Source organism: Pristiophorus japonicus, chromosome 21, assembly GCF_044704955.1.
Source record: "Pristiophorus japonicus isolate sPriJap1 chromosome 21, sPriJap1.hap1, whole genome shotgun sequence".
NCBI classification, from domain to species: Eukaryota; Metazoa; Chordata; class Chondrichthyes; family Pristiophoridae; genus Pristiophorus; species Pristiophorus japonicus.
Genome location: NC_091997.1, coordinates 38,824,948 through 39,107,620, shown reverse-complemented (window position 1 = coordinate 39,107,620; position 282,673 = coordinate 38,824,948). Strand labels below are relative to the sequence as shown.

Here is a 282,673-nt window from a genome sequence, read left to right as displayed (position 1 = left end):
TGCGCCACGACCGAGGAGAGGCTGGGGAGCGGCCAGAATACCGATGTCTTTTTTCGATAAGCTTGGAGGCGGACAAAAGGGGTGCACCTCAGGTGAGGGCGCCAGAAAAACAGGTTTGAGAAACTCTAGCCCAATGTTCTGAAATAGGGAGGTCAACGACAGCTGCAGGAAAAATGCAGGGAACAGCGCCAGCCCTCATACATGGCCTTCTTCGATCTTACAAAGGCCTTTGACACTGTCAACCACGAGGGTCTATGGAGCGCCCTCCTCCATTTCGGATGCCCCCAAAAGTATGTCACCATACTCCGCCTGCTCCACGACGACATGCAAGCTGTCATCCTTACCAATGGATCCATCACAGACCCAATTCATATCCGGACCGGGGTCAAGCAGGGCTGCGTCATGGCCCCAACCCTCTTCTCGAACTTCCTCACTGCCATGCTCCACCTCACAGTTGATCAGCTCCCCGCTGGAGTGAAGCTAAACTACTGAACCGGTGGGAAGCTGTTCAACCTTCGCCATCTCCAGGCCAGGTCCAAAACCACTCCAACCTCTGTCGTCGAGCTACAGTATGCGGACGACGCCTGAATCTGTGCACACACAGAGGCTGAACTCCAGGATATAGTCGACGTATGAAAGCATGGGCCTTACGCTAACCATTAGTAAGACAAAAGTCCTACACCAGCCTGTCCTCGCCACACAGCACTGCCCCCCAAACATCAAGATCCACGGCGTGGCTCTGGACAACGTGGACCACTCCCTCTATCTCAGGAGCCTCCTATCAACAAGGGCAGGCATTGATGATGAGATCCAACACCACCTCCAGTGCGCCAGTGCAGACTTCGGCCGTCTGAGGAAAAAAGTGTTTGAAGATCAGTCCCTCAAAACTGTCACCAAGCTCATGGTCTACAGGGCCATAGTAATACCCGCCCTCCTGTATGGCTCAGAGACGTGGACCATGTACAGTAGACACCTCAAGTCGCTGGAGAAATACCACCAGTGATGTCTCTGCAAGATCTTGCAAATTCCCTGGGAGGACAGACGCACGAACATTAGCGTCCTCGTCCAGGCCAGCATTGAAGCACTGACCACACTTGATCAGCTCCGCAGGGCAGGCCACATAGTTCGTATGCCAGACACGAGACTCCCAAAGCAAGCGCTCTACTCGGAACTCGTCCACGACAAACGAGCCAAAGGCGGGCAGAGGAAACATTACAAGGACACCCTCAAAGACTCCCTGATAAAGTGCGACATCCCCACTGACACCTGGGAGTCCTTGGCCATAGACCGCACTAAATGGACGAAGTGCATTTGGGAGGGCGCTGAGCAACTCGAGAATCGTCGCCGAGAGCGTGCAGAAATCAAGCGCAGGCAGCGGAAGGAGCGTGCGGCAAATCGGGCTCTCTGCCCACCCTTTCCCTCAACGACTATCTGTCCCACATGTGACAGAAACTGTGGTTCTCGTATTGGACTGTACAGCCACCACAAACTCATGCTAAGAGTGGAAGCAAGTCTTCCTCGATTCTGAGGGACTGCCTATGATGATGATGACCAGCACCCGTTGGAGGCCCAAGGGTCACCTACACGCCTCATGCAAGCGAGTATAAAAGGTTGTGTGCGGTGCTGCTTTGGCACTATTAAAGAGACTAAGGTCACATCAGTTTAAACTTACAGTACTCAGTCTTGTGGAATAATTCTAAACATAACAAGTCGAATGATTCAGGAATAATGAACAGGAGCCGATAGTGGGTGGAGAGCCAAAAGAGGATGTGTTCCGAGAAACTTTATCTGCGATTGACACATGGGAGGTGCGAGGCCATGAGACATGGCAGGCAAGGTGGATTAAATTCTTGGTGTTATCACTGTTGTAATGTTGAAACATCTGTGAACTCTTTTGGAAGCAAATCATCCTCACTCGAGGGACCGCGTATGAAGACACAGCAGCCAATTAATACACAATGATTACATTTCAAGCAGGAACCCAACACACCTCCAACACACTTTGTCTGCTTTCTCTGTGTCTCCATGTCTCAGTGTCCCAGTGTCCCAGTGTCTCTGTGTCTCAGTGTTCCAGTGTCCCAGTGTCTCTGAGTCTCTGTGCCTCGGTGTTCCAGTGTCCCAGTGTCCCAGTGTCCTAGTGGCCCAATGTCCCAGTGTCTATGGCTCACTGTGTCTCAGTGTCCTAATGTCCCAGTGTCCCAGTGTCCTAGTGTCTCCGTGTCTCAGTGTCCTAGTGTCCTAGTGTCCTAGTGCCTCTGAGTCTCCGTGTCTCCGTGCCTCAGTGTCTCAGTGTCCTAGTGTCCTAGTGTCTCTGTGTTCCGTGTCTCCGTGTCTCAGTGTCCTAGTGCCTCTGTGTCTCTGTGCCTCAGTGTCCCAGTGTCCTAGTGTCTCTGTGCCTCCGTGTCTCCGTGTCTCAATGTCCCAGTGTCCTAGTGTCTCTGTGTCTCCGTGTCCCAGTGTCCCAGTGTCCTAATGCCTCCGTGTCTCCGTGTCTCAGTGCCCCAGTGTCCTAGTGTCCCAGTACCTCAGTGTCCTAGTGTCTCTGTGTTCCGTGTCTCCGTGTCTCAGTGTCCCAGTGTCTCGGTGTCTCAGTATTCCAGTGTCCTAGTGTCTCTGTGTCTCCGTGTCCCAGTGTCCCAGTGTCCTAATGCCTCCGTGTCTCCGTGTCTCAGTGCCCCAGTGTCCTAGTGTCCCAGTAGCTCAGTGTCCTAGTGTCTCTGTGTTCCGTGTCTCCGTGTCTCAGTGTCCCAGTGTCTCGGTGTCTCAGTATTCCAGTGTCCCAGTGTCTCCGTGTCTCTGTGTCTCTGTGTCTCTGTCTCTGTGTCCCAGTGTCCCAGTGTCCTAATGTCCCATTCTTCTATTGTCTATGGCTCTCTGTGTATCAGTGTCCCAACGTCCCAGTGTCCTAGTGTTTCTGTGTCTCAGTGTCCCAGTGTCCCAGTGTCCTAATGTCTCTGTGTCTCTCTGTCTCAGTGTCCGAATGTCCCAGTGTCCCAGTGCCCCAGTGTCCCAGTGCCTCTGAGTCTCCATGACCCAGTGTCCCAGTGTCCTAGTGTCCTAGTGCCTCTGTGTCTCCGTGTCTCAGTGTCCCAGTATCCCAGTGCCCATGTGTCTCTGTGTCACTGTATCCCCGTGGCCCAGTGTCCCAGTGTCCTTGTGTCTCTGTGTCTCAGTGTCTACGTGTCCCAGTGTCCCAGTGTCCCAGTGTCTCAGTGTCCTAGTGTCTCTCTGTTCCGTGTCTCCGTGTCTCAGTGTCCCAGTGTCTCTGTGTCTCAGTATTCCAGTGTCCCAGTGTCTCTGTGTCTCTGTGCCTCTGTGTCTCTGTGTCCCAGTGTCCCAGTGTCCAAGTGTCCTAGTGTCTCTGTGACTCAGTGTCCCAGTCTCCCAGTGTCTCCCTGTCGCCGTGTCTCAGTGTCCCACGGTCCTAGTGTCACTGTGTCTCCATGTCTCAGTGTCCCAGTGTCTCGGTGGCCTAGTGGCCTAGTATCTCTGTGTCCCTGTGTCTCTGTGTCACAGTGTACCATTGTCCCAGTGTCGCAGTGTCCTAGTGTTTCTGTGTCTCTGCGTCTCAGTGTCCCAATGTCCTAGTGTCTCCGTGTCTCAGTGTCCTAGTGTCCAGTGTCCCAGTGTCTCTGTGCCTCTGTGTCTCTGTGTCCCAGTGTCCCAGTGTCCAAGTGTCCTAGTGTCTCTGTGACTCAGTGTCCCAGTCTCCCAGTGTCTCCCTGTCGCCGTGTCTCAGTGTCCCACGGTCCTAGTGTCACTGTGTCTCCATGTCTCAGTGTCCCAGTGTCTCGGTGGCCTAGTGTCTCTGTGTCTCTGTGTCTCGGTGTCACAGTGTACCATTGTCCCAGTGTCGCAGTGTCCTAGTGTTTCTGTGTCTCTGCGTCTCAGTGTCCCAATGTCCTAGTGTCTCCGTGTCTCAGTGTCCTAGTGTCCTAGTGTCTCTGTGCCTCCGTGTCTGTGTCCCAGTGTCCTAGTGTCTCTGTGTCTCCTTGTCTCAGTGTCCCAGTGTCCCAGTATCCTAATGTCTCTGTGTCTCTGTGTCTCAGTGTCCCAATGTCCCAGTGTCCCAGTGACCTAGTGTCTCTGTGCCTCATTGTCCCAGTGACCTAGTTTATCTGTGTCTTCGTTGTCTCCGTGTCCCAGTGTCCCAGTATCCCAGTATCCTAGTGCCTCTGTGTCTCTGTGTCTCAGTGTCCCAGTATCCCAGTGTCCAAGTGTCCTAGTGTCTCTGTGACTCAGTGTCCCAGTCTCCCAGTGTCTCCCTGTCGCCGTGTCTCAGTGTCCCACGGTCCTAGTGTCACTGTGTCTCCGTATCTCAGTGTCCCAGTGTCTCGGTGTCCTAGTGGCCTAGTGTCTGTGTGTCTCTGTGTCTCTGTGTCACAGTGTACCATTGTCCCAGTGTCGCAGTGTCCTAGTGTTTCTGTGTCTCTGCGTCTCAGTGTCCCAATGTCCTAGTGTCTCCGTGTCTCCGTGTCTCAGTGTCCTAGTATCTCTGTGTCTCCGTGTCTCAGTGTCCCAGTGTCCTACTGTTCCAGTGTCCCAGTGTCCTAGTGCCTCTGTGTCTCCATGTCTCAGTGTCCCAGTGTACCAGTGTCCTGGTGTCTCTGTATCTCCGTGCCTCAGTGTCCCAGTGTCTCTGTGTCTCTGTGCCTCAGTGTCCCAGTGTCCCCGTGTCCTAATGTCTCTGTGTCTCTGTGTCTCAGTGTCTCAATGTCCCAGTGTCCCAGTGACCTAGTGTCTCCGTGCCTCATTGTCCCAGTGACCTAGTTTATCTATGTCTTCGTTGTCTCCATGTCCCAGTGTCCCAGTATCCCAGTATCCTAGTGCCTCTGTGTCTCTGTGTCTCAGTGTCCCAGTGTCCCAGTGTCCAAGTGTCCTAGTGTCTCTGCGACACAGTGTCCCAGTCTCTTAGTGTCTCCCTGTCGCCGTGTCTCAGTGTCCCAGGGTCCTAGTGTCACTGTGTCTCCGTGTTTCAGTGTCCCAGTGTCTCGGTGTCCTAGTGCCCTAGTGTCTCTGTGTCTCTGTGTCTCTGTGTCACAGTGTACCATTGTTCCAGTGTCGCAGTGTCCTAGTATTTCTGTGTCTCCGCGTCTCAGTGTCCCAATGTCCTAGTGTCTCTGTGTCTCCGCATCTCAGTGTCCCAATGTCCTAGTATCGCTGTGTCTCCATGTCTCAGTGTCCCAGTGTCCTACTGTTCCAGTGTCCCAGTGTCCTAGTGTCTCTGTGTCTCCATGTCTCAGTGTCCCACTGTCCCAGTGTTTCATTGTTCCAGTGTCTCAGTGTCCCAGTGTCTCAGTCTCCCAGTGTCCCAGTGTCTCAGTGTCTCAGTGTCTCAGTGTCTCAGTTTCTCAGTGTCCCAGTGTCTCCGTGCCTGAGTGTCTCTGTGACTCAGTGCATCAGTGTCTCAGTGTCCCGGTGTCTCAGTGCCCCAGTGTCCCGGTGTCTCAGTGTCCCAATACCTCAGTGTTCCAGTGCCACAGTGTCTCAGTGGCCCAGTGTTCCAGTGACCCAGTATCTCATTGTTCCAGTGTTCCAGTGCCCCAGTGTCTCGTTGTTCCAGTGTTTCAGTACCCCAGTGCCCCAGTGACCCAGTGTTCCATTGTTACAGGGTCTCATTGTTCCAGTGACGCAGTGTAGCAGTGTCTCTGTGTCTCAGTGTCTCAGTGTCCCAGGATCCTCGTGTCCTAGTGCCTCAGTGTCTCAGTGTTCCAGTGCCACAGTGCCTCAGTCTCTCAGCGTCCTAGTATCTCAGTGTCCCAGTGTTCCAGTGTCTCAGTGTCTCAGTGTCTCAGTGTCCCATTGTCCCAGTGTCCCAGTGTCTCAGTGTCTCAGTGTCTCAGTTTCTCAGTGTCCCAGTGTCTCAGTGCCTGAGTGTCTCTGTGACTCAGTGCATCAGTGTCTCAGCGTCCCGGTGTCTCAGTGTCCCATTGTCCCAGTGCCTCAGTGTCTCAGTCGCCCAGTGTCCTAGTGTCTCTGTGCCTCAGTGTTCCAGTGCCCCAGTGTCTCAGTGCCCCAGTGTTCCAGTGACCCAGTATCTCAGTGTCCCAGTGTCCCAATGTCTCAGTGTCCCAGTGTTCCATTGTCCCAGGGTCTCATTGTTCTAGTGACGCAGTGTAGCAGTGTCTCTGTGTCTCAGTGTCCCAGGATCCTAATGTCTCAGTGCCTCAGTGTCTCTGTGTCTCAGTGTCTCAGTGTCCCAGTGTCCCTGTGTCTCAGTCTACCAGTGTCTCTGTGCCTCAGTGTCCCAGTGTCTCAGTGTCTCAGTCTCCCAGTGTCCCAGTGTCTCAGTGTCCCAGTGTCTCAGTCTCCCAGTGTCTCAGTGCCTCAGTGTCCCAGTGTCTCAGTGTTTCAGTCTCCCAGTGTCTCAGTGTCCCAGTGTCTCAATGTCTCAGTCTCCCAGTGTCCTAGTGTCTCAGTGTCTCAGTGTTCCTGTGTCTCAGTGTCCCATTGTCCCAGTGTTTCAGTGTCTCAGTCTCCCAGTGTCCCAATGTCATAGTGTTCCAGTGTCCCAGTGACGCAGTGTCCCAGTGTTCCTGTGTTCAGTGTTCCAGTCTTCCTGTGTCTCAGTGTCTCTGTGGAACAATGTCCTAGTGTCCCAGTGTCCCAGTGTCTCAATCTCGCAGTGTCCCAGTGCCTCAGTGTCTCAGTGTCCCAGGGCCTCAGTGTCCCAGTGGCTCAGTGTCCCAATGTCTTAGTGTTCCAGTATCCCAGTGTCGCAGTGTCCCAGTGTCTCAGTGTATCTGTGCCTCAGTGTCCCAGTGTTTCAGTGTTCCAGTGGCCCAGTGTTTCAGTGTCCCGGTGTTCCAGTGTCCCAGTGGCTCAGGATTCTAGTGTCTCCGTGCCCGAGTGCATCAGTGTTCCAGTGTCACAGTGTTTCATTCTTCCAGTGTCTCAGTGTCCCAGTGTTCCAGTGTCCCAGTGCCCCAGTGTCTCGTTGTTCCAGTGCCTCAGTGTTTCAGTGCCCTAGTCCTAGTGTCCTACTGTCTCAGTGTCTCAGTGTCTCTGAGTCGCAGTGTCTCAGTGTCTCAGTGTCTCTGTTTCTCGGTGTCTCAGTGCCCCAGTGTCTCAGTATTCCAGTGTCTCAGTGTCCCAGTGTCCCAGTGTCTCAGTCCCCCAGTGTCTCAGTGCCTCAGTGTCCCGGTGTCTCAGTGTCTCAGTCTCCCAGTGTCCTAGTGTCCCAGTGTCCCAGTGTCCCAGTGTCTCAGTCTCCCAGTGTCTCAGTGCCTCAGTGTCTTAGTGTCTCAGTCTCTTAGTGTCTCTGTGTCTCAGTGTCCCAGTGTCCCAGTGTCTCAATGTCTCAGTCTCCCAATGTCCTAGTGTCTCAGTGTCTCAGTGTTCCCGTGTCTCAGTGGCTCAGTGTCCCAATGGCATAGTGTTCCAGTGTCCCAGTGACGCAGTGTCCTAGTGTTCCTGTGTCTCAGTGTTGCAGTCTTCCAGTGTCTCACTCTCCCAGTGCCTCAGTGTCCCAATGTCTTAGTGTTCCAGTGTCCCAGTGCCCCAGTGTCCGAATGTCTCTGTGCCTCTGTCTCTCAGTGCCTTGGTGTCCCAGTGACCCAGTGCCCCATTGTCCCAGTGTCCCAATATCCAAGTGTCTCAGTGTCCCAATGCCCCAGTGTCCCAGTGTATCAGTGTCCCAGGGGCACAGTGCCCCAGTGTTCCAATTCCCAGTGTCTCTGTGTCCCTGTGTCCCTGTATCCCAGTATCCAGTGTCGCAGTGTCTCAATGTCCCTGTGTCCCAGTGTTGCAGTGCCCCAGTGTCGTAGTGTTCCAGTGTCCCAGTGCTTCGTGTCCCAGTGTTCCAGTATCCCAATTTCTCAGTGTCTCTGTGTCTCAGTGTCTCAGTGTCCGAATGTGCTCGTCTCCTTGTGACTCAGTGTCTCAGTGTCCTAGAGTCCCAGTGTCTCAATGTCTCAGTGTCTCAGTGTCTCAGTGTCCCAATGTACAAGTGCCCCAGAGTCCCAGAGTTCCAGTATTCCAGTGTTCCAGTGTCTCAGTGTTTCTGTGTCTCAGTTGCCCAATGTCCTAGTCTTCCAGTGTCCCAGTGTCTCAGTGTCTCAGTGTTCCAGTGTCTCAGTGTCTCAGTGTCACTGTGCCTCTGTATCTCGGTGTCACAATGTCCTAGTGCCTAAGTGTATCAGTGTCTCAGTGCCTCTGTGTTCCAGTGTCCCACTGTCTCGGTCTCCCAGTGTCGCAATGTCTCAGTGCCCCAGTGTCTCAGTGTCCCGGTATCTCAGTGCCCAGTGTCCCAGTGGCTCAGTGTCTCTGTCTCAGTGTCCCAGTTTTCCAGTGTCCCAGTATCTCTGTGTCCCAGTGTCCCAGTGCCGCAGTGCCCCAGTGTCCCAGTGTCCCAGGGTCTCATTGTTCAAGTGCCTCAGTGTCCCAGTGTTTCATTGTTCCAGTGTCTCAGTGTCTCAGTGTTCCAGTATCTCAGTGTCTCAGTGTCCAAGGGTCTCATTATTCCAGTGACTCAGTGTCGCAGTGTCGCAGTGTCTCTGTGTTTCAGTGTCTCAGGGTCCCAGGATCCAAGTGTCCTAGTGTCTTAGTGCCTCAGTGTCTCAGTGTCCCAGTGTCTCAGTGTCCCAGTGCCCCAGTGTCTCAGTGCCTCAGTCTCCCAGTGTCTCTGTGTCTCAGTGTCTCAGGGTCCCAGGATCCTAGTGTCCTAGTGTCTCAGTGCCTCAGTGTCTCTGTGGCCTAGTGTCTCAGTGTCTCAGTGTTCCAGTGTCTCAGTGGCCTAATGTCGCAGTGTCCTAGTGTCTCAGTGCCTCAGTGTCCCCGTGTCTCAGTGTCTCAGTCTCCCAGTGTCTCAGTGTCCCAGTGTCTCAGTGTCCCAGTGTCTCAGTCTCCCAGTGTCCCAGTGTCTCAGTGCCCCAGTGCCCCAGTGTCTCAGTGTCCCAGTGTCTCGGTGTCCCGGTGTTCCAGTGCCCCAGTGTCTCAGTGTTCCAGTGCCTCAGTGCCCCAGTGCCCCAGTGCATCAATGTCCCAGCATTCCAGTGTCACAGTGTCCCCTTGTCCCAATGTCCCAGTGTCCTAGTGTCCCAGCGTACTAGTGTCTCAGTCTCTCAGTGTATCTGTGTCTCAGTGTCTCAGTCTCCCAGTGTCTCAGTGTCCCAGTGTCTCAGTGTTCCAGTGTCCCAGTGCTTCAGTGTCCCAATGTCCCAGTGTCTCTGTCTCCCAGTGTATCAGTGTCCCAGTGTCTCAGTCTCCCAGTGCCTCAGTGTCTCAGTGTCTCAGTGTTCCAGTGTCTCAGTGTCCTAGTGTCTCAGTGCATCAGTGCCTCAGTGTCCCCGTGTCCCAGTGTCTCAGTCTCCCAGTGTCTCAGTGTCTCAGTGTCCCAGTGTCTCAGTCTCCCAGTGGCCTAGTGTCTCAGTGTCTCAGTGTTCCAGTGTCTCAGTGTCTCAGTGCCACAGTGTCCCAGTGTCTCAGTGTCTCAGTCTCCCAGTGTCTCAGTGTCTCCGTGTCCCAGTGTCTCAGTGCCCCAGTGTCCCAGTGTCTCAGTCGCCCAGTATCCCAGTGTCTCAGTGCCCCAGTGCCCCAGTGTCTCAGTGTCTCAGTCTCCCAGCGTCTCAGCATCTCAGTGCCTCAGTGTCTCTGTGGCCTAGTGTCTCAGTGTCTCAGTGTTCCAGTGTCTCAGTGGCCTAATGTCCCAGTATCCTAGTGTCTCAGTGCCTCAGTGTCCCCGTGTCCCAGTGTCTCAGTGCCCCAGTGTCCCAGTGTCTCAGTCTCCCAGTATCCCAGTGTCTCAGTGCCCCAGTGCCCCAGTGTCTCAGTGTCTCAGTCTCCCAGCGTCTCAGCATCTCAGTGCCTCAGTGTCTCTGTGGCCTAGTGTCTCAGTGTCTCAGTGTTCCAGTGTCTCAGTGGCCTAATGTCCCAGTATCCTAGTGTCTCAGTGCCTCAGTGTCCCCGTGTCCCAGTGTCTCAGTGTCTCAGTGTCCCAGTGCCTCAGTCTCCCAGTGTCTCTGTGTCTCAGTGTCTCAGGGTCCCAGGATCCTAGTGTCCTAGTGTCTCATTGCCTCAGTGTCTCTGTGGCCTAGTATCTCAGTGTCTCAGTGTTCCAGTGTCTCAGTGGCCTAATGTCGCAGTGTCCTAGTGTCTCAGTGCCTCAGTGTCCCCGTGTCCCAGTGTCTCAGTCTCCCAGTGTCTCAGTGCCCCAGTGTCCCAGTGTCTCAGTGTCCCAGTGTCTCAGTCTCCCAGTGCCTCAGTGTCTCAGTGCCCCAGTGCCCCAGTGTCTCAGTCTCCCAGTGTCCCAGTGTCTCAGTGTTCCATTATTCCAGTGTCCCAGTGTCCCGGTGTTCCAGTGCCGCAGTGTCTCAGTGTTCCAGTGCCTCAGTGCCCGAGTGCCCCAGTGCATCAATGTCCCAGCATTCCAGTGCCACAGTGTCCCCTTGTCCCAATGCCCCAGTGTCCTAGTGTCCCAGCGTACTAGTGTCTCAGTCTCTCAGTGTATCTGTGTCTCAGTGTCTCAGTCTCCCAGTGTCTCAGTGTCCCAGTGTCTCAGTGTCCCAGTGCCTCAGTGTCCCAGTGTCTCAGTCTCCCAGTGCCCCAGTGCCTCAGTATTCCAGTGTCCCAGTGCATCAGTGTCCCAATGTCCAAGTGTCTCTGTCTCCCAGTGTCTCAGTGTCCCAGTGTCTCAGTGTCTCAGTCTCCCAGTATCTCAGTGTCCCAGTGCCTCAGAGTCTGTCTCCCAGTGTTTCAGTGTCTCAGTGTTCCATTGTCCCGGTGTCCTAGTGTCAGTGCCTCAGTGTCCCAGTGTCTCAGTGTCCCAGTGGCTCAGTGTCCCAGTGTCCCAGTGTCCCAGTTTCTCAGTGTCTCAGTCTCCCAGTCTCCTAGTGTCTCAGTGTTCCCGTGTCTCAGTGCCTCAGTGTCTCAGTGCCCCAGTGTCTCAGTCTCCCAGTGTCTCAGTCTCTCAGTCTCCCAGTGTCCCAGTGTCTCAGTGCCCCAATGTCCTCGTGTTCCAGTGCCCCAGTGACTCAGTGCCGCAGTGTTCCAGTGCCTCAGTGTTCCAGTCTTCCAGTGGCTCAGTGTCTCTGTGGAACAATATCCTGGTGTCCTAGTGGTTCAGTCTCTCAGTCTCCCAGTGCCCGAGTGCCCAGTGCATCCGTGTCCCAGTGTTCCAGTGTCCCAGTGTCTCCATGTTCCAGTGTCTCAGTGTCTCAGAGTCTCAGTGCCCAAGTGTCCCAGTGTACTAGTGCCTCCGTATCTCAGTGTCTCAGTGTCTCAGCGTCTCTGTGTTCCAGTGTCTCAGTGTCCCAGTGTCCCAGTGCATCAGTGACCCAGTGTTTCATTGTTCCAGTGTCTCAGTGTTCCAGTATCTCAGTGTCTCAGTGTCCCAGTGTCTCAGTGTCCCAGTGTCCCAGTGTCTCATTGTTCCAGTGACTCAGTGTCGCAGTGTCACAGTGTCTCAGTGTCTCAGGGTCCCAGGATCCTAGTGTCCTAGTGTCTTAGTGCCTCAGTGTCTCAGTCTCCCAGTGCCCCAGTGCCTCAGTATTCCAGTGCCCCAGTGCCTCAGTGTCCCAATGTCCCAGTGTCTCTGTCTCCCAGTGTCTCAGTGTCCCAGTGTCTCAGTGTCTCAGTCTCCCAGTGCCCCAGTGGCTCAGTGTCTCAGTCTCCCAGTATCTCAGTGTCCCAGTGTCTCAGTGTCTGTCTCTCAGTGTTTCAGTGTCTCAGTGTTCCAGTGTCCCGGTGTCCTAGTGTCAGTGCCTCAGTGTCTCAGTGTCCCAGTGCCTCAGTGTCTCAGTGCCCCAGTGTCTCAGTCTCCCAGTGTCTCAGTCTCTCAGTCTCCCAGTGTCCCAGTGCCTCAGTGCCCCAATGTCCTAGTGTTCCAGTGCCCCAATGACTCAGTGTCACAGTGTTCCAGTGTCTCAGTGTTCCAGTCTTCCAGTGTCTCAGTGTCTCTGTGGAGCAATATCCTAGTGTCCTAGTGTCTCAGTCTCTCAGTCTCCCAGTGCCCCAGTGCCCGAGTGCCCAGTGCATCCGTGCCCCCGTGTAGCAGTGTCCCAGTGTCACCATGTTCCAGTGTCTCAGTGTCTCAGAGTCTCAGTGTCCAAGTGTCCCAGTGTACAAGTGCCTCCGTCTCTCAGTGTCTCTGTGTCTCAGTGTCTCAGCGTCTCTGTGTTCCAGTGTCTCAGTGCCCCAGTGTCTCAGTGCCCCAGTATCCCAGTGCATCAGTGCCCCAGTGTTTCATTGTTCCAGTGTCTCAGTGTCTCAGTGTTCCAGTATCTCAGTGTCTCAGTGTCCCAGGGTCACATTGTTCCAGTAACTCAGTGTCGCAGTGTCGCAGTGTCTCTGTGTCTCAGTGTCTCAGTGCCTCAGTCTCCCAGTGTCTCTGTGTCTCAGTGTCTCAGGGTCCCAGGATCCTAGTGTCCTAGTGTCTCAGTGCTCAGTGTCTCTGTGGCCTAGTGTCTCAGTGTCTCAGTGTTCCAGTGTCTCAGTGGCCTAATGTCCCAGTGTCCTAGTGCCTCAGTGCCTCAGTGTCCCCGTGTCCCAGTGTCTCAGTCTCCCAGTGTCTCACTGCCCCAGTGTCCCAGAGTCCCAGTGTCTCAGTCTCCCAGTGTCCCAGTGTCTCAGTGTCCCAGTGCCCCAGCGTCTCAGTCTCCCAGTGTCCCAGTGCCTCAGTGTTCCATTATTCCAGTGTCCCAGTGTCTCGGTGTCCCGGTGTTCCAGTGCCCCAGTGTCTCAGTGTTCCAGTGCCTCAGTGCCCGAGTGCCCCAGTGCATCAATGTCCCAACATTCCAGTGTCACAGTGTCCCCTTGTCCCAATGTCCCAGTGTCCTAGTGTCCCAGCGTACTAGTGTCTCAGTCTCTCAGTGTATCTGTGTCTCAGTGTCTCAGTCTCCCAGTGTCTCAGTGTCCCAGTGTCTCAGTGTTCCAGTGTCCCAGTGCTTCAGTGTCCCAATGTCCCAGTGTCTCTGTCTCCCAGTGTCTCAGTGTCCCAGTGTCTCAGTCTCCCAGTGCCTCAGTGTCCCAGTGTCTCAGTCTCCCAGTGCCCCAGTGCCTCAGTATTCCAGTGTCCCAGTGCATCAGTGTCCCAATGTTCCAGTGTCTCTGTCTCCCAGTGTCTCAGTGTCCCAGTGTCTCAGTGTCTCAGTCTCCCAGTATCTCAGTGTCCCAGTGCCTCAGTGTCTGTCTCCCAGTGTTTCAGTGTCTCAGTGTTCCATTGTCCCGGTGTCCTAGTGTCAGTGCCTCAGTGTCCCAGTGTCTCAGTGTCCCAGTGGCTCAGTGTCCCAGTGTCCCAGTGTCCCAGTGTCTCAGTGTCTCAGTCTCCCAGTCTCCTAGTGTCTCAGTGTTCCCGTGTCTCAGTGCCTCAGTGTCTCAGTGCCCCAGTGTCTCAGTCTCCCAGTGTCTCAGTCTCTCAGTCTCCCAGTGTCCCAGTGTCTCAGTGCCCCAATGTCCTCGTGTTCCAGTGCCCCAGTGACTCAGTGCCGCAGTGTTCCAGTGCCTCAGTGTTCCAGTCTTCCAGTGGCTCAGTGTCTCTGTGGAACAATATCCTGGTGTCCTAGTGGCTCAGTCTCTCAGTCTCCCAGTGCCCGAGTGCCCAGTGCATCCGTGTCCCAGTGTTCCAGTGTCCCAGTGTCTCCATGTTCCAGTGTCTCAGTGTCTCAGAGTCTCAGTGCCCAAGTGTCCCAGTGTACTAGTGCCTCCGTATCTCAGTGTCTCAGTGTCTCAGCGTCTCTGTGTTCCAGTGTCTCAGTGTCCCAGTGTCCCAGTGCATCAGTGACCCAGTGTTTCATTGTTCCAGTGTCTCAGTGTTCCAGTATCTCAGTGTCTCAGTGTCCCAGTGTCTCAGTGTCCCAGTGTCCCAGGGTCTCATTGTTCCAGTGACTCAGTGTCGCAGTGTCACAGTGTCTCAGTGTCTCAGGGTCCCAGGATCCTAGTGTCCTAGTGTCTTAGTGCCTCAGTGTCTCAGTCTCCCAGTGCCCCAGTGCCTCAGTATTCCAGTGCCCCAGTGCCTCAGTGTCCCAATGTCCCAGTGTCTCTGTCTCCCAGTGTCTCAGTGTCCCAGTGTCTCAGTGTCTCAGTCTCCCAGTGCCCCAGTGTCTCAGTGTCTCAGTCTCCCAGTATCTCAGTGTCCCAGTGTCTCAGTGTCTGTCTCTCAGTGTTTCAGTGTCTCAGTGTTCCAGTGTCCCGGTGTCCTAGTGTCAGTGCCTCAGTGTCTCAGTGTCCCAGTGCCTCAGTGTCTCAGTGCCCCAGTATCTCAGTCTCCCAGTGTCTCAGTCTCTCAGTCTCCCAGTGTCCCAGTGTCTCAGTGCCCCAATGTCCTAGTGTTCCAGTGCCCCAGTGACTCAGTGTCACAGTGTTCCAGTGTCTCAGTGTTCCAGTCTTCCAGTGTCTCAGTGTCTCTGTGGAACAATATCCTAGTGTCCTAGTGTCTCAGTCTCTCAGTCTCCCAGTGCCCCAGTGCCCGAGTGCCCAGTGCATCCGTGCCCCCGTGTAGCAGTGTCCCAGTGTCACCATGTTCCAGTGTCTCAGTGTCTCAGAGTCTCAGTGTCCAAGTGTCCCAGTGTACGAGTGCCTCCGTCTCTCAGTGTCTCTGTGTCTCAGTGTCTCAGCGTCTCTGTGTTCCAGTGTCTCAGTGCCCCAGTGTCTCAGTGCCCCAGTATCCCAGTGCATCAGTGCCCCAGTGTTTCATTGTTCCAGTGTCTCAGTGTCTCAGTGTTCCAGTATCTCAGTGTCTCAGTGTCCCAGGGTCACATTGTTCCAGTGACTCAGTGTCGCAGTGTCGCAGTGTCTCTGTGTCTCAGTGTCTCAGGGTCCCAGGATCCGAGTGTCCTAGTGTCTCAGTGTCCCAGTGTCTCAGTGTCCCAGTGCCCCAGTGTCTCAGTGCCTCAGTCTCCCAATGTCTCTGTGTCTCAGTGTCTCAGGGTCCCAGGATCCTAGTGTCCTAGTGTCTCAGTGCTCAGTGTCTCTGTGGCCTAGTGTCTCAGTGTCTCAGTGTTCCAGTGTCTCAGTGGCCTAATGTCCCAGTGTCCTAGTGCCTCAGTGCCTCAGTGTCCCCGTGTCCCAGTGTCTCAGTCTCCCAGTGTCTCACTGCCCCAGTGTCCCAGAGTCCCAGTGTCTCAGTCTCCCAGTGTCCCAGTGTCTCAGTGTCCCAGTGCCCCAGTGTCTCAGTCTCCCAGTGTCCCAGTGCCTCAGTGTTCCATTATTCCAGTGTCCCAGTGTCTCGGTGTCCCGGTGTTCCAGTGCCCCAGTGTCTCAGTGTTCCAGTGCCTCAGTGCCCGAGTGCCCCAGTGCATCAATGTCCCAACATTCCAGTGTCACAGTGTCCCCTTGTCCCAATGTCCCAGTGTCCTAGTGTCCCAGCGTACTAGTGTCTCAGTCTCTCAGTGTATCTGTGTCTCAGTGTCTCAGTCTCCCAGTGTCTCAGTGTCCCAGTGTCTCAGTGTTCCAGTGTCCCAGTGCTTCAGTGTCCCAATGTCCCAGTGTCTCTGTCTCCCAGTGTATCAGTGTCCCAGTGTCTCAGTCTCCCAGTGCCTCAGTGTCTCAGTGTCTCAGTGTTCCAGTGTCTCAGTGTCCTAGTGTCTCAGTGCATCAGTGCCTCAGTGTCCCCGTGTCCCAGTGTCTCAGTCTCCCAGTGTCTCAGTGTCTCAGTGTCCCAGTGTCTCAGTCTCCCAGTGCCCCAGTGCCTCAGTATTCCAGTGTCCCAGTGCATCAGTGTCCCAATGTTCCAGTGTCTCTGTCTCCCAGTATCTCAGTGTCCCAGTGCCTCAGTGTCTGTCTCCCAGTGTTTCAGTGTCTCAGTGTTCCATTGTCCCGGTGTCCTAGTGTCAGTGCCTCAGTGTCCCAGTGTCTCAGTGTCCCAGTGGCTCAGTGTCCCAGTGTCCCAGTGTCCCAGTGTCTCAGTGTCTCAGTCTCCCAGTCTCCTAGTGTCTCAGTGTTCCCGTGTCTCAGTGCTTCAGTGTCTCAGTGCCCCAGTGTCTCAGTCTCCCAGTGTCTCAGTCTCTCAGTCTCCCAGTGTCCCAGTGTCTCAGTGCCCCAATGTCCTCGTGTTCCAGTTCCCCAGTGACTCAGTGCCGCAGTGTTCCAGTGCCTCAGTGTTCCAGTCTTCCAGTGGCTCAGTGTCTCTGTGGAACAATATCCTGGTGTCCTAGTGGCTCAGTCTCTCAGTCTCCCAGTGCCCGAGTGCCCAGTGCATCCGTGTCCCAGTGTTCCAGTGTCCCAGTGTCTCCATGTTCCAGTGTCTCAGTGTCTCAGAGTCTCAGTGCCCAAGTGTCCCAGTGTACTAGTGCCTCCGTCTCTCAGTGTCTCAGTGTCTCAGCGTCTCTGTGTTCCAGTGTCTCAGTGTCCCAGTGTCTCAGTACCCCAGTGTCCCAGTGCATCAGTGACCCAGTGTTTCATTGTTCCAGTGTCTCAGTGTTCCAGTATCTCAGTGTCTCAGTGTCCCAGTGTCTCAGTGTCCCAGTGTCCCAGGGTCTCATTGTTCCAGTGACTCAGTGTTGCAGTGTCACAGTGTCTCAGTGTCTCAGGGTCCCAGGATCCTAGTGTCCTAGTGTCTTAGTGCCGCAGTGTCTCAGTCTCCCAGTGCCTCAGTATTCCAGTGCCCCAGTGCCTCAGTGTCCCAATGTCCCAGTGTCTCTGTCTCCCAGTGTCTCAGTGTCCCAGTGTCTCAGAGTCTCAGTCTCCCAGTGCCCCAGTGGCTCAGTGTCTCAGTCTCCCAGTATCTCAGTGTCCCAGTGTCTCAGTGTCTGTCTCCCAGTGTTTCAGTGTCTCAATGTTCCAGTGTCCCGGTGTCCTAGTGTCAGTGCCTCAGTGTCTCAGTGTCTCAGTGTCCCAGTGCCTCAGTGTCTCAGTGCCCCAGTGTCTCAGTCTCCCAGTGTCTCAGTTTCTCAGTCTCTCAGTTTCCCAGTGTCCCAGTGCCTCAGTGCCCCAATGTCCTAGTGTTCCAGTGCCCCAGTGACTCAGTGTCACAGTGTTCCAGTGTCTCAGTGTTCCAGTCTTCCAGTGTCTCAGTGTCTCTGTGGAACAATATCCTAGTCCCCTAGTGTCTCAGTCTCTCAGTCTCCCAGTGCCCCAGTGCCCGAGTGCCCAGTGCATCCGTGTCCCAGTGTTCCAGTGTCCCAGTGTCACCATGTTCCAGTGTCTCAGTGTCTCAGAGTCTCAGTGTCCAAGTGTCCCAGTGTACGAGTGCCTCCGTCTCTCAGTGTCTCTGTGTCTCAGTGTCTCAGCGTCTCTGTGTTCCAGTGTCTCAGTGTCCCAGTGTATCAATGCCCCAGTTTCCCAGTGCATCAGTGCCCCAGTGTTTCATTGTTCCAGTGTCTCAGTGTCTCAGTGTTCCAGTATCTCAGTGTCTCAGTGTCCCAGGGTCTCATTGTTCCAGTGACTCAGTGTCGCAGTGTCGCAGTGTCTCTGTGTCTCAGTGTCTCAGTGTCTCAGGGTCCCAGGATCCGAGTGCCCTAGTGTCTTAGTGCCTCAGTGTCTCAGTGTCCCAGTGTCTCAGTGTCTCACTGTCCCACTGCCCCGGTGTCTCAGTGTCTCAGTCTCCCAGTATCTCAGTGTCTCAGTGTCTGTCTCCCAGTGTTTCAGTGTCTCACTGTTCCAGTGTCCCGGTGTCCTAGTGTCAGTGCCTCAGTGTCTCAGTGTCCCAGTGTCTCAGTGTCCCAGTGTCTCAGTGTCTCAGTCTCCCAGTGTCCTAGTGTCTCAGTGTTCCCGTGTCTCAGTGCCTCAGTGTCTCAGTGCCCCAGTGTCTCAGTCTCCCAGTGTCTCAGTCTCTCAGTCTCCCAGTGTCCCAGTGTCTCAGTGCCCCAATGTCCTAGTGTTCCAGTGCCCCAGTGACTCAGTGTCGCAGTGTTCCAGTGTCTCAGGTTCCTAGTGCCCTAGTGTCTTAGTGCCTCAGTGTCTCTGTGTCCTAGTGTCTCAGTGTCTCAGTGTCCCAGTGTCTTAGTCTCCCATTGGCCTAGTGTCTAAGTGTCTCAGTGTCTCAGTGCCTCAGTGTCCCCGTGTCCCAGTGTCTCAGTCTCCCAGTGTCTCAGTGTCCCAGTGTCGCAGTGTCCCAGTGTCTCACTGTCCCAGTGTTCCAGTGTCTCAGTGTCCCAATGTTCCAGTGTCTCTGTGTCTCAGTCTCCCAGTGCCCCAGTGCCTCAGTATTCCAGTGTCCCAGTGCCTCAGTGTCCCAATGTCCCAGTGTCTCTGTCTCCCAGTGTCTCAGTGTCCCCGTGTCTCAGTGTCTCAGTCTCCCAGTGCCCCAGTGTCTCACTCTCTCAGTATCTCAGTGTCCCAGTGTCTCAGTGTCTGTCTCCCAGTGTTTCAGTGTTTCAGTGTTCCAGTGTCTCAGTGTCCTAGTGTCTCAGTGCCTCGCTGTCCCCGTGCCCCAGTGGCTCAGTCTCCCAGTGCCTCAGTGTCTCAGTGTCCCAGTGTCTCAGTGTCCCAGTGTCTCAGTCTCCCAGTGTCCCAGTGTCTCAGTGCCCCAGTGCCCCAGTGTCTCAGTCTCCCAGAGTCTCAGTGTCTCAGTGTCCCAGTGTCCCATTGCCTCAGTGTCTTAGTCTCCCAGGGTCCCAGTGTTTCAGTGCCTCAGTGTTCCAGTGTCTCAGTGTCTCAGTGTCCCAATGTCCCGGTGTCCCCGTGTCCCAGTGTCTCAGTGTTGCAGTGTCTCTGTGCCTCAGTGTCTCAGTGTCCCAGTGTCTTAGTCTCCCAGTGGCCTAGTGTCTAAGTGTCTCAGTGTTCCAGTGTCTCAGTGGCCTAATGTCCCAGTGTCTCAGTGCCTCAGTGTCCCCGTGTCCCAGTGTCTCAGTCTCCCAGTGTCTCAGTGCCCCAGTGTCCCAGTGTCTCAGTCTCCCAGTGTCCCAGTGCCTCACTGTCCCAGTGTTTCTCAGTGTCTCTGTGCCTCAGTGTCTCAGTGTCCCAGTGTCTTAGTCTCCCAGTGGCCTAGTGTCTAAGTGTCTCAGTGTTCCAGTGTCTCAGTGGCCTAATGTCCCAGTGTCCCAATGTCTCAGTGCCTCAGTGTCCCCGTGTCCCAGTGTCTCAGTCGCCCAGTGTCCCAGTGCCTCACTGTCCCAGTGTCCCAATGTTCCAGTGTCTCTGTGTCTCAGTGTTCCAGTGACTCAGTGTCCCAATGTCCCAGTGTTCTAGTGTCGCAGTGTCTCAGTGCCCCAGTGTCCCAGTGTCTCGGTGTCTCAGTCTCCCAGTGGCTCAGTGTCCCAGTGCCTCAGTGTCTCAGTCTCCCAGTATCCCAGTGTTTCAGTGTCTCTGTGTTCCAGTGTCTCAGTGTCTCAGTGTCCCAATGTCCCGGTGTCCTAGTGTCAGTGCCCCAGTGTCTCAGTGTCCCAATGTCCTAGTGTTCCAGTATCCTTGTGCCGCAGTGCCCCAGTGTATCGGTGCCTCAGTGTCCCAGTGTTGCAGTGTCTCAGTGTTCCAGTCATCCAGTGTCTCAGTGTCTCTGTGGAACAATGTCTTAGTGTCCTAGTGCCCCAGTATCTCAGCCTCGCAGTGTCCCAGTGCCTCAGTGTCTCAGTGTCCCAGTGCCTCAGTGTCCCAATGTTCTAGTGTTCCAGTATCCTAGTGTCGCAGTATCCCAGTGTCTCAGTGTATCTCTGCCTCAGTGTCCCAGTTTCTCTGTGTTCCAGTGTCTCAGTGCCTCAGTGTCACTATGCCTCTGTGTCACAATGTCCTAGTGTCTAAGTGTCTCAGTGGCTCGGTGTTCCAGTGTCCCACTGTCTCAGTCTCCCAGTGCCCCAGTGTCTCAGTGTCCCAGTGTCTCGGTGTCCCAATGTCCCAGTGCCCCAGTGTCCTAGTGTCTCAGTGCCTCAGTGTCTCAGTGCCTCAGTCTCCCAGTGTCTCAGTGGCCCAATGTCCCAGTGTCTCAGTCTCCCAGTGCCCAAGTGTCTCAGTGTCCCAGGGTCTCATTGTTCCAGTGACTCAGTGTTGCAGTGCCCCAGTGTCTCAGTCTCCCAGTGTCGGTGCCTCACTGTCCCAGTGTTCCAGTGTCTCAGTGTCCCAATGTTCCGGTGTCTCTGTGTCTCAGTGTTCCAGTGACTCAGTGTCCCAATGTCCCAGTGTTCTAGTGTCACAGTGTCTCAGTGCACCAGTGTCCCAGTGTCTCCGTCTCCCAGTGGCTCAGTGTCCCAGTGCCTCAGTGTCTCAGTCTCCCAGTGTCCCAGTGTTTCAGTGTCTCTGTGTTCCAGTGTCTCAGTGTCTCAGTGTCCCAATGTCCCGGTGTCCTAGTGTCAGTGTTCCAGTGTCACTGTGCCTCTGTGCCTCGGTGTCACAATGTCCTAGTGTCAATGGGCCCAAGTTTCCACATGATTTGCGCCTCATTTTTAGGAGCAACTGGTGGAGAATGGACTATCTTAGAAATTGCAATTCTTCACATTTTTTTTCTGCAGTTCTAGTCAGGTAGAACAGTTCTACTTTGGAACAGAATTTTTTCTTCAAAAGGGGGCGTGTCCGGCTACTGACGCCTGATTTGAAAGTTTCCACAGTGAAAATGTACTCCAAACTAAAGTAGAATGGAGCAAGTGAAGATTTTTGTAGAACTGAAAAAACCTGTTCTACACATTAAGAAATCAGGCGCAGGTTACAATTCAGGCGTCCAGAACGAGGTGGGGGGGGGGGGGGGTGGGGTGGGGAAGGGAACTCATTAAATTCTACAATCAATCCTTATTTGTACTTATACAAATATTATACAAATAAATCCAACCTGAATAAACATTTATAAGCAAGGAATAGATTAAATAAACCATCTTCCTACCTGTGAGAAAGTGCTTCAGCCAGGAAGAATGGTGCAGCAAGCCTCACAAAACGAGGGAGCCGACCGAACGCGGGCCGGGGGGGGAGTCGGGAGGAGGGAGGGAAGGGAGCTGACGAACGTGGGAGGGGGGGAGCCGACCGAACGCGGGGGGAGGGGGAGGGAAGGGAGCCGACGAACGTGGGAGGGGGGGAGCCGACCGAACGCGGGGGGAGGGGGAGGGAAGGGAGCCGCCGAACGCGGGCAGGAGCCGACCGAACGCGGGGGGGCTGGGGGGGGGAGGGAAGGGAGCCGACGAACGCGGGGGGAGGGGGGAGGGAAGGGAGCCGATGAACGCGGGCGGGAGCCGACCGAACGCAGGGGGGGTGGGGGGGGAGGGAAGGGAGCCGACCGAACGCGGGCGGGAGGGAGGGAGCCAGGGAGGGAGCCAATCGAACGCAGGGGGGGTGGGGGGGGAGGGAAGGGAGCCGACCGAACGCGGGCGGGAGGGAGGGAGCCAGGGAGGGAGCCAATCGAACGCAGGGGGGAGGGAGCCTATCGAACGCGGTGGGGGGGGGAGGGAGCCGACCGAACGCGGGGGGGGGGGAAGGGAGGGAGCCGACCGAACGCGGGGGGGGGTGGAAGTGAATGGAGCCGTTCCAGACGGCTGGCAGGAAAGAGAGAAGGCTGCAGGAAGCCTCAGAAATTGACGAGTCATTTCCCGACGGCAAAAGGCAGAGGTCATCGGGAAACGGCTGCCTCAACTTTCTGAGGCTTCCTGCACTCTTCTCACTGCTACAAGAAGCCTCTGTGCTGCTGGCAATGTACTTTTATTAAAAAAAATTTTTAAAACTAAACAGCTTCAAAGAACTACAAAGAACTACAAAAATGGCCGAGTGCCAATGTTTTTTTCACACTGAGCATGCGCGAACGCTCCAACGCGCACGTGCAGCGTTGCCGGCAGGAAAAAAACTAATTTAAATAGTACCCTCCCCCTGCCACTTACAAAATCGGCATGAGTGTAGGCTCCACCCCCCTGCACGCCGCGCCAGGCAGACAAGGAGCTGCAGAACGCTCCAGAATCGCGATTTTTTTTTTTAGGCGCCGTTTTAGGCGCGAAAAACGGGCGCCCAGCTCGGAGGGGCACCAGTTTTTTTTTCTTGTGGAAACTTGGGCCCTAAGTGTCTCAGTGGCTCGGTGTCTCGGTGTTCCAGTGTCCCACTGTCTCAGTCTCTCAGTGCCCCAGTGTCTCAGTGTCCCAGTGTCTCGGTGTCCCAATGTCCCAGTGCCCTAGTGTCTCAGTGCCTCAGTGTCTCAGTGCCTCAGTCTCCCAGTGTCTCAGTGTCCCAATGTCAGAGTGTCTCAGTCTCCCAGTGCCCCAGTGTATTAGTGTCCCAGGGTCTCATTGTTCCAGTGACTCAGTGTTGCAGTGTCGCAGTGTCCCAGTGTCCCGGTGTCCCAATGTCCCAGTGTCCTAGTGTCTCAATGCCTCAGTGTTTCAGTCTCCCAGTGTCCAAGTGCCTCAGTGTCCAAGTGCCTCAGTGTCTCAAAGCCTCAGTGTCCCAGTGTCCTAGTGTCCCAGTATCCCAGTGTTCCAGCGTCCCATTGTCCCAGTGTCTCAGTCTCCCAGTGCCCCAGTGCCTCAGTTTTCCAGTATACCAGTGTCTCAGTCTCCCAATGCCCTAGTGTTCGAGTGTCCCAGTGCCCCAGTGCTCCAGTGTTCCGGTGTCTCAGTGTCCCAGTGTTCCAGTGTCCCAGTGCGTCAGTGTCTCAGTGCCTCAGTGACCCAGTATCTTAGTGTCCCAATGTCCTAGTGTTCCAGCATCCTAGTTGTCCAGTGTCTCAGTGTATCTGTGTCTCGGTGTCCCAGTGTCTCGATGTTCCAGTATTCCAGTGTCCCCGTGCCTCAGTGTCCCAGTTTTCCAGTGTCCCAGTGTCTCAGTGTCCCAGTGTCTCAGTGCCCCAGTGCATCAGTGCCCCAGTGTTTCATTGTCCCAGTGTCCCAGTGTCTCAGTGTCCCAGTGCCTCAGTGCCTGAGTGTCTCTGTGCCTCAGTGCATCAGTGTCCCAGTGTCCCAGTGTCTCAGTCTCCCAGTGTCTCAGTGTCCCCATGTCCCAGTGTCTCAGTCTCCCAGTATCCTAGTGGCTTAGTGCCTCAGTGCCTCAGTGTCCCAGTGCCGCAGTGTCTCAGTCTCCCAGTGGCTCAGTCTGTCAATGTCCCAGTGCCTCAGTGTCCCAATGTCATAGTGTTCCAGTGATGCAGTATTCCAGTGTCTCATTGTTCCAGTCTTCCAGTGTCTCAGTGTCTCTGTGGAACAATGTCCTAGTGTCCCAGTGCCTCAGTGTCCCAGTGCCTCGGTGTCCCAGTGTCTCAGTGCCTCAATGTCCTAGTGTTCCAGTATCCCAGTGCTGCAGTGTCCACGTGCCTCAGTGTATCTGTGTCTCAGTGTCCCAGTGGCTCAGTGTTCCAGTATTCCAGTGACCCCGTGCCTCTGTGTCCCGGTGTTCCAGTGCCCCAGTGCTCCAGTGTCTCCGTGCCCGAGTGCACCAGTGCATCAGTGTCCCAGCGTCTCAGTGACCCGTGTTCCAGTGTCTCAGTGGTCCAGTGGTCCAGTGTCCCAGTGTTCCAGTGTCCCAGTATATCAGTGCCTCAGTGACCCAGTATCTTAGTGTCCCCGTGTCCCAGTGTCTCAGTCTCCCAGTGTCTCAGTGCCTCAGTGTCCCAGTGCCTCAGTCTCCCAGTGTCATAGTGTCTCAGTGCCTCAGTGGCTCAGTGTCCCAGTGTCGCAGTGTCTCAGTGTCTCAATCTCCCGTGTCTCAGTGTCTCAGTCTGTCAATGCCCCAGTATCTCAGTTGCCCAATGTCATAGTGTTCCAGCGATGCAGTGTTCCAGTGCCTCATTGTCCCAGTGTCTCGTTGTTCCAGTGCCTCAGTGTCTCTGAGTCTCAGTGTCTCAGTGTTCCAGTATCCCAGTGTCTCAGTCTCTCAGTGTCTCGGTGTTCCAGTGTCCCAGTGACCCAGTGCCCCATTGTCCCAGTGTCCCAATATCCAAGTGCCTCAGTGTCACAGTGCCGCAGTGGTACAGTGCCCCAGTATTCCAATGCCCAGTGTCTCAGTGTCCCTGTATCCCAGTATCCAGTGTCTCAGTGTAACAGTGTCTCAATGTCCCTGTGTCCCAGTGTTGCAGTGCCCCAGTGCCCTAGTGTTCCAGTGTCTCAGTGTCCCAGTGTTCCAGTGCCACAATTTCTCAGTGTCTCTGTGTCTCAGTGTTTCATTGTCCCAATGTGCTAGTGTCCTAGTGACTCAGTGTCTAAGTGTCCCAGAGTCCCAGTGTCTCAATGTCTCAGTGTCTCTGTGTCTCAGTGTCCCAATGTCCAAGTGTCCCAGAGTCTCAGTGTTCCAGTGTCCCCGTGTCTCTGTGTCTCAGTGTCTCAGATTCCCAATGTCCTAGTGTTCCAGTGTCCCAGTGTCTCAGTGTTTCAGTGTTTCAGTGTCTCAATGTCTCAGTGTCTCAATGTCTCAGTGTCTCAGTGTCTCTGTGCCTCTGTGTCTCTGTGTCTCAGTGTCACAATGTCCTAGTGTCTAAGTGTCTCAGTGGCTCGGTGTCACGGTGTTCCAGTGTACCACTGTCTCAGTCTCCCAGTGCCCGAGTATCTCAGTGTCCCAGTGTCTCAGTGTATCTGTGCCTCAGTGTCCCAGTGTCTCAGTGTCCTAGTAGTTCAGTGACCCAGTGTCTCAGTGTCTCAGTACCCCAGTGTCCCAGTGCATCAGTGTCCCAATGTTTCACTGTTCCAGTGTCTCCGTGTCTCAGTGTCCCAGTGTCTCTGTGTCTCTGTGTATCAGTGTCCCAGTGTCCCAGTGTCCCAGTGTCCTACTGCCCCAATGCTCTACTGTCTCTGTGTCTCTGTATCAGAGTCCCAGTGTCCTAGTGGCCTAGTGTCTCTGGGTCTCCATGCCTCAGTGTCCCAGTGTCCTAGTGTCTCTGTGTCTCCGTGTCTCAGTGTCCGAGTGCCTCAGTGTCCCAGTGCCCGAATATCTCTGTGTCTCCGTGCCTTAGTGTCCCAGTGTCTGATTGACCCAATGTCCTAGTGCCTCTGTGCCTCTGTGTCTCCGTGCCCCAGTGTCCCAGTGTCTCAGTGTCCTAGTGTCTCTGTGTTCCGTGTCTCCGTGTCTCAGTGTCCCAGTGTCTCTGTATCTCAGTATTCCAGTGCCCCAGTGTCTCTGTGTCTCTGTGTCCCAGTGTCCAAGTGTCCTAATGTCCCATTGTCCTATTGTCTCAGTGTCCTAGTGTCTCTGTGTTCCGTGTCTCCGTGTCTCAGTGTCCCAGTGTCTCTGTATCTCAGTATTCCAGTGCCCCAGTGTCTCTGTGCCTCAGTGTCCCAGTGTCTCAGTGTCCTAGTAGTTCAGCGACCCAGTGTCTCAGTGTCCCAGTGTCTCAGTACCCCAGTGTCCCAGTGCATCAGTGTCACAGTGTTTCACTGTTCCAGTGTCTCAGTGCCTCAGTGTTCCAGTGTCTCAGTGTCCCAATGTCTCAGTGTCTCAGTGTCCCAGTGTCCCAGGGTCTCATTGTTGCAGTGTCTCTGTGTCTCAGTGCCTCAGTGGCTCAGTCTTCTAGTGTCCCAGTGCTTCAGTGTCTCAGTGTTCCAGTGCCGCAGTGTCTCAGTGTTCCAGTGCCTCAGTGTCTCAGTGTCCCAATGTCCCGGTCTCCACGTGTCAGTGCCTCAGTGTCTCAGTGCCCCAGTGTCCCAGTGTCTCAGTCTCCCAGTGTTCCAATGTCCCGGTCTCCTAGTGTCAGTGCATCAGTGTCTCGGTGCCCCAGTGTCCCAGTGTCTCAGTCTCCCAGTGTCTCAGTGTCCCAGTGTCTCAGTGTCTCAGTCTCCCAGTGTCCCAGTATCTCAGTGTCTCAGTCTCCCAGTGTCCCAGTGTCTCAGTGTCTCAGTCTCCCAGTGCCCCAGTGTCCCAGTGTCTCAGTGTCTCAGTCTCCCAGTATCCTAGTGTCTCAGTGTTCCCATGTCTCAGTGTCTCATTTTCTCAATGTCCCATTGTCCCAGTGTCTCAGTCTCCCAGTGTCCCAGTATCTCAGTGTCCCAAAGTCCTAGTGTTCCAGTCATCCAGTGTCTCAGTGGAACAATGTCCTAGTGTCCTAGTGCCCCAGTATCTCAGCCCCGCAGTGTACCAGTGCCCCAGTGTCTCAGTGTCCCTGTGCCTCAGTGTCCCAGTGCCCCAATCTCCTCGTGTTCCAGTATCCCAGTGTCACAGTGTCCCAGTGCCTCAGTGTATCTGTGCCTCAGTGTCCCAGTGCCTCGGTGTTCCAGTATTCCAGTGTCCCAGTGTCCTGGTGTTCCAGTGTCCCAGTGTCCTAGCGTCTCTCTGTCTCAGTATTCCAGTGTCCCAGTTTCTCTGTGTATCTGTGTCTCAGTGTCCCAGTGTCCCATCGTCCCAGCGTCCTAGTGCCTTTGTGTCTCCGTGCCCCAGTGTCCTAGAGTCCCACTGTTCTGGTGTCTCCGTGTCCCAGTGTCCCAGTGTCTCTGTGTCTCAGTATTCCAGTGTCCCAGTATCTCTGTGCCTCTGTGTCTCTGTGTCTCTGTGTATCAGTGTCCCAGTGCCCCAATGCCCTAGTGTCTCTGTATCAGAGTCCCAGTGTCCCAGTGGCCTAGTGTCTCTGGGTCTCCATGCCTCAGTATCCCAGTGTCCTAGTGTCTCTGTGTCTCCGTGCCTCAGTGTCCCAGTGCCTCAGTGTCCCAGTGCCCGAATGTCTCTGTGTCTCCGTGCCTTAGTGTCCCAGTGTCCAAGTGTCCCAATGTCCTAGTGCCTCTGTGCCTCCGTGTCGCAGTGTCCCAGTGTCCTAGTGCCTCCGTGTCTCCGTGCCCCAGTGTCCCAGTGTCTCAGTGTCCTAGTGTCTCTGTGTTCCGTGTCTCCGTGTCTCAGTGTCCCAGTGTCTCTGTATCTCAGTATTCCAGTGTCCCAGTGTCTCTGTGTCTCTGTGTCCCAGTGTCCAAGTGTCCTAATGTCACATTGTCCTATTGTTCTATTGTCTATGGCTCTCTCTGTCTCAGTGTCCCAACGTCCCAGTGTCCTAGTGTTTCTGTGTCTCAGTGTCCCAGTGCCCCAGTGTCCTAATGTCTCTGTGTCTCTCTCTGTCTCAGTGTCCGAATGTCCCATTGTCCCAGTGTCCCAGTGTCCCAGTGTCTCTGTGTCTCCATGTCTTAGTGCCCCAGTGTCCCAGTGTCCTAGTGTCTCTGTGTCTCAGTGTACCAGTGTACCAGTATCCCAGAGTCCCAGTGTCCTAATGTCTCTGTGACTCAGTGCCCCAGTGTCCGAGTGCCCCAGTGTCTACGTGTCCCAGTGTTTCAGTGCCCCAGTGTCCCAGTGTCCTAGTGCCTCTGTGCATCTGTGTCTCCGTGTCTCCGTGTCTCAGTGTCCCAGTGTCCCAGTGCCCTAGTGTCTCTGTGTCCTAGTTTCTCTGTGCCTCAGTGTTCCAGTGTCCTAGTGTCTCTGTGTCTCCATGTCTCCGTGTACCAGAGTCCCAGCGTCCCAGTGTCCTAGTGTCTCTGGGTCTCAGTGTCCCAGTGTCCCAGTGTCCTTGTGTCTCTATGTCACTGTGTCCCAGTGGCCCAATGCCCCAGTGTCCTTGTGTCTCTATGTCACTGTGTTTCAATGGCCCAATGCCCCAGTGCCCTAGTGTCTCTGTGTCTCCTTGTCTCAGTGTCCCAGTGTCCTAGTGTCTCAGTGTCCCTCTGTCCCTGTGTCTCTGTGTCTCAGTGTCCCAGTCCCTCAGTGTCCTAGTGTTTCTGTGTCTCCGTGTCTCTGTCCCAGTGTCCCAGTGTCCTAGTGTCTCCGTATCTCCATGTCTCAGTGTCCCAGTATCCCAGTGTCCTAGTGTCTCTGTGTCTCTGTGTCTAAGCATCCCAGTGTCCCAGTGTCTCTGTGCCTCAACATCCCTGTGTCCCAGTGTCCTAGTGTCTGTGGGTCTCAGTGTCCCCGTGTCCCAGTGACCTAGTGTCTCTGTGTCTCTGTGCCCCCATGTCTCAGTGTATCAGAGTCCCAGTGCCCCAGTGTCCTAGTGTCTCTGGATCGCCGTGCCTCAGTGTCACAGTGTCCCAGTGTCCTAGTGTCTCAGTGTCGCAGTGCCTCTGTGTCTCTGTGTCTCAGTGTCCCAGTGCCCCAGTGTTCCAGTGTATTAGTGTCTCTGTGTCTCAGTGTCTGAGTGTCCCAGTGCCCTAGTGCCTCTGTGTCTCCTTGTCTGTGACCCAGTGGCCTCGTGTCCCAGTGTCCCAGTGTCTCAGTGTCTCTGTGTCTCCATGTCTCAGTGTCCCAGTGTCCTAGTGTCTCTGTGTCTCTGTGTCTCTGTGTCTCCTTGTCTCATTGTCCCAGTGACCTAGTGTCCCAGTGTCTTAGTGTCTCTGTGTCTCAGTGTCCCAGTGTCCCAATGCCCCAGTGCCTCTGTGTCTCTGTGTCTCCTTGCCTCAGTGTACCAGTGCCCTAGTGTCTCTGTGTCTCTGTGTCTCCTTGTCTCAGTGTCCTAGTGTCCCAGTGTCCCAGTGTCTCAGTGTCTCTGTGTCTCAGTGTCCCAGTGTCCCAGTGCCCTAGTGCCTCTGTGCCTCTGTATCTCATTGTCCCAGTGGCGCAGTGTCCTAGTGTCTCTGTGTCCCCGTATCTCAGTGTCCTTGTGTCTCCGTGTCTCTGTGTCTTTATGTCTCAGTGTCCCAGTGTCCCAATGCCCTAGTGCCTCTGTGTCTCTGTGTCTCCATGTCTCAGTGTACCAGTGCCCTAGTGTCTCTGTGTCTCTGTGTCTCGGTGTCTCTGTGTCCCAGTTTCCCAGTGTCCTAGTGTCCCAGTGTCCTAGTGTCTATGGCTCTCTGTGTCTCAGTGTCCTAATGTCCCAGTGTTCTAGTGTATCTGTGTCTCCGTGTCTCAGTGTCCCAGTGTCCCAATGGCCTAGTGTCTCTGTGTCTAAGCATCCCAGTGTCCTAGTGTCTCTGTGTCTCCGTGCCTCGGTGTCCCAGTGTCCCAGTGTCCTAATGTGTCTGAGTCTCTCTGTCTCAGTGTCCGAATATCCCAGTGTCCCCATGTCCCAGTGTCCCAGTGCCCTAGTGTCTCTGGGTCTCCGTGACCCAGTGGCCCAGTGTCCTAGTGTTTCCGTGTCTCAGTATCCCAGTGTCCCAGTGTCCCAGTGTCCTAGTGCCTCTGTGTCTCTGTGCCTCAGTGTCCCAGTGTCCTAGTGTCTCTCTGCCTCCGTGTCTCAGTGTCCCAGTGTCCTAGTGTCTCTGTGTCTCTCTGTCTCAGTGTCTGAATGTCCCAGTGTCCCAGTGTCCCAGTGTCTCTGTGTCTCTGTGTCTCTGTGTCTCTGTGTCCCCATGCATCCGTGTACCAGAGTCCCAGTGTCCCAGTGCCCTAGTGTCTGTGGGTATCAGTGTCCCAGTGTCTCTGTGTCACTGTGTCCCAGTGGCCCAGTGTCCTAGTGTCTCTGTGTCTCCTTGTCCCAGTGTCTCTGTGTCTCTGTGTCACTGTGTCCCAGTGGCCTAGTGTCTCTGTGTCTCCTTGTCCCAGTGTCTCTGTGTCTCAGTGTCCCAGTGTCCTAGTGTCTCTGTGTCTCTGTGTCTCAGTGCCCCAGTGGCCTAGTGTCCCAGTGTCCCAGTGTCTCTGTGTCTCAGTGTCCCAGTGTCCTAGTGCCTCTGTGTCTTTGTGTCTCATTGTCCCAGTGTCGCAGTGTCCTAGTGTCTCTGTGTCTCCGTGTCTCAGTGTCTCGGTGTCCTTGTGTCTCCGTGTCTCCATGTCTCTGTGGCTCAGTATTCCAGTGTCCCAGTGTCTCTGTGTCTCTGTTTCCCAGTGTCCAAGTGTCCCAGTGTCCTATTGTCTATGGCTCTCTGTGTCTCAGTGTCCCAATGTCCCAGTGTCCGAGTGTTTCTGTGTCTCCGTGTCTCAGTGTCCCAGTGTCCCAGTGGCCTAGTGTCTCTGTGCCTCTGTGTCTAAGCATCCCAGTGTCCCAGTGTCCTAGTGTCTTTGTGTCTCCGTGCCTCAGTGTCCCAGTGTCCCAGTGTCCTAATGTCTCTGAGTCTCTCTGTCTTAGTGTCCAAATGTCCCAGTGTCCTAGTGTCTCTGTGCCTCCATGTCCCAGTGGCCCAGTGTCATAGTGTCTCTGTTTCTCCATGTCTCAGTGTCTCAGTGTCCCAGAGTCCCAGTGTCCCAGTGCCCTAGTGTCTCTGGGTCTCCGTCACCCAGTGCCCCAGTGCCTTGTGTCTCTGTGTCTCCGTGCCTCAGTGTCCCAGAGTCCCAGTGCCCCAGTGTCCCAGTGTCCTAGTGTCTCTGGGTCTCCGTGAATCTGTGTCCCGGTGTCCTAGTGCCTCTGTGTCTCCGTGTCTCAGTGTCCCAGTGTCCTTGTGTCTCTGTGTCACTGTATCCCAGTGGCCCAGTGGTCCAGTGTCTCTGTGTCTACGTGTCTCAGTGTCCCAGTGTCCTAGTGTTCCAGTGTCCTAGTGTCTCTGTGTCTCTGTGTCTCAGTGTCCCAGTGCCCCAGTGTCCCAGTGTCCTAGTGCCTTTGTGTCTCCATGTCCCAGTGTCCCAGAGTCCCAGTGTCTCAGTGTCCCAGTGTCCCAGTGCCTCTGTGTCTCAGTATTCCAGTGTACCAGTGTCACTGTGTCTCTGTGTATCAGTGTCCCAGTGTCCCAGTGCCCCAGTGTCCCAGTGTCCTCGTATCCCAGTGTCCTGTTGTCTGGCTCTCTGTGTCTCAGTGTCCCAATGCCCCAGTGCCCTAGTGCCTCCGTGTCTCAGTGTCCCAGTGCCCTAGTGTCTCTGTATCTCAGTGTCCCAGTGGGCCAGTATCCCAGTGCCCGAGTGTCTCTGTGTTCCCTGTCCCAGTGTCCGAGTGTCCCAGTGTCCTAGTGTCACTGTGTCTCTGTGTCTCAGTGTTACAATGTCCTAGTGTCTCAGTGTCCCAGTGTTCCAGTGTCCCAGTGTCCCAGTGTCTCTGTGTCTCTGTGTCTCAGTGTTCCATTGTCCCAGTGTGCCAGTGTCCTAGTGCCCCAGTGTCCTATTGTCTATGGCCCTCTGTGTCTCAGTGTCCCAATGTCCCAGTGTTTCTGTGCCTCTGTGCCTCAGTGTCCCAGTTTCCTAGTGTATCTGTGTCTCCGTGTCTCAGTGTCCCAGTGGCCTAGTGTCTCTGTGTCGCCGTGTCTAAGCATCCCAGTGTCCTAGTGTCTCTGTGTCTCCATGTCCCAGTGTCCCAGTGTCATACTGTCTCTGTGTCTCTGTGTCTCCATGTCTCAGTGTCTCAGAGTCCCAGTGTCCCAGTGCCCTAGTGTCTCTGGGTATCCGTGACCAAGTGCCCCAGTGTCCTAGTGTTTCCGTGTCTCAGTGTCCCAGTGTCCTAGTGCCTCTGTGTCTCTGTGCCTCAGTGTCCCAGTGTCCTAGTGTCTCTGTGCCTCCGTGTCTCAGTGTTCCAGTGTCCTAGTGTCTCTGTGTCTACGTGTCTCAGTGTCCCAGTGTCTTAGTGTCCTAGTGTCCTAGTGCCTGTGTGTCTACGTGTCTACGTGCCTCAGTGTCCCAGTGTCCTAGTGCCTCTGTGTCTCAGTGTCTCCGTGTCCCAGTGCCCCAGTGTCCCATCGTCCCAGTGTCCTAGTGCCTTTGTGTCTCCATGCCCCAGTGTCCCAGAGTCCCAGTATTCCAGTGTCCCAGTGTCACTGTGTCTCTGTGTATCAGTGTCCCAGTGTCCCATGTCCCAGTGTCCTCGTGTCCCAGTGTCCTATTGTCTATAACTCTCTTTGTCTCAGTGTCCCAATGCCCCAGTGTCCTAGTGTCTCCGTGTCTCCATGTGTCAGTGTCCCAGTGTCCCAGTGCCCTAGTGTCTCTGTATTTCAGTGTCCCAGTGGGCCAGTATCCCAGTGTCCAAGTGTCTCTGTATTCCCTGTCCCAGTGTCCCAGTGTCCGAGTGTCCCAGTGTCCCAGTGTCCTAGTGTCACTGTGTCTCTGTGTCTCAGTGTTACAATGTCCTAGTGTCTCAGTGTCCCAGTGTTCCAGTGCCCCAGTGTCCCTGTGTCCCAGTGTCTCTGTGTCTCTGTGTCTCAGTGTCCCATTGTCCCAGTGTGCCAGTGTCCTAGTGTCCCAGTGTCCTATTGTCTATGGCTCTGTGTCTCAGTGTCCCAATGTCCCAGTGTCCTAGTGTTTCTGTGTCTCTGTGCCTCAGTGTCCCAGTTTCCTAGTGTATCTGTGTCTCCGTGTCTCAGTGTCCCAGTGGCCTAGTGTCTCTGTGTCGCTGTGTCTAAGTGTCCCAGTGTCCTAGTGTCTCTGTGTCTCCGTGCCTCAGTTTCCGAATGTCCCAGTGTCCCAGTGTCTCTGTGTCTCCATGACCCAGTGTCATAGTGTCTCTGTGTCTCCATGTCTCAGTGTCTCAGTGTCCCAGAGTCCCAGTGTCCCAGTGTCCCAGTGCCCAATGTCTCTGGGTCTCTGTGACACAGTGCCCCAGTGTAGTGCCCTAGTGTCTCTGTGTCTCCGTGTCTCAGTGTCTCAGTGTCCCAGTGCCCGAATGTCTCTGTGTCTCCATGCCTCAATGTCCCAGTTTCCTAGTGTCCCAATGTCCTAGTGTCTCTGTGTCTCCGTGTCCCAGTGTCCCAGTGTCCTAGTGCCTCCGTGTCCCAGTGTCCCAGTGTCCCAGTGTCACTGTGTCTCTGTGTATCAGTGTCCCAGTGTCCCATGTCCCAGTGTCCTCGTGTCCCAGTGTCCTATTGTCTATAACTCTCTTTGTCTCAGTGTCCCAATGCCCCAGTGTCCTAGTGTCTCCGTGTCTCCATGTGTCAGTGTCCCAGTGTCCCAGTGCCCTAGTGTCTCTGTATTTCAGTGTCCCAGTGGGCCAGTATCCCAGTGTCCAAGTGTCTCTGTATTCCCTGTCCCAGTGTCCCAGTGTCCGAGTGTCCCAGTGTCCCAGTGTCCTAGTGTCACTGTGTCTCTGTGTCTCAGTGTTACAATGTCCTAGTGTCTCAGTGTCCCAGTGTTCCAGTGCCCCAGTGTCCCTGTGTCCCAGTGTCTCTGTGTCTCTGTGTCTCAGTGTCCCATTGTCCCAGTGTGCCAGTGTCCTAGTGTCCCAGTGTCCTATTGTCTATGGCTCTGTGTCTCAGTGTCCCAATGTCCCAGTGTCCTAGTGTTTCTGTGTCTCTGTGCCTCAGTGTCCCAGTTTCCTAGTGTATCTGTGTCTCCGTGTCTCAGTGTCCCAGTGGCCTAGTGTCTCTGTGTCGCTGTGTCTAAGTGTCCCAGTGTCCTAGTGTCTCTGTGTCTCCGTGCCTCAGTTTCCGAATGTCCCAGTGTCCCAGTGTCTCTGTGTCTCCATGACCCAGTGTCATAGTGTCTCTGTGTCTCCATGTCTCAGTGTCTCAGTGTCCCAGAGTCCCAGTGTCCCAGTGTCCCAGTGCCCAATGTCTCTGGGTCTCTGTGACACAGTGCCCCAGTGTAGTGCCCTAGTGTCTCTGTGTCTCCGTGTCTCAGTGTCTCAGTGTCCCAGTGCCCGAATGTCTCTGTGTCTCCATGCCTCAATGTCCCAGTTTCCTAGTGTCCCAATGTCCTAGTGTCTCTGTGTCTCCGTGTCCCAGTGTCCCAGTGTCCTAGTGCCTCCGTGTCCCAGTGTCCCAGTGTCCTAGTGTCTCTGTGTTCCGTGTCTCCGTGTCTCAGTGTCCCAGTGTCTCTGTGTCTCAGTAGTCCAGTGTCCCAGTGTCTCTGTGCCTCTGTGTCTCTGTGTCCCAGTGTCCCAGTGTCCATTTGTCCTATTGTCTATGGCTCTCTGTGTCCCAGTGTCCCAGTGCCCCAGTGTCCTAGTGTCTCTGGGTCTCCGTGACCCAGTGCCCCAGTGTCCTAGTGTCCTAGTACCTTTGTGTCTCCGTGTCTCAGTGTCCCAGTGTCCTTGTCTGTCTGTGTCACTGTATCCCAGTGGCTCAGTGTCCACGTGTCTCTGTGTCTACGTGTCTCAGTGTCCCAGTGCCCTAGTGCCCCAGTGTCCTAATGTCTCTGTGTCTCTCTCTGTCTTAGTGTCTCAGTGTCCCAGTGTCCCAGTGTCCCATCGTCCCAGTGTCCTAGTGCCTTTGGTCTCCATGCCACAGTGTCCCAGAGTCCCTGTGCCTCAGTGTTCTGGTGTCTCCGTGTCTCAGTGTCCCAGTGTCCTAGTGTCTCTGTGTCTCAGTATTCCAGTGTCCCAGTGTCTCTGTGTCTCTGTGAATCAGTGTCCCAGTGTCCCAGTGTCCTAGTGCCCCAGTGTTATATTGTCTATAGCTTTCTGTGTCTCAGTGTCCCAATGCCCCAGTGTCCTAGTGTCTCCGTGTCTCAGTGTCCCAGTGTCCCAGTGCCCTAGTGTCTCTGTATCTCAGTGTCCCAGTGTGCCAGTATCCCAGTGTCCGAGTGTCTCTGTGTTCCCTGTCCCAGTGTCCGAGTGTCCCAGTGTCCTAGTGTCACTGTGTCTCTGTGTCTCAGTGTTACAATGTCCTAGTGTCTCAGTGTCCCAGTGTTCCAGTGTCCCAATGTCCCTGTGTCTCTGTGTCTCAGTGTCCCATTGCCCCAGTGTGACAGTGTCCTAGTGTCCCAGTGTCCTTGTGTCCCAGTGTCTCTGGATCTCCGTGCCTCAGTGTCCCAGTGTCTCTTCGTCTCCGTGTCCCAGTGTCCCAGTGTCCCAGTGCCATTGTGGCTCTGTGTCACTGTGTCCCAGTGGCCCAGTGTCCCAGTGCCCGAATGTCTCTGTGCCTCCATTTCTCAGTGTCCCAGTGTTCTAGTGGCTGATGTCCTAGTGTCTCTGTGTCTCTGTATCAGAGTCCCAGTGTCCCTGTGGCCTAGTGTCTCTGGGTCTCCGTACCTCAGTGTCCCAGTGTCCTAGTGTCTCTGTGTCTCCGTGCCTCAGTGTCCCAGTGTCTCAGTGTCCCAATGTCCTAGTGTCTCTGTGTCTCCGTGTCCCAGTGTCCTAGTGCCTCCGTGACTCCGTGTCTCAATGCCCCAGTGTCCCAGTGTCTCAGTGTCCTAGTGTCTCTGTGTCTCCGTGTCTCCGTGGGTCAGTGTCCCAGTGTCCCAGTGCCCTAGTGTCTCTGTATCTCAGTGTCCCAGTGTCCGAGTGTCTCTGTGTTCCCTGTCCCAGTGTCCCAGTGTCCGAGAGTCCAGTGTCCTAGTATCACTGTGTCTCAGTGTTACAATGTCCTAGTGTCTCAGTGTCCCAGTGTCCCAGTGTCCCTGTGTCTCTGTGTCTCAGTGTCCCATTGCCCAATGTGCCAGTGTCCTAGTGCCCCAGTGTCCTATTGTCTATAGCTCTCTGTGTCTCAGTGTCCCAATGCCCCAGTGCCCTAGTGTCTCTGTATCTCAGTGTCCCAGTGGGCCAATATCCCAGTGTCTCTGTGTTCCCTGTCACAGTGTCCCAGTGTCCGAGTATCCCAGTGTCCTAGTGTCACTGTGTCTCTGTGTCTCAGTGTTACAATGTCCTAGTGTTTCAGTGTCCCAGTGTTCCAGTGTCCCAATGTCCCTGTGTCTCTGTGTCTCAGTGTCCGATTGCCCCAGAGTGCCAGTGTCCTAGTGTCCCAGTGTCCTTGTGTCCTAGTGTCTCTGGATCTCCGTGCCTCAGTGTCCCAGTGTCTCTTCGTCTCCGTGTCCCAGTGTCCTAGTGCCCTTGTGGCTCTGTGTCACTGTGTCCCAGTGGCCCAGTGTCCCAGTGCCCGAATGTCTCTGTGCCTCCGTGTCTCAGTGTCCCAGTGTCCTAGTGCCCCGATGTCCTAGTGTCTCTGGGTCTCCGTACCTCAGTGTCCCAGTGTCCTAGTGTCTCCGTGTCTCCGTGCCTCAGTGTCCCAGTGTCTCAGTGTCCAATGTCCTAGTGTCTCTGTGTCTCCGTGTCCCTGTGTCCTAGTGCATCCGTGTCTCAGTGTCCCAGTGTCCCAGTGTCTCAGTGCCCCAGTGTCTCTGTGTTCCGTGTCTCCGTGTCTCAGTGTCCCAGTGTCTCGGTGTCTCAGTATTCCAGTGTCCCACTGTCTCTGTCTCTGTGTCCCAGTGTCCCAGTGTTCTAATGTCCCATTCTTCTATTGTCTATGGCTCTCTGTGTATCAGTGTCCCAACGTCCCAGTGTCCTAGTGTTTCTGTGTCTCCGTGTCCCAGTGTCCCAGTGTCCTAATGTCTCTGTGTCTCTCTGTCTCAGTGTCTGAATGTCCCAGTGTCCCAGTGCCCCAGTGTCCTAGTGTCTCTGGGTCTCCATGACCCAGTGTCCCAGTGTCCTAGTACCTCTGTGTCTCCGTGTCTCAGTGTCTCAGTGTCCCAGCTTCATTGTGTCTCTGTGTCACTGTATCCCAGTGGCCCAGTGTCCTCGTGTCTCTGTGTCTACGTGACTCAGTGTCCCAGTGTCCTAGTGTCCCAGTGTCCCATCGTCCCAGTGTCCTAGTGCCTTTGGTCTCCGTGCCCCAGTGTCCCAGAGTCCCAGTGCCTCAGTGTTCTGGTGCCTTCGTGTCTCAGTGTCCCAGTGTCCAAGTGTCTCTGTGCCTCAGTATTCCAATGTCTCTGTGTCCCAGTGTCCTAGTGTCCCAGTGTCCTAGTGTCCCAGTGTTATATTGTCAATAGCTCTCTGTGTCTCAGTGTCCCAATGCCCCAGTGTCCTAGTGTCTCCGTGTCTCAGTGTCCCAGTGTCCCAGTGCCCTAGTGTCTCTGTATCTCAGTGCCCCAGTGGGCCAGTATCCAAGTGTCTGAGTGTCTCTGTGTTCCCTGTCCCAGTGTCCCAGTGGCCTAGTGTCTCTGGGTCTCCGTGCCTCAGTGTCGCAGTGTCCTAGTGTCTCTGTGTCTCTGTGTCTCCGTGCCTCAGTGTCCCAGTGTCTCAGTGTCCCAATGTCCTAGTGTCTCTGTGTCTCTGTGTCTCCGTGTCCCAGTGTCCTAGTGCCTCCGTGTCTCCATGTCTCAGTGTCCCAGTGTCCCAGTGCCTCAGTGTCCTAGTGTCTCTGTGTTTCGTGTCTCCGTGTCCCAGTGTCTCTGTGTCTCAGTATTCCAGTGTCCCAGTGTCTCGGTGTCTCTGTGGCCCAGTGTCCCAGTGTCCTAATGTCCCATTGTCCTATTGTCTATGGCTCTCTGTGTCTCAGTGTCCCAACGTCCCAGTGTCCTAGTGTATCTGTGTCTCCGTGTCTCAGTGTCCCAGTGGCCTAGTGTCTCTGTGCCACTGTGTCTAAGCATCCCAGTGTTCTAGTGTCTCTGTGTCTCCATGTCCCAGTGCCCCAGTGTCCCAGTGTCATAGTGTCTCTGTGTCTCCATGTCTCAGTGTCTCAGTGTCCCAGAGCCCCGGGGTCCCAGTGCCCTAGAGTCTCTGGGTCTCCGTGACCCAGTGCCCCAGTGTCCTAGTGCCTCTGTGTCTCTATGCCTCAGTGTCCTAGTGTCTCTGTGCCTCCGTGTCTCAGTGTTCCAGTGTCCTAGTGTCTCTGTGTCTCTCTGTCTCAGTGTCTGAAAGTCCCAGTGCCCCAGTGTCCTAGTGTCTCTGTGTCCCCATGCCTTCGTGTACCAGAGTCCCAGTGCCCTAGTGTCTGTGGGTCTCAGTGTCCCAGTGTCTCTGTGTCACTGTGTCACAGTGTCCCAGAGGCCCTGTGCCTCAGTGTTCTGGTGTCTCCGTGCCTCAGTGTCCTAGTGTCTCTGTGTCTCAGTATTCCAGTGTCCCAGTGTCTCTGTGGCTCTGTGAATCAGTGCCCCAGTGTTATATTGTTTATAGCTCTCTGTGTCTCAGTGTCCCGATGCCCTAGTGTCCTAGTGACTCCGTGTCTCAGTGTCCCAGTGGGCCAGTATCCCAGTGTCCGAGTGTCTCTGTATTCCCTGTCCCAGTGTTCTAGTGTCTCCGTGTCTCTGTGGCTCAAAATTCCAGTGTCCCAGTGTCTCTGTGTCCCAGTGTCCAAGTGTCCCAGTGTCCTATTGTCTATGGCTCTCTATGTCTCAGTGTCCCAATGTCCCAGTGTCCGAGTGTTTCTGTGTCTCCGTGCCTCAGTGTCCCAGTTTCCTAGTGTATCTGTGTCTCCATGTCTCAGTGTCCCAGTGGCCTAGTGTCTCTATGTCTCTGTGTCTAAGCATCCCAATGTCCCAGTGTCCCAGTGTCCTAGTGTCTCTGTGCCTCCATGTCCCAGTGTCCCAGTGTCATAGTGTCTCTGTGTCTCCATGCCTCAGTGTCCCAGAGTCCCAGTGTCCCAGTGTCCCAGTGCCCTAGTGTCTCTGGGTCTCCGTGACCCAGTGCCCCAGTGCCCTAGTGTATCTGTGTCTCCGTGTCTCCGTGTCTCAATGCCCCAGTGTCCCAGTGTCCTTGTGTCTCTGTGTCACTGTATCCCAGTGGCCCAGTGGCCCAGTGTCCTAGTGTCCCAGTGTCCTAGTGCCTCTGTGTCTACGTGTCTTAGTGCCCCAGTGTCCTAGTGTCCCAGTGTCCTAGTGTCTCTGTGTCTCAGTGTCTCAGTGTCCCAGTGCCCCAGTGTCCCATCGTCCCAGTGTCCTAGTGCCTTTGTGTCTCCGTGCCCCAGTGTCCCAGTGTCTCAGTATTCTAGTGTCCTATTGTCCATAGCTCTATGTGTCTCAGTATCCCAATGCCCCAGTGTCCTAGTGTCTCCGTGTCTCAGTGTCCCAGTGTCCCAGTGCCCTAGTGTCTCTGTATCTCAGTGTCCCAGTGGGCCAGTATCCCAGTGCCCGAGTGTCTCTGTAGTCCCTGTCCCAGTGTCCCAGTGTTCTAGTGCCACTGTGTCTCTGTGTCTCAGTGTTACAATGTCCTAGTGTCTCCGTGTCCCAGTGTTCCAGTGTCCCAGTGCCCTAGTGTCTCTGTAGCTCAGTGTCCCAGTGGTCCAGTATCCCAGTGTCCAAGTGTCTCTGTATTCCCTGTCCCAGTGTCCCAGTGTCCGAGTGTCCCAGTGTCCTAGTGTCACTGTGTCTCTGTGTCTCAGTGTTACAATGTCCTCGTGTCCCAGTGTCCCAGTGTTCTAGTGCCACTGTGTCTCTGTGTCTGTGTTACAATGTCCTAGTGTCTCCGTGTCCCAGTGTTCCAGTGTCCCAGTGCCCTAGTGTCTCTGTAGCTCAGTGTCCCAGTGGTCCAGTATCCCAGTGTCCAAGTGTCTCTGTATTCCCTGTCCCAGTGTCCCAGTGTCCGAGTGTCCCAGTGTCCTAGTGTCACTGTGTCTCTGTGCCTCAGTGTTACAATGTCCTAGTGTCTCAGTGTCACAGTGTTCCAGTGTCCCAGTGTCTCTGTGTTTCGTGTCTCCGTGTCCCAGTGTCTCTGTGTCTCAGTATTCCAGTGTCCCAGTGTCTCGGTGTCTCTGTGTCCCAGTGTCCCAGTGTCCTAATGTCCCATTGTCCTATTGTCTATGGATCTCTGTGTCTCAGTGTCCCAACGCCCCAGTGTCCTAGTGTACCTGTGTCTCCGTGGCTCAGTGTCCCAGTGGCCTAGTGTCTCTGTGCCGCTGTGTCTAAGCATCCCAGTGTTCTAGTAACTCTGTGTCTCCATGTCCCAGTGCCCCAGTGTCCCAGTGTCATAGCGTCTCTGCGTCTCCATGTCTCAGTGTCTCAGTGTCTCGGTGTCCCAGAGTCCCAGTGTCCCAGTGCCCTAGAGTCTCTGGGTCTCCGTGACCCAGTGCCCCAGTGTTCTAGTTTTTCCGTGTCTCAGTGTCCCAGTGCCCTAGTGTCTCTGTGCCTCCGTGTCTCAGTGTTCCAGTGTCCTAGTATCTCTGTGTCTCTCTGTCTCAGTGCCCTAGTGTCTGTGGGTCTCAGTGTCCCAGTGTCTCTGTGTCACTGTGTCACTGCGTCCCAGTGGCCCAGTGTCCCAGTGCTCTAGTGTCTCTGTGTCTCCTTGTCCCAATGTCTCTGTGTCTCAGTGCCTCAGTGTCCCAGTGTTCTAGTTTTTCCGTGTCTCAGTGTCCCAGTGCCCTAGTGTCTCTATGCCTCCGTGTCTCAGTGTTCCAGTGTCCTAGTATCTCTGTGTCTCTCTGTCTCAGTGCCCTAGTGTCTGTGGGTCTCAGTGTCCCAGTGTCTCTGTGTCACTGTGTCACTGCGTCCCAGTGGCCCAGTGTCCCAGTGCTCTAGTGTCTCTGTGTCTCCTTGTCCCAATGTCTCTGTGTCTCAGTGCCTCAGTGCCCCAGTGTCCCAGTGCCCCAGTGTTCCAGTGCACTAGTGTCTCTGTGTCTCAGTGTCCCAGTGTCCCAGTGTCCTAGTGCCTTTGTGTCTCTGTGTCTCCTTGTCTCAGTGTCCCAGTGGCCTAGTGTCCCAGTGTCTCTGTGTCTCAGTTTCCCAGTGTCCCAGTGTCCTAGTGCCTCTGTGTCTCTGTGTCTCATTGTCCCAGTGTCGCAGTGTCCTAGTGTCTCCGTGTCTCAGTGTCTCAGTGTCCTTGTGTCTCCGTGTCTCTGTGGCTCAGTATTCCAGTGTCCCAGTGTCTCTGTGTCCCAGTGTCCAAGTGTCCCAGTGTCCTAAATTCTATGGCTCTCTATGTCTCAGTGTCCCAATGTCCCAGTGTCCGAGTGTTTCTGTGTCTCCGTGCCTCAGTGTCCCAGTTTCCTAGTGTATCTGTGTCTCCATGTCTCAGTGTCCCAGTGGCCTAGTGTCTCTATGTCTCTGTGTCTAAGCATCCCAGTGTCCCAGTGTCCCAGTGTCCTAGTGTCTCTGTGCCTCCATGTCCCAGTGTCCCAGTGTCATAGTGTCTCTGTGTCTCCATGCCTCAGTGTCCCAGAGTCCCAGTGTCCCAGTGTCCCAGTGCCCTAGTGTCTCTGGGTCTCCGTGGCCCAGTGCCCCAGTGCCCTAGTGTCTCTGTGTCTCCGTGTCTCCGTGCCTCAGTGCCTCAGTGTCCCAGTGTCCTTGTGTCTCTGTGTCACTGTATCCCAGTGGCCCAGTGGCCCAGTGTCCTAGTGTCCCAGTGTCCTAGTGCCTCTGTGTCTACGTGTCTTAGTGTCCCAGTGTCCCAGTGTCCTAGTGTCTCTGTGTCTCAGTGTCTCAGTGTCCCAGTGCCCTAGTGTCCCATCGTCCCAGTGTCCTAGTGCCTTTGTGTCTCCGTGCCCCAGTGTCCCAGTGTCTCAGTATTCCAGTGTCCTATTGTCTATAGCTCTATGTGTCTCAGTGTCCCAATGCCCCAGTGTCCTAGTGTCTCCGTGTCTAAGTGTCCCAGTGTCCCAGTGCCCGAGTGTCTCTGTAGTCCCTGTCCCAGTGTCCCAGTGTTCTAGTGCCACTGTGTCTCTGTGTCTCAGTGTTACAATGTCCTAGTGTCTCCGTGTCCCAGTGTTCCAGTGTCCCAGTGCCCTAGTGTCTCTGTAGCTCAGTGTCCCAGTGGTCCAGTATCCCAGTGTCCAAGTGTCTCTGTATTCCCTGTCCCAGTGTCCCAGTGTCCCAATGTCCCAGTGTCCTAGTGTTTCTGTGTCTCTGTGCCTCAGTGTCCCAGTTTCCTAGTGTATCTGTGTCTCCGTGTCTCAGTGTCCCAGTGGCCTAGTGTCTCTGTGTCGCTGTGTCTAAGTGTCCCAGTGTCCTAGTGTCTCTGTGTCTCCGTGCCTCAGTTTCCGAATGTCCCAGTGCCCCAGTGTCTCTGTGTCTCCATGTCCCAGTGTCATAGTGTCTCTGTGTCTCCATGTCTCAGTGTCTCAGTGTCCCAGAGTCCCAGTGTCCCAGTGTCCCAGTGCCCAATGTCTCTGGGTCTCTGTGACACAGTGCCCCAGTGTAGTGCCCTAGTGTCTCTGTGTCTCCGTGTCTCAGTGTCCCAGTGCCCGAATGTCTCTGTGTCTCCATGCCTCAATGTCCCAGTTTCCTAGTGTCCCAATGTCCTAGTGTCTCTGTGTCTCCGTGTCCCAGTGTCCCAGTGTCCTAGTGCCTCCGTGTCCCAGTGTCCCAGTGTCCTAGTGTCTCTGTGTTCCGTGTCTCCGTGTCTCAGTGTCCCAGTGTCTCTGTGTCTCAGTAGTCCAGTGTCCCAGTGTCTCTGTGCCTCTGTGTCTCTGTGTCCCAGTGTCCATTTGTCCTATTGTCTATGGCTCTCTGTGTCCCAGTGTCCCAGTGCCCCAGTGTCCTAGTGTCTCTGGGTCTCCGTGCCCCAGTGCCCCAGTGTCCTAGTGTCCTAGTACCTTTGTGTCTCCGTGTCTCAGTGTCCCAGTGTCCTTGTCTGTCTGTGTCACTGTATCCCAGTGGCTCAGTGTCCAAGTGTCTCTGTGTCTACGTGTCTCAGTGTCCCAGTGCCCTAGTGCCCCAGTGTCCTAATGTCTCTGTGTCTCTCTCTGTCTTAGTGTCTCAGTGTCCCAGTGTCCCAGTGTCCCATCGTCCCAGTGTCCTAGTGCCTTTGGTCTCCATGCCACAGTGTCCCAGAGTCCCTGTGCCTCAGTGTTCTGGTGTCTCCGTGTCTCAGTGTCCCAGTGTCCTAGTGTCTCTGTGTCTCAGTATTCCAGTGTCCCAGTGTCTCTGTGTCTCTGTGAATCAGTGTCCCAGTGTCCCAGTGTGCTAGTGCCCCAGTGTTATATTGTCTATAGCTTTCTGTGTCTCAGTGTCCCAATGCCCCAGTGTCCTAGTGTCTCCGTGTCTCAGTGTCCCAGTGTCCCAGTGCCCTAGTGTCTCTGTATCTCAGTGTCCCAGTGTGCCAGTATCCCAGTGTCCGAGTGTCTCTGTGTTCCCTGTCCCAGTGTCCGAGTGTCCCAGTGTCCTAGTGTCACTGTGTCTCTGTGTCTCAGTGTTACAATGTCCTAGTGTCTCAGTGTCCCAGTGTTCCAGTGTCCCAATGTCCCTGTGTCTCTGTGTCTCAGTGTCCCATTGCCCCAGTGTGACAGTGTCCTAGTGTCCCAGTGTCCTTGTGTCCCAGTGTCTCTGGATCTCCGTGCCTCAGTGTCCCAGTGTCTCTTCGTCTCCGTGTCCCAGTGTCCCAGTGTCCCAGTGCCATTGTGGCTCTGTGTCACTGTGTCCCAGTGGCCCAGTGTCCCAGTGCCCGAATGTCTCTGTGCCTCCATGTCTCAGTGTCCCAGTGTTCTAGTGGCTGATGTCCTAGTGTCTCTGTGTCTCTGTATCAGAGTCCCAGTGTCCCTGTGGCCTAGTGTCTCTGGGTCTCCGTACCTCAGTGTCCCAGTGTCCTAGTGTCTCTGTGTCTCCGTGCCTCAGTGTCCCAGTGTCTCAGTGTCCCAATGTCCTAGTGTCTCTGTGTCTCCGTGTCCCAGTGTCCTAGTGCCTCCGTGACTCCGTGTCTCAATGCCCCAGTGTCCCAGTGTCTCAGTGTCCTAGTGTCTCTGTGTCTCCGTGGCTCCGTGGGTCAGTGTCCCAGTGTCCCAGTGCCCTAGTGTCTCCGTATCTCAGTGTCCCAGTGCCCGAGTGTCTCTGTGTTCCCTGTCCCAGTGTCCCAGTGTCCGAGAGTCCAGTGTCCTAGTATCACTGTGTCTCAGTGTTACAATGTCCTAGTGTCTCAGTGTCCCAGTGTCCCAGTGTCCCTGTGTCTCTGTGTCTCAGTGTCCCATTGCCCAATGTGCCAGTGTCCTAGTGCCCCAGTGTCCTATTGTCTATAGCTCTCTGTGTCTCAGTGTCCCAATGCCCCAGTGCCCTAGTGTCTCTGTATCTCAGTGTCCCAGTGGGCCAATATCCCAGTGTCTCTGTGTTCCCTGTCACAGTGTCCCAGTGTCCGAGTATCCCAGTGTCCTAGTGTCACTGTGTCTCTGTGTCTCAGTGTTACAATGTCCTAGTGTTTCAGTGTCCCAGTGTTCCAGTGTCCCAATGTCCCTGTGTCTCTGTGTCTCAGTGTCCGATTGCCCCAGAGTGCCAGTGTCCTAGTGTCCCAGTGTCCTTGTGTCCTAGTGTCTCTGGATCTCCGTGCCTCAGTGTCCCAGTGTCTCTTCGTCTCCGTGTCCCAGTGTCCTAGTGCCCTTGTGGCTCTGTGTCACTGAGTCCCAGTGGCCCAGTGTCCCAGTGCCCGAATGTCTCTGTGCCTCCGTGTCTCAGTGTCCCAGTGTCCTAGTGCCCCGATGTCCTAGTGTCTCTGGGTCTCCGTACCTCAGTGTCCCAGTGTCCTAGTGTCTCCGTGTCTCCGTGCCTCAGTGTCCCAGTGTCTCAGTGTCCAATGTCCTAGTGTCTCTGTGTCTCCGTGTCCCTGTGTCCTAGTGCATCCGTGTCTCAGTGTCCCAGTGTCCCAGTGTCTCAGTGCCCCAGTGTCTCTGTGTTCCGTGTCTCCGTGTCTCAGTGTCCCAGTGTCTCGGTGTCTCAGTATTCCAGTGTCCCACTGTCTCTGTCTCTGTGTCCCAGTGTCCCAGTGTTCTAATGTCCCATTCTTCTATTGTCTATGGCTCTCTGTGTATCAGTGTCCCAACGTCCCAGTGTCCTAGTGTTTCTGTGTCTCCGTGTCCCAGTGTCCCAGTGTCCTAATGTCTCTGTGTCTCTCTGTCTCAGTGTCTGAATGTCCCAGTGTCCCAGTGCCCCAGTGTCCTAGTGTCTCTGGGTCTCCATGACCCAGTGTCCCAGTGTCCTAGTACCTCTGTGTCTCCGTGTCTCAGTGTCTCAGTGTCCCAGCTTCATTGTGTCTCTGTGTCACTGTATCCCAGTGGCCCAGTGTCCTCGTGTCTCTGTGTCTACGTGACTCAGTGTCCCAGTGTCCTAGTGTCCCAGTGTCCCATCGTCCCAGTGTCCTAGTGCCTTTGGTCTCCGTGCCCCAGTGTCCCAGAGTCCCAGTGCCTCAGTGTTCTGGTGCCTTCGTGTCTCAGTGTCCCAGTGTCCAAGTGTCTCTGTGCCTCAGTATTCCAATGTCTCTGTGTCCCAGTGTCCTAGTGTCCCAGTGTCCTAGTGTCCCAGTGTTATATTGTCAATAGCTCTCTGTGTCTCAGTGTCCCAATGCCCCAGTGTCCTAGTGTCTCCGTGTCTCAGTGTCCCAGTGTCCCAGTGCCCTAGTGTCTCTGTATCTCAGTGCCCCAGTGGGCCAGTATCCAAGTGTCTGAGTGTCTCTGTGTTCCCTGTCCCAGTGTCCCAGTGGCCTAGTGTCTCTGGGTCTCCGTGCCTCAGTGTCGCAGTGTCCTAGTGTCTCTGTGTCTCTGTGTCTCCGTGCCTCAGTGTCCCAGTGTCTCAGTGTCCCAATGTCCTAGTGTCTCTGTGTCTCTGTGTCTCCGTGTCCCAGTGTCCTAGTGCCTCCGTGTCTCCATGTCTCAGTGTCCCAGTGTCCCAGTGCCTCAGTGTCCTAGTGTCTCTGTGTTTCGTGTCTCCGTGTCCCAGTGTCTCTGTGTCTCAGTATTCCAGTGTCCCAGTGTCTCGGTGTCTCTGTGGCCCAGTGTCCCAGTGTCCTAATGTCCCATTGTCCTATTGTCTATGGCTCTCTGTGTCTCAGTGTCCCAACGTCCCAGTGTCCTAGTGTATCTGTGTCTCCGTGTCTCAGTGTCCCAGTGGCCTAGTGTCTCTGTGCCACTGTGTCTAAGCATCCCAGTGTTCTAGTGTCTCTGTGTCTCCATGTCCCAGTGCCCCAGTGTCCCAGTGTCATAGTGTCTCTGTGTCTCCATGTCTCAGTGTCTCAGTGTCCCAGAGCCCCGGGGTCCCAGTGCCCTAGAGTCTCTGGGTCTCCGTGACCCAGTGCCCCAGTGTCCTAGTGCCTCTGTGTCTCTATGCCTCAGTGTCCTAGTGTCTCTGTGCCTCCGTGTCTCAGTGTTCCAGTGTCCTAGTGTCTCTGTGTCTCTCTGTCTCAGTGTCTGAAAGTCCCAGTGCCCCAGTGTCCTAGTGTCTCTGTGTCCCCATGCCTTCGTGTACCAGAGTCCCAGTGCCCTAGTGTCTGTGGGTCTCAGTGTCCCAGTGTCTCTGTGTCACTGTGTCACAGTGTCCCAGAGGCCCTGTGCCTCAGTGTTCTGGTGTCTCCGTGCCTCAGTGTCCTAGTGTCTCTGTGTCTCAGTATTCCAGTGTCCCAGTGTCTCTGTGGCTCTGTGAATCAGTGCCCCAGTGTTATATTGTTTATAGCTCTCTGTGTCTCAGTGTCCCGATGCCCTAGTGTCCTAGTGACTCCGTGTCTCAGTGTCCCAGTGCCCCAGTGCCCTAGTGTCTCTGTATCTCAGTGTCCCAGTGGGCCAGTATCCCAGTGTCCGAGTGTCTCTGTATTCCCTGTCCCAGTGTTCTAGTGTCTCCGTGTCTCTGTGGCTCAAAATTCCAGTGTCCCAGTGTCTCTGTGTCCCAGTGTCCAAGTGTCCCAGTGTCCTATTGTCTATGGCTCTCTATGTCTCAGTGTCCCAATGTCCCAGTGTCCGAGTGTTTCTGTGTCTCCGTGCCTCAGTGTCCCAGTTTCCTAGTGTATCTGTGTCTCCATGTCTCAGTGTCCCAGTGGCCTAGTGTCTCTATGTCTCTGTGTCTAAGCATCCCAATGTCCCAGTGTCCCAGTGTCCTAGTGTCTCTGTGCCTCCATGTCCCAGTGTCCCAGTGTCATAGTGTCTCTGTGTCTCCATGCCTCAGTGTCCCAGTGTCCCAGTGCCCTAGTGTCTCTGGGTCTCCGTGACCCAGTGCCCCAGTGCCCTAGTGTATCTGTGTCTCCGTGTCTCCGTGTCTCAATGCCCCAGTGTCCCAGTGTCCTTGTGTCTCTGTGTCACTGTATCCCAGTGGCCCAGTGGCCCAGTGTCCTAGTGTCCCAGTGTCCTAGTGCCTCTGTGTCTACGTGTCTTAGTGCCCCAGTGTCCTAGTGTCCCAGTGTCCTAGTGTCTCTGTGTCTCAGTGTCTCAGTGTCCCAGTGCCCCAGTGTCCCATCGTCCCAGTGTCCTAGTACCTTTGTGTCTCCGTGCCCCAGTGTCCCAGTGTCTCAGTATTCCAGTGTCCTATTGTCCATAGCTCTATGTGTCTCAGTATCCCAATGCCCCAGTGTCCTAGTGTCTCCGTGTCTCAGTGTCCCAGTGTCCCAGTGCCCTAGTGTCTCTGTATCTCAGTGTCCCAGTGGGCCAGTATCCCAGTGCCCGAGTGTCTCTGTAGTCCCTGTCCCAGTGTCCCAGTGTTCTAGTGCCACTGTGTCTCTGTGTCTCAGTGTTACACTGTCCTAGTGTCTCCGTGTCCCAGTGTTCCAGTGTCCCAGTGCCCTAGTGTCTCTGTAGCTCAGTGTCCCAGTGGTCCAGTATCCCAGTGTCCAAGTGTCTCTGTATTCCCTGTCCCAGTGTCCCAGTGTCCGAGTGTCCCAGTGTCCTAGTGTCACTGTGTCTCTGTGTCTCAGTGTTACAATGTCCTCGTGTCCCAGTGTCCCAGTGTTCTAGTGCCACTGTGTCTCTGTGTCTGTGTTACAATGTCCTAGTGTCTCCGTGTCCCAGTGTTCCAGTGTCCCAGTGCCCTAGTGTCTCTGTAGCTCAGTGTCCCAGTGGTCTAGTATCCCAGTGTCCAAGTGTCTCTGTATTCCCTGTCCCAGTGTCCCAGTGTCCGAGTGTCCCAGTGTCCTAGTGTCACTGTGTCTCTGTGCCTCAGTGTTACAATGTCCTAGTGTCTCAGTGTCACAGTGTTCCAGTGTCCCAGTGTCTCTGTTTTTCGTGTCTCCGTGTCCCAGTGTCTCTGTGTCTCAGTATTCCAGTGTCCCAGTGTCTCGGTGTCTCTGTGTCCCAGTGTCCCAGTGTCCTAATGTCCCATTGTCCTATTGTCTATGGATCTCTGTGTCTCAGTGTCCCAACGCCCCAGTGTCCTAGTGTACCTGTGTCTCCGTGGCTCAGTGTCCCAGTGGCCTAGTGTCTCTGTGCCGCTGTGTCTAAGCATCCCAGTGTTCTAGTAACTCTGTGTCTCCATGTCCCAGTGCCCCAGTGTCCCAGTGTCATAGCGTCTCTGCGTCTCCATGTCTCAGTGTCTCAGTGTCTCGGTGTCCCAGAGTCCCAGTGTCCCAGTGCCCTAGAGTCTCTGGGTCTCCGTGACCCAGTGCCCCAGTGTTCTAGTTTTTCCGTGTCTCAGTGTCCCAGTGCCCTAGTGTCTCTGTGCCTCCGTGTCTCAGTGTTCCAGTGTCCTAGTATCTCTGTGTCTCTCTGTCTCAGTGCCCTAGTGTCTGTGGGTCTCAGTGTCCCAGTGTCTCTGTGTCACTGTGTCACTGCGTCCCAGTGGCCCAGTGTCCCAGTGCTCTAGTGTCTCTGTGTCTCCTTGTCCCAATGTCTCTGTGTCTCAGTGCCTCAGTGTCCCAGTGTTCTAGTTTTTCCGTGTCTCAGTGTCCCAGTGCCCTAGTGTCTCTATGCCTCCGTGTCTCAGTGTTCCAGTGTCCTAGTATCTCTGTGTCTCTCTGTCTCAGTGCCCTAGTGTCTGTGGGTCTCAGTGTCCCAGTGTCTCTGTGTCACTGTGTCACTGCGTCCCAGTGGCCCAGTGTCCCAGTGCTCTAGTGTCTCTGTGTCTCCTTGTCCCAATGTCTCTGTGTCTCAGTGCCTCAGTGTCCCAGTGTCCCAGTGCCCCAGTGTTCCAGTGCACTAGTGTCTCTGTGTCTCAGTGTCCCAGTGTCCCAGTGTCCTAGTGCCTTTGTGTCTCTGTGTCTCCTTGTCTCAGTGTCCCAGTGGCCTAGTGTCCCAGTGTCTCTGTGTCTCAGTTTCCCAGTGTCCCAGTGTCCTAGTGCCTCTGTGTCTCTGTGTCTCATTGTCCCAGTGTCGCAGTGTCCTAGTGTCTCCGTGTCTCAGTGTCTCAGTGTCCTTGTGTCTCCGTGTCTCTGTGGCTCAGTATTCCAGTGTCCCAGTGTCTCTGTGTCCCAGTGTCCAAGTGTCCCAGTGTCCTAAATTCTATGGCTCTCTATGTCTCAGTGTCCCAATGTCCCAGTGTCCGAGTGTTTCTGTGTCTCCGTGCCTCAGTGTCCCAGTTTCCTAGTGTATCTGTGTCTCCATGTCTCAGTGTCCCAGTGGCCTAGTGTCTCTATGTCTCTGTGTCTAAGCATCCCAGTGTCCCAGTGTCCCAGTGTCCTAGTGTCTCTGTGCCTCCATGTCCCAGTGTCCCAGTGTCATAGTGTCTCTGTGTCTCCATGCCTCAGTGTCCCAGAGTCCCAGTGTCCCAGTGTCCCAGTGCCCTAGTGTCTCTGGGTCTCCGTGGCCCAGTGCCCCAGTGCCCTAGTGTCTCTGTGTCTCCGTGTCTCCGTGCCTCAGTGCCTCAGTGTCCCAGTGTCCTTGTGTCTCTGTGTCACTGTATCCCAGTGGCCCAGTGGCCCAGTGTCCTAGTGTCCCAGTGTCCTAGTGCCTCTGTGTCTACGTGTCTTAGTGTCCCAGTGTCCCAGTGTCCTAGTGTCTCTGTGTCTCAGTGTCTCAGTGTCCCAGTGCCCTAGTGTCCCATCGTCCCAGTGTCCTAGTGCCTTTGTGTCTCCGTGCCCCAGTGTCCCAGTGTCTCAGTATTCCAGTGTCCTATTGTCTATAGCTCTATGTGTCTCAGTGTCCCAATGCCCCAGTGTCCTAGTGTCTCCGTGTCTAAGTGTCCCAGTGTCCCAGTGCCCGAGTGTCTCTGTAGTCCCTGTCCCAGTGTCCCAGTGTTCTAGTGCCACTGTGTCTCTGTGTCTCAGTGTTACAATGTCCTAGTGTCTCCGTGTCCCAGTGTTCCAGTGTCCCAGTGCCCTAGTGTCTCTGTAGCTCAGTGTCCCAGTGGTCCAGTATCCCAGTGTCCAAGTGTCTCTGTATTCCCTGTCCCAGTGTCTCAGTGTCCCAATGTCCCAGTGTCCTAGTGTTTCTGTGTCTCTGTGCCTCAGTGTCCCAGTTTCCTAGTGTATCTGTGTCTCCGTGTCTCAGTGTCCCAGTGGCCTAGTGTCTCTGTGTCGCTGTGTCTAAGTGTCCCAGTGTCCTAGTGTCTCTGTGTCTCCGTGCCTCAGTTTCCGAATGTCCCAGTGCCCCAGTGTCTCTGTGTCTCCATGTCCCAGTGTCATAGTGTCTCTGTGTCTCCATGTCTCAGTGTCTCAGTGTCCCAGAGTCCCAGTGTCCCAGTGTCCCAGTGCCCAATGTCTCTGGGTCTCTGTGACACAGTGCCCCAGTGTAGTGCCCTAGTGTCTCTGTGTCTCCGTGTCTCAGTGTCTCAGTGTCCCAGTGCCCGAATGTCTCTGTGTCTCCATGCCTCAATGTCCCAGTTTCCTAGTGTCCCAATGTCCTAGTGTCTCTGTGTCTCCGTGTCCCAGTGTCCCAGTGTCCTAGTGCCTCCGTGTCCCAGTGTCCCAGTGTCCTAGTGTCTCTGTGTTCCGTGTCTCCGTGTCTCAGTGTCCCAGTGTCTCTGTGTCTCAGTAGTCCAGTGTCCCAGTGTCTCTGTGCCTCTGTGTCTCTGTGTCCCAGTGTCCCAGTGTCCATTTGTCCTATTGTCTATGGCTCTCTGTGTCCCAGTGCCCCAGTGCCCCAGTGTCCTAGTGTCTCTGGGTCTCCGTGACCCAGTGCCCCAGTGTCCTAGTGTCCTAGTACCTTTGTGTCTCCGTGTCTCAGTGTCCCAGTGTCCTTGTCTGTCTGTGTCACTGTATCCCAGTGGCTCAGTGTCCAAGTGTCTCTGTGTCTACGTGTCTCAGTGTCCCAGTGCCCTAGTGCCCCAGTGTCCTAATGTCTCTGTGTCTCTCTCTGTCTTAGTGTCTCAGTGTCCCAGTGTCCCAGTGTCCCATCGTCCCAGTGTCCTAGTGCCTTTGGTCTCCATGCCACAGTGTCCCAGAGTCCCTGTGCCTCAGTGTTCTGGTGTCTCCGTGTCTCAGTGTCCCAGTGTCCTAGTGTCTCTGTGTCTCAGTATTCCAGTGTCCCAGTGTCTCTGTGTCTCTGTGAATCAGTGTCCCAGTGTCCCAGTGTGCTAGTGCCCCAGTGTTATATTGTCTATAGCTTTCTGTGTCTCAGTGTCCCAATGCCCCAGTGTCCTAGTGTCTCCGTGTCTCAGTGTCCCAGTGTCCCAGTGCCCTAGTGTCTCTGTATCTCAGTGTCCCAGTGTGCCAGTATCCCAGTGTCCGAGTGTCTCTGTGTTCCCTGTCCCAGTGTCCGAGTGTCCCAGTGTCCTAGTGTCACTGTGTCTCTGTGTCTCAGTGTTACAATGTCCTAGTGTCTCAGTGTCCCAGTGTTCCAGTGTCCCAATGTCCCTGTGTCTCTGTGTCTCAGTGTCCCATTGCCCCAGTGTGACAGTGTCCTAGTGTCCCAGTGTCCTTGTGTCCCAGTGTCTCTGGATCTCCGTGCCTCAGTGTCCCAGTGTCTCTTCGTCTCCGTGTCCCAGTGTCCCAGTGTCCCAGTGCCATTGTGGCTCTGTGTCACTGTGTCCCAGTGGCCCAGTGTCCCAGTGCCCGAATGTCTCTGTGCCTCCATGTCTCAGTGTCCCAGTGTTCTAGTGGCTGATGTCCTAGTGTCTCTGTGTCTCTGTATCAGAGTCCCAGTGTCCCTGTGGCCTAGTGTCTCTGGGTCTCCGTACCTCAGTGTCCCAGTGTCCTAGTGTCTCTGTGTCTCCGTGCCTCAGTGTCCCAGTGTCTCAGTGTCCCAATGTCCTAGTGTCTCTGTGTCTCCGTGTCCCAGTGTCCTAGTGCCTCCGTGACTCCGTGTCTCAATGCCCCAGTGTCCCAGTGTCTCAGTGTCCTAGTGTCTCTGTGTCTCCGTGTCTCCGTGGGTCAGTGTCCCAGTGTCCCAGTGCCCTAGTGTCTCTGTATCTCAGTGTCCCAGTGTCCGAGTGTCTCTGTGTTCCCTGTCCCAGTGTCCCAGTGTCCGAGAGTCCAGTGTCCTAGTATCACTGTGTCTCAGTGTTACAATGTCCTAGTGTCTCAGTGTCCCAGTGTCCCAGTGTCCCTGTGTCTCTGTGTCTCAGTGTCCCATTGCCCAATGTGCCAGTGTCCTAGTGCCCCAGTGTCCTATTGTCTATAGCTCTCTGTGTCTCAGTGTCCCAATGCCCCAGTGCCCTAGTGTCTCTGTATCTCAGTGTCCCAGTGGTCCAGTATCCCAGTGTCCAAGTGTCTCTGTATTCCCTGTCCCAGTGTCCCAGTGTCCGAGTGTCCCAGTGTCCTAGTGTCACTGTGTCTCTGTGTCTCAGTGTTACAATGTCCTCGTGTCCCAGTGTCCCAGTGTTCTAGTGCCACTGTGTCTCTGTGTCTGTGTTACAATGTCCTAGTGTCTCCGTGTCCCAGTGTTCCAGTGTCCCAGTGCCCTAGTGTCTCTGTAGCTCAGTGTCCCAGTGGTCCAGTATCCCAGTGTCCAAGTGTCTCTGTATTCCCTGTCCCAGTGTCCCAGTGTCCGAGTGTCCCAGTGTCCTAGTGTCACTGTGTCTCTGTGCCTCAGTGTTACAATGTCCTAGTGTCTCAGTGTCACAGTGTTCCAGTGTCCCAGTGTCTCTGTGTTTCGTGTCTCCGTGTCCCAGTGTCTCTGTGTCTCAGTATTCCAGTGTCCCAGTGTCTCGGTGTCTCTGTGTCCCAGTGTCCCAGTGTCCTAATGTCCCATTGTCCTATTGTCTATGGATCTCTGTGTCTCAGTGTCCCAACGCCCCAGTGTCCTAGTGTACCTGTGTCTCCGTGGCTCAGTGTCCCAGTGGCCTAGTGTCTCTGTGCCGCTGTGTCTAAGCATCCCAGTGTTCTAGTAACTCTGTGTCTCCATGTCCCAGTGCCCCAGTGTCCCAGTGTCATAGCGTCTCTGCGTCTCCATGTCTCAGTGTCTCAGTGTCTCGGTGTCCCAGAGTCCCAGTGTCCCAGTGCCCTAGAGTCTCTGGGTCTCCGTGACCCAGTGCCCCAGTGTTCTAGTTTTTCCGTGTCTCAGTGTCCCAGTGCCCTAGTGTCTCTGTGCCTCCGTGTCTCAGTGTTCCAGTGTCCTAGTATCTCTGTGTCTCTCTGTCTCAGTGCCCTAGTGTCTGTGGGTCTCAGTGTCCCAGTGTCTCTGTGTCACTGTGTCACTGCGTCCCAGTGGCCCAGTGTCCCAGTGCTCTAGTGTCTCTGTGTCTCCTTGTCCCAATGTCTCTGTGTCTCAGTGCCTCAGTGTCCCAGTGTTCTAGTTTTTCCGTGTCTCAGTGTCCCAGTGCCCTAGTGTCTCTATGCCTCCGTGTCTCAGTGTTCCAGTGTCCTAGTATCTCTGTGTCTCTCTGTCTCAGTGCCCTAGTGTCTGTGGGTCTCAGTGTCCCAGTGTCTCTGTGTCACTGTGTCACTGCGTCCCAGTGGCCCAGTGTCCCAGTGCTCTAGTGTCTCTGTATCTCCTTGTCCCAATGTCTCTGTGTCTCAGTGCCTCAGTGTCCCAGTGTCCCAGTGCCCCAGTGTTCCAGTGCACTAGTGTCTCTGTGTCTCAGTGTCCCAGTGTCCCAGTGTCCTAGTGCCTTTGTGTCTCTGTGTCTCCTTGTCTCAGTGTCCCAGTGGCCTAGTGTCCCAGTGTCTCTGTGTCTCAGTTTCCCAGTGTCCCAGTGTCCTAGTGCCTCTGTGTCTCTGTGTCTCATTGTCCCAGTGTCGCAGTGTCCTAGTGTCTCCGTGTCTCAGTGTCTCAGTGTCCTTGTGTCTCCGTGTCTCTGTGGCTCAGTATTCCAGTGTCCCAGTGTCTCTGTGTCCCAGTGTCCAAGTGTCCCAGTGTCCTAAATTCTATGGCTCTCTATGTCTCAGTGTCCCAATGTCCCAGTGTCCGAGTGTTTCTGTGTCTCCGTGCCTCAGTGTCCCAGTTTCCTAGTGTATCTGTGTCTCCATGTCTCAGTGTCCCAGTGGCCTAGTGTCTCTATGTCTCTGTGTCTAAGCATCCCAGTGTCCCAGTGTCCCAGTGTCCTAGTGTCTCTGTGCCTCCATGTCCCAGTGTCCCAGTGTCATAGTGTCTCTGTGTCTCCATGCCTCAGTGTCCCAGAGTCCCAGTGTCCCAGTGTCCCAGTGCCCTAGTGTCTCTGGGTCTCCGTGGCCCAGTGCCCCAGTGACCTAGTGTCTCTGTGTCTCCGTGTCTCCGTGCCTCAGTGCCTCAGTGTCCCAGTGTCCTTGTGTCTCTGTGTCACTGTATCCCAGTGGCCCAGTGGCCCAGTGTCCTAGTGTCCCAGTGTCCTAGTGCCTCTATGTCTACGTGTCTTAGTGTCCCAGTGTCCCAGTGTCCTAGTGTCTCTGTGTCTCAGTGTCTCAGTGTCCCAGTGCCCTAGTGTCCCATCGTCCCAGTGTCCTAGTGCCTTTGTGTCTCCGTGCCCCAGTGTCCCAGTGTCTCAGTATTCCAGTGTCCTATTGTCTATAGCTCTATGTGTCTCAGTGTCCCAATGCCCCAGTGTCCTAGTGTCTCCGTGTCTAAGTGTCCCAGTGTCCCAGTGCCCGAGTGTCTCTGTAGTCCCTGTCCCAGTGTCCCAGTGTTCTAGTGCCACTGTGTCTCTGTGTCTCAGTGTTACAATGTCCTAGTGTCTCCGTGTCCCAGTGTTCCAGTGTCCCAGTGCCCTAGTGTCTCTGTAGCTCAGTGTCCCAGTGGTCCAGTATCCCAGTGTCCAAGTGTCTCTGTATTCCCTGTCCCAGTGTCTCAGTGTCCCAATGTCCCAGTGTCCTAGTGTTTCTGTGTCTCTGTGCCTCAGTGTCCCAGTTTCCTAGTGTATCTGTGTCTCCGTGTCTCAGTGTCCCAGTGGCCTAGTGTCTCTGTGTCGCTGTGTCTAAGTGTCCCAGTGTCCTAGTGTCTCTGTGTCTCCGTGCCTCAGTTTCCGAATGTCCCAGTGTCCCAGTGTCTCTGTGTCTCCATGTCCCAGTGTCATAGTGTCTCTGTGTCTCCATGTCTCAGTGTCTCAGTGTCCCAGAGTCCCAGTGTCCCAGTGTCCCAGTGCCCAATGTCTCTGGGTCTCTGTGACACAGTGCCCCAGTGTAGTGCCCTAGTGTCTCTGTGTCTCCGTGTCTCAGTGTCTCAGTGTCCCAGTGCCCGAATGTCTCTGTGTCTCCATGCCTCAATGTCCCAGTTTCCTAGTGTCCCAATGTCCTAGTGTCTCTGTGTCTCCGTGTCCCAGTGTCCCAGTGTCCTAGTGCCTCCGTGTCCCAGTGTCCCAGTGTCCTAGTGTCTCTGTGTTCCGTGTCTCCGTGTCTCAGTGTCCCAGTGTCTCTGTGTCTCAGTAGTCCAGTGTCCCAGTGTCTCTGTGCCTCTGTGTCTCTGTGTCCCAGTGTCCCAGTGTCCATTTGTCCTATTGTCTATGGCTCTCTGTGTCCCAGTGCCCCAGTGCCCCAGTGTCCTAGTGTCTCTGGGTCTCCGTGACCCAGTGCCCCAGTGTCCTAGTGTCCTAGTACCTTTGTGTCTCCGTGTCTCAGTGTCCCAGTGTCTTTGTCTGTCTGTGTCACTGTATCCCAGTGGCTCAGTGTCCAAGTGTCTCTGTGTCTACGTGTCTCAGTGTCCCAGTGCCCTAGTGCCCCAGTGTCCTAATGTCTCTGTGTCTCTCTCTGTCTTAGTGTCTCAGTGTCCCAGTGTCCCAGTGTCCCATCGTCCCAGTGTCCTAGTGCCTTTGGTCTCCATGCCACAGTGTCCCAGAGTCCCTGTGCCTCAGTGTTCTGGTGTCTCCGTGTCTCAGTGTCCCAGTGTCCTAGTGTCTCTGTGTCTCAGTATTCCAGTGTCCCAGTGTCTCTGTGTCTCTGTGAATCAGTGTCCCAGTGTCCCAGTGTGCTAGTGCCCCAGTGTTATATTGTCTATAGCTTTCTGTGTCTCAGTGTCCCAATGCCCCAGTGTCCTAGTGTCTCCGTGTCTCAGTGTCCCAGTGTCCCAGTGCCCTAGTGTCTCTGTATCTCAGTGTCCCAGTGTGCCAGTATCCCAGTGTCCGAGTGTCTCTGTGTTCCCTGTCCCAGTGTCCGAGTGTCCCAGTGTCCTAGTGTCACTGTGTCTCTGTGTCTCAGTGTTACAATGTCCTAGTGTCTCAGTGTCCCAGTGTTCCAGTGTCCCAATGTCCCTGTGTCTCTGTGTCTCAGTGTCCCATTGCCCCAGTGTGACAGTGTCCTAGTGTCCCAGTGTCCTTGTGTCCCAGTGTCTCTGGATCTCCGTGCCTCAGTGTCCCAGTGTCTCTTCGTCTCCGTGTCCCAGTGTCCCAGTGTCCCAGTGCCATTGTGGCTCTGTGTCACTGTGTCCCAGTGGCCCAGTGTCCCAGTGCCCGAATGTCTCTGTGCCTCCATGTCTCAGTGTCCCAGTGTTCTAGTGGCTGATGTCCTAGTGTCTCTGTGTCTCTGTATCAGAGTCCCAGTGTCCCTGTGGCCTAGTGTCTCTGGGTCTCCGTACCTCAGTGTCCCAGTGTCCTAGTGTCTCTGTGTCTCCGTGCCTCAGTGTCCCAGTGTCTCAGTGTCCCAATGTCCTAGTGTCTCTGTGTCTCCGTGTCCCAGTGTCCTAGTGCCTCCGTGACTCCGTGTCTCAATGCCCCAGTGTCCCAGTGTCTCAGTGTCCTAGTGTCTCTGTGTCTCCGTGTCTCCGTGGGTCAGTGTCCCAGTGTCCCAGTGCCCTAGTGTCTCTGTATCTCAGTGTCCCAGTGTCCGAGTGTCTCTGTGTTCCCTGTCCCAGTGTCCCAGTGTCCGAGAGTCCAGTGTCCTAGTATCACTGTGTCTCAGTGTTACAATGTCCTAGTGTCTCAGTGTCCCAGTGTCCCAGTGTCCCTGTGTCTCTGTGTCTCAGTGTCCAATTGCCCAATGTGCCAGTGTCCTAGTGCCCCAGTGTCCTATTGTCTATAGCTCTCTGTGTCTCAGTGTCCCAATGCCCCAGTGCCCTAGTGTCTCTGTATCTCAGTGTCCCAGTGGGCCAATATCCCAGTGTCTCTGTGTTCCCTGTCACAGTGTCCCAGTGTCCGAGTATCCCAGTGTCCTAGTGTCACTGTGTCTCTGTGTCTCAGTGTTACAATGTCCTAGTGTTTCAGTGTCCCAGTGTTCCAGTGTCCCAATGTCCCTGTGTCTCTGTGTCTCAGTGTCCGATTGCCCCAGAGTGCCAGTGTCCTAGTGTCCCAGTGTCCTTGTGTCCTAGTGTCTCTGGATCTCCGTGCCTCAGTGTCCCAGTGTCTCTTCGTCTCCGTGTCCCAGTGTCCTAGTGCCCTTGTGGCTCTGTGTCACTGTGTCCCAGTGGCCCAGTGTCCCAGTGCCCGAATGTCTCTGTGCCTCCGTGTCTCAGTGTCCCAGTGTCCTAGTGCCCCGATGTCCTAGTGTCTCTGGGTCTCCGTACCTCAGTGTCCCAGTGTCCTAGTGTCTCCGTGTCTCCGTGCCTCAGTGTCCCAGTGTCTCAGTGTCCAATGTCCTAGTGTCTCTGTGTCTCCGTGTCCCTGTGTCCTAGTGCATCCGTGTCTCAGTGTCCCAGTGTCCCAGTGTCTCAGTGCCCCAGTGTCTCTGTGTTCCGTGTCTCCGTGTCTCAGTGTCCCAGTGTCTCGGTGTCTCAGTATTCCAGTGTCCCACTGTCTCTGTCTCTGTGTCCCAGTGTCCCAGTGTTCTAATGTCCCATTCTTCTATTGTCTATGGCTCTCTGTGTATCAGTGTCCCAACGTCCCAGTGTCCTAGTGTTTCTGTGTCTCCGTGTCCCAGTGTCCCAGTGTCCTAATGTCTCTGTGTCTCTCTGTCTCAGTGTCTGAATGTCCCAGTGTCCCAGTGCCCCAGTGTCCTAGTGTCTCTGGGTCTCCATGACCCAGTGTCCCAGTGTCCTAGTACCTCTGTGTCTCCGTGTCTCAGTGTCTCAGTGTCCCAGCTTCATTGTGTCTCTGTGTCACTGTATCCCAGTGGCCCAGTGTCCTCGTGTCTCTGTGTCTACGTGACTCAGTGTCCCAGTGTCCTAGTGTCCCAGTGTCCCATCGTCCCAGTGTCCTAGTGCCTTTGGTCTCCGTGCCCCAGTGTCCCAGAGTCCCAGTGCCTCAGTGTTCTGGTGCCTTCGTGTCTCAGTGTCCCAGTGTCCAAGTGTCTCTGTGCCTCAGTATTCCAATGTCTCTGTGTCCCAGTGTCCTAGTGTCCCAGTGTCCTAGTGTCCCAGTGTTATATTGTCAATAGCTCTCTGTGTCTCAGTGTCCCAATGCCCCAGTGTCCTAGTGTCTCCGTGTCTCAGTGTCCCAGTGTCCCAGTGCCCTAGTGTCTCTGTATCTCAGTGCCCCAGTGGGCCAGTATCCAAGTGTCTGAGTGTCTCTGTGTTCCCTGTCCCAGTGTCCCAGTGGCCTAGTGTCTCTGGGTCTCCGTGCCTCAGTGTCGCAGTGTCCTAGTGTCTCTGTGTCTCTGTGTCTCCGTGCCTCAGTGTCCCAGTGTCTCAGTGTCCCAATGTCCTAGTGTCTCTGTGTCTCTGTGTCTCCGTGTCCCAGTGTCCTAGTGCCTCCGTGTCTCCATGTCTCAGTGTCCCAGTGTCCCAGTGCCTCAGTGTCCTAGTGTCTCTGTGTTTCGTGTCTCCGTGTCCCAGTGTCTCTGTGTCTCAGTATTCCAGTGTCCCAGTGTCTCGGTGTCTCTGTGGCCCAGTGTCCCAGTGTCCTAATGTCCCATTGTCCTATTGTCTATGGCTCTCTGTGTCTCAGTGTCCCAACGTCCCAGTGTCCTAGTGTATCTGTGTCTCCGTGTCTCAGTGTCCCAGTGGCCTAGTGTCTCTGTGCCACTGTGTCTAAGCATCCCAGTGTTCTAGTGTCTCTGTGTCTCCATGTCCCAGTGCCCCAGTGTCCCAGTGTCATAGTGTCTCTGTGTCTCCATGTCTCAGTGTCTCAGTGTCCCAGAGCCCCGGGGTCCCAGTGCCCTAGAGTCTCTGGGTCTCCGTGACCCAGTGCCCCAGTGTCCTAGTGCCTCTGTGTCTCTATGCCTCAGTGTCCTAGTGTCTCTGTGCCTCCGTGTCTCAGTGTTCCAGTGTCCTAGTGTCTCTGTGTCTCTCTGTCTCAGTGTCTGAAAGTCCCAGTGCCCCAGTGTCCTAGTGTCTCTGTGTCCCCATGCCTTCGTGTACCAGAGTCCCAGTGCCCTAGTGTCTGTGGGTCTCAGTGTCCCAGTGTCTCTGTGTCACTGTGTCACAGTGTCCCAGAGGCCCTGTGCCTCAGTGTTCTGGTGTCTCCGTGCCTCAGTGTCCTAGTGTCTCTGTGTCTCAGTATTCCAGTGTCCCAGTGTCTCTGTGGCTCTGTGAATCAGTGCCCCAGTGTTATATTGTTTATAGCTCTCTGTGTCTCAGTGTCCCGATGCCCTAGTGTCCTAGTGACTCCGTGTCTCAGTGTCCCAGTGCCCCAGTGCCCTAGTGTCTCTGTATCTCAGTGTCCCAGTGGGCCAGTATCCCAGTGTCCGAGTGTCTCTGTATTCCCTGTCCCAGTGTTCTAGTGTCTCCGTGTCTCTGTGGCTCAAAATTCCAGTGTCCCAGTGTCTCTGTGTCCCAGTGTCCAAGTGTCCCAGTGTCCTATTGTCTATGGCTCTCTATGTCTCAGTGTCCCAATGTCCCAGTGTCCGAGTGTTTCTGTGTCTCCGTGCCTCAGTGTCCCAGTTTCCTAGTGTATCTGTGTCTCCATGTCTCAGTGTCCCAGTGGCCTAGTGTCTCTATGTCTCTGTGTCTAAGCATCCCAATGTCCCAGTGTCCCAGTGTCCTAGTGTCTCTGTGCCTCCATGTCCCAGTGTCCCAGTGTCATAGTGTCTCTGTGTCTCCATGCCTCAGTGTCCCAGAGTCCCAGTGTCCCAGTGTCCCAGTGCCCTAGTGTCTCTGGGTCTCCGTGACCCAGTGCCCCAGTGCCCTAGTGTATCTGTGTCTCCGTGTCTCCGTGTCTCAATGCCCCAGTGTCCCAGTGTCCTTGTGTCTCTGTGTCACTGTATCCCAGTGGCCCAGTGCCCCAGTGTCCTAGTGTCCCAGTGTCCTAGTGTCTCTGTGTCTCAGTGTCTCAGTGTCCCAGTGCCCCAGTGTCCCATCGTCCCAGTGTCCTAGTGCCTTTGTGTCTCCGTGCCCCAGTGTCCCAGTGTCTCAGTATTCCAGTGTCCTATTGTCCATAGCTCTATGTGTCTCAGTATCCCAATGCCCCAGTGTCCTAGTGTCTCCGTGTCTCAGTGTCCCAGTGTCCCAGTGCCCTAGTGTCTCTGTATCTCAGTGTCCCAGTGGGCCAGTATCCCAGTGCCCGAGTGTCTCTGTAGTCCCTGTCCCAGTGTCCCAGTGTTCTAGTGCCACTGTGTCTCTGTGTCTCAGTGTTACAATGTCCTAGTGTCTCCGTGTCCCAGTGTTCCAGTGTCCCAGTGCCCTAGTGTCTCTGTATCTCAGTGTCCCAGTGGTCCAGTATCCCAGTGTCCAAGTGTCTCTGTATTCCCTGTCCCAGTGTCCGAGTGTCCCAGTGTCCTAGTGTCACTGTGTCTCTGTGTCTCAGTGTTACAATGTCCTCGTGTCCCAGTGTCCCAGTGTTCTAGTGCCACTGTGTCTCTGTGTCTGTGTTACAATGTCCTAGTGTCTCCGTGTCCCAGTGTTCCAGTGTCCCAGTGCCCTAGTGTCTCTGTAGCTCAGTGTCCCAGTGGTCCAGTATCCCAGTGTCCAAGTGTCTCTGTATTCCCTGTCCCAGTGTCCCAGTGTCCGAGTGTCCCAGTGTCCTAGTGTCACTGTGTCTCTGTGCCTCAGTGTTACAATGTCCTAGTGTCTCAGTGTCACAGTGTTCCAGTGTCCCAGTGTCTCTGTGTTTCGTGTCTCCGTGTCCCAGTGTCTCTGTGTCTCAGTATTCCAGTGTCCCAGTGTCTCGGTGTCTCTGTGTCCCAGTGTCCCAGTGTCCTAATGTCCCATTGTCCTATTGTCTATGGATCTCTGTGTCTCAGTGTCCCAACGCCCCAGTGTCCTAGTGTACCTGTGTCTCCGTGGCTCAGTGTCCCAGTGGCCTAGTGTCTCTGTGCCGCTGTGTCTAAGCATCCCAGTGTTCTAGTAACTCTGTGTCTCCATGTCCCAGTGCCCCAGTGTCCCAGTGTCATAGCGTCTCTGCGTCTCCATGTCTCAGTGTCTCAGTGTCTCGGTGTCCCAGAGTCCCAGTGTCCCAGTGCCCTAGAGTCTCTGGGTCTCCGTGACCCAGTGCCCCAGTGTTCTAGTTTTTCCGTGTCTCAGTGTCCCAGTGCCCTAGTGTCTCTGTGCCTCCGTGTCTCAGTGTTCCAGTGTCCTAGTATCTCTGTGTCTCTCTGTCTCAGTGCCCTAGTGTCTGTGGGTCTCAGTGTCCCAGTGTCTCTGTGTCACTGTGTCACTGCGTCCCAGTGGCCCAGTGTCCCAGTGCTCTAGTGTCTCTGTGTCTCCTTGTCCCAATGTCTCTGTGCCTCAGTGCCTCAGTGTCCCAGTGTTCTAGTTTTTCCGTGTCTCAGTGTCCCAGTGCCCTAGTGTCTCTATGCCTCCGTGTCTCAGTGTTCCAGTGTCCTAGTATCTCTGTGTCTCTCTGTCTCAGTGCCCTAGTGTCTGTGGGTCTCAGTGTCCCAGTGTCTCTGTGTCACTGTGTCACTGCGTCCCAGTGGCCCAGTGTCCCAGTGCTCTAGTGTCTCTGTGTCTCCTTGTCCCAATGTCTCTGTGTCTCAGTGCCTCAGTGTCCCAGTGTCCCAGTGCCCCAGTGTTCCAGTGCACTAGTGTCTCTGTGTCTCAGTGTCCCAGTGTCCCAGTGTCCTAGTGCCTTTGTGTCTCTGTGTCTCCTTGTCTCAGTGTCCCAGTGGCCTAGTGTCCCAGTGTCTCTGTGTCTCAGTTTCCCAGTGTCCCAGTGTCCTAGTGCCTCTGTGTCTCTGTGTCTCATTGTCCCAGTGTCGCAGTGTCCTAGTGTCTCCGTGTCTCAGTGTCTCAGTGTCCTTGTGTCTCCGTGTCTCTGTGGCTCAGTATTCCAGTGTCCCAGTGTCTCTGTGTCCCAGTGTCCAAGTGTCCCAGTGTCCTAAATTCTATGGCTCTCTATGTCTCAGTGTCCCAATGTCCCAGTGTCCGAGTGTTTCTGTGTCTCCGTGCCTCAGTGTCCCAGTTTCCTAGTGTATCTGTGTCTCCATGTCTCAGTGTCCCAGTGGCCTAGTGTCTCTATGTCTCTGTGTCTAAGCATCCCAATGTCCCAGTGTCCCAGTGTCCTAGTGTCTCTGTGCCTCCATGTCCCAGTGTCCCAGTGTCATAGTGTCTCTGTGTCTCCATGCCTCAGTGTCCCAGAGTCCCAGTGTCCCAGTGTCCTAGTGCCCTAGTGTCTCTGGGTCTCCGTGACCCAGTGCCCCAGTGCCCTAGTGTATCTGTGTCTCCGTGTCTCCGTGTCTCAATGCCCCAGTGTCCCAGTGTCCTTGTGTCTCTGTGTCACTGTATCCCAGTGGCCCAGTGGCCCAGTGTCCTAGTGTCCCAGTGTCCTAGTGCCTCTGTGTCTACGCGTCTTAGTGCCCCAGTGTCCTAGTGTCCCAGTGTCCTAGTGTCTCTGTGTCTCAGTGTCTCAGTGTCCCAGTGCCCCAGTGTCCCATCGTCCCAGTGTCCTAGTGCCTTTGTGTCTCCGTGCCCCAGTGTCCCAGTGTCTCAGTATTCCAGTGTCCTATTGTCCATAGCTCTATGTGTCTCAGTATCCCAATGCCCCAGTGTCCTAGTGTCTCCGTGTCTCAGTGTCCCAGTGTCCCAGTGCCCTAGTGTCTCTGTATCTCAGTGTCCCAGTGGGCCAGTATCCCAGTGCCCGAGTGTCTCTGTAGTCCCTGTCCCAGTGTCCCAGTGTTCTAGTGCCACTGTGTCTCTGTGTCTCAGTGTTACAATGTCCTAGTGTCTCCGTGTCCCAGTGTTCCAGTGTCCCAGTGCCCTAGTGTCTCTGTAGCTCAGTGTCCCAGTGGTCCAGTATCCCAGTGTCCAAGTGTCTCTGTATTCCCTGTCCCAGTGTCCCAGTGTCCGAGTGTCCCAGTGTCCTAGTGTCACTGTGTCTCTGTGTCTCAGTGTTACAATGTCCTCGTGTCCCAGTGTCCCAGTGTTCTAGTGCCACTGTGTCTCTGTGTCTGTGTTACAATGTCCTAGTGTCTCCGTGTCCCAGTGTTCCAGTGTCCCAGTGCCCTAGTGTCTCTGTAGCTCAGTGTCCCAGTGGTCCAGTATCCCAGTGTCCAAGTGTCTCTGTATTCCCTGTCCCAGTGTCCCAGTGTCCGAGTGTCCCAGTGTCCTAGTGTCACTGTGTCTCTGTGCCTCAGTGTTACAATGTCCTAGTGTCTCAGTGTCACAGTGTTCCAGTGTCCCAGTGTCTCTGTGTTTCGTGTCTCCGTGTCCCAGTGTCTCTGTGTCTCAGTATTCCAGTGTCCCAGTGTCTCGGTGTCTCTGTGTCCCAGTGTCCCAGTGTCCTAATGTCCCATTGTCCTATTGTCTATGGATCTCTGTGTCTCAGTGTCCCAACGCCCCAGTGTCCTAGTGTACCTGTGTCTCCGTGGCTCAGTGTCCCAGTGGCCTAGTGTCTCTGTGCCGCTGTGTCTAAGCATCCCAGTGTTCTAGTAACTCTGTGTCTCCATGTCCCAGTGCCCCAGTGTCCCAGTGTCATAGCGTCTCTGCGTCTCCATGTCTCAGTGTCTCAGTGTCTCGGTGTCCCAGAGTCCCAGTGTCCCAGTGCCCTAGAGTCTCTGGGTCTCCGTGACCCAGTGCCCCAGTGTTCTAGTTTTTCCGTGTCTCAGTGTCCCAGTGCCCTAGTGTCTCTGTGCCTCCGTGTCTCAGTGTTCCAGTGTCCTAGTATCTCTGTGTCTCTCTGTCTCAGTGCCCTAGTGTCTGTGGGTCTCAGTGTCCCAGTGTCTCTGTGTCACTGTGTCACTGCGTCCCAGTGGCCCAGTGTCCCAGTGCTCTAGTGTCTCTGTGTCTCCTTGTCCCAATGTCTCTGTGTCTCAGTGCCTCAGTGTCCCAGTGTTCTAGTTTTTCCGTGTCTCAGTGTCCCAGTGCCCTAGTGTCTCTATGCCTCCGTGTCTCAGTGTTCCAGTGTCCTAGTATCTCTGTGTCTCTCTGTCTCAGTGCCCTAGTGTCTGTGGGTCTCAGTGTCCCAGTGTCTCTGTGTCACTGTGTCACTGCGTCCCAGTGGCCCAGTGTCCCAGTGCTCTAGTGTCTCTGTGTCTCCTTGTCCCAATGTCTCTGTGTCTCAGTGCCTCAGTGTCCCAGTGTCCCAGTGCCCCAGTGTTCCAGTGCACTAGTGTCTCTGTGTCTCAGTGTCCCAGTGTCCCAGTGTCCTAGTGCCTTTGTGTCTCTGTGTCTCCTTGTCTCAGTGTCCCAGTGGCCTAGTGTCCCAGTGTCTCTGTGTCTCAGTTTCCCAGTGTCCCAGTGTCCTAGTGCCTCTGTGTCTCTGTGTCTCATTGTCCCAGTGTCGCAGTGTCCTAGTGTCTCCGTGTCTCAGTGTCTCAGTGTCCTTGTGTCTCCGTGTCTCTGTGGCTCAGTATTCCAGTGTCCCAGTGTCTCTGTGTCCCAGTGTCCAAGTGTCCCAGTGTCCTAAATTCTATGGCTCTCTATGTCTCAGTGTCCCAATGTCCCAGTGTCCGAGTGTTTCTGTGTCTCCGTGCCTCAGTGTCCCAGTTTCCTAGTGTATCTGTGTCTCCATGTCTCAGTGTCCCAGTGGCCTAGTGTCTCTATGTCTCTGTGTCTAAGCATCCCAGTGTCCCAGTGTCCCAGTGTCTTAGTGTCTCTGTGCCTCCATGTCCCAGTGTCCCAGTGTCATAGTGTCTCTGTGTCTCCATGCCTCAGTGTCCCAGAGTCCCAGTGTCCCAGTGTCCCAGTGCCCTAGTGTCTCTGGGTCTCCGTGGCCCAGTGCCCCAGTGCCCTAGTGTCTCTGTGTCTCCGTGTCTCCGTGCCTCAGTGCCTCAGTGTCCCAGTGTCCTTGTGTCTCTGTGTCACTGTATCCCAGTGGCCCAGTGGCCCAGTGTCCTAGTGTCCCAGTGTCCTAGTGCCTCTGTGTCTACGTGTCTTAGTGTCCCAGTGTCCCAGTGTCCTAGTGTCTCTGTGTCTCAGTGTCTCAGTGTCCCAGTGCCCTAGTGTCCCATCGTCCCAGTGTCCTAGTGCCTTTGTGTCTCCGTGCCCCAGTGTCCCAGTGTCTCAGTATTCCAGTGTCCTATTGTCTATAGCTCTATGTGTCTCAGTGTCCCAATGCCCCAGTGTCCTAGTGTCTCCGTGTCTAAGTGTCCCAGTGTCCCAGTGCCCGAGTGTCTCTGTAGTCCCTGTCCCAGTGTCCCAGTGTTCTAGTGCCACTGTGTCTCTGTGTCTCAGTGTTACAATGTCCTAGTGTCTCCGTGTCCCAGTGTTCCAGTGTCCCAGTGCCCTAGTGTCTCTGTAGCTCAGTGTCCCAGTGGTCCAGTATCCCAGTGTCCAAGTGTCTCTGTATTCCCTGTCCCAGTGTCCCAGTGTCCGACTGTCCCAGTGTCCTAGTGTTTCTGTGTCTCTGTGTCTCAGTGTTACAATGTCCTCGTGTCTCAGTGTCCCAGTGTTCCAGTGTCCCAGTGTCGCTGTGTCCCAGTGTCACTGTGTCTCTGTGCCTCAGTGTTACAATGTCCTAGTGTCTCAGTGTCCCAGTTTTCCAGTGTCCCAGTGTCTCTGTGTCTCCGTGCCTCAGTGTCCAAGTGTCCTAATGTCTCTGTGTCTCTCTGTCTCAGTTTCCGAATGTTCCAGTGTCCCAGTGTCTCTGTGTCTCCATGTCCCAGTGTCATATTGTCTCTGTGTCTCCATGTCATAGTGTCTCAGTGTCCCAGAGTCCCAGTGTCCCAGTGTCCCAGTGCCCTAGTGTCTCTGGGTCTCCGTGACACAGTGCCCCTGTGTCCTAGTGTCCTAGTGTCTCTGTGTCTCCGTGTCTCAGTGCCCCAGTGTCTCAGTGTCCCAGTGCCCGAATGTCTCTGTGTCTCCATGCCTCAATGTCCCAGTTTCCTAGTGTCCCAATGTCCTAGTGTCTCTGTGTCTCCGTGTCCCAGTGTCCTAGTGCCTCCGTGTCTCCGTGTCCCAGTGTCCCATGTCTCAGTGTCCTAGTGTCTCTGTGTCCCAGTGTCCCAGTGTCCATTTGTCCTATTGTCTATGGCTCTCTGTGTCCCAGTGCCCCAGTGTCCTAGTGTCTCTGGCTCTCCATGACCCAGTGTCCAAGTGTCTCAGTGTCCCACTGTCCTTGTCTGTCTGTGTCACTGTATCCCAGTGGCCCAGTGGCCCAGTGTCACTGTGTCTCTGTGTCTCAGTATTCCAGTGTCCCAGTGTCTCGGTGTCCCTGTGGCCCAGTGTCCCAGTGTCCTAATGTCCCATTGTCCTATTGTCTATGGCTCTCTGTGTCTCAGTGTCCCAACGTCCCAGTGTCCTAGTGTATCTGTGTCTCCGTGTCTCAGTGTCCCAGTGGCCTAGTGTTTCTGTGCCACTGTGTCTAAGCATCCCAGTGTTCTAGTGTCTCTGTGTCTCCATGTCCCAGTGCCCTAGTGTCCCAGTGTCATAGTGTCTCTGTGTCTCCATGTCTCAGTGTCTCAGTGTCTCAGAGCCCAGGGGTCCCAGTGCCCTAGAGTCTCTGGGTCTCCGTGACCCAGTGCCCCAGTGTCCTATTGCCTCTGTGTCTCTATGCCTCAGTGTCCTAGTGTCTCTGTGCCTCTGTGTCTCAGTGTTCCAGTGTCCTAGTGTCTCTGTGTCTCTCTGTCTCAGTGTCCCAGTGTCCCATCGTCCCAGTGTCCTAGAGCCTTTGGTCTCAGTGTCCCACAGTGTCCCAGAGGCCCTGTGCCTCAGTGTTCTGGTGTCTCCGTGTCTCAGTGTCCTAGTGTCTCTGTGTCTCAGTATTCCAGTGTCCCAGTGTCTCTGTGGCTCTGTGAATCAGTGCCCCAGTGTTATATTGTTTATAGCTCTCTGTGTCTCAGTGTCCCAATGCCCCAGTGTCCTAGTGACTCCGTGTCTCAGTGTCCCAGTGTCCAAGTGCCCTAGTGTCTCTGTATCTCAGTGTCCCAGTGGGCCAGTATCCCAGTGTCCGAGTGTCTCTGTGTTCCCTGTCCCAGTGTCCCAGTGTCTGAGTGTCCCAGTGTCCTAGTGTCTCTGCGTCTCTGTGTCTCAGTGTTCCAGTGTCCCAGTGTCCTAGTGCCTCTGTGTCTCTGTGTCCCCATGTCACAGTGTATCAGAGTCCCAGTGTCCTTGTGCCCTAGTGTCTCTGGATCTCCTTGCCACAGTGCCCCAGTGTCCTAGTGTCTCTTTGTCTCCGTGTCTCCGTGTCCCAGTGTCCCAGTGTCTCAGTGTCCTAGTGTCTCTGTGTTCCGTGTCTCCGTGTCTCAGTGTCCCAGTGTCTCTGTGTCTCAGTATTCCAGTGTCCCAGTGTCTCTGTGTCCCAGTGTCCCAGTGTCCATTTGTCCTATTGTCTATGGCTCTCTGTGTCCCAGTGCCCCAGTGTCCTAGTGTCTCTGGCTCTCCATGACCCAGTGTCCAAGTGTCCTAGTGTCCTAGTGCCTCTGTGGCTCCGTGTCTCAGTGTCCCAGTGTCCTTGACTGTCTGTGTCACTGTATCCCAGTGGCCCAGTGGCCCAGTGTCCAAGTGTCTCTGTGTCTCTCTGTCTCCGTGTCCCCGTGTCCCAGTGTCCCATCGTCCCAGTGTCCTAGAGCCTTTGGTCTCAGTATCCCACAGTGTTCCAGAGGCCCTGTGCCTCAGTGTTCTGGTGTCTCCGTGTCTCAGTGTCCTAGTGTCTCTGTGTCTCAGTATTCCAGTGTCCCAGTGTCTCTGTGGCTCTGTGAATCAGTGCCCCAGTGTTATATTGTTTATAGCTCTCTGTGTCTCAGTGTCCCGATGCCCCAGTGTCCTAGTGACTCCGTGTCTCAGTGTCCCAGTGTCCCAGTGCCCTAGTGTCTCTGTATCTCAGTGTCCCAGTGGGCCAGTATCCCAGTGTCCGAGTGTCTCTGTATTCCCTGTCCCAGTGTCCCAGTGTCTGAGTGTCCCAGTGTCCTAGTGTCTCTGCGTCTCTGTGTCTCAGTGTTCCAGTGTCCCAGTGTCCTAGTGCCTCTGTGTCTCTGTGTCCCCATGTCTCAGTGTATCAGAGTCCCAGTGTCCTTGTGTCCTAGTGTCTCTGGATCTCCGTGCCTCAGTGTCCCAGTGTCCTAGTGTCTCTTCGTCTCCGTGTCCCAGTGTCCCAGTGCCCTTGTGGCTCTGTGTCACTGTGTCCCAGTGGCCCAGTGTCCCAGTGCACGAATGTCTCTGTGCCTCCGTGTCTCAGTGTCCCAGTGTCCCAGTGTCCTAGTGCCCCGATGTCCTGGTGTCTCTGTGTCTCTGTATCAGAGTCCCAGTGGCCTAGTGTCTCTGGGTCTCCATGCCTCAGTGTCCCAGTGTCCCAGTGTCCTAGTGTCTCTGTGTCTCCGTGCCTCAGTGTCTCAGTGTCCCAATGTCCTAGTGTCTCTGTGTCTCTGTGCCCCAGTGTCCCAGTGTCCTAGTGCCTCCGTGTCTCCATGTCTCAGTGTCCCAGTGTCCCAGTGCCTCAGTGTCCTAGTGTCTCTGTGTTCCGTGTCTCCGTGTCTCAGTGCCACAGTGTCTCGGTGTCTCAGTATTCCAGTGTTTCTGTGTCTCTATGTCTCTGTCTCTGTGTCCCAGTGTCCCAGTGTCCTAATGTCCCATTCTTCTATTGTCTATGGCTCTCTGTGTATCAGTGTCCCAACATCCCAGAGTACTAGTGTTTCTGTGTCTCAGTGTCCAAGTGTCCCAGTGCCCTAGTGTCTCTGTATCTCAGTGTCCTAGTGGGCCAGTATCCCAGTGTCCGAGTGTCTCTGTGTTCCCTGTCCCAGTGTCCTAGTGCCTCCGTGTCTCAGTGTCCCAGTGTCCCAGTGTCTCAGTGCCCTAGTGTCTCTGTGTTCCGTGTCTCCGTGTCTCAGTGTCCCAGTGTCTCGGTGTCTCAGTATTCCAGTGTCCCACTGTCTCTGTCTCTGTGTCCCAGTGTCCCAGTGTCCTAATGTCCCATTCTTCTATTGTCTATGGCTCTCTGTGTATCAGTGTCGCAATGTCCCAGTGTCCTAGTGTTTCTGTGTCTCAGTGTCCCAGTGTCCTAATGTCTCTGTGTCTCTCTGTCTCAGTGTCTGAATGTCCCAGTGTCCCAGTGCCCCAGTGTCCTAGTGTCTCTGGGTCTCCATGACCCAGTGTCCCAGTGTCCTAGTACCTCTGTGTCTCCGTGTCTCAGTGTCTCAGTATCCCAGTTTCATTGTGTCTCTGTGTCACTGTATCCCAGTGGCCCAGTGTCCCACTGTCCTCGTGTCTCTGTGTCTACGTGACTCAGTGCCCCAGTGTCCTAGTGCCCCAGTGTCCTAGTGTCTCTGATTCTCTCTGTCTCAGTGTCCCAGTGTCCCATCGTCCCAGTGTCCTAGTGCCTTTGGTCTCCGTGCCCCAGTGTCCCAGAGTCCCAGTGCCTCAGTGTTCTGGTGCTTTCGTGTCTCAGTGTCCCAGTGTCCAAGTGTCTCTGTGTCTCAGTATTCCAATGTCTCTGTGTCCCAGTGTCCTAGTGTCCCAGTGTCCTAGTGTCCCAGTGTTATATTGTCAATAGCTCTCTGTGTCTCAGTGTCCCAATGCCCCAGTGTCCTAGTGTCTCCGTGTCTCAGTGTCCCAGTGTCCCAGTGCCCTAGTGTCTCTGTATCTCAGTGCCCCAGTGGGCCAGTATCCAAGTGTCTGAGTGTCTCTGTGTTCCCTGTCCCAGTGTCCCAGTGGCCTAGTGTCTCTGGGTCTCCGTGCCTCAGTGTCGCAGTGTCCTAGTGTCTCTGTGTCTCCGTGCCTCAGTGTCCCAGTGTCTCAGTGTCCCAATGTCCTAGTGTCTCTGTGTCTCTGTGTCTCCGTGTCCCAGTGTCCTAGTGCCTCCGTGTCTCCGTGTCTCAGTGTCCCAGTGTCCCAGTGTCCCAGTGCCTCAGTGTCCTAGTGTCTCTGTGTTTCGTGTCTCCGTGTCCCAGTGTCTCTGTGTCTCAGTATTCCAGTGTCCCAGTGTCTCGGTGTCTCTGTGTCCCAGTGTCCCAGTGTCCTAATGTCCCATTGTCCTATTGTCTATGGCTCTCTGTGTCTCAGTGTCCCAACGTCCCAGTGTCCTAGTGTATCTGTGTCTCTGTGTCTCAGTGTCCCAGTGGCCTAGTGTCTCTGTGCCGCTGTGTCTAAGCATCCCAGTGTTCTAGTGTCTCTGTGTCTCAATGTCCCAGTGCCCCAGTGTCCCAGTGTCATAGTGTCTCTGTGTCTCCATGTCTCAGTGTCTCAGTGTCCCAGAGTCCCAGTGTCCCAGTGCCCTAGAGTCTCTGGGTCTCCGTGACCCACTGCCCCAGTGTCCTAGTTTTTCCGTGTCTCAGTGTCCTAGTGCCTCTGTGTCTCTGTGCCTCAGTGTCCCAGTGTCCTAGTGTCTCTGTGCCTCCGTGTCTCAGTGTTCCAGTGTCCTAGTGTCTCTGTGTCTCTCTGTCTCAGTGTCTGAAAGTCCCAGTGCCCCAGTGTCCTAGTGTCTCTGTGTCCCCATGCCTCCGTGTACCAGAGTCCCAGTGCCCTAGTGTCTGTGGGTCTCAGTGTCCCAGTGTCTCTGTGTCACTGTGTCACTGTGTCCCAGTGGCCCAGTGTCCCAGTGCTCTAGTGTCTCTGTGTCTCCTTGTCCCAATGTCTCTGTGTCTCAGTGCCTCAGTGCCCCAGTGTCCCAGTGCCCCAGTGTTCCAGTGTACTAGTGTCTCTGTGTCTCAGTGTCCCAGTGTCCCAGTGTCCTAGTGCCTTTGTGTCTCTGTGTCTCCTTGTCTCAGTGTCCCAGTGGCCCAGTGGCCCAGTGTCCTAGTGTCCCAGTGTCCTAGTGCCTCTGTGTCTACGTGTCTTAGTGTCCCAGTGTCCTAGTGTCCCAGTGTCCTAGTGTCTCTGTGTCTCAGTGTCTCAGTGTCCCAGTGCCCTAGTGTCCCATCGTCCCAGTGTCCTAGTGCCTTTGTGTCTCCGTGCCCCAGTGTCCCAGTGTCTCAGTATTCCAGTGTCCTATTGTCTATAGCTCTATGTGTCTCAGTGTCCCAATGCCCCAGTGTCCTAGTATCTCCGTGTCTAAGTGTCCCAGTGTCCCAGTGTCCTAGTGCCTTTGTGTCTCTGTGTCTCCTTGTCTCAGTGTCCCAGTGGCCTAGTGTCCCAGTGTCTCTGTGTCTCAGTTTCCCAGTGTCCCAGTGTCCTAGTGCCTCTGTGTCTCTGTGTCTCATTGTCCCAGTGTCGCAGTGTCCTAGTGTCTCCGTGTCTCAGTGTCTCAGTGTCCTTGTGTCTCCGTGTCTCTGTGGCTCAGTATTCCAGTGTCCCAGTGTCTCTGTGTCCCAGTGTCCAAGTGTCCCAGTGTCCTATTGTCTATGGCTCTCTATGTCTCAGTGTCCCAATGTCCCAGTGTCCGAGTGTTTCTGTGTCTCCGTGCCTCAGTGTCCCAGTTTCCTAGTGTATCTGTGTCTCCATGTCTCAGTGTCCCAGTGGCCTAGTGTCTCTATGTCTCTGTGTCTAAGCATCCCAATGTCCCAGTGTCCCAGTGTCCTAGTGTCTCTGTGCCTCCATGTCCCAGTGTCCCAGTGTCATAGTGTCTCTGTGTCTCCATGCCTCAGTGTCCCAGAGTCCCAGTGTCCCAGTGTCCCAGTGCCCTAGTGTCTCTGGGTCTCCGTGACCCAGTGCCCCAGTGCCCTAGTGTATCTGTGTCTCCGTGTCTCCGTGTCTCAATGCCCCAGTGCCCCAGTGTCCTTGTGTCTCTGTGTCACTGTATCCCAGTGGCCCAGTGGCCCAGTGTCCTAGTGTCCCAGTGTCCTAGTGCCTCTGTGTCTACGCGTCTTAGTGCCCCAGTGTCCTAGTGTCCCAGTGTCCTAGTGTCTCTGTGTCTCAGTGTCTCAGTGTCCCAGTGCCCCAGTGTCCCATCGTCCCAGTGTCCTAGTGCCTTTGTGTCTCCGTGCCCCAGTGTCCCAGTGTCTCAGTATTCCAGTGTCCTATTGTCCATAGCTCTATGTGTCTCAGTATCCCAATGCCCCAGTGTCCTAGTGTCTCCGTGTCTCAGTGTCCCAGTGTCCCAGTGCCCTAGTGTCTCTGTATCTCAGTGTCCCAGTGGGCCAGTATCCCAGTGCCCGAGTGTCTCTGTAGTCCCTGTCCCAGTGTCCCAGTGTTCTAGTGCCACTGTGTCTCTGTGTCTCAGTGTTACAATGTCCTAGTGTCTCCGTGTCCCAGTGTTCCAGTGTCCCAGTGCCCCAGTGCCCTAGTGTCTCTGTAGCTCAGTGTCCCAGTGGTCCAGTATCCCAGTGTCCAAGTGTCTCTGTATTCCCTGTCCCAGTGTCCCAGTGTCCGAGTGTCCCAGTGTCCTAGTGTCACTGTGTCTCTGTGTCTCAGTGTTACAATGTCCTCGTGTCCCAGTGTCCCAGTGTTCTAGTGCCACTGTGTCTCTGTGTCTGTGTTACAATGTCCTAGTGTCTCCGTGTCCCAGTGTTCCAGTGTCCCAGTGCCCTAGTGTCTCTGTAGCTCAGTATCCCAGTGGTCCAGTATCCCAGTGTCCAAGTGTCTCTGTATTCCCTGTCCCAGTGTCCCAGTGTCCGAGTGTCCCAGTGTCCTAGTGTCACTGTGTCTCTGTGCCTCAGTGTTACAATGTCCTAGTGTCTCAGTGTCACAGTGTTCCAGTGTCCCAGTGTCTCTGTGTTTCGTGTCTCCGTGTCCCAGTGTCTCTGTGTCTCAGTATTCCAGTGTCCCAGTGTCTCGGTGTCTCTGTGTCCCAGTGTCCCAGTGTCCTAATGTCCCATTGTCCTATTGTCTATGAATCCCTGTGTCTCAGTGTCCCAACGCCCCAGTGTCCTAGTGTACCTGTGTCTCCGTGGCTCAGTGTCCCAGTGGCCTAGTGTCTCTGTGCCGCTGTGTCTAAGCATCCCAGTGTTCTAGTAACTCTGTGTCTCCATGTCCCAGTGCCCCAGTGTCCCAGTGTCATAGCGTCTCTGCGTCTCCATGTCTCAGTGTCTCAGTGTCTCGGTGTCCCAGAGTCCCAGTGTCCCAGTGCCCTAGAGTATCTGGGTCTCCGTGACCCAGTGCCCCAGTGTTCTAGTTTTTCCGTGTCTCAGTGTCCCAGTGCCCTAGTGTCTCTGTGCCTCCGTGTCTCAGTGTTCCAGTGTCCTAGTATCTCTGTGTCTCTCTGTCTCAGTGCCCTAGTGTCTGTGGGTCTCAGTGTCCCAGTGTCTCTGTGTCACTGTGTCACTGCGTCCCAGTGGCCCAGTGTCCCAGTGCTCTAGTGTCTCTGTGTCTCCTTGTCCCAATGTCTCTGTGTCTCAGTGCCTCAGTGTCCCAGTGTTCTAGTTTTTCCGTGTCTCAGTGTCCCAGTGCCCTAGTGTCTCTATGCCTCCGTGTCTCAGTGTTCCAGTGTCCTAGTATCTCTGTGTCTCTCTGTCTCAGTGCCCTAGTGTCTGTGGGTCTCAGTGTCCCAGTGTCTCTGTGTCACTGTGTCACTGCGTCCCAGTGGCCCAGTGTCCCAGTGCTCTAGTGTCTCTGTGTCTCCTTGTCCCAATGTCTCTGTGTCTCAGTGCCTCAGTGTCCCAGTGTCCCAGTGCCCCAGTGTTCCAGTGCACTAGTGTCTCTGTGTCTCAGTGTCCCAGTGTCCCAGTGTCCTAGTGCCTTTGTGTCTCTGTGTCTCCTTGTCTCAGTGTCCCAGTGGCCTAGTGTCCCAGTGTCTCTGTGTCTCAGTTTCCCAGTGTCCCAGTGTCCTAGTGCCTCTGTGTCTCTGTGTCTCATTGTCCCAGTGTCGCAGTGTCCTAGTGTCTCCGTGTCTCAGTGTCTCAGTGTCCTTGTGTCTCCGTGTCTCTGTGGCTCAGTATTCCAGTGTCCCAGTGTCTCTGTGTCCCAGTGTCCAAGTGTCCCAGTGTCCTAAATTCTATGGCTCTCTATGTCTCAGTGTCCCAATGTCCCAGTGTCCGAGTGTTTCTGTGTCTCCGTGCCTCAGTGTCCCAGTTTCCTAGTGTATCTGTGTCTCCATGTCTCAGTGTCCCAGTGGCCTAGTGTCTCTATGTCTCTGTGTCTAAGCATCCCAGTGTCCCAGTGTCCCAGTGTCCTAGTGTCTCTGTGCCTCCATGTCCCAGTGTCCCAGTGTCCCAGTGTCATAGTGTCTCTGTGTCTCCATGCCTCAGTGTCCCAGAGTCCCAGTGTCCCAGTGTCCCAGTGCCCTAGTGTCTCTGGGTCTCCGTGGCCCAGTGCCCCAGTGCCCTAGTGTCTCTGTGTCTCCGTGTCTCCGTGCCTCAGTGCCTCAGTGTCCCAGTGTCCTTGTGTCTCTGTGTCACTGTATCCCAGTGGCCCAGTGGCCCAGTGTCCTAGTGTCCCAGTGTCCTAGTGCCTCTGTGTCTACGTGTCTTAGTGTCCCAGTGTCCCAGTGTCCTAGTGTCTCTGTGTCTCAGTGTCTCAGTGTCCCAGTGCCCTAGTGTCCCATCGTCCCAGTGTCCTAGTGCCTTTGTGTCTCCGTGCCCCAGTGTCCCAGTGTCTCAGTATTCCAGTGTCCTATTGTCTATAGCTCTATGTGTCTCAGTGTCCCAATGCCCCAGTGTCCTAGTGTCTCCGTGTCCCAGTGTCCCAGTGCCCGAGTGTCTCTGTAGTCCCTGTCCCAGTGTCCCAGTGTTCTAGTGCCACTGTGTCTCTGTGTCTCAGTGTTACAATGTCCTAGTGTCTCCGTGTCCCAGTGTTCCAGTGTCCCAGTGCCCTAGTGTCTCTGTAGCTCAGTGTCCCAGTGGTCCAGTATCCCAGTGTCCAAGTGTCTCTGTCTCCGTGTCCCCGTGTCCCAGTGTCCCATCGTCCCAGTGTCCTAGAGCCTTTGGTCTCAGTATCTCACAGTGTTCCAGAGGCCCTGTGCCTCAGTGTTCTGGTGTCTCCGTGTCTCAGTGTCCTAGTGTCTCTGTGTCTCAGTATTCCAGTGTCCCAGTGTCTCTGTGGCTCTGTGAATCAGTGCCCCAGTGTTATATTGTTTATAGCTCTCTGTGTCTCAGTGTCCCGATGCCCCAGTGTCCTAGTGACTCCGTGTCTCAGTGTCCCAGTGTCCCAGTGCCCTAGTGTCTCTGTATCTCAGTGTCCCAGTGGGCCAGTATCCCAGTGTCCGAGTGTCTCTGTATTCCCTGTCCCAGTGTCCCAGTGTCTGAGTGTCCCAGTGTCCTAGTGTCTCTGCGTCTCTGTGTCTCAGTGTTCCAGTGTCCCAGTGTCCTAGTGCCTCTGTGTCTCTGTGTCCCCATGTCTCAGTGTATCAGAGTCCCAGTGTCCTTGTGTCCTAGTGTCTCTGGATCTCCGTGCCTCAGTGTCCCAGTGTCCTAGTGTCTCTTCGTCTCTGTGTCCCAGTGTCCCAGTGCCCTTGTGGCTCTGTGTCACTGTGTCCCAGTGGCCCAGTGTCCCAGTGCACGAATGTCTCTGTGCCTCCGTGTCTCAGTGTCCCAGTGTCCCAGTGTCCTAGTGCCCCGATGTCCTGGTGTCTCTGTGTCTCTGTATCAGAGTCCCAGTGGCCTAGTGTCTCTGGGTCTCCATGCCTCAGTGTCCCAGTGTCCCAGTGTCCTAGTGTCTCTGTGTCTCCGTGCCTCAGTGTCTCAGTGTCCCAATGTCCTAGTGTCTCTGTGTCTCTGTGCCCCAGTGTCCCAGTGTCCTAGTGCCTCCGTGTCTCCATGTCTCAGTGTCCCAGTGTCCCAGTGCCTCAGTGTCCTAGTGTCTCTGTGTTCCGTGTCTCCGTGTCTCAGTGCCACAGTGTCTCGGTGTCTCAGTATTCCAGTGTCTCTGTGTCTCTATGTCTCTGTCTCTGTGTCCCAGTGTCCCAGTGTCCTAATGTCCCATTCTTCTATTGTCTATGGCTCTCTGTGTATCAGTGTCCCAACATCCCAGAGTACTAGTGTTTCTGTGTCTCAGTGTCCAAGTGTCCCAGTGCCCTAGTGTCTCTGTATCTCAGTGTCCTAGTGGGCCAGTATCCCAGTGTCCGAGTGTCTCTGTGTTCCCTGTCCCAGTGTCCTAGTGCCTCCGTGTCTCAGTGTCCCAGTGTCCCAGTGTCTCAGTGCCCTAGTGTCTCTGTGTTCCGTGTCTCCGTGTCTCAGTGTCCCAGTGTCTCGGTGTCTCAGTATTCCAGTGTCCCACTGTCTCTGTCTCTGTGTCCCAGTGTCCCAGTGTCCTAATGTCCCATTCTTCTATTGTCTATGGCTCTCTGTGTATCAGTGTCGCAATGTCCCAGTGTCCTAGTGTTTCTGTGTCTCAGTGTCCCAGTGTCCTAATGTCTCTGTGTCTCTCTGTCTCAGTGTCTGAATGTCCCAGTGTCCCAGTGCCCCAGTGTCCTAGTGTCTCTGGGTCTCCATGACCCAGTGTCCCAGTGTCCTAGTACCTCTGTGTCTCCGTGTCTCAGTGTCTCAGTATCCCAGTTTCATTGTGTCTCTGTGTCACTGTATCCCAGTGGCCCAGTGTCCCACTGTCCTCGTGTCTCTGTGTCTACGTGACTCAGTGTCCCAGTGTCCTAGTGCCCCAGTGTCCTAGTGTCTCTGATTCTCTCTGTCTCAGTGTCCCAGTGTCCCATCGTCCCAGTGTCCTAGTGCCTTTGGTCTCCGTGCCCCAGTGTCCCAGAGTCCCAGTGCCTCAGTGTTCTGGTGCTTTCGTGTCTCAGTGTCCCAGTGTCCAAGTGTCTCTGTGTCTCAGTATTCCAATGTCTCTGTGTCCCAGTGTCCTAGTGTCCCAGTGTCCTAGTGTCCCAGTGTTATATTGTCAATAGCTCTCTGTGTCTCAGTGTCCCAATGCCCCAGTGTCCTAGTGTCTCCGTGTCTCAGTGTCCCAGTGTCCCAGTGTCCCAGTGCCCTAGTGTCTCTGTATCTCAGTGCCCCAGTGGGCCAGTATCCAAGTGTCTGAGTGTCTCTGTGTTCCCTGTCCCAGTGTCCCAGTGGCCTAGTGTCTCTGGGTCTCCGTGCCTCAGTGTCGCAGTGTCCTAGTGTCTCTGTGTCTCCGTGCCTCAGTGTCCCAGTGTCTCAGTGTCCCAATGTCCTAGTGTCTCTGTGTCTCTGTGTCTCCGTGTCCCAGTGTCCTAGTGCCTCCGTGTCTCCGTGTCTCAGTGTCCCAGTGTCCCAGTGTCCCAGTGCCTCAGTGTCCTAGTGTCTCTGTGTTTCGTGTCTCCGTGTCCCAGTGTCTCTGTGTCTCAGTATTCCAGTGTCCCAGTGTCTCGGTGTCTCTGTGTCCCAGTGTCCCAGTGTCCTAATGTCCCATTGTCCTATTGTCTATGGCTCTCTGTGTCTCAGTGTCCCAACGTCCCAGTGTCCTAGTGTATCTGTGTCTCTGTGTCTCAGTGTCCCAGTGGCCTAGTGTCTCTGTGCCGCTGTGTCTAAGCATCCCAGTGTTCTAGTGTCTCTGTGTCTCAATGTCCCAGTGCCCCAGTGTCCCAGTGTCATAGTGTCTCTGTGTCTCCATGTCTCAGTGTCTCAGTGTCCCAGAGTCCCAGTGTCCCAGTGCCCTAGAGTCTCTGGGTCTCCGTGACCCACTGCCCCAGTGTCCTAGTTTTTCCGTGTCTCAGTGTCCTAGTGCCTCTGTGTCTCTGTGCCTCAGTGTCCCAGTGTCCTAGTGTCTCTGTGCCTCCGTGTCTCAGTGTTCCAGTGTCCTAGTGTCTCTGTGTCTCTCTGTCTCAGTGTCTGAAAGTCCCAGTGCCCCAGTGTCCTAGTGTCTCTGTGTCCCCATGCCTCCGTGTACCAGAGTCCCAGTGCCCTAGTGTCTGTGGGTCTCAGTGTCCCAGTGTCTCTGTGTCACTGTGTCACTGTGTCCCAGTGGCCCAGTGTCCCAGTGCTCTAGTGTCTCTGTGTCTCCTTGTCCCAATGTCTCTGTGTCTCAGTGCCTCAGTGCCCCAGTGTCCCAGTGCCCCAGTGTTCCAGTGTACTAGTGTCTCTGTGTCTCAGTGTCCCAGTGTCCCAGTGTCCTAGTGCCTTTGTGTCTCTGTGTCTCCTTGTCTCAGTGTCCCAGTGGCCCAGTGGCCCAGTGTCCTAGTGTCCCAGTGTCCTAGTGCCTCTGTGTCTACGTGTCTTAGTGTCCCAGTGTCCTAGTGTCCCAGTGTCCTAGTGTCTCTGTGTCTCAGTGTCTCAGTGTCCCAGTGCCCTAGTGTCCCATCGTCCCAGTGTCCTAGTGCCTTTGTGTCTCCGTGCCCCAGTGTCCCAGTGTCTCAGTATTCCAGTGTCCTATTGTCTATAGCTCTATGTGTCTCAGTGTCCCAATGCCCCAGTGTCCTAGTATCTCCGTGTCTAAGTGTCCCAGTGTCCCAGTGCCCGAGTGTCTCTGTAGTCCCTGTCCCAGTGTCCCAGTGTTCTAGTGCCACTGTGTCTCTGTGTCTCAGTGTTACAATGTCCTAGTGTCTCCGTGTCCCAGTGTTCCAGTGTCCCAGTGCCCTAGTGTCTCTGTAGCTCAGTGTCCCAGTGGTCCAGTATCCCAGTGTCCAAGTGTCTCTGTATTCCCTGTCCCAGTGTCCCAGTGTCCGACTGTCCCAGTGTCCTAGTGTCACTGTGTCTCTGTGTCTCAGTGTTACAATGTCCTCGTGTCTCAGTGTCCCAGTGTTCCAGTGTCCCAGTGTCGCTGTGTCCCAGTGTCACTGTGTCTCTGTGCCTCAGTGTTACAATGTCCTAGTGTCTCAGTGTCCCAGTTTTCCAGTGTCCCAGTGTCTCTGTGTCTCCGTGCCTCAGTGTCCAAGTGTCCTAATGTCTCTGTGTCTCTCTGTCTCAGTTTCCGAATGTTCCAGTGTCCCAGTGTCTCTGTGTCTCCATGTCCCAGTGTCATAGTGTCTCTGTGTCTCCATGTCATAGTGTCTCAGTGTCCCAGAGTCCCAGTGTCCCAGTGTCCCAGTGCCCTAGTGTCTCTGGGTCTCCGTGACACAGTGCCCCTGTGTCCTAGTGTCCTAGTGTCTCTGTGTCTCCGTGTCTCAGTGCCCCAGTGTCTCAGTGTCCCAGTGCCCGAATGTCTCTGTGTCTCCATGCCTCAATGTCCCAGTTTCCTAGTGTCCCAATGTCCTAGTGTCTCTGTGTCTCCGTGTCCCAGTGTCCTAGTGCCTCCGTGTCTCCGTGTCCCAGTGTCCCATGTCTCAGTGTCCTAGTGTCTCTGTGTTCCGTGTCTCCGTGTCTCAGTGTCCCAGTGTCTCTGTGTCTCAGTATTCCAGTGTCCCAGTGTCTCTGTGTCCCAGTGTCCCAGTGTCCATTTGTCCTATTGTCTATGGCTCTCTGTGTCCCAGTGCCCCAGTGTCCTAGTGTCTCTGGCTCTCCATGACCCAGTGTCCAAGTGTCCTAGTGTCCTAGTGCCTCTGTGGCTCTGTGTCTCAGTGTCCCAGTGTCCTTGTCTGTCTGTGTCACTGTATCCCAGTGGCCCAGTGGCCCAGTGTCACTGTGTCTCTGTGTCTCAGTATTCCAGTGTCCCAGTGTCTCGGTGTCTCTGTGGCCCAGTGTCCCAGTGTCCTAATGTCCCATTGTCCTATTGTCTATGGCTCTCTGTGTCTCAGTGTCCCAACGTCCCAGTGTCCTAGTGTATCTGTGTCTCCGTGTCTCAGTGTCCCAGTGGCCTAGTGTCTCTGTGCCACTGTGTCTAAGCATCCCAGTGTTCTAGTGTCTCTGTGTCTCCATGTCCCAGTGCCCCAGTGTCCCAGTGTCATAGTGTCTCTGTGTCTCCATGTCTCAGTGTCTCAGTGTCCCAGAGCCCCGGGGTCCCAGTGCCCTAGAGTCTCTGGGTCTCCGTGACCCAGTGCCCCAGTGTCCTAGTGCCTCTGTGTCTCTATGCCTCAGTGTCCTAGTGTCTCTGTGCCTCCGTGTCTCAGTGTTCCAGTGTCCTAGTGTCTCTGATTCTCTCTGTCTCAGTGTCCCAGTGTCCCATCGTCCCAGTGTCCTAGTGCCTTTGGTCTCCGTGCCCCAGTGTCCCAGAGTCCCAGTGCCTCAGTGTTCTGGTGCCTTCGTGTCTCAGTGTCCCAGTGTCCAAGTGTCTCTGTGTCTCAGTATTCCAATGTCTCTGTGTCCCAGTGTCCTAGTGTCCCAGTGTCCTAGTGTCCCAGTGTTATATTGTCAATAGCTCTCTGTGTCTCAGTGTCCCAATGCCCCAGTGTCCTAGTGTCTCCGTGTCTCAGTGTCCCAGTGTCCCAGTGCCCTAGTGTCTCTGTATCTCAGTGCCCCAGTGGGCCAGTATCCAAGTGTCTGAGTGTCTCTGTGTTCCCTGTCCCAGTGTCCCAGTGGCCTAGTGTCTCTGGGTCTCCGTGCCTCAGTGTCGCAGTGTCCTAGTGTCTCTGTGTCTCCGTGCCTCAGTGTCCCAGTGTCTCAGTGTCCCAATGTCCTAGTGTCTCTGTGTCTCTGTGTCTCCGTGTCCCAGTGTCCTAGTGCCTCCGTGTCTCCGTGTCTCAGTGTCCCAGTGTCCCAGTGTCCCAGTGCCTCAGTGTCCTAGTGTCTCTGTGTTTCGTGTCTCCGTGTCCCAGTGTCTCTGTGTCTCAGTATTCCAGTGTCCCAGTGTCTCGGTGTCTCTGTGTCCCAATGTCCCAGTGTCCTAATGTCCCATTGTCCTATTGTCTATGGCTCTCTGTGTCTCAGTGTCCCAACGTCCCAGTGTCCTAGTGTATCTGTGTCTCTGTGTCTCAGTGTCCCAGTGGCCTAGTGTCTCTGTGCCGCTGTGTCTAAGCATCCCAGTGTTCTAGTGTCTCTGTGTCTCAATGTCCCAGTGCCCCAGTGTCCCAGTGTCATAGTGTCTCTGTGTCTCCATGTCTCAGTGTCTCAGTGTCCCAGAGTCCCAGTGTCCCAGTGCCCTAGAGTCTCTGGGTCTCCGTGACCCACTGCCCCAGTGTCCTAGTTTTTCCGTGTCTCAGTGTCCTAGTGCCTCTGTGTCTCTGTGCCTCAGTGTCCCAGTGTCCTAGTGTCTCTGTGCCTCCGTGTCTCAGTGTTCCAGTGTCCTAGTGTCTCTGTGTCTCTCTGTCTCAGTGTCTGAAAGTCCCAGTGCCCCAGTGTCCTAGTGTCTCTGTGTCCCCATGCCTCCGTGTACCAGAGTCCCAGTGCCCTAGTGTCTGTGGGTCTCAGTGTCCCAGTGTCTCTGTGTCACTGTGTCACTGTGTCCCAGTGGCCCAGTGTCCCAGTGCTCTAGTGTCTCTGTGTCTCCTTGTCCCAATGTCTCTGTGTCTCAGTGCCTCAGTGCCCCAGTGTCCCAGTGCCCCAGTGTTCCAGTGTACTAGTGTCTCTACGTCTCAGTGTCCCAGTGTCCCAGTGTCCTAGTGCCTTTGTGTCTCTGTGTCTCCTTGTCTCAGTGTCCCAGTGGCCTAGTGTCCCAGTGTCTCTGTGTCTCAGTTTCCCAGTGTCCCAGTGTCCTAGTGCCTCTGTGTCTCTGTGTCTCATTGTCCCAGTGTCGCAGTGTCCTAGTGTCTCCGTGTCTCAGTGTCTCAGTGTCCTTGTGTCTCCGTGTCTCTGTGGCTCAGTATTCCAGTGCCCCAGTGTCTCCGTGTCCTAGTGTCCAAGTGTCCCAGTGTCCTATTGTCTATGGCTCTCTATGTCTCAGTGTCCCAATGTCCCAGTGTCCGAGTGTTTCTGTGTCTCCGTGCCTCAGTGTCCCAGTTTCCTAGTGTATCTGTGTCTCCATGTCTCAGTGTCCCAGTGGCCTAGTATCTCTATGTCTCTGTGTCTAAGCATCCCAGTGTCCCAGTGTCCCAGTGTCCTAGTGTCTCTGTGCCTCCATGTCCCAGTGTCCCAGTGTCATAGTGTCTCTGTGTCTCCATGCCTCAGTGTCCCAGAGTCCCAGTGTCCCAGTGTCCCAGTGCCCTAGTGTCTCTGGGTCTCCGTGGCCCAGTGCCCCAGTGCCCTAGTGTCTCTGTGTCTCAGTGTCTCCGTGTCTCAGTGTCCCAGTGTCCTTGTGTCTCTGTCTCACTGTATCCCAGTGGCCCAGTGTCCTAGTGTCCCAGTGTCCTAGTGCCTCTGTGTCTACGTGTCTTAGTGTCCCAGTGTCCTAGTGTCCCAGTGTCCTAGTGCCTTTGTGTCTTCGTGCCCCAGTGTCCCAGTGTCTCAGTATTCCAGTGTCCTATTGTCTATAGCTCTATGTGTCTCAGTGTCCCAATGCCCCAGTGTCCTAGTGTCTCCGTGCCTCAGTTTCCCAGTGTCCCAGTGCCCTAGTGTCTCTGTATCTCAGTGTCCCAGTGGGCCAGTATCCCAGTGCCCGAGTGTCTCTGTAGTCCCTGTCCCAGTGTCCCAGTGTTCTAGTGCCACTGTGTCTCTGTGTCTCAGTGTTACAATGTCCTAGTGTCTCCGTGTCCCAGTGTTCCAGTGTCCCAGTGCCCTAGTGTCTCTGTAGCTCAGTGTCCCAGTGGTCCAGTATCCCAGTGTCCAAGTGTCTCTGTATTCCCTGTCCCAGTGTCCCAGTGTCCGAGTGTCACTGTGTCTCTGTGTCTCTGTGTCTCAGTGTTACAATGTCCTAGTGTCTCAGTGTCCCAGTGTTCCAGTGTCCCAGTGTCTCTGTGTCTCCGTGCCTCAGTGCCGCAGAGTCCTAATGCCTCTGTGTCTCTCTGTCTCAGTTTCCGAATGTCCCAGTGTCCCAGTGTCTCTGTGTCTCCATGTCCCAGTGTCATAGTGTCTCTGTGTCTCCATGTCATAGTGTCTCAGTGTCCCAGAGTCCTAGTGTCCCAGTGTCCCAGTGCCCTAGTGTCTCTGGGTCTCCGTGACACAGTGCCCCTGTGTCCTAGTGTCCTAGTGTCTCTGTGTCTCCGTGTCTCAGTGCCCCAGTGTCTCAGTGTCCCAGTGCCCGAACGTTTCTGTGTCTCCATGCCTCAATGTCCCAGTTTCCTAGTGTCCCAATGTCCTAGTGTCTCTGTGTCTCCGTGTCCCAGTGTCCTAGTGCCTCCGTGACTCCGTGTCCCAGTGTCCCAGTGTCCTAGTGTCTCTGTGTTCCGTGTCTCCGTGTCTCAGTGTCCCAGTGTCTCTGTGTCTCAGTATTCCAGTGTCCCAGTGTCTCTGTGTCCCAGTGTCCCAGTGTCCATTTGTCCTATTGTCTATGGCTCTCTGTGTCCCAGTGCCCCAGTGTCCTAGTGTCTCTGGCTCTCCATGACCCAGTGTCCAAGTGTCCTAGTGTCCTAGTGCCTCTGTGGCTCCGTGTCTCAGTGTCCCAGTGTCCTTGTCTGTCTGTGTCACTGTATCCCAGTGGCCCAGTGGCCCAGTGTCCAAGTGTCTCTGTGTCTCTCTGTCTCAGTGTCCCCGTGTCCCAGTGTCCCATCGTCCCAGTGTCCTAGAGCCTTTGGTCTCAGTGTCCCACAGTGTCCCAGAGGCCCTGTGCCTCAGTGTTCTGGTGTCTCCGTGTCTCAGTGTCCTAGTGTCTCTGTGTCTCAGTATTCCAGTGTCTCTGTGGCTCTGTGAATCAGTGCCCCAGTGTTATATTGTTTATAGCTCTCTGTGTCTCAGTGTCCCAATGCCCCAGTGTCCTAGTGACTCCGTGTCTCAGTGTCCCAGTGTCCCAGTGCCCTAGTGTCTCTGTATCTCAGTGTCCCAGTGGGCCAGTATCCCAGTGTCCAAGTGTCTCTGTGTTCCCTGTCCCAGTGTCCCAGTGTCTGAGTGTCCCAGTGTCCTAGTGTCTCTGCGTCTCTGTGTCTCAGTGTTCCAGTGTCCCAGTGTCCTAGTGCCTCTGTGTCTCTGTGTCCCCATGTCTCAGTGTATCAGAGTCCCAGTGTCCTAGTGTCTCTGGATATCCGTGCCTCAGTGTCCCAGTGTCTCTTCGTCTCCGTGTCTCCGTGTCCCAGTGTCCCAGTGTCTCAGTGTCCTAGTGTCTCTGTGTTCCGTGTCTCCGTGTGTCAGTGTCCCAGTGTCTCTGTGTCTCAGTATTCCAGTGTCCCAGTGTCTCTGTGTCCCAGTGTCCCAGTGTCCATTTGTCCTATTGTCTATGGCTCTCTGTGTCCCAGTGCCCCAGTGTCCTAGTGTCTCTGGCTCTCCATGACCCAGTGTCCAAGTGTCCTAGTGTCCTAGTGCCTCTGTGGCTCCGTGTCTCAGTGTCCCAGTGTCCTTGTCTGTCTGTGTCACTGTATCCCAGTGGCCCAGTGGTCCAGTGTCCAAGTGTCTCTGTGTCTCTCTGTCTCAGTGTCCCCGTGTCCCAGTGTCCCATCGTCCCAGTGTCCTAGTGCCTTTGGTCTCAGTATCCCACAGTGTCCCAGAGGCCCTGTGCCTCAGTGTTCTGGTGTCTCCGTGTCTCAGTGTCCTAGTGTCTCTGTGTCTCAGTATTCCAGTGTCCCAGTGTCTCTGTGGCTCTGTGAATCAGTGCCCCAGTGTTATATTGTTTATAGCTCTCTGTGTCTCAGTGTCCCAATGCCCCAGTGCCCTAGTGACTCCGTGTCTCAGTGTCCCAGTGTCCCAGTGCCCTAGTGTCTCTGTATCTCAGTGTCCAAGTGGGCCAGTATCCCAGTGTCCGAGTGTCTCTGTGTTCCCTGTCCCAGTGTCCCAGTGTCTGAGTGTCCCAGTGTCCTAGTGTCTCTGTGTCTCCGTGTCCCAGTGTCCCAGTGCCTCAGTGTCCTAGTGTCTCTGTGTTTCGTGTCTCCATGTCCCAGTGTCTCTGTGTCTCAGTATTCCAGTGTCCCAGTGTCTTGGTGTCTCTGTGTCCCAGTGTCCCAGTGTCCTAATGTCCCATTGTCCTATTGTCTATGGCTCTCTGTGTCTCAGTGTCCCAACGTCCCAGTGTCCTAGTGTCTCTTCATCTCCGTGTCCCAGTGTCCCAGTGCCCTTGTGGCTCTGTGTCACTGTGTCCCAGTGGTCCAGTGTCCCAGTGCCCGAATGTCTCTGTGCCTCCGTGTCTCAGTGTCCCAGTGTCCCAGTGTCCTAGTGCCCCGATGTCCTAGTGTCTCTGTGTCTCTGTATCAGAGTCCCAGTGGCCTAGTGTCTCTGGGTCTCCGTGCCTGTGTACCAGTGTCCCAGTGTCCTAGTGTCTCTGTGTCTCCGTGCCTCAGTGTCTCAGTGTCCCAATGTCCTAGTGTCTCTGTGTCTCTGTGCCCCAGTGTCCCAGTGTCCTAGTGCCTCCGTGTCTCCATGTCTCAGTGTCCCAGTGTCCCAGTGCCTCAGTGTCCTAGTGTCTCTGTGTTCCGTGTCTCCGTGTCTCAGTGCCCCAGTGTCCCAGTGTCCCAGTGTCTTAATGTCCCATTGTTCTATTGTCTATGGCTCTCTGTGTATCAGTGTCCCAACGTCCCAGAGTACTAGTGTTTCTGTGTCTCAGTGTCCAAGTGTCCCAGTGCCCTAGTGTCTCTGTATCTCAGTGTCCCAGTGGGCCAGTATCCCAGTGTCCGAGTGTCTCTGTGTTCCCTGTCCCAGTGTCCTAGTGCCTCCGTGTCTCAGTGTCCCAGTGTCCCAGTGTCTCAGTGCCCTAGTGTCTCTGTGTTCCGTGTCTCCGTGTCTCAGTGTCCCAGTGTCTCGGTGTCTCAGTATTCCAGTGTCCCACTGTCTCTGTCTCTGTGTCCCAGTGTCCCAGTGTCCTAATGTCTCTGTGTCTCTCTGTCTCAGTGTCTGAATGTCCCACTGTCCCAGTGCCCCAGTGTCCTAGTGTCTCTGGGTCTCCATGACCCAGTGTCCCAGTGTCCTAGTACCTCTGTGTCTCCGTGTCTCAGTGTCCCAGTTTCATTGTGTCGCTGTGTCACTGTATCCCAGTGGCCCAGTGTCCCACTGTCCTCGTGTCTCTGTGTCTACGTGACTCAGTGTCCCAGTGTCCTAGTGCCCCAGTGTCCTAGTGTCTCTGGGTCTCTCTGTTTCAGTGTCCCAGTGTCCCATCGTCCCAGTGTCCTAGTGCCTTTGGTCTCCGTGCCCCAGTGTCCCAGAGTCCCAGTGCCTCAGTGTTCTGGTGCCTTCGTGTCTCAGTGTCCCAGTGTCCAAGTGTCTCTGTGTCTCAGTATTCCAATGTCTCTGTGTCCCAGTGTCCTGGTGTCCCAGTGTCCTAGTGTCCCAGTGTTATATTGTCAATAGCTCTCTGTGTCTCAGTGTCCCAATGCCCCAGTGTCCTAGTGTCTCCGTGTCTCAGTGTCCCAGTGTCCCAGTGCCCTAGTGTCTCTGTATCTCAGTGCCCCAGTGGGCCAGTATCCAAGTGTCTGAGTGTCTCTGTGTTCCCTGTCCCAGTGTCCCAGTGGCCTAGTGTCTCTGGGTCTCCGTGCCTCAGTGTCACAGTGTCCTAGTGTCTCTGTGTCTCTGTGCCTCCGTGCCTCAGTGTCCCAGTGTCTCAGTGTCCCAATGTCCTAGTGTCTCTGTGTCTCTGTGTCTCCGTGTCCCAGTGTCCTAGTGCCTCCGTGTCTCCGTGTCTCAGTGTCCCAGTGTCCCAGTGCCTCAGTGTCCTAGTGTCTCTGTGTTTCGTGTCTCCGTGTCCCAGTGTCTCTGTGTCTCAGTATTCCAGTGTCCCAGTGTCTCGGTGTCTCTGTGGCCCAATGTCCCATTGTCCTATTGTCTATGGCTCTCTGTGTCTCAGTGTCCCAACGTCCCAGTGTCCTAGTGTATCTGTGTCTCCGTGTCTCAGTGTCCCAGTGGCCTAGTGTCTCTGTGCCGCTGTGTCTAAGCATCCCAGTGTTCTAGTGTCTCTGTGTCTCCATGTCCCAGTGCCCCAGTGTCATAGTGTCTCTGTGTCTCCATGTCCTAGTGTCTCCGTGTGTCAGTGTCCCAGTGTCCCAGTGCTCTAGAGTCTCTGGGTCTCCGTGACCCAGTGCCTCAGTGTCCTAGTGTCTCTGTGTTTCGTGTCTCCGTGTCCCAGTGCCCCAGTGTTCCAGTGTACTAGTGTCTCTGTGTCTCAGTGTCCCAGTGTCCCAGTGTCCTAGTGCCTCTGTGTCTACGTGTCTTAGTGTCCCAGTGTCCTAGTGTCCCAGTGTCCTAGTGTCTCTGTGTCTCAGTGTCTCAGTGTCCCAGTGCCCCAGTGTCCCATCGTCCCAGTGTCCTAGTGCATTTGTGTCTCCGTGCCCCAGTATTCCAGTGTCCTATTGTCTATAGCTCTCTATGTCTCAGTGTCCCAATGTCCCAGTGTCCGAGTGTTTCTGTGTCTCCGTGCCTCAGTGTCCCAGTTTCCTAGTGTATCTGTGTCTCCATGTCTCAGTGTCCCAGTGGCCTAGTGTCTCTATGTCTCTGTGTCTAAGCATCCCAGTGTCCCAGTGTCCCAGTGTCCTAGTGTCTCTGTGCCTCCATGTCCCAGTGTCCCAGTGTCATAGTGTCTCTGTGTCTCCATGCCTCAGTGTCCCAGAGTCCCAGTGTCCCAGTGTCCCAGTGCCCTAGTGTCTCTGGGGCTCCGTGACCCAGTGCCCCAGTGCCCTAGTGTCTCTGTGTCTCCGTGTCTCCGTGCCCCAGTGTCCCAGTGTCCTTGTGTCTCTGTGTCACTGTATCCCAGTGGCCCAGTGGCCCAGTGTCCTAGTGTCCCAGTGTCCTAGTGCCTCTGTGTCTACGTGTCTTAGTGTCCCAGTGTCCTAGTGTCCCAGTGTCCTAGTGTCTCTGTGTCTCAGTGTCTCAGTGTCTCAGTGTCCCAGTGCCCCAGTGTCCCATCGTCCCAGTGTCCTAGTGCATTTGTGTCTCCGTGCCCCAGTATTCCAGTGTCCTATTGTCTATAGCTCTATGTGTCTCAGTGTCCCAATGCCCCAGTGTCCTAGTGTCTCCGTGTCTCAGTGTCCTAGTGTCCCAGTGCCCTAGTGTCTCTGTATCTCAGTGTCCCAGTGGGCCAGTATCCCAGTGCCCGAGTGTCTCTGTAGTCCCTGTCCCAGTGTCCCAGTGTTCTAGTGCCACTGTGTCTCTGTGTCTCAGTGTTACAATGTCCTAGTGTCTCCGTGTCCCAGTGTTCCAGTGTCCCAGTGCCCTAGTGTCTCTGTAGCTCAGTGTCCCAGTGGTCCAGTATCCCAGTGTCCAAGTGTCTCTGTATTCCCTGTCCCAGTGTCCGAGTGTCCCAGTGTACTAGTGTCACTGTGTCTCTGTGTCTCAGTGTTACAATGTCCTCGTGTCTCAGTGTCCCAGTGTTCCAGTGTCCCAGTGTCGCTGTGTCCCAGTGTCACTGTGTCTCTGTGTCTCAGTGTTACAATGTCCTAGTGTCTCAGTGTCCCAGTGTTCCAGTGTCCCAGTGTCTCTGTGTCTCCGTGCCTCAGTGTCCCAGTGTCCTAATGTCTCTGTGTCTCTCTGTCTCAGTTTCCGAATGTTCCAGTGTCCCAGTGTCTCTGTGTCTCCATGCCCCAGTGTCATAGTGTCTCTGTGTCTCCATGTCATAGTGTCTCAGTGTCCCAGAGTCCCAGTGTCCCAGTGTCCCAGTGCCCTAGTGTCTCTGGGTCTCCGTGACACAGTGCCCCCGTGTCCTAGTGTCCTAGTGTCTCTGAGTCTCCGTGTCTCAGTGCCCCAGTGTCTCAGTGTCCCAGTGTCTCAGTGTCCTAGTGTCTCTGTGTTCCGTGTCTCCGTGTGTCAGTGCCCCAGTGTCTCTGTGTCTCCGTGTCCCAGTGTCCTAGTGCCTCCGTGTCTCCGTGTCCCAGTGTCTCAGTGTCCTAGTGTCTCTGTGTTCCGTGTCTCCGTGTGTCAGTGCCCCAGTGTCTCTGTGTCTCAGTATTCCAGTGTCCCAGTGTCTCTGTGTCCCAGTGTCCCAGTGTCCATTTGTCCTATTGTCTATGGCTCTCTGTGTCCCAGTGCCCCAGTGTCCTAGTGTCTCTGGCTCTCCATGACCCAGTGTCCAAGTGTCCTAGTGTCCTAGTGCCTCTGTGGCTCCGTGTCTCAGTGTCCCAGTGTCCTTGTCTGTCTGTGTCACTGTATCCCAGTGGCCCAGTGGCCCAGTGTCCAAGTGTCTCTGTGTCTCTCTGTCTCAGTGTCCCCGTGTCCCAGTGTCCCATCGTCCCAGTGTCCTAGAGCCTTTGGTCTCAGTGTCCCACAGTGTCCCAGAGGCCCTGTGCCTCAGTGTTCTCAGTGTCCTAGTGTCTCTGTGTCTCAGTATTCCAGTGTCCCAGTGTCTCTGTGGCTCTGTGAATCAGTGCCCCAGTGTTATATTGTTTATAGCTCTCTGTGTCTCAGTGTCCCAATGCCCCAGTGTCCTAGTGACTCCGTGTCTCAGTGTCCCAGTGACCCAGTGCCCTAGTGTCTCTGTATCTCAGTGTCCCAGTGGGCCAGTATCCCAGTGTCCGAGTGTCTCTGTGTTCCCTGTCCCAGTGTCCCAGTGTCTGAGTGTCCCAGTGTCCTAGTGTCTCTGCGTCTCTGTGTCTCAGTGTTCCAGTGTCCCAGTGTCCTAGTGCCTCTGTGTCTCTGTGTCCCCATGTCTCAGTGTATCAGAGTCCCAGTGTCCTTGTGTCCTAGTGTCTCTGGATCTCCGTGCCTCAGTGTCCCAGTGTCCTAGTGTCTCTTCGTCTCCGTGTCTCCGTGTTCCAGTGTCCCAGTGTCCCAGTGTCTCAGTGTCCTAGTGTCTCTGTGTTCCGTGTCTCCGTGTCTCAGTGTCCCAGTGTCACTGTGTCTCAGTATTCCAGTGTCCCAGTGTCTCTGTGTCCCAGTGTCCCAGTGTCCATTTGTCCTATTGTCTATGGCTCTCTGTGTCCCAGTGCCCCAGTGTCCTAGTGTCTCTGGCTCTCCATGACCCAGTGTCCAAGTGTCCTAGTGTCCTAGTGCCTCTGTGGCTCCGTGTCTCAGTGTCCCAGTGTCCTTGTCTGTCTGTGTCAATGTATCCCAGTGGCCCAGTGGCCCAGTGTCCAAGTGTCTCTGTGTCTCTCTGTCTCAGTGTCCCCGTGTCCCAGTGTCCCATCGTCCCAGTGTCCTAGAGCCTTTGGTCTCAGTATCCCACAGTGTCCCAGAGGCCCTGTGCCTCAGTGTTCTGGTGTCTCCATGTCTCAGTGTCCTAGTGTCTCTGTGTCTCAGTATTCCAGTGTCCCAGTGTCTCTGTGGCTCTGTGAATCAGTGCCCCAGTGTTATATTGTTTATAGCTCTCTGTGTCTCAGTGTCCCGATGCCCCAGTGTCCTAGTGACTCCGTGTCTCAGTGTCCCAGTGTCCCAGTGCCCTAGTGTCTCTGTATCTCAGTGTCCCAGTGGGCCAGTATCCCAGTGTCCGAGTGTCTCTGTATTCCCTGTCCCAGTGTCCCAGTGTCTGAGTGTCCCAGTGTCCTAGTGTCTCTGCGTCTCTGTGTCTCAGTGTTCCAGTGTCCCAGTGTCCTAGTGCCTCTGTGTCTCTGTGTCCCCATGTCTCAGTGTATCAGAGTCCCAGTGTCCTTGTGTCCTGGTGTCTCTGGATCTCCGTGCCTCAGTGTCCCAGTGTCCTAGTGTCTCTTCGTCTCCGTGTCCCAGTGTCCCAGTGCCCTTGTGGCTCTGTGTCACTGTGTCCCAGTGGCCCAGTGTCCCAGTGCCCGAATGTCTCTGTGCCTCCGTGTCTCAGTGTCCCAGTGTCCCAGTGTCCTAGTGCCCCGATGCCCTAGTGTCTCTGTGTCTCTGTATCAGAGTCCCAGTGGCCTAGTGTCTCTGGGTCTCCGTGCCTCAGTGTCCCAGTGTCCCAGTGTCCTAGTGTCTCTGTGTCTCCGTGCCTCAGTGTCTCAGTGTCCCAATGTCCTAGTGTCTCTGTGTCTCTGTGTCCCAGTGTCCCAGTGTCCTAGTGCCTCCGTGTCTCCATGTCTCAGTGTCCCAGTGTCCCAGTGCCTCAGTGTCCTAGTGTCTCTGTGTTCCGTGTCTCCGTGTCTCAGTGCCCCAGTGTCCCAGTGTCTCAGTCTCCCAGTGTCCTAGTGTCTCAGTGTCTCAGTGTCCCAGTGTCCCAATGATTCAGTGTCCCAGTGTGTCAGTGTTCCAGTCTTCCATTGTCTCAGTGTCTCTGTGGAACAATGTCCTAGTGCCCTAGTGTCCCAGTGTCTCAGTCTCGCAGTGCCTCAGTGTCTCAGTGTCCCAGTGCCTCATTTTCCCAGTGTCTCAGTGTTCCAATGTCCTAGTGCTCCAGTGTCCCAGTGTCCAAATGACTCAGTGTCTCTGTGTCTTAGTGCCCCAGTGTCCCACTGGCCTAGTATTCCAGTCTCCCAGTGTCCCAATGTCCTAGTGTTCCAGTCTCCCAGTCTCCCAGTATCCTAGTGTCTCAGTGTTCCCGTGTCTCAGTGCCTCAGTGTCACAGTGTCCCAGTGTCTCAATGTCTCAGTCTCCCAGTGTCTCAGTGTCCCAATGCTCTAGTGTTCCAGTGTCCCAGTGAATCAGTCTCCCAGTGTTCCAGTGTCTCAGTGTTCCAGTCATGCAGTGCCTCAGTGTCTCTGTGGAACAATGTCCTAGTGTCCTAGTGCCCCAGTATCTCAGCCTCGCAGTGTCCCAGTGCCTCAGTGTCTCAGTGTCCCAGTGTCCTAATGTCCTAGTGTTCCAGTATCCCAGTGTCACAGTGTCCCAGTGCCTCAGTGTCTCAGTGTCCCAGTGTCCCAGTGTCTCCGTTTTCCAGTATCCCCGTGTCCCAGTGTCTCAGTGTTCCAGTGTCTCAGTTTTCCAGTATCCCCGTGACCCAGTGTCTCAGTGTTCCAGTGTCTCAGTGCCCGAGTACCACAGTGCATCAATGTCCCAATGTGCCAGTGTTGCAGTGTCCTGTTGCCCCAGTGTCCTAGTGTCCCAGTGTACTAGTGCCTCAGTCTCTCAGTGTCCCCGTGCCCCAGTGTCTCAGTCTCCGTGTCTCAGTGTCCCAGTGTCTCAGTCTCCCAGTGTCCCAGTGTCTCAGTGTCTCGGTGTCCCAATGTCCCAGTGCCTCAGTCTCCCAGTGTCTCAGTGTCCCAGTACCCCAGTATCTGAGTCTCCCAGTGTCTCAATGTTCCAGTGTCCCAATGCCCCAGTGTCTCTGTCTCCCAGTGGCTCAGTGTCCCAATGCCTCAGTGTCCCAGTGTCTCAGTGCACGAGTACCCCAGTGCATCAATGTCCCAATGTTCCAGTGTTGCAGTGTCTCGTTGCCCCAGTGTCCTAGTGTCCCAGTGTACTAGTGCCTCAGTCTCTCAGTGTCCCAGTGTCTCAGTCTCCCAGTGTCTCAGTCTCGCAGTGTCCCAGTGCCTCAGTGTCTCAGTGTCCCAGTGCCTCGGTGTCCCAGTGTCTGTGTCCCAATGTCCGAGTGTTCCAGTATCCCAGTGCCTAGTGCCCCAGTGTCTCAGTGCCCCAGTGTCTCAGTGTTCCAGTGCTTCAGTCTCTCAGTCTCCCAGTGTCCCAGTGCCCGAGTGCCCGGTGCATCCGTGCCCCAGTGTCCCAGTGTCACGTTGTTCCAGTGTCTCAGTGTCTCAGTGTCCAACTGTCCTAGTGTCCCAGTGTACTAGTGCCTCCATCTCTCAGTGTCTCTGTGTCTGAGCGTCGCTGTGTTCCACTGTCTCAGTGTCTCAGTGTCGCATCTCCCAGTGTCCCAGTGTTCCACTGACCTAGTGTTCCAGTGTCCCAGTGTCCCAATGTCCGAGTGTTCCAGTCTCCCAGTGTCGCAGTGTCTCAGTGTCCCAGTGTCTCAGTCTCCCAGTGTCCTAGTCTCCCAGTGTCCTAGTATCCCAGTGTCTCAGTGTTCCAGTGTCTCAGTGTCCCATTGTCCCAATGTCTCAGTGCCTAAGTATCCCAGTGTCTCAGTGTCCCAGTGTCTCAGTGTCGGAATGTCCTAGTGTTCCAGTGTCCCAGTGACTCAGTGTCCCAGTGTTCCAGTGTCTCAGTGTTCCAGTCTTCCAGTCTCAGTGTCTCAGTGTCTCTGTGTAACAATGTCCTAGTGTCCTAGTGACCCAGTGTCTCATTCTCGCAGAGTCCCACTGTCTCAGTGTCCCAGTGCCTCAGTGTCTCAATGCCTCAGTGTCACAATGTCCTAGTGCTCCAGTGTCCCAGTGTCCAAGTGACTCAGTGTCTCAGTGCCCCAGTGTCCCACTGACCTAGTGTTCCAGTGTCATAGTGTCCCAATGTCCTAGTGTTCCAGTCTCCCAGTGTCCTAGTGCCTCAGTGTCTCAGTGTTCCGGTGCCTCAGTGTCCCATTGTCCCAGTGTCCCAATGTCCTAGTGTTCCAGTGTCCCAGTGACTCAGTGTCCCAGTGTTCCAGTTTCTCAGTGTTCCAGTCTTCCAGTCTCAGTGTCTCAGTGTCTCTGTGAAACAATGTCCGAGTGTCCTAGTGACCCAGTGTCTCATTCTCGCAGTGTCCCACTGCCTCAGTGTCTCAGTGTCCCAGTGCCTCAGTGTTCCAGTGTCTCAGTGTTCCAATCATCCAGTGCCTCAGTGTCTCTGTGGAACAATGTCCTAGTGTCCTAGTGCCCCAGTATCTCAGCCTCGCAGTGTCCCAGTGCCTCAGTGTCCCAGTGTCCCAATGTCCTAGTGTTCCAGTATCCCAGTGTTGCAGTGTCCCAGTGTATCTGTGCCTCAGTGTCCCAGTGTCTCAGTATTCCAGTGTCCCAGTGTCTCAGTATCCCGGTGTTCCAGTGTCCCAGTGCCTCAGTGTTTCAGTGCCCGAGTACCCCAGTGCATCAATATCCCAGTGTTCCACTGTTGCAGTGCCTCGTTGTCCCAGTGTCCTAGTGTCCCAGTGTACTAGTGTCTCAGTCCCTGTGTATCTGTGCCTCAGTGTCTCAGTCTCCCAGTGTCTCAGTGTCTCAGTATTCCAGTGTCCCAGTGCCTCAGTGTCCCAATGTCCCAGTGGCTCTATCTCCCAGTGTCTCAGTGTCCCAGTGTCTCAGTCTCCCAGTGCCTCAGTGCCCCAATCTCCCAGTGTCCCAGTGGCTCAGTGTTCCAGTGCCCAAGTGTCCCAATGTCCCAGTGTCTCAGTGTCCCAGTGTCCAGTGCCTCAGTGTCTCAGTGTCTGTCTCCCAGTGTTTCAGTGTCTCAGTGTTCCAGTGTGCCGGTGTCCTAGTGTCAGTACCTCAGTGTCTCAGTGTCCCAGTGTCTCAGTCTCCTAGTGTTCCAGTGTCTCAGTGTTCCCGTGCCTCAGTGCCCCAGTGCCTCAGTCCCCCAGTGTCTCAGTCCCTCAGTCTCCCAATGTCCCAGTGTCTCAGTGCCCCAATGTCCTCGTGTTCCAGTGCCCCAGTGACTCAATGTCGCAGTGATCCAGTGTCTCAGTGTTCCAGTCTTCCAGTGTCTCAGTGTCTCTGTGGAACAAGTCCTAGTGTCCTAGAGCCCCAGTGTCTCAGTCTCGCAGTGCCCCAGTGCCTCAGTGTCTCAGTGTCCCAGTGCCTCAGTGTCTGTGTCCCAATGTTCTAGTGTTCCAGTATCCCACTGCCGCAGTGCCCCAGTGTCTCAGTGCCCCAGTGTCTCAGTGTTCCAGTGTCTCAGTCGCTCAGTCTCCCAGTGTCTCAGCGCCCAGTGCACACGTGCCCCAGTGTTCCAGTGTCCCAGTGTCTCATTGTTCCAGTGCCTCAGTGTTTCAGTGTCCAGGTTTCCCAGTGTACTAGTGCCTCTGTCTCTCAGTGTCTCTGTGTCTGAGCGTCGCTGTGTTCCACTGTCTCAGTGTCTCAGTGTCGCATCTCCCAGTGTCCCAGTGTTCCACTGACCTAGTGTTCCAGTGTCCCAGTGTCCCAATGTCCGAGTGTTCCAGTCTCCCAGTGTCGCAGTGTCTCAGTGTCCCAGTGTCTCAGTCTCCCAGTGTCCTAGTCTCCCAGTGTCCTAGTATCCCAGTGTCTCAGTGTTCCAGTGTCTCAGTGTCCCATTGTCCCAATGTCTCAGTGCCTAAGTATCCCAGTGTCTCAGTGTCCCAGTGTCTCAGTGTCGGAATGTCCTAGTGTTCCAGTGTCCCAGTGACTCAGTGTCCCAGTGTTCCAGTGTCTCAGTGTTCCAGTCTTCCAGTCTCAGTGTCTCAGTGTCTCTGTGTAACAATGTCCTAGTGTCCTAGTGACCCAGTGTCTCATTCTCGCAGAGTCCCACTGTCTCAGTGTCCCAGTGCCTCAGTGTCTCAATGCCTCAGTGTCACAATGTCCTAGTGCTCCAATGTCCCAGTGTCCAAGTGACTCAGTGTCTCAGTGCCCCAGTGTCCCACTGACCTAGTATTCCAGTGTCATAGTGTCCCAATGTCCTAGTGTTCCAGTCTCCCAGTGTCCTAGTGCCTCAGTGTCTCAGTGTTCCGGTGCCTCAGTGTCCCATTGTCCCAGTGTCCCAATGTCCTAGTGTTCCAGTGTCCCAGTGACTCAGTGTCCCAGTGTTCCAGTTTCTCAGTGTTCCAGTCTTCCAGTCTCAGTGTCTCAGTGTCTCTGTGAAACAATGTCCGAGTGTCCTAGTGACCCAGTGTCTCATTCTCGCAGTGTCCCACTGCCTCAGTGTCTCAGTGTCCCAGTGCCTCAATGTTCCAGTGTCTCAGTGTTCCAATCATCCAGTGCCTCAGTGTCTCTGTGGAACAATGTCCTAGTGTCCTAGTGCCCCAGTATCTCAGCCTCGCAGTGTCCCAGTGCCTCAGTGTCCCAGTGTCCCAATGTCCTAGTGTTCCAGTATCCCAGTGTTGCAGTGTCCCAGTGTATCTGTGCCTCAGTGTCCCAGTGTCTCAGTATTCCAGTGTCCCAGTGTCTCAGTATCCCGGTGTTCCAGTGTCCCAGTGCCTCAGTGTTTCAGTGCCCGAGTACCCCAGTGCATCAATATCCCAGTGTTCCACTGTTGCAGTGCCTCATTGTCCCAGTGTCCTAGTGTCCCAGTGTACTAGTGTCTCAGTCCCTGTGTATCTGTGCCTCAGTGTCTCAGTCTCCCAGTGTCTCAGTGTCTCAGTATTCCAGTGTCCCAGTGCCTCCGTGTCCCAATGTCCCAGTGGCTCTATCTCCCAGTGTCTCAGTGTCCCAGTGTCTCAGTCTCCCAGTGCCTCAGTGCCCCAATCTCCCAGTGTCCCAGTGGCTCAGTGTTCCAGTGCCCAAGTGTCCCAATGTCCCAGTGTCTCAGTGTCCCAGTGTCCAGTGCCTCAGTGTCTCAGTGTCTGTCTCCCAGTGTTTCAGTGTCTCAGTGTTCCAGTGTACCGGTGTCCTAGTGTCAGTACCTCAGTGTCTCAGTGTCCCAGTGTCTCAGTCTCCTAGTGTTCCAGTGTCTCAGTGTTCCCGTGCCTCAGTGCCCCAGTGCCTCAGTCCCCCAGTGTCTCAGTCCCTCAGTCTCCCAATGTCCCAGTGTCTCAGTGCCCCAATGTCCTCGTGTTCCAGTGCCCCAGTGACTCAATGTCGCAGTGATCCAGTGTCTCAGTGTTCCAGTCTTCCAGTGTCTCAGTGTCTCTGTGGAACAAGTCCTAGTGTCCTAGAGCCCCAGTGTCTCAGTCTCGCAGTGCCCCAGTGCCTCAGTGTCTCAGCGTCCCAGTGCCTCAGTGTCTGTGTCCCAATGTTCTAGTGTTCCAGTATCCCACTGCCGCAGTGCCCCAGTGTCTCAGTGCCCCAGTGTCTCAGTGTTCCAGTGTCTCAGTCGCTCAGTCTCCCAGTGTCTCAGCGCCCAGTGCACGCGTGCCCCAGTGTTCCAGTGTCCCAGTGTATCATTGTTCCAGTGCCTCAGTGTTTCAGTGTCCAGGTTTCCCAGTGTACTAGTGCCTCTGTCTCTCAGTATCTCTGTGTCTCAGCGTCTCTGTGTTCCACTGTCTCAGTGCCTCAGTGCCGCAGTCTCCCAGTGTCCTAGAATCCTAGTGTCCTAGTGTCTCAAAGTTCCAGTGTCCCAGTGACTCTGCGTCCCAGTGTTCCAGTGTCTCAGTGCCCCAGTGTCCCAGTGTCTCACTCTCCCAGTGTCCTAGTGTCTCAGTGTCTCATCTCCCAGTGTCCCAGTGTCCCAATGATTCAGTGCCTCATTGTCCCAGTGTCTCAGTGTTCCAATGTCCTAGTGCTCCAGTGTCCCAGTGTCCAAGTGACTCAGTGTCTCTGTGTCTCAGTGCCCCAGTGTCCCACTGACCTAGTATTCCAGTGTCCCAGTGTGCCAATGTCCTAGTGTTCCAGTCTCCCAGTGTCTCAGTGTCCCAGTCTCCCAGTGTCCTAGTGTCTCAGTGTTCCCGTGTCTCAGTGACTCAGTGTCACAGTGTCCCATTGTCCCAGTGTCTCAGTCTCCCAGTGTCTCAGTGTCCCAATGCCCTAGTGTTCCAGTGTCCCAGTGATTCAGTGTCCCAGTGTTCCAGTGTCTCAGTGTTCCAGTCATGCAGTGCCTCAGTGTCTCTGTGGAACAATGTCCTAGTGTCCTAGTGCCCCAGTATCTCAGCCTCGCAGTGTTCCAGTGCCTCAGTGTCTCAGTGTCCCAGTGTCCCAGTGTCCCAATGTCCTAGTGTTCCAGTATCCCAGTGTCGCAGTGTCCCAGTGTCTCAGTGTATCTGTGCCTCAGTGTCCCAGTGTCTCAGTGTTCCAGTATCCCAGTGTCTCATTGTCCCAGTGTCTCAGTGTTCCAATGTCCTAGTGTTCCAGTGTTCCAGTGTCCAAGTGACTCAGTGTCTCTGTGTCTCAGTGCCCCAGTGTCCCACTGACCTAGTATTCCAGTGTCCCAGTGTCCCAATGTCCTAGTGTTCCAGTCTCCCAGTGTCTCAGTGTCCCAGTCTCCCAGTGTCCTAGTGTCTCAGTGTTCCCGTGTCTCGGTGCCTCAGTGTCACAGTGTCCCATTGTCCCAGTGTCTCAGTCTCCCAGTGTCTCAGTGTCCCAATGCCCTAGTGTTCAGGTGTCCCAGTGATTCAGTGTCCCAGTGTTCCAGTGTCTCAGTGTTCCAGTCATGCAGTGCCTCAGTGTCTCTGTGGAACAATGTCCTAGTGTCCTAGTACCCCAGTATCTCAGCCTCGCAGTGTTCCAGTGCCTCAGTGTCTCAGTGTCCCAGTGTCCTAATGTCCTAGTGTTCCAGTATCCCAGTGTCACAGTGTCCCAGTGCCTCAGTGTATCTGTGCCTCAGTGTCCCAGTGTCTCAGTGTTCCAGTGTCCCAGTGCCTCATTGTCCCAGTGTCCCAGTGTCCAAGTGACTCAGTCTCCCAGTGTCTCAGTGTCCCAATGTCCTAGTGTTCCAGCATCCCAGTGTTGCAGTGTCTCAGTGCCTCAGTGTATCTGTGCCTCAGTGTCCCAGTGTCTCAGTGTTCCAGTGTCCCAGTGCCTCATTGTCCCAGTGTCCCAGTGTCCAAGTGACTCAGTGTCTCTGTGTCTCAGTGCCCCAGTGTCCCACTGACCTAGTATTCCAGTCTCCCAATGTCCTAGTGTTCCAGTCTCTCAGTGTCTCAGTGTCCCAGTGTCCTAGTGTCTCAGTGTTCCCGTGTCTCAGTGCCTCAGTGTCACAGTGTCCCAGTGTCTCAGTCTCCCAGTGTCTCAGTGTCCCAATGATCTAGTGTTCCAGTGTCCCAGTGAATCAGTGTCCCAGTGTTCAGCGTCTCAGTGTTCCAGTCATGCAGTGCCTCAGTGTCTCTGTGGAACAATGTCCTAGTGTCCTAGTGCCCCAGTATCTCAGCCTCGCAGTGTCCCAGTGCCTCAGTGTCTCAGTGTCCCAGTGTCCTAATGTCCTAGTGTTCCAGTATCCCAGTGTCGCAGTGCCCCAGTGTCTCAGTGTATCTGTGCCTCAGTGTCCCAGTGTCTCAGTTTTCCAGTATCCCCGTGTCCCAGTGTCTCAGCATTCCAGTGTCTCAGTGCCCGAGTACCACAGTGCATCAATGTCCCAATGTTCCAGTGTTGCAGTGTCCTGTTGTCCCAGTGTCCTAGTGTCCCAGTGTACTAGTGCCTCAGTCTCTCAGTGTCCCCGTGCCCCAGTGTCTCAGTCTCCGTGTCTCAGTGTCCCAGTGTCTCAGTCTCCCAGTGTCCCAGTGTCTCAGTGCCTCGGTGTCCCAATGTTCCAGTGTCTCTGTCTCCCAGTGTCTCAGTGTCCCAGTACCCCAGTATCTCAGTCTCCCAGTGTCCCAGTGTCTCAATGTTCCAGTGTCCCAATGCCCCAGTGCCTCTGTCTCCCAGTGGCTCAGTGTCCCAGTGCCTCAGTGTCCCAGTGTCTCAGTGTTCCAGTATTCCAGTGTCCCAGTGTCTGTTTCTCAGTGTTCCAGTGTCTCAGTGCCCGAGTACCCCAGTGCATCAATGTCCCAATGTTCCAGTGTTGCAGTGTCTCGTTGCCCCAGTGTCCTAGTGTCCCAGTGTACTAGTGCCTCAGTCTCTCAGTGTCCCAGTGTCTCAGTCTCCCAGTGTCTCAGTCTCGCAGTGTCCCAGTGCCTCAGTGTCTCAGTGTCCCAGTGCCTCGGTGTCCCAGTGCCTGTGTCCCAATGTCCGAGTGTTCCAGTATCCCAGTGCCTAGTGCCCCAGTGTCTTAGTGCCCCAGTGTCTCAGTGTTCCAGTGCTTCAGTCTCTCAGTCTCCCAGTGTCCCAGTGCCCGAGTGCCCAGTGCATCCGTGTCCCAGTGTCGCAGTGTCACGTTGTTCCAGTGTCTCAGTGTCCAACTGTCCTAGTGTCCCAGTGTACTAGTGCCTCCGTCTCTCAGTGTCTCTGTGTCTGAGCGTCGCTGTGTTCCACTGTCTCAGTGTCGCATCGCCCAGTGTCCCAGTGTTCCACTGACCTAGTGTTCCAGTGTCCCAATATCCGAGTGTTCCAGTCTCCCAGTGTCGCAGTGTCTCAGTGTCCCAGTGTCTCAGTCTCCCAGTGTCCTAGTCTCCCAGTGTCCTAGTATCCCAGTGTCTCAGTGTTCCAGTGTCTCAGTGTCTCAGTGTCCCATTGTCCCAATGTCTCAGTGCATAAGTCTCCCAGTGTCTCAGTCTCTCAGTGTCCCAGTGTCTCAGTGTCGGAATGTCCTAGTGTTCCAGTGTCCCAGTGACTCAGTGTCCCAGTGTTCCAGTGTCTCAGTGTTCCAGTCTTCCAGTCTCAGTGTCTCAGTGTCTCTGTGTAACAATGTCCTAGTGTCCTAGTGACCCAGTGTCTCATTCTCGCAGAGTCCCACTGCCTCAGTGTCTCAATGCCTCAGTGTCCCAGTGTTCCAATGTCCTAGTGTTCCAGTATCCCAGTGTTGCAGTGTCCCAGTGTCTCAGTGTCCCAGTGTCTCAGTGTTCCAGTATTCCAGTGTCCCAGTGTCTGTTTCTCAGTGTTCCAGTGTCTCAGTGCCCGAGTACCCCAGTGCATCAATGTCCCAATGTTCCAGTGTTGCAGTGTCTCGTTGCCCCAGTGTCCTAGTGTCCCAGTGTACTAGTGCCTCAGTCTCTCAGTGTCCCAGTGTCTCAGTCTCCCAGTGTCTCAGTCTCGCAGTGTCCCAGTGCCTCAGTGTCTCAGTGTCCCAGTGCCTCGGTGTCCCAGTGCCTGTGTCCCAATGTCCGAGTGTTCCAGTATCCCAGTGCCTAGTGCCCCAGTGTCTTAGTGCCCCAGTGTCTCAGTGTTCCAGTGCTTCAGTCTCTCAGTCTCCCAGTGTCCCAGTGCCCGAGTGCCCAGTGCATCCGTGTCCCAGTGTCGCAGTGTCACGTTGTTCCAGTGTCTCAGTGTCCAACTGTCCTAGTGTCCCAGTGTACTAGTGCCTCCGTCTCTCAGTGTCTCTGTGTCTGAGCGTCGCTGTGTTCCACTGTCTCAGTGTCGCATCGCCCAGTGTCCCAGTGTTCCACTGACCTAGTGTTCCAGTGTCCCAATATCCGAGTGTTCCAGTCTCCCAGTGTCGCAGTGTCTCAGTGTCCCAGTGTCTCAGTCTCCCATTGTCCTAGTCTCCCAGTGTCCTAGTATCCCAGTGTCTCAGTGTTCCAGTGTCTCAGTGTCTCAGTGTCCCATTGTCCCAATGTCTCAGTGCATAAGTCTCCCAGTGTCTCAGTCTCTCAGTGTCCCAGTGTCTCAGTGTCGGAATGTCCTAGTGTTCCAGTGTCCCAGTGACTCAGTGTCCCAGTGTTCCAGTGTCTCAGTGTTCCAGTCTTCCAGTCTCAGTGTCTCAGTGTCTCTGTGTAACAATGTCCTAGTGTCCTAGTGACCCAGTGTCTCATTCTCGCAGAGTCCCACTGCCTCAGTGTCTCAATGCCTCAGTGTCCCAGTGTTCCAATGTCCTAGTGTTCCAGTATCCCAGTGTTGCAGTGTCCCAGTGTACTAGTGCCTCCGTCTCTCAGTGTCTCTGTGTCTCAGTGTCTCAGCGTCTCTGTGTTCCACTGTCTCAGTGTCTCAGTGTCGCATCTCCCAGTGTCCAAGAATTCTACTGTCCTAGTGCCTCAATGTCTCAGTGTCTCAGCGTCTCAGTGTTCCAGTGTTCCAGTGTCCCAGTGACTCTGTGTCGCAGTGTTCCAGTGTCTCAGTGTCACAGTGTCCCAGTGTCTCAGTCTCCCAGTGTCTCAGTGTCTCAGTCGCCCACTGTCCCAATGATTCAGTGTCCCAGTGTTCCAGTGTGTCAGTGTTCCAGTCTTCCATTGTCTCAGTGTCCCACTGCCTCAGTGTCTCAGTGTCCCAGTGCCTCAGTGCCCCAGTGTCTCAGTGTCCCAATGTCCTAGTGCTCCAGTGTCCCAGTGTCCAAGTGACTCAGTGTCTCTGTGTCCCAGTGCCTCAGTGCCCCAGTGTCTCAGTGTCCCAATGTCCTAGTGCTCCAGTGTCCCAGTGTCCAAGTGACTCAGTGTCTCTGTGTCTCAGTGCCCCAGTGTCCCACTGACCTAGTATTCCAGTCTCCCAGTGTCCCAATGTCCTAGTGTTCCAGTCTCCCAGTGTCCTAGTGTCTCAGTGTCTCAGTGTTCCCGTGTCTCAGTGTCGCAATGTCCTAGTGTTCCAGTGTCCCAGTGACTCAGTGTCCCAGTGTTCCAGTGTCTCAGTGTTCCAGTCTCAGTGTCTCAGTGGAACAATGTCCTAGTGTCCTAGTGACCCAGTGTCTCATTCTCGCAGTGCCCCACTGCCTCAGTGTCTCAGTGTCCCAATGTCCGAGTGTTCCAGTATCCCAGTGTTGCAGTGTCGCAGTGTATCTGTGCCTCAGTGTCCCAGTGTCTCAGTGTTCCAGTGCCCCAGTGTCTCAGTGGCCCAATGTTTCAGTGCCCCAGTGTCTCAGTGTTCCAGTGTCTCAGTGCCCGAGTGTCCCAGTGCATCCGCATCCCAGTGTTCCAGTGTCCCAGTGTCTCGTTGTTCCAGTGTCTCAGTGTCCAAGTGTCCCAGTGTCTCAGTCTCTCAGTGTCTCTGTGTCTCTGTGTCTCAGTGTCTCAGCGTTCCAGTGTCTCTGTGTTCCAGTGTTCCAGTGTCTCAGTGCCACAGTGGCCCAGTGTCTCAGTGCCTTAGTGCCTCAGTCTTTCAGTGTCTCAGGGAAACAATGTCCTAGTGTCCTAGTGCCCCAGTGCCTCAGTCTCGCAGTGCCCTAGTGCCTCAGTGTCCCAGTGCCTCAGTGCCCCACTGTCCTAGTGTTCCAGTGTCCCAGTATCTCAGTGTCCCAATATCCTAGTGTTCCAGTGTCCCAGTGTCCAAGTGTCTCAGTGCCTCTGTGTCTCAGTGTCCCAGTGTCCCAGTTTTCCAGTGCGCCAGTGCTTCAGAGTCCCAGTGACCCAGTGTTTCAGTGCCCCAGCGTCCCAGTTTCCCAGTGTCCCAGGATCTCATTGTTCTAGTGACTCAGTGCCGCAGTGCCTCAGTGTCCCAGTGTCTCAGTGTCTCAGTCTCCCAGTGTTCTAGTGTCTCAGTGCCTCAGTGTTCCAGTGTCTCAGTGTCTCAGTGCCTCAGTGTCCCAGTGTCTCAGTGCCTCAGTGTCCCAATGTCCTAGTGTTTCAGTGCCCCTGCGTCTCAGCGTCTCAGTGTCTCAGTATCCCAAGATCCTAGTGTCCTAGTGCCTCAGTGCCTCAGAGTCTCTGTGTCTCAATGTCTCAGTGTCCCAGTGTCTCAGTGTTTCAGTCTCCCAGTGTTCTAGTGTCTCAGTGTCCCAGTGTCTCAGTGTCTCAGTCTCCCTGTGTCCTACTGTCTCAGTGTCTCAGTGTCCCAATGTCCTAGTGTTCCAGTGACCCAGTGTCCCGTTATCCCAGTGTCCCAGTATCCAAGTGCCTCAGTGTCCCAGTGAACCAGTGTCCCAGTGTATCAGTGTCCCAGTGTCCCGTTATCCCAGTGTCCCAGTATCCAAGTGCCTCAGTGTCCCAGTGAACCAGTGTCCCAGTGTATCAGTGTCCCAGGGGCACAGAGTCCCAGTGTTCCAATGCCCAGTGACTCAGTGTCCTTGTTTCCCAGTGTCCCAATGGCCCAGTGTCCCTGTGTCCCAGTATCCAGTGTCTCAGTGTCGCAGTGTCTCAATGCCCCTGAGTCCCAGTGTTGCAGTGCCCCAGTGTCCTAGTGTCCCAGTGTCTAGTTTCCCAGTGTCCCAGTCTCTCAGTGACTCAGTGTCCCAGTTTTCATGTGTCCCAGTGTCTCAGTGCCTCAGTGTTTCAGTGTCTTAGTGTCTGTGTGTCCCAGTGTCACAAGAACATAAGAACATAAGAATTAGGAACAGGAGTAGGCCATCTAGCCCCTCGAGCCTGCTCCGCCACTCAACAAGATCATGGCTGATCTTGCCATGGACTCAGCTCCACTTACCCGCCCGCTCCCCATAACCCTTAATTCCCTTGTTGGTTAAAAATCTATCTATCTGTGATTTGAATACATTCAATGAGCTAGCCTCAACTGCTTCCCTGGGCAGAGAATTCCACAGATTCACAACCCGCTGGGAGAAGAAATTCCTTCTCAACTCGGTTTTAAATTGGCTCCCCCTTATTTTGAGGCTGTGCCCCCTAGTTCTAGTCTCCCCGACCAGTGGAAACAACCTCTCTGCCTCTATCTTGTCTATCCCTTTCATTATTTTAAATGTCTCTATAAGATCACCCCTCATCCTTCTGAACTCCAACGAGTAAAGACCCAGTCTACTCAATCTATCATCATAAGGTAATCCCCTCATCTCCGGAATCAGCCGAGTGAATCGTCTCTGTACCCCCTCCAAAGCTAGTATATCCTTCCTTAAGTAAGGTGACCAAAACTGCACGCAGTACTCCAGGTGTGGCCTCACCAATACCCTGTACAGTTGCAGCAGGACCTCCCTGTTTTTGTACTCCATCCCTCTCGCAATGGAGGCCAACATTCCATTCGCTTTCCTGATTACCTGCTGCACCTGCAAACTAACTTTTTGGGATTCATGCACAAGGACCCCCAGGTCCCTCTGCACCGCAGCATGTTGTAATTTCTCCCCATTCAAATAATATTCCCTTTTACTGTTTTTTTTCCCCAAGGTGGATGACCTCACATTTTCCGACATTGTATTCCATCTGCCAAACCTTAGCCCATTCGCTTAACCTATCTAAATCTCTTTGCAGCCTCTCTGTGTACTCTACACAACCCGCTTTCCCACTAATCTTTGTGTCATCTGCAAATTTTGTTACACTACACTCTGTCCCCTCTTCCAGGTCATCTATGTATATTGTAAACAGTTGTGGTCCCAGCACCGATCCCTGTGGCACACCACTAACCCACCGATTTCCAACCTGAAAAGGACCCATTTATCCCAACTCTCTGCTTTCTGTTAGCCAGCCAATTCTCGATCCATGCTAATACATTTCCTCTGACTCTGCGTCCCTTTATCTTCTGCAGTAACCTTTTGTGTGGCACCTTATCGAATGCCTTTTGGAAATCTAAATACACCACATCCATCGGTACACCTCTATTCACCATGCTCGTTATAGCCTCAAAGAATTTCAGTAAATTAGTTACACATAATTTCCCCTTCAAGAATCCATGTTGCGTCTGCTTGATTGCACTATTCCTATCTAGATGTCCCGCTATTTCTTCCTTAATGATAGCTTCAAGCATTTTCCCCACTACAGATGTTAAACTAACTGGCCTATAGTTATTTGCATTTTGTCTGCCCCCTTTTTTAAACAGAGGCATTACATTAGCTGCTTTACAATCCACTGGTACCTCCCTAGAGTCCAGAGAATTTTGGTAGATTATAACGAATGCATCTGCTATAACTTCCGCCATCTCTTTTAATACCCTGGGATGCATTTCATCAGGACCAGGGGACTTGTCTACCTTGAGATTCATTATCCTGTCTAGCACTACCCACCTAGTGATAGTGATGGTCTCAAGGTCCTCCCTTCCCACATTCCCGTGACCAGCAATTTTTGGCATGGTTTTTGTGTCTTCCACTGTGAAGACCGAAGCAAAATAATTGTTTAAGGTCTCAGCCATTTCCACATTTCTCATTATTAAATCCCCCTTCTCATCTTCTAAGGGACTAACATTTACTTTAGTCACTCTTTTCCGTTTTATATATCGGTAAAAGCTTTTACTATCTGTTTTTATGTTTTGCGCAAGTTTACTTTCGTAATCTATCTTTCCTTTCTTTATTGCTTTCTTAGTCATTCTTTGCTGTCGTTTAAAATTTTCCCAATCTTCTAGTTTCGCACTAACCTTGGTCACCTTACACACATTGGTTTTTAATTTGATACTCTCCTTTATTTCCTTGGTTATCCATAGCTGGTTATCCCTTCTCTTACCGCCCTTCTTTTTCACTGGAATATATTTTTGTTGAGCACTATGAAAGTGCTCCTTAAAAGTCCTCCACTGTTCCTCAATTGTGCCACTGTTTAGTCTGTGTTCCCAGTCTACTTTAGCCAACTCTGCCCTCATCCCACTGTAGTCCCCTTTGTTTAAGCATATTACGCTCGTTTGAGACACTACTTCCTCACCCTCAATCTGTATTACAAATTCAACCATACTATGATCACTCATTCCGAGAGGATCTTTTACTAGGAGATCGTTTATTATTCCTGTCTCATTACACAGGACCAGATCTAAGATAGCTTGCTCCCTTGTAGGTTCTGTAACATACTGTTCTAAGAAACAATCCGGTATGCATTCTATGAATTCCTCCTCAAGGCGACCCCGTGTGATTTGATTTGACCAATTGATATGTAGGTTAAAATCCCCCATGATTACTGCCATTCCTTTTTCACATGCCTCCATTATTCCCTTGATTATTGTCCGCCCCACCGTGAAGTTATTATTTGGGGGCCTATAAACTACGCCCACCAGTGACTTTTTCCCCTTACTATCTCTAATCTCCACCCACAATGATTCAACGTTTTGTTCATTAGAGCCAATATCGTCTCTCACAACTGCCCTGATATCATCCTTTATTAACAAGAGCTACCGCACCTGCTTTCCCTTCTTGTCTATCTTTCCGAATTGTCAGATACCCCTGTATGTTTAATTCCCAGTCTTGGCCATCCTGCAACCACGTAATGGCCACCAAATCATACCCATTTGTAATGATTTGCGCCGTCAACTCATTTACTTTGTTTCGAATGCTGCGGGCGTTTAGGTAAAGTGTTTTAATACTAGTTTTTAAACCATGATTTTTAGTTTTGACCCCTCCTGCAGCCCCTTTATATTCAAACATATTGTTCCTTCCTATCACCTTGTGGTTTACACTTACCCCAGTGCTACTCTGCTCTGTTGCCTCCTGCCTTTTGCATCCTTTCTTGGGGTTCTGTTCATCTGAGCTCTCACCTGCTCTAACTAGCTCAGAGCCCTCTCCTGGATTCCCATCCCCCTGCAAAGCTAGTTTAAAGCCCTCCCAACTGCACTATCAAAACCACCCGCGAGAACATTGGTCCCGTCTCTGTTGAGGTGCAACCTGTCCGACTTGTACAGGTCCCACCAACCCCAGAAGCGGTCCCAATTGTTCAGGAAACTAAAGCCCTCCCTGTGTCCCCGTGTGCCAGTGACCTAGTGTCCAAGTTTTCATGTGTCCCAGTGACTCAGTGTCTCAGTGTTCCAGTCTCTTAGTGTTCCTGTGTCCCAGTGTCCTAGTGTCTTTGCATCTCAGTGTATCAATTTCCCAGTGTCCCAGTAACCCAGTGTCCCGGTGTACCAGTGACCCTGTCTCCCATTGTCCCAGTGTCACAGCGTCCAGTGTCCCAATGTCCAAGAGACCCAGTGTCCCCGTGTCCCAGTGTCTCAATGTCGCAGTGTCCCAGTGGCCCAGTGTCCCAGTGTCTTAGTGACCCTGTGACCCAATTTCCCAATGTCCCAGTGTAATAGTGACCCTGATTCCCAGTGTCCCAGTGTCATAGTGTCCCTGTGTCACAGTGTACCAGTGACCCTATCTCCCAGCATCCCAGTGTCTCAGTGTCCCAGTGTCACATCCCAGTGTCCCAATGTTCCAGTGTCCCAGTGACCCAGTGTCCAACTGTCTCAGTGTCCCAGTTTCCAAGTGTCTCAATGCTCCAGTGGCTCAGTGGCCCAGTGTCCTAGTGTCTCAATTTTCCAGTGTTCCAGTGTCCCAAATTTACCAGTGACCCAAATTTACCAGTGACCCAGTGTCCCAGCGTCCCAAGGTCCCTGTGTCACATTCTCCCCGTGTCTCAGTGTCCCAGTGTCCGAGTGACCCAATGTCTCAGTGTCCCAGTTTGCCAGTGTCCCAGTGTCCCATGACCCAGTGTCCCAGCATCTCGTGTCTCAATGTCCCAGAGTTCCAGTGTCCCAGGGTCTAAGTGACCAAGTGTCCCAGAGACACAGTTTCCCAGTGTCCTAGTGCCCCTTTGTTCCAGAGTCCCAGTGTCCCATTGCCCCTGTGTTCCAAATTTACCAGTGACCCACTATTCCTGTCCCAGTATCTCAATTTTCCTGTATCCCAGTCTTCTAATATCCCAAATTTACCAGAGACCCAGTGTCCCAAGGTCCCAGTGTCACATTTTCCCCATGTCTCAGTGTCCCAGAGTCCAAGTAACGCTGTGTCCCAGTATGCCATTGAACCAGTGTCCCAGTATCCCATGACCCACTGCCCCAGCGTCTCACTGTCCCATTGTCCCAGGGTCCCAGTGTTCGAGTGCCCCATTGTCTCAGTGTCCCAGTCCCAGTCCCAGTGTCCCAGTAACCCAGTGTCACAGTGTATCAGTGTCCGAGTGCCAGGTGTCTCAGTGGCACTATGTCCCAGTGTCCCGTTGTCACAAATTTTCCAGTGTCCCAATGTCTCAGTGTCTGTGATTGGTCGGGGCGGGCCGGGGGTGTGGTTGGTTGGGGCGAGCAGGGCCTGGGATGTGATTGGCCGGGCCGAGCCGGGGCTGTGATTGGCCAGGGGCTGTCCGACAGCCCGGGCTGCGATGGCGCCGCTCGTTGTGTGGGTCGCATTCCTGCTGTTTGCTGCCTCGCCTTTTGCCCAGAGCCACTTCCCGACATTGGAGCATGTGCGGCCGGCCGCGGACGACGACTTGCAGACGGAGGCGGTGCGGGAGCTGCTGCAGAGGCTGCTCGGGCCCCGGGCCCGGGACTTCGTGCTGTCGGTGAACCGCTCGCTGCCGGGGGCCGGGCCGCGACACTCGGGCTTCGACCGCTTTGAGCTGCGGTCCCTGGCCGACGGCCGAATCTCGATCCAGGGAAGCAGCGGCGTGGCCGCGGCCACTGGACTCTACCGGTACCTGCGCTCCTTCTGCGGCTGCCACATCTCCTGGTCCGGGGACCAGCTCCGGCTCCCAACGCCGTTACCCGCGGTCTCCAAGCCCGTGAGGGTCACCTCGGCCAACAGGTAACCCCCTCTTCCCCCCCCCCCCCCAAACAGGTAACCCCTCTCCCCCCCCCCCCCAAACAGGTAACCCCTCTCCCCTCTTCCCCCCCCCCTCCCAACAGGTAACCCCTCTCCCCTCTTCCCCCCCCTCCCAACAGGTAACCCCCTCTCGCCCCCCAAACAGGTAACCCCTCTCCCCTCTTCCCCCCCCTCCCAACAGGTAACCCCCCCCCAAACAGGTAACCCCTCTCCCCTCTTCCCCCCCCTCCCAACAGGTAACCTCCACCAACAGGTAGCCCCCCCCAAACAGGTAATTCCCCCTCCCCCCAAAAAAAACCAGGTAACCCCCTTCCCCCCCCCCCCCCAAAGCAGGTAATCCCCCCTCTTCCCCCCCCCCCCAAAAAGAACAGGTAAGCCTCCTCCCCCCAACAGGTAATTTCCTCCCCGCCCTGCAATAGGTAAAGGCCCCTCCCCCAAACACGTAAACCCCCCCCCCCTCCCCCCCAAAAAAAACCCTGTATACCCCCCCCCAAAACAGTTAACCTCCCCCTGCCCCCCCACCCCCAAAAAACAGGTAACACCCCCCCCCCCAACAGGTTATCCCCCCTCCCCCCCCCAAACCGGTAACCCGTAACCCCACCGACAAAAAACAGGTTAAACCCCCCCCACCCCAGGTAATTTCCTCCCCCCCCCCCCCCCCGCAATAGGTAAAGGCCCCTCCCCCCAACAGGTAATTTCCTCCCCGCCCTGCAATAGGTAAAGGCCCCTCCCCCAAAAACAGGTAACCCCCTTCTCCCCCCCCCAAAAAAAACAGGTAACCCCCCTCCAAAACAGGTTATCCCCCCCCCAAACAGGTAACCTGTAACCCCTGATAAAAAACAGGTAACCCCCCCCCCCCACAGCCACCACAATAGGTAAAGGCCCCTCCCCCAAAAACAGGTAACCCCCCCAAACAGGTAACACTCCCCTGCCTGCGACAGGTAACCCCCCCCAAAAAAAAACAGGTAACACCCCCTCCCCCCAACAGGTAATCCCCCTCCCCCCAAAAGAACAGGTAACCCACCCCCATGAGGTAATTTCCTCCCCCGCCCCCCCCCCCAATAGGTAAAGGCACCCCCCCAAAAAGGTAACCCCTCCAAACAGGTAACCCCCTCCTTCCCCTCAAAACAGGTAACCCCCCTCCCCCCCCAACATGTAAAGGCACAAACCTGAGGACTGGGAGAAATTTAGAATTCAACAGAGGAGGACTCCGGGTTTAATTAAGAGGAGGAAAATAGAGTACGAGAAGAAGCTTGCAGTGAATATAAAAACTGACTGCAAAAGCTTCGATAAATATGTGAAGAGAAAAAGATTAGTAAAGACAAACGTAGATCCCTTGCAGTCGGATTCAGGCGAAATTATAATGGAGAACAAAGCAATGGCAGACCAATTGAACCAATACTTCGGTTCTGTCTTCACGAAGGAAGATACAATAACCTTCCGAAGGTACTTGGCGACAGTGGGTCTAGTGGGAAGGAGGAACTGAAGGATATCCTTATTAGGTGGGAAATTGAGAGGGAAATTGATGGGATTGAAGGCTGATAAATCCCCGGGGTCTGAAGGTCTGCATTCCAGAGTGCTCAAGGAAGTGGCCTGAGAAATAGTGGATGCATTGGTGATCATTTTCCAACAGTCTATCGACTCTGGATCAGTTCCCATGGACTGGAGGGTAGCTAATGTAACACCACTTTTTAAAAAAGGAGGGAGAGAAAACGGGTAATTATAGACCGGTTAGCTTGACATCAGTAGTGGGGAAAACGTTGGAATCGATCACGAAGGACGAAATAGCAGCACATTTGGAAAGCGGTGACAGGATTGGACCAAGTCAGCATGGATTTATGAAAGGGAAATCATGCGTGACGAATCTTCTGGAATTTTTTGATGATGTAACCAGCAGAGTGGACAAGGGAGAACCAGTGGATGTGGTGTATTTGGACTTTCAGAAAGCTTTTGACAAGGTCCCGTACAAGAGATTGTTGTGCAAAATCAAAGCACATGGTATTGGGGGTAATGTACTGACGTGGATAGGGAACTGGTTGGCAGACAGGAAGCAGAGAGTCGAGATAAACGGGTCCTTTTCAGAATGGCAGGCAGTGACTAGTCGAGTGCCGCAGGGCTCAGTGCTGGGACCCCAGCTCTTTACAATATACATTAACAATTTGGATGAAGGAATAGAGTGTAATATCTCCAAGTTTGCAGATGACACTAAACTGGGTGGCGGTGTGAGCTGTGAGGAGGACGCTAAGAGGCTGCAGGGTAACTTGGATAGGTTAGGTGAGTGGGCAAATACATGGCAGATGCAGTATAATGTGGATAAATGTGAGGTTATCCATTTTGGGAGCAAAACACGAATGCAGAATATTATCTGAATGGCGGCAGACTAGGAAAAGGAGAGGTGCAACGAGACCTGGGTGTCATGATTCATCAGTCACTGAAAGTGGGCATGCAGATACAGTAGGCGGTAAAGTAGGCAAATGGTATGTTGGCCTTCATAGCTAGGGAATTTGAATATAGAAGCAGGGAGGTCTTACTGCAGTTGTACAGGGCCTCAGTGAGGCCTCACCTGGAATACTGTGTTCAGTTTTGGTCTCTAGTTTGAGGAAGGACGTTCTTGCTATTGAGGAAGTGCAGCGAAGGTTCACCAGACTAATTCCAGGGATGGCTGGGCTGTCATATGAGGAGAGACTGGATCAACTGGGCCTTTATTCACTGGAGTTTAGAAGGATGAGAGGGGATTCATAGAAACATATAAGATTCTGATGGGACTGGACAGGTTAGATGCGGGAAGAATGTTCCCGATGTTGGGGAAGTCCAGAACCAGGGGACATAGTCTTAGGATAAGGGGTAGGCCATTTAGGACTGAGATGAGGAGAGACTTCTTCACTCAGAGTTGTTAACCTGTGGAATTCCCTGCCTCAGAGAGTTGTTGATGCCATTCACTGGATGTATTCAAGAAGGAGTTAGATATGGCTCTTGCGGTTAAGGGGATCAAGGGGTATGGAGAGAAAGCAGGAAAGGGGTACTGAAGGAATGATCAGCCATGATCTTATTGAATGGCGGTGCAGGTTCGAAGGACCGAATGGCCTACTCCTGCACCTATTTTTCTATGTTGTTCCCCCCCCCCCCCCCTCAATGTCCCAAGTTAGTCAGACACGACCTTCCTTTAACAAGGAGCAGCAAGAATTCGTATAGCAATGTGATCGAGGCCCAGGGGCAGCACTGACCAGCCCACACTGCTATATGTGTGCGCGCTAGGCCCGTGCAGCAGAGCTGGTCTCCAGTCGTCCTGGTTAATCCTTGCCACTGGACCAAGACCTAGCTCTGTCAAGCCCGTGTGGTGGCTGGTGTGCAACGGCCACCCCACGTTAAAAAAAATCGACGCACAGGCATCTTCCACCCTTCAACATGTAGTTCGGGATCTGGAATATTAGGTTGAACATTGAAACACCTGTGAATTCATCCCTTTTCTGCATGGGAGCAAGTCATCCTTGTTTCGAGGGACTGCCTGTGATGATTAACAAATCCATGCTGACTGCCCTTGATTAATCCTTGTCGTTCTAAATGACAATTAATACTGTCCCTCAGAATTTATTTTCCAATAATTTGCCCACCACCGAAGTTAGGCTGACACCAATATGACAATACTGTTGCATCCTGTAGTCTCGACCCATTTAGTTTATGACTCCACTGTTTATTCCCTTCAGTAGTCTTATTACCATGCCTTTTTCCACGTTGTCATTCACTACTCATCAGCATACCTTTCCAACCTGTAAGATCCCTTTATTTTTAGTTTACAAATTTTTGTGAATTTAAATAATTTTCTGCACATAAAATGAGTGAAGCATTTACATTAGTGTGCATTTTTATGGTAATGGCCAAGAAATGTATGAAACTTATGAAAATACTAAATTAATTTGTCTTTCCACCTCCCATTTACTCTCGTTTATTTAGCACCTTTCCCGTCTCCTAGAATCCTGAAGTGCTCACAGGCGTTGGTTACTTTTTGAAGTATAGTTGCTGTTATGTAAGCAAATACAACAGCTAATTTGTGCACAGAAAGGTCCCACCAACAACATAGGAAATTGCAAGTTAATCTGCTTTGGTGGTCATGGTTAAGGGATAGCTGTTGCCCAAGACACCGACAACAATAACTTGTATTTATATAGCAGCTTTAACGTTGTAAAATGTCCCAAGGTGCATCACGGGAGCATTATCAAACAAAATTTGATACTGAGCCACATGAGATATTGGGGCAGTTGATCAAAAGCTTGCACAAAGAGGTAAGTTTTGAGGAGTGTCTTAAAGGAGGAAAGAGGCAGAGAGTTTTAGGGGAGGAATTCCAGAGCTTCGGGCCTTGGCAGCTGAAGGCACGAAGAGATTAAAATCAGGAATACTCAAGAGGTGAGAATTGGAGGAGCGCAGATATTTTGGAGGGTTGTAGGGCTGGTGGAGATTTCAGAGAAAGGGAGGGCTGAAGCTGTGGAGGGATTTTAAAACAAGGATAAGAATTTTTAAATCGAGCTGTTGCTTAACAATGTAGATGTAGATCAGTGAGCACAGAGATGACTGGTGAATGGGACTTGGTGCGAGTTAGGACCCTGGGGAGAACTTCACTGCTCTTTAGTGTTAGATGTGGCCCTTACGGCTAAAGGGATCAAGGGGTATGGAGAGAAAGCCGGAATGGGGTACTGAAGTTGTATGATCTTATCGAATGGTGGTGCAGGCTCGAAGGGCCGAATGACCTACTCCTGTACCTATTTTCTATGTTTGTATGTTTAATAGAGTGCCACAGGGTCTTTTACACATGTCTAAAAAGATAGACGGTGTTGTGTCCTTAGATGCTCTGATAATGACTCCACGAGGCAATGTGTTGTACTTGAACTGTAGTGACCTTAGTCCTTTATTAGTTAACTCCAGAGTGAGGATCACACCTGGTGGCCTGCCTTTTATACTAGGCCAGGCACACCTGTACAGGCAACCTGCAAGTCTCCCACTGCTGTGCCCTCTGGTGGCACACCTTGTGATAGTACCAACAGTAACCATGTAGGATACATGACAGACAGGACCTCAATTTTACATCTCATCCAAAAGACAACATCTTGCACTGGAGTTGTTGCCCAAATTACATGTTCACGTCCTGAAGTGAGGATTTAACTCACTGATGCTACCACTGAACCAAACTAACACTTCACTTTTGGGTTCCAGTGTACTGAAGTGTTAAAGAGCTTGTGAACTTGATTAAAATGTCATTCTCTTTTTGTCACGCATGTTATGTCAGTGCCCAAGTTTTTGTTTGATTGTGGTTTTACACTGGAATCTGTAGTCCCTCTCATTTGCAATGAACTCCCCCCTAGTACTTTTCTCCTAATGTAATTGGAGAATTACGCCTTTGTTACTGACGATGACCCCCCCCACCCCGTCCCAATTTGCTTTGTCATTTTTTTCTTCACCATTTCGCAAATCCCTTCAGTGTAACTGGAATCTCAGCATTTGGGTCAAGATATCTGGCGTGAAACTTTTTTTGCGATTATAGTAATTTATGAGGAAGGATAGAATCTCGCTGACCAGTAGTCACTCCATCGCCTTTTTGAATATCCTCTTGCCAAAATTGATTTCAATACTGGGCCAGGAATTCCTGGGACTTGAAAGTGTGATTGCTGGCATTACTGTGGCGTCTTTGTCTTTGGTCCCCGCCATAAACTGCATTCCCCAGCCACCGACTCCATCCCTCTCCCTAGCATCTGTCTGAGGCTGAACCAGACTGTTCACACCCTAGGTGTCATATTTTGCCCTGAAATGAGCTTCTGGCCACATTCACGGCATAACTAAGACCGCCTATTTCCACCTCCATAACATCGCCTGTCTCCACCCCTGCCTCACCTCATCTGCTGCTGAAACCCTCATCCATGCCTTTGTTGCCTCTAGACTTGACTGCCAACATGACTACCAACAATGTGGCTGGCCTCCCACATTCTTCCCTACGTAAACTTGAGGTCATCCAAAACTCGGCAGCTCTTGTCCTAACTTGCACCAAATCCCACTCGCCCATCACCCCTGTGCTCGCTGCTCGCTGCCCCCTGTCCTAACTCGCACCGAGTCCCACTCACTCATCACCCCTGTGCTCACTGCCCCCTGTCCTAACTCGCACCGAGTCCCACTCACCCATCACCCCTGTGCTCGCTGACCTACATTGGCAACCGGTTAAGCAACGCCTCGATTTCAATAATGCTCATCCTTATTCACAAATCCCTCCATGGCCTCGCCCCTCCCTATCTCTGTAATCTCCTTCAGCCTCACAACCCCCCCCCCCCCCCCCCCGAGATGTCTGCTTTCCGAAATTCTATCCTCTTGAGCATCCCTGATTATAACTGCTTAACCATTGGTGACCGTGCCTTCAGCTGCCTGGGCCCCAAGCTCTGGAACTCCCTGCCGAAACCTCTCCGCCTCTCTACACCTCTTTCCTTTAAGGCACTCCTTAAAACCGACCTCTTTGACCGAGCTTTTGGTCACCTGCCGTAATTTCTTCTTGTGTGGCTCGGTGTCAAATTTAGTTGTTTTGTCTTAAAACACTCCTGTGAAGCGCCTTGGGGCGTTTTACTACGTTAAAGGCTCTATATAAATAAAAATTGTTGTCTGCCCCAGGGGAGGGAACTTGGGTATTTTGAAGCAGCACATTGCCAAAGCCTTGAGGGAAACGTCTGAAGATGGCCAGAAAAGATCAACATTTTCTATAGTTCAAAGGCTGCTGCTTGCGATCTATGTATTTCTGTTAAGAAACTAGCATGTGATGCAGGTGTGGGCCTGACTCTTGCATCCTGCAAGCCTACTCAGCAATGCAAGCAACTGAGGTGAAGGTGGTGGCATCATCCTAACTCCTGGTGACGCCCACACAAAGAGCCACAGACATAAATTGCTCCTGCCCACACTTCTAGTAGAGTTTGACAACTTTTTTTTAAACAAGGATGTTGGACCAGGCCTGCCCCAGTATTGTTGCTTGTGCACTTGTAAGGCCAGGAATTTCAGCCTCACTGTCCTCTTGGTCATTTGATTTTAATCACCAGGAGTTTTCACACGGGTTCTCCAGTAGATCAAGAGAACCCCACAGAAATTGTGGGCCATGATCTCGCAACTGTTGCTCTTGATAAGATTTTTTTACTAAATCATCCCCTTGTTGATTTAGAAGCTCTGGTTGCTTCCAAATACACAGGAATTATTTATTGGGACAAGAAAACATTGAAAATAGACACACATATATATTGAAAACCTAATTATTAAAGGGATTTTTGAAATGATGTAATAATGATCTTTGTTCCCTATTCAAATCCATGACTCATTAGTAGCTGAATTTAAAATTGTTGGTGTGAGCTCCTGAAAGGACGACACAGCTATTTAGTGACTGCTCATACAATGTAGTCACTCGAAGTATCCAGTCTTGGGGATGAGGGGAAGATGGATGGTACAATCTCCTTTCTGTGTTGGGGAGAAGGGATAGTTTAAGCTCCTGTGCACATTATGGGGGGGTGAGGGGGGTGAAGAGTGCTCTGCTCACAGGATGGGGAAGGAAAGTGCTACTAATGCATCCATGTAATGTAGATCTTTTAATAAATGTCCTCATATTAAAATACTTATCTGAAAATTGATCCATCTTTAGGAATGTTTTCTCTCTGGTTATGTTCAGGTTCCGTTACTATCAGAATGTTTGTGCATACAGCTATTCATTTGTCTGGTGGAATTGGGAGCGCTGGGAGAGGGAGATTGACTGGATGGCATTGAGTGGCATTAATCTGCCATTAGCATTTACCGGTCAAGAGGCCATATGGCAAAAGGTAAGGGGTTCCTGCAAGTTTTAAATATATAGAATTAAGTGTAATTCCTGGCTGTAACTTAATTGAGGAGTTCAGATTACTTGCTGCAAAAAAGATAATCTTTTAAATGCATGTGAACCTTTCATATCTTTAGCTTGCTACCTAGAATTTAATTTTATATAATGTGTCACTTAAGTTAAAATGTTACAATTTTCACAAGCATTTGTTGGTCTCAGTGCAAGTTTAAATCTTGGCCCTTCAAGCCTGCTCCATCCATGGACTATGTACAATTGATCCTGCCATCAACTCCACTGAACCATTCATTTTCCCTGATGGCCAAAAGTTTTTGAGCTGAACTTTAAAATATTTATCCATCTCCACTTCAACCCTGACCTGTGACTCTCCAGCTCCACTTTTTCCCCAGCCCAGATATGACTGAATTCCAGGAAGTTTGATTACCTCATTGTGGACCTTTCGTTACAACCTCCAAATCCCGTTCCTAATGCAAATCCTTTAGAAAGAAGTTAATGGCAGAACATTAACTGATTTACCAGGAGTTTATTGAAGACATTGAGTACGATAGTGTGGTGGGTATGGTACTAGACTAGCATCGATCTGTCCAACCTACTAACCTGTTTATGTTCTCCTGAAGTCGCCTACAGTCCTCTTTGAAGTCCCTATATTTGTGTCATATGCCCAAGTTCAAATCAATCATGTAAATGGAGAACAACAGTCAACCCAGTACCGACCTCTACGGTACACCACTTGCAACTCTTATCTGAGCAACCCTAGCCCTTTGTTTCCTGTCCATCAACCAACTTTCTACCCTTGCTGCTACATTTCATCTTAAACCAAATCTGTGCAACACCTTTATCAAATGCCATTTGAAAGTCCATATACACACGCTGAGGTTTGAACAGGAGCTATTGTTCCCTTTTATGAGACAGTGCCAAGATTTAAGTCCCAGTGTTCATGGTAGAGCAGCCGCAGGTCAGTGTGGAACTGCACAGAGTTGGTCAAAGCAAAGATGAATGATGTTCATTTTATTTTAGGTGTACATTTCACTTGGACTCAATCAAACTGAAATTGACAATTTTGTCGTTGGCCCTGCATATCTTGCCTGGGGTCGTATGGGGAATATGCATAGTTGGGCAGGCCCATTGTCAAACTCCTGGAACAAAAATCAATTGAATCTGCAGGTAACGATCAGCATTGCCAAACTATTGCTGTCTTAGAATCTTTGTAGCTTTATGTTTATGCTGGCAATTGCTTCCAAACATTGTTGGAATATCTGTCAAGTGGCTTATAGATTAAAGTAGTGTGGTAAATGCTCCCAAGTCGTCATATTCCCTGTTTAGTATATGCAAAATATGTTAAATGCTAACAAACTGCTATTAGGCCGAAAATTCCTGCCAAGCCGGGTCGGTTAGGAGTGTGCATATACCTGGCGAGGCCTCGGTTTTCGGGGCGTGACGCACCTGCAAGATTTCTCTGCATCCCCGGGAGAAGGTCATTCAGGAGAGATTGGACTATTTGTCCAACTCATGCCCAGCGAATGTTCTTCAAACTTTTACGTCTGATAAAAGCAGGCGCATAGCTTACTTTTACCAGCGTAAGAGTTTTGAAACATATAAAAAATAAATTTAAACATTCATTTTTATATTAAAAACCCTGTCCATGAGGGTAAGTTTATTTTTAACACTATTAAAACACATTTAGAAAAATATATATTTTGTGGATTTTTTTAAACATTTAATTACGTTTAATTTCAATGAATTTTAAATGAAGTGTTTATTTATTTATTATGCTGTGTTTGTGTGTTTTAGGGGGTTTTCTCATTGATAGTAATGGGAACTCACAAAAATGGAGTTCCTATTCTTATCAATGAGAAAACTACCTAGTGACTGGTGGTCCAGGCCCACGTGACTCCAGCATTTCCGCACGTACGTGAAAGTCATTTCCCTGTACGCTGCACAGCGAATCTAGGCCTCCGACCGCAATCGAAGGTCCCTCCATGACCACCAGGCACTTTTGTATTTTAAAAAAATCGGCTCGGAGGCGTTTGTCCGATGGAAGCCTCCGACAGCAATTTTCCCCCCAGTCTGATTTGAACATCCAGCACCAGCACAGAGCCGATAAAATGTAAATAAACAAAACCATATTTTAAAAAGCAAGAACATAATTAACCGGGGAATGAGTCACTGGAAAGCAGCCAGGGAGTTCAACAGACTGATAAATGATTACACTCCCTTGTAACTTGATCTCATGTAAACACTCTGTTACCCAATGGCAAAAAAATTACTTTTGATAAAATTGTATTACATTTTCACTCATATCCACAGAAAGGTACTCCCATGCATACAGGTTTCAGAGACGTGTGCATTTTGCACTAACCATAATGTGTTCTAATATTTTTAGTATTTTGTAGTAAATGTTGCTAATTTCAGTAAAGGTGCTCTGTGAATCGACTCTGTTGAGTATGCCTGAGATCAGCAAAAACACACTTTAATATTTTTTTCAATGAAAAATCAAAACAAATATGTTGTAAAATAATACAGACCAGGCATTGGGATTGTACAAGATAAATCACCTGTGCTGTGACTGCCATAATCTCCAAGTGAATGCTTTAACTGGTGGGTTTACTTTGCAAATTCAGGTCCTGGTTGTCGTGTATCCTCCATGTAAATCATACTGGTTACAAAACGGATGGATTGTTAATTGTCCAATGGAGTCACTGTTACATTTGCACAAATAATTGCTGTTGCAGCAGAATTCTGCTCTCCGACTAATTGAGGGTTTGCTTATTCTAACATGAAGCACCAGATCCTTCGGCGAATGAGATCTTTGGGCATGTCACCGATCCTTCCTGCCTTTGCCGGATTTGTACCTGATACCATCAGAAGGTACGTGCGGCTTTCCCTATTTTAAAAAATTGATGCTGATAAAATTGAAATGGTTTCTTATGATTTTGATGAAGCATCAACACCTGGAGGGTGGCGAGGCTGGCCCATTCCATCCAGCGACCTGTGCAGCGTCTGATGACAGATCGCAGCTTCCATGGAATGGCAAGGTGCTGCTGTCGTGGTGGCTCTGGATGCCTCAGTTGAAAGGGGCTTGCAGAGCAGCTCAGCTGCCTAGAGATCTGTCCTCCGCCGGTCACTGGGTTGGCTGAACAAACGCCCCGAGATAGTAACGTGGGAATGAAGGAGCAGGAACATACTGGCCTCTCTCTGGATGGCAGCATTCTTGCTCTTTTCTCTGCCACTCCCCATTGCTGTTGCCAGCCAGGTGCTCCAGACTGCTCAAGCTCATGCTGAGATGGGGCAGTCTGAGGTGGGTCCGTGTCGGCCCACAGTCCCTTGAGGGCATTGCAGGAGGCCGTCTGAACTGCCCTCTTCAGATTCTCAGCAGCCATCCACCTCGTGTGCTGCTACCACTCGGATTGCACGTCATAGAAGCACCAGAGTCGGCAAGAGCAATGATAGGATAAGCACCAGGGTGAATAGTTTAATGTTTGTAAGTGCTGTTGGTTGTGTCATGTTTTCATTGCTTGTTTTTGCTCCAGATAAAGTGAATTTGGTAATTGTGGGGTGAGCTGGAATTGGTGTTTTTTAATTGTGTTTATCGTGGGGAAGGGATTGAGCACAGATCGTGGACTTCTTGATGGATCCTTAGTCGTGCAAGGTAAGGCATGTGGCAGCAGTGCTCGAAGTCTGATGGTGGAGAACGTCTCTCAAAAGCGGTCTTCAATTAGATGGCGACGAGGGTCCTTCCCAAGTGCGGGCCGTCTACCTGGAATTCTCTCGTCCTCCTCAACCTCCTCCTCTCCTGGCTTCTGAGTTTGACCCTGTGGCACAATTGGAGGTGGTAATGGCTGGTCTTTCATCATTGCCTTTTTATGGAGCATGCAGCAAGTCACCACAAATCGAGTCCTCATCGCACTCCTGTCCCTCCTCTTCCTGTCTCCTCCAGCAGCTGGTGCTGCTCTGCATGGCCTCATCTCCCATTATTTCTCCAGACCAAGGGGAACCCTTAGCAAGATCCCCATCACCATCATCAAGGACTCCCTTTCTCCTGCTGACCCCTGACCCCTATAAGGTCTCCAATAAGGTACAGTTGCACAGCACTCACTTTCTGGGTGAAGTCCTCAGAGAAGTTCTGGAAAAAATGTTGAGTGTTGGTGAAGTCTTGACCAAGTCTTTGGATGTGTATCAAAAATCCTCTTCAAATGCAGTGTAGTCAGTCAATCCCAATCAGCAAGTGTACAGTGAAAGCACAGAATGGCTTTCAGTAGCACTCCCAATCCTCACCAATGACTTTATTTTACTCCTGTTCAGCTGGTCTCTATTAGGAGAGATCGGTAATTGCGCTAGCCAGCAAAATGGTGTGCAGCCTCTATTGAGCATTAGGAGCCAATTTAATTGGTCATCAGAGGCTTAATCATCCTCAGGGTGACCCATTCCTAGCGCATACATAAACTCCTTTACCAAGATGTTGCAGCTCAAGACCCCTTGGCTACCTTGGAGACTCTTTGGCACTTAAACTACCGGCGGGGAAAATAGCCCCCTTCGAATCCATAATTTGAAATAGTGAGTGAGCATTTAGAATTGCATGGATTAATCAAGGGCGACCAGCACACATTTGTTAAAGGGAAATCATGTTTGACAAATTTAACTGAGGTTTTTGAAGTGACTGGGATAGGTAAAGGGAATGCAATGAATGTGGTATACATGGATTTATAGAAGGCTTGTTACAAAAAAAAACTAGCGTATAGTATAAGAGGAAATGTAGCAGCATGTTGGTTAACAGGCAGGAAACAAGGGGATGGGCTAATTAATATTGATTAGATTGGAGAAGTACGGGGGAGCCAATTTAAAACCGAGTTGAGAAGAATTTCTTCTTCCAGAGGGTTGTGAATCTGTGGAATTCTCTGCCCAAGGAAGCAGTTGAGGCTAGCTCATTGAATGTATTCAAATCACAGATGGATAGATTTTTAATCAATAAGGGAATTAAGGGTTACGGGGAGCGGGCGAGTAAGTGGAGCTGAGTCCACAGCCAGATCAGCCATGATCTTGTTGAATGGCGGAGCAGGCTCGAGGGGCTAGATGGCCTACTCCTGTTCCTAATTCTTATGTTCTTATGAAGTGGAGTAACGCAGAGATCAGTACTGGATTCTCTTGTACTTAGCATACATGGATGAAAGTCGCTGCTGACACAAAAGGGGTTTGACAAACAAAGCAGAACTGTAAAAAATGTCAGGAAGACATAGACAGATTTGCAGAATGGACTGACAAGTAGAAAATACAATTTAATGTGGAGAAGGATGAGATCATATATTTTTGGACGAAATATAAGGCATGGTCGTACAGGTGCGACGTCCAAAATCCTGAGTTCCAGAAATATCCCAAAGTTTGCAGATTTCGGATGTCACACCTGTATGCTGTTCATGGAAGGATAGAGATGCCTAGGTGTTCAAATGCACAATTCCTAAAGTACAAGTGCAGGTTGATAAAGCCTTAAAAGGCAATAGAAATGTGTTTTTTAAATAGAGACATTGAATACAAGAGTAAAGAGAAATGATAATGATTAGGCCACAGTTCTACATTCTACAATTTTGGACCGCATTATAGAAAGCACATTAAAGTCAGAGAATGCATACAGCGTAGATTCACCAGGACAATGATGGGGATAAAAAATTTTAGGTATGCAGAGAAGCTTGAGACACAGACTGTTGCCACTGGAGCAGAGATAGCTCCGAGGGAATTTGAGGTTTTCTCTAGTTGGGGGTCAATGATAATGGGGTATCAATTTAAAATGAAGGAGGAGAGAGATTAGGACAACTTTATGCAGCAAGGTTTTGGATTATGGAATGAGTTGCTACAAAAATTATTTGAGGCAGAGACTTCTGCAACCTTTAAGAGAAAAGTATATAAATATTTGAACCAGAGGAAAATGCAGGGCTATGGTGAGAGCGGGACAGTGGGATTGGTTTTGGATTGTTCAATAAATAGCGAGCACAGAGACAAAGGGCCGAAAGGCCAACTTCTGTGTTGTAAACTTCTTTGATTCTCATGACGTTTGCTTCATAGATTTAAAAGGGTTCATTTCCGTCTTTGCGCCCAGTGGCAATCCAGGAGAATGGATCAGCCATCCGTTGTAATCAACGGAATTAAAATCGGGCAGGTTGTAAGGGGGTTGGGGGTGCAATCTGCTTCTCTAGATTACTGCCAGAAGACACAAGTTTACCCCAAATAGCATTAAGTTTCAGTAAAAGCTGATTATTTTTCAATATGATTTTTATTTTTCAGATTGTTTCCTAAAGAAAACATCACCAGGCTAGGGAGCTGGGGACATTTGAACTGTTCTTATTCTTGTTCCTATCTGCTGGATTTTCAATCTCCCCTCTTTCAGAAAATAGGCCAGATGTTTATGTTGGAGCTAATTAAAGAATTTGGTACTAACCATATTTACAATGCAGATACATTCAATGAAATGACCCCAAGCTCCTCTGACCCTAAATATTTATCCTCTATCAGCAATGCAGTCTTCAATTCGATGACACAAGGTAATGTCCTAAAAACAATATCTTCAAAATCTCTTTCATACAAAATGAATCATTATTTAACTAGCTTCCCCCTTCTTGATGTATATTTAAGATGTTTCTTCTGCTAAAACCTGAAAACTATTTACATTTCTGGACTGGATTGTCGGACACTTGCAGCGATTGTAAAAGCTGCTGCTTGAATCGGTGTATATCCTGGACCAAAAATGACCAGTGTGCCCCATCTGGCCAATCCCAATGTTCAAAAAGTAACATCTTCTACTCAGTCTTTTATATCTTCAATTATACCTTTCTGTCAAAACTACCTAGCACCTACTAAATTTACCAGAACAATTTATCTTCAGTGTCTCTCTGGGTCATTTATTCCACGCATTCACTTGGAGTTCCCCATGGATGAGTGTTAGGGTTACTTTTTTTTTTACACAATGTCTGTTGCACCACAGCACAGTGATAGCAGCTGCTGGCTTAAGAGTACCATGGCCTGTACAATTGATCATTCTAAGATTTAATTTCCTGCTCCATCACCAAAACAATGCTGAACAGCAGAGACACAAAGGTATCCCTTGCATCCAGCATTGCCATGGGTCAAATACATTGTATATGGGGTGATGTATTGTATGTCATCTGGCAGGAAATCCAAGGGAGATAAAAATGGGCGAGGCTGAAGACCAAATGTCCCTGTCCTGACCCCACCTGCCCAGAAATCAGAGGAGGGAGGCAGGATATTAAATCTAAAATGTGTGCTCACCTTCCCTAGTCTGAGCTTCAGTCAACGCCTCCTGGTTAGAATTTGACTTTCTATTGAACAATTCTCAGCTTCCTCAGGTTTAGATTTGTAGCTCATGTGCACGAACCCTGGTATGAATTTAATTCCACGTTCTACTATAACTAAAGCCAGAATGTCCCAACTAGAAACGCTTACCTGTTCTTGTACTTTTGCTTTTGATTTAAAAATCACATGAGTATAAGAAAATAAATAACTATTCATGAATAGTTACATCATAGGATTACATAGGATATACAGCACAGAAATTGGCCATTCGGCCCAACCAGTCCATTCTCCACTTGAGCCTCCTGTCTTTCCTCATCTAACTCTTCAGCATAACCCTCTATTCCCACCTCCCTTTTATGCTTATCTAGCCTCCCCTTAAATGCATCTATACTATTCGCTTCAACCAATCCCTGTGGTAGCAAGTTCCACATTCTCACCAATCTGAGTAAAGTTTCTTCTGAATTCCTCATCAAGTGTACAGCACAGAAACAGGTCATTCAGCCCACGAGGTCCATGCCAGCGTTAATGCTCCACATGAGCTTCCTCCCAGTCTCTTCATCCAACCCTACCATCACATCCTTCTGATCCTTTTCCCTCGTATGCTTTTCAATCTTCTCCTGAAAAGCATCTGTGCTACTCCATGTGGTAGCGTGATCCACCGTCTCGTCACTCTTTGGGTAAAGAACTTTCTCCTGAATGCCCTATTGGATTTATTAGTGACTAGCTTATAATGGAGTCCATGATTAAGGCAGCTGTAGCAGGACATTTGGAAAAGCATGATTCAATCAAGCAGAGTCAGCATGGTTTTATGAAAGGGAAATCATGTTTGACAAATTTGTTGGTGTTCTTTGAGGATGTAGCAAGCAGGGTGGATAAAGGGGAACCAGTGGATGTGGGTATTTGGATTTCTAGAAGGCATTCGATAAGGTGCCACATAAGAGGTTACTGCACAAGGTAAAAATTCACGGGGTTGGGTGTAATATATTAGCATGGATAGAGGATTGGCTAACAGAAAACAGAGTCGGGATAAATGGGTCATTTTCCAGTTGGCAAACAGTCACTAGTGGAGTGCCACAGGGATCAGTGCTGGGACCTCAACTATTTACAATCTATATTAATGACTTGGATGAAGGGACTGAGTGTAATGCAGCCAAGTTTGCTGATGATACAAAGATGGGTGGGAGAGCAAATTGAGGACACAAGAAATCTGCAAAGGGATATAGACAGGCTAAGTGAGTGGGCAAAAATTTGGCAGATGGGGTATGATATTGGAAAATGTGAGGTTATCCACTTTGGCAGAAAAAATAGAAATGCAAATTATAATTTAAATGGAAAAAAACTGCAAAGTGCCGCAGTACAGAGGGACCTGGGGGTCCTTGTGCATGAAACACGAAAAGTTAGTATGCAGGTATAGCAAGTAATTAGAAAGGCAAATGGAATGTTGGCTTTTATTGCAAGGGGGATAGAGTATAAAAGTAAGGAATCCTGCTACAGCTACACAGGGTATTGGTGAGACCACACCTGGAGTACTGCATACAGTTTTGGTCTCCTTATTTAAGGAGAGATATTCTTACATTGGAGGCAGTTCAAAGAAGATTCACAAGGTTGATTCATGGGATTAAGGGGTTGTCTTATGAGGGAAGGTTGAGTAGGTTGGGCCTTTACTCATTGGAGTTTAGAAGAATAAGAGGTGATCTTATTGAAACATACAAGATTCTGATGGATTTGATGGGGCAGATGCTGAGAGGATGTTTCCCCTTGTGAGGGAATCTAGAACTAGGGGGCATAGTTTCAGAATAAGGGGCCGCCCATTTAAGACGGAAAGGAGGAGAAATTTCTGCTCTGAGGGTCGTGAATCTTTGGAATTCCCTGTCCCAGAGAGCTGTGGAAGCTGGGTCATTGAATATATTCAAGGCTGAGATAGACAGATTCTTGAACTGTAGGGGAGCCAAGGGTTCTGGGGAACAGGCAGGAAATTAGAGTTGAGGCCAAGATCAGATCAGCTATGATGTTACTAAATGGCAGAGCAGGCTTGAGGGGCCAAATGGCCTCCTCCTCCTTTTGTTCAATCAGAAACAGTGGGGAGTAGAATACATAATTGTTTTTGAAAGGGAAATGGATAAATATTTGTAAAAAAAACTTTTTTTAAAAAGAGCGTGGCGAAAGGGCAGGGGAATGGGACCAAGCTCATTCAGCGAGCCAACACAGACCCAAATAGCTGAATGGTCTCTATTCATGCTGTAAAATTCAATGGTTCTATGATAACTCAAGCAGTGAGTGCAACTTTTGTTGCAAGGTTTTTCTATTTGAATTCTATTTGCATTGAGGGTTCCACATGATCTGCCAAAAAGTCACATATCTGTTGAAATCCTGTATCTAGTGCCAGATGCCTGTTTGCCTCTGCTCCCATCTGCCTGTTTCTCTACTCTTCCACATCTGGTTTTTACCACTCCCAATCGACCCCTGTCCTCCCCCCGTTGACCCCTGTCCCTGCCCCCCCCCCCCCCCTGCTGACCCCAGTTCCCCCCGCCTCAGCATCTGCCTGTTTCACCCTCCCTTTAACATCTGCCCTGTTTGCCTTATGGGAAAATGACTGATATTTGGAGACAGACATCCAAAAAATAGAATCAAATGGAATGTGTAATTTTATTTTTACAAAATTAATATATTTGTATGGCGCATTGCCTAAATGATCCTTGCTAAAGGTTAGAAGTGCATATCCACTCATCGGTATTCTTGGTGGAGCTATCAGCCTGATTCTTGCTCAACCAACCAATCCATATTGTCTCTTAACAGGACTACACCTAATTGTCAATTCCAGTGTAGAAGGTGCCTTTCTGTGTAGAAAGCAGTAAAGGAAAGTCAGATAATCTTTGTCACCTCTTGGGTCAATTTCTCCAATAGCCGCCTATCCTCTAACTTGCTCAAAATTCGTCTGCCCATTTCCTGTTTTGCACTATGCTCTGATCACCCATCACTGTCCTCTCTGACCTACTTTTGAGCTCTGTCCCCCTGCACACCTTATCCTCCTCTTCAAATCGTTCCATGGATTGTTCTCCTCTTGTCTCTGCAGCCTCACGTGTCAGCTGTGACTCAGTGGATAGCACTTTTGCCTCCGAGTCAGAAAATTGTAGGTTCAAGTCCCACTCCAGGGAGTTGAACACACAAATTCTAGGCTGACAGTCCAGTGCAGTGATGACGATCATTTATTTTGCAGAGAGAAAGAGGGAGAATGAAATGGTTTGGGATAAAGTCCTGAAAAAGTAAAAGGCAATTGCATGTGCTCTATACTTCAATACCTCATCTACAGTTTTTCTTGCAACCTTGTCAGTGATGCAGTCTACAAACATTTCTTTTTAATTTATGTCCCCTTTGATTATATAAGCAATATCCATTCAACTAAATAATATATATATATAATAATTTTTTATATATATATCACCAGCAAGAATACTCCTTCACAAACTGTATGGTTGTTAAGCAGCATCATTAAACGCCACTGTTGAATATATTTACTTTCCCCACAGTGGACCCTTTGGCGATCTGGCTTATGCAAGGATGGCTATTTGTGAACAAGCCTTCATTTTGGCAACCAACCCAGGTCAAAGCCTTGTTACATGGAGTGCCGTTGGGAAGGATGATTATTCTGGATTTATTTGCTGATAGTAGACCAGCATATTCCTTCACAAAGTCTTTCTATGGACAACCTTTTATATGGTGCATGTTGCATAATTTTGGTGGCAACACAGGAATGTATGGAACAGTGGAAACTATCAATAAAGGGCCTTTTGAAGCTCGGTATTTTCCAAATTCTACTATGGTGGGTACAGGAGTGGCACCAGAAGGAATTGAACAGAATGATGTTGTGTATGAGCTAATGAATGAAATTGGCTGGCGCGAAGATCCGTTAAACCTCACAGAGTGGGTTATGTCGTATGCAGAGAGACGATATGGAAAGAAAAATGATCGTGCTGTAGCTGCATGGCTGCTATTATTCCAAAGTGTCTACAATAATACTTTCTATCGACCAGACCACAACAGAAGTCCATTGGTTCACAAACCTTCTTTGCAATTGGATACTTCATTATGGTATAACAAAAGTGATGTTTATGAAGCATGGAGGCAGATGCAAACAGCTGTTTCCGATCTGTTCTCTAGTGAGACCTTCAGATATGACCTCGTTGATGTGACAAGACAGTCTGTTCAACTCTTAGTATCAGAATTGTATGAAGACCTCAAGAATGCATATTTAAACTATTCCATTGTGGGGTTGCAGACTTCAGGAAATGTCTTGGTACATAACCTACTACCTGAACTCGACAACCTCTTGTCCAGTGACGGACACTTTTTATTGGGCCATTGGTTAGAAACAGCTAGGTCGTTGGGGACAAATGAAAAAGAAGCAGATCTATATGAATTCAATGCTCGTAATCAAATTACTCTTTGGGGACCAGGTGGAAATCTTTTGGACTATGCCAACAAGCAGTGGGGTGGTTTGGTTAATGACTATTATACACTGCGCTGGGATCTCTTTGTGTCAACACTTATTAAGTGTCTCGAGATGAGAGTTCCGTTCCATCAAGCCCATTTCGACCAAACTGTCTTTCAAGTGCAACAACATTTTATTGTAAACAAAGTAAAATATCCAGACAAACCAGTGGGAAATACCTTTGAGATTGCAAAAAAATTATTCCTGAAATATTATCCTCATGAGAAGATTTAATTAATGATGAATTCAACATTAATATGCAGTCGTGTCTAGTTTGGTTTCACTTTAAAGAGACGTCGCCTCTTCAGTTGGTCTGCAATATGCTATATAAAGATTTGCACAGGTTATTCCTATCCAGTAACGGATACACTTGTCAATGCCATCAGCCATAAAAAAAATAACAAGACTTTAACCTAATTTTTCAAATATTAAGTTTCTAATGATTTGGTTTTAACTGTCCGATAAACTGCATGTTTTGCCCATTTTAAACTGAGAATTTTTGCATTAGTGGTCTCGAGATGTTGAAAATATATTTCCCAGAGCTGCTTTTACCAGATGTGTGTTTGAAAGCCCAATTACGCTGCACATCTGCCGAGCGCAACCATCTCCAAGGATATTTCTGGCATATGTTGCCTAAATTGTACGATTTTCTTTATCTCTAACATTTGATATTGTATTGCTTTATTTTTGTTCTATTTTATGTAAATAATTATCCAACAGAGGTAATGCGGAAAGTGCTTGTGACTTTATTCTTTTCCTGCCGTGTTTTGAACAAATGTAATACTCCGATGCAGACACCATACGGAGTTTGGTGTGTAATAGAATTGCTCACACACCTATAATTCTTTGCAATCGGTATCATGGTATTTAGTCTAATTGTTAAATTCTATATAGACATAGAAAATAGGTGCAGGAGCAGGCCATTCGGCCTTTCGAACCTGCACCGCCATTCAATATGATCATGGCTGATCATTCAACCTCAGTACCCCATCCCAGCCTTCTCTCCATACCGCCTGATCTCTTTAGCTGTAAGGGCCACATCTAACTCCCTTTTGAATATGTCCAACGAACTGGACTCAACAACTTTCTGTGGCAGAGAATTCCACAGGTTCACAACTCTCTGGGTGAAAAAGTTCCTCCTCATCTCAGTCCTATATGGCTTACCCCTTATCCTTAAACTGTGTCCCCTGGTTCTGGACTTCCCAAACATCGGGAACATTCTTTCTGCATCTAACCTGTCCAGTCCCATCAGAATTTTATATGTTTCTATGAGATCCCTCTCATTCTTCTAAATTCCAGTGAGTATAAGCCTGCCATCCCGGGAATCACTCTGGTGAACCTTCGCTGTGCACTCCCTCAATAGCAAGCATGTCCTTCCTCAGATTAGCAGACCAAAACTGCACACAATACTCAAGGTGTGGTCTTAGCAAGGCCCTGTACAACTGCAGTAAGACCTCTCTGCTCCTATACTCAAATCCCCTCGCTATGAAGGCCAGCATGCCATTTGCTTTCTTTACTGCCTGCTGTACCTGCATGCCTACCTTCAATTACTGATGTACCATGACACCCAGGTCTCGTTGCACCTCCCCTTTTACTAATCTGTCACCATTCAGATAATAGTAATTCAGACTTTAGTCATATGAGTAAATAGCTCATCCGTGGCAGCTACACTAAAATGCTGTTAGTTTGTTACTGTATTGACCTCCAAAGATACTCTGCTATTGAAAATGGTTTGTTTGCAAATGGGCCATAAATCCAGTTTATTACAATAATGTATGTAGTTTAAGTTTGATTTTTTTTTTCTCCTTTCCTTCTCTCCTGACTGCGTTGACTCCATGATGGGATAAATTCATCATGACTTTCACTTCCTGCCCTAAGAGGCCATTCTTCATGTGAGTGTATTGGCACACATTTACAATAATTGGCAACAAAGCACCATGAGGAGACAAGAATTTTTTTTACTCAGCAACATGTTATGATCTAGAATGCACTGCCTGAAAGGGCGGTGGAAGCAGATTCAGTAGTAACTTTCAAAAGGGAATTACATCCCTATTTAAAAAGAAAAAATGTGCAGAGCTATGGAGAAAGATTAGGAAGTGGGACTAATTGGATAGTTGCAAGAAAAATGCAGGGAACAGCACCAACCCTTGTACATGGCCTTTGACCTTACAAAGGCCTTTGACACTGTCAACTGTGAGGGACTATTGAGCGTCCTCCGTTTCGGCTGCCCCCAAAATTATTGTCACCATCCTCCGCCTGCTCCACGATGACATGCAGGCCATGATCCTGACCAACGGATCCATCACAGACTCAATGGACGTCCGGACCAGGGTCAAGCAGGGCTGCATCATCACGCCAACCCTCTTCTCGATCTTCCTCGCTGCAATGCTCCACCTCAGACAACAAGCTCCCCGCTGGAGTGGAACTAAACTACAGAACCAGTGGGAACCTGTTCAACCTTCAACATCTCCAGGCCAGATCCATGACTGTCCCAACCTCTGTCGTCGAACAATATGCGGACGACACTTGCGTCTGCGCACATTCAGAGAGTGAACTTCCAAGTCATAGTCAACATCTTCACTGAGGCGTACGAAAGCATGGGTCTTACACTAAACATCCGTAAGACAAAGGTCCTCCACCAGCCTGACCCCGCCACACAGCACTATCCCCCAATCATCAAGATACACGGCGCGGCCCTGGACAATGTGGACCACTTTCCATATCTCGGGAGCCTATTATCAGCAAGGGCAGACATCGACGACGAGGTTCAACACCACCTCCAGTGCGCCAGTGCAGCCTTCGGCCGCTTGAAGAAAAGAGTGTTCGAAGATCAGGCCCTCAAATCTGCCATCAAGCTCCTGGTCTACAGGGATGCAGTGATACCCGTCCTCCTGTATGGCTCAGAGACGTGGACCATATACAATAGACACCCAAATCGCTGGAGAAATACCACCAGCGATGTCTCTGCAAGATCCTACAGATCCCCTGGAAGGACAAACGCACCAACGTTAGCATCCTTGCCAACATCCCCAGCGTCGAATCACTGACCACACTCGACCAGCTCCGTTGGATGGGCCAGATTGTTCGCGTGCCTGACACAGGACTCCCAAAGCAAGTGCTCTAATCGGAACTCCTACATGGAAAGCAAGCCCAAGGTGGGCAGAGAAAACGTTTCAAGGAGACCCTCAAAGCAACCTCAATAAAATGCAATATCCCCACCGACACCTGGGAGTCCCTGGCCAAAGACCACCCTAAGTAGAGGAGGAGCATAGAAACATAGAAAATAGGTGCGAGTGCAGGAGTAGGCCATTGGGCCCTTCGAGCCTGCACCGCCATTCAATGAGTTCATGGCTGAACATGCAACTTCAGTACCCACTTCCTGCTTTCTTGCCATACCCCTTGATCCCCCTAGTAGTAAGGACTACATCTTAACACATTTTTGAATATATTTAGTGAATTGGCCTCAACAACTTTCTGTGGTAGAGAATTCCACAGGTTCACCACTCTCTGGGTGAAGAAGTTTCTCCTCATCTCGGTCCTAAATGGCTTACCCCTTATCCTTAGACTGTGATGCCTGGTTCTAGACTTCCCCAACATTGGGAATATTCTTCCTGCATCTAACCTGTCTGAACCCATCAGAATTTTAAACGTTTCTATGAGCTATGAGATCCCCTCTCATTCTTCTGAACTCCAGTGAATACAAGCCCAGTTGATCCAGTCTTTCTTGATATGTCAGTCCCGCCATCCCGGGAATCAGTCTGGTGAACCTTCGCTGCACTCCCTCAATAGCAAGAATGTCCTTCCTCAAGTTAGGAGACCAAAACTGTACACAATACTCCAGGTGTGGCCTCATCAAGGCCCTGTACAACTGTAGCAACACCTCCCTGCCCCTGTACTCAAATCCCCTCGCTATGAAGGCCAACATGCCATTTGCTTTCTTAACTGCCTGCTGTACCTGCATGCCAACCTTCAATGACTGATGTACCGTGACACCCAGGTCTCGTTGCACCTCCCCTTTTCCTAATCTGTCACCATTCAGATAATAGTCTGTCTCTCTGTTTTTACCACCAAAGTGAATAACCTCACATTTATCCACATTATACATCATCTGCCATGCATTTGCCCACTCACCTAACCTATCCAAGTCACTCTGCAGCCTCATAGCATCCTCCTCGCAGCTCACACTGCCACCCAACTTAGTGTCATCCGGGAGGGTGCTGAGCACCTCGAGTCTCGTCGCCAAGAGCATACAGAAAACAGGCTCAGGCAGCGGAAGGAAGCGTGCGGCAAACCAGACTCCCACCCGCCCTTTCCCTCAACGACTGTCTGTCCCACCTGTGACAGAGACTGTAATTCCTGTATTGGACTGTTCCGTCACCTAAGAACTCACTGAGTGGAAGCAAATCTTCCTTGATTTCGAGGGACTGCCCATGATGATGACAATGGGCCTATGGGAAGTTTCAAGGCATCACCCAATCCTAAGTTTACCTGGTGCCTACACAACTTCCTGATGGGTGCAGTTAAAATGGAGCTGGGGTTTTATCCAATCCTTTCCCACCCGATCTGGCCAACTACAATTTCAATTTGCAAGGGCGCCTTTTCGAAACCGGCGAGTCATCTTCAAATATGCAAACCAGTCTCCGATTATGTAATTTTGTGCAATCTGCCATTTTAACCTGGGCGGAGTAGGCAGTGATGGTTTTGCCACCAGGCCAAACCTACCGGGAACGGCAGCCAGGGACAGGAGGAGCAGAAGTGCTGCACCGAGCCCCACAGGGAAATCTTGAGCCAACCCTGTCCCAGTCTTCCCCCTCTCCTCAGATTGTAATTCCCCTGCTAAGTCCCACTGATCTATTGGCCATGTGTCGGGATTGTACGCCAGGTTGCCTGGCAGCCACTTCCCACCAACTTCATGGTGTATAGGTTGGCAATTGGCACATTAATGAGGCTGGGCTGATCGTGCCTGCTCCTCCCAGACACACTACTCACTTAGCCACATTCCCAGTCGGGAATTAAAATCAAGCCCAAGGAAAAGGAGTAGGACTAATTGGGTAGCTATTCTAAAGAACCGGCATAGGCATGATGGGCCAAATGGCTGCCTTCTGTGTATGATTCTATGCCATAACCGGCTGAGCCATTGCGAGAAATTCGTAAGTAGGTTTAACTACTTCATATGTTTTTTTTTTTACGACTTTCACCTTGTGTAAAGTGATTTATCAGAATTCAGTTGATACATCAACTACATAAACTTGCAAGGAACATAAAAACCGACTGCAAAAGTTTCTACAAGTACGTAAAAAGAAAAAGATTAGTGAAGACAAATATAGGTCCTTTGCAGACAGAAATGGGAGAATTTGTAATGGGGAATAAGGAAGTGGCACATCAATTAAATAAATACTTTGGTTATGTCTTCACTGAAGAGGACACAAATAATGTTCCAGAAATGCTAGGGAACCAAGGGTCTAGTGAGCAAGAGGAATTAAAGGAAATGATTATTAGTAAGAAAATAGTGCTGGAGAGCTTAATGGGATTGAAGGCAGATAAATCTCTATGGCCTGATGATCTGCATGCCAGAGTACTAAAAGAGGTAGCCGTGGAAATAGGAGATGCAGTCAATGTATTCACTGAGGCATATGAAAGCGCAGGCCTTACGCTTAACATCTGTAAGACAAGGGTCCTCCACCAGCCTGTCACCACTGCACAGCACTGCCCTCCAATCATCAAGATTCACGGCACAGCCCTCGACAATGTGGACCATTTCCCATATCTCGGGAGCCTCTTATCAACAAAAGCAGACATTGATGCGGGGATTCAACATCGCCTCCAGTGTGTCAGTGCAGCCTTCGGCCATCTGAGAAAAAGTGTTTGAAGACGAGGCCCTCAAATCTACCACCAAGCTCATGGTCTATTGGACCAAATCTATTTTTTTCATTATTTTAAAAACCTCAGTGGATCTGAGGCATGGACAATGTATAGAAGGCGCCTCAAGTCACTGGAGATATATCACCAACGATGTCTCCGCAAGATCCTGTAAATCTCCTGGGAGGACAGGCACACCAAAATCAGTGTCCTCGACCAGGCTAACATCCCCAGTATTGAAGCACTGACCACACTCGATCAGCTTCGCTGGGCAGGTCACATAGTTTGCATACCAGATACGAGACTACCTAAGCAAATGTTTTATGCAGAGCTCCTTCGTGGTAAACGAGCCAAAGGAGGACAGCGGAAACGTTATAAGGACACCCTCAAAGCCTCCCTGGTAAAGTGCGACATCACCACTGACACTTGGGAGACCCTGGCCGAAGACCGCCCGAGGTGGAGAAAGTGCATTCGGGAGGGCGTTGAGCTCTTCCGAGTCTCAACGCAAAGAGTGTGAAGAGGCCAAGCGCATGCAGCAGAAGGAGTGCGCGGCAAACCAGCTCCATCGATCCCTTCCCTCGACAGATGTCTGTCCCACCTGTGACCGGGGTCTGTGGCTCTCGTATCGGACTGTTCAGCCATCAAAGAACTCACTTATGGAGTGGAAGCAAGTCTTCCTCGATTCCAAGGGACTGCCTCTGATGATGCATTGGTTGTCATCTTCCAAAATTCTATAAATTATGGAACCGTTCCTGCAAATTGGAGGGTGGCAAATGTAACCCCACTATTTAAAAAAGGAGGGAGAGAGAAAACGGGGAACTACAGACCGGTTAGGGAAAATGCTGGTGTCTATTATAAAGGATGTGATAATATCAATGGGATTAGACAAAGTCAACATGGATTTATGAAAGGAAAATCGTGTTTGACAAACCTACTGGAGTTTTTTGAGGATGTAACTGATAGATAAGGGAGAACCAGTGGATGTAGTGTATTTGGATTTTCAGAAGGCATTTGATAAAAGTCTCACATAAGAGGTAAGTGTGCAAAATTAAAGCACATGGGATTGGGGGTAATGTGTTGGCATGGATTGAAAATTGGTTGACAAGAAACAGAGAGTAGGAATAAAAGGGTCTTTTTCAGGGTGGTGGGCAGTGACTAGTGGGCTACCACAGGAATCAGTGCTTGGGCCCCAGCTATTCACTATATATATATATAAATGATTTGGATGAGGGAACCAAATGTAATATTTCCAAGTTTGCTGATGACACAAAACTAGGTGGGGTTGTGAGGAGGATGCAAAGACGCTGCAAGGCGATTTAGATAGGTTGAGTGAATGGGCAAACATGGCAGAAGCAGTATAACGTGGATAAATGTGAAGTTATCCACTTCGGTAGGAAACATTTAAGGACAAAGTATTATTTAAATGGTGATGACTTGGGAAGTGTCGATGTACAGAGGGACCTGGGTGTCCTTGTACACCAGTCATTGAAAGCAAATATGCAGGTGCAGCAAGCAGTTAGGAAGGCAAATGGTATGTTGGCCTTCATTGCAAGAGGATTTGAGTATAGGAGCAAGGATGTCTTACTACAGTTATACAGGGCCTTGGTGAGACCGTACCTGGAGTATTGTGTGCAGTTTTGGTCTCCTTACCTAAGAAAGGATATACTTGCCATAGAGGGAGTGCAGCGAAGGTTCACCAGATTGATTCCTGGGATGGCAGGACTGTCATTTGAGGAAAGATTAGGTCGATTAGGCCTGTATTCACGAGAGTTTAGAAGAATGAGAGGGGATCCCATTGAAACGTATACAATTCTGACTGGGTTGGACAGACTGGGTGCGGGAGGATGTTTCCCCTGGCTGGGATGTCTAGAACAAGGAGTCACAGTCTCAGGATACGGTGTAGGAAATTTAGGACCGAGATGAGGAGAAATGTTTTCACTCAAGGATGGTGAACCTGTGGAATTCTCTACCACAGAAGGCTGTGGAGGCCAAGTCACTGAATATATTTAAGAGGGCGATAGATAGAATTCTAGAAATAAAAGGCATCAAGGGGTATGGGGGAAAAGCGGGAACATGGTGTTGAGATAGAGGATCAGCCATGATCATATTGAATGGCGATGCAGACTCGAGGGGCCGAATGGCCTACTACTCCTATTTTCTATGTTTCTATTTATATAGCGCCACTAACGTCGTAAAAAATCCCAGGACGCTTCACATGAATGTTATCAAACAAAGGTTGAGGCACATAAGGAGATATTAGGGCAGATGACCAAAAGCTTGGTCAAAGAGGTAGGTTTTAAGGAGTGTCTTAAAGGAGGAATAAGAGCTAGAGAGACAGATTTACAGAGGAAATTCCAGAGCTTAGTACCTTGGTAGCTGAAGGCATGGCCGCCAATGAAGGAGCGATTAAAATTGGGAATGTGCAAGTGGCCAGAATTGGAGGAATGTTGGAGATAGAGAGGGACGAGACCATGGAGGGATTTAAAAACGAAGATGAGAAGTTTAAAATCCAGGTGTTGATTAACTAGGAGCCAATGCAGGTCAGCAAGCATAGGGGTGATGTGTGAACGGGGCTTGGTGCAAGTCAGGACATGGGCATCAGAGTTTTGGGTAAGCTTCAGTTTATGGAGGGTGGAAGATGGAAGGCCGGCCAGGAGTGCATTGGACTAGTCAAGTCTAAAGGTAACAAAGGCATGGATGAGGGTTTCAGCAGATGAGCTGAGGCTGGAGCGAATACGGGCGATGTTACAGAGGTGGAAATTGGCGGCCTTAGTGATGGCGCAGATATGGTCGTCTCATTAAAGGGTAAAATACAACACCAAGCTTCGTTCAGCCTCGGACAGTTGCCTGGGAGAGGGATGGAGTCAGTGGCTAGGGAATGAGTTTGTGGCAGGGAGCAAAGGCAATGGCTTTGGTCTTCCCAATATGTATTTGGATGAGGAAATTTCAGTTCATCCAGTATTGGATGTCGGATAAGCAATCTGAATTTGGAGATCATGGAGCAGTCGAGAGGTGGTGGTGAGGTGGAGCTGGGTGTCGTCAGCGTACATGTGGAACCTGACATGTTTTTTCATGATGTCGCTGAGGTATAGCATGTAGATGAGAAATAGGAGGGGGCCAAGGATCGATCTTTGGTGGCAGCAGAGGGTAACCGTGCGGGAGCAGGAAGAGAAGCCATTGCAAGTGATTCTCTGGCTACGACTGGATAGATAAGAATGGAAGCAGGTAAGTGCAGTCCCTAGCTGGACGATAGAGGAGACGCTGAAGGAGAATGACGTGGTCAACCGTTTCGAAGGCTGCAGACAGGACGAGGAGGGATCATTTATCTCAGTCACATGCACAGGATGTCGTGTGAGAGTTTAATGAGAGCCTTGCGGTATTGAGGCAGGGGCGGAAACCTGATTTGGAGGGATTCAAACATGGCGTTCCTGGAAAGATGGGCACGGATTTGGGAGGCAACAGCACATTCAAGGACTTTGGATACAAATCCTTAAGGGTGGCAGAGCAAGTTGATCAGGTGGTTTTCAAAAAAATCACATGGGTTACTTGGGTTTATAAATGGAGGCATAGAACATAAAAGCAAAGAGATCATGCTAGAACTTTCTAAATCACTGGTTAGGCCTCGGCAACAACAACTTGTATTTATACAGCACCTTTAATGTAGAAAAAGGTCCCAGGGCACATCACAGGAGCATTATCAAACAAAATTTGACACTAAGCCAAATTTTGTTTGATAATGCTCCTATGAAGGTTTTAAGGAGTCTTAAAGGAGGAAAGAGGTGGAGTTGTTTAGGGAAGGAATTTCATAGCTTAGGACCATGGTAGCTGAAGGCAATGGTGGAGCAATTAAAATAGGGGGTGCTCAGGAGGTCAGAATTGGAGGAGTGCAGATATCCTGGAGGATTGTAGGGCTGGAGGAGATTACAGATAGGAAGGGGCGAGGCTATGGGGGAAATTGAAACCACAAAGATCATTTTAAAATCGAGTTATTGCTTTACCAGGAGCCAATATAGGTCAGTGAGCTGATGGGTGGATGGAAGTTGGTAGCAGAGTTTTGGATGACCTCAATTTTACGGAAGATAGAATGTGGGAGGCCAGACAGGAGTACATTGAAATAGTCAAGTCTAGAGGTAACAAAGGCATGGATGAGGGTTTCAGCAGCAGATGAGCTGAGGCAGGGGCGGTGTTGGGCGATGTTACAGAGATGGAAATACGCGGCCTTAATGATGGCATGGATATGTGGTTTGAAGCTCATCTCGGGTTCAGATATGATAGACTCAGACATTTGCCAGGGAAAGGGATGGAGTTTGTGGGGGGACCGAAGACAATTGCTTTGGTCTCCCAATATTTAATTAGAGAAAATTTCTGCTGATCCAGTACTGGATGTCGGACAAGCAGTCTTGACAATTTAGAGAGAGTGGAGGGGTTCAGAAAGGTGGTGAGCACTGTTCCGGAGGAGGCGAACCTGAGCGGCAGCAGAGAGTGTAGGTTGAGAGAGAATGGATGACCACCAGTCAGGTAGTGCAGGAGTCCCCTGAGTGCATCTCTCTCTCCAACCAGTATTCTGTTCTCTGGGGAGTGCAGCCAGAGCCAAGTCCATGGCACCAAGGGTGGCTCAGCCGCACAGGGGATGCGGGAGGAATAAGAGGGGATGAGTAATAGTGGTAGTGGGATTCAATACTTAGGGAAGCAGACAGGCGTTTCTGCGGCTGCAGCCGCGACTCCAGAATGGTATGTTGCCTCCCTGGTGCCAGGGTTAAGGATGTCATAGAAACATAGAAAATAGGTGCAGGAATAGACCATTTGTCCCTTTGAGCCTGCACCATCATTCAATAAGATCATGGCTGATCATTCACCTCAGTACCCCTTTCCTGCTTTCTCTCCATACCCCTTGATCCCTTTAGCCGTAAGGGCCATATCTAACTCCCTCTTGAATATATCCAACAAACTGGCATCAACAACTCTGCGGTAGGGAATTCCACAGGTTAACAACTCTCAGTGAAGAAGTTTCTCCTCATCTCAGTCCTAAATGGCTTACCCCTTATCCTTAGACTGTGACCCCTGGTTCTGCACTTCCCCAACATCGGGAACATTCTTCCTGTATCTAACCTGTCCAGTCCCGTCAGAATTTTATATGTTTCTATGAGGTCCTCTCTCATCCTTCTAAACTCCAGTGAATAAAGGCCCAGTCGATCCAGTCTCTCATATGTCAGTCCTGCCATCCCAGGAATCAGTCTGGTGAACCTTCGCTGTACTCCCTCAATAGCAGGAACGTCCTTCCACAGATTAGGAGACCAAAACTGAACACAATATTCCAGGTGAGGCCTCACCAAGGCCCTGTACAACTGCAGTAAGACCTCCCTGCTCCTATACTCAAATCCCCTAGCTATCAAGGCCAACGTACCATTTGCCTTCTTCACCGCCTGCATACAACTTTCAATGACTGATGTACCATGACATCCAGGTCTCGTTGCACCTCCCCTTTTCCTAATCTGCCGCTATTCAGATAATATTCTGCCTTTGTGTTTCTGCCCTCAAAGTGGATAACCTCACATTTATCCACATTATACTGCATCTGCCATGCATTTGTCCACTCGCCTAACCTGTCCAAGTCACCCTGCAGCCTGTCACTGAGCGGCTGCAGGACATTGAGGGGGGAGGGCAAACAGCCAAATGTCGTGGTCGATATCGGTACCAATGACAAAGGCAGAAAGAGGGATGAGGTTCTGCAGGCAGATGTTTGGGAGCTAAGGATTAAAAAGCAGGACCTCAAAAGTAGTAATCTCTAGATTACTCCCAGTGCCATGTGCTAGTGAGTACAGAAATAGGAGGATAGAGCAGATGAATGTGTGGCTGGACAGATGGTGCAGCAGGGAGGGCTTTAGATTCCTGGGGCATTGGGGCCGTTTCTGGGTTAGGTGGGACCTGCACAAGCCGGACAGGGTTGCAGTTCAACAGAGCCGGGACCAGTATCCTTGCGGGCTGGGGGTGGGGGGGAGGATTGCTAGTGCTGTTGGGGAGAGTTTAAACTAGCTTAGCAGGGGAATGGGAACCCGAGAATAGATTCAGAAGGGAGAGAAGCAAAGCTGGAATTGGAAAGTAGAAAGTGAATTTGGAAGGCAGAGGAAACAAAGGCTAGAAAATAGACAATAAGGGAGTTTGGCAGTGCTAAATGTTAAATGCATCAATGCAAGAAGTCTCGGGAATAAGGCAGATGAGCTGAGAGCACAGATAAGACACTTGAGATTATTGCAGAGGGCAAGAGCAATGTGGTAGGAGATTTGATAGTTAGGGGAGCAGTCATGAGTTTCTGCAGCCACAGATGTGACTCCAGGATATGTTGCTATTGTAGCTATTACAGAGACATGGCTGAAAAAAGGGCAGGTATGGCAGCTCAACATTTCTGGTTACAGTGTTTTCATATGACATAGAGAGGGGGGAAAAGGAGGGGGGGGTCGCAACATTGATTAAAGAAACAATTACAGCTGTGAGGAGGGATGATGTGTTAGAAGGAACATCAAATGAGGCCATATGGGTTGCATTGAAGATCAAAAAAGGGTCTGGGAGTGTACTATATATCGACCCACAAACAGTCAGAGGGAGATAGAAGATCAAACATGTAGGCACATTTCTGAGAAGTGCAAAATCTACAGGGCAGTAATAGTTGGGGATTTCAATTACCCTAATATTAACTGGGATAAAATTAGTATGAAAGGTATAGAGGGTGCAGAATTCCTAAATGCATTTAGGAGAACCTTTTTAGCCAGTATGTAGCAAGCCCAACAAGTGAGGGGGTGGTTCTGGACTTAGTTTTTTGGAATGAAGCTGGGCAGATGGAAGGGGTATCGGTGAGAGAACATTTTTGGTGCTAGTGATCATAATTCAGTTCGATTTAGGGTAGTTATGGAAAAGGACAAATATAGACCAGGAATAAAAGTTGGGGAAAAGCCAATTTTGCTAAGCTGAGATGGTATTTAGCCAAAGTGGACTGGAAACAGCTACTTGAAGGTAAATCAGTGTCCGAGCAGTGGGAGGCATTCAAGGAGGGGATCCTGAGGGTTCAGAGCAGGTATGTTCCCTTAAAGAAAAAGGACTAACAAATCTAGAGCCCCCTGGATGTCAACGAAAGAAAAGGGAGGCTTATGACAGATACCAAGGGCTCAATAATGCAGAAACCCTAAAGGAGTATAGAAAGTGCAGGGGTGAAATTAAAAATGAAATTAGGAAAGAAACACTTGCTTTTATAAAACGCCTTTCACGACCACCGGACATCTCAAAGTGCTTTACAGCCAATGAAGTACTTTTGGAGTGTAGCCACTGTTGTAATGTGGGAAATGCGGCAGCCAATTTGTGCACAAGCTCCCACAAACAGCAATGTGATAATGACCAGATAATCTGTTTTTGTTATGTTGACTGAGGGATAAATATTGGCCCCAGGACACCGGGGAGAACTCCGCTGCTCTTCTTCAAAATAGTGGCATGGAATCTATTACGTCCACCTGAGGCAGCAGATAGGGCCTCGGTTTAACGTCTCATCTGAAGGCATGAAAAAAATGTTGGCATTTAAAATCAAGGAAAACCCAAAGATGTTTTATAAATACATTAAGAGCAACAGGATAACTAAAGAAAGGGTAGGGCTTATTAGAGACCATAAAGGTGATATGTGTGCGGAGGTGGAAGACATGGTTCTTAATGAATACTTTGCGTCTGTTTTCACAAAAGAGAGGGGCGATGCATACATTGCAATCAGGGAGGAGGAGTGAAATATCAGATGAAATAAATATAATGAGAGAGGAAGCATTAAGGGTTTTAGCAGCTTTGAAAGTGGATAAATCCCCAGACCTGGATAAAATGTATCCAATCTTCACTGGCTACAGGTATGGTGCCAGAGGACTGCTAACGTTGGACCTTTGTTTAAAAAGGGAGAAAGGGATAGACCGAGTAATTACAGGCCAGTCAGCCTAATCTCGGTGGTGGGAAAATTATTGGAAAAAATTCTTAGGGACAGGATAAAAATTCATTTAGAAAGGCACGGATTAATCAAGGACAGTTAGCATAGATTTGTTAAGGAAATGTCGTGCCTGACTTACTTGATTGAATTTTCTGAGGCGGTAACCAAGAGGACCAATGAGGGTAGTGTATTTGATGTGTATTTGGATTTCAGCAAGGCTTTTGATAAGGTCCCACTTGGCAGACTGGTCATGAAAAATGAAAGCCCATGGGATCCAGGGCAAAGTGGCAAGTTGGATCCAAAATTGGCTCAGAGGCAGGAAACAAAGGGTAATGGTTGATGGGTGTTTTTGTGACTGGAAGGCTGTTTCCAGTGGGGTTTCCTTGCTTTTTATGGTATATGGGGAGCGGGCGGGTAAGTGGAGCTGAGTCCACGGCCAGATCAGCCATGATCTTGTTGAGTGGCGGAGCAGGCTTGAAGGGCTAGATGGGCCCACTCCTGTTCCTAATTCTTATGTTCTTATATATCAATGATTTAAACTTGAATGTAGGGGGTATGATTAAGACGTTTGCAGATGATTGCAAAAATTGGCTGTGTGGTTGATAATGAAGAAGAAAGCTGTAGACTGCAGGAAGATATCAATGAACAGATCAAGTGGGCAGAACAGTGGCAAATGGAATTCAATCCGGAGAAGTGTGAGGTAATGCATTTGGGGAGGATTAACAAGCCAAGGGAATACACATTAAATGGTAGGACACTGAAGTGTAGAGGAACAAAGGGACCTTTTACTTGTATTCCATGCCTCGATTAATAAAGGCAAGTATTCCATTATGACTTCTTAACCAGCTTATCTACCTGCCTGCTACCTTCAGGGATCTGTGGGCCTGCACTCCCAGGTCCCTTTGTCCACAGATCCCTGAAAGTAGCAGCCCAGGTAGATAAGGTGGTTAAAAAGGCATATGGAATACTTGCTTTTATTAGCTAAGGCATAGAATACAAGAGCAGGGGGGTTATGTTTGAACTGTATATAACACTAGTTTGGCCACAGCTAGAGTACTGTATGCAGTTCTGATCACCATATTACAGGGAAGATGTGATTGTTCTAGGGAGGGTACAGAGGAGATTTACGAGGATGTTGCCTGGACTGGAGAATTTTAGGTATGAGGAAAGTTGGATAGGTTGGTGTTGTTTTCTTTGGAGCAGAGGAGGCTGAAGGGAGAGCTTATTGAGGTTGTAGAACATTGAGGGGCCTGGATAGAGTGGATAGGAAAGACCTATTTCCCTTAGCAGAGTGGTCAACAACCGGGGGGCATAGATTTAAAGTAATTGGTAGGAGGTTTAAAGGGGATTTGTGAGGACATTTTTTCATCCAGGGGTGGTTGGGGTCTGGAAACTCACTGCCTGAAAGGGTGGTATGATACTGAAAAGTGTAGCGGAACAAAGGGATCTTGGAGTACAGGCCCACAGATCCCTGAAGGTAGCAGGCCAGGTAGATAAGGTGGTTAAAAAGACATATGGGATACTTGTCTTTATTAATTGAGGCATGGAATACAAGAGCAAGGAGGTTAGGCTTGAACTGTATAAAACACTGGAAAGTGGGATTAGACTGGACAGCTCTTGGTCGGCTGAGCGGACACGATGGGCTGAAATGGCCTCCTTCCGTGCTGTAAATTTCTATGATTTTATGTTTGTTTTTGAGCCAAGTGCCCCATTTAAAATTCCATGATGCGTGATTGTTTCCCTTGAAAAACTGGTGAGTTGGCTGTGCGAGAGCGCTGTGTAGCTGCACAGCTAAAAGGGAATATTAGTGGTGAGGTAGAGCTGGGTGTTGTCAACATGCATGTGGAACCTGACATTGTGTTTAGGATGGTGTTGCTGAGAGGCAGCATGAGAAATAGAAGGTGCCCAAGGATAGATCCTTGGGGATCACCAGAGGTAACGGTAGTATTGTCGACAATTCTGGGAGCCAGAATTGTTAAAGAGAAAGTACTAGAAAGGCTGGCTGTTCTTAATGTAGAAAAATCACCCAGTCTGGATGGGATGCATCCAAGGTTACTGAAGGAAGTAAGAATGGAAATAGCGGAGGATCTGGCCATAATCTTCCAATCCTCTTTGGAAGTGGAGGTGGTGCCAGAGGACTGGAGGACTGCAAATGTTACACCCTTGTTCAAAAAAAGGGAGAGGGATAAACCCAACAATTAAAGGCCAGTCAGATAACATCGGTGGTGGGGAGAGTTCTAGAGACAATAATCCAGTACAAAATTAATTGCCATTTGGAAGAATATGGGTTAATAAATAAAAGCCAGCATGGATTTGTTAAAGGCAGATCATGTTTCATTAACTTGTTTGAGTTATTTGATTAATGGAGTAGGTTGATGAGGGAACCTGCAGTCGATGTGTATATGGACTTTCAAAAGGCCAACTATCCCCTGATTATAGAATTCCCCCATCGCTACCACATTTCTATTCTGCTCTTTCCCACCTCTGCCCCGCCCACCCTGGAGAGCCTTCTGAGCCATGGTGCCTTGGTGTGCATTGTGACTGTCCTCATCGCAGTCTTTCTCCTTGTCCTCACAGGTAACTACTACATCATACCTCTTGGACAGGACCAGTGTCTGCAGGACCTCCTTCTCAACCACTCTTCAATCCCTGCTATCTGGTTCCCTGACGGTCACACCTTCCCCTTCCTGAGCCTGCAGTGACTTCTCTCCCACTCCCGCATCATTACCTCTGGTGTCCCGCAAGGAACTATCCTTGGCCTCCTCCTATTTCTCATCTACATGCGGCCCCTTGGTGACATCATCTGAAAACACGTCAGATTCACATGTACGCTGACGACACCCAGCTCTACCTCACCAACAATTTTCTCGACCCCTCCATAGTCTCTAAATTGTCAGACTGCTTGTCCGACGTCCAGTACTGGATAAGCAGAAATTTTCTCCAATTAAATATTGAGACGATCAAAGCCATTGTCTTCGATCCCTGCCACACACTGCATTCCCTGGCCAATGAATACGTCCCTCTCCCTAGCATCTGTCTGAGACTGAACTAGACTGTTCGCAACCTTGGTATCATATTTGACCCTAAAATAAGTTCACGACCACATTTCCGCGGCATATCTAAGACCGCTTGTTTCCACCTCCATAACATTGCCCATCTCCGTCCCTGCCTCAGCCCATCTGCTGCTGAAACGCTCATCCATTCCTTTGTTACCTCTAGACTTGACTAGTCCAACGCACTTCTGGCTGGTCTCCCATCTTCCACCCTCCATAAACTTAAGCTTATCCAAAACTCTGCTGCCCATGTCCTGACTCGCACCGAGTCCCGCTCACCCACCATCCTTGTGCTCGCTGACCTCCATTGGTTCCCGATTAAGCTACACCTTGATTGCAAAATTCTCATCCTTATTTTCAAATCCCTCTCTGGCCTCACCCCGCTCTACCTCTCTAACTTCCTCCACCCCCAACCCCCGAGATTTCTGCGCTCCTCTCATTCTGCCCGCTTGAACATCCCTGATTACAATGCCTTCAGCTGCCTGGGCCCCAAGTGTTGGAATTCCCTCCCTAAACCTCTCTGCCTCTCCTTCATCCTTTAAGCTGCTCCTCTGCCCTAATTTCTCCTTCTGTGGTTCAGAGTCATTTTTTTTGTCTTATAACATTCTGTAAAGCGCCTTTGGATATTTTAGATCATTAAAGATGCTATATAAATACAAGTTGTTGTTACTGAACCTGTGCTTTCCTGTGGGGTGTGACTGTGTTTGGGATAAAACTATCCTGAGCCAGAGTGCCTCAAGCCAGAGACACTTTCTGCTGATGTGGCAATCCGGGAAAGTCTCATTGTCCACAAACTCCCACATATGACTGTCCCAACACACAACCTACACTGACATTTCAATCTTTATTTATTTGTTAATTAGCAGTCATTTATATTTAGAACTAATACAATCACTTGCGGTGGAGTATTAATTAGCTGATGGATTTTAAATTAATTACTGATTTAGTTTTGTGTCGCAGAATCTTATTTCATGCAAATTGGATCCGTTTGCTGTTGGTTTCCTTCAGTTTCTTCAGATCCCTTAGATCTATTTATGTTATTTAGCTTCTTGGGTCTATTTGTTTACCTAAAGGATATTATGTTCTTAATACTTAAGATAAATGATTGATTAACCACTTAACTCGGATTCCTCGCTCCTCATTCGTACTTGATTTTTATTACTCCTCTTTGTCTGGTGGCCGCCGCTCCTTTTAAATCAGTGGTGCTCAGGGTTCCTGTTCTTTAATGAATATTTATTACCCGGGGCTATCCAGTGAAAGTTAAAGTCACCTGTAATGTATTTGCTTCATGGGTTGTGTGCATATTCACGTGCATACATTACATCACCCAATATTATTACCTTAGTGCTCGTGCATAGCTCTCTGAACTTCGCACCTTGATTGTGTCTCCAGTTTGGTGACCTGTAATGAGTAGAGAATTGTACCATTTCCTTTTCCATTTCTTGACTCTCTCCATATGTATTCTGGCTTCACGCAGTCCCAACAACATCTTTACTTTCCAGCAGCGTGATAGAATTCTTTATTAACACTGCCACCCCATTTCTGCTAAAATGTTGTAACTAGGAATATTAAATTGTCCTGTCCAAACCTAAGCCACATCTCCGTTATAATGTTAAATCGTATCCATGCATGGTTATTAATGCTTTTAATTCTTCCATTTTGTTTTGAATGTTTTGTGCATTCACTTACAAACCACTCCCAGACCCTAACTCCAATTACCTGGAATGCTGATCATTATTCTTTCCCTTATCTTTCTCATTAATTTTTTTTTGAAGCTTTTCGTCTCTTCTACAAGTGTTTTTTTTTAAATCTCAATACCTTGATGCTTCTTTCTTTCCCATTTTCCTCTGATCACATTTTCACACATTTTATTTTGACTAAACCTTCCACTTCTAACAGTAGAGACACTGTTGGACAGATTATAAATCAAGAAATAATGGAGGCTTGTAAGAAAGGTACACCAATCATGGGCGATTTTAATTTTCATATTGATTGGACAAATCAAATTGGCTAAGGTAGCCTTGAGGAAGAGTTCATAGAATGTATCTGGGATGGTTTCCGTCAACAATATGTTGCAGAACCAACCAGAGAGTAGGCTATCCTGGATCTGGTACTGTGTAATGAGACAGGATTAATAAATGATCTCATTGTAAAGGATCCACTTGGAAAGAGTGATCATAGCATGGTTGAATTCAAATTCAGTTGGAGGGTGAGAAAGTTGGATCTCAAACCAGTGTCCTGATCTTAAATAAAGGCAATTATAAAGGTCTGAAGGCAGAGTTGGCTAAAGTGGACTGGGAAAATAGAGTAAAGTATAAGACGGTTGATAAGCAGTGGTAGACATTTAAGAAGATATTTCATAACTCTCAACAAAAATATATTCCAGTGAGAAGGAAAGACTTTAAGAAAAGGGAGAACCATCCATGGCTAGCTGACGAAGCAAAACATGGTATCAAACTGAAAACAATGGTGTACAAAGTTGCCAAGATTAGTGGGAGGCCAGAGGATTAGGAAATTTTTTTAAACCAGCAAAGGATGACTAAAAAAATAATAGAGAAGGAAGATAGATTATGAGAGTAAACTAGCAAGAAATATAAGAACAATAAGAGCTTCCACAGGTATATAAAAAGGAAGGGAGTAGCTAAAGTAACCGTTGGTCCCTTAAAGGATGAGACTGAGGTGTTAATGGGGAACAGGGAAATGGCAGAGACTTTGAACAAATATTTTGAATCGGTCTTCATGGTAAAAGACACTAAAAACATCCTAATAATGGACAATCAAGGGATTATAGGGAGGGAGGAACTTAAAACAATCACTATCACTAAAGAAAAAGTACTCAGTAAAATAATGGGACTAAAGGCGGACAAGTCCCCTGGACCCGATGGCCTGCATCCTAGGGTCTTAAAAAAAAAATCGGCTGCCGAGATAGTGGATGCATTGGTTGTAATCTACCAAAGTTCCCTGGATTCTGGAGAGGTCCCAGCTGATTGGAAAACCGCAAATGTAACACCACTATTTAAAAATCGAGGGAGACAGAAAGCAGGAAACTATAGACCAGTTTGCCTAACATCTGTCGTTGGGAAAATACTGAAATGCATTATTAAAGAAACAGTAGTAGGACATTTGGAAAAGCATAACAGAGTCAAGCAGAGTCAGCATGGTTTTATGAAAGGGAAATTATGTTTGACAAATTTGCTGGAATTCTTTGAGGATGTAACAAGCAGGGTGGATAAGGGGGAACCAGTGGATGTGTATTTGGATTTCCAGAAGGCATTCGATAAGGTGCTACATAAAAGGTTACGGCACAATATAAAAGCTCACTGGGTTGGGGTAATATATTAGAATGGATAGTGTATTCGCTAACTAACAGAAAACAGAGAGTCGGGATAAATGGATCACTTTTCGGTTGGCAAGCAGTAACTAGTGGGGTGCCAGAGGGATTGGTGCTGGGTCCTCAACTATTTACAATCTATATTAATGATTTGGATGAGGGACTGAGAGTAATGTAGCCAAGTTTGCTGATGATACAAAGATGGGTGCGAAAGCAAGTTGTGAGGAGGACACAGAAAATGTGCAAAGCGATATAGACAGGCTAAGTGAGTGAGCAAACATTTGGCAGATGGAGTATAATGTGTGAAAGTGTGAAGTTATCCACTTTGGCAGGAAAATTAAAAAAACAAATAATTATTTAAATGGAGAGAGGTTATAAAGTGCTGCAGTACAGAGGGACCTGGGGGTCCTTGCGCATGAAACACTAAAAGTTAGTATGCAGGTACAGCAAGTAATCAGGAAGGCAAATGGAATGTTGCAAAGGGGATAGAAACATAGAAACAGAGAAAATAGGTGCAGGAGTAGGCCATTCGGCCCTTCTAGCCTGCACCGCCATTCAATGAGTTCATGGCTGAACATTCAACTTCAGTACCCCATTCCTGCTTTCTCGCCATACCCCTTGATCCCCCTAGTAGTAAGGACCTCATCTAACTCCTTTTTGAATATATTTAGTGAATTGGCCTCAACAACTTTCTGTGGTAGAGAATTCCACAGGTTCACCACTCTCTGGGTGAAGAAGTTCCTCCGCATCTCGGTCCTAAATGGCTTACCCCTTATCCTTAGACTGTGACCTCTGGTTCTGGACTTCCCCAACATTGGGAACATTCTTCCTGCATCTAACCTGTCTAACCCCGTCAGAATTTTAAACGTTTCTATGAGGTCCCTTCTCATTCTTCTGAACTCCAGTGAATACAAGCCCAGTTGATCCAGTCTTTCTTGATAGGTCAGTCCCACCATCCCAGGAATCAGTCTGGTGAATCTTCGCTGCACTCCCTCAATAGCAAGAATGTCCTTCCTCAAGTTAGGAGACCAAAACTGTACACAATACTCCAGGTGTGGCCTCACCAAGGCCCTGTACAACTGTAGCAACACCTCCCTGCCCCTGTACTCAAATCCCCTTGCTATGAAGGCCAACATGCCATTTGCTTTCTTAACCGCCTGCTGCACCTGCATGCCAACCTTCAATGACTGATGTACCATGACACCCAGGTCTATTTGCACCTCCCCTTTTCCTAATCTGTCACCATTCAGATAATAGTCTGTCTCTCTGTTTTTACCACCAAAGTGGATAACCTCACATTTATCCACATTATACTTCATCTGCCATGCATTTGCCCACTCACCTAACCTATCCAAGTCGCTCTGCAGCCTCACAGCATCCTCCTCGCAGCTCACACTGCCACCCAACTTAGTGTCATCCGCAAATTTGGAGATACTACATTTAATCCCCTTATCTAAATCATTAATGTACAGTGTAAACAGCTGGGGATCCCAGCACAGAACCTTGCGGTACCCCACTAGTCACTGCCTGCCATTCTGAAAAGTACCCATTTACTCCTACTCTTTGCTTCCTGTCTGACAACCAGTTCTCAATCCATGTAAGTACACTACCCCCAATCCCATGTGCTCTAACTTTGCACATCAATCTCTTGTGTGGGACCTTGTCGAACGCCTTCTGAAAGTCCAAATATACCACATCAACTGGTTCTCCCTTATCCACTCTACTGGAAACATCCTCAAAAAATTCCAGAAGATTTGTCAAGCATGATTTCCCTTTCACAAATCCATGCTGACTTGGACCTATCATGTCACCTCTTTCCAAATGCACTGCTATGACATCCTTAATAATTAATTCCATCATTTTACCCACTACCGATGTCAGGCTGACCGGTCTATAATTCCCTGTTTTCTCTCTCCCTCCTTTTTTAAAAAGTGGGGTTACATTGGCTACCCTCCACTCCATAGGAACTGATCCAGAGTCAATGGAATGTTGGAAAATGACTGTCAACGCATCCACTATTTCCAAGGCCACCTCCTTAAGTACTCTGGGATGCAGTCCATCAGGCCCTGGGGATTTATCGGCCTTCAATCCCATCAATTTCCCCAACACAATTTCCCGGCTAATAAGGATTTCCCTCAGTTCCTCCTCCTTACTAGACCCCCCGACCCCTTTTATAACCGGAAGGTTGTTCGTGTCCTCCTTCGTGAATACCGAACCAAAGTACTTGTTCAATTGGTCCGCCATTTCTTTGTTCCCCGTTATGACTTCCCCTGATTCTGACTGCAGGGGACCTACGTTTGTCTTTACTAACCTTTTTCTCTTTACATATCTATAGAAACTTTTGCAATCCGTCTTAATGTTCCCTGCAAGCTTCTTCTCATACTCCATTTTCCCTGCCCTAATCAAACCCTTTGTCCTCCTCTGCTGAGTTCTAAATTTCTCCCAGTCCACAGGTTCGCTGCTATTTCTGGCCAATTTGTATGCCACTTCCTTGGCTTTAATACTATCCCTGATTTCCCTTGATAGCCACGGTTGAGCCACCTTCCCTTTTTTATTTTTATGCCAGACAGGAATGTACAATTGTTGTAGTTCATCCATGCGGTCTCTAAATGTCTGCCATTGCCCATCCACAGTCAACCCCTTAAGTATCATTCGCCAATCCATCCCAGCCAATTCACGCCTCATACCTTCAAAGTTAGCCTTCTTTAAGTTCTGGACCATGGTCTCTGAATTAACTGTTTCATTCTCCATCCCAATGCAGAATTCCACCATATTATGGTCACTCTTCCCCAAGGGGCCTCGCACAACGAGATTGCTAATTAATCCTCTCTCATTACATAACACCCAGTCTAAGATGGCCTCCCCCTTAGTTGGTTCCTCGACATATTGGTCTAAAAAACCATCCCTTATGCACTCCAGAAAATCCTCCTCCACCGTATTGCTTCCAGTTTGGTTAGCCCAATCTATGTGCATATTAAAGTCACCCATTATAACTGCTGCACCTTTATTGCACGCACCCCTAATTTCATGTTTGATGCCCTCCCCAACATCACTACTACTGTTTGGAGGTCTGTACACAACTCCCACTAACGTTTTTTGCCCTTTGGTGTTCTGCAGCTCTACCCATATAGATTCCACATCATCCAAGCTAATGTCCTTCCTAACTATTGCCTTAATCTCCTCCTTAACCAGCAATGCTACCCCACCTCCTTTTCCTTTTATTCTATCCTTCCTGAATGTTGAATACCCCTGGATGTTGAGTTCCCAGCCCTGATCATCCTGGAGCCACGTCTCCGTAATCCCAATCACATCATATTTGTTAACATCTATTTGCACAGTTAATTCATCCACCTTATTGCGGATACTCCTTGCATTAAGACACAAAGCCTTTTGGCTTGTTTTTTTAACACCCTCTGTCCTTTTAGAATTTTGCTGTACAATGGCCCTTTTTGTTCTTTGCCTTGGGTTTCTCTGCCCTCCACTTTTCCTCATCTCCTTTCTGTCTTTTGTTTTTGCCTCCTTTTTGTTACCCTCTATCTCCCTGCATTGATTCCCATCCCCCTGCCATATTAGTTTAACTCCTCCCCAACAGCACTAGCAAACACTCCCCCGAGGACATTGGTTCCGATTCTGCCCAGGTGCAGACCGTCCGGATTGTACTGGTCCCACCTCCCCCAGAACCGGTTCCAATGCCCCAGGAATTTGAATCCCTCCCTGCTGCACCATTGCTCAAGCCACGTATTCATCTGAGCTATCCTGCGATTCCTACTCTGACTAGCACGTGGCACTGGTAGCAATCCCGAGATTACTACTTTTGAGGTCCTACTTTTTAATTTAGCTCCTAGCTCCTTAAATTCATTTCGTAGGAACTCATCCCTTTTTTTACCTATGTCGTTGGTACCAACGTGCACCACGACAACTGGCTGTTCTCCCTCCCTTTTTAGAATGTCCTGCACCCGCTCCGAGACATCCTTGACCCTTGCACCAGGGAGGCAACATACCATCCTGGAGTCTCAGTTGCGGCCGCAGAAACGCCTATCTATTCCCCTTACAATAGAATCCCCTATCACTATAGCTCGCCCACTCTTTTTCCTGCCCTCCTGTGCAACAGAGCCAGCCACGGTGCCATGAACTTGGCTGCTGCTGCCCGCTCCTGATGAGTCATCCCCCTCAACAGCACTCAAAGCAGTGTATCTGTTTTGCAGTGGGATGACTACAGGGGACCCCTGCACTACCTTCCTTGCACTACTCTTCCTGCTGGTCTTCCATTCCCTCGCTGGCTGTGGACCCTTCTCCTGCGGTAAGACCAACTCGCTACACGTGATACTCACGTCATTCTCAGCATCGTGGATGCTCCAGAGTGAATCCACCTTCAGCTCCAACTCCGCAACGCGGACCGTCAGTAGCCGGAGGTGGACACACTTCCCGCACATGTAGTCGTCAGGGACACTGGTGTTGTCCCCGTGTTCCCACATGGTACAGGAGGAGCATATCACGTGACCGAGCTGTCCTGCCATGACTTAACCCTTAGATACTTAAATTGCCGACAACAATGTTAAAAGTTACTGACTAATAAAGAAAAAGAAAAACTACTCACCAATCAGCAGCCAATCACTTACCACGTTGGCTGTGACGTCACCTTTTGATTTCTTTCTACTTCTTTTTTGACTTCTCTCAGCTGGAGCTGCACAAGTCACGCCTCTCTCGACTCCCGCCTCTCTCGACGCTCCCCGGACTGCTGAGCCTTTTATAGGCCGCTGCCTCTCTCGACTCCCGCCTCTCTCGACTCCCGATGGAGTATAAAAGCAGGGAAGTCCTGCTACAAGTTACAGGTTAGGCCACAACTTGAGTACTGCGTACAGTTTTAGTCTCATTATTTAACGAGGGATATACTTGCATTGGAGGCTGTTCAGAGAACCTTCACGAGGTTGATTCCTTTGAGAAAGACATGGATTAATCAAGGACAGTCAGCATGGATTTGTTAAGGGAAGGTCGTGTCTGACAAACCTGATTGAATTTTTCGAGGAGGTAACTAGGAGGTGGATGTGGGCAGCATGTGATGTAGTGTATATGGATTTTAGCAAAGCTTTTGACAAGGTCCCACATGGCAGACTTGTCACGAAAGTAAAAGCCCATGGGATCCAGGACAGAGTGTCAAGTTGGATGCAAGATTGGCTCAGGGTAATGGTTGATGAGTGTTTTTGTGACTGGAAGGATGTTTCCAGTGGGGTTCCGCAGGGCTCAATACTAGGTCACTTGCTTTTTGTGGTATACATCAATGATCTAGACTTGATTATAGAGGATATGATTAAGAAGTTTGCAGATGATAATAAAATCGGCTGTGTGGTTGATAATTAAGAAGAAAGTGCTGAACAGTGGCAAATGGAATTTAATCCGGAGAAGTGTGAGGTAATGCATTTGGGGAGGTCTAACAGGGAAAGGGAATACACATTACATGGTAGGACACTTGAGCAGTGTAGAGGAACAAAGGGACTTTGGAGTGCCGGTCCACAGATCCCTGAAGATAGCAGGCCAGGTAGATAAGGTGGTTAAAGAAGACATACGGAATACTTGCCTTTATTAGCTGAGGCATAGAATGCAAGAGCAGGGGGTTATGCTTGAACTGTATAAAACACTGGTTAGGCCACAGCTAGAGTACTGCGTGCAGTTCTAGTCACCGCATTACAGGAAGCACATGATTGCACTGGAGAGGTTACAAAGGAGATTTACGAGGATGTTGCCGGGAGTCAAGAATCTTAGCTATGAGGACAGATTGGATAGGCTGGGTTTGTTTTCCTTGGAACAGAGGAGGCTGAGGGGAGACCTCATTGAGGTGTATAAAATTATGAGGGGCCTGGATATAATGGATAGAAAGGGCCTATTTCCCTGACCAGAGGGGTCAACAACCAGGGAGCATAAATTTAAAGTAATTGGTAGAAGGTTTAGAGGGGCTTTGAGAGGAAATTTCTTCATGCAGAGGTTGTGGAGGTCTGGAACTCACTGCCTGAAAGGGTGGTAGAGGCAGAAACCCTCACCACATTTAAAAAGTACTTGGATGTGCACTTGAAGTGCTGTAACCTGCAGGGCTACGGATCTAAAGCTTGAAGGTGGAATTAAGCTGGATAGTGCGGTAAATAGTTGAGGGCCCCGTCACGATGGGCTGAAATGGCCTCCTTTCGTGCTGTAAACTTCTTTGATTCGATTCTATGAAGGGGTTGACTTATGAAGAAAGGTTGAGCAGGTTGGGCCTATACTCATTGGAGTTTAGAAGAATGAGAGGTGATCTTATTGAAACATATAAGATACTGAGGGGGCTTGACAAGATAGATGCAGAGAGGATGTTTCCACTCATGGGGGAATCTAGAACTAGGGGGCATAGTTTCAGAATAAGGGGTCGCCCATTTAAAACGGAAATGAGGAGGAATTTCTTCTCTGAGGGTCATGAGTCTTTGGAATTCTCTGCCCCAGAAAGCTGTGGAGGCTGGATCTTGAATATATTAAAGGTGGAGATAGACGGATTTTTGAGAGATAAGGTAGTGGAGTTGACGCCAATAGAGTATGAGAGTAAGCTTGCAGGGAACATAAAAACTGACTGCAAAAGCTTCCATAGATATGTAAAGAGAAAAAGATAAGTGAAGACTAATGTAGGTCCCTTGCAGTCAGAATCAGGTGAATTCATAATGGGGAACAAAGAAATGGCAGATCAATTGAACAAATACTTTGGTTCTGTCTTCACTAAGGAAGACATGAATAACCTCCCGAAAATATTAGGGGACCGAGGGTCTAGCGAGAAGGGGGAACTGAGGGAAATCCTTATTAGTCAGGAAATGATGTTAGGGAAATTGATGGGATGGAAGGTCGATAAATCCCCAGGGCCTGATAGTTTGCATCCCAGAGTACTTAAGGAAGTGGCCCTAGAAATAGTGGATGCATTGGTGGTCATTTTCCAACATTCTATAGACTCTGGATCAGTTCCTATGGATTGGAGGGTAGCTAATGTAACCCCACTTTTTAAAAAAGGAGGGAGGAGAGAAAACAGGGAATTATAGACTGGTTAGCCTGACATCGGTGGTGGGGAAAATGTTGGAATCAATTATTAAAGATGTAATAGCAGCGCATTTGGAAAGCAGTGACCAGATCGGTCCAAGTCAGCATGGATTTATGAAGGGGAAATCATGCTCGACAAATCTTCTAGAATATTTTGAGGATGTAACTAGTAGAGTGGATAAGGGAGAACCAGTGGATGTGGTTAATTTGGACTTTCAAAAGGCTTTTGACAAGGTCCAACATAAGAGATTGGTGTGCAAAATTAAGGCACATGGTATTGGGGGTAATGTACTGACGTGGATAGAGAACTGGTTGACAGACAGGGATCAAAGAGTGGGAATAAACCGAATAGGCAGTGACTAGTGGGGTACCGCAAGGTTCAGTGCTGGGACCCCAGCTATTTACAATATATATTAATGATTTAGACGAAGGAATTGAATATAATATCTCCAAGTTTGCAGATGGCACTAAGCTGGGTGGCAGTGTGAGCTGTGAGGAGGATGCTAAGAGGCTGCAGGGTGACTTGGACAAGATCGGTGAGTGAGCAAATGCATGGCAGATACAGTATAATGTGGATAAATGTGAGGTTATCCACTTTGGTGGCAAAAACAGGAAGGCAGATTATTATCTGAATGGTGATAGATTAGTGCAACGAGACCTAGGTGTCATGGTACATCAGTCATTGAAGGTAGGCATGCAGGTACAGCAGGCAGTAAAGAAAACAAATTGCATGTTGGCCTTCATAGCGAGGGGATTTGAGTATAGGAGCAGGGAGGTCTTACTGCAGTTGTACAGGGCCTTGGTGAGACCACACCTTGAGTATTGTGTGCAGTTTTGGTCTCCTAATCTGAGGAAGGACATTCTTGCTATTGAGGGAATGCAGCAAAGGTTCACCAGACTGATTCCCGGGATGGCATATGAAGAAAGACTGGATCGACTAGGCTTATCTTCACTGGAATTTAGAAGAATGAGAGGGGATCTCATAGATGTATATCAAATTCTGATTGGATTGGACAGGTTAGATGCAGGAAGAATGTTCCCAATGTTGGGGAAGTCCAGAACCAGGGGTTACAGTCTAAGGATAAGGGGTAAGCCATCTAGGACCGAGATGAGGAGAAACGTTTTCACCCAGAGAAATGTGAACCTATGGAATTCTCTATCACAGAAAGTCGTTGAGTCCAGTTCATTGGATATATTTAAAAGGGATTTGGTTGTGGCCCTTATGGCTAAAGGGATCGGGGCTATGGAGAAAAGGCAGGAGTGGGGACTGAAATTGCATGATCAGCCATGATCATATTGAATGGCGGTGCAGGCTTGAAGGGCCGAATGGCCTGATCTTGCACCTAGTTTCTATGTTTCTATGAGATGAGGAGATAAAAGATGATATCAAATTGAAAACAATGGCATACAATGTTGCAAAGGTCAGAGGATTGGAAAATTTTTAGAAACCAGCAAAGGATGACTAAAAAAATGATAAAGGCAGAGAAGATAGCATAAGAGAGTAAACGAGTAAGAAATATAAAAACAGACAGCAAGAGCTGCTACAGGTATATACAAAGGAAGCTGTTATGTATGTAAACATTGTAACTGTGTAAGACTTGCCACCAGAGGGCGCAACTGTTGGAGGCCCAAGGGTCACCTGCACACCTCATGCAAGAGAGTATAAAAGGTAGTCTGCCATGCTGCTTGGGCACTCTGGAGTTGTATTAAAGAGACTAAGATCACATCCGTTTTAGCTCACAGTACTCAGTCTTGTGGAGTTCTTCCATACTTAACAGATTACGAACTTTCATGTGGTCATGGCTGCCGTTGGTATTTTAGAGAGATTTGTAGAGGGTGATCATTGGGAAGCCTTTGTTGAACATCTCGACCAGTACTTTGTGGCCAACGAGCTGGATGGGGACGATAAAGCGATCAAGCGCAGGGCGATTCTCCTCACCGTCTGTGGGTCCACAATATACGGCCTCATCCAGAATCTGCTCGCAACGGAGAAACCAGCAGAGAAGACATATACAGAGTTGTGTACGCTGGTTCGCCACCTCAAGCCGAAGGAGAGGGTCTTAATGGCCAGGTATCGCTTCTACACGCACCACCGCTCCGATGGCCAGGAAATGGCGAGTTATGTCGCCACCTGAGATGTCTTGCAGGAACTTGTGAATTTGCAGGATTTTTGGGGGAAATGCTGCAGGACTTTTTTGTGCTTGGCATCGGCCACGAGGTCATTCTTCGCAAGCTGTGGTCCGCCAAATCCCTAGACCTGAGCAAGGCCATCACGATAGCCCAGGCATTCATATCCACGAGCGATAAAACCAGACAGATATCTTCCCAGCATCAAAGCTCACCGGCAAGTACTATGCATAAAATAACGTCGCTAGCAGGCAGAACTGCATATGGCAGGGCCTACACATCTGCAGCTGCAAGACCTGGGATGACTCAGAGTCCACCATCGGGCGTGAATGCAAATCCATTAACACCATGTTGGAGCTACGGGGGTAATCATCGAGCCCATCAATGTCGATTCAAGCACTACATGTGCAAAGGCTGCGAAACAATGGGGCACCTCCAGCGAATGTGCAAGTGCTGCGACTCACCACATGGCAGAGTCGGCAGAGGATGATCGATCCGGCACGGATCACGCAGAACAAACAAGAGAGGCAACTCAACCCGAGGAAGAAGTGTATGGGGTACACACCTTCACCACTAAGAGCCCTTCTATCATGCTGAAAGTCAAATTGAATGGTATTCCGGTATCAACGGAGTTGGACACGGGGGCGAGTCAGTCAATTATGAGCCAGAAGGCTTTTGAGAAACTGTGGGGCAACAAGGCACAAAGACCCAAACTGAGCCCGATTCAGACAAAGCTGCGCACTTACACCAAAGAGCTCATACCAGTCATTGGCAGTGCGGCAGTTGAGGTATCATATGATGGAGCTTGATTAATCACTGTGGATTGTACCAGGCGATGGCCCAACGCTATTTGGCAGAAGCTGGCTGGGAAAGATTCAATGGAACTGGGACGACATCAAAGCACTATATTCAGTGGATGATGCCTTGTGCACCCAAGTGCTGAGCAAGTTTCCGTCATTATTTGAACCAAGCATCAGCAACTTCACAGGCGCCAAGGTGCAGATCCATCTAGTCCCCGATGCAAGGCCCATTCATCACAAGGCTCAAGCGGTTCCATATATGATGAGGGAGAAAGTCGAGATCGAACTGGACAGACTTCAACGAGAGGGAATCATATCGCCAGTGAGTGATACGAGTGGGCCAGTCCGATTGTTCCGGTGTTGAAAAGCGATGGCACGGTCAGAATCTGCGGAGACTACAAGGTAACGATCAACCGAGTCTCGTTACAAGACCAGTACCTGCTACCCAAAGCAGATGACCTGTTCACAACGTCAGCGAGGGGGAAGTCGTTCACCAAGTTGGACCTAACCACCTCCTACATGACACAGGAGCTGGCTGAATCTTCGAAAAGATTGACGTGCATCAACACGCACAAAGGACTGTTTATATACCACAGGTGTCCTTTTGGGATTCGCTCGGCTGCTGCCATCTTCCAGAGGAACATGGGGAGTCTGCTGAAATCGGTTCCGCATACCGTTGTGTTTCAAGACGACATCCTGATCACCGGTCGTGACACCACCGAACATCTGCACAACGTGGAAGAGATTCTAAGTCGACTAGACAGAGTGGGACTCGGGCTGAAACGCTCCAAGTGTGTTTTCCTGGTGCCAGAGGTTGAAAATTTGTGACAGACGGCATCAGATCCACGGACTCAAGAATGCACCCAGACCACAGAATGTGACAGAGCCGCGTTCGTTCATGGGACTCCTCAGCTATTTTGGTAACTTTCTACCTGGGTTAAGCACTTTGCTGGAACCGTTGCACATGTTGCTACGTAAGGGTGACTACTCGGGGTAAATCTCAAGAGATAGCCTTTGAGAAGGCCAGAAACCTACTTTGTTCTAATAAGTTGCTTGTACTGCATGACCCGTGTAAACGATTAGTGCTAGCTTGTGATGCATCTTCGTACGGGGTCGGCTGTGTGTTACAGCAAACCAATGTATCGGGCAAACTTCAACTGGTTTAGCGCGTTTAGAAGTCTGTCTAAGGCTGAAAGAGCCTACAGTATGGTCGAGAAAGAGGCGTTCGCATGTGTATATGGGGTTAAGAAAAAGCACCAATATCTATTTGGACTTCAGTTTGAGCGTGAAACCGACTAGAAACTGCTCATTTTGCAGTTTTCAGAAAGCAAAGGTATAAATACTAATGCTTTGTCCCGCATCCAAAGATGGGCACTAACATTGTCCACCTATGACTATGTTGTCCGCCACAGACCAGACACGGAGAACTGTGCTGATGCCCTCAGTCGGCTACCATTGCCCACTACCGGGGTGGAAATGGCGCAGCCCGCAGAATTATTTCTGGTCATGGATGCTTTTGAGAGCGAGGGGTCATCCGTCACTGCTCACCAGATCAGGAACTAGACCAGCCAGGATCCTGTGCTGTCACTTATAAAAAGTTGCGTCCTCAATGGGAGCTGGTCGGCCGTTCCCGGGGAAATGCAAGATGAAATTAAGCCGTTTCACCAACGCAAAGATGAAATGTCCATCCAGTCGATTGCCTCTTATGGGGTAATCGCGTGGTTTTGCCAAAAAAAGGCAGGGAAACGTTTATACGCGACCTACACAATACCCACTCAGGCATAGTCATGATGAAGGCTATAGCCAGGTCGCATGTTTGGTGGCCCGGATCAGACCAAACTGGGGTTCACCGACAACCAGGAACTACCTGAAGAGGTCATCACCATCATCGATCCACCAACACACACCCAACCAGCAATCAACCTCGCTGTCAATCAAGAGGATGAACCCACCATTCCTGTCAGACCAGCCGTGCCACAGTGCAGCAATGGTCCGACCAACTCACCCATGCCAGAGTTTGAATTCATACGATCAACCAGGGAGCGTAGGGCCCCGGATAGTCTCATCTTGTAAATAATTTGTAAGGCTTTGGAGTGGGGGGGGGGGAGGAGGAGTGATGTTATGTATGTAAACATTGTAACTGTGTAAGACTTGCCACCAGAGGGCGCAACTGTTGGAGGCCCAAGGGTCACCTGCACAACTCGTGCAAGAGAGTATAAAAAGTTGTTTGCCATGCTGATAAGGCACTCTGGAGTTGTATTAAAGAGACTAAGGTCACATCCGTTTTAGCTCACAGTCCTCAGTCTGGTGGAGTTCTTCCATACTTAACAGAAACGAGTAGCTAAAGTAAATGTTGGTCCCTTGGAGGATGGGGCTGGAGAATTAATAATGGGAAACAGGGAAATGGCAGAGACTTTGAACAATATTTTGTTTCGGTCTTCACGGTAGAGGACGCTAAAAACATCCCAATAATTGATAATCAAGAAGCTATTGTATGTCGGGAGGTGGGGGGGAACTTAAAACTATCACTAGAGCTAAAGTACTAGGCAAACTAACAGGACTAAAGATGGACTAGTCCCCTGGACCTGATGGCATGCATCCTAGGGTCTCAAAAGAAGTAGCTGCAGAGATAGTGCATGCATTGGTTGTAATCTACCGAAATTCCCTGAATTCTGGAGAGATCCCAGCGGACTGGAAAACCGCAAATGTAAGACCTCGATTTAAGAAAGGAGGGAAGCAGAAAGCAGGAAACCAGTCAGCCTGATATTGGAAAATGCTGGAGTCCATCATTAAGGAAGTAGTAGCAGGACATTTAGAAAATCATAATGCAGTCAAACAGAGTCAGCATAGTTTTATGAAAGGGAAATCATGTTTGACAAATTTGCTGGAGTTCTTTGAGGGTGTAACGAGCAGGGTGGATAAGGAGGGACCAGTGGATGTCGTATATTTGGATTTCCAAAAAGCATTCGATAAGGTGCCACACAAAAGGTTACTGCACAAGATAAAAGCTCACGGGGTTGGGGGTAATATATTAACGTGGATAGAGGATTGGCTAACTAACAGAAAACAGTGAATAGGGATAAATGGATCATATTCAGGTTGACAAACTAACTCGTGGGGTGCCACTGAGATCAGTGCTGGTGCCTCAACTATTTACAATTATTAATGACTTCAAGGGAACGAGTGTAACGTAGCCAAATTTACTGATGATACAAAGATACAAAGCAAATTGTGAGGAAGACGCAAAGAATCTACAAAGGGATATAGATAGGCTCAGTAAGTGGGCAAAAATTTGGCAACTGGACTGTAATGTGAGAAAATGTGAGGTTATCTACTTTGGTAGGAAAAATAAAAAAGCAAATTATTATTTAAATGGGGAGCGATTACAAAATGCTGCAATACAGAGGGATCTGGGGGTTCATAGAAACATAGAAAATAGGTGCAGGAGTAGGCCATTCGGCCCTTCGAGCCTGCATCACCATGCGATATGATCATTGCTGATCATGCAACTTCAGTACCCCATTCCTACTTTCTCTCCATATCCCTCGATCCCTTTAGCCGTAAGGGCCATATCTAACTCCCTTTTGAATATATCTAGCGAACTGGTCTCAACAACTTTCTGCGTTAGAGAATTCCACAGGTTCACAATTCCTCTGAGTGAAGAAGTTTCTCCTCATCTCGATCCTAAATGGTTTACCCCTCATCCTTAGACTGTGACCCCTGGTTCTGGACTTCCCCAACATCAGGAACATTCTTCTTGCATCTAACCTGTCCAATCCTGTCAATTTTATATGTTTCTAGGAGATCCCCTCTCATTCTTCTAAATTCCAGTGAATATAAGCCTAGTCGATCCAGTCTTTCTTCATATGTCATTCCTGCCATCCCGGGAATCAGTCTGGTGAACCTTCGCTGCACTCCCTCAAGAGCAAGAATGTTCTTCCTCAGATTAGGAGACCAAAACTGAACACAATATTCAAGGGGTGGCCTCACCAAGGCCCTGTACAACTGCAGCAAGACCTCCCTGCTCCTATACTCAAATCCTCTCGCTTTGAAGGCCAACATACCATTTGCCGACTTCATCGCCTGCTGTACCTGCATGCCAACTTTCAATGACTGATGTATCATGACACCCAGGTCTCGTTGCACCTCCTCTTTTCCTAATCTGTCACCATTCAGATAATATTCTGCCTTCCTGTTTTTGCCACCAAAGTGGATAACCTCACATTTATCCATATTATACTGCATCTGCCATGCATTTGCCCACTCACTTAACCTGTCCATGTCACCCTGCAGCCTCTTGGCATCCTCCTCACAGCTCACACTGCCACCCAGATTAGTGTCATCCGCAAAAATGGAGATATTACATTCAATTCCTTCGTCTAAATCATTAATGTATATTGTAAATAGCTGGGGTCCCAGCACTGAACCTTGCGGTACCCCACTAGTCACTGCCTGCCATTCTGAAAAGGACCCGTTTATTCCTACTCTTTGCTTCCTGTCTGCCAACCAGTTCTCTATCCACGTCAATACATTACCCCCATACCATGTGCTTTAATTTTGCACGCCATTCTCTTGTGTTGGACCTAGTCACAAGCCTTTTGAAAGTCCAAATACACCATATCCACTGGTTCTCCCTTGTCCACTCTACTAGTTACATCCCCAAAAAATTGTAGAAGATTTGTCGAGCATGATTTCCCTTTCATAAATCCATGCTGACTTGGACCGATCCGGTCACTGCTTTCCAAATGCGCTGCTAATACATTTTTAATAATTTATTCCAACATTTTCCCCACCACCGATGTCAGGCTACCCGTTTTCTCTCTCCCTCCTTTTTTAAAAAGTGGGGTTACATTAGCTACCATCCAATCCATAGGAACTGATCCAGAGTCGAAAGAATGTTGGAAAATGACCACCAATGCATCTACTATTTCACTTCCTTAATTACTCTGGGATGCAGCCTATCAGGCCCTGGGGACTTATTGGTCTTCAATCCCATCAATTTCCCTTACACAATTTGCTGACTAATAAGGATTTCCTTTAATTCCTCCTTCTCGCTCCCTTAGTATTTCCGGAAGGTTATTTGTGTCTTCCTTTGTGAAGACAGAACCAAAGTATTTGTTCAATTGGTCTGCCATTTCTTTGTTCTCCATTATAAATTCACCTGATTCTGACTGCAAGGGACCTACATTGGTCTTCACTAATCGTTTTCTCTTCACATATCTATAACTTTTGCAGTCAGTTTTTATGTTCCCTGCAAGTTTACTCTCAGATTCTGTTTTCCCCCTCCTAATTAAACCCTTTGTCCTCCTCTGCTGAATTCTAAATATCTCCGAGTCCTCAGGTTTGTTGCTTTTTCTGGCCAATTTACATGCCTCTTCCTTGGATTTAACACTATCCCTAATTTCCCACCATCGACCCTTTAAGTATCATTCGCCAGTCTATCCTAGCCAATTCACGTCTCATACCATCATGTGCATGAAACGCAATAAGTTAGCATGCAGGTACAGCATGTAATAAGGAAGGCAAATGGAATGTTGGCCTTTACTGCAAGGGGGATGGAGTATAAAAGCAGAGAAGTCCTGCTCCAACTGTACAGGGTGTTGGTGAGATCACACCTGGGGTACTGCGTGCAGTTTATGTCTCCTTATTTAAGGAAGGATATATTTGCGTTGAAGGCAGTTCAGAGGAGGTTCACAAAGTTGATTGTTGAGATGAAGGGTTGTCATATGAAGAAAAGTTGAGCAGGTTGGGCCTATACTCATTGGAGTTTAGAAGAATGAGAGGTGATCTTATTGCAGCGTGTAGGATTCTGAGGGGGCTTGACAGGGTAGATGCAGAGAGGATGTTTCCCCTCATGGGGGAATCTAGATCTAGGGGGCATAGTTCCAGAATAAGGGATTGCCCATTTAAAGCAGAAATAAGGAGGAATTTCTTCTGAGGGTTGTGAATCTTTGGAATTCTGTACCTCAGGGAACTGTGGAGGCTGGGTCTTTGAATATATTTAAGGTCGAAATAGACAGATTTTTGAGCGATAAGGGAGTGAAGGGTTATGGGGAGTGGGCAGGGAAGTGGAGCCGAGTCCATGATCAGATCAGCCATGATCGTATTAAATGGCGGAGCAGGCTTGAGGGTCCAAATGGCCTACTTCTGCTCCTATTTCTTATATTCTTATGTTCTAGCCCATTAACTTAAGGAATTCTGGTTTCCATCTCCATCTGAAACCAAGATTTTGCCCACCCATGGCTTCACTTGCCCCTCGGGTCTAACCCCCGGGCCTGCGGCTCCAGTCTCCCCTCGACTCCTTGAACGTGTTGTCGCCTCCCAAATCCGTGCCCATCTTTCCCGGAACTTCATGTTTGAATCTCTTCATACGGTTTCCCTCCCTGCCACAGTATTGAAACAGTTCTCATCAAAGTCACAAATGACATCTTTTGTGACTGTGACAAAGGTAAACTCCTCGTCCTTCTTGATGCAGTCTTTGACACGGTTGACCACTCCTTCCTCCTCCAACTCCTCCGTCCACTATCGTCCAGATGCGTGGGACTGCACTCGCCTGGTTCCATTCTTTTCTATCTAATCATAGCCAGAAAATCACCTGCAACGGCTTCTCTTCCCGCCCCCGCATCGTTATCTCTGGTGTCTCTCAAGGTTCTATCCTTGGCCCCCTCCTATTTCTCATCTATATGCTACACCTGGGTGACATCATCCGGTAACACAGCGTCAGTTTCCACATATACGCTGATGACACCCAGCTCTACCTCACCACCACTTCTCTTGACCCCTCCATGGTCTCTAAATTGTCAGACTGCTTGTCCACCATCCAGTACTGGATGAGCAGAAATTTTCTCCAATTAAATATTGGGAAGACCGAAGCCATTGACTTTGGTCGCCGCCACCAACTGCGATCCCTAGCCACTGACTCCATTCCTGTCCCCAACATCTGTCTACGGCTGAACCAGACTGTTCGTAACCCAGGTGCCATATTGGACCCTGACATGAGCTTCTGACCACATATCCGCAGTGTAATGTATCCACCTGTGAGGATGCTCATAGGTTTATAGAGCTGTTTTCTAGTGTCCCCCACCCTTTTTATAGGGGGCACTTGTAAAATTTATGGTTTTACTGCCAAAAAAACCACAAAAAAAACCCCGAAAAAAGGGCAGTTGGAAAGTGTCTGGAGTGTCCCCCAGATCGGGGGGCACTTGATTTAATGTTTATTTTTGGTTTCTCCAAAAAGAGTTGTAGAGCTGTTGAGCCAAGGGGGCCATCAACCAGTCCGGTTTTTAAGGCAGCGGGCGGTCGAGGGGGTCGTTCAGCCTGACTGCCTGCCTCTCTTCTGTGCGTACATCCGCACCAGGGTGTCCTTAGAGATGGAGCACGTGGTGTCCACCGGTACGCTCGCGGTCTTCCGCGAGAGGTGGGCACCGGAGGGACTGGAGTGCATCATCATCATCCCCGGCAACCAAATTTTAATTTGATTTTATGTTTTAAAGTTCAATTTGTTTTAAATGCTGGTTTTAGTGCCCCCCAAAAGATAGGGGGCACTTGTAAATTATGGTTTTAGAGCCCCCAAAAAAAACTACAAAAATACAAAAAAAACAAAAAAAAAAGGGCCTTGTGAAATGTTTGTAGTGTCCCCCAGATCAGGGGGCACTTGATTTAATGTTGATTTTGTTTACTCAAAAAGAGTTGTAGAGCTGTTGGAATTATATGATTTTAATGCCAAAAAAAAATCACAAAAGAAAAAAACCAAAAAAAAAAGAAAGAGGGCAGTTATAAGTGTCTGGAGTGTCCCCCAGATCGGGGGGCACTTGATTTAATGTTTATTTTTGGTTTCTCCAAAAAGAGTTGTAGAGCTGTTGAGCCAAGGGGGCCATCAACCAGTCCAGGCAGCGGGCGGTCGAGGGGGTCGTTCAGCCTGACTGCCTGCCTCTCTTCTGTGCGTACATCCTAGCCAGGGTGTCCTTAGAGATGGAGCACGCGGTGTCCACCGGTACGCTCGCAGTCTTCCGCGAGAGTGGGCACCGGAGGGACTGGAGTGCATTATTACCCCCGGAAACCAAATTTTAATTTGATTTTATATGTTTTAAAGTTTAATTTGTTTTAATTGCCGGTTTTAGTGTCCCTCTCCCCTTTTATAGGGGGCACTTGTAAAATGTATGATTTTAATGCCCCAAAAAAATCACAAAAAAAAAACAAAACAAAAAAAGAGCAGTTGAAAAATGTCTGGAGTGTCCCCCAGATCAGGGGGCACTTGGACTAATGTTTATTTTGTCTCCTATTAAAAGAGTTGTAGAGCTGTTGAGCCAAGGGGGCCATCAACCAGTCCAGGCAGCAGACGGTCGAGGGGGTCGTTCAGCCTGACTGCCTGCCTCTCTTCCGCGCGTACATCCGCACCAGGGTGTCCTTGGCGATGGAGCATGCGGTGTCCACCGGTACGCTCGCGGCCTTCCGCGAGATGTGGGCGCCGGAGGGACTGGAATGCATCGTCACCCCCGGCAACCAAATTTTAATTTGATTTTATATGTTTTAAAGTTTAATTTGTTTTAATTGCTGGGTTTTAGTGTCCCCCTCCCCTTTTATAGGGGGCACTTGTATTGTATGTTTTAGTGCCCAAAAAAAAAGCAAAAAAACTACAAAAAAAAACAATAAAAAAGGGCAGTTGAAAAGTGTTTGGAGTGTCCCCCAGATCAGGGGGCACTTAATTTAACTGTTATTTTCATTTCCAGCCAAAAAGAGTTGTAGTGTTCCCCCCCCCCCCGCCTTTAATAAGGGGGCACTGGAGTTAATGTTTATTCTTTCTCCAATCAAAAAGAGTTGTAGAGCTGTTGAGCCAAGGGGGCCATCAACCAGTCCAGGCAGCGGGCGGTCGAGGGGGTCGTTCAGCCCGACTGCCTGCCTCTCTTCCGCGGTTACATCCGAACCAGGGTGTCCCTGGAGATGGAGCACACAGTGTCCACCGGTACGCTCGCAGCCTTCCACGAGAGGTGGGCGCTGGAGGGACTGGAGTGCATCATCACCCCCGGCAACCAAATTTTAATTTGATTTAAGTTCACTGTCTAAAGTTTAATTTATTTAAGTTTGTCAGTTTTAGTGCTCCCCTTAATCAGGGGGCACTTGTATTAATGTTCAACAAAATAGTTGTTGAGCTGTTGAGTGGGCGTGGCTTAGCCAGTCACGTGATGTTCACGAGATTCCATAAAACCCCAGCCAGTTGGGTTTGGGGAATCCACGATTAGGCAGGTGGTTGTGAGCCTGCTGGATAAATTGGTAATGTGTAGTGTGATTGTTAAACCTTTTGCAAATAAAGCAACCAGTTCTTAGTAGCAATGTGTTGCTATGATTTCACACAGCGAAACTAAAATCATCTATTTCCACCTCTAACATGGCCCTTCTCTGTCCCTGCCTCAGCTCATCTGCTACTGAAAAACTCATCTATGCCTTTGTTACCTCTAGACTTGACTACTTCAGCGCACTACTGGCTGGCCTCCCGTATTCTATCCTACGTAAACTTGGTCATCCAAAACTCTGCAGTCCGTGTCCTGAGTCGCGCTCACCTATCACCCCCTGTGCTCGCTGATCTACATTGGCTCCCGGTTAAGCAACGCTTGAGTTTCAGAATTCTCATCCTTGTTTACAAATCCCTCCATGGCCTTGCCCCTCCCTATCTCTGTAACCTCCTCCGGCCCCACAACCCCCCCGCCCGAGATCTCTGCGCTCCTCTAATTCTGCCCTCCTGAGTATCCCTGATTATAATCGCTCCACTATCAGTGGCCTGGGCCCCAAGCTCTGAAACTCCCTCCCTAAACCTCGCCGCCTCTCTACCTCGCTCTCCTCCTTCAGGAATCTCCTTAAAACCGACCTTTGACCCAGCTTTTGGTCACCTGCCCTATCTGGTTTTGTGTCGAATTTATATTATTGTCTTGTAACACTCCTGTGAGGCGCCTCGGAGGCGCTATATAAATACAACTTCTTGTTGTCTAACCCAGGCTCCTTGGGGGCCGACCTCTGACCCGCCTACAACTCCCAGAGTGCAATGCGCCGGTGTCGGCTCGGCCAATCGGAGCGCGCCTTGTTGAGCGACCCGCGCAGCCAGGTGGGTGCCGGTATTTCGGGGCTTCACTTCAATCCGACCCGAGGCTTCAGGCCCAAACTCTGCCTCCGGGAGTTCACCCCGATAGAGGCTTGTACCCGAGAGAGGGAGAGAGGCTCGTGTCCGAGAGTAGCGGTTGGGCTGAGCGCGGCCTCCCGTCCCCTTCCCCACCGCCCCCCGCCTGACCCACATTGTCCGCGGGCCTCCAACTGCCGCTCGGCGGTTCCCTGAGCCCGCGGCCGGACTCCGGACATCGCCCGATTGAGACAGGACCCCGCCTCCCCTCCCATCCCATCTCCCTCTCCACACCCTCCTCCCATCTCCCTCCTCCTCCGCCTCTCTCCTATATCTCCCGCTCGTCCCCTATCCCCCTCTCCTACCTCAAAGGCCTTCTGGAAGCCCATAAAAATAACATCCATAGACATTCCCCAGTCCAATACTTTAGGCGTCATCTCAAAAAATTCAATTGCGTTTGTCAGGCGTGACTTACCTATCAGAAATCCACGCTGGCTCTCTTTGATGAGTTGAACATTTTCGATGTGTTCAGTCACACTATCCTTAATAAACTCTCACAATTTCTCGACAACAGATGTTAGGCTAACTGGTCTATAATTCCCTGGTTTCCCTCTCCTGATATTCTTAAATAGCGGAGTGATATATGTTATTTTCCAGTCAAAAGGAACAGTTCTTGAATTGAGAGAACCGTTGAAGATTATAGTTGGGGCATCTGCAATGTGCTCACCTACTTCCTTTAAAATCCTGGGATGGAAACTATCCGTCCCTGGGAATCTATCAATCTTTAGTGCCATAGAATCATAGAACGGTTACAGCAGAGCAGGAGGCCATTCGGCCCGTCGAGCCCGTACTGACTCTCTGCAGCAGCACTTCAGCTAGTCCCACTCCCCCGCCCTTTCCCCACAGCCCTGAACATTTTTTCCTTCAGGTACTTAGCCAAATCCCTTTTGACAGCCAAAATTGAGTCTGCCCTCCACCACCCTTTCAGGCAGTGCATATCAGACCATAAAGTTTTTCCTCATGTTGCCTTTGGTTCTTTTGCCAATCACCTTAAATCTGTGTCCTCTAGTTCTCCACCCCTCTGCCAATGGGAACAGTTAAGAACATAAAGAAATAGGAGCAGGAGTCGGCCATCTGGCCCCTCGACCCTGCTCCGCCATTCAATAAGATCATGGCTGATCTGATCGTGGACTCCGCTCCACTTCTGTGCTACCTTATCTCTCAAAAATCTGTCTTATCGCCACCTTAAATATATTCAAAGACCCAGCCTCCACAGCTCTCTGGGGCAGAGAATTCCAAAGACTCATGACCCTCTGAGAGAAGAAATTCCTTCTCATTTCCATTTTAAATGGGCAACCCCTTATTCTGAAACTATGCCCCCTAGTTCTAGATTCCCCCATGAGAGGAAACCTCCTCTCTGCATCTACCCTGTTAAGCTCCCTCAGAATCTATATATTTCAATAAGATCACCTCTTAGTCTTCTAAACTCCAATGAATACAGACCTAACCTGCTCAACCTTTCTTCATATGATAACACCTTCATCTTGGGTATCAACCTCGTGAACCTTCTCAACTGCCTCCAATGCAAGTATATCCCTTCTTAAATAAAGAAACCAAAACTATACGCAGTACTCTAGGTGTGGTCTCACCAGCGCCCTGTACAGTTGTAGCAGGACTTCCTTACTTTTATACTCCATCCCTTTTGCAATAAAGGCCAACATTCCATTTACTTTCCTAATTACTTGCTGTACCTGTATACTAACTTCTTGTGTTTCATGTAGAAGGACCCCCAGATCCATCTGTACTAGAGCATTTTGTAATCTCCCAATTTAAATAATAATTTGCTTATTTATTTTTCCTACCAAAGTGGATAATCTCACAATTTCGCACATTATATTTCATCTGCCAAATTTTTGCCCACTCACTTAGCCTATCTATATCCCATTGCAGATTCTTTATGTACTCCTCAACAACTTGCTTTCCCACCTATCTTGATATCAACAAATTTGGCTACAATACACTCTGTCTGCTCATCCAAGTCATTAATATAGATTGTAAATAATTAGGCCCCAGCACTGATCCCTGTGGCACTCCACTAGTTATCATTTGCCAACCTGAAAATGACCCTTTATCCCGACTCTGTTTTCTGTTCGTTAGCCAATCCTTTATCCATGCTACTATATTACTCTCAGCCCCGTGAGCTCTTGTGCAGTAACCTTTTATGTGGCACCTTATTGAATGCCTTCTGGAAATTCAAATACACGACATCTACTGTTGCCAAATTTGCTGATGGGTGGGAAAGGAAGTTTTGAGGAGGATGCAAAGAATCTGCAAAAGGATATAGATAGGCTCAGTGGGCTCAATTTTGCCCAAACCCATTTTCTGGTGCATTGCCAAAGTTACGCCCGTTTTTCTAGGCCAGAAATGCGGCAGAAATGTTTTGCCAAAGTTTCTCCGATGTATAATTCAAATTTGGTGCCGTGCAGCGTTTCCAGTTGCCTCGGGGGGGTAGAGCCTGCTGTCTGCGCCGAAAAAACAATGCCGCACCTTCTGCGCATGCGCGGAAAAAAAGTGATGTACAGCTCCGGGTTGGCAATTGGCCATTTTTAAAGAGTCAGTTGTGTGTGTGACAACATTGAGTGCTGTGTGAGAGCATTGGAAAAATAGCAGCTGCAGCAATACAAGATGCAACGTGGTGCAAGGACCAAGAATTTCTTACAGGATGAAGTGGAGGCACTAGTTACTGTGATTGAGAACAGATGGCAGCAGAGGTCACATAAAAGTTCTACTCAGAGAAATGAAGAAACGTTGGAACCAATTTGCAAAAGATTACTGCGCAAAGGTGACCACCACGAGATCTGGAGGCCAGTGTAAAAAGAACTGGCAGGACCTTGGTCAAGTAGTTAGTGTTAGTAATATTTTCATTTATTCAATGGAATTGTAAATGTGACCAGTTGTATATGTCGCACCCAGCAGAAAGACACCCTCTCTAAAAAGTTGCAATTTTCATCTTTGCAGAGGAAGGTGACAATAAAAGGGAAAGAACTCGAACAGGAGGAGGCCTGGCAAATCTGCACCCACTGACCTCCTTGGAAGAGAGGGTTGCTGCTTTGATGGGTTCTGCCTGGAGAAAAACAACCACCGTTGCACAAGCTGGGCCCACACTAAAGGGAGAGGGTAAGTCCTGCAAATTCCACAGTCTGGCTTTGCTAAATGTTAAGTACTGCGCGGGCTAGCCCTGCTTCGGTTCATGGGGATGTCTCCCTCAGCTATGCTTCAGTTGATGCAGTGTGCTATCGTTTATCGTGATCCTTCAAATCAGCTTGCTGCCTGCGCTGTGAGCCCACCCACCCTGCCCCCTCCTGTGCTGCTAACCATTTGTCTGTATTCTGTTATATTTTTCAGAACTTGGAGGCCAACCCTGACGATGCAGAAGATTATTCAGACGAGGATGAGCCTGAAGAAGAGAACATCTTCCAATCCCACCTTCCAGACTAAGAGCGTGACTGGGAGGGGATGGATGAAGCCCCATATCTTGTATTCACTTTGGAGGACGTGCAGGTGCCGCTCATTGAGTTGCTAGCCCCGTCCCTGACTAGTGGTTTGAGTGTTGGTGGGACATTCCATGGTTTCCCACCGTCCGAGGTTGGGGATTTCAGTGGGGTGCAGCAAGGCACATCCGGGGCCCCACCTTCCGAGGCTGCGGGTCCCAGTGGTGGGGTGCGAGCCGCACCCGTGGGGAGGAGGGGAAGGAGAGCTCGATAACGCTCTCCTGAGGTGCAGGATCTAAGAGATGTGGTTGGAGTTGGGGGTAATATATTAACATGGATAGAGGATTGGCTAACTAGCAGAAAACAGAGAGTCGGGATAAACGGTTCATTCTCTGGTTGGCAACCAGCAACTAGTGGGGTGCCGCAGGGATCAGTGATGGGACCCCAACTATTTACAATCTATACTAACGACTTGGAAGAAGGGACTTAGTGTAACGTAGCCAAGTTTGCTGACGATACAAAGGTGGGAGGAAAAGTAACGTGTGAGGAGGACACACAAAATCTGCAAAAGGACATAGACAGGCTAAGTGAGTAGGCAAAAATTTGGCAGATGGAGTATAATGTTAGAAAGTGCGAGGTCATGCACTTTGGCAGAAAAAAATCAAAGAGCAAGTTATTATTTATATGGCGAAAGATTGCAAAGTGTTGCAGCACAGCAGGACCTGGGGGTACTTGTGCATGAAACACAAAAGGATAGTATGCAGGTACAGCAAGTGATCATTAAGGCCAATGGAATCTTGACCTTTATTTCAAAGGGGATGGAGTATAAAAGCAGGAAAGTCTTGTTACAGCTGTACAGGGTATTGGTGAGGCCACACCTGAAATACTGCGTGCAATTTTGGATTCCATATTTACAAAAGGATATACTTGCTTTGGAGACAGTTCAGAGAAGGTCCACTTGGTTGATTCCAGAGATGAGTGGTTTGACATGAGGAAAGGTTGAGTAGGTTGGGCCTCAAATCATTGGAATTCAGAAGAATGAGAGGTGATCTTATTGAAACATATAAGATTATGAGGGGGCTTGACAAGGTGTAATGCAGAGAAGATGTTTCCACTGATAGGGGAGACTAGAACTAGAGGGCATGATCTTGGAATAAGGGGCTGCCCATTTGAAACTGAGATGAGGAGAAATTTCTTCTCGGAGGATTGTAAATCTGGAGTTCGCTGCCTCAGAGAGCTGTGGAAGCTGGGACATTGAATAAATTTAAGACACAGAGATGGACAGTTTCTTAAACGATAAGGGAATAAAGGGTTATGGGGAGCGGACAGCGAAGTGGAGCTGAGTCCATGATCAGATCAGCCATGATCATATTGAATGGCGGAGCAGGCTCAAGGGGCCGTAGGGCCTACTCCTGCTCCTATTTCTTATGTTCTTAAATGATGGCAATGAGTGGAGAGAGCATTGATCTTACGCAATCACTCTTGGACACCATCAGTGGGGTGGGTGATGAGGTAGCGGGACTGACAGGAGAAGTAACAGCAATCTCATGAGAAATGGGATCGATGTCCTGGACCATGTGTGAGGGAATATCTCAGTCAACTGAAACCATGTCAGTGACCGTAAGGGAGGGAATGTCAGAGATGATGCAAACACGATCACTGAACATGAGGGCAGGAATGTCACAGGTAGTGGAGACAGTTTTGCTCAACATAAGGGAGGGAATGTTGCAGGTTGTTGAGACAACATGAGCGACGGCATGTTGGAAGTTAGCTGCTGCAATAATGGAACAGCCCAGACCCTGTACCCGTTGACAGAATCAACTGCCACTCCCACTCCAATTCCCACACCAGCCTCTGAAGAGCCCCAAGCCGGGCCCTCCACATTGCCGCCCCCACCCCTCAACAGGTGTGCACTACCCGAGATCTTAGAAAGAATAAGCTTGGTACCACCCCCAGAAACACTGTGACACCGCCTGCAGGCAGGGAGGGTGGAGTCACCAAGAACAAGCACGGCGGGCGGTCTTAGAATAAGGTGGAGGAGAGATGGGTGCAGTCTTTCTTTGCTGTTATTATTACTGTTGTAACTCTTCTCAAATTAAAAGATTTGTATAAGTTATGTAAATTTACAAGTTTAAAAGTTAGTAAGTGATCTTAGAAGTTTGTAAGTGATCGTAACTGATAACTTTAAAGTTTGATACAAGAATAATTTTATTAAAGTTAAGTGCAAAGAACTGTTAAACTTTTGAATAAAATATATTTTACAATAAAACTGAGTCATTTCCATTATTTGTTTGATTATTAACACCACTTTTAAAGTAAACGAGAATCATTTCCATCATTTATTCCAGTAACACAATACAACATTAAGGAACAGGTCCAAAACAGTAAACATAGTCCATGTGGATTAGTTGTCGCTGAGCCTTCAGGCAGCAAAGCGTTCACGGACGAGCTGCTGGCGCAATGTTCGAGCCGTCGTGCTTCGGGTTCAGTTACTTGCATTGCTTCCTCGTCCTCTGCATCTTCCTCATCATTATCATCAGCCACTCTGACCGCAGGTGGGTCTACACCTCCCAACTGCTGCTGCCTCATGATGACTAAGTTAAGCAGCGTGCAGCACACAACAGTGAACTGACTGACAATCTCAGGGGAGTATTGCATATAGCCTCCGGAAAGGTCCAGGCATCGGAAACGTTGTTTCAAGATGCCAATCGTCCTTTCAATGATGCTGCACGTCGCAATGTAACACATGTTGTATTGACGGTCAGCTTCCGTCCGGGTTACGCGTAGGGGTGTCATGAGCCAGGTGGTGAGACCCTTTGTCTCCCAGTAGCCAGCTCTGTCCTTCTGGCTGCTGCTGAAACATGGCAGATATAACATTCTCACGTAGGATGAACACATCATGGGTGCTCCCAGATATCTTGTCTCCTTCATAGCACCATAATGCAGAAGGCTCGCACCCTTGTATTGTCAGTATTGCCCTCATAGTTACATTTTACCTTTGCAAGAAGCTCAAAATGGCAGGAAGGCAGGTCGGACAGGTTCTTTGTTCTCCCCAAGATTTGTATGGATGGACCACACCCAGGTCTTGTGACTTCTCTTCCTCCCCCCCAACTCATTGCAGTCTTGTGACTTCTCCCCTTCTCTCTCCCTGCCCCCCAACTCATTGCAGTCTTGTGCCTAATACAGCAGCCTTCCGATCGGCACCTCCCTCCCTGGGCTCAGTGTAGATCCCTTCCGATTGGCACCTCCCTCCCCGGGCTCAGTGTAGATCCCTTCCAATCGGCACCTCCCTCCCCGGGCTCAGTGTAGATCCCTTCCAATCGGCACCTCCCTCCCCGGGCTCAGTGTAGATCCCTTCCGATCGGCACCTTTCCCCCGCCCCCCCCCCCCCCCCCCCCTGTTTTCCAGCCGAGCCCCTGTGTCCGGGTGCGGGGCCGATTCTGACGGCTGACGCTATGGCCCTCCAATCCTGCTTGAAGATGTTCGGTGGTGGCGTGATTAAAACATAAAATGAACTTCAGAAATCCAAGAAACTTCCATGTACTCCGTTGAAAGGTAAAAAAACGTTGAACTTTATTCTGGATATTTCAAGTGTTCTTGACTCCCTCCAAAAACTGATGAAAAACAATGGCGTCTTTCTGCGTCGATTTCTCAATGTGCGCTGCTTCAGATACGCCGACGTAGGATTAAAAAATTTTGGGCAACCTGCGAAAAATGATAAACTGGCGCAGAAATGAGGAAATGCCAAAACGTCAAAAAAAGCTAACCTAGAAAAATTGTAACTAAAGCAGTTACGCCGGCGCAGATTCCAGGGGGAAACTTTGAATTAAATACTTATGCCAGAAAAAAATGTCGCGCGCCAAAAAAACGGCGCAAATGACCCGGAAAATTGAGCCCAGTGAGTGGACAAAAATTTGGCAGATAGACTATAATGTGGAAAAATGAGAGATTATCCACTTTGGTAGGAAAAATAAAAAAGCAAATTATTATTTAAATGGGGAGCAATTACAAAATGCTGCAGTACAGAGGGACCTGGGGGTCCATGTACATAAAACGCAAGATGTTGATATGCAGGTACAGCAAGTAATCAGGAAGGCAAATGGAATGTTGGCCTTTATTGCAAGGGGGAATAGAGTATAAAAGTAGAGAAGTCCTGCTACAACTGTACAGGGTATTGGTGAGACCACACCTGGAGTACTGCGTACAGTTTAGGTCTCCTTATTTAAGGAAGGATATACTTGCATTGGAGGCAGTTCAGGAGGTTGATTCCTGAGATGAAGGGGTTGTCTTATGAAAAAAGATTGAGCAGGTTGGGCCTATACCCATTGGAGTTTAGAAGACTGAGGGTGATCTTATTGAAACATATAAGATTCTGAGGGGGCTTGACAGGGTCGATGCAGAGTGGATGTTTCCCCTCGTGGGGGAATCTAGATCTAGGGGGCATAGTTTCAGAATAAGGGGCCACCCATTTAAAACGGATATGTGGAGGAATTTCTTCTCTGAGGGTCGTGAATCTTTGGAATTCTCTACCCCCAGAGAGCTGTGGAGGCTGGGTCTTTGAATATATTTAAGGTGGAGATAGACAGATTTCTGAATGATGAGGGAGTCCAGGGTTATGGGGAGCAGGCAGGGAAATGGAGTTGAGGCCAGGATCAGATCAGCCTTGATCTTATTGAATGGCGGAGCAGGCTTGAGGGGTCAAATGGCCGACTCCTGCTCCTATTTCTTATGTTCTACTGGTTCCTCTGTCTACACTTTAGTTTCTTTTTATCTACACCTGTCTACACCCATCATGATTTTGAACACTCTATCAAATCTCCTCTTAACCTTCTCTGCTCTCAGGAGAACAACCCCAGCTTCTCCAGTCTATCCAGGTAACTGAAGTTCCTCATCCCTGGAACCATTTTCGTAAATCTTTTCAACACCCACTCTAAAGGGCTTCCCATCCTTCCTAAAGTGCGGTGCCCAGAATTGGACACATTACTCCAGTTGTGGCCGAACCAGTGTTTTATACAGGTTCATCATAACTTCCTTACTTTTGTATTCTATGCCTCTATTCATGAAGCCCAGGATCCCACAAGCATTTATAACTGATTTCTCAACCTGCCCTGCCACCTTCAATGATTTGTGCCCATATACCCCCAGGTCGCTCTGTTCCTGCACCCCCTTTAGGATTGTACCCGTTAGTTTATATTGCCTCTCCTCGTTCTTCCGACCAAAATGTATCACTTTGCACTTTCCTGCGTTAAATTTTATCTGACACGTGTCCGCCCATTCCACCAGCCGGTTTATGTCTTTTTGATTCCCAAATTTTGTGACATCTTCACATTTTGCAATTGTGCCCTGTGCACCCAAGTCCAAGTCATTAAGTTTTAGAATTTGAATTCAGTTTTTTTTTAAAGTCTGGAACAAAAACGCTGGTATCACAAAAAGTGACCATGAAGCTGTTTGATTGTTATAAAAACCCAACTGGTTCTCAGGTGTCCCTTCGGGGTGAAACCTGCGTCCTTACCAGGTCTGGCCTATATGTGACTACAGTCCCACACCAACAGTATCAAACCCGCTACCAGTGGCTCAAGAAGGCCCTTAAGGCCACCTTCTGAGGGCAGCTAGGGATGGGCAATAAATGCCGTCCTTTCCAGCGACAACCACAGTCTGAGAAGGAATGAATAATAAATTTGTTAGACCGCAAAACTAATTGTGACTTTTTGCCTTTTCCTTTCAGGGTAGCATACAGAAGTGATGGTCATGTTTCGTACGGGTATTCTTGTTTTGACATCTCCACTTTCCCTTATTCCATTACGCATTGCTCCAGTTTTGGCAGCAACTGCTAAAATAGTGAAGGATATTTTATATGTTCATTTGCATCCAGGGTTGGCATTTACAGGCAATTACATTCAACCCAAACCAGCATGCATACCGGCAAACCGTGAGGTGTCCCAACTGCTATCTAACCTTTACACAAAAAGTTCTAATGTGTGCAGTCACCTGGACGTCAGGGTAGTTCTCTCAAATATTAAAAATCACAGTTCAGCTCAGCAGCCATTTTCATCAGTTCAAATGTTGTCTGAACCACCAGAGGTGGTCTTAACAGACTACCGGATCACAGATTTAAACCAATCCAATCTAGTTATGCAGTGCTTGGAAAAATATACTCTTGGCTGTTACACATGCAAACCTAATTTGAGGGCCATTTTTTTACCACCTGGGATAGATGGTACGGAGAGCATCTCCTGTCCTTACATGGAGGATTCCAGTTTGTATGAAAATATTCCGAGTTACAGCGATGTTGTGTTAGGTGGAACCTTCGACAAGCTCCATACTGCTCACAAGATCCTACTCAGTATGTCATGCCTGCTAACAGAAAAACGTTTGTTAATTGGAGTAGCTGATGGAAAACTGCTTAATAGTAAGTATGAATTACATCTGTCACTATATATTATCTTTAGTTAAGACTCCTGTTTCTAATTGAGATGGTACAGTATATGTTCTGTGGGTATTGCACACACAAGTCAGTAATGCCTTGTGCACTTGTCATAAATTATGTTTTGTACTGTTTAAGCATACGCAAAAACTGCTGAAAAAAGTCTAAAAGCAGGCACCTGTATTCTCTTTATTGCAAAGATACTAGCTTAGTTAGTTCGAGCTAAGTATCAATATTTTGCAGGTGCTAATGGGATAGTCTATATAAATTGGTCCGATCTATTTAATTGAGAAAGGGGAATTGTTTCTCTCCTTCCTCGACCTGTCTGCAGCCTTTGACATGGTTGAGCACGTCATTCTCCTGCAGCCTTCTCCATCGTCCACCTAAGTGGAACTTCATTCACCTGGTTCCATTCTTACCTATCCAGTCATAACCAGAAAATCACCTGCAATGGCTTTTCTTCCTGCTCCTGCACTGTTATCTCTGGTGCCCCCAAGGATCTATACTTGGCCGTCTCCTAGTTCTCATCTACATGTTGCCCCTTGGCGACATCATTCGAAAACACAACATCAGGTGCAATATATGCTGACGAAACCCAGTTTTACCTCACCGCCACTTCTTTCGACCCCTCCACAGTCTCTAACTTGTCAAACTGCTTGCCGACATCCAGCACTGGATGAACAGAAATTTTCTCCACTTAAATACTGGGAAGATCGAAACCATTGTCTTTGGTACCCGCCACATACTGCGTTCCCTCGCCACTAACTCCACCCCTCTCCCTAGCATCTATCTGAGGCTGAACCTTGCTGTCATATTTAATCCTGAAATAAGCTTCCTATCACATATCTGCGCTATCACTAAGACCGCCTTTTTCCACCTCCGCAACATCGCCCGTCTCCGCCCCTGCCTCAGCTCGTCTGCTGCTGAAACCCTCATCCATGCCTTTGTTACCTCTAGACTTGACTATTCCAATGCACTTCTGGCTGGTCTTCCATATTCTACCCTCCATAAACTTGAGGTCATCCAAAACTCGGCTCTCCATGTCCTAACTCGCACCAAGTGCCGCTCACCCATCACCCCTATGCTCGCTGACCTACATTGACTCCTGGTTGAGCAACACCTCGATTTCAAATCCCTCCATGGCCTCGCCCCTCCCTATCTCTGTAATCTCCTTCAGCCAGGTCTGCGCCCCTCTAATTCTGACCTCTTGGGCATCCCTGATTATAATCGCTCAACCATCGGTAGCCGTGCCTTCAGCTGCTTAGGCCCCAAGCTCTGGAATTCCCTGCCTAAACCTCTCCGCCTCTCTAACTCTCTTTCTTTCTTTAAGATGCTCCTTAAAACCTACCTCTTTGACCAAGCTTTTGGTTTTCTGCTCTAATTTCTCCTTATGTGGCTCAGTGTCACTTTTTTTGTCTTATAATACTCCTGTGACGCGCCTTGGGACATCTTATTACGTTAATGACCCTGTATGTTGTTTGTCTTTGTGTAATATCAGATTCAAATCTAGCTTTATTGAGATTTTGTTAAAATTGGTATAGATGAAACTAATAGTGGATTATCTTCAAGCTACACAATGTTTTATCATTGTATTTTTATTTTAAATATATTTGAGATGTCTTTCCTCATTCAAAGAAACTGAAGTGAAAGCCTAGTCTATTTACAGATTTATTTCTTGCTAGATTTGAAAGACTGTTCCGCCAACAGCTCTGTATATATTTGACTGACGACTACACAAGAACACAATAAATAGGAGCAGGGGAAAGCCATTTGATCCCTCGAGCCTGCTCCTTCATTCAATGGCTGATCTGATCATAGACTTAGCTGCACTTCTGCCCGCTCCCCATAACCCTTTATTCCCATAACCCTTTATTCCCTTATCGCTCAAAAATCTGTCCATCTCTGCCTTAAATATATTCAATGACCCAGCCTCCACAGCTCTCTGGGGCAGAGAATTCCACAGATTTACAACCCTCTGAGAGAAGAAATTCCTCCTCGTCTCAGATTTAAATGGGTGGCCCTTTTATTCTGAGACTATGCCCCCCAGTTTTAGATTACTTTGAGTGGAAATATCCTCTCTACATCCAGCCCTCTCATTATCTATATGTTTCAATAAGATCACCTCTCATTCTTCTGAACTCCAACTCCTTAAATACGGAGACCAAAGGCTCAATTTTCCCCACTGATTTGCGGCGTTCTTTTGGAGCAGGCCGCTTTTTTTGGCCTAAGTTTAAAAAAAATACAGTTTCCCCGATCAATTTGCACTCCGTTAGCAACGATTTTTTTAGGTACGTTTTTTTTTCAGCCAAAGGGAGCGTAATCTGCCAGCTGAGAGTTACTCCAGTTCTTATTAGGCCAGCGTATGTGGCCTCTGCAGAAAAATCTTCTGGAGAGTTAAGGAAATCGGCGCAAGTAAGGTTATCGGCACAGATGCCCGGACAGCAGCAGCAGGAGAGGTAAGAGAGACGGGGGGGGGGGGGAAGGAAGCTATTCGGCTATAGTTAGGTGTGGGGACCGGGAGGGAGGAGGCCATCGGCCTGGGATAGGGACAGGGGAGCAGACCGGACTGGGAGACTGTTCGGCTTGGGCTAGGGGCGGGGGAGTGGACCGGGAGGCCACTTGGCCAGGGCTAGAGGCGGGGAAGTGGGACCGGCAAGGTACTGGGGCTAGGGGCGTGCGGGGGAGCGGACCGCCAAGCACTTTGGCCAGGGCTAGGAGTGGGGGAGCAGACCAGGAGGCCCTTCAGCGTGGGATAAGGGCAAAGATCGGCACTGGCATCGGGAGGCGGGGGGGGGGGGGGGGCTTTGATAATTGGAGATAAATTGCTGCAATGTATTTTAATGTGTTGCGAGCTGGCTATATGTTTCACTTTGCAGCCTCAGCCCGCATTGTGTCCCTGGTTACTGTGGCAACCCGATCTTTTTGGCGCAGATCAAGGCTCCACTCCCAAAACTAAAGGAGAGGGTTAGGCTGTGCCAAAATGCAGAAATCAAACGGGGAAACTTGGAACATTTTTTTTGGTCGTACTTGGGCCCCCAAAAAACAGGCGTAACTCTTCAAGTACACCAAAAAAAAGCTTTGGGGAAAATTGAGCCCCCTAACTGCACGCAGTACTCTAGGTGTGGCTTCACCAATACCTGTACAGTTGTAGCAGGACTTCTCTGCATTTAAACTCCATCCCCCTTGCAATAAAGGCCAACATTCCATTTGCCTTCCTGATTACTTGCTGTACCTGCATACTAACTTTTTGTGTTTCATGCACAAGGACCCCCAGGTCCCTCGGTACTGCAGCACTTTGTAATTTTTCTCCATTTAAATTATAATCTGCTTTTCTATTTTTTCTGTCAAAGTGGATAACCTCACATTTTCCCATATTATACTACATATGCCAAATGTTTGCCCACTCACTTAGCCTGTCTATATCCCTTTGCAGAATTTTTGTGTCCTCCTCACAGTTTGCTTTCCCACCCATCTTTGTATCATCAGCAAACTTGGCTACATTACACTCGGTCCCTTCATCCAAGTCATTAATATAGATTGTAAATAGTTGCGGCCCCAGCACCGATCCCTGCGGCACCCCACCAGTCACTGTTTGCCAACCGGAAAATGACCCGTTTATCCCGACTCTCTGTTTTCTGTTAGTTAGCCCATCCTCAATCCATGCTAATATATTACTCTCGATAAGGTGCCACATATACTCTTTGTGCAGTAGCCTTTTATGTGGCACCTTATCAAATGCCTTCTGGAAATCCAAATACACCACATCCACTGGTTCCCCCTCATCCACCCTGCTCATTATATCCTCGAAGAACTCCAGTAAATTTGTCTATGAATGCCATATGAAAGTCTAATTGTGAAATATGTCTCAAAGCAACTTACTATTACCAGTGGGTATAAGAAGTTTGAATTGTTAATATTCACTATGCCTGTCCTCAAGACTCAATTACATTTCAAGTGATTATTTTAATTCATAGAAACATAGAAAATAGGTGCAGGCCCTTCGAGCCTACACCACCATTCAATGAGATCATGGCTGATCATTCACCTCAGTACCCCTTTCCTGCTTTCTCTTCATATCTCTTGATCCCTTTAGCCGTAAGGGCCATATCTAACTCCCTCTTGAATATGGCATCAATAACTCTCTGCGGTAGGGAATTCCACAGCTTAACAACTGTCTGAGTGAAGAAGTTTCTCCTCATCTCAGTCCTAAATGGCTTACCCCTTATCCTTAGACTGTGTCCCCTGGTTCTGGACTTCTCCAACATCGGGAACATTCTTCCTGCATCTAACCTGTCCAGTCCCGTCAGAATTTTATATGTTTCTATGAGATCCCCTCTCATCCTTCTAAACTCCAGTGAATACAGGCCCAGTCGATCCAGTCTCTCCTCATATGTCAGTCCTGCCATCCCAGGAATCAGTCTGGTGAACCTTCGCTGCACTCCCTCAATAGCAAGAACGTCCTTCCTCAGATTAGGAGACCAAAACTGAACACAATATTCCAGGTGAGGCCTCACCAAGGCCCTGCACAACTGCAGTAAGACCTCCCTGCTCCTATACTCAAATCCCCTAGCTATGAAGGCCAACATACCATTTGCCGCCTTCATCGCCTGCTGTATCTGCATGCCAACTTTCAATGACTGATGTACCATGATACCCAGGTCTCGTTGCACCTCCCCTTTTCCTAATCTGCCGCCATTCAGATAATATTCTGCCTTCGTGTTTTTGCCACCAAAGTTGATAACCTCACATATATCCACATTATACTGCATCTGCCATGCATTTTCCCACTCACCTAACCTGTCTAAGTCACCCTGCAGCCTCTTAGCGTCCTCCTCACAGCTCACACCGCCGCCCAGCTTAGTGTCATCTGCAAACTTGGAGATATTACACTCAATTCCTTCATCTAAATCATTAATGTATATTGTAAATAGCTGGAGTCCCAACACTGAGCCCTGCGGCACCCCACTAGTTACCGCCTGCCATTCTGAAAAGGACCCGTTTATCCTGACTCTCTGCTTCCTGTCTGCCAACCAGTTCTCTATCCACGTCAGTATGTTACCCCCAATACCATGTGCTTTAATTTTGCACACCAATTCAAAGAAACAGTTCCAGCAGCTGGAGAAGGGCTAGTGATAGGTTATAAATTCCAGTCATCTTGTATTCTGTCGTGTATCTATTATTCTGTATTTATAACTCTACCTGATTTTAAATAAATGTTAGTTATTTTAATCTGTGAAAGCTCTGGTCTGTGTGTAATAAAGTAAATGGAGAGATTGTAGAGGAAGTTTGCTTAAAATTGGGGTAAGCCAAGGGACAACGCTCCTGTGAAGCGCCTTGGGATGTTTAACTACATTAAAGGCGCTATATAAATACAGGTACAAGTTGTTATTTTACATATTTCATCTCACCACTCAGTTATACTATTGTTTAAATATTAATGTAATATATGTAGCATGACTTAGGTAAAATTTTAAAGTGTTATAATGCCAGAACAGTTGCGATCTGTCTTATGCTATCTTGCTGGGTGTGGAACTTCCTGGACGGTTTAAACATCCAGGGCAAACAAACTCAAGCTCAAAATTCCTCAACTTGAGGAACATTATATGTTGGTGGAATTCCAAGAAATGGTTACCCCACATAGAATCATTTGGCCCGTTGAGCCCATGTGGCTCTCTGCATGAGCATTTCAGCTAGTCCCACTCCTTCACCCTTTCTCCGTAGCCTGCAAATGTTTTCCTTCAGGAACTTATCCAATTCCCTTTTGAAAGCCGTGATTGAATCTGCCTCCACCAGCCTTTCAGGCCGTGCATTCCAGATCCTAACCACTCGCTGTGTAACATCTCGACCCTTCCGCCAATGGGAACAGTTTCTCTCTATCTACTCCTGTCTGGATCCCTCATGATTTTAAACACCTTTATCAAATTCCCCCCTCAACCTTCTCTGCATTTTGGTCCCTATTTCCAGCTTCTCCAGTCTATCCACATAATTGAAGTCCTTCATCCCTGGAACTATTTTTGTAAATCTTTTCTGCTCCCTCTCTAAGGCCTTCACATCCTTCCTAAAGTGCGGAGCCCAGAATTGGACACAATACTCCAGTTGAGGCCGAACTAGTATTTTATAAAGGTTCTTCATAACTTCCTTGTATTTGTACATTAAACATCTATTTATGAAGCCCAGGATCCCGTAAGCTTTTTTAACCGCTTTCTCAACCTGCCTTGCCACCTTCAACAATTTGTGCACACATACTCTCAGGTCTCTTTGTTCCTGCACCACTTTAGAATTGTACCCTTTAGTTTACATTGCGTCTCCTTGTTGTTCCAACCAAAATGTATCACTTTGCACTTTTATGCGTTAAATGTCATCTGCCACATGTTCGCCCATTCCACCAGCCTGTCTATGTCCTCTTGAAGTCTATCACTAACCTCCTTACTGTTCACTATTGATGGTGCAGGCTAGAAGGGCCGAATGGCCTACTCCTGCACCTATTTTCTATGTTTATACTTCCAAGTTTTGTGTCATTTTCAGATTTTGAAATTTGCCCGTACACCAAGTTTAAGTCATTGATATATACCCAGAAAAGCCGTGGTCCCAGTACCGACCCCGAGGGAACACCACTGTATACCTTCCTCCAGTCCGAAAAACAACTGTCCACCACTATACTGTTTCCTGGCACTTAGCAAATGTTGTATCCATGCTGCCACTGTCTCTTTTATTCCATGGGCTTCAACTTTGTTGGCAAGCCTATTGTGTAGCACTTTATCAAATGCCTTTTGGAAGTCCAGGCAACCACATCAACTGCATTATCCTCATCAACCCTCTCTGTTACCTGATCAAAAACCTAAATCAAGTTAGTTAAACACAATTTGCCTTTCAGAAATGTGTACTGACTTTTCTTAAGTGACCTTTAACTTTGTCCCAGATTGTTTCTAAAAACTTCCCCACTACTGAGGTTAAACTGACTGGCCTGTAGTTGCTTTATTTATCCTTGTACCCTTTTTTGAACAAGGGTGTAAAATTTGCAATTCTCCAGTCCTCTGGCACCACCCTCGTATCCAAGTAGGATCGGAAGATTATGACCAGTACCTCCACAATTTTTAACTTGGAAGCATCCCATCTGGTCCTGGTGGCTTATCTACTTTAAGTACAGCCTGCCTTTCTGGTACCTCCTCTTTATCAATTTGTATTCCATCCAGTATCTCAACTACCTCCTCTTTCACTATGACTTTGTGTCTCAGCTGTCTCCTCTTTCACTATGACTTTGGCAGCATCATCTTCTTTGGTAAAGGCAGATGCAAAGTACTCGTTTAGTACCTCAGCTATGCCCTCTGCCTCCATGCGTAGGTCTCCATTTTGGTCCCTATTTGCTCCATTTTGGCCCCTGGACCTGATGGCCTGCATCCTAGGGTCTTAAAAGAAGTGGCTGCAGAGATAGTGGATGCATTGGTTGTAATCTACCAAAATTCCCTGGATTTTGGAGAGGTCCCAGCGGATTGGAAAACCGCAAACGTAACTCTCCTATTTCAGAAAGGAGGGAGATAGAAAGCAGGAAACTATAGACCAGTTAGCCTGACATCCGTCATTGGGAAAATAACAGAGTCCATTATTAAGGAAACAGTAGCAGGACGTTTAGAAAATCATAATGCAGTCGAGCCGAGTCAGCATAATTTTATGAAAGGGAAATCATGCTTGTCAAATTTGCTGGAGTTCTTTGAGGATGTATCAAGCAGGGTGGATAAAGGGGAATCAGTAGATATCATGTATTTGGATTTCCAGAAGGCATTCGATAAGATGCCACATAAAAGGTTACTGCACAAGATAAGAGCTCACGGGGTTGAGGGTAATATATTAGCATGGATAGAGGATTGGCTAACTAACAGAAAACAGACATAAATGGGTCATTTTCAAGTTGGCAAACTGTAACTAGTGGGGTGCCGCAAGGATCAGTGCTGGGGCATTGACTATTTACAATCTGTATTAATGACTTGGATGAAGGGACCGAGTATAATGTAGCCAAATTTGCTAATGATTCAAAGATAAGTGTGAAAGCAAGTTGTGAGGAGGATACAAAGAATTTGCAAAGGGATATAGATAGGGATATAGATGAAGGGGTTGTCATAAAGAAAGGTTGGGCCTATACTCATTGGAGTTTAGAAGAATGAGAGATGATCTTATTGAAACGTATAAGATTCTGAGGGGGCTTGACAGGGTGGATGCAGAGAGGATGTTTTCCCTTGTGGGGGAATCTAGAACTAGGGGGCATAGTTTCAGAATAAGGAGTCGCCCATTTAAAACGGAGATGAGGAGGAATTTCTTCGCTCAGAGGGTGGTGAACTTTTGGAATTCGATACCCCAGAGAGCTGTGGAGGCTGGGTCATTGAATATATTCAAAGGTGGAGCTGGACAGATTTTTGAATGATATGGGAGTCAAGGATTATGGGGAGCGGGCGGGGAAGTGGAGTTGAGGCCAAGATCAGATCAGCCATGCTCGAGGGACCAAATTGCCTATTCCTGCTTTTCAACCTACGTTTTCAAAAAATACAATTAGATTTGTGAGACATGATCTCTTTTTTTTATGAAGCCATGTTGGGTATCCTTAATATGTCTCTCCCAAGCCAAGTATTCATATATTGCATCCCTTATGATTCTTTCAAGCATTTCACCTATTACTGATGTTAAACTGATGTGCCTATAGTTACCCGGGTCTGCCTTGCCACCTTTTTTAAAAATTGGGACTACATTAGCCTCCTTCCAATCTGTAGGAACCATTCTGAGTGCAGTGAGCTATTAAACATACAGGCCAAGAGTTCGCACAGCACATGCCGGATGCTCTTTACCTGTCTGCCATTGTTCATTGTTCATAGGTTTATATGTAACCTTCAGGGCTGCTGACCGAGGGCCGTGTGGCTCTTTGTCGGCCGGTATGGACACGATGGGCCGAAATGGCCGCCTTCTGCGCTGTAAATTTCTATGTTTCTACATGTCGCATCTCCCGGAGGATCCTATGGTGGATATCATCTGGTTACTGCTCTATCTATTTTTAAGTTCTTAATTCTTTCTAAAACAATATGCTTATCTATGATAATGTTACTGATAAAACTAGTATTATTAAATTCTAATATTCAAGCATCATCTTCAAGGGTGAATATTGATGCAAAGTACTCTAAGTATTTCCTCTATACTCAGAGTCATTTGTAACCTGTCCTTATACACCCTTCAGTGGCCCAATACAGTCTATGGGCTCAATTTTGCCCAAGCCGTTTTCTGGTGTATTGCCAGAGTTACACCCGTTTTTCTAGGCCAGAAATGCGGCAGAAATATTTTGCCAAAGTTTCCCTGATGTATAATTCAAATTTGGCGCCACACAGCGTGTCTAGTTGCCCCGGGGGGGGGGGGGGGGCGGAGCCTGCTGTCTGCGCCGAAAAATAAAACTGCACCTTCTGCGCATGCGCAGGGGGAAAAAGTTACATTTTTGAAATCGTTCCAATGGATATGCATGCTCAGTACAGCTCGGATTTGGCAATCGGCCATTTTTAAAGAGCCAGTTGTGTGTGTGAGGCGTGCTGTGTGAGAGCATTGGGAAAATAGCAGCTGCAGCAATACAAGATGCAACGCAGTGCAAGGACCAAGAATTTCTTACAGGAAGAAGTGGAGGCAAGAGTTACAGTGATTGAGAACAGATGGCAGGAGCTGGACACCAGCAGAGGTTACATAAAAGTTCCACGCAAAGAAATGAAGAAATGAAGAAACGCTGGAACCAAATTGTATAATATTACTGTGCAGTGATGACCACCACAAGATCTGGAGGCTAGTGTAAAAAGAATGGCAGAATCTTGGTCAAGTAGTTAGTGTAAGTAATACTTTAATTTATTCAATGGAATTGCAATTGTAAATGTGACCAGCTGTATATGTCGCACCAAGCAGAAAGACACCCTCTCTTTAAAAAGTTGCATTTTCATCTTTGCAGAGGAAGGTGGCACATAATAAAAGGGAAAGAACTTGAACAGGAGGAGGCCCGACAAATCTTCACCAGCTGACACCCTTGGAAGAGAGGGTCGCTGCTCTGATGGGTCCTGTCCGGGGAAAAAGCAATCAGTACTGCACAAGCTGGTCCCGCACTAAAGGGAGAGGGTTAAGTCCTGCAAATTCATCGTGGCCCTTCAAATCAGCCTGCTGCCTGGCCTGCAATGTGTGAGCCTTCTCATGCCACCCACCCTGCCCCTTCCTCTGCTGCTAACCATTTGACTGTTCTGTTACATTTTACAGAACTTGAGGCCAACCCTGACGATGCAGAAGAAGATTCAGACGTGGATGAGCTTGAAGAGGAGAATATCTTCCAATCCATCCATGGGGGTGAGGGGGATGGGATGGAGCTGGATGAAGCTCCCACTGTTGTACTGACTTTGGAGGAGGTGCCGCCCTTCCATGACTAGTGGTTTGAGTATTGGTGGGACATTCCATGGATTCACACCTTCTGAGTATGCGGGCCATAGTGGTGGGGTGCAGCGAGGAACACCCAGGGCCCACCATCCCAGGCTGCGGTCCCAGTGGTGTGGTGCAGCGAGGCACACCCAGGGCCCCACCGTCCCAGGCTGCGGTCCCAGTGGTGTGGTGCAGCGAGGCACACCCAGGGCCCCACCGTCCCATGCTGTGGTTCCAGTGTTGGGGTGCGAGCCACACCCACAGGGAGGAATGGAAGGAGAGCTCGACCGCGCTCTCCTGAGGTGCAGGATTTAACAGATGTGGTTCAGATGATGTAATTGAGTGCGGAGAGCATTGACCTTACCCGATCACTCCTGGACACCATCAGTGGTGTGAGTGATGAGGTAGCAGGACTGTCGGGAGAAGTAACAGCAATGACACGAGAAATGGAAACGATATCCGGGACCGTTAGTGAGGGAACGGTGGCCATGAGGGAGGGAATGTCAGAGGTATTGCAAACCACGTCACTGACCATCAGGGAGGGAATGTTGCAGGTCGTTGAGACACTGTCAGGGCGCATGAGGGACGGCATGTTGGAGTTAGCTGCTGCAATAAGGGAACACGCCTAGACCCCGTGTCCATTGACAGAATCAACTGCAATCCCCACACCAGCCTCTGAAGAGCCCTCCAACTTGCCGCCTGACGCCGACACCCCCTACCCTCAAGAGGTGCGCAGCACCCGAGATGTTAGAAAGAATAAGCTTGGCACCAAGCCCAGAAACACTGCATCACCGCCTGCGGGCAGGAGTGGTGGGGTGTCCAAGCCCAAGTGCAGCGGGATGCCTTAGAATACGGGGGATGAGAGATGGGTGCAGACTTTCTTTACTGCTGTTGTTATTATTGTTACTGTTGTAACTTAATCAAATTAAAAGTTTTTTTGTAAGTTTTGTAAATTTACAGGTTTATAAGTGATCTTAAAGTAAAGTTTGATACAAGAATAATTTTATTAAAGTTAAGTTAAGTACATTGTAAACTTTTGAATAAAATATGTTTTACATTAAAACTGGCGAATTCACGGGACACCAAAGAGGAGAGCATTGACAGCCAAAAGTGCCCAGTGTGTGAGGTCGTTGTCCAGCTCAACCTGGAGCACTTTGATTTCGAGCAGCACGTTCTGAAGCACTTTGTTTACAAGTGTCCAGTGTGCCCAAGGACCTTTCCAGAGAACAGACAAGCTGCCTATGAAGATCATGTGCAGTCCCATTTTATGGAGGCCAACGGAGGGGCAAACACAACACAACATTATAGAATAGCTCCAAACAGTAAACATGTCCATGTGGAATAGTTGACACTGAGCCTTCAGTCATCAGTAAAGCGTTCATGGATGAGCTGCTGGTGCAAGGCTCGAGCAATCGTTAAAGGGGCACAATGGCCCGCTCTTCTCCGCCGTTGTGCTCTGGCCTCGGGCACTTGCATGGCTTCCTCATCCTCGTCGTCCTCCTCCTGCTCGTCACCTGCATCTTCCACATCATTATCATCAGCCACTCTGACCGCAGGTGGGTCTTCCACTACCAGCTGCTGCTGCCTCATGATGGCTAAGTTATGCAGCATGCAGCACACAACAGTGAACTGACCGAAAATCTCAGGGGAGTACAGCAAGTAGCCTCCGGAATGGTTCAGGCATCAGAAACGCTGTTTCAAGATGCCAATGGTCCTCTCAATGATGCTGCACGTCGCAATGTATTGACGGTCAGCTTCCGTCCGGGTTACGTAGGGGCGTCATGAGCCAGTTGGCAAGGCCGTACCCTTTGTCTCCCAGTAGCCGGCTCTGCCCTTTGTCTCCCAGTAGCCAGCTCTGCCCTTCTGGCTGCTGCTGAAGCATGGTAGATATAACGCTGTCGTGTAGGATGAACACATCATGGGTGCTGCCAGGGTATCTTGAATTGACTGACATGATATGCATGTTGTCACACACGAGTTGCGCATTAATGAAGTGTAAGCCTTTTCTGTTCCTGTACATCTCGGAATCCTTTAAGGATGCTCGCAAGGCGATATGGGTACAATCAATGCAGCCCAGTACCTTTGGGAAGCTAGCAATCCTGCAGAAGCCCACAGCCCTGTCATAGAAACATAGAAAGTAGGTGCAGGAGTAGGTCATTCGGCCCTTCGAGCCTGCACCGCCATTGAATAAGATCATGGCTAATCATTCCCTCAGTACCCCTTTCCTGCTTTCTCTCCATACCCCTTGATCTCTTTAGCCGTAAGGGCCATATCTAACTCCCTCTTGAATATATCCAATGAACTGGCATCAACAACTCCCTGCGGCAGGGAATTCCACAGGTTAACAACTCTCTGAGTGAAGAAGTTTCTCCTCATCTCAGTCCTAAATGGCCTACCTCTTATCCTAAGACTATGTCCCCTGGTTCTGGACTTCCCCAACATCGGGAACATTCTTCCCGCATCTAACCTGTGCAGTCCTGTCAGAATCTTGCATGTTTCTATGAGATACCCTCTCATCCTTCTAAACTCCAGTGAATAAAGGCCCAGTTGATCCAGTCTCTCCTCATATTTCAGTCCAGCCATCCCTGGAAACAGTGTGGTGAACTTTTGCTGCACTCCCTCAATAGCAAGAACGTCCTTCCTCAGATTAGGAGACCAAAACTGAACACAATATTCCAGGTGAGGCCTCACCAAGGCCCTTACAACTGCAGTAAGACCTCCCTGCTCCGATACTCAAATCCCCGAGCTACGAAGGCCAACATACCATTTGCCGCCTTCACCACCTGCTGTACCTACATGCCAACTTTCGATGATTGATGAACCATGACACCAGGTCTCGTTGCACCTCCCCTTTTCCTAATCTGCCGCCATTCAGATAATATTCTGCCTTCGTGTTTTTTCCCCCAAAATGTATAACCTCACATTTATTCACATTATACTGCATCTGCCATGCATTTGCCCTCTCACTTAACCTGTCCAAGTCACCCCGCAGCCTCTTAGCGTCCTCCTCACAGCTCACACCGCCACCCAGTTTAGTGTCATCTGCAAACTTGGAGATATTACCACTCAATTCCTTCATCTAAATCGTTAATGTATATTAAAAAAAGCTGGGGTCCCAGCACTGAGCCCTGCGGCTTTACACTAGTCACTGAAAAGGACCCGTTTATCCCGACTCTCTGCTTCCTGTCTGCCAACGAGTTCTCTATCCACGTCAGTACATTACCCCCAATACCATGTTCTTTGATTTTGCACACCAATCTCTTGTGCGGAACCCTGTCAAAAGCCTTTTAAAAATCCAAATACACCACATCCACTGGTTCTCCCTTGTCCACTCTGCTAGTTACACCCTCAAAAATTCCAGAAGATTCATCAAGCATGATTTCCCTTTCATAAATCCATGCTGACTTGGACTGATCCTGTCACTGCTTTCCAAATGCGCTGCTATTTCATCCTTAATGATTGATTCTAACATTTTCCCCACTACTGATGTCAGGCTAACTGGTCTATAATTACCTGTTTTCTCTCTCCCTCCTTTTTTAAAAAGTGGTGTTACATTAGATACCCTCCAGTCCATAGGAACTGATCCAGAGTCGATAGACTGTTGGAAAATGATCGCCAATTCATCCACTATTTCTAGGGCCACTTCCTTAAGTACTCTGGGATGCAGACTATCAGGCACCGGGGATTTATCGGCCTTCAATCCCATCAATTTCCCCAACACAATTTCCCGCCTAATAAGGATATCCTTTAGTTCCTCCTTCTCACTAGACCCACTGTCCCCTCGTACATTCAGAAGGTTACTTGTGTCTTCCTTCGTGAAGACAGAACCAAAGTATTTGTTCAATTGGTCTGCCATTTCTTTGTTCCCCATTATAAATTCACCTGAATCCGACTGCAAGGGACCTACGTTTGTCTTCACTAATCTTTTTCTCTTCACATATTTATAGAAGCTTTTGCAGTCAGTTTTTATGTTCCCTGCAAGCTTCCTCTCTACTCTATTTTCCCCCTCTTAATTAAACCCTTAGTCCTCCTCTGATGAATTCTAAATTTCTCCCAGTACTCAGGTTTGTTGCTTTTTCTAGCCAATTTATATGCCTCTTCCTTGGTTTTAACACTATCCTTAATTTCCCTTGTTAGCTATGATTGAGCCATCTTCCCCATTTTATTTTTACTCCAGACAGGGATGTACAATTGCTGAAGTTCATCCATGTGATCTTTAAATGTTTGCCATTGTTTATCCACCGTCAACCCTTTAAGTATCCTTTGCCAGTCTATTCTAGCCAATTCACACCTCATACCGTCGAAGTTACCTTTCCTTAAGTTCAGGACCCTAATTTCCGAATATATGTGTCACTCTCCATCTTAATAAAGAATTCTACCCTATTATGGTCATTCTTCCCCAAGGGGCCTCACACAACAAGGTTGCTAATTAGTCCCTTCTCATTACACATCACCCAGTCTAGGATGGCCAGCTCTCTCGTTGGTTCCTCGACATATTGGTCTGGAACACGATCCCTAATACACTCCAGGAAATCCTCCTCCACCGCATTGCTACCACTTTGGTTAGCCCAATCAATATGTAGATTAAAGTCGCCCATGATAACTGCTGCACCTTTATTGCATACATCCCTTATTTCTTGTTTGATGCTGTCCCCAACCTCACTTCTACTGTTTGGTGATCTGTATACAACTCCCACTAGCATTTTCTGCCCTTTGGTATTCCGCAGCTCCACCCATACCGATTCCACATCATCCAGGCTAATATCCCTCCTTGCTATTGCATTAATTTCCTCTTTAACCAGCAACGCCACCCCGCCTCCTTTTCCTCTCTGTCTATCCTTCCTAAATGTTGAATACCCCTGGATGTTGAGTTCCCAGCCTTGGTCACCCTGAAGCCATGTCTCCATGATGCCAATTACATCATATCCGTTAACTGCTATCTGCGCAGTTAATTCGTCCACCTTATTCCGAATACTCCTCGCATTGAGGCACAGAGCCTTCAGGCTTGTCTTTTTAACACATTATGCCCCTTTAGAATTTTGCTGTAATGTGGCCCTTTTTGTTTTTTGCCCTGGGTTTCTCTGCCCTCCACTTTTACTATTCTCCTTTCTATCTTTTGCTTCTGCCTCCATTTTATTTCCCTCTGTCTCCCTGCATAGGTTCCCATCCCCCTGCCATGTTAGTTTAACTCCTCCCCAACAGCACTAGCAAGCACTCCCACTAGGACATTGGTTCCTGTTCTGCCCAGGTGCAGACCGTCCGGTTTGTACTGGTCCCACCTACCCCAGAACCGGTTCCAATATCCCAGGAATTTGAATCCCTCCCTTCTGCACCACTCCTCAAGCCACGTATTCATCTGAGCTATCCTGCGATTCCTACTCTGACTAGCACGTGGCACTGGTAGCAATCCTGAGGTTACTACTTTTGAGGTCCTACTTTTTAATTTAGCTCCTAGTTCCCTAAATTCGTCTCGTAGGACCTCATCCCGTTTTTTTACCTATATCGTTGGTACCTATATGCACCAGGACAGCTGGCTGTCCACCCTCCCTTTTCAGAATGTACTGCACCCGCTCCGAGACATCCTTGACCCTTGCACCAGGGAGGCAACATACCATCCTGGAGTCTCGGTTGTGGCCGCAGAAACGCCTATCTATTCCCCTTACAATTGAATCCCCTATCACTATAGCTCTCCTACTCTTTTTCCTGCCCTCTTGTGCAGCAGAGCCACCCACGGTGCCATGAACTTGGCTGCTGCTGCTCTCCCCTGATGAGTCATCCCCCTCAACAGTACCCAAAGCGGTGTATCTGTTTTCCAGGGGGATGACCGCAGGGGACCCCTGCACTACCTTCCTTGCACTGCTCTTCCTGTTGGTCACCCATTTCCTATTTGGCTGTGTACCCTTTACCTGCGGTAAGACCAACTCGCTAAACGTGCTATTCACGTCATTCTCAGCATCGTGGATGCTCCAGAGTAAATCCACCCGCAGCTCCAGTGCCGCAATGCGGTCTGTCAGGAGCTGCAGGCGGATACACTTCCTGCACACGTAGTTGTCAGAGACACTGGAAGCGTCCCTGACTTCCCACATAGTACAGGAGGAGCATAACATGTGTCCGAGCTCTCCTGCCATGTCTTAACCCCTAGATAAACTTAATTTGGCAACAACAATGCTAAAGGTTACTTACTGATATAGAAAAGAAAAAAGAAAAACTACTTACCAATCACCAGCCAATCACTTACCCCCTTGGCTGTGACGTTACCTTTTGATTTCTTTCTACTTTTTTTGCCTCCCTGCTGCAGCTGCACCGGTAGGCCTCCCAACTCTGCTGCTCCGCCTCTCCGACGCCTCCTCGACCTCCCGTTGGCGCCTCCCAACTGATGGGCCTTTTGTAGGCCTCCTGACTCTGCTGCTCCACCTCTCCGACACCTCCTCGACCTCCCGCATGGATTGTTTGGGCGGTCATGGGGAACTTTATGAAGTCATTCCTACACGCGTACAGTGCAGCCGTGACCTGGCGAATGGAGACATGTGTTGCATGTTGAGAGATGGCGCGCACATCCCCAGTTGTAGCTTGAAACGATCCGGAGACATAGAATAAAAGTGCAGCTGTAACCTTCACTTCAACTGACGAAGCAATCCTCCTGATGCTTCTAGGTTGCAGCTCTGCTTTGACCAGCTCACAGATCTCACTTACAACTTCTTTGCAGAAACGCAGCCTTCTGGCACAGTCTGCATCACTCAGGTGGAGATACGAACGCCTGTCTCGATATACCCGAGGTGGGTAAGGCCTCCTGCCCAGCACCCTATGGGCTCTGATATTCCTGATACGATGAAGTTGAATCAGTTGTCTGCTACGTAGCACCATGATGCAGAAGGCTCGCACAAGGTATGGCATTGTCAGTATTGCCCCCCACACTTAAATTTAACCTTTGAAAGAAGCCCAAAACAGCAGGAAAGCAGGCAACAGAGATTCACAGTTGTATCTCTCCAGGTCTGTATGAATGGACCACACCCAAAGGTCTTGTGACTTCTCTCCCACCCCTCCCCGGGATCCAAGCCTTCCGATCGGCACCTCGCTCTCTCTCTTTCCGCCCCCCCCCCCCCCCCACGGCTTGTTTTGTAGCCGAACCCCGAGTTGCTGTGTCCAGGCGCGAGGCGCTTCTGCTGGTCAAACCTACGAGCTCCAGCCCTGCATCAAGACATTCGCTGGTGGTGTGAGTGAGTAAATAAAATGAGAAAACTTCTGAAATCCAACAAATTTACACTTCTACGTTGACAGGTAAAAAAAAGTTGAACTTTATTATTGATTTTGACAGTGTTCTTGACTCTCTAAAGTCTTCGATTTAAAAACAATGGCGTCTTTCAGCGCAGATTTGTGAATGTGCGCTGGGTTTTTTAATTCACCAGAAGGTTTTTCGGGAGTGGCCAGATACACCAACCTAAGAGAAACAAATGTTGGCCAAACTGCGAACAGAAATGACGTAAAAAAAAAAAAACTGGCCTAAAAATATCGTAACTAATTCAGTTCCGCCGGCGCAGATTGCAGGGGGAAACTTGGAAAAAATAAATACGCCAGAAAAAATGGCACGCGCCAAAAAAACGGTGCAAATGACCGGAAAAAATTGAGCCCATAGTTCCCTCACTATTTACATAACTAAAAAAGCTCTTTCCATTTCTGCCACAGTTGTCTCCAATCTTTTTTTCCATTAGTCTTTTTGCAGATCTAATAGCAGCCTTTGTTTTCTTTAGTTCTTTGTATTCAACCCTAATTATTTGAAAGTTAAATTTCTTGAATTTATAGAAACATTTCTGTTCACAACTTATTTATTTTTGTGCATAGCCAGTCAGCCACCTTGGCTTTTTCTTACCAGATTTCCTTCTTTTGATTTTGGGTACATGTTTATTTTCCACACTTTTAATCTAATTCTTAAAAACTTTCATTTATATTCAACATCGATCTCATCACCACCGAGGATGTTTAGCCAATTTACCTGTTCCAAATCATCTGCCATCTTGGAGAAGTTTGCTCTTCTGAAATCCAGTGCACGTTGCAGGTTCTCAGTACCTTTCGTTCTCCTAGCCAATTGGAACTGTATAACTTTGTGATCACTGTTGCCCAGATGTTCCCCTACATGGAGACCTGATACGAGGTCGGACTCATTACGAAACACGAGATCCAATATATGACTATCCCTAGTTACTTCATTAACATGTTGAGTCAGGAAATAGTCTTGTATATTTTCAATAAATTTTTCAGCTGCACTTCCCACCACAACATCATGCCACTGAATGCCAGGAACATTAAAATCACCCACCAAGCAAAGCAGGCATTTTATATTAAAAACATCAGTGATCAGTTTCCATAATAACTCATCACTTTCAAGTGTCTGACCCGGGGGCCTATAACAATTACCGATAATTAATCCCTGCCCGTGAGCTTGGTCCACTTGTACCGATGAGGCAGTATCAAGTCCCTCTCCAGCAGTTAGATGCTCACTGATACAAATAGCAACCCCACCTCCTCTCTGACCCACCCTATCCTTTCTCAAACCCTTGTAGCCCTTTAGGTGAATGTCTGTGCCATCATTGTCATCTAGCCATGTCTCAGAAATACACAATATGTCTAAATTATCCAACACAGCACAGGATTGCAATTCTAACACTTTGCTCTAACACTCCGTGCATTTACATAAAAGCAATTTAAAGGTCACCTATCTCATTTCTTAAGTTATTAATTCTTGTTTGCTTCCTACCCGGTTCATCTTCATGCTTAGCATCTATGTATGTTCTTATGTAATTGGCCCCACCCCTCTTACTATCCATTTACTATTTATATACCTATAGAAGACTTTTTGGATTATCTTTTATGTTAGCTGCCATTCTATTCTCATACTCTCTCTTTGTCTCTCATTTCATTTTTCACTTCCCCTCTGAACTTTCTATATTCAGCCTGATTCTCACGTATTCTCAACCTGACATCTGTCATACGCTTTTTCCACTTCATCTTACTCTCTATCTCTTTTGTCATCCAGGGAGCTCTGCCTTTGGTTGCCCTACCTTTTCCCCTCGTGGGAGATCTATCTCCTCTTTAAAGGCAGCCCATTGTGCGATTTTAGTTTTGCCTGCCAATCTTTGATTCCAATTTACCTGGGCCAGATCCATTCTCAACCCACTGAAAATTGTCCTTCCTCCAATTAATTAATTTACTCCAGATTGCTCCCTGTCCTTTTCATTAGCTAATCTAAACTTTATAATACTGTGATCATTGTTCCCTAAATATTTCCCGACTGACCCATGCTCCACTTGACCTCATTCCCCAGAACCAGATCCAGCAACACCTTCTTCCTCGGTGAGCCAGAAACATACTGATCAAGAAAATTCTCCTGAACACACTTCATAAATTCTTCCCCTCTGTGCTTTACACTATTGCTATCTCAGTCTATATTAGGATAGTTGAAATCCCCCATTATCACCACTCTATAGTTCTTGTACCGCTCTGTAGTTTCCCTGCAAATTTGCTTCTCTATATTCTTCCCACTAATTGGCGGCCTGTAGAATACACCTAGTTTTTTTTATGTGGTCTGGGATGTGGGTGTCTCTGGCAAGGCCAGCATTTATTGCACACCCCTAATTGCCCTTAAGAAGGTGGTGGTGAGTTGTTACCTTGAACCGCCGCAATCCGTGTGGTAAAAGTGCTGTTTGGGAGGGAGTTCCAACATTTGGTCCAGCGACGATGAAGGAACGACGATATATTTCCATGTCAGGATTGTGTGTAACTTGGAGAAGTTGCAGATGATGATGTGCCTGCTGCCCTTGTCCTTCTAGGTGGTAGAGGTCGCGGGATTGGAAGGTGCTGTCAAAGAAGTCTGTCGAGTTGCTGCAGTGCATCTTATAGATGGGACACACTGCAGCCATGGTGCGCCATGTTGGAGAGAGTGAATGTTTAAGGTGGTGGATCAAGCGGGCTACACTGTCCTGGATGGTGTCGAGCTTCTTGAGTGTTGTTGGAGCTGCACTCATCCAGGCAAGTGGATAATATTCCATTACACTCCTGACGTGCATTGTAGATGGTGGAAAGGCTTTGGGGTGTCAGGAGGTGAAACATTTGCCGCAGAATACCCAGCCTCTGACCCGCTCTTGTTGCCACAGTATTTATGTGGCTGGTCCAGTTAGATTTCTGGTCAATGGTGACCCCAGGATGTTGATGGTGGAGAATTCGGCGATGGTAATGCTGTTGAATATCAAGGGGAGTTGGTTACACTCTCGCTTGTTGGAGATGGTCATTGTCTGGCACTTGTGTGGCGCAAATGCTACTTGCCACTTATCAGCCTAAGCCTGAATGCCATCCAGGTCTTGCTGCATGCGGATATGGACTGCTTCATTTTCTGAGGAATTGAACACTATGCAATCATCAGCGAATATTCCCATTTCTGATCTTATGATGGAGGGAAGGTTATTGATGAAGCAGCTGAAGATGGTTGGGCCTAGGACATTACCCTGAGGAATTCCTGAAGCAATGTCCTGGGGCTGAGATGATTGACCTCCAACCACCACAACCATCTTCCTTTGTGCTAGGTATGACCCCAGCCAGTGGAGTGTTTCCCCCCTGATTCCCATTGACTCCAGTTTTACTTTGGCTCCTTGATGCCACACTCGGTCAAATGCTGCCTTGATGTCCAGGGCAGTCACTCTCGCCTCACCTGTGTAATTTACCTCTTCTGTCCATGTTTGGACCAAGACTGTAATGAGATCTGGAGCTGAGTGGTCCTGGCGGAACCCAAACTGATCATCAGTGAGCAGGTTGTTGGTGAGTAAGTGCCGCTTGATAGCACTGTCGACAACACCTTCCATCACTTTGCTGATGATTGAGAGTAGACTGATGGGGCGATAATTGGCCGGATTGGATTTGTCCTGCTTTTTGTGGGCAGGACATACCTGGGCAGCTTTCCACATTGTCAGGTAGATGCCAGTGTTGTAGCTGTACTGGAACAGCTTGGCTAGAGGCGCAGCTAGTTCTGGAGCACAAGTCTTCAGCACAACAGCCGGGATGTTGTCGGGGCCCATATCATTTGCTGTATCCAGTGTGCTCAACCGTTTCTTGATATCACGTGGAGTGAATCAAGTTGGCTGAAGTCTGGCTTCTGTGATTGTGGGGACGTCAGGAGGAGGCCGATATGGATCATCCACTTGGGACTTGTGGCTGAAGATGATTGCAAATGCTTAAGCCTTGTCTTTTGCACATACGTGCTGGACTCCGCCATCATTGAGGATGGGGATATTCATGGAGCTGCCTCTTCCCGTTAGTTGTTTAATTGTCCACCACTGTTCACGATCGGATGTGACAGGACTGCAGAGCTTTGATGTGATCCGTTGATTGTGGGATCACTTAGCTCTGTTTATAGCACGCTTAGTCCTGTGTTGCAGCTTCCCCAGGTTGGCACCTCATTTTTAGGTATGCCTGGTGCTGCTCTTGACATGCTCATCTATACTCCTCATTGAACCAGGGTTGGTCCCCTGGCTTGATGGTAATGGTAGAGTGAGGGATATGCCAGGCCATGAGGTTACAGATTAAGGTGGAATACAATTCTGCTGCTGCTGATGGCTCTCATGGATGCCCAGTTTTGAGCTGCTAGATCTGTTCTGAATCTATCCCATTTAGCACTGTGGTAGTGCCACACAACACGATGGAGGGTGTCCTCAGTGTAATGACAGAACTTCGTCTGCACAAGTACTGTGCAGTGAAATCATGTTTGACAATTTGCTGGAGTTCTTTGAGGATGTAACGATCAGGGTGGATAAGGGGGAACTAGTGGATGTGGTGTATTTGGATTTCCAGAAGGCATTCGATAAGGTGCCACATAAAAGGTTACTACACAAGATAAGAGCTCACGGGGTTGGGGATAATATATTAGCATGGATAGAGGATTGGCTAACTAACAGAAAACAGAGAGTCGGGATAAATGGGTCATTTTACGGTTGGCAAACGGTTACTAGTGGGGTGCTGGGGCTTCAACTATTTACAATCTAAATTAATGACTGTAGAGGAGTATAAGAAGTGCAGGGTGCAATTCAAAAAGAGATCAGGAAAGCAAAGAGAGAGGATGAAAGAATGTTGGCAAGTAAAATCAGGGAAAACTCAAAGATGTTTTATAAATATATTAAGAGCAAGAGGATAACTAGAGAAAGAGTGGAGCCTATTAGAGACCACAAAGGAAATCTGTGTGTGGAGGCGGAAGATGTGGGTATGATTCTTAATGAATACAGGTACAGGTTGAGCGTCCAAAATCCGGAGTTCCGAAATTTATAATGTTCCGGGCCAATCCGTGGCGGGGTCGCCTGGAATCCGGGAAATGTTCTGAAATCCGGTCCCCCAACACCCAGCCTTGGCTGCCCGACCTCACCCCATCTCGGCCGCTGTCCCAACTCTTTCTCCAGGCGTTTCTGGATTCAGGACGTCGGAAAGACGTTCCGAAATCCAGAAATACCCAAAATCCAGAACGGCCTCGGTCCCAAGGTTTCCGGATTTCGGACGCTCAACCTGTACTTTGCATCTGTTTTCACAAAAAAGAGGGGTGATGCAGACTTTGCAATAAGGGAGGAGGAATGTGAAATATTAGACGAGATAAACATAGTGAGAGAGGAAGTATTAAGGGGCTTAGCAACTTTGAAAGTGGATAAATCCCCAGGCCCGGATGAAATGTATCCGAGACTGTTAAGAGAAGCAAAAGAGGAAATAGCAGAGGTTCTGACCATCATTTTCCAATCCACTCTGGCTACATGGCCAGAGGACTGGAGGACTGCTAATGTTGTACCTTTATGTAAAAAGGGAGAAAAGGATAGACTGAGTAATTACAGGCCAGTCAACCTAACCTCAGTGGTGGGAAAATTATTGGAAAAAATCCTGAAGAACAGGATAAATCTTCATTTGGAAAGACGTGGATTAATCAAGGACAGTCAGCATGGATTTGTTAAGGGAAGGTCGTGTCTGACTAACTTGATTGAATTTTTCGAGGAGGTAACCAGGAGGGTCGATGAGGGCAGTGCGTATGATGTAGTGTATATGGATTTTAGCAAAGGTTTTGATGATGTCCCACATGGCAGACTGGTCACAAAAGTAAAATCCCATGGAATCCAGGACAGAGTGTCAAGTTGGATCCAAGATTGGCTCAGAGGCAGGAAGTCAAGAGTAATGGTTGATGGATGTTTTTGTGACTGAAAGGCTGTTTCCAGTGTGGTTCTGCAGGGCTCAGTGCTGGATCCCTTGCTTTTTGTGGTACAGGTATATATCAATGACTTGGACTTGAATGTAGGGAGTATGATTAAGAATTTTGCAGATGACACTAAAATAGGCTGTGTGTTTGATAATGAAGAAGAAAGCTGCAGGTTGCAGGAAGATATCAATGAACAGGTCAGGTAGGTAGAACAGTGGCAAATGGAATTCAATCCGGATAAGTGTGAGGTGATGCATTTGGGGAGGTCTATCAAGGCAAGGGAATACACATTAACTAGTACGACACTGAGAAGTGTAGAGGAACAAAGGGACCTTGGAATGCAGGTCCACAGATCCCTAAAGGTAGCAGGCCATGTAGATAAGGTGGTTAAGAAGGTATATGGAATACTTGCCTTCATTAGTCGAGGCATGGAATACAAGAGCAAGTGGGTTATGCTTGAACTGTATAAAACACTGGTTAGGCCACAGCTGGAGTTCTAGTCACAACATTACTGGAAAGATGTGATTGCTCTTGAAAAGGTGCAGAGGAGATTTACAAGAATGTTGCCTGGACTGGATAATTTTGGCTATGAGGAAAGATTGGAGATGCTGGGTCTGTTTTCTTTGTAACGCAGGAGGCTGAGGGGAGATCTGATTGAGGTGTATAAAATTATGAGGGGCCTGGATAGAGTGGATAAGAAGGACCTGTTTCCCTTGGCAGAGGAGTCAACAACCAGGGAACATAGATTTAAAGGAATTGGGGGGAGGTTTAGAGGAGATATGAGGGGAAATTTCTTCACCCAGAGGATAGTGGGGGTCTGGAACTCACTGCCTGAAAGGATGGTAGAGGCAGAAGCCCTCACCATATTTAAAAAATACTTGGATGTGCACTTAAAGTGCCGTAACGTACAGGGCTACGGATTGGCCGAAATGATCTCCTCCGTGCTGTAAATTTCTATGATTCTATGTAGGGATCCCCTGAGGACATTGATGATAAAAAGTTGGTCAAAGCAGTAGGTCTTAAGGAGCATCTTAAATGAAAAGAAGTAGATAGGTGGAGAGATTTAGGGAGGTAATTCCCGAGCTAGGGCCCAGGCAACTTAAGATACAGCCACCAATGGTGGAACAATAAAAATCGAGCATGCGCAAGATTGCAAAATTGGAGGAGGGCAAGATTGCAGAAATGGAGGAGTGCACAGATCTGTGAGGGTTGTAGGGCTGCTGGAGGTTACAGAGGTAGGGTGGAGTGAGGCCGTGGAGAGATTTGAAATCAAGAATTTTATAGACAGTTTCTGTGCTGTGTATTCTATTTGGCCCATCCAGTCCACACCGGCGTTTATGTTCCATTCAAGCCTAAGAATGAAAATTTGAAAATGGAGGGACCAAGAGCCAGTGTAGGCTGGTGAACGCAGAGGTGATGGGTGGATGCAACTTGGTGCAAGTTAGGATATGGGCAGCAGATTTTTGGATGAGCTTAAGTTTATGGAAGGTGGAAGATGGGAGGCGGGCCAGTAGAATATTGGAATAGTCGAGTTTGGAGATAACAAAAGCATGGATGAGGGTTTCAGCAGCAGGTGGGCTGAGGGAGGGGCAAAGATGGGCGATGTTACTGAAGTGGTCTTGGTGATAGAGAGGATGTGAGATTGACAGCTCAGCTCAGGGTCAAATAGGATGCAGAGATTGCAAACAGTCTGGTTCAGCATGAAACAGTGACCAAAGAAAGGGATGGAGTTGGTGGCTAGGGAACAGAGTTGGTGGCAGGGGCCACAAATGATGGCTTTGGTCTTCACAATATTTAATTGGAGAAGATTTCTGTTCATCCAGTACTGGATGCCAGACACGGTCTATCGACAGAGCAGTGGATGGGTCGAGAGAGGTGGTGAGGAGATAGAACTGGTTGCCATCTGCCTACAGGTGGAACCTGACATTTTATCAAATGATGTTGATGAGGGGCAGCATGTACATGTTGAAATAGGAGGGGACCAAAGAGAGATCTCTGGGGAACTCCAGAGCTAAAGGTGTGCGGGCGGGATGAGAAGCCAATGCAGGCGATTCTATGGCTATGGCTGGATAGGTACGAGTGGAATCAGATGAGGTCAGTCCCACGCAGCTGGACAACAGAGGCAATGTATTGGAAGAGAATGGTGTGGCTAACCGTGTCAAAGGCTACAGACAGGTTGAGAAGGATGAAGAGGGTTAGTTTACCACAGACACACTGACAGAAGATCAGGGCCATTTCAGTACTGTGGCAGGGACGCTAATCCGATTTTGGAGAGGTTCAAACAGACAATTACGGAAAAGGTGGGCATGGATTTAGGAGCCGACAACACATTCAAGGAGATTGGAGATGTCAAGAGACTGTGTGTTTTAGGCAGAGTATCAAATGGCTTGCACTGGCTGTGGGACTGTGCCCAGTTGCTGGCTTCAGGAAACATTGGTCTGAGCTGTGTTGTGACACTGCTTTTGTGCTGCTTTATTGATCCATTGCCAGTCAGATCATCTCTAACATAATGGGCAAGCACCACTCCTGCTCTTGTGCATTGTCATTTCCAGAAATATGTGAATGCTTTGGTTTGTAATTTGTACTCTGTGGGTGAGAGAGCAGAGTCAATGGTTGATGTCAGAATGTTAAAAACATTTTGAAGAGCCTTTGTCTTTAGTTCATGATCAGGGCTCCAGATTTATGGTGACTCAAAAATCAAATTATTTTACTGGTGTTTTGGGGATCAAATTCGGTGATTTTGTCTATTTTTCTGTGATAAGCTAAATGATTTGCATTGTTCATTATTGAAGCTCTGAGCAAATGGTCTGTGGAGGATAACTTGACAGAAAATAAGGAAGGCTTTATTGAGGCTGGTAATTATCTTGTTAAGGATTCTACAAGTTTCTATTTTTATTGCAGGTAAGGTGCTGAAGGAGCTGATTGAACCTTACCAAGAACGTGTGGAGAAGCTGAGAAAGTTCCTACTGGATGTGAACCCTGCTATACAATATGATCTTGTAACTCTGGAAGACCCCTATGGACCAGCTATTACTGATCCAAACCTAAACTGTATTGTGGTTAGCGATGAGACCCAAAAGGGCGGAGAAGCAGTGAACAGGAAACGACAAGAAAATGTAATGTATACAACCAAGGAAAAGTCTAGAGACTAGCATGGCAACAACAACTTGCATTTATATAGCAGCTTTAACATAGTAAAACGTCCCACAGCGCTGGAGTGAATATTCAGTCATTGCCGCCGCAGTGTGTGCATGTAAGCATAAAGGAGAAGGTACATGTAGCGATACTGTCACATAAACCAACCCCCAATTTAATGCTGAAAAATGTCTTTTGTAAAAAAGCTCAAAAAAGCTGTATGCAAACCTTTCATGTTCCATCACCTGCTGTATGGAGTGCTATAGCACTCTGGGAATGAGTGCAGGAAGTACCTGCCCATAAGCCTAACACAGCTGGCTGTTGGAAAGATTAAAAATAAGAGAAGTTTAATTTTGATCTGTGTACGACAATTCATAAGAGACCGCTCATCATATTTTGTGTATTCTGGGTTACAATTGGAAGGCACCGGCCATTTTCAAATTCAGTACTTGAGAAATAGCAGCATCTGAAATAAAAACAAAATATTGGAAATATACAACAGGTCAGTTAGCATCTTAAGGGGAAACATTGGTAAAGTTTCGGAAGACCTCTTCCTTTGTATCTGACCGCTGTATCAGAATAGTTCATTTAAAAGACACCGTTTGTTCCTGATTGGGATACAGGACCGTAAAGCAAATCAGATGTTGGGATCTATTAAAAGGTCAATATTGAGCTGCAATAGTGAGCTGATCCTGCAGCTTTATAAATCAGTGATGTGACCCGGAATACTGTGTAGAGTTCTGGTCACTGCAGTACAGAAAGGATATTGTAGCTATTGAAAGTATATGGGAGAGAGCAACCAGAATGAATGAGGGATGGAGGGATTGGATTATGAGGAGCGATTATGTAAATTGAGCATCTTCTCACTGGAAAAGATAAGGTTCATAGGGATAGATTAGAAAAGTAGAGAAGTTATGGTAAACTTATATCAAACCTTGGATAGACCACATTTGGAGTACTGTGATAGGGGCTCAAGGGCTTGGGGTAATATAGTAGCATGGGAATCTAGAACTAGGGCCTTGTGTAATATAAACAGAGACAGGGCCGAGAATACCAATATCTCTTTACACGCTCAGTGTCAAATTGATAATGCTCCTATCAAGTGCCTTGGAGTGTTTTATTATGTTAAAAGGACTATATAAATGCAAGTTATTGTTCTCTGACTGATAATACAGCAACCAGAATTGTACTAGTTGGGGATGAACAAGCACTCTGTACAAACTCAACCACGTCCTGCAATTTGTGCTTCATTCCTCTAACTACACAGCCCAAGATCCTATTTGCTATAATCTTTGCAGTTATTGTTGCATCATTTATTCTTGTATTTCAACTCAATTTACTCTGTGATTCAGAGATTCCAATGCTTTCTTCTTCAGGCCCTACAGGAGTTGGCAATCCATAAAATCTGTTTAGTTAAAGATGCGCATCGCACAGCCGATGAGGAGGAAAAGATCAGTTCATCCACTCTCAGGAAGCGACTGTTAGGATCTTTGCTGGTGCCTCCAAAAGTAAGTGCTGCTGGGATCTGATGGTGCAGTATCACCGAGATCAGTGCTGCTGGGAGCATCATTGCCTATTGGACTAGTGGTAAACTGATTACAGTTGTAGTGGGAATGTTGTTTACTTTGGTAAAATCGCGTACTGATAAAGTTAAAGAGAGGCTACACAACATTCTAGTGAGTGATAAACGTTGGCCAGGCTACTGGGAAAACACCCCTGTTCTTTGAATAATGACACATTACCTCCAGCTGAGACGGTAGACAGAGCCTCAGTTAAATGTCTCATTTGAAAGATTGCTTGTTCGACAATGCAGCATGCCCTCAGTACTGCATTGAAGTGGGACACGAGTGCGGCTTGAACCCATGATGCTCTGATTCAGAAATGATAGAGCTGCCACTGAGCCAAGGCTGACATCTGGGTAACCATCTGCAGGGGCAGCAGAGGAAGATGGGACTTACGGGAGCAGGAAACCTTTGAGTTAATGAAATCATCCAATAGATACATAATGTTGGGCAGGTATGAGGCAGGTTGTAACAGTGACTCAGAGAATGGTGACCCTGAGCAACATTTGGCACTGTGGAGCAAGATACTACCCAGGGATGTGAAAGGCAAATAGACCACAAGAATAGAAGAGTGATAGTGGTGGGAGATTCTGTAGTCAGGGGAATTGTCAGCCTTTTTGCATCCGACATCCAGTATTGGATGAGCAGAAACTTCCTCCAATTAAATACTGAGAAGTCTGCAGTCATTTTCTATGGTCTGCGCCACAAACTCCATTCCCTAGCCACCAACTCCATCCTTCTCCCTGGCCACTGCCTGAGGCTGAATCAGATGGTTCACAACTTTGGTGTCCTATTTGACCTGAAAGAAAAGACTTGCATTTACATAGTGCCTTTCACGACCACCGGACGCCTCAAAGTACTTTACAACCAATGAAGTACTTTTGGAGTGTAGTCACTGTTGTAATGTGGGAAACGCGGCAGACAATTTGCTCACAGCAAGTTCCCACAAACAGCAATGTGTTAATGACCAGATAATCTGTTTTTGTTATGTTGATTGAGGGCTAAATATTGGCCCCAGGACACCAGGGATAACTCTCGTGCTCTTCTTCGAAATAGTGCCATGGGATCTTTTACGTCCACCTGAGAGATTAGATGGCGCCTCGGTTGTAACCTTTACCTGCGGTTAGTGAGTTGGTCACACCGCAGGTAAAGGTTACGCAGGCAAATAGGGAATGGGTGATGATCAGGAAGAGCAGTGGAAGGAAGGTAGTGCAGGGGTCCCCTGGCGGCTATCTCCCACCAAAACAGATACACCACCTTGAGTACTGTTGGGAAAGATGACTCATCAGGGGAAGGCAGCAGCAGCCAAGTTCATGGCACCGTGGGTGGCTCTGCTGCGCAGGAGGGCAGGAAAAAGAGTGGGAGAGCTATAGTGGTCGGGGATTCTATTGCAAGGGGAATAGATAGGCATTTCTGCAGCTGCAAACGAGACTCCAGGATGGTATGTTGCCTCCCTGGTGCAAGGGTCAAGGATGTCTCGGAGCGGCTGCAGGGTATTCTGGAGGGGGAGGGTGAACAGCCAGTTGTCGTGGTGCATATAGGTACCAACAATATAGGTAAAAAACGGGATAAGGTCCTACAAGCTGAATTTAGGGAGCTAAGAGTTAAATTAAAAAGTAGGACCTCAAAGGTAGTAATCTCAGGATTGCTACCAGTGCCACATGCTAGTCAGAGTAGAAATAGCAGGATAGTTAGGATGAATACGTGGCCTGAGGAATGGTGCAAGAGGGAGGGATTCAAATTCCTGGGACATTGGAACCGGTTCTGGGGGAGGTGGGACCAGTACAAACTGGACGGTCTGCACCTGGGCAGGACTTGAACCGATGTCCTAGGGGGAGTGTTTGCTAGTGCTATTGGGGAGGATTTAAACTAATAGGGCAGGGGGATGGGAACCTATGCAGGGAGACAGAGAGAAGTAAAATGGGATCAGAAGCAAAAGGTATAAAGGAGAAAAGTAAAAGTGGAGGGCAGAAAAATCAAAGGCAAAAATCAAAAAGGGCCGCATTACAACATAATTCTAAAGGACAAAGAGTGTTAAAAAATACAAGCCTGAAGGCTCTGTGTCTCAATGCGAGGAGCATTTGTAATAAGGTGGATGAATTAACTGCGCAGATAGCTGTTAACGGATATGATGTAATTGGGATTACGGAGACATGGCTCCAGGATGACCAAGGCTGGGAACTCAACATCCAAGGGTATTCAATATTCAGGAAAGATAGATTGAAAGGAAAAGGAGGTGGCGTAGGGTTGCATGTTAAAGAGATTAACGCAATAGTAAGGAAGGACATTAGCGTGGATGAGGTAGAATCTGCATGGGTAGAGCTGCGGAACACCAAAGGGCAGAAAACGTTAGTGGGAGTTGTATACAGACCACCAGTCATAGTGAGGTTGGGGATGGCATCAAACAGGAAATTAGGGATGCGTACAATAAAGGTACAGCAGTTATCATGGGTGACTTTAATCTACATATAGATTGGGCTTATCAAACTGGTAGCAATACGGTAGAGGAGGATTTCCTGGAGTGTATAAGGGATGGTTTTCTAGACCAATATGTCGAGGAACCAACTAGAGAGCTGGCCATCCTAGACTGCGTGTTGTGCAATAAGAGAGGACTAATTAGCAATCTTGTTGTGCGAGGCCCCTTGGGGAAGAGTGACCATAATATGGTAGAATTCTTCATTAAGATGGAGAGTGACACAGTTAATTCAGAGACTAGAGTCCTGAAAAAGAAAGGTAACTTCGACAGTCTGAGACATGAATTGGCTAGGATAGACTGGCGAATGATTTTAAAGGGTTGACAGTGAATAGGCAATGGCAGGCATTTAAAGATCACATGGATGAACAATTGTACATCCCTGTCTGGCATAAAAATAAAACGGGGAATGTGACTCAACCGAGGCTTACAAGGGAAATTAGGAATAGTGTTAAATCCAAGGAAGAGGCATATAAAGTGGCCAAAAAAAGCAGCAAACTCGAGGACTGGGAGAAATTTAGAATTCAGCAGAGGAGGACAAAGGGCTTAATTAGGAGGGGGAAAATAGAATATGAGAGTAAGCTTGCAGGGAACATAAAAACTGACGGCAAAAGCTTCTACAGATACATGAAGAGAAAAAGATTAGTGAAGACAAATGTGGGTCCCTTACAGTCAGAATCAGGTGAATTTATAATGGGGAACAAAGAAATGGCAGGCCAATTGAACAAATACTTTGGTTCTGTCTTCACTAAGGAAGACACAAATAACCTTCTGGAAATACGAGGGGACCGAGGGTTTAGCGAGAAGGAGGAACTAAAGGAAATCCTTATTAGTCAGTAAATTGTGTTAGGAAAATTGATGGGATTGAAGGCCGATAAATCCCCAGGGCCTGATAGTCTGCATCCCAGAGTACTTAAGGAAGTGACCCTAGAAATAGTGGATGCATTGGTGGTCATTTTCCAACAGTCTATCGACTCTAGATCAGTTCCTATGGATTGGAGGGAAGCTAATGCAACCCCACTTTTTAAAAAAGGAGGGAGAGAGAAAACAGCAAATTATAGACCGGTTAGCCTGACATCGGTGATGGGGCAAATGTTGGAATCAATTATTAAAGATTTAATAGCAGCGCATTTGGAAAGCAGTGACAGGATCCGTCCAAGTCAGCATGGATTTATGAAAGACAAATCATGCTTGACAAATCTTCTTGAATTTTTTGAGGATGTAACCAGTAGAGTGGACAAGGAAGAGCCAGTGGATGTGATGTATTTAGACTTTGAAAAGGCTTTTGACAAGGTCCCACACAAGAGATTAGTGTGCAAAATTAAAGCACATGGTATTGGAGGTAATGTGCTGACGTGGATAGAGAACTGGTTGGCAGACAGGAAGCAAAGAGTAGGAATAAACGGGTTCTTTTCAGAATGGTAGGCAGTGACTAGTGGAGTGCCGCAAGGCTCAGTGCTGGGACTCCAGCTATTTACAATATACATTAATGATTTAGACGAAGGAAATGCACATAGTATCTCCAAGTTTGCAGATGACACTAAGCTGGCAGTGTGAGCTGTGAGGAGAATGCTAAGAGGCTGCAGGGTGACTTGGACAGGTTAGGTGAGTGGGCAAATGCATGGCAAATGCAGTATAATGTAGATAAATGTGAAGTTATCCACTTTGGTGGTAAAAACAGGAAGGCAGATTATTATCTGAATGGTGACAGATTAGTAAAAGGGGAGGTGCAACGAGACCTGGGTGTCATGGTACATTAGTCATTGAAAGTTGGCAAACAGGTACAGCAGGCGGTGAAGAAGGGAAATGACATGTTGGCCTTCATAGCGAGAGGATTTGAGTATAGGAGCAGGGAGGTCTTACTACAGTTATACAGAGTCTTGGTGAGGCCACACCTTGAATATTGTGTACAGTTTTGGTCTCCTAATCTGAGGAAGAACATTCTTGCTATTGAGGGAGTGCAGCGAAGGTTCACCAGACAGATTCCCGGGATGACAAGACTGACATATGAAGAAAGACTGGATCGACTATGCTTATATTCAATGGAATTTAGAAGAATGAGAGGGGATCTCATAGAAACATATAAAATTCTGACAGGATTGGACAGGTTAGATGCAGGAAGAATGTTCCCGATGTTGGGGAAGTCCAGAACCAGGGGTCACAGTCTAAGGATAAGGGGTAAGCCATTTAGGACCGAGATGAGGGGAATCTTCTTCACTCAGAGAGTTGTTAACCTGTGGAATTCTCTCCAACAGTAAGTTGGTGATGCCAGTTCGTTAGATATATTCAAAAAGGAGTTAAATGTGGCCCTTAAGGCTAAAGGGATCAAGGGGTATGGAGAGAAAACAGGAAGGGGGTATTGAAGTGCATGATCAGCCATGATCATATTGAATGGTGGTGCAGGCTCGAAGGGCCGAATGGCCTATTCCTGCACCTACTTTCTATGTTTAACATCTCACCCGAAAGACCCTGGAGTGGGACATGAACCCACAACCTTCTAACTCAGACGAAAGTATGCTCCCCACTGAGCCACAGTTAACACTAGGATTCCGACTCTTATCCTCTCCATCACCAAGACTGCCTACTTCCACCTAGAATCATAGAATATAGCACAGAGTGATAATGGTGGTAGATTCTATAGTCGGGGGAATGGTTTGACATCTCCTCATCTCCGTTTTGAATGTGCGACCCCTTATTCTGAAACTATGCCCCCTAGTTCTAGATTCCCCAACGAGTGGATACATCCTCTCTGCATCTATCATGTCAAGTTCCCTCAGAATCTTAAATGTTTCAATAAGATCATCTCTCATTCTTCTAAACTCCAATGAGTATAGGCTCAACCTTTCTTCATAAGACAGCCCCTTCATCTCAGGAATCAACCTCGTGAACCTTCTCTGAACTGCCTCCAAAGCAAGTATATCCCTCCTTAAATCAGGAGACCAAAACTGTACGCAGTACTCCAGGTGTGGCCTCACCAATATCCTGTACAGTTGTAGCAGGACTTCTCTGCTTTTATACTCTATCCCCCTTGCAATAAAGGCCAACATTTCATTGCCTTCCTGATTACTTGCTGTACCTGTATACTAACTTTTTGTGTTCCATGAACCAGGACCCTCAGCTCCCTCAGTACTGCAGCATTTTGTAATCTCTCCCCATTTAAATAATTTGTTTTTTTATTTTTCCCACCAAAGTGGATAACTTCGCACTTTCCCACATTATACTTCATGTGACAAATTTTGCCCACTCACTTAGTCTCTCTATATCCCTTTGCAGATTCTTTGTGTCCTCTTCACAACTTGCTTTCCCTCCTATCTTTCTCATCAGCAAACTTGGCTACAATACACAGGAAGGATGCAGCATTAGAGCGAGTTCTGGGAAGTGGGACGAATCTGCCGAAGGGATGAACTTGAACCGAAATGGCACCAATGTCCTTGGAGGGAAGGAGGGGAAGAACGTAAACGAATATGGCAGGGGTTGGGCAAAGCCTAGGTTTCTGATAGGCCTCATTCTGTGCCATAAACTTCTACAGTTCAAAACTTCTATGATATACACCAGAATTCCTCAAACTAATGGAATAGAAGCAGAAAGTTTAGTCAAAATAAATTGTGGGAAAATATTATCAGAGGAGAAGGGGAAAGAAAGAAGCATTGAGGTGTGAGATTTACAAAAACACTGTTGTAGAAGAGACAACAGTGACAAAACAATTAGATGAGAAAAAGATGGAAAAGAATAATGATCAGTGTTGCAAATAATTGGGAGTGGGAGTTTGGGAGTGGTATGTAATTGAATGCCCAAAATATTCAAAACAAAATTGGAGATTTACATAAGAAATAGGAGCAGGGGGAGGCAATTTGAGCCTGCTCCGCTATTTATTGAGATCATGGCTGATTTTCTACCTTAACTTCACTTTCCTACACTATCCCCATATCCCTTGATTCCCTTGGTGTCCACAAATCTATCCATCTCCATCTTCAATATACTCAACAACTGAGCATCCATAGCCCTCTGGGGTAGAGAATTCCAAAGATTCACCACCCTTTGAGTGAAGAAATTTCATAGAAATTTACAGCACAGGAGGCTTTTCGGCCTATCATTTCTGTGCCGGACGAAAAAGAGCTATTGGTCCATAGCCTTGTAGGTTACAGCACTTCAAGTGGATATCTAAATACTTTGTAAATGTGATGAAGCTTTCTGCCTCTAACACCCTTTCAGGCCCCACCACACTCTGGGTGAAAAAAGTTCTCCTCAACTCCATGTAATCCTTCTACCAATTACTTTAAATTTATGCCTCCTGGTTATTGACCTCTCTGCTAGAGGAAATAGGATCTTCCTATCCACTCTATCTAGGCCTCTCATAATTGTATACACCTCAATCAAGTCTCTCCTCAGCTTATTCTGTTCCAAAGAAAACAACCTGTCCAATCTTTCTTCATAGCTAAAATTCTCCAGTCCTAGTAACATCCTTAAAAATCTCCTCTGTACCTCTCCACTGCAATCACACCTCTCCTGTAATGTGGTGACCAGAACTGTATACAGTACTCTAGCTGTGGTCCAACTAATCTTTTGTACAGTTGAAGCTAAACCTCCCGCTCTTATATTCTGTGTCTCAGCTAATAAAGGAAAGTATCCCGCAAGCCTTCTTAACCACCTTATCTACCTGTTCTGCTACCTTCAGGGATCTGTGGACATGCACTCCAAGGTCCCTCTGTTCCTCGACACTTTCCTACCATTTAATGTGTATTCCGTTGCCTTGTTAGCCCTCCCCAAATGCATTACCACACACTTCTCTGGATTGAATTCCATTTGCCACTTTTCTGCCCACCTGACCAGTCCATTGATGCCTTCCTGCAGTCTACAGCTTTCTTCCTCACTATCAACCACACGGTCAATTTTTGTATCATCTGAAAGCTTCTTAATCATGCCCCCCCTATATTTAAGTCTAAGTCATTGAAATATAACATGAAAAGCAATCAACCTAGTACTGAGCCCTGTGGAACACCACTGGAAACAGCCTTCCAGTCACAAAAAACATCCATCAACCATTACTTTTGACTTCCTTGAGCTAATCTTGAATCCAACTTGCCACTTTGCCTTGGATCTCATGGGCTTTTACTTTTCTGACCAGTCTGCCATGCGCTACCTTGTCAAAAGCCTCGCTAAAATTCATGTAGACTACATCAAACGCACTACCCTCATCAACCCTCCTTGTTACCTCCTCAAATAATTCAATCAAGGTCTGACACGTTAGTACTAGCTTTTTGTGGTATATATCTATGACTTAGACTTAAATGTAGGGGGCATGACTGTCCTTGATTAATCTGTGCCTTTCTAAATGACGATTAATACTGCCCCTCAGAATTTTTTCCAATAATTTGCCCACCACCAAGGTTAGGCTGACTGGTCTGTAATTACTCGGTCTATCTCTTTCTCCTTTTTTAAATAACAGTGCAACGTTAGCAGTTCTCCGGCACCACACCTGTAGCCAGTGGGGATTGGAAAATTATGGTCAGAGCCTTTGCTATTTCATAGAAACATAGAAAATAGGTGCAGGAGTAGGCCATTCAGCCCTTCTAGCCTGCACCGCCATTCAATGAGTTCATGGCTGAACATGCAACTTCAGTACCCACTTTCTGCTTTCTCGCCATAGCCCTTGATCCCCCTAGTAGTAAGGACTTCATCTAACTCCCTTTTGAATATATTTAGTGAATTGGAGTCAACAACTTTCTGTGGTAGAGAATTCCACAGGTTCACCACTCTCTGGGTGAAGAAGTTTCTCCTCTTCTCGGTCCTAAATGGCTTACCCCTTATCCTGAGACTGTGACCCCTGGTTCTGGACTTCCCCAACATTGGGAACATTCTTCCTGCATCTAACCTGTCTAAACCCGTCAGAATTTTAAACGTTTCTATGAGGTCCCCTCTCATTCTTCTGAACTCCAGTGAATACAAGCCCAGTTGATCCAGTCTTTTTTGATAGGTCAGTCCCACCATCCCGGGAATCAGTCTGGTGAACCTTCGCTACACTCCCTCAATAGCAAGAATGTCCTTCCTCAAGTTGGGAGACCAAAACTGTACACAATACTCCAGGTGTGGCCTCACCAAGGCCCTGTACAACTGTAGCAACACCTCCCTGCCCCTGTACTCAAATCCCCTTGCTATGAAGGCCAACATGCCATTTGCTTTCTTAACCGCCTGCTGTACCTCCATGCCAACCTTCAATGACTGATGTACCATGACACCCAGGTCTCGTTGCACCTCCCCTTTTCCTAATCTGTCACCATTCAGATAATAGTCTGTCTCTCTGTTTTTACCACCAAAGTGGATAACCTCACATTTATCCACATTATACTTCATCTGCCATGCATTTGCCCACTCACCTAACCTATCCAAGTCACTCTGCAGCCTCATAGCATCCTCCTCGCAGCTCACACTGCCACCCAACTTAGTGTCATCCGCAAATTTGGAGATACTACATTTAATCCCCTCGTCTAAATCATTAATGTACAGTGTAAACAGCTGGGGCCTCAGCACAGAACCTTGCAGTACCCCACTAGTCACTGCCTGCCATTCTGAAAAGAATCCATTTACTCCTACTCTTTGCTTCCTGTCTGACAACCAGTTCTCAATCCATGTCAGCACACTACCCCCAATCCCATGTGCTTTAACTTTACACATTAATCTCTTGTGTGGGACCTTGTCGAAAGCCTTCTGAAAGTCCAAATATACTACATCAACTGGTTCTCCCTTATCCACTCTACTGGAAACATCCTGAAAAAATTCCAGAAGATTTGTCAAGCATGATTTCCCTTTCACAAATCCATGCCGACTTGGACCTATCATGTCACCTCTTTCCAAATGCGCTGCTATGACATCCTTAATAATTGATTCCATCATTTTACCCACTACTAAGGTCAGGCTGACCAGTCTATAATTCCCTGTTTTCTCTCTCCCTCCTTTTTTAAAAAGTGGAGTTACATTGGCTACCCTCCACTCGATAGGAACTGATCCAGAGTCAATGGAATGTTGGAAAATGACTGTCAATGCACCCGCTATTTCCAAGGCCACCTCCTTAAGTACTCTGGGATGCAGTCCATCAGGCCCTGGGGATTTATCGGCCTTCAATCCCATCAATTTCCCCAACACAATTTCCCGACTAATAAAGATTTCCCTCAGTTCCTCCTCCTTACTAGACCCTCTGACCACTTTTATATCCGGAAGGTTGTTTGTGTCCTCCTTCGTGAATACCAAACCAAAGTACTTGTTCAATTGGTCTGCCATTTCTTTGTTCCCCGTTATGACTTCCCCTGATTCTGACTGCAGGGGACCTACATTTGTCTTTACTAACCTTTTTCTCTTTACATATCTATAGAAACTTTTGCAATCCGTCTTAATGTTCCCTGCAAGCTTCTTCTCATACTCCATTTTCCCTGCCCTAATCAAACCCTTTGTCCTCCTCTGCTGAGTTCTAAATTTCTCCCAGTCCCCAGGTTCGCTGCTATTTCTGGCCAATTTGTATGCCACTTCCTTAGCTTTAATACTATCCCTGATTTCCCTTGATAGCCACGGTTGAGCCACCTTCCCTTTTTTATTTTTATGCCAGACAGGAATGTACAATTGTTGTAGTTCATCCAAGCGGTCTCTAAATGTCTGCCATTGCCCATCCACAGTCAACCCCTTAAGTATCATTCGCCAATCTATCCTAGCCAATTCACGCCTCATACCTTCAAAGTTAGCCTTCTTTAAGTTCTGGACCATGGTCTCTGAATTAACTGTTTCATTCTCCATCCTAATGCAGAATTCCACCATATTATGGTCACTCTTCCCCAAGGGGCCTCGCACAACGAGATTGCTAATTAATCCTCTCTCATTACACAACACCCAGTCTAAGATGGCCTCCCCCTTAGTTGGTTCCTCGACATATTGGTCTAGAAAACCATCCCTTATGCACTCTAGGAAATCCTCCTCCACCGTATTACTTCCAGTTTGGTTAGCCCAATCTATGTGCATATTAAAGTCACCCATTATAACTGCTGCACCTTTATTGCATGCACCCCTAATTTCCTGTTTGATGCCCTCCCCAACATCACTGCTACTGTTTGGAGGTCTATACACAACTCCCACTAACGTTTTTTGCCCTTTGGTGTTCTGCAGCTCTACCCATATAGATTTCACATCATCCAAGCTAATGTCCTTCCTAACTATTGCATTAATCTCCTCTTTAACCAGCAATGCTACCCCACCTCCTTTTCCTTTTATTCTATCCTTCCTGAATGTTGAATACCCCTGGATGTTGAGTTCCCAGCCCTGATCATCCTGGAGCCACGTCTCCGTAATCCCAATCACATCATATTTTTTAACATCTATTTGCACAGTTAATTCATCCACCTTATTACGGATACTCCTTGCATTAAGACACAAAGCCTTCAGGCTTGTTTTTTTCACACCCTTTGTCCTTTTAGAATTTTGCTGTACAGTGGACCTTTTTGTTCTTTTTCTTGGGGTTCTCTGCCCTCCACTTTTCCTCATCTCCTTTCTGTCTTTTGCTTTTGCCTCCTTTTTGTTTCCCTCTGTCTCCCTGCATTGGTTCCCATCCCCCTGCCATATTAGTTTAACTCCTCCCCAACAGCACTAGCAAACACTCCCCCTAGGACATTGGTTCCGGTCCTGCCCAGGTGCAGACCGTCCGGTTTGTACTGGTCCCACCTCCCCCAGAGCCGGTTCCAATGCCCCAGGAATTTGAATCCCTCCCTGCTGCACCACTGCTCAAGCCACGTATTCATCTGCGCTATCCTGCGATTCCTACTCTGACTAGCACGTGGCACTGGTAGCAATCCCGAGATTACTACTTTTGAGGTCCTACTTTTTAATTTAGCTCCTAGCTCCTTAAATTCTTTTCGTAGGACCTCATCCCTTTTTTTACCTATGTCGTTGGTACCAATGTGCACCACGACAACTGGCTGTTCTCCCTCCCTTTTTAGAATGTCCTCCACCCGCTCTGAGACATCCTTGACCCTTGCACCAGGGAGGCAACATACCATCCTGGAGTCTCAGTTGCGGCCGCAGAAACGCCTATCTATTCCCCTCACAATTGAATACCCTATCACTATCGCTCTCCCACTCTTTTTCCTGCCCTCCTGTGCAACAGAGCCAGCCACGGTGCCATGAACTTGGCTGCTGCTGCCCTCCCCTGATGAGTCATCCCCCTCAACAGCACTCAAAGCAGTGTATCTGTTTTGCAGGGGGATGACCACAGGGGACCCCTGCACTACCTACCTTGCACTACTCTTCCTGCTGGTCTTCCATTCCCTAGCTGGCTGTGGATCCTTCTCCTGCGGTAAGACCAACTCGCTACACGTGCTACTCACGTCGTTCTCAGCATCGTGGATGCTCCAGAGTGAATCCACCCTCAGCTCCAATTCCGCAACGCGGTCAGTCAGGAGCTGGGGGCGGATACACTTCCCGCACACGTCGTCGTCAGGGACACCGGAAGTGTCCCTGAGTTCCCACATGGTACAGGAGGAGCATATCACGTGACCGAGCTCCCCTGCCATGACTTAACCCTTAGATACACTTAAATTGGCAACAACAATGTTAAAAGTTACTGACTGATATAGAAAAGAAAGAAAAAGAAAAGCTACTCACCAATCACCAGCCAATCACTTACCCCCTTGGCTGTGACGTCACCTTTCTGTTTCTTTCTACTTCTTTTTGCCCTCTCCCTGTAGCTGCACAAGTACATCTCTCCACGCACCTCCCGACGCCTCTCGCGGCCTCTTGCCGACCCCGGACCCACGTCTCTCCACGCACCTCCCGACGCCTCTCGCGGCCTCTTGTAGGCCTCTTGCCGACCCCGGACTCACGTCTCTCCACGCACCTCCCGACGCCTCTCGCGGCCTCTTGCCGACCCCGGACTCACGTCTCTCCACGCACCTCCCGACGCCTCTCGCGGCCTCTTGTAGGCCTCTCGCCGACCCCGGATTCACATCTCTCCACACTTCTCTGCTTCTCTTAACAGTCTGGGATACATTTCATCCGAGACTGGTGATTTATCTACTTTCAAAGATACTAAACCTCTTTCACTATTTTTTATCACACTCCTCCTCAACTACAATTTCTGCATCGTCCCTCTCTTTTGTGAAGACAGAAGCAAAGTATTCATTAAGTACCCATGTCTTCTGCTGCACACACAAGTTACCTTTTTGGTCTCTGATAGGCCCTACTACATCTTTAGCTATCCTCTTGCTTGTAATGTATTTATAAAACATCTTTGGGTTTTCCTTGAATTTATTTGTCAATATTTTTTCATACCTTCTCTTCACTTTCTTAATTTCCTTTTTAAATTCACCCCATCTCTATCCTAAATGGCAAACCGCTTATCTGAGACTTGACCCCTAGTTCTGGACTCCCCAACCAGGGGAAACATCCTCTCAGGATCTACCCTGTTTAGCCCCTTAAGAATTTTATATGTTTCAATGAGATGACCTCTCATTCTTCTAAACTCTAAGGAATATAGGCCTAGTGTACTCAGTCTCTTCTCATAGGACAATCCCCCCATCCCAGGAATCAGTCTAGTGAACCTTTATTGCACTCACTCTCAGGCAAGTATATCCTTCCTTCGGTAAGGAGACCAAAACTGTGCACAATACTCCAGGTGTGGCCTCACCAACACCCTGTATAATTGTAGTAAGGCTTCTTTACTCTTGTACTCCAATCCCTTTGTAATAAAGGCTAACACACTGTAAAGTCCTGTCCCTGCAGTACAGACTCACACGAGGCACATGTTGAAGTCAAGGCCACTCAGGACCTGCACCTTTATTACACAGCTCTCGAATGCCACACTTGCCTGAGACCTGTCCTTATATACCTGTCTGGGACAGGTATCCAGTGTCTCCTGCAAGTGCACCCCTGGTGGGAAGGTAAACTTGTGGTTACAGGTCATCTCTAGTTACAGTCATGTATAGCATGGTAAGAGACAGACTATTATCCGAATGGTGACAGATTAGGAAAAGGGGAGGTGCAACGAGACCTGGGTGTCATGGTACATCAGTCATTGAAGGTTGGCATGTAGGTACAGCAGGCGGTTAATGGCATGTTGGCCTTCATAGCGAGGCGATTTGAGTACAGGGGCAGGGAGGTGTTACTACAGTTGTACAGGGCCTTGGTGAGGCCACACCTGGAGTATTGTGTACAGTTTTGGTCTCCTAACTTGAGGAAGGACATTCTTGCTATTGAGGGAGTGCAGTGAAGGTTCACCAGACTGATTCCCGGGATGACGGGACTGACATATCAAGAAAGACTGGATCAACTGGGTTTTTATTCACTGGAGTTCAGAAGAATGAGAGAGGATTTCATAGAAACGTTTAAAATTCTGACGGGTTTAGACAGGTTAGATGCAGGAAAAATGTTCCCAATGTTGGGGAAGTCCAGAACTAGGGGGTCACAGTCTAAGGATAAGGGGTAAGCCATTTAGGACCGAGATGAGGAGAAACTTCTTCACCCAGAAAGTGGTGAACCTGTGGAATTCTCTACAAGGAAGTTGTTGAGGCCAATTCACTAAATATATTCAAAAAGGAGTTAGATGTAGTCCTTACTACTAGGGAGATCAAGGGGTATGGCGAGAAAGCAGGAATGGGGTACTGAAGTTGCATGTTCAGCCATGAACTCATTGAATAGCGGTGCAGGCTCGAAGGGCCGAATGGCCTACTCCTGCACCTATTTTCTATGTTTTCTATGTTTCTATGTACAGTAGTGTGAGATACATGACACACACCATTTGCTTTCCTAATTGCTTGCTGTATCTGCAGGTTAACTTTCCGTGATTGGAGTACAAGGACACCCAGGTTCATCTGAATACCAACATTTTCCTGTCTCTTACCACTTAAAAAATATTCTGCTTTTCTATTTTTTCTACAAAAGTGGATAACTTCACACTTCTCCATGTTATATTCCACCTGGCATGGCCTTGCCCATTCACCTAACCTGACTATCCCTTTGCAACCTCTTTGTATCCTCCTCATAAATAACTTCCTTTCCCACCTAACTTTGTATCTGTTGTTTTAATCAACCTTCTGTTGTTTACTTCAGTTGTAACAAATTCAGTCTTATGGTTATAAATATTTTATTAACTTCAGCATAGAAAGCAATTTACAAGCTGAGTATAATCACAGCTGCATAGACATGCATTCCTCCTTGTGCTGCTTGAACAAAGGAAAAGTTTACAGTGTATTTATACACTGTTTTACACTGCATGAGGTTCTGGTCACCACATTACAGGAAGGATGTGATTGCACTAGAAAGGGTGCAGAGGAGATTCACGAGGATGTTGCCAGGACCGGAAAACTTTAGTTATGAGGAAAGATTGGATAGGCTGGTCTTTTTTTCCTTTGGTTCAAAGGAGGCTGAGGGGAGATTTAATTGAGGTGTATAAAATTATGAGGGGCCTAGATAGAGTGGATATAAAGGACATATTTCCCTATACCAGCGGGCATAGATTTAAAGTAGTTGGTAGAAGGATTAGAGGGGAGATGAGGATACATTTCTTCCCAGAGGGTAGTGGGGGTCTGGAACTCGCTGCCTGAAAGGGCGGTAGAGGCAGAAACTTTCCTCATATTTAAAAGGTACTTGGATATGCACTTAAAGAGCCTTAAAGAGCCGTAACCTACAGGGCTACGGACCGAGTGCTGGAAGGTGGGATTAGGCTGGGTAGTTCTTTTTTGACTGGCACGGACACGATGTGCCGAATGGCCTCCTTCTGTGTCGTAAGTTTTCTATGATTCTATGACTGTTTTCTTGTCAAACTGGAACTGGCATTGCCTTATATGATACTCTCTGGCTACTGCATACTATGTACAGAGACACAAATCTATCAACAACCTTGCTGTGATAAGCATAACCCATCTAGTCTCAAGACATTGTTATCATAAACATAACATTTCTAATCTAAACATTCTTATTATGCCATGGTCTGCTTTGATTGCTAGGCGAAGGCAACTCTGTGTCTCTCTCTCTCTCTCTCTCTCTCCCCTGACTGTTACTAAGTGAAATTTGTATCACTCTCTCTCAAATGATGCCACCCGCCCTTTTTTCCCATATTGAATGAACAAAACATGAACACCTTTCAGAAGCTGAATTAACCGAGTTCCAAATGCCAATAGTATCATCAGCAAACTTGGATATATTACACTCAGTCCCCTCATTGAACTCATTAGTATAGATTGTAAATAGCTGAGGCCCAAGCACTAATCCTTGCGGCGCCCCACTAGTCACAGCCTGCTACCCCTAAACTAACCCATTTATTTCCACTCTCTGTTTTCTGTCCGTTAACCAATCCTCAATCCATGCTAATATATTACCCCCAATCCCATCGGCCCTAATTTTTGTACTAACCTCATATGTGACACCTTATCGAATGCTTTTTGACAATCTAAATACACTATATGCACTGGTTCCCAATCATATTACGATTTTCTAAGTGTCCTGTTACCATGTCCCTAATAATAGATTCGAGCATTTTCCCTACTACTGATGTCAGGCTAACTGGCCTATAGTTCACTGTTTTCTCTCTCGCCTTTCTCGATCAGCGGGGTTATGTTTGCTACCTTTCAATCCACGAGGATTGTTCTAGAATCTAGGGTATTCTGGAAGATCAAAACCAATGTATCCACTATCTCTGTAGCCACCTCTTTTAAAACCCTAAGATGTAGGCCATCAGGTCCAGGGGATTTGTTGACTGTTAGTCCCATTAATTTCTCCAGTACTATTTCTTTACCAATACTATTTTCCTTAAGTTCCTTGTTAGACCCTTGGTTCGCTACTGTTACTGGAATGTTTTGTGTGTATTCTACTGTGAAGACAGATACAAGATATTTGTTTAACGTCTCTGCCATTCTCTTATTCCACATTATAATTTCTTCTGTCTCTGCCTCCAAGGGACCCATGTTTACTTTCGCTAATCTCTTCCTTTTTACATACCTATAGAGCCTTTGACAATCTTTTTATGTCTCTTGCTAGTTGACTCTCATTCTCTGTTCTCTTTCTTTATCAATTGATTGGTCACCCTTTGTTGAATTCTAGAATCCTCCCAATCCTTTTAGAATCATTAATAACTGCAGGGATATGTTATAACATTATAACAGCGATGTGGCTTAAGTTTGGACAGGCCAAGCAATTTAATATTCCTAGTTATAACATTTGAGCAGAAATGGGGTGGAAGTGTTAATAGAGGATTCTATCACACTGCTGGAATGTAAAGATGTTGATGGGACTGCATGAAGCCAGAATCTATGTAGAGAGAGCTAAGAAATGGGAAAGGAAATGGTAGAATTCTCTATGCATTACAGGCCACCAAACTGGAGATAATATCATAGAAAATAGGTGTAAGAGCAAGCCATTCGGCCCTTAGAGCCTGCACCGCCATTCAATAAGATCATGGCTGATCATTCCCTCAGTACCTCTTTCCTGCTTTCTCTCCATACCCCTTGATCCCTTTGGCCAGAAGGGCCACATCTAACTCCCTCTTGAATATATCTAATGAACAGGCATGAACAACTCTCTGTGGTAGAGAATTCCACAGGTTAACAACTCTCTGAGTGAAGAAGTTTCTCCTCATCTCAGTCCTAAATGACTTACCCCTTATTCTTAGACTGTGACCCCTGATTCTGGAATTCCCCAGCAACGGGAACATTCTTCCTGCCTCTCACATGTCCAATCCTGTCAGAATTTTATATGTTTCGATGAGATCCCCTCTCATTCTTCTAAACTCCAGTGGATACAAGCCCAGTTGATCCAGTCTCTCCTCATATGTCAGTCCTGCCATCCCAGGAATCAATCTGGTGAACCTTCGCTGCACTCCCTCAATAGCAAGCACGTCCTTCCTCAGATTAGGGGACCAAAACTGAACACAATACTCAAGGTGAGGCCTCACCAAGGCTCTGTACAACTGCAGTACGACCTCCCTGCTCCTATACTCAAATCCCCTAGCTATGAAGGCTACGAAACCTGGGTGTCATGGCACATCAGTCATTGAAGGTTGGAATGCAGGTACAGCAGGAGGCCATTTGTCTTCTTCACCGCCTGCTGTACCTGCATGCCAACCTTCAATCACTGATGTACCATGACACCCAGGTCTCGTTGCACCTCCCTTTTTCCTAATCTGTCACCATTCAGATAATATTCTGTCTTCCTTTTTTTGCCATCAAAGTGGATAACCTCACATTTATCCACATTATACTGCATTTGCCCACTCACCTAACCTGTCCAAGTCACCCTGCAGCCTCTTAGCATCCTCCTCAGAGCTCACACTGCCACCCAGCTTAGTGTCATCTGCAAACTTGGAGATACTACGTGCATTTCCTTCATCTAAATCATTGATGTATATGGTAAATAGCTGGGGTCCCAGCACTGAACCCTGCGGCACCCCACTGGTCACTGCCTGCCATTCTGAAAAGGACCAGTTTATTCCTACTCTCTGCTTCCTGTCTGCCAACCAGTTCTCTATCCACGTCAATACATTACCCCCAATACCATGTGCTTTAATTTTGCACACTAATCTCTTGTATGGGACCTTGTCAAAAACCTTTTGAAAGTCCAAATACACCACATTCACTGGTTTTCCCTCGTCCACTCTACTAGTTACATCCTCAAAAAATTCTCGAAGATTTGTCAAGCATGATTTCCGTTTCATAAATCCATGCTGACTTGGACCGATCCTGTCACTGCTTTCCAAATGCGCTGCTTATTCATCTTTAACAATTGATTCCAACATTTTCCCCACCACCGATGTCAGGCTAAACCGGTCTATAATTCCCTGTTTTCTCTCTCCCTCCTTTTTTTTTTAAAAGTGGTGTTACATTAGCTACCCTCCAGTCCATAGGAACTGATCCAGAGTTGATGGACTGTTGGAAAATGATCACCAATGTATCCACTATTTCTAGGGCCACTTCCTTAAGTACTCTGGGATGCAGCCTATCAAACCCTGGGGATTTATCAGCCTTCAATCCCATCAATTTCCCTAACACAATTTCCTGACTAATAAGGATTTCCTTCAGTTCCTCCTTTTCGCTAGACCCTCGAACCCCTAGTATTTCCGGTAGGTTATTTGTGTCTTCCTTAGTGAAGACACAAATCAAGGTGTGAATCTGTAAGAAGTTCAGAGAGCTATGCAAGAACAGAAGGGCAATAATATTGGATGATTGTAACTTTCCTTGAATAGCCTGGGGTAAAGATAATCATAGAATAATACAGCACAGAAGGCCATTCGGCCTGAGATGCCTGTGCTGGGTCTTTGACCCACTGCCCTCTGCTTTCTCCATAGCCTTGCAAATTTGCCCCCTTAATGTATTTGTCCAATTCCCTTTTAAAAGTTATAATTAAATCTGCTTGCAGTGCGCTTTCAGGTAGGGCATTCCAGATCGCAACAATTCACTGTGTAACAATGTTTTCCTCATGTCGCCTCTGGTTCTTTTGTCAATCACCTTAAAACCGTGCCCTCTGGTTACCGACCCTTCTGCCACTGGAAACAGTTCCTCCATATTTACTCTATCAAAACACTTCATGATTTTGAACAACTCTATCAAATCTTCCCTTCAACCTCTCTGCTCGAAGGAGAACAACCCCAGTTTCTCCAGTCTACGTGTAGCTAAACTGGGAAACACTTTTTTTAGAATGTACCTAAAATTGCTTCCTAGATAAGTGTGTTTCTTATCCAACAAGGAGAGAAGCATTTTTTTAAAATTCATTCCTGGGATGTGGATGTTGCTGACAAGGCCGGCATTTATTTATTTTTTTTTTTAAATTCGTAGCCAATCGTTCCAATTCTTTGTCAAATCACAAACGCCAGAGGTCACCTTGCACATGCCAAGGATCACTCTGCGCCAATGCTCTTAGCCAAAAGGCCTAGAGCCACTGCACCGTTCCTGGAAGTACTGCAATACCAGGTTCGTGCCATGGAGGTGGATGGGTCAGGTCCCCCACACACCTCCGTGGAGGTGGATGGGTCAACCCACCCCACCCACCTCCTGTTTCAAAAATGCAAGCATATACCTTCCTGACCAGGGAGAAACCACCAGGAGGTCATGGTGGCTGGTCAGGTTAGTTATGCATGATCTTAGCCAAAAGGAGGCCGGCATTTTTTTTTATTTTTTTTTTTAAATAAATTCGTAGCCAATCGTTTCCAATTCTTTGTCAAGTCACAAACGCCAGAGGTCACCCTGCACCAGTCAAGGATCACTCTGCGCCAATGCTCTTAGCCAAAAGGCCTAGAGCCACTGCACCGTTCCTGGAAGTACTGCAATACCAGGTTCGTGCCATGGAGGTGGATGGGTCAGGTCCCCCACACACCTCCGTGGAGGTGGATGGGTCAAGCCATCCCACCCACCTCCTGTTTACAAAAATGTAAGCATATACCTTCCTGACCAGGGAGAAACCACCCGGAGGTCATGGTGGCTGGTCAGGTTAGTTATGCAGATCTTAGCCAAAAGGCCGAGGCCGGCATTTATTGCACAGCCCTAATTGCCCTTGAGAAGGTGGTGGAGAGCCGCCGCCTTGAACCGCTGCAGTCCATGTGGTGATGGTGCTCCCACAGTGATGTTAGGGAGGGAGTTCCAGGATTTTGACCCAACGACGATGAAGGAACAGTGATATATTTCCAACTCAGGCTGGTGTGTGACTTGGAGGGGAACTTGCAGGTGATGGTGTACCCTTATGCCTGTTGCCCTTGTCCTTTTAGGTGGTAGAGTTTGTGGGTTTGGGAGGTGCTTTTGAAGAAGCCTTGGTGAGTTGCTGCAATGTATTTTGTAGGTGGTACATACTGTAGCCACTGTGTGCCGGTGGTGGAGGGAGTGAATGTTTAAAGTGGTGGAAGGGGTGCCAATCAAGTGAGCTGCTTTTTCCGAGATGGTGTTGAGCTTCTTGAGTGTTGGAGCTGCACTTATCCAGGCAAATGCTTTGCATTGCTTGATTTAGTTCTAGGAAATGAAATGGGGCAAATAACTGATTTATTATTGAGACTAGGAGTGACATTTGGGAAATAGCAATTGCAACGTAATTGGGTTAAATGTAAGAATAAAAAAGGATAATAAAGAGCCAAACATAAGAGTTCTGGACACTTCAGAGGCGTAGAAAGTGACCTGGCCCAAATTAACTAGGCAGAAAAAATAGAAAAGAATTGACTGGTCAGCAGTGGGAAAATCTTCAGATTTGTACAACATGGATAGATTACGAAATTAATCTATTCTTATAAGGTGAGGTGGGGTATATCAAAGAAGAGTTCTATGGAGGAATAGATTAAAACTAGTGTTAGGATAAGTCATAGAATCATTACGGCACAGAAGAAAACCATTTGGCCTATCGTGTCCATGCTGGCTCTCTGTGGAGCAATCCAGGCAGTCCTATGCCCCCACTCTATCCCCGTAGCCCTGAAGTTTATTTCCCTCAAGTGCCTATCCAATTTCCTTTTGAAATGATTGATTGTCTCCGCTTTCACCACCTTCGTTGGCAGCGAGTTGCAGATCATAACATAAGAAACAGGAGCAAGAGTTGGCCATTTGGCCGCTCGAGCCTGCTCCGCCATTCAACTCCACTTCCCTGCCCGCTCCCCATAACCCTTGACTCCCTTATCGTTCAAAAATCTGTCTATCTCCAGCTTAAATATGTTCAATGACCCAGCCTCCATAGCTCTCTGGGGTAGAGAATTCGAAAGATTCACGACCCTCTGAGAGAAGAAATTCCTCCTCATTTCGGTCTTAAATGGGTGGCCCCTTATTCTGAAACTATGCCCCTAGTTCTAGATTCCCCCACGAGGGGAAACATCCTCTCTGCATCTACCCTGTCAAGCCCCTTCACAATCTTAGACATTTCAATATAATCACCTCTCAAGTCTTCTAAACTCCAATGAGTACAGGGACAACCTGCTCAACCTTTCTTCATAAGTCAACCCCTTCATCTCAGGAATCAACCTCGTGAACCTTCTCTGAACTGCCTCCAATGCAAGTATATCCTTTCTTAAATAAGGAGACCTAAACTGTACACAGTACTTCAGGTGCAGTCTCACCAACACCCTGTACAGTTGTAGTAGGACTTCCCTACATTAATACTCTATCGGCGTTGCAATAAAGGACAACATTCCATTTGCCTTCCTGATCACTTGCTGTACCTGCATGCTAACTTTTTGTGTTTCATGTACAAGGACCCCCAGATCCCTCTGTACTCCAGCATTTTGTAACCTCTCCCCATTTAAATAATAATTTGCTTTTTTATTTTTTTCTACCAAAGTGGATAACCTCACATTTTCCCACATTATGCTCCATCTGCCAAATTTTTGCCCACTCACTTAACCTGTCGATATCCCTTTGCAGCTTCATTGCCACTCGCTGCGTAAAACAGTTCTTCCTCACATTTCCCCCTGTACCTCTTACCCAAGTGTTCCCTAGTCATTGTACCATCAGCTAATGGGAACAGCCCTTCTCCATCTACCTTATCCAAACCCGTCATAATAAGAACATAAGAACATATAAGAATTAGGAACAGGAGTAGGCCATCTAGCCCCTCGAGCCTGCTCCGTCATTCAATAAGATCATGGCTGACCTGGTCGTGGACTCAGCTCCTGTACACTTCTTTCAAACCTTCCCTCAATCTCCTTTGCTCCAAGGAGAACAACCCCAGTTTCTCGAACCTAACTATGTAGCTAAAATCCTTTATCCCTGGAACTATTCTGGTAAATCTCTTCTGCATCCTCTCAAGACCTTCACATCCTTCCTAAAGTGCAGTGACCAGAACTGGATGCAATACTCTAGTTGTGGCCTAACCAGAGGTTTATAAAGATTCAGCATACCCTCCCAAGCTTCTGTACTCAATACCTCTATTTATAAAGCCCAAGATCCCATATGCTTTGCTAACTACACTCTCAATATGTCCTGCCACCTTCAAAGATCTATGCACATGACCCCTCAAGTCCCTCTGTCCCTGCACACTCTTTAGAACTGTGCCATGAAGTCTATATTGCCTCTCCCTTTCCCTTCTGTCAAAATGCATCACCTCACACTTCTCTGTATTAAATTCCATCTGCCACTTGTCTGCCCATTATATCAGCTTATCTAGGTCCTGTTACAGTTGATTGGTATTATCCTCACTGTTTGCCACAACTCCAAGTTTGGTATCATCTGCAAATGTTGAAATCTTACTCTGTATTCCATCATCATAGGCAGTCCCTCGGAATCGAGGAAGACTTGCTTCCACTCCCAAAGTGAGTTCTTTGATGGCTGAACAGTCCAATACGAAAGCCACAGACCCTGTCACAGGTGGGACGGACATTCGTCGAGGGAAGGGGTTGGTGGGGCTGGTTTGCCACGAGCTCCTTCCGCTGTCTGCGCCTGGCCTCTTCACGCTCTTTGCGTTGAGACTCGGAAGAGCTCAACGCCCTCCCGGATGCACTTTCTCCACCTCGGGCGGTCTTCAGCCAGGGTCTCCCAGGTGTCAGTGGTGATGTCGCACTTTACCAGGGAGGCTTTGAGGGTGTCCTTATAACGTTTCCGCTGTCCTCCTTTGGCTCGTTTACCATGAAGGAGCTCCGCGTAAAGCATTTGCTTAGGGAGTCTCGTATCTGGCATGCAAACGATGTGGCCTGCCCAGTGAAGCTGATCGAGTGTGGTCAGTGCTTCAATACTGATACGCCACCTCTAGGCCAGGTCCAAGATCACCCCAACCTCTGTCGTTGAGCTGCAGTATGCGGACGACGTCCGCATCTGCGCACATTCAGGATATAGTCAATGTATTCACTAAGGCATATGAAAGCATGGGCCTTACGCTTAACATCCGTAACACAAAGGTCCTCCACCAGCCTGTCATCGCCGCACAGCACTGCCCTCCAATCATCAAGATTCACGTGGCGGCCCTGGACAACGTGGACCATTTCCCATATCTCGGGAGCCTCTTATCAACAAAGGCAGACATTGATGCGGAGATTCAACATCGCCTCCAGTGCGCCAGTGCAGCCTTCGGCCGTCTGAGGAAAAGAGTGTTTGAAGACCAGGTGCTCAAATCTACCACCAAGCTCATGGTATACAGGGCTGAGTAATACCTGCCCTCCATGTGGAAATGGCTGAGACCTTAAACAATTATTTTGCTTCAGTCTTCACAGTGGAAGACACAAAAGCCATGCCAGAAATTGCTGGTCAAGGGAATGTGGGAAGGGAGGACCTTGAGATAATCACTATCACTAGGGGGGTAGTGCTGGACAGGCTAATGGGACTCAAGGTAGACAAGTCCCCTGGTCCTGATGAAATGCATCCCAGGGTATTAAAAGAGATGGCGGAAGTTATAGCAGATGCATTCGTTACAATCTACCAAAATTCTCTGGACTCTGGGGAGGTACCATCGGATTGGAAAGCAGCTAATGTAACGCCTCTGTTTAAAAAAGGGGGCAGGCAAAAGGCAGGTAACTATAGGCCGGTTAGTTTAACATCTGTAGTGGGGAAAATGCTTGAAGCTATCATTAAGGAAGAAATAGCGGGACATCTAGATAGGAATAGTGCAATCAAGCAGATGCAACATGGATTCATGAAGGGGAAATCATGTTTAACTAATTTACTGGAATTCTTTGAGGATATAACGAGCATGGTGGATAGAGGTGTACCGATAGATGTGGTGTATTTAGATTTCCAAAAGGCATTCGATAAGGTGCCACACAAAAGGTTACTGCAGAAGATAAAGGTACGCGGAGTCAGAGGAAATGTATTAGCATGGATAGAGAATTGGCTAGCTAACAGAAAGCAGAGAGTCGGGATAAATGGGTCCTTTTCGGGTTGGAAATCAGTGGTTAGTGGTGTGCCACAGGGATTGGTGCTGGGACCACAACTATTTACAATATACTTAGATGACCTGAAGAGGGGACAGAGTGTAGTGTAACAAAATTTGCAGATGACACAAAGATTAGTGGGAAAGCGGGTTGTGTAGAGGACACAGAGAGGCTGCAAAGAGATTTAGATATGTTAAGCGAATGGGCTAAGGTTTGGCAGATGAAATGCAATGTCGGAAAATGTGAGGTCATCCACCTTGGGGGAAAAAAAAACAGTAAAAGGGAATATTATTTGAATGGGGAGAAATTACAACATGCTGCGGTGCAGAGGGACCTGGGGGTCCTTGTGCATGAATCCCAAAAAGTTAGTTTGCAAGTGCAACAGGTAATCAGGAAGGCGAATGGAATGTTGGTCTTCATTGCGAGAGGGATGGAGTACAAAAGCAGGGAGGTCCTGCTGCAACTGTACAGGGTACTGGTGAGGCCGCACCTGGAGTACTGCGTGCAGTTTTGGTCCCCTTACTTAAGGAAGGATATACTAGCTTTGGAGGGGGTACAGAGACGATTCATTAGGCTGATTCCGGAGATGAGGGGGTTACCTTATGATGATAGATTGAGTAGACTGGGTCTTTACTCGTTGGAGTTCAGAAGGATGAGGAGTGATCTTCTAGAAACATTTAAAATAATGAAAGGGATAGACAAGATAGAGGCAGAGAAGTTGTTTCCACTGGTCGGGGAGACTAGAACTAGGGGGCACAGCCTGAAAATATGGGGGAGCCAATTTAAAACCGAGTTGAGAAGGAATTTCTTCTCCCAGAGGGTTGTGAATCTGTGGAATTCTCTGCCCAAGGAAGCAGTTGAGGCTAGCTCATTGAATGTATTCAAATCACAGATAGATAGATTTTTAACCAATAAGGGAATTAAGGGTTATGGGGAGCGGGCGGGTAAGTGGAGCTGAGTCCACGGCCAGATCAGCCATGATCTTGTTGAATGGTGGAGCAGGCTCGAGTGGCTAGATGGCCTACTCCTGTTCCTAATTCTTATGTTCTTATAAAGGTAGTCTGCATGGATTTCTTAAAGGAATGTCACGTTTGACAATTGCATTTTTTGAAGAAATTATCAATTGGATCGATAAAGGGAATAGAGCAGATGTACATTAATGGAGTTAGTCCCACTTGCCTGCTCTTTTCCCATACCCTTGCAATCCTTTTTCTCCTTTAAGTATTTATCCAATTCTCTTTTGAAGGCTACTGTTGACTCTATTAAAAAGACCGCCTACTTCCACTTACGTAACGTTACCCATCTCCGCCCAACCTCAGTTTATCTACTGCTGAAATCCTCATTTATGCTTTTGTTACCTCAGGACTTAACTATTCTAATGCTCTCCTATCCAGCTAACCACCTTCCATCCTCCATAAACTTGAGCTTATCAAGTTTGAGCTACCCATATCCTAACCCACTCCAAATTCTGTTTGCGTATCACCCCTGTGCTCGCTGACCTACATTGGCTCCCGGTCCACCAACGGCTTGATTTTAAAATTCTCCATCCTCATGTTCAAATCCATGGCCTCACTCCTCCCTATCTCAAACCTTCTCCAGCCCTATAACACTTAGTATGCTCTCTTCCTCTTTTGCATCCCATACTCTCTTTGCCTCATCATTGGCAGCCGTCTTGAACTCACTCCCTAAATCTCTCCACCGCACTATCCTTTTAAGACCCTCCTTAGGGTCTTGCTACAGTTATACAGGGCGTTGGTGAGGTCATACCTGGAATACTGTATGCAGTTTTGGTTTCCATATTTACGAAAGAATATACTTGCTGTGGAGGCAGCTCAGAGAAGGTTCACTAGGTTGATCCCGGGGATGAGAGGGTTGACTTATGAGGAAAGATTGAGTAGGTTCTACTCATTGGAATTCAGAAGAATGAGAGGTGATTTTATAGAAACGTATAAGATTATGAGGGAGCTTGACAAGGTGGATGCAGAGAGGATGTTTCCACTGGTGGGGGAGACTAGAACTAGAGGGCATGATCTTAGGATAAGGGGCTGCCCTCAATGAGGAGAAATTTCTTCTCTGAGTGTTATGAATCTGTGGAATTCCCGCTGCCTCAGAGAGCTGTGGAAGCTGGGACATAAAATAAATTTAAGACAGAAATAGACAGTTTCTTAAACGATAGGGGGTTATGGGGAGCGGGCAGGGAAGTGGAGCTGAGTCCATGATCAGATCAGCCATGATCTTACTGAATGGCAGAACAGGCTCGAGGGGCCTTATGGCCTATTCCTGCTCCTATTTCTTATGTTCTTAAAACCCACCCCTTTAACCAAGCTTTTAGTCACTTATTATAACATCTCCTTCTGTCATTATGCACCTGTGAAGTGCCTTGGGGCTTTTCCTACGTTGAAGATGCTACATCTTGCAAGTTATTGTTGTAATGCTTCGCCCTCTTCCTTTTTGTTTTCCTTGTCCTTTCTAAAACATTATAACCTGGAGTGTTTAATTTCCATCATGCCCTCAGTTAAAGCAATGATGCCATCTTTTGCTTTTTAGATTCTAGTTCCTCAATTTTATACCTTTCTTGATTTAGCAAAGATATATTTTAGGCCATTTTCTTTGCTATTAGGAATCTTTGCTCCTTCACTACATTTCTTCTTTTTCATACACTTATGCTGTTTGTAGAAAAGTATAGGACCAGAACAAACTGTTGACTGTCCAACTGATTGGTCCGATTGTGCAGGAAATATCATATCTCACAATACATATCATACAAGTCTTATCAACACTTTCTCCAGGTACTTATCCAACTCTCTCCTGAATTTGCTGATACAGAGCCCCCACTGCCCCCTCAGTGCTCCACATATTCACCACCCTCTGTGTAAATTTGTTAAATCTAAACTCACCCTCATTCTTTCAAAGTTGAACAGGTTGGAGTTTAGAAGAATGAGGGGTGATCTTATTGCAACGTATAAGATTATGAGGGGGGCTTGACACGGTAGTTGCAGAGCGGATGTTTCCCCGCGTGGAGGAATCTAGAACTGGGGAACATAGTTTCAGACTAAGGGGTCACCCATTTAAAACTGAGATGAGGAGGAATTTCTTCTCAGAGGGTCGTGAATCTGTGGCATTCTCTGCCCCAGAGAGCTGTGGAGGCTGGGTCATTGAATATATTTAAGGTTAAGATAGACAAATTTTTGAACGCTAAGGGAGTCAAGGATTATGATGAGTATGCAAGGAAGTAGAGTTGAGGCCAAGATCAGATCAGCCGTGATCTTATTGAATGGCGGAGCAGGCTCGAGGGGCCAAAAGGCCGGCTCCTGCTCCTATTTCTTATGTTCTTATAAGTTTAGGTTTATGCCTCTTTGTAAAATCTGTGATTGTGTTTCTCCCTCCTCTGTCCCCTTACGATAACTCTCACTATCCCTCCCTCCTACCCTCTCCAATGTTATAAGCCTCCCTTGAAGCATTCTTTATGCATAGCTAATATCATGTCAGCCTGATTAGCTTTTAGGATACCTGTAACGGGGTGGGAAGTGGTGGGGTTGGGACTGGCTTGCCTGCCCCTCCCTCCTTCCTACTTTACCAGTGTAAATCCTCTCCCATTATCCAGTTAATCTGGTCTGCAAGATAAGGCAATATTGGTATCATTTTGGATCAAGTGAAAATCTTCTGTATAGTTTCTACCTTTCCCAGAATTTGGTCCAACATCCCCAGAGATCTAAGTCTAGCTCTTGGTGTGCAATTTGATGCCTCTAATTTTCCCTAAGTAGTCCAGTGTGACACTGGGAGTAGTCTGAAAATGACTACTCTTGGCATTCAGTTTGCAAAACCTCTATTATACTCTTGCCTGTAAAACACAAGCTTTGGTTGATCATCCTCCCTTTGCAAAAGCTTTTTCTTCTGATTTGTTATATCCCTAACCTGGCATCTAGTTGGTAATGCACTATTTGGGATTTTTGCTCATGACTGCAAAAAGAGCTATCCTCTTAATTATTGAATCCCTCCCAACTACCACTTGCCTGCTCTCCAAGTTAGTGTTCCTTTTTTGCTCCATGTTGCTGCCATGTTTCTTGTGCCTGTCTTGCTCTGTGCTGTCTTTTTTGTCTGATTTATGGTGTCCAGCACAGTTTACCAACTAGGAAAATCAAGACTCATGGATCCTTGTACTGACTCCATCATAGGCAGTCCCTCGGAATCGATGAAGACTTGCTTCCACTCTTAGCATGAGTTCTAAGGTGGCTGTACAGTCCAATACAAGAACCACAGTCTCTGTCACAGGTGGGACAGACATTGGTTGAAGGGAAGGGGAGGGTGGGACAGGTTTGCCGCACGCTCCTTCCCGCTGCCTGCGCTTGATTTCTGCACGCTCTCAGTGACGAGACTCGAGGTGCTCAGCGTCCTCCCGGATGCACTTCATCCACTTAGGGCGGTCTTTGGCCAGGGACTCCCAGGTGTCAGTGGGGATGTTGCACTTTATCAGGGAGGCTTTGAGGGTGACCTTGTAACGTTTCCGCTGCCCACCTTTGGCTCGTTTGCCATGAACGAGTTCCGAATAGAGCGCTTGCTTTGGGAGTTTCATGTCTGGCATGCGAAATATGTGGCCTGCTCAGTGGAGCTGATCAAGAGTGGTCAGTGCTTCAATGCTGGGGATGTTGGCCTGGACGAGGGCGCTAATGTTGGTGCGTCTGTCCTCCCAGGGGATTTGTAGGATCTTGCGGAGACATTGTTGGTGGTATTTCTCCAGCGACTTGAGGTGTCTACTATACATGGTCCACCTCTTTGAGCCATACAGGAGGGCGGGTATTACTACAACCCTGTAGACCATGAGCTTGGTGACAGTTTTGAGGACCTGGTCTTCAAACACTCTTTTCCTCAGGCGGCCAAAGGCTGCACTGGCGCACTGGCGGCGGTGTTGGATCTCATCATCAATGCCTGCTCTTGTTGATAGGAGGTTCCCGATATAAGGGAAGTGGTCCACGTTATTAGGGCCGCGCCGTGGATCTTGATGTCTGGGGGGCAGTGCTGTGCGGCGAGGACAGGCTGGTGGAGAACCTTCGTCTTACTGATGTTTAGCGTAAGGCCTATGCTTTCATACGCCTCGGTAAATACGTCGACTATGTCCTGGAGTTCAGCCTCTGTGTGTGCACAGACGCAGGCGTCGTCCGCCTACTGTAGCTCGACGACAGAGGTTGGAGTGGTCTTGGACCCGGCCCGGAGACGGCGAAGTTTGAACAGCTTCCCACTGGTTCTGTAGTTTAGTTCCACTCCAGCGGGGAGCTTATCAACTGTGAGGCGGAGCATGGCAGCGAGGAAGATTGAGAAGAGGGTTGGGCGATGACGCAGCCCTGCTTGACCCCGGTCCGGATGTGGATTGGGTCTGTGATGGATCCATTGGTAAGGATCACGGCTTGCATGTCGTCGTGGAGCAGGCGGAGTATGGTGACGTACTTTTGGGGGCATCTGAAATGGAGGAGGATGCTCCATAGACCCTCGCGGTTGACAGTGTCGAAAGGCCTTTGTAAGTTCGAAAAAGGCCATGTATAAGAGCTTCCGCTGCTTCCTGCATTTTTCCTGCAGCTGTCGCGCTGCAAAAATCATGTCCGTTGTGCCCCGGAGGGGACGAAATCTGCACTGTGACTCCGGGAGGAGCTCCTCGATCACGGGGAGAAGACGGTTGAGGAGGAATGTAGCGACAACATTCCCAGTGGTTGATAGCAGGAAGATTCCTCTAGTTGCCGCAGTCGGACTTGTCCCATTTTTTAAAAGATGTTCATGATCACTGCATCTCTAAGATCTCCTGGCATGCTCTCCTCTCTCCAGATGAGAGAGATGAGGTTGTGTATTCACGGCAGCAATGCCTCTCCGCCATACTTCAGTGCCTCAGCAGGGATTCCGTCCGCACCCAAAGCCTTGTTGTTTTTAAGCTGTCTTATGGCTTTTTCTACCTCGTGCAGTGTTGGGGTCTCACTGAGGTGGTGGCAGGTAGCATGCTGCAGGTAGAATGGAGTCGAGAACACTTGGGTCAAAGGCAGAGCCTCGATTGAAGAGATCTTCAAAGTGCTCCTTCCAGCGGGCCCTGACTGTCTCCGTGTTCTTGATAAGTGTTTCCCCGTTCTTGGCCAGCAGCGGGTTGGGGCTTTGGGTGTTTGGCCCGGAGGTGGCCTTGACTGCGATGAAGAATCCTCGCACCTCATGGCTGTCGGCCAGCTGCTGTATCTCCTGTGCTTTCTCCATCCACCACCTGTTCTTTAGGTCCCGGGTTTTTTGTTAGACCTCAGCCTTTAGCCGTCTGTAATGCTGCTTTGCTGCTCCCGAGTTGGGTTGTTTTTTAAGGCTCAGAAATGCCCTGCGCTTGCGATCCATTAGCTCTTGAATCTCCTGATCATTCTCATCAAACCAGTTCTGGTGTTTCCTGTTTGAGTGACCGAGTATCTCTTCACAGGTACTGGTTATGGAGGCCTGGAGGGCAGACCAATCGCTGTGGGCATTCTGCGTCTCGGGGTCATCAAGGCACGCCAGGTTAGTTGTGAGGCGCTGACTGTAAAGGGCTCTCTTAGCTGCGTCCTTAAGTGCCCCGGCATTGCCTATTTTGCAACACTGCTTCTGCTGCCCCCTTCGCTTTGGGGCTATATTGATGTCGATGATGGATCGGATTAGGCGGTGGTCCGTCCAGCAGTCATCCGCTCCTGTCATGGCACGGGTAATGTGCATATCCTTGCAATCCCTGGCTCAGACGATGACATAGTCGAGCAGGTGCCAGTGTTTGGAGCGAGGGTGTTGCCACGATGCATTGTATTTGTCCCTTTGTCGGAGCAAGGTGTCGGTGATGAGGAATTCGTGTTCTGGACATTTTGTCAGGAGTAGGGTACTGTTGGAGTTGGCTTTCCCTACCCCCTCTCTGCCAATCACGCCTCCCCAGAGGGCTGTGTCCTTGCCGACCCTTGCGTTGAAGTCACTGTGGAGGATCAGTTTGTCGCCCGCAGGGACGCAGGTCAGGGATTTTTCGAGATTGGTGTAAAAACCCTCTTTGGCCTCATCAGTTGCATCGAGTGTTGGGGCGTAAGCACAGATGACTGTGGCACACTGGTTCCGGGATAGGATGAGTCGAAGCATCATGAGGCATTCGTTAGCCCCGCTGGGGGAAACTTTGAGGCAGACTTTGAGGCAGTCGACCAGCTTGTTTTTGATGGTGAAGCCCTCCGTGGAGGCGGCGTTCTGCCTCTGGTTTCCCTTTCCAGAAGAAGGTATAACCTCCACCTTGTTCCTTGAGCTGGCCTTCCACTGCCCACCGGGTCTCGCTTAGGGCGGCGATGTCAATATCAAAGCGTCTCTAAGTTCCCGGGCAACTGTGATGGTGCGGCATTCCGGCCTGCTGTTTTTGGAGTTGTCCGTGAGGCTCCTGACGTTCCAGGTCCCAAACTTCATGATAGAGGAGTGAGAGATGCCTGTGCATGATTTCTTTTAATGTGGGGTGGTCGTTACACACCGGCCACCACATGGGCTAAGCTGAACAAGATCTTGATCCAGTGGCAAAGGGGCCCAAGACGACTGGAGACCAGGCACTGCTATATAGGCCTAGTTGCCTATGGCGAGATGTTGGCCGCAGGATCGGCACTGGGTAGCACCCTTGATGGTAGGTGGTCCAAGGCTTGGTTGGGGGCAGGCATGGAGGGGGCCAGTGGTCCACTGGGGTTCAGAGTGGGGGGAGCGGGGGGGGTGGTCATAGCCATTGTACTCACCACGTGCTGGAGGAGGAGAGGAGCCAAACCATCAGTGGGGAAGGAGAGGTCCAGATGGGGTGGGGGGGGGGGGGGGGTGCGGGTTGGAGGCCCGATAGCCAGGACCAGTTGCCGCAGGAGGTCCAGCCGGGAGGCTCAGGTCGCGTCGAGTCGCCGATGTGTGGTGTGGCGGAAGGCCTGATGTCCGCCCGAACTTTTTTTTTACCTCCCTTGTGAATAGTCTTCCATTCCTCTGCTTCCCTGTTCCACTCCGTTTGTGGATGGCTACTTTCTGAAACCTATCTTCCCGGAATCTTTCCTCCCTGTAAGTTATGGAGTGTGGTAGCTGCTGCTCGACCTCTGCATTTCTCTACTCAAGCAATGCAACCTTTTGACATAGAGTCATTACGGCACAGAAGGAGGCCATTCGGCCCATCGAGTCTATGCCGGCTCTCTGTAGAGCAATCCAGAGGGTCCCATTCCCCCGCTCTATCCCCGTAGCCCTGCAAGTTTATTTTCCTCAAGTGCCGATCCAATTTCCTGTTGAAATCATTGATCGTCTCCATTTCCACCACCGTCGTCGGCAGTGAGATCCAGGTCATTACCATTCGCTGCGTAAAAATGTTCTTCCTCACATCCAAGGCTGTAATGAGGTCTGGAGCCGAGTGGTCCTGGCGGAACCCAAACTGATCATCGGTGATCAGGTTATTGGTGAGTAAGTGCCGCTTGGATAGCACTGTCGACGACCCCTTCCATCATTTTGCTGATGATTGAGAGCAGACAGATGTGGTGCTAATTGACCAGATTGGATTTGTCCTGCTTTTTGTGGACAGGACATACTTGGCCAGTTTTCCACGTTGTTGGGTAGATGCTAGTGCTGTAGCTGTACTGGAATAGCTTGGCTAGAGGCGCAGCTAGTTCTGGAGCACAAGACAACTCTTCCAATTGTGGCATGAGTCCCCAGATGTTAGTGAGGAGGTCTTTGCAGGGTCGACTGGGCTAGGTGTGCTGTTGTCATGTCCGAAGCCGGTGCCGAGGTCGATGCAGGGTCGTCCATCCGGTTTTATTCTTATTATTGTTTCTTGTAGATGTTTGTTACAACTGAGTGTCTCGCTGGGCCATTTCAGAGTTCAGTTTAGAGTCAACCACATTGCTGTGGATCTGGAGTCACATAGAGGCCAGACCGGGTAAGGGCGGCAGATTTCCTTCCCTAAAGAATATCAGTGAACCAGATGGGTTTTTACAACAATCCGGTAGTTTACTGGTCACCATTACTGACACTAACTTTTTATTCCAGATTTTATTTAATTAACAGAATTTAAATTCCACAGCTGCCGTGGTGGGATTTGAACTTGCGACTCCAGATCATTAGTTCGGGCTCTATAACATATATAACCTGTTTCACACGCAAGGAACTATCTTTCAGATATGACCAAAGCTTGGAAATGTAGTAAACGTTGAGGAGAATAGTAAGACTTCAGAAGGACAGAGACAGACTGGTGAAATGGGAAGACATATGGCAGATGAAATTTAATGCAGAGAAGTGTGAATTGATATATTTTGGAAGGAAGAATGAGGAGAGGAAATATATGATGGAATTATAAAGGAGGTGCAGGAACAGAGGGACCTGGGGGTTCAGGTATACAAATCTTTGAATGTGGCAGGACAAGTCGATAAGATTGCTAATAAAGCATACGCAATCCTTGGGTTTATTAATAGAAGCATAGAACACAAAAGCAAAGAAATTAAACTAAACCTCTATGAAACACTGGTTCGGTCCCAGCTGGAGTATTGTGTTCAATTCTGGGCACCACACTTAAGGAAGGATGTGAAGGCCTTGAAGAGGCTGCAGAGGCGATTTACCAGAATGAGGGACTTCAGTAATGTGGAGATACTGGAATTGTTCTCCTTAGAGCAAAAAAGGTTAAGGGGAAATTTAATAAAGTTGTTCAAAATGATGAGGTGTTTTTATAGGGTAGATCACGAGAAACCGTTTCCACTGGCAGGAGGGTTGGTAACCAGAGGGCACAGATTTAAGATAATTGGCAAAAAAGCCAAGAGGGAGATGAGTGCTATACTGTCTTTCGGGTGAGAAGTTAAACTGAGGCCCTGTCTGCTCTCTCAGATGGATGTAAAAGATCCCATGGCATTATTTCGAAGAAGATCAGGGGAGTTATCCCCGGTATCCTGGCCAATATTTATTTCTCAATCCACATAACAAAAGCAGATTATTTGGTCATTATCACATTGCTGTTTGTGGGAGCTTGCTGTGCACAAATTGGCTGCCGCATTTCCTACATTACAACAGTGACATCACTTCAAAAGCATGTCATTGGCTGTATAGTGCTTTGCGACGTCCGGTGGCCGTGAAAGGCACTATATAAATGCAAGTCTTTTTATTTTTTTTTGAACGGGACTTTGTGCGAGTTTGGACACAGACAGTCGAGTTTCCGATAACTTCAAATTTACGTAGGGTAGAATGTGGGAGGCCTGGCTGCATTTTAATGATCAAGTATAGAGGTAACAGACATGGATGAGGGTTTCAGCAGCAGTTAAGCTGAGGCACTGGGCAAAGACGGGCGATGTTACGGAGGTGGAAATATGCGGTCTTAGTTATGCCGCAGATATGAGGTCAGAAACTCTTTTCAGGGTCAAATATGACAGCAAGTTTGAGAACAGTCTGGTTCAGCCTCAGACTGATGCCAGGGAGAGGGATGGAGTTGTGGCTAGGGAACTCCATCCAGAGATTGTGATGGAGATTGAAGACAATGGCTTTGGTCTTCCCAATATTTAATTGGGAATTTCACTGGGTTATGAAAAAGATTTCATTCAAGTAAATGTTTCAGTAGGACCCTGCACCACAAATGATGCTGATCTGTAATTGTCCCTCCCTAATAACCTTCTGTGCCATTCCTAACATCAAAGGGGATTAACACAGGTTTAGCTGGGATCTTGGTCTGTGTATGTACTCTTCTCCAGATTGGAATAATGTGGCTTTGAATATTTGTGGAGTCTTGTTCTTTAGGGATCAGAAAACATTGGGAGATTCAATTAATGACGATAATTAAAATAAAACAGACTGTTCCTGTTCTGTAGAATGAGTTTCCTTGTTACATGCTTCAGCAGCAAGGTTTAACTGCATTTACAAATCACAGCACAGTGGGATTTGCTCAGTCCCTTTCATCACTGGGCCCGCGTTCTGGGTTTATTTGGAATAATAAGGCACTTTGCACCTGGCTGTAATTTGTTTCTAAAATAAAACTGTGATGGTATTAATGCAATTGACACCACAAAACCAGCTATAATTCAGCACAAATTGCAACTAAATTGACGGTAATGTTCAGAAGGGCACAAGAGTGGCTGCTGTGGGGAAGTGTTAATGTCGATGTAGTTGGGGATATTTCATTGAGGTTGGGGCAAAGTAGGAAGAGCTTTATCCTGCTTTTCACCTGCGCTACACCCAACATAGGAGAGCCTGATGCTGACACTGAATTTCAATGTGGAAGAGTCCAATTTCATGAAAGTAACAAAATTATAAATTTATTTAGAACATTTATCTGCATCCTTAACTTGGATCGACATGTTTTCAGAATAATCCGAAAATTCCACCAGCTCCTTATGTGATTGGACTGACTGGATCTACGGGCAGTGGAAAGACGGCAGTTGCGCAGATCCTGCAGAAAATGGGAGTAACTATCATTGCTGCTGACCAAGTGGGACATGAGACGTACAAACCAGGGAATGCTGCTTACCAGAGGATTCTTCAGGAATTTGGACAAGGTATAATTAACTCTGATTTATTTACCGAAGCATCCACTTAAACTTTAAGCAAAGCAATATCTGCAAAATATCAAGATAAACTATCTGTGGGACTCGATAATTCCAGTTTTCCCTCCATTATTATAGCGACCACAACCATTTAGCATTTACCACAGTTACTAACAGACATTGTAGCACTCGGAAATCCTGCATTCCATAAGGTTTCTCATATGAAGTGGGAATACCACGAATCAGAAATTTACTTAATGTCCTGATGGTAGTCATGAACCATTTGCAAACCTAAATGAGTGAATACTGGGATGCTTGTTACATGTGAAATCTCTTCCATTTCCCAATGACTTGCATTCAGTACCAAAGGCCGTGATTTTACTTGCCTCAGCAGGTCCGTGGTGAGCGACATCGGTGGCGGTTCCCGACCCCGTTCCTAGCTCCATCCCGCTTTGTGAAATGATTCACAGCATGCAAGGGGGTCCTCTTCCCTTCCGATGGGCGGAAGACACCTCCCCACTCAGTCTGGTTGCACATTGCACAGGAGGGCACAAGCAAGATGTGGTCAGGAGGACCTGGGTGCAGTGGCACAAACCTTTCAATGATCTCAGTAGATCACGAAACGTTAGTACAAAGCCACACTCGCCTTCATCCTCCAGTGCCTCATCACATCCCCATCACTCTGCCTTCCCAACCCTCCTACTGCGCATCCGTGCACTACCACACATCCCTCTCTCTATCTACATTATCACTAGCCACTCCTCACGCTCACCTTCATTCTAGTGCAATTGTATCAACTAACAACACACGAGGGTAGCCACTTCTCATGTAAAGTTTCTGTTAATGTGCTGTCAAACATTGAAACATTTATTTTCAATACTTTGCATTCTTGGACAGATTTGTGTGCACCTTTGGAAGTCGCTTAGTGAGTTGCAGTGAATGGTGAGACATAATGGTACCCCACCCCCCTGCAATGGCGGTGAGTGTGAAAGGAATGGCTTCAACATTAAAGGGATTGCTTTATGGTGTTGGTGTGTGGTGGTGCCAACCTGGCACATCATGTGGCAGCCAGGTTGTACAGTGTCAAGTGAAGTCAATCTGGCCATGGTGAGCCTACCGGACAGCAGTGTGCCCAGGGGCTGACGCCCTCCGTCCTGTGTAGCATCAGATGATTGCAGAGAAGATTAGTGTTGTAGTTGGGGCTGATTGTGATCAGATTCTGAGGACCAAGATGAGACAGTATAAAGGGCACCGATGTTGATGGAATAGATGGCAGGTGAAGTGCAGATGACTCAAGCATTCAGTCAATGGTGAGAGAGTTCTTCCAAAGAGGTAATACTGGATGGAGAATGGAAAGTAGAAAACCATACAGAATCTGTGCTAAAAATGGACTCAAACAGCTGGTGGCTGAGGAAAGTAAAGATCTGTCAGGTGCGAGCTTTTACTGTACATTTGAAGCTGTCAAGTAATCAGCTGAAGCAATGGCCACTGAACTCCTGCCTCAGGTTGACAGCTGTGGTTCCCGAACAACATGGTTCATGGCCATCAGGTTAAAATGAAAGGGTAAGTTTAAAAAAGTCTGTTAATGATCTGTCAACAGGACAATAATGAGATTAATTGGGTCTTTTGCCGCTGCCTGTCGGGTCTGCTCAACGCTGGGACATTGGGAAAGGCGAGTGGCGACCTGACCCACTATAAAATAAAAACACTTTTCCTGACCTGCCATCGATCCCGCCTGCTGACCCCCCCACCCCCCCCCCCCCGGAAGATTTCCCCCAATGTGTTTCCTTCCCATACAACTGTTTGCATTAATCAGGTTCTTTCCAGCAGACTACATTCCCCATTCCCTTTCCCATGGGGATGTTCGATTCTAGAGCAACAGCAACAAGTTAATGAATGGAAAATTATTTTCACCGGGTTACTAAAATCTGTAAAAGTCTGCATGAAATTTGCATAAAGATCAAACATTTCCTTTCTTCCCATTGTACCCTTTTTATAAAAAAACTATCTGATTTTCTCGCTCTTTAGGAATCCCTTCATTTACAAATCACGATACGGCAGGATTGCAGTCTCTTGGAAGGTTGGCAACCTATTATCATTTCTGTTTTTCTTTACTGGTTCCCTTGGTGGCTCTGAGTTTGTCCAGTGACTAGCTGAGCCATTCAGACTAAGTGCCTTCATTCCATCCACAGCCTGTGCTGAATCAGCCGCCTGCAGGCAGGGCAGCAAAAGTTGCTAGAATTGGCCTCATTGCCCTGTGCGCTCTGCTGCAAAGTTGCATTTGGAGGTCAGTGAATCACAGATTACATAACGACAAGATCAGACTCAGTTTTGATGTTCCTATGGTGGAACTACCTACTGACCCTCCCAGTCAAGGTTCATGTGAATAATAGGCAGTGGGAGGAACTAGAGTGCCTCTGTTGCAGATGTAATGCCTTCATGAATGGAGAGGGGATAAAATTGGCATGCAGTGAGAGGGGAGGTGTTCTGCAGGATGTGTGAAAGGAGCTTACAATGATTTGTTCAGCTCCCACACCCATTCATTTGATGAATTGACGTCATCAGCAGCTATGTGTGTAAGGAACTGAGAGTGAAATCCATCCCATAATACCACATTCACAGCATGCAACACTCCCTTTCAGCATACACCATAATTCCATTGCAGTGATGCAGGTAAGCAGTGTTCTGCTAAATAAACAGCAACTCTGCAGTTAGTTTGCAATTATTATTCTCGGTTTCTCACATTGCAGATATTTTACGGAAAGATGGAACAATCGATCGAAGTGCTTTGGGAAAGATCATTTTTGGAGATGATGTAAGTATAGGTTGTGGAATTTTCCTAAATATATATTGTGTTTATTTTCAATCAGTGCTGCTTTGCCACTTTCTTATTTTAAAATCAGTCTGAGAAAAATAGGACCCCTCGAGCCTACTCCGCTTTTTAATACGATCATGACTGATCCAATTATGGACTCAGGTCCACTTCCCTGCCCACTCCCCATAACCCTGTATTCCCTTATCGTTTTAGAAACTGTCGATTTCTGTCTTAAATTTATTTAATGCCCCAACTTCCACAGCTCTTTGAGGCAGCGAATTCTACAGATTTACAACCCTCTGAGAGAAGAAATTTCTCCTCATCTCAGTATTAAATGGGCGGCCCCTTATTCTAAGATTATGTCCCCTAGTTCTAGTCTCCTCTATCAGTGGAAACATCCTCTCTGCATCCACCTTGTCAAGCCCTCTCATAATCTTATACATTTCGATAAGATCACCTCTCATTCTTCTGAATTCCAATGAGTAGAGGCCCAACCTACTCAACTTTTTCTCATAAGTCAACCCCCTCATCTCCGGAATCAACCTAGTGAACCTTTTCTGAACTGCCTCCAAAGCAAGTATTCGTAAATATGGAAACCAAAACTGCACGCAGTATTCCAGGTGTGTCCTCACTAATACCCTGTATAACTGTAGCAAGATTTCCCTGCTTTTATACTCCATCCCCTTTGCAATAAAGTCCAAGATACCATTGGCCTTCCTGATCACTTGCTGTACCTGCATACTAACCTTTTGAGTTTCATGCACAAGTACCCCCAGGTCCCGCTGTACTGCAGCACTTTGCAATTTTTCTCCATTTAAATATTAACTTGCTCTTTGATTTTTTCTGCCAAAGTGCATGACCTCACATGTTCCAACATTATACTCCATCTGCCAAATTTTTGCCCACTCACTTAGCCTGTCTATGTCCTTTTGCAGATTTTTTGTGTCCTCCTCACACATTGCTTTTCCTCCCATCTTTGTATCGTAGCAAACTTGGCTACGTTACACTCGGTCCCTTCTTCCAAGTCGTTAATATAGATTGTAAATAGTTGGGATCCCAGCACTGATCCCTGTGGCACCCCACGAGTTACTGATTGCCAACCCGAGAATGAACCATTTATCCCGACTCTCTGTTTTCTGTTAGTGAGCCAATCCTCTATCCATGCAAATATATTACCCCCAACCCCGTGAACTGATGCGAATGTTGTGCTAAATTCTTGTCCATTGGCTCAATTGCACATTGTTTTGTGTGTCAGATTTTCTTGCGTTAGTCCTATTTACTTTGTGCATTGTATTTTTCATTGCTGACATGTATGCAAATGAGTCATTTCAAACACCCAAGGTGGTCATTCTGTTCATGAAATTTGAAGTATTAATTTCCTGCACCATTGTTAATACTGTACTGACTCACTAAATACTTATGATTATACATACATCTGGACATGTTCTGTGGTGATAAAACGCTTTGAAACACAAATGTTCAGTATCCTAAAGTTGGGAGGTGGGTGAAAACTTCAGTCCTTCCATGCTTTGAGTTCTTGTTCTGAGTTATGTTGTTTTGGAGGAGCTGCTGCAAGGTAATAGCTCCTCCCCACAAGGAGGGAAATATGTTGGCTGCCTTTAGGGTTCGGGTCTATTGAATTATCTGCTGTCAGCTAATTCAATGCAGTCGTGAGGAAGAGGAGAGAACCTGGAAAAGCAGTCATTTCAGTGTTTGTTTTGCTTACACATTCGCAAATAGTCATTAGTGCCACCATCTTGGTGATGCTGCTGTAAGCTTCCTTATGATTTACAGACCACAAATTGTACTTTATTTTGTGGATTTATCTTTAGTAAACAAGTGCTGTCTGATTGTGTGAGGGGTTAAGAACAATGTTCCCTCCAATTTTTTTCCATGCATGGTCCCTATAAATTTGCTGTGCAGTATCTTTTCCAGCTTGTGTGTGGCCTGCACGGGACCTCCTGATTAGGGGGAACATTGGTTAGAGCCTTTAGGTGCCCCATGATCTGGAATTCTTTCCCTCTCCACCTCCCTCCTCCTTTAAACCCATCTCTTTGACCAAGCTTTTGATCACTCCTTGGAGCCTACATTTTTCCTTCTACTTCTGACAAGTAATTTAGGATAAAAACAGAAAATGCTGGAAACTCTGGCCTGGACCTGAAACATTAACTCTGTTTCTCTCTCCACAGATGATGCCTGACCTGAGTATTTCCAGTATTTTCTGTTTTTATTGTAGATTTCCAGCATCTGCAGTCGGTGCTTCGGGATGTTTTTTCTACATTAAAGTCACTCAAAAAACGCAGGTTGTTCAACATAATCCTCACCTTACATATCAACTGTTTGAAATGTTTTCACCTACACTCAGGAAGTTCTAGGGAGGTACAGTATCTGGTGGCATTGTATAAGTCATTCTGATGGATCCATCCCATTCTCACGGAGTAGAACTCCGATTTCTCATTTACATGCTGTCCCTCAGCGACATCATCTAAAAACACAACGTCAGATTCCACATGTACGCTGACGACACCCAGCTCTATCTCACCACCTCCTCTCTCGACCTTTCCACTGCATCTAATTTCTCATGCTGTTTGTCCGACTCCAGTATTGGATGCGCAGAAATTTCCTCAAACTAAATATCGGGAAGACTGAGGCCATTGTCTTCGATCCCCACCAAAAAGTTCATTCCCTGCCATTGACTCCATTCCCCTTCCTGGTCACTGTCTGAGGCTGAACCAGCCTGTTTGCAACCTTGGTGTTCTATTTGAGCTTGAGCTGAGCCTACGACACCATATCCTCTCCCATCACCTACTTCCACCTCCGTAACATCGCCCGTCTCACCCCCTGCCTCAGCTCATCTGCTGCTGAAACCTTCATCCACGGTTTATCTCCTTCAGATTTGACTCTTCCAATGCTCTCCTGGCTGGCCTCCCATCTTCCACTTTCCATAAACTACTAACTTGCAACAAGTTCCCATCACCCATGTACTCACTGACTTTTTTTTTAATCGTTCATGGGAAGGCCAACATTTATTGTCCATCTCTAATTGCCCTTGAGAAGGTGGTGGTGAGCCGCCTTCTTGAACTGCTGCAGTCCGTGTTGTGAAGGTGCTCCCACAGTGCTGTTAGGGAGGGAGTTCCAGGATTTTGACCCAGCGACGATGAAGGAACGGCCGATATATTTCCAAGTCAGGATGGTGCGTAACTTGAAAGAGAGCTTGGTGTTTCTATGCATCGGTTGCCCACGTCGTTCTAGGTGGTAGAGGTCGCGAGTTTGGGAGGTACTGTCGAAGAAGCTATGGTGAGTTGCTGCAGTGCATCTTGTCGATGATACACACTGCAGCCACGGTGCGCTGGTGATGGTTGGTGTGCCAATCAAACAGACTGCTTTGTCCTGGATGGTGTTGAACTTCTTGACTGTTGTTGGAGCTGCACTCATCCAGGCAAGTGGAAAGTATTCCATCACACTCCTGACTTGTGCCTTGTAAATGGCAGAAAGGCTTTGGGGAGTCAGGAAGTGAGTCACACATTGAAGAATACCCAGCCTTCAACCTCTTCTTGCCACAGTATCTATGTGGCTACTCCAGTTAATTTTCTGATCAATGACCCCCAGGATGTTGATGAAGCAGCTGAAGATGGTTGGGTCAAGGACACTGCCCTGAGGAACTCCTGCAGCAATGTCCTGGGGCTGAGATGATTGACCTCCAACAACCACAACCATCTTCCTTTGTGCTTGGTATGACCCCAGCCAGTGGAGAGTTTATCCCCTGATCCCCATTGACTTCAATTTTACTTGGGCTCCTTAATGCCACACTCTGTCAAATGCTGCCATGATGTCAAGGTTAGTTACTCTCACCTCACCTCTGGGATTCAGCTCTTTTGTCCATGTTTTGACCAAGACTATAATGCTTTCTGGAGCAGGGTGGTCTTGCCTAAATCCAAACTGAGCATTGGTGAGTAAGTGCTACTTGATAGCACTATCGATGACACTGTCCATCACTCCGGTGATGATTGAGAGCAGACTGATGGGGTGGTAATTTGATGGATTGAATTTGTCCTTTTTGTGGGCAATTTTCCACATGGTCGTGTAGGTAACAGTGCTGTAGCTGTATTGGAACAGCTTGGCTAGAAGCATGGCTACTTCTGGAGCACATCTTCAGCACAACAGCTGGGATGTTGTCGGGGCCCATAGCCTTTGGTATATCCAGAGCACTCAGCTGTTTCTTGATATCATGTGGAGTGAATCGAATTGGCTGAAAACGGGCAGTGGGGACCTCAGGAGGAGGCTGAGATGGAACATCCAGTCGGCACTTCTGGCTGAAGATGGTTGTAAAAGCTTCAGCCTTGCCTTTTGCACTCACGGATTAATCAAGAACAGTCAGCATGGATTTGTTAAGGGAAGGTGGTTTCTGACTAACTTGATTGAGTATTTTGAGGAGATAATAAAGAGGACCAATGAGGGTAGTATATTTGATGTAGTGTATATGGATTTTAGTAAGGCTTTTGATAAGATCCCATACGGCAGACTGGTCACGAAAGTAAAAGCCCATGGGATCCAGGGCAAAATGGCAAGTTGGATCCAAAATTGGCTCAGAGGCAGGAAGCAAAGGGTAATGGTTGATGGGTATTTTTGTGACTGGAAGGCTGTTTCCAGAGGGGTTCCGCAGGGCTCAGTACTAGGTCCCTTGCTTTTTGTGATATACCAATGATTTAGACTTGAATGTAGGAGGTATGATTAAAAATTTTGCAGATACTAAAATTGGCTGTGTGGTTAATAAGAAAGCTGTAGACTGCAGGAAGATATCAATGAACTGGTCAGGTGGGCAGAACAGTGGCAAATGGAATTCAATCTGGAGAAGTGTGGGGTAATGCATTTGGGGAGGGCTAACAAGGCAAGGGAATACACAATAAATGATAGGACACTTGAGCAGTGTAGAGGAACACAGGGACCTTGGAGTGCCGGTCCACACATCCCTGAAAGTAGCAGGCCATGTCGATAAGGTGGTTAAGAAGGCATATGGAATACTTGCCTTTATTAGCCGAGGCATAGAATACAAGAGCAGGGAGGTTATGCTTGAACTGTGTCAGCAGTGGTTCAGTGGGTAGCACCCTCGCCTCTGAGTCAGAAGGTTGTGGGTTCAAGTCCCACTTCAGGAACTTGAGCATATAAATCTAGGTTGACACTCCAGTGCAGTGCTGAGGGAGTGTTGCACTGTCGGAGGTGCCATCTTTCGGATGAGACGTTGAACCGAGGCCCCGTTTGCTCTTTCAAGTGGACGTAAAAGACTCCATGGCACTATTTCGAAGAAGAGTAGGGGAGTTAACCCCGGTGTCCCGGCCATTATTTATCCCTCAATCAACATAACAAAACAGATTATGGGAACTTGCTTGTATGCCATTTGGCTGCCACGTTTCCTATATTACAACAGTGACTACTCCCGGTCATCAAAATCCTCGGCGCGGCCTTGGACAATGTGGACCATTTTCCATACCTCGGGGGCCTACTATCAGCAAGGGCAGACATCGATGACGAGGTCCAACACCGCCTCCAGTGTGCCAGCACAGCCTTCGGTCGCCTGAGAAAGAATGTTTGAAGACCAGGACCTCAAACCTGGCACCAAGCTTATGGTCTACAGGGCAGTAGTGATACCCACCCTCCTATATGGCTCAGAGACGTGGGCCATATACAGTAGACACCTCAAAGCGCTGGAGAAGTACCACCAACGCTGCCTCCACAAGATCCTGCAAATCCACTGGGTGGATAGATGCACCACCGTCAGTGTTCTCGCTCAGGCCAGCATCGAAGCACTCGACCAACTCCATTGGTTGAGCCACATTGTCCGCATGCCAGACACGAGACACCCTAAGCAAGCGCTCTACTCTGAACTCCTACATGGCAAGCGAGCCCCAGGTGGGCAGAGGAAACGTTTCAAGGAACCCTCAAAGCCTCCCTGATAAAATGCAACATCCCCACCGACACCTGGGAGTCCCTGACTAAAGACCACCCAAAATGGAGGAAGTGCATCCAGGGCGCTGAGCACCTCGAGTCTCGTCGCTGAGAGCATGCAGAAAGCAAGTGCAGACAGCAGAAGGAGCGTGTGGCAAACTAGGCTTCCCACCCACCCTTTCCTTTAACCACTATGTGTCCCACCTGTGACAGGGACTGTAATTCCTGTATTGGATTGTACAGTCAACTGAGGACTCACTTTTAAAATGGAAGCAAGTCTTCCTCGATTTCGAGGGACTGACCTGACACTTGAAAAAGTACTGCATTCACCTGAAAGCGCTTTGAGACGTCCGGTTATCGTGAGAGGCGCTATATAAATCCAAGTCTTTTTTCTTTTTTAACTGTATAATGCAGTAGTTAGGCCAGAGCTGTAAGTTTTTCTGATTCAATGACCAGCAACTTACATTTACACAGCTGCTTTAATGTAGTAAACTTTCCAAAGCGCTTCAAAGGGGTGTTACCAGACCGAGCTACATAAAAGAAAGACTTGCAATTGTATAGCGCCTTTCACAACCATCGGACGTCTCGAAACACTTTACAACCAATGAAATACTTTTGGAGTGTAGTCAATTTGCACACTGCAAGCTCCCACAAACAGCAATGTAATAATGACCAGATAATCTGTTTTTTTGTTACATGGATTGAGGGATAAATATTGGCCCAGGACACACAAGGAGATAATCAGACAGGTGATCAAAGAGGTAGGTTTTAAGGTGTGTCTGAAAGGAGGAGAGAGAGATCGAGAATCAAAGAGGTTTAGGGAGCTAATTCCAGAACTTAGAGCTTAGGCAGCTGAAGGTTCGGCCGCCAATGGTGTGGTGATGAAAATTGGGGATGCACAAGAGGCCAGAATTGGAGAAGCACTGAGATATTGAAGGCTGTAGGCAATGTTCCCTCATTTTTTGGGTGCAAGACCCCTTTAAGTTTCACAAAATTGAAAAAGCCCGCCCCAGACTGTGCGGGACCGACTGCGCAGCTTACGGGAAGCATAGGTTGTAGGGAATCAACAAGATTACAAATATAGGGAGGGATGAGGCCATGAAGGGATTTGAACAAAAGAATGAGAATTTCAAATTTAAGGCATTGCAGGATTGCGAGTCAATGTAGGTACAATAGCATAGTACTTATGTTACTGGACTAGCAATCCAGAGGCCTGACTCATGGTCCAGAGACATGTATTAAGGGGTATTAAGTATTAAGGGGTTCAGCAGCTTTGAAAGTAGATAAGTCCCCAGGCCCGAATGAAATGCATCCCAGGCTGTTCAATGAGGTAAAAGAGGAAATAGCAGAGGCCTTGACCATCATTTTCCAGTCCTCTTTGGATTTGGGCATGGTGTCGGAGGATTGGAGGACTGCTAATGTAGTACCCTTGTTTAAGAAGGGAAAAAGGGATAGGCCGAGTAATTACAGGCCTGTCAGTATAACCTCAGTGATGGGAAAATGATTGGAAAAAATCCTGAAAGACAGGATAAATCTGCATTTGGAAAGGCAAGGATTAATCAGGGACAGTCAGCATGGATTTGTTCAGGGAAGTTTGTGTTTGACTAACCTGATTGAATTTTTTGAGGAGGTAACCAAGAGGGTCGATGAGGGTAATGCGTACGATGTAGTTTATTTGGACTTTAGCAAAACTTTTGATAAGCTCCCACGTGGTAGACGGGTCATGAAGGTTAAAGTCCATGGGATCCAGGGCAAAGTGGCAAGTTGGATCAAAATTGGCTTAGAGGTAAGGAAGCAAAGGGTAATGGTTGATGGATGGTTTTGTGATTAGAAGGATGTTTCCAGTGGGGTTCCGCAGGGCTCAGTACTGGGTCCCTTGCTTTTTGTGGTATATATCATTGATTTAGATTTGAATATAGGGAGTATGATTAAGAAATTCGCAGATGACACTAAAATTGGCTGTGTGGTTGATAATGAAGAGGAAAGTCATGGACTGCAGGAGGATATCAATCTACTGGTCAGGTGGGCAGAGCAGTGGCAAATGGAATTTAATTCAGAGAAGTGTAAGGTGATGTACTGTGGGAGGGCTAATAAGGAAAGGGTATACGCATTAAGCGGTAGGCCCCTCGAGTTTGTTCCACCATTCTGATTGCACTAGAGAGGGTGCAGAGGAGATTTACTAGGATGCTGCCTGGAATGGAGAATCTTCGTTATGAGGACAGATTGGATAGGCTGGGTTCTCATTGGAAGGTTGAGAGGAGACTTCATTGAGATGTGTAAAATATTGAGGGGCCTGGACATAGTGGATAGCAAGGGCCTATTTCCATTGGTGGAGGGGTCTATTACAAGGGGGCATGGTTTTAAGGTGGTTGATGGAAGGTTTAGAGAGGATTTGAGGGCAGGCTTCTTTATGCAGAGGGCTGTGGGGATCTGGAACTCGCTGCCTGGAAGAGTGGTGGATGCAGAAACCCTCACCACTTTTAAGAGATGTTTGGATGGGCACTTAAAGTGCCGTAACCTGCAGGGTTACGGACCTAGAGCTGGTAATTGGGATTAGACTGGATAACCTCTTGTTGGCTGGCGCAGATAGAAACATAGAAAATAGGTGCAGGAGTAGGCCATTCGGCCCTTCGATATGATGGTAAATACTGCAGGGAAATCGAATACGGTCAGGGTGATGATCTGGACTAGTTTTGATCGCCTGGATGGGTCGGAGAGGAATTTTCCCAGATTTTTTTCCCCAAATTGGCCTGGGTTTTTATCTGTTTTTTGCCTCTCCCAGTAGATCACATGGCTCCAGTTGGGGTGGAGTGTAGAATGTTTCAGTATAAGGGGTGTCGCATTTATGTGGGCGGACTGGTTGGGCTGGGTGCTCTTTACCTTTCCGCCATTGTTCATTATTCATAAGTTTATATGTAACCTTCAGGGCTGCTGACAGAGGGCCGTGCGGCTCTTTGTCAGCTAGCGCGAACACGATGGGTCGAAATGGCCTCATTCTGCGCTGTAAATTTCTATGTTTCTATGAGTTCTAATCACACCATGGCAGCTGAGCAATTTATATTCAGCTAATGACATAAATCTGGAATAATAAGCTAGTATCAGTAATGGTGATCATGCAACTATCGGATTGTTGTAAAAACCTATCTGGTTCACTAATGTCCTTTAGGGAAGGAAATCTGTCATCGTTATCTGATCTGGCTTATATGTGACTCCAGACACAAAGCAAAGTGATTAGTTCTTAACTGTCCTCTGAAATGGTCTAGCAAGCCACTCAGTTGTACCAAACCACTATGAAGAAGTATACCAAGAATAAAACCGGACAGACCATCCGGCATCAACCTAGGTGCCCGACACCACAAAGGCACACCCAGCCCAGTCGACCTTGCAAAATCCTCCTCACTAACATCTGGGGACTTGTGCCAAAATTGGGAGAGCAGTCCCACAGATTAGTCAAGCAACAGCCTGACGTAGTCATACTCACAGAATCATACCTTTCAGCCAGAATCCCAGATTCCTCTATCACCATCCCTAGTTATGTCCTGTCCCACCGGCAGAACAGACCCTCGGTGACTTCCACACTAAAAATGAGTTCTCAGGTGACTGAAGAGTCCATTGCGGGACCGACAGTCTCTGTCACATGTGGGGCAAACGGTGGTTGAAGGAACGGGTGGGTGTGGTGCCTGCATTGCTGTGCGCTCCTTCCGCTGTCGACACTTGGCTTCAACTTACTCTTGGCGAAGAGACTCGAGGTGTTCAGCGCCTTCCCGGATACTTTTCCTCCACTTTGTGCGGTCTTGGGCCAGGGATTGCCAGGTGTCGATGGGGATGTTATATTTTTTCAAGGAGGATTTGAGGGTGTCCTTGAAATGTTTCCTCTGCCCACCTGGGGCTCGCTTGTCGTGTTGGAGCTCGGAGTAGAGCGCTTGTTTTTGGAGTCTTGTGCCAGGCATGCGGACGATGTGGCCCATCGAGCATGGTCAATGCTTCGATGCTGGGGATGTTGGCCTGAGCGAGAACACGGATGTTGGTGCGTCTATCCTGCCAGTGGATTTGTAGGGTCTTGTGGAGGTAGCGTTGATAGTACTTCTCCAGTGTTTTGAGGTGCCTAATGTACATAGTCCATGTCTCTGAGCCATATAGGAGGGCGGGTATCACCACTGCTCTGTAGACCATGAGCTTGGTGCCGGGTTTGAGGCCCTGGTTTTCAAACACTCTCTTCCTCAGGCGACCGAAAGCTGCACTGGCATGCTGAAGGCGGTGTTGGACTTCGCATCGATGTCTGCCCTTGTTGACAGTAGGTTCCTGAGGTATAGAAAATGGTCCTGTCATGGATTTTGATAACCATGTGTAGTGCTGTGTGGCAGGGGCAGGTTGGTAGAGGACCTTTGTCTTACGGATGTTTAATGTAAGGCCCATGTTCTCGTACGCTTTGGTGAAAGTGTTGACGATGGCTTGGAGTTTGGCCTCCAAGTTTGCGCAGACGCAGGCATCATCTGCTACTGTAGTTCGATGACGGAGGATGGGACGACCATGGATCTGGCCTGGAGGCGGCGGAGTTTGAACAGATTCCACCACCAACAAAAGTGGTGGCACAGTGGTATACTGTTGGGAGGGAGTGCCCCTAGGAGTACTCAACATGTACTCTGGATCCCACGAGGTCTCATGGCATCATCAAACACGGGCAAAGAAACCTTCTGCTGTATACCACCTACCGCCCTCTGTCAGCTGATGAATCAGTACTCCATGTTGAACACCACTTGGAAGAAGCACTGAAGGTAGCAAGGGCACAAAACATACTCTGGATGGGGGACTTCAAAGCCCAGCACCAAGAGTGACTCGGTAGCACCATTACTGACCGAGCTGGCCGAGTCCTGACGGACATAGCTGCCAGACTAGGCCTATGGAAGAGAACCAACATGAGGGAAAACATAAGAACATAAGAATTAGGAACAGGAGTAGGCCATCTAGCCCCTCGAGCCTGCTCCGCCATTCAACAAGATCATGGCTCATCTGGCCATGGACTCGGCTCCACTTACCCGCCCGCTCCCCATAACCCTTAATTCCCTTAATGGTTAAAAATCTATCTATCTGTGATTTGAATACATTCAATGAGCTAGCCTCAACTGCTTCCCTGAGCAGAGAATTCCACAGATTCACAACCCTCTGGGAGAAGAAATTCCTTATCAACTCGGTTTTAAATTGGCTCCCCCGTATTTTGAGGCTGTGCCCGCTAGTTCTAGTCTCCCCAACCAGTGGAAACAACCTCTCTGCCTCTATCTTGTCTATCCCTTTCATTATTTTAAATATTTCTATAAGATCACCCCTCATCCTTCTGAACTCCAATGAGTAAAGACCCAGTCTACTCAATCTCTCATCATAAGGTAACCCCCTCATCTCCGGAATCAGCCTAATGAATCGTCTCTGTACCCCCTCCAAAGCTAGTATATCCTTCCTTAAGTAAGGTAACCAAAACTGCACGCAGTACTCCAGGTGCGGACTCACTAATACCCTATACAGTTGCAGCAGGACCTCCCTGTTTTTGTACTCCATCCCTCTCGCAATGAAGGCCAACATTCCATTCGCCTTCCTGATTACCTGCTGCACCTGCAAATTAACTTTTTGGGATTCATGCCAAAAAGAGTTTCATGCATAAGGACCCCCAGGTCCCTCTGCACCGCAGCATGTTATAATTTCTCCCCATTCAAATAATATTCCCTTTTACTGTTTTTTTTCCCACGGTGGATGACCTTACATTTTCCGACATTGTATTCCATCTGCCAAACCTTAGCCCATTCGCTTAACCTATCTAAATCTCTTTGCAGCCTCTCTGTGTCCTCTACACAACCCGCTTTCCCACTAATCTTTGTGTCATCTGCAAATTTTGTTACACTACACTCTGTCCCCTCTTCCAAGTCATCTATGTATATTGTAAACAGTTGTGGTCCCAGCACCGATTCCTGTGGCACACCACTAACCACCGATTTCCAACCCGAAAAGGACCCATTTATCCCAACTCTCTGCTTTCTGTTAGCCAGCCAATTCTCTATCCATGCTAATACATTTCCTCTGACTCCGCGTACCTTTATCTTCTGCAGTAACCTTTTGTGTGGCACCTTATCGAATGCCTTTTGGAAATCTACATACACATCCATCGGTACACTTCTATCCACCATGCTCGTTATATCCTCAAAGAATTCCAGTAAATTAGTTAAACATGATTTCCCCTTCATGAATCCATGTTGCGTCTGATTGATTGCACTATTCCTATCTGGATGTCCCGCTATTTCTTCCTTAATGATAGCTTCAAGCATTTTCCCCACTACAGATGTTGAACTAACCGGCCTATAGTTACCTGCCTTTTGCCTGCCCCCTTTTTTAAACAGAGGCGTTACATTAACCCCTTGGCTATTCTAGGCCTCGGCTAATAAAGGCAAGTATTCCGTATGCCGCCTTATCCACCTTATCTACCTGGCCTACTACCTTCAGGAATCTGTGGACATGCACTCCAAGGTCCCTTTGTTCCTCTACACTTCAGCGTCCTCCCATTTATTGTGTATTCCCCAAATGCGTTACCTCACACTTCTCCGGAATGAATTCCATTTGCCACTGCTCTGTTGTGGTGGTGGTGACCGTTCAATTACTTGAGCCACAAAGTTTTTAATATTACCGAGTAACATTAGGGTTTATGAAGTGGAGATTAAAATAATTAACCTCGACACAGTCTGTTAGGAATCAAACACAAGTCGGTTTATTTTACTTGCAAGGGAGAGCCGAGCCTCCAAGCCAACCCCTGTAGAACTCCTCACACTCGCTCTCCCCGAACAAAGAACACACAGGGTTTTTATACACTTACTCAACCTATAATGGCCGGACATTCAATACATGAGACATACATTGATTTGAATAGACACAGCCCCTTGTCACTCAAGGCGAAGATGATTTTTATACCACCTGTTCCTGGTACCTTTCCCCCACTGTCTCTTGGGTGTTTATCCAACTTTGGAATGTTATCACCCTGTGCCTGGCTCTGCTTTGACCTTTGCTCATACTGGATACCGTTTTTGCTCATGTGTCGGTTTGAGACATACCATGCTATCTCTCGTGTTAGGACAGAAGGTACGCAATGCGGGGCCTTGAGACATTCAATACAGATGTACAGTTCTCAATCTAATTCTTGTTTGTACGTGTTAGTTTGTAAGGACTGCTTCTAATTTTACTTGCACGTACACACTTTAATCCTTTATTCCATGTCTGATATGTCCAGTGTGACCTTTGGTCCCACTTCAGTTTAATACCACATTTCCTGGGGATAATACGCTTTGATAGTACTATGCACACTCTCTAAATTTGAGCCTGAAATGAGCTTTTGACCACATATCTGCAGCATAACTAGGACCGCCTATTTCCACCTACGTAACATCACCCATCTCTGCCCTTGCCTCAGCTTATCCGCTGCTGAAGCCCTCTTCCATGCCTTTGTTACCTCTAGCCTTGACTATTCCAATGCACTCCTGGCTGGCCTCCCACATTCTACCCGACATAAACTAGAGGTGATCCAAAACTCGGCCGCCGGTGTCCTAACTCGCACCAAGTCCCACTCACCCATCCCCCCTGTGCTCACTGACCTACATTGGCTTCCGGATAAGCAACGCCTTGATTTCAAATACCTCCATGGCCTCACCCCTCCCTATCTCTATAACCTCCTCCAGCCCCAGAATACCCCCCTGCCCCGAGATGTCTGCACTCCTCTAATTCTGCCCTCTTGAGCATCCCTGATTAAGCTCTGGACTTCCTGCCTAAACCTCTCTGTCTCTCTACCTCTCTTTCCTTCTTCAAAATACTTGTTAAAACCGACCTCTTTGACCAAGCTTTTGGTCACCTGCGCTAGTTTCTATTTGGCTCGTTGTCAAATTTTTATCTGATAATACTCCTGTGAAGTGCCTTGGAACGTTTCACTACATTAAAGATGCTATATAAATGCAAGTTGTTATATATAATTTCTGTTTAAGGAGAAGCTAAAATGTCTAACAGACATTGTCTGGCCGGAGACTGCCACTCTCGTGAAGCAAAGGATAACTGAGGCTGGTGCGGAGGGTAAGTGCCAAGGATACAACATTGCAATGTTAATGAAATTGAACATCCCATCTTCTTTTATGTAAAATTGACTGCACAAAGATCTACTGCTGTGAAGTTGTTTGAATTTAACTTGTAGTTTTCATACTTCAGAGTGCCCTTTGTAGCAGCAGTTTACTTTCTGTAATCAGAGCAATACGTCTTCCTTTTTCCACAACCAAGGATTCCCCTCTATCATGGTTACTACAGTTATACAGGGCCTTGGTGAGACTGCACCTGGAGTATTGTGTGCAGTTTTGGTCTCCTTACCTAAGGAAGGATATACTTGCCATAGAGGGAGTGCAACGAAGGTTCACCAGACTGATTCCTGGGATGGCAGGACTGTCGTATGAGGAGAGATTGGGTCGACTCGGCCTGTAATCACTCGAGTTTAGAAGAATGAGAGGGGATCTCAATGAAACGTATAAAATTCTGACGGGGTTGGATAGACTGGATGCGAGAAGTATGTTTCCCCTGGCTGGGAAGTCTAGAACAAGGGGTCACAGTCTCAGGATACGGGGCAGGAAATTTAGCACTGAGATGAGGAGAAATGTTTTCACTCAGAGGGTGGTGAACCTGTGGAATTCTCTACCACAGAAGGCTGTGGAGGCCAAGTCACTGAATATATTTAAGAGGGAGATAGATTTCTAAAAGCAAAAGGCATCAAGAGGTATGGGGAAAAAGCGGGAATATGGTGTTGAGATAGAGGATCAGCCATGATCATATTGAATGGCCGACTCCTGCTCCTATTTTCTATGTTTCTATGGTTGACAGGGTCCTCGACCATGTCTGTTCTATTTCCCTCAATTCTGCTCTCACCCCTTCCCCTCCCTCTCAGAACCACAAATGAATATAAGAACATAAGAATTAGGAGCAGGAGTCGGCCATTCGGCCCCTCGAGTCTGCTCCCCCATTCAATAAGATCATGGCTGATCTATGTCAACTCCACTTTCCTGCACTGTCCCCATATCCCTTGATTCCCTTAATATCCAAAAATCTATCGATCTCTGTCTTGAATATACTCAAAGACTGAGCCTCCACAGCCCTCTGGGGTAGAGAATTCGAGAGCTTCACCACCCTCTGAGTGAAGACTGTTCTCCTCATCTCAGTCCTAAGTGGCTGGCCCCTTATCCTGAGACTGTGTGAATGGAGTTCCCCTTAACATAGAAACATAGAAAATAGATGCAGGTGTAGGCCATTCGACCCTTCGAGCCTGCACTACCATTCAATAAGATCATGGCTGATCATTTACCTCAGTACCCCTTTCCTGCTTTCTTTCCATACCCCTTGATCCCTTTAGCCATAAGGGCCATATCTAACTCCCTCTTGAATATATCCAATAAACTGGCATCAACAACTCTCTGCGGTAGAGAATTCCACAGGTTAACAACTCTCTGAGTGAAGAGGTTTCTCCTCATCTCAGTCCTAAATGGCTTACCCCTTATCCTTAGACTGTGTCCCCTGGTTCTGGACTTCCCCAACATCGGGAACATTCTTCCTGCATCTAACCTGTCCAGTCCATCAGAATTTTATATGTTTCTATGAGATCCCCCCTCGTCCTTCTAAACGCCAGTGAATACAGGCCCAGTCAATCCAGTCACTCCTCATATGTCAGTCGTACCATCCCGGGAATCAGTCTGGCGAATCTTCGCTGCACTCCCTCAATGGCAAGAACGTCCTTCCTCAGATTAGGAGACCAAAACTGAACACAATATTCCAGGTGAGGCCTCACCAAGGCCCTGTACAACTGCAGTAAGACCTCCCTGCTCCTATACTCAAATCCCCTAGCTATGAAGGCCAACATACCATTTGCCTTCTTCACCGCCTGCTGTACCTGTATGCCAACTTTTAATGACTGATGTACCATGACACCCAGGTCTCGTTGCACCTCCCCTTTTCCTAATCTGCCACCATTCAGATAATATTCTGCCTTTGTGTTTTTGCCCCCAAAGTGAATAACGTCACATTTATCCACATTATACTGCATCTGCCATGCATTTGCCCACTCACTTAACCTGTCCAAGTCACCCTACAGCCTCTTAGCGTCCTCCTCACAGCTCACACCGCCACCCAGCTTAGTGTCATCTGCAAACTTGGAGATATTACACTCAATTCCTTCATCTAAATCATTAATGTATATTATAAATAGCTGGGGTCCCAGCACTGAGCCCTGCGGCACCCCACTGGTCACTGCCTGCCATTCTGAAAAGGACCCATTTATCCCGACTCTCTGTTTCCTGTCTGCCAGCCAGTTCTCTATCTACGTTAGTACATTACCCCCAATACCATGTGCTTTAATTTTGCACACCAATCTCTTGTGAGGGACCTTGTCAAAAGCCTTTTGAAAGTCCAAATACACCACATCCACTGGTTCTCCCTTGTCCACTCTATTAGTTACATTCTCAAAATATTCTCGAAGATTTGTCAAGCATGATTTCCCTTTCATAAATCCATGCTGACTTGGACCGATCCTGTCACTGCTTTCCAAATGCGCTGCTATTTCATCTTTAATAATTGATTCCAACATTTTCCCCACTACCGATGTCAGGCTAATCGGTCTATAATTACCGGTCTATAATGGTGTTACTTTAGCTACCCTCCAGTCCATAGGAACTGATCCAGAGTCGATGGACTGTTGGAAAATTATTACCAATGATCCACTATTTCTAGGGCCACTTCCTTAAGTACTCTGGGATGCAGACTATCAGGCCCCGGGGATTTATCGGCGTTCAATCCCATCAATTTCCTTAACATAATTTCCCGCCTAATAAGGATTACCTTCAGTTCTCACTCGACCCTCGGTCCCCTAGTATTTCCGGAAGGTTATTTGTGTCTTCCTTCGTGAAACAGAACCAAAGTATTTGTTCAATTGGTCTGCTATTTCTTTGTTCCCCATTATAAATACACCTGAATCTGACTGCAAGAGACCTATGTTTGTCTTCACTAATCTTTTTCTCTTCACATATCTATAGAAGCTTTTGCAATCAGTTTTTATGTTCCCAGCAAGCTTCTTCTCATACTCTATTTTCCCCCTCCTAATTAACCTTTTGCTGAATTCTAAATTTTTCCCAGTTCTCAGGTTTGCTGCTTTTCTGACCAATTTGTATGCCTCTTCCTTGGATTTAACACTATCCTTAATTTCACTTGTTAGCCATGGTTGAGCCACCTTCCGCGTTTTATTTTTACTCCAGACAGGGATGCACAATTGTTGAAGTTCATCCATGTGATCTTTAAAGGTGTTGCATCTCCTGCGCTTGTCCTCACCTTTCACCCCACCAGCCTCCACATTCAGCAGACCATCTTCTACCACCTCCAGCATGGTCCCACCACCAACCACATTTTCCCCTTCGCTTTCAGTATTCTGAAGGGACTGTTTCCTCCGTGACGCCCTGGTCCTCTCCTCAATCGCCCCCTCCCATTCCCACAGCACCTTCCTGTGCAAGCGCAGGAGATGCAACACCTTCCCTTTTACCTCATCCTTTCTCACCATCCAGAGTCCCAAACACTCCTTCCAGGTGAAAGTGATTTACTTATACTTGCAATTTAGTATACTATATTTGCTGCTCACAATATGGTCTCCTCTACATTGGGTAGACCAAAGGAAGATTGGGTGACTGTTTTGCGGAACACCTCCGTTCAGTCTGCAATCGTGACCCCGAGCTTCCGGTCATTCATCGCCTTAATTCCCCACTCCACTTCCACTCTGACATCTTCGTCCTCGGCCTCTTACTGTTTCAATGCAAGCTCGAGGAACAGCACCTCACCTTTCGATTAGGCACTTTACAGCCTTCTGGACTCAACATCGAGTTCAACATTTTCAGACCAGAGCCTCTGCCCCTATTTTTTTAGACGTTGCTGTTGATGACTCTGCTATTCCTGTTTACACCCTCTCTAGACCCATCGTTTGTTTCTTTACTTGTCCCATTACCATTTCCTTTTGCTTTGTACAATCATACCTTTTGTCATTTAATCTCCCCCGCCTTCCACCCTATCACAGGCCTTCCCTTTTGTTCTTTCCTCCCATCCCCCCTTTTTATGCCTCTGCACCTGCTTAAAACCTGTTACATCTCTTAACCTTTTCCAGTTCTGACGAAGGGTCATCAACCTGAAACATTAACTCTGTTTCTCGCTCCACAGATGCTGCCTGACCTGCTGAGTGTTTCCAGCATTTTCTGTTTTTATCCCCAATGCAAGTGAAAGACTTGTTGACTGTTTTGTTATCTTCTGGTTATAATTTGTGTATTCAATGAGGTCCACGATGTGACCCCCAGGATGGCTCATTTACTGTCCTTGCTGATAACTCACTGTTTTCATTTTTGCTGGATCTTCGGATATTAAATTTTCCTCTCTGGGCACAGTGCTTGATGGTAGCATGGGATTTTCCTGCCCTGGGCCATTGACACAGTCTAGGATCAGACCCTGGCTGGATCCTTGTGCTTGAAAATTGGGCTAGAAATGGGAGCGCAGCTGCAGGCCAGTCCTGCCAGCTAAGTCACCATGCTGCTTTGCGCCCCCTGAAGACCCCCTACTCTATGGTGGTCCTAATAAAGCCGCCTATGGTATCCAACACGTATAGCGAGAACGATGCAGAAGGAAGCCAAATGTGACCTCCCTCTTCAAAATATCACTAACACAGGGCCTGCACCTACCTCAGGCCCCGGTCCAGGCCTCCTAGGCAAATAAGAAAGTTGCTGGAAATTCCGGGTTATCACCGTGGGACGGAGACCCAACATAATTGGTTCCCCCTCGCCCCCACCCCATTTTCTCCTCACTGCCCCTGAGTAATGCTGATTTCCCAGGTTCAGTGAAGAGGAAATTCTACACTTAAATTCCTGTGTTGCCTTGTGATGTTTGTGCACATAGATGACATATAATCTATATATAAAATATATTAATATCTATGTCTGCATGCACTTCTTGTTGTCATTGGTAAGGAGTGTAATTACAGTGTGGCACATTTGCAGAGACAGTTTTTTAAGGAATGTAATACCATTGTAAAAACTACACAATGTATGAGAACATAAGAAATAGGAACAGGAGTAGGCCATACAGCCCCTCGAGCCTGCTCCGCTATTTAATACGATCATGACTGATCCGATCATGGACTCGGGTCCACTTCCCTGCCCGCTCCCCATAACCCCTTATTCTCTTATAGGTTAAGAAACTGTCTATCTCTGTCTTAAATTTATTCAATGTCCCAGCTTCCACAGTTCTCTGAGGCAGCGAATTCCATAGATTTACAACCCTCTGAGAGAAGAAATTCCTCCTCATCTCAGTTTTAAATGGGCGGCGCCTTATTCTAAAATTATGCCCCTTAGTTCTAGTCTCCCCATCAGTGGAAACATCCTCTCTGCATCCACCCTGTCAAGCCCCCTCATAATTTAATACGGTTCGATAAGATCACACCTCATTCTTCTGAATTCCAATGAGTAGAGGCCCAACCTACTCAACCTTTCCTCATAAGTCAACCGCCTCATCCCCGGAATCAACCTAGTGAACCTTCTCTGAACCGCCTCCAACGCAAGTATATCCTTTCGTAAATACGGAAACCAAAACTGCACGCAGTATTCCAGGTGTGGCCTCACCAATACCCTGTATAACTGCAGCAAGACTTCCCTGCTTTTATACTCCATCCCCTTTGCAATAAAGGCCAAGATTCTATTGCCTTTAATATGGGGAGCGAACTGAATTAAGCCTGTGCGCTGGTCCAGATATCTCTCTGCCCCCCTGCCCCCCCCCTCCCACCATCACCTGTAATGCCATGAGCGATCGACTAGTAATATCTATATTCAGAGATGTAATTTCTATGTTTAATGTTGCAAAATTATAACTTCATTTCGGCTGAAAAACTTGATTAAATATTACCTTCAGATTGAATCACCAGATTCAATTGCTGGAGATTGCCGTTATTTTAAATAACATTGCTGCCTCAGACAATAAACTTACTGATTTCCTGAGCAAAGTACCTAGCATGAAGACTAAACAGGTAGAAGTGTGTTTTAGGCAGTAACATCAAGGAGTTCAGGTGATGTTGAGCTTTTCAGACAGTTGCTGCTGACCGATCGCCCTCAGCCTCAGCATGCTGTGGCCTTGCATCCCATAGTCGCAGACTTTCATTTATAGAGTGCCTTTCATGATCTCAGGATGTCCCAAAGCGCTTCACAGCCAATGAAATACTTGTGAAGTGTAGTCACTGTTGTAATGTAGGAAATGTTGCGCACAGCAAGCTCCCACAAACAGCAGTGTGATAATGACCAGATCATTTGTTTTGGTGTTGTTGGTTGAGGGATAAGAATTTGCTAGGACACGGGGATAACTCCCTTGCTCTTTTTCGAAATAGTGCTACGGGATGTTTTACATCCACCTGAGAGAGCAGGTGAGGCCTCGGTTTAACATCTCATCCAAAAGACGGCATCTCCAACAGTGCTGTACCCCCTCAGTACTGCACTGAAGTGTCAGACTAGATTTTTGTGCTCAAGTTTCCTGAGTGGGACTTGAACCCACAACTTTCTGACTCGGGTGAGAGTGCTGCCCGCTGAGCCACAGCTGACTATGTTAGAAGCCATGACAGCATCTGAAAAGTCTGTCACATTTATTACTCAAAAATTAGCTGCTGTTTAAAAATACAAATCAAAATACTGCGGAGGCTGGAATCTGGAATAAAAATAGAAAATGCTGGAAATACTCAGGTCTGGCAGCATCTGTGGAGAGAGAAACAGAGTTAATGTTTCAGGTCGATGACCTTCTGTCAGAACTGGAAAAAGTTAGAGAGGTAACATTTCTGCCACCTCCAGAGTGATCTCACCACCAAACACATCTTCCCCTCCCCTCCCCCCTCAGTGTTCCGAAGGGACCACTCCCTCCGCAACACCCTGGTCCATTCCGCAGTCACCCCCAGCACCCCCTCCCCTTCCCATGACACCTTCCCGTGTAAGCGCAGGAGATGCAACACCTGCCTTTTACCCCCTCCCTTCCCACTGTCCAGGACCCTTCCAGGTGAAACAGTGATTTACTTGTATTACTTTCAATGCAGCATACTGTATTCGCTGCTCATGATGTGGCCCTCTCTACATTGGGGAGACTGAGCGTAGATTGGGTGACCACTTTGCAGAACACCTCCGTTCAGTCCACAAGTGTGACCCCGAGCTTCTGGTTGCCTGTCACTTTAATTCCCCGCTCCATTCCCACTCTGATCTCTCCGTCCTCGGCCCCCTGCACTGTTCCGATGAAGCTCAACGCAAGCTCGAGGAACAGCACCTCACCTTTTGATTAGGCACTTTACAGCCTTCCGAACTCAACATCGAGTTCAACAATTTCAGACCAGAACCTCTGCCCCTATTTTTTTTGTGTTTTTTCTCTCTCTTTCCCACAACAACTGTTGACGATTCTGCCATTCCCATTTACACCTCGTCCAGACTCATCTTTTGTTTCTTAACTTGTCTCATTACCATCTCCTTTTGCCTTGCACCATCATCCCTTTTGTCTTTTAATCTCTTCTGCCTTCCACCCTATCACTTTTATTTTTTCCTCCCCACCTGCCCCCGCCCCCGCCCCCCCCCGCCCCCGCCCCCCCCCCCCCCCATATCCCTGACCCTACACTTGCTTAAAAACCTGTTGCATCTCTTAACTTTTTTCAGTTCTAAGAAAGGGTCATCGACCTGAAACATTAACTCTGTTTCTCTCTGCACAGATGCTGCCTGACCTGCTGAGTATTGCCAGCATTTTTGTTTTTTATTGCTGTTTAAAAATGTTGGGTTAAGCTTTATGTATTTATGTCAAATTGTCGGTTGTTTTGCAAGAGATGGATTGATTACCATGGAGTGAGATTTGTCAGCTTCAGGTCTCAGCAGCATGCAGCTGGGAAAAGGGAAATGGAAGGTGGTGACATGCATATCCCAACTTGGAGCCAGTGATCAGGAAGGATGCTACAGGCTAGTGTAAATAGAAGCACTTCTTTTCTGCTGTGCTTTCAAATAAAGAAATCCCTGTGGTCGTTCAGTTGAACAAGTTTTAAGAACATAAGATCTAGAATCAGAGTTCTGCTCATCCAGAGTCCAAAGCGGAATTCCCTCTCTCATCACCTCCTTCATCTCTTACTTTGGAGAGCAACAATTTCCTTCCCCAGGAGGAAAAACAAGAAGCGTTGTTGAATATATCTAACACTCGTGATTGCAGGTGATGTGCTAAAACATCTGTCTGTTCAGATACTCAGTATTGCACTGATGGGAACTGGAATAAGCTGAGTTTATGCACAGCCCACATCAGAATTTCTTATAAAATGTTCCTTTGCTTTTCTTGTCAGGTAAACCTGTGTGTGTGGTAGATGCTGCACTATTGCTGGAAGCTGGCTGGATTGATATGGTTCATGAGGTTTGGGTGGTTATTGTTCCCGAAGAGGAGGTGGGTTCTGTGTATTTACATACAGCTTTAGTGAATGCAAAAATGTTTCCCTTGATAACTGACATGTTCTGATGTTCCTTCTGTTTGTACACGGGATAGGTTCATTAATCCTTATTTAATGCGCACAGCCTCAATATTGAAGGCGACGATGATTTGTAAACGATGGCCAGCCTTAAGAAAGTAAAATCTGTCCTTGTTGAATTATCCTGTTTTTGCTGGGGTTTTTTCTCTTTGACACCAGATCTAGGGTGAAAAGGTTTACTTGGTCATTATCACTTTGCTTGCTGTGGGAGCTTGCTGTGCACAAATTGGCTGCCACGTTTCCTACATTACAACAGTGACTGCACTTCAAAAATACTTCTTTGGCTGTAAAGCGTTTTGGGACGTCCTGAGGTGGTGAAAGGTGCTATATAAATACAAGTCTAGCTATCTATAAAGCTAGCCAATCACAGAATATTTTGTCATCAGAAATGGTTGATTGCATCTCTTAGGGGAAATTTGATAAATATTTGGAGCAGAGGAAGATACAACGATATAGCAAACAAATAAGCAAACTTGAAAGAACTTGGATTTACATAGGAACAGGAGTCAGCCATTTAGCCCCTCGAGTTTGTTCCACCATTCTGATTGCACTAGAGAGGGTGCAGAGGAGATTTACTAGGATGCTGCCTGGAATGGAGAATCTTCGTTATGAGGACAGATTGGATAAGCTGGGTTCTCATTGGAAGGTTGAGAGGAGACCTTATTGAGATGTGTAAAATATTGAGGGGCCTGGACATAGTGGATAGCAAGGGCCTATTTCCATTGGTGGAGGGGTCTATTACGAGGGGACATGGTTTTAAGGTGGTTGGTGGAAGGTTTAGAGAGGATTTGAGGGCGGGCTTCTTTATGCAGAGGGCTGTGGGGATCTGGAACTCGCTGCCTGGAAGAGTGGTGGATGCAGAAACCCTCACCACTTTTAAGAGATGGCTGGATGGGCACTTAAAGTGCCGTAACCTGTAGGGTTACGGAGCTAGAGCTGGTAATTGGGATTAGACTAGATGACCTCTTGTTGGCTGGCTCAGAAATAATGGTAAGTACTGCAGGGAATCAAATACGGCCAGGGTGATGATCTGGACTAGTTTCGATCACCTGGATGGGTTGGAGAGGAATTTTCCCAGATTTTTTTCCCCCTAAATTGTCCTGGGTCTTTATCTGGTTTTTACCTCTCCCAGGAGATCACATGGCTCCGGTTGGGGTGGAGTGTAGAATGTTTCAGTGTAAGGGGTGTCGCAGTTGTGTGAGGTGGACTGGTTGGGCTGGGTGCTCTTTACCTTTCCGCCAATGTTCATAGGTTTATATGTAACCTTCAGGGCTGCTAACCGAGGGCAGTGCCGGCTCGGACACGATGGGCCGAAATGGCCGTCTCCTGCACTGTAAATTTCTATGTTTCAATTAGATCATGGCTGATCTGGATCTTAACTCCATAAGGCTACAATAGCGCCTTTCATGTCCTCAGGAAGTTCCAGAGTACATCACCACCAATGAACTACTTTTTATTGGAAGTGCAGTCATTGCAGACAAACAACAGCGAGAACCCATAAAGGAGCAATGAGAAGAGCGAGCGGACTGAATGGCCTCCTGATGTGCTGCAAACATCTATGATTCAATCACTCTATAATGTGAAACCTTATTTTTAAATGATTTGGCGCCTGAACAGGGAAGAAGAGAAGGCAACAATAAAGGAAATTTTAGTGATAGCATCTAAGATTCTCTGATTTACTGGATTAAAAATCTTGAGATTACGTAGCTCAAAAGCAAACGGCAAGAATCCTTTGGGGGAAAGATGGAGGAAGCTTTGTCTAACTACCAACAGAACATAAAAATAATTCTAGACTAAAGTTGAAAGCATGTCATTGAGAGCCACAACCGTGAAGAGAGGTTAGGGTGGAAAATAGCAGGAAGAGATGACTATTAAGATGGACAGAAGTGAAGGGAAAGCAGGATTGAGAGGATTGTGAGAAAGGGGTATGTGGTATAGGCAAAGAGACAGTGGGGTGAATTTACCCTTGTGGATAATGTGTACGAATCCCTTGTGAGAAGTTGGGCACATTAAGCATGCCCACAAACCTCCTTCATTGTGACCATTTTGCTTGCATTTCTTTCTGAATTTCTTTTTTCTGTGTAAGTGTTTGCTATAAAATAAGGCAGTGTCTTAATACACCTTGCTGATATTAGGATAGAAAGCACTGAGTACCAGGATTATACCAATGAAGGTGGGTATATAACATTTAGTTGCTCTGCCACCAAAGAAATGAAAACATTCAGCTTTGTTTCTTGCTTGAAGAAACAAAGCGTTTTAATTGATCTAAACCGGATCCATACAAAGCTGCTTGTGTCCTTTGCACATGTTTGTCTGTCCACTAACAGGATAGTACATGTCCAGGGGGAAGCCTCATAGATCACAAAACACTGATTCCATGAAAGCTACATCTTAGTTACAATTCACAAAGAGCACAGTTCTTAAATGATGCCACATATCTCTTTTGCAATAATCAGCAATCTCAACTAATCAACAGGAAAGCATCAACTTCTGACTACTTTCAGGAATGGGAGGTTTAAGACTATCTAAGTTGCGATGGGTGCCATTCCATCGAAAAATACAGCATAACACAAAAATCTCCTTATTCTACCGGGGTGGCGGAGGGGCTGGGGTAGTGGAGACAGTGAATTGTAGACTATGATGTATATGCTGTTAACTTAAGCTACAATGCAACATTAATAACACTTTTCCAAGTTCCAATTTTATAAGGAGCAGCAGAAACCTTGAAAATTGCACATTGTATCCGAGACCCTACGGCACTTTCTCGGGCAGTGCTATTTATGACTGCTCATTGAGAAACTATTACCCCTTACACTCAATGATTACAAACCATTGTACACATGCTCTGCGGTACTTGCTGAATATCTTGTTTGTTTTGTCTGAAGCCATGGTTATGATGGCCCTCAAGCTAAAGTCCTCTTTTCCCATGTGCTAGGCACTCGAGAGGATTATGATGAGAGACAACATAAGTGAAGAAGATGCAAAAAAGCGACTTGCAAGCCAGTGGACAAATGTTCAGCGGGTACAACATGCCAATGTTGTCCTTTGTACACTATGGGAGCCTCAAGTCACAGAAAAACAGGTTACTGGACCAATTCATCTGTAACAGCTGTTCACTTTGTAAATATTGAGCAGGCCAGACTACTGGCACAACAGTTGTAGACCTGAGTGTGTGCAATCCTCAATTGGAAAACCAAGCATTTGTACCCCTCCTGTAATATGTCAGCTATTTCTCATCATCATCATCATAGGCGGTCCCTCGAAACGAGGGTGATTTGCTTCCACGCCAAAAAGGGATGAGTTCACAGGTGTTTCAATGATGGACCTAATATTCCAGGTCCTGAACTACATCCTGAAGGGTGGAAGATGCCTGTGCGTGAATTTTTTTAATGTGGTACGGCCGTTGTATATCAGCCACCACACGGGCTTGACAGAGCGAGGTCTTGGTCCAGTGGCAAGGATTATCCAAGACAACTGGAGATCAGCTCTGCTGCACTGACCTAGTGCGCACAAATATCACAGTGTGGGCTGCCCCTGTGCCCTCGCCTCTTCTGGGCCCTGAACTCATGCCTCTCCTGGGCTCCGATCACATCCATCCACAGTCTCTCGCTGCTCCTGCTGTATCTGCCCACGCTCCAATCACCAACCTGGACCTTGATGATGTCACTCTTCGCTGCCGTCATCCTCCTGCACCAGCTCGCGCTGCTCCCTGCAGCGGTACACCTCCACGCTGCTCACTGCTCCTTTTATGGCCCTGACCTGCTGCAGGTGTTCTCACACAGGTTGGGGCCTCCAGCTATTTCTACTTACCTGTCTAGTGGTGCACTGCTTTAGTGCATTGCTCCAATAAACAGCCCAGCTACAAGCTTGGAGAAATTTATGTAGTGTTGACACCATGAATTTGAATACCAGAGGAAACTGGAATTCAAACTTCCAGCCATATGTCAAGGAGTCCAGCTAAACCTTCAAGTACCAGCCCAGCCCACTGCTTGAGCCTAGTTGCCTATCAGTAGGCATCTAACCAGCTTTCTGTGGGGACCCAAGCTTAATTGATGGGGATGAGGCTAATCCTGTACATTTAGTGATTATGATAAAACTTCTATATCCAATAACATGTTAGTTGTATGTGATTTCTCAACTAAATGTGGGAGAATATTAACTTAAAAACAGAAAATGCTGGAAATACTCAGCAGGTCAGGCATCTGTGGAGAGAGAAACCAAGTTAAAGTTTCAGCTCGATGACCTTTCATCAGAATTGGAAAAAGTTAGAGATGTAATGGGTTTTGAGCAAGTACAGAGGCAGGGGGAGGGGGAGAAAAGAACAGAAGAGAAGGGTAGAAGGCAGGATGATTAACTGATGAAAGGCAAAAGTGGGTGGTAATGGGACAAGTAAGGAAACAAATGATGGGTCTAGAGGAGGTGTAAATGGCAACAGCAGAATCATTACTCGCAGCTGCTGTGCGAAAAAATGGGAGCAGTGGTTATAATCAGAAATTGTTGATTTCATTGTTGAGTCCGGAAGGCCGTAACGTGCCTAATCGAAAGTTGAGATGCTGTTTCTCGAGCTTGCGTTGAGCTTCATTAGAACAGTGTAGGAGGCCAAGGACAGAGAGGTCAGAGTGGGAGTGGGTGGAGAATTAAAATGGCAAGCGACCGGAACTAAACGGAGGTGTTCTGCAAAGCGGTCATGCAATTTGCATTTGGTCTCCTCAATGTAAAGGAGACCACATTGTGAACAACGAATGCAGTATACTAAATTGAAAGAAGTACAAGTAAATCACTGTTTCACTTGGAAGCAGTGTTTGGAGCCCTGGATGGTGGGAAAGTAGAAGGTAAAAGGGCAGCTGTCGCATCTCCTGTCCTTGCATGGGAAGGTGCTGTAGGGGGTGTTTGGGGTAATTGAAGAGTGAACCAGGGTGTAGCGGAGTGAAAGGTCCCTTTGGAATGCTGAAAGGGGAGGGGAAGATATGTTTGGTGGTGACATCACGCTGGAGGTGTAGGAGGATGATCCGTTGAATGTGGAGGCTGGTGGGGTGGAAGGTAAGGGGAACCCTATGGTGCTTCTGGGAAGGGGTGAGAGCAGTATTGCGGGAAATGGGATGGACATGGTTGAGGGCCCTGTCAAGCATGGTGGAGGGGAATCCTCGTTTGAGGAAAAAGGAAGACGTATTGGAAGCACTGGTATGGAAACTGACATCATCGGTACAGATGCGATGGAAACAGAGAAACTGGGAGAATTGAATAGAGTCCTTACAAGAAGCAAGGTGGGAGGAAGTGTAATCAAAGTAGCTCTGGGAGTCAGTGGCCTTATAGTAAATTCAAGAAAACTTTTTTAGCCAATGTGTCGCAAGCCCAACACAAGAGGGGGCAATTCTGAACTTAGTTTTTGGGAATGAAGCTGGAGAGGTGGAAGGGATATCAGTGGGAGAGCATTTTGGGTGGTAGTGATCATAATTTAGATAGATTTAGCGCAGTTATGGAAAAGGACAAAGATAGACCAGGAGTAAAAGTTCTCAGTTGGGGAAATGCAAATTTTACTAAGCTGTGATGTGATTTAGCAAAAGTGGACTGGGAACAGCTACTCCAAGTTAAATCAGTGTCAGAGCAGTGGGAGGCATTCAAGGAGGAGATTGAGTAAATATGCCACCACAAAGAGAAAGGGTGGAACTTCCAAATCTAGAGCCCCCTGGATATCAAGAAGCATACAGGATCGGATAAGGAAGAAAGGGAAGCTTTTGTCAGATACATATGGCTCAATATATTCGTTAGAGCACTGCGTACAGTTCTGGTAACCACGTTACAGGAAAAATGTGATTGCAGCAGACAGGGTACAGAGGAGATTTATGAGGATGTTGCCAGGACTGGAGAATTTTAGCTATGAGGAAAGATTGGATAGGCTGGGGGTGTTGTCTTTGGAACAGAGGAGGCTGAGGGGAGACTTGATTGAGGTGTATAAAATTGAGAGGCCTGGATCGAGTGGACAGGAAGGACCTTACCAAGAGCATCGCCGGGGGACAGAGGGGAGCCGGGGGACGGAGGGGAGCCGGGGGACGGAGCGGGAGCGGAGCCGGGGGACGGAGCGGAGCGGAGCCGGGGGACGGGGCCAGAGCCGGAGCGGAGCCGGGGGACGGAGCGGGTCAATGAAGAGCCAAGGAGAGAGCAAAAAAAAATCGTGGGGTGCCATCATAGGACAGCAGGTAGGTGATTGGTTGGTGACTATTACAGATCCTTTGTTCTCTAGGTAGGTAAGTGGATTAAATTCAGAACTGGGAGAGTGTTAACTACTGTAATTTTATTGAATTAATAACTTCAACGAAATTAACTAATTCAAACTACAAATTAAAAGTAAAAATAATTGTTTGAGTAAATACTGAAACTAATTATATGAATAAAATAAGATTGTTAGAGATGGCAGGGCAGGTGGTGTGTCGTAACAGCAGCATGTGGGAGTTGGTGGAGACCAGTGAGATCCTGAGCAGTCACATCTGCGGTAAGTGCCTGCAGCTCGAGGAATTTCGGCTCAGAGTTGTTGAGCTGGAGTCCAAGCTGCAGACATTGCGATGCCTCAGGGAGAGGGAGAGATTCCTGGACACTTTGTACCAGGAGGCAGTCACGCCCCTTAGGTTAAGCAGGACTTTAGAGTTCATCAATTGTCAGCGATAGGAGGGTGTGACTGCGAGTCAGGAAGGTATGGAGACCCAAGATATAGTGATGGAGGAGCCTTAGCCCTTGACCTTGTCCAACAGGTACAAGGTACTTGCTGCCTGTATAGATGAGAACAAGGACTGCAGGGAGGATGAACAAACTGACCACAGCACCGTGGGCCAGGAGGCCATCCAAGTGGGGGGAGTAAAAAGGAATATGGTCGTGGTAGGCGACAGTTAGTCAGGGGGATAGATACTGTTCTCTGCAGCCGTGACAGAGTTCCGGAGGTTGTGTTGCCTACCTGGTGCAAGGATTAAGGATATCTCTGCACAGCTGGAGAAGAACTTGGAGGGGGAGGGGGGGTGGTCCACATAGGAACCAATGACATCGGTAGTACCAGGAATGAGGTTCTGTCGAGGGAGTTTGAGGAGCTAGGATCCAAATTAGAAAGCAGAACCTCAAAAGATAATTTCTGGATTATTACCTGAGCCATGTGCAAATTGGCATAGGGACAAAAAGATTAGAGGTTTAAATGCATGGCTCAAAGAATGGTGTGGGGGGAAGGGGCACTAACACCAGTACTGGGGAAAGAGTGAGCTGTTCTGTTGGGACAGGCTCCACTTAAACCGCGTTGGGACCAGTGTCCTGGTGAATCGAATAACTAGGGCAGTTAAGGAGGATTCAGGAACGAGCAGATTTTAAAGCAGTTGAGAAATGTCAAGGCTCTAGAGCAGAGTAGAATTTTGAGTAAAAATAAGTCGTCTTAGAAAAAGTGCAACATCCCCACCAACACCTGAGAATCTCTGGCTCAAGACCGCACAAAGTGGAGGAAAAGCATCCGGGATGGCACTGAACACCTCGAGCCTCTACGCCGAGAGCAAGCTGAAGCCAAGCGTAAACAGCGCACGGCAACCCAGGCACCCCACCCACCCGTTCCTTCAACCACCATCTGCCCCACCTGTGACAGAGACTATTGGTCCCACATTGGATACATCAGCCACATGAGAATCATTTTTAGTGTGGAAGCAAGTCATCCTCGACTCCGAGGGACTGCCTGAGAGAAGAACAGTCAGAAAGGGACCGAGAGAATAACAGGTAATAAGGCATCAGTGAATAAGGTGATATCAGGGAAGAATAGAAATAAGTCAAAACTAAAGGCACTACATCTGAATGCGCTAAGCATTCGCAACAAAATAGATGAATTAGTAGCGCAGATAGAAGTTAATAAGAGACGTGGTTGCAAAGTGGCCAAGGTTGGGAACTAAATATTCCAGGATAATTAACTTTTAGGATAGGCAAAATGGAAAAGGAGGAGGGGTAACCCTGTTAATAAAGGATGGGATAAAGACAGTAGAGAAAAAGGATCTTAGCTCCGAAAATCAAGAAGTAAAATCATCTTGGGTGTAGCTAAGAAACAGCAAGGGGCAGAAAACATTGGTGGGAGTTTATAGGCCTCCAAACAGTAGTTGTAATGTAGGGCAGAGTATAAATAAGGAAATTAGAAATGCATGTAATAAGGGTAATACAATAATCATGAGGGACTTTAATCTACATGTAGCCTGGGCAAACCAAACTTGCAGTCATAGTGTAGAGGACAAATTCATGGAATGTATACAAGATAGTTTTCTAGATCAGTATGTTGAGGAACCAACTAGGGAGAAGGTTATTTTAGATGTGGGTCCCTTACAGGCCGAGACAGGAGAAATTATAATGCTGAATAAGGAAATGGCAGAGAAATTAAACAAATACTTTGTGTCTGTCTTCAGGGAAGAAGATGCAAAAAACTTGGCGGAAATAGTAGAGAAGCAAGCGAGAATGAGGAACTGAAAGAAATTAGTGTTAGTTTAAAAAAATTGTACTGGAGAAATTAATGAGACTGACAGCCAATAAATCCCCTGGATCTGATGGCCGACATCCTAGGGTTTTGAAAGGGGTGGCTATACAAATAGTGGATGCATTGGTTGTCATCTTCCAAAATTCCATAGATTCTAGAACGGTTCCCACAGATTGGAAGGTAGCAAATGTAACCCCGCTATTTAAGAAAGGAGGGAGAGAGAAAATGGGGATTAAATGTAATATATCCAAGTTTGCTGATGATACAAAGCTACGATAGAATGTAAGTTGTGAGGAGGATGCAAAGAGGCTTCCAAGGGATATAGACAGACTAAGTGAGTGGGCAAGACCATGGCAAATGGAATGTAATGTGGGGAAATGTGAAGTTAATCCATTTTGGTAGGAAAAATAGAAAAGCAGAGTATTTTTTAAACGGTGAGAGATTGGGAAGTGTTGGTGTTCAGAGGAACCTGGGTGTCCTTGTACACCAATCACTGAGCGTTAACATGCAGGTACAGCAAGCAATTAAGAAGTCAAATGGTATGTTGGCCTTTATTACAAGAGGATGAGACTACACCTGGAGTATTGTGCACCGGTTTGGTCTCCTTACCTAAGGAAGGATACACTTACCATAGAGGGAGTGCAACGAAGGTTGACCAAACTGTTCCTGGGATGGGGGGATTGTCCTATGAGGAGAGATTGAGTAGTCCAGGCCTGTATTCTCCAGAGTTTAGAAGAATGAGAGGTGATCTGGAGAATGAGAGGACGCTTGCTGGGAACATAAAAACTTACTGCAAAAGCTTTTATAGATATGTGAAGAGAAAAAGATTAGTGAAGACAAATGTAGGTCCCTTGCAGTCAGAATCAGGTGAATTTATAATGGAGAACAAAGAAATGGTAGACCAATTGAACAAATACTTTGGTTCTGTCTTCACGAAGGAATACATAAATAACCTTCCAAAAATACTAGGGGACCGAGGATCTAATGAGAAGGAGGAACTGAAGAAAATCCTTATTAGTCAAGAAATTGTGTTAGGGAATTTGATGGGATTGAAGGCCAATAAATCCCCAGGGCCTGACAGTCTGCATCCCAGAGTACTTAAGGAAGTGGCCCTAGAAATAGTGGATACATTGGTGATCATTTTCCAACAGTCCATCAACTCTGGATCAGTTCCTATGGACTGAAGGGTAGCTAATGTAACACCACTTTTTAAAAAAGGAGGGAGAGAGAAAACGGGGAATTATAGACCGGTTAGCCTGACATCGGTAGTGGAGAAAATGTTGGACTCAATTATTAAAGATGAAATAGCAGCACATTTGGAAAGCAGTGACAGGATCAGTCCAAGTCAGCATGGATTTATGAAAGGGAAATCATGCTTGACAAATCTTCGAGAATTTTTTGAGGATGTAACTAGTAGAGTGGACAAGGGAGAACCAGTGGATGTGGTGTATTTGGACTTTCAAAAGGCTTTTGACAAGGTCCCTCACAAGAGATTGGTGTGCAAAATTAAAGCACATGGTATTGGGGGAAATGTATTGACGTGGATAGAGAACTGGTTGGCAGACAGGAAGCAGAGAGTCGGGATAAACGGGTCCTTTTCAGAATGGCAGGCAGTGACTAGTGGGGTGCCGCAGGGCTCAGTGCTGGACCCCAGCTATTTACAATATACATCAATGATTTAGGTGAAGGAATTGAGTGTAATATCTCCAAGTTTGCAGATGACACTAAGCTGGGTGGTGGTGTGAGCTTGTGAGGAGGAAGCTAAGAAGCTGCAGGGTGACTTGGACAGGTAAGGTGAGTGGGCAAATGCATGGCAGATGCAGTATAATGTGGATAAATGTGAGGTTATCCACTTTGGTGGTAAAACATGAAGGCAGAATATTATCTGAATAATGGCAGATTAGGAAAAGGGGAGGTGCAACGAGACCTGGGTATCATGGTACATCAGTCATTGAAATTTGGCATGCAGGTACAGAAAGCAGTGAAGAAGGCAAATGGCATGTTGGCCTTCATAGCTAGGGGATTAGAGTATAGGAACAGGGAGGTCTTACTGCAGTTGTACAGGGCCTTCGTGAGACCTCACCTGGAATATTGTGTTCAGTTTTGGTCTCCTAATCTGAAGAAGGACGTTCTTGCTATTGAGGGAGTGCAGCGAAGGTTCGCCAGACTGATTCCCGGGATGGCAGGACTGACATATGAGGAGAGACTGAATCGACTGGGCCTGTATTCACTGGAGTTTAGAAGAATGAGAGGAGATCTCATACAAACATAAAATTCTGACGGGACTGGACAGGTTAGATGCAGGAAGAATGTTCCCAATGTTAGGGAAGTCCAGAACTAGGGGTCACAGTCTTAAGGATAAGGGGTAAGCCATTTAGGACCGAGATGAGGAGAAACTTCTTCACTCAGAGAATTGTGAACCTGTGGAAATCTCTACCGCAGAGTGTTGTTGATGCCAGTTTGTTAGATATATTCAAGAGGGAAGATTTTGCCCTTATGGCTAAAGGGATCAACGGGCATGGAGAGAAAGCAGGAAAGGGATACTGAGGTGAATGATCAGCCATGATCTTATCGAATGGTGGTGCAGGCTCGAAGGGCCGAATGGCCTACTCCTGCATCTATTTTCTATGTTTCTATGATCTAATTGAAACATACAAAATCCTTACAGCGCTTGACAGGGTACATGCAGGGAGGATGTTTCCCCCGGGCTGGGGAGTCTAGAACCAGGGGTCACAGTCTCAGAATAAGGGGTCGGCCATTTAGGACTCATGAGGAGACATTTTTTCACTCAGAGGGTAGTGAATCTTTGGATTTCTCTACCCCAGAGGGCTGTAGAAGCTCAAGTCGTTGAGTATATTCAAGGTGGAGATTGATAGATTTTTGGATATCAAGGGAATCAAAGGATAGTGCAGGCAAGTGGGGTTGAGGTAGAAGATCAGCCATTATCTCATTGAATGGCAGAGAAGGCTCGAAGGTCAAATGGCCCACTCCTGCTCCTATTTCTTATGTTTTTATGACCTAATCCCCTTAGCAGAGAGGTCAATAACCAGGGCACATGGATTTAAAGTAATTGGTAGAAAGATTGGAGGGGAGTTGAGAAACTTTTTTCACCCAGAGGGAGGTGGGGTCTGGAACCCCCTTCCTGAAAGGGGAGATGCAGAAACCCTCATCGCATTTAAAAAGTACTTGGATTAGGCACTTGTAGTGCCGTAACCTGCAGGGCTACGGACCCAGAGCTGGAAAGTGGGATAGGCTGGATAGCTGTTTTTAGGTCAACAAAGACATGATGGTGCGAATGGCCTCCTGTGCTGTAAACTTCAGTGATTCTATAAATATTGGTCAACGGCCTATCCCAGAAATGGAGAAGGCGAGGAAGGGAAAAGAGGAAGGTGGAGCCTGTGAACATTGACCTTACTGTTTGTTTTCTGTTGTACTTTTTCAGGTCCAGAAGGCATGGCAACTCCTTCAAAAGCGTAGGCCTCTCTGTTGACATGTTATGAGTTCAAGGTTCTCCTTTTCTATTTTGTTGATCAACAGTTTAGAAGAACACCGTTCAACAATTCACAGAAGAATATTGATTAGACTGAATGCACTAATATTAAATATACAAGTACTTGTGTACATTGTACAAACCATAATTGCATGGCAGATGTAACAATGGCACTACAAATTGATATATTGCTTATGATCTGAAGGCACTTTTTCATTCCAGAAACCTGTCTGTCTCCATTCCACTAAACCCCCAGTGATGAAGTTTGGACAAAAGTACATTTCCACAACCATTTTCAACATGATGTTTAAAAGCTAATAAGTGTTCAGTGTGTTTTCATTTATAGTGTTTTTATTCAATAATTCAACTCTGCTCTTCTTTCTGGAAAATGGCACTTTATGAAATTGTAGGTGGTGCTGCTAAACTTGGAAGAAGGTGGTAACGCTAGGATGAAGCTGCTGGCAGTGGTGACTATTGGAGAATTATGGGGGCAGGGAGAGAAGATGGAGGTTGGGTGGAGAGATTGGGGGTCAGGTCGGGGCTATGGGGATGGAGGATAATTCACACAATTCTGCATTACATAATTATATAAAAGTTAAGAATTTAATTGACTTATCTCTGATCAATAAATTTAATTTTCCTTACTTAAGTTATTTTTTTTTCATTACTTTATATTATCGATTGTTTCATTCTTGTTGCATATATTTGTTATTCCACCAAGTGAAACTTTAATTTTAAAGCTGTCTTTGATTCAGTACCACTCCGTACCAGTCAATATCCTGTTTCTACTGAAACTCCAATTAAAAAGGATGCTGTGTATACCCACTGTTTTCTTTTGCAGAACTAACTTTTCCTGAATGTGTTAACAACTGATTAAATATGCAATGGCAGGTAAATTAACTCGGTTTACTGAAGTGACAAAACTAATTTTTGCACTTGAAATAAATACATTTATTTTTGCGACGGTACCACATAATAGACTTTTTCGCAAATTTGAAGCCCATGGGATTAAAGGAACAGTCAAATCGTGGATACAAAATTGGATAAAAGACGGAAAGCAGAGAGTAGTGGTGAACGTTGTTTATCAGAATGGAAGGCATACACCGGTTACTTCATCCACAACACGTCAATTCTGCACACACAGCAGTATCCCAAGATCATACCGCATGAGACATCAATATTGTCTTATCAGTTGTCGGCAAAATGCTGGAATCCAGTATTAAGTTAGTGTTAATAGGGCATTTAGAAAATCATAATACGATTAGGCAGAGCCAACATGGCTTTATGAAAGGGAAATTGTGTTTAACCAATTTATTAGAGTATTTTGAGAATGTAACTAGTAGGGTAGATAAAGGGGAACCAGTGGATGTAGTATATTTGGATTTCCAAAAGGCATTCAATAAGGTGTCACATAAAAGGTTGTTATGCAAGATATGGCCTCATGGAGTAATATATTAGCATGGATAGAGGATTGGTTAACAGACAGAAAACTAAAAGTAGGTTGGCAGGCTGTAACTACTGGGGTGCTGCAAGGATCAGTGCTGGGGCCTCAGCTATTTACAATTTATATTAATGAATTTGATGAAGGGACCAAGTGTAATGCATCCAAGTTTGCTGATGATATAAAGCGAGGTGGGACAGTAAGCTGTGAGGATACAAAGAGCCTTTTTTAAAAATTGTTTCTGGGATGTGGGCATCATCGGCAAAGCCAGCATTTATTGCCCATCCGTAATTGCCCTTGAGTACATGGTGGTGAGCAATCGCTGCAGTCCATGTGGTACTCCCACAGTGCTGATAGGGAGGGAGTGCCAGGATTGTGACCCAGCGATGATGAAGGACCGGCGATATATTTGCAAGTCAGGATGGTTCGTGACTTGGAGGGGAACGTGGAGGCGGTGGTGTTCCCATGCACCAGCTGCCCTTGTCCTCCTAGATGGTAGAGGTTGCAGGGTTGGGAGGTGCTGTCGAAGAAGCCTTGGCAAGTTGCTGCAGTGCATCTTGTAGATGGTACACACTGCAGCCACGGTGCGCCGGTGGTGGAGGGAGTAAATATTTAAGGTTGTGGCTGGGGTGCCAATCAAGCGGGCTGCTTTGACCTGGATGGTGTTGATCTTCTTGAGTGTTGTTGGAGCTGCACTCATCCAGGCAAGTGGAGAGTGTTCCATCACACTCCTGACTTGTGCCTTGTAGATGGTGGAAAGGCTTTGGGGAGTCAGGAGGTGATACACTCGTCGCAGAATACCCAGCCTCTGACCTGCTCTTGTAGCCACAGTATTTATGTGGCTGGTCCAGTTAAGTTTCTGGTCACTGGTGACCCCCAGGATGTTGATGGTGGGGAATTTCAGCACATTGCCTCTGAATGTCAAGGGACAGTGGTTAGACTCTCATTTGTTGGAGATAGTCACTGTCTGGCACTTGTGTGGCTCGAATGTTACTCGTCATTTATCAGCCCAAACCTGAATGTCATCCAGGTCTTGCTGCATGCGGGCACAGACTGCTCCATTATCTGAGGAATTGCAAATGGAACTGAACACTGCAGTGATCAGCGAACATCCCCACTTCTGACCTTATGATGGAGGGAATGATGAGCAGCTGAAGTCGGTTGGGCCGAGGACATTGCCCTGAGGAACTCCTACAGGGATGTCCTGGAGCTGAGATGATTGACCTCCAACAAATACAACCATCTTCCTATGTGCTAGGTGTGACTCTTGCAAAGCCTGCAGAGTGGTATTTACAGGTTAAGTGAGTGGGCAATAAGGTGGCAGATAGAGTATAATGTGGGGAAATGTTATTCACTTTGGTAGGAAGAATAGAAAAACAGAATATCTTTTAAGAACATAAGAAATAGAAGCAGGAGTAGGTCATTTGGACCCTCGAGCCTGCTCCGCCATTTAATAAGATCATGGCTGATGTGATCTTGGGCTCAGCTCCACTTCCCTGCCCACTCCCCATTATCCTTTACTCCCTTATTCTTCAAAAATCTGTATCTCCACCTTAAATGTATACAATGACCCAGCCTCTACAGCTCTCTTGGGCAGAGAATTCCACAGATTTACAACCCTTTGAGAGATGAAATTCCTCCTCATCTCAGGTGAAAATGGGCGGTCCCTTATTCTTAACATATGGCCACTAGTTCTAGATTCCTCCACGAGTGGAAACATCCTCTCTGCATTTACCTTGTTGAGCCCCCTCAGTATATGTTTCAGTAAGATCACCTCTCATTCTTCTAAACTCCAATGAGTATAGGCCAAACCTGCTCAACCTTTCTTCTTAAGTCAACTCCTTCAACTCAGGAATCAACCTAATGAACAGCATCCGATGCAAGTATATCCCTCCTTAAATAAGGAGACCAAAACTACGCAATACTCTGTGTGGTCTCACCCACCAATACCCTGTACAGTTGTAGCAGGACTTCTCTGCTTTTATACTCTATCCCCCTTGCAATAAAGGCCAACATTCCATTGCCTTCCTGATTACTTGCTGTATTTACATACTAACTTTTTGTGTTTCATGTACAATGACCCCCAGGTCCCTCTGCACTGCAACATTTTCTAATCTCTCCATTTAAATAATTTGCTTTTTTATTTTTCCTGCCAACGTGGATAACCTCACACTTTCCTACATTATACTCCATCTGACAAATGTTTGCCCACTCACTTAGCCTGTCTATATCCCTTTGCAGATTCTTTGTGTCCTCCTCACAACTTGCTTTCCCACCCATCTTTGTATCATTGCCAAACTTGGCTACATTACACTCGGTTCCTTCATCCAAGTCATTAATATAGATTGTAAATAGTTGAGGCCCCAGCACCGATCCCTGCGGCACCCCACTAGTTACCATTTGCCAACCGGAAAATAACCCATTTATCACGATTCTCTGTTTTCTGTTAGTTAGCCAATCCTCCATCCATGATAATATATTACCCCCAACCCTGTGAGCTTTTATCTTGTGCAGTAACCTTTTATATGGCACTTATCGAATGCCTTCTGGAAATCCAAATACACCACATCCACTGGTTCCCCCTTATCCATCCTGCTCATTACATCCTCAAAGAACTCCAGCAAATTTGTCAAACATGATTTCCCTTTCATA

At 48.8% G+C, this 282,673-nt stretch overlaps 2 protein-coding genes across 8 annotated transcripts; both read left to right on the top strand.

Annotated features, from left to right (window-relative positions):
- The first annotated feature begins 106,913 nt into the window (after positions 1 to 106,913).
- On the top strand, positions 106,914 to 128,774 carry naglu (N-acetylglucosaminidase, alpha). The gene is made up of 6 exons (XM_070864657.1): positions 106,914 to 107,356; positions 115,053 to 115,200; positions 116,232 to 116,378; positions 117,997 to 118,082; positions 121,488 to 121,744; positions 126,041 to 128,774. The coding sequence occupies exons 1-6, from the start codon at positions 106,935 to 106,937 to the stop codon at positions 127,234 to 127,236; spliced, it is 2,256 nt and encodes a 751-aa protein (XP_070720758.1). The 5' UTR covers positions 106,914 to 106,934; the 3' UTR covers positions 127,237 to 128,774.
- On the top strand, positions 118,035 to 278,901 carry coasy (CoA synthase). 7 transcript variants are annotated; one of them, XM_070864659.1, is made up of 10 exons: positions 118,035 to 118,082; positions 176,495 to 177,178; positions 203,724 to 203,938; positions 205,334 to 205,465; positions 241,082 to 241,271; positions 244,010 to 244,074; positions 258,027 to 258,111; positions 266,432 to 266,529; positions 269,547 to 269,693; positions 278,533 to 278,901. In XM_070864659.1, the coding sequence occupies exons 2-10, from the start codon at positions 176,512 to 176,514 to the stop codon at positions 278,578 to 278,580; spliced, it is 1,647 nt and encodes a 548-aa protein (XP_070720760.1). In that variant the 5' UTR covers positions 118,035 to 118,082; positions 176,495 to 176,511; the 3' UTR covers positions 278,581 to 278,901. The 7 variants fall into 7 exon arrangements, with proteins under 7 accessions (XP_070720760.1, XP_070720759.1, XP_070720763.1 ...); XM_070864658.1 differs by lacking the exon at positions 118,035 to 118,082 and adding an exon at positions 167,202 to 167,266; XM_070864661.1 differs by lacking the exon at positions 118,035 to 118,082 and adding an exon at positions 174,165 to 174,324.
- The last annotated feature ends 3,772 nt before the right edge of the window (positions 278,902 to 282,673 follow it).

Coding starts and splice junctions, on each gene's coding strand:
- naglu (XM_070864657.1), top strand. CDS start 106,935: ATGGCGCCGCTCGTTGTGTGGGTCGCATTCCTGCTGTTTGCTGCCTCG. Junction 115,201..116,231: donor AAGAGGCCATATGGCAAAAG/GTAAGGGGTTCC, acceptor ATTTTATTTTAG/GTGTACATTTCACTTGGACT. Junction 118,083..121,487: donor GTACCTGATACCATCAGAAG/GTACGTGCGGCT, acceptor TTTATTTTTCAG/ATTGTTTCCTAAAGAAAACA.
- coasy (XM_070864659.1), top strand. CDS start 176,512: ATGGTCATGTTTCGTACGGGTATTCTTGTTTTGACATCTCCACTTTCC. Junction 205,466..241,081: donor CTTTGCTGGTGCCTCCAAAA/GTAAGTGCTGCT, acceptor ACATGTTTTCAG/AATAATCCGAAAATTCCACC. Junction 269,694..278,532: donor CTCAAGTCACAGAAAAACAG/GTTACTGGACCA, acceptor GTACTTTTTCAG/GTCCAGAAGGCATGGCAACT.